At 32.4% G+C, this 261470-nt stretch overlaps 11 protein-coding genes across 19 annotated transcripts; 7 read left to right on the top strand and 4 right to left on the bottom strand.

The window, feature by feature from the left end:
- Positions 1–5527: 5527 nt before the first annotated feature.
- On the top strand, positions 5528–10592 carry LOC144853884 (alpha-(1,3)-fucosyltransferase 7-like). Its single transcript, XM_078711739.1, has 2 exons — positions 5528–5599; positions 8478–10592. The coding sequence occupies exon 2, from the start codon at positions 8998–9000 to the stop codon at positions 10555–10557; it is 1560 nt and encodes a 519-aa protein (XP_078567865.1). The 5' UTR covers positions 5528–5599; positions 8478–8997; the 3' UTR covers positions 10558–10592.
- Positions 10593–12376: 1784 nt separating this feature from the next.
- LOC144853924 (coiled-coil and C2 domain-containing protein 1-like) lies at positions 12377–29956 on the bottom strand. Of its 2 annotated transcripts, XM_078711791.1 has the most exons (25): positions 29798–29954; positions 29256–29406; positions 28544–28647; positions 26945–27166; positions 26110–26449; positions 25685–25797; positions 24902–25150; positions 24319–24580; positions 23798–23928; positions 23321–23377; positions 22883–23005; positions 22613–22671; positions 22297–22413; positions 21897–21970; positions 21467–21522; positions 21003–21151; positions 20360–20450; positions 19909–20046; positions 19560–19586; positions 19356–19372; positions 15571–15631; positions 15082–15208; positions 13411–13487; positions 13123–13170; positions 12377–12995 (listed from the first exon to the last, which is right to left on the bottom strand). In XM_078711791.1, the coding sequence occupies exons 1-25, from the start codon at positions 29855–29857 to the stop codon at positions 12978–12980; spliced, it is 2871 nt and encodes a 956-aa protein (XP_078567917.1). In that variant the 5' UTR covers positions 29858–29954; the 3' UTR covers positions 12377–12977. The 2 variants fall into 2 exon arrangements, with proteins under 2 accessions (XP_078567917.1, XP_078567918.1); XM_078711792.1 differs by lacking the exons at positions 12377–12995; positions 13123–13170; positions 13411–13487; positions 15082–15208; positions 15571–15631 and adding an exon at positions 18589–18711 and having other exon boundaries at positions 29798–29956.
- An 85-nt stretch (positions 29957–30041) lies between these two features.
- Positions 30042–42579, top strand: LOC144854716 (eukaryotic translation initiation factor 3 subunit I-like). Its single transcript, XM_078712668.1, has 9 exons — positions 30042–30146; positions 33267–33447; positions 33608–33673; positions 34361–34510; positions 35294–35421; positions 38390–38500; positions 39554–39643; positions 40715–40881; positions 41124–42579. Exons 1-9 carry the CDS (start codon positions 30144–30146, stop codon positions 41203–41205), a joined length of 978 nt encoding a protein of 325 aa, XP_078568794.1. The 5' UTR covers positions 30042–30143; the 3' UTR covers positions 41206–42579.
- A 22257-nt stretch (positions 42580–64836) lies between these two features.
- On the bottom strand, positions 64837–107682 carry LOC144853718 (trissin receptor-like). Its single transcript, XM_078711507.1, has 5 exons — positions 107623–107682; positions 72035–72162; positions 70333–70353; positions 69537–69590; positions 64837–67119 (listed from the first exon to the last, which is right to left on the bottom strand). The coding sequence occupies exons 2-5, from the start codon at positions 72066–72068 to the stop codon at positions 65711–65713; spliced, it is 1518 nt and encodes a 505-aa protein (XP_078567633.1). The 5' UTR covers positions 72069–72162; positions 107623–107682; the 3' UTR covers positions 64837–65710.
- Positions 68949–163265, top strand: LOC144853715 (uncharacterized). 2 transcript variants are annotated; one of them, XM_078711505.1, is made up of 8 exons: positions 68949–69052; positions 81711–81754; positions 149738–149878; positions 151284–151570; positions 151849–151924; positions 159798–160184; positions 161316–161418; positions 161875–163264. In XM_078711505.1, the coding sequence occupies exons 3-8, from the start codon at positions 149767–149769 to the stop codon at positions 162533–162535; spliced, it is 1626 nt and encodes a 541-aa protein (XP_078567631.1). In that variant the 5' UTR covers positions 68949–69052; positions 81711–81754; positions 149738–149766; the 3' UTR covers positions 162536–163264. The 2 variants fall into 2 exon arrangements, with proteins under 2 accessions (XP_078567631.1, XP_078567630.1); XM_078711504.1 differs by lacking the exons at positions 68949–69052; positions 81711–81754 and adding an exon at positions 145638–145974 and having other exon boundaries at positions 161875–163265.
- LOC144853729 (uncharacterized) lies at positions 130852–142910 on the bottom strand. Its single transcript, XM_078711523.1, has 7 exons — positions 142769–142910; positions 141007–141156; positions 138959–139239; positions 137150–137216; positions 134544–134603; positions 133970–134069; positions 130852–131292 (listed from the first exon to the last, which is right to left on the bottom strand). Exons 1-7 carry the CDS (start codon positions 142836–142838, stop codon positions 130980–130982), a joined length of 1041 nt encoding a protein of 346 aa, XP_078567649.1. The 5' UTR covers positions 142839–142910; the 3' UTR covers positions 130852–130979.
- A 1008-nt stretch (positions 163266–164273) lies between the features above and the next one.
- Positions 164274–171002, top strand: LOC144853726 (uncharacterized). Its single transcript, XM_078711518.1, has 4 exons — positions 164274–164358; positions 166746–167312; positions 167648–167741; positions 168136–171002. The coding sequence occupies exons 1-4, from the start codon at positions 164352–164354 to the stop codon at positions 168785–168787; spliced, it is 1320 nt and encodes a 439-aa protein (XP_078567644.1). The 5' UTR covers positions 164274–164351; the 3' UTR covers positions 168788–171002.
- A 204-nt stretch (positions 171003–171206) lies between these two features.
- Positions 171207–178391, top strand: LOC144853727 (monocarboxylate transporter 2-like). Of its 2 annotated transcripts, XM_078711521.1 has the most exons (7): positions 171207–171251; positions 172457–172697; positions 175194–175490; positions 176104–176402; positions 176885–177110; positions 177443–177586; positions 178120–178391. In XM_078711521.1, exons 2-7 carry the CDS (start codon positions 172568–172570, stop codon positions 178338–178340), a joined length of 1317 nt encoding a protein of 438 aa, XP_078567647.1. In that variant the 5' UTR covers positions 171207–171251; positions 172457–172567; the 3' UTR covers positions 178341–178391. The 2 variants fall into 2 exon arrangements, with proteins under 2 accessions (XP_078567647.1, XP_078567645.1); XM_078711519.1 differs by lacking the exon at positions 171207–171251 and having other exon boundaries at positions 172407–172697.
- Positions 178392–180106: 1715 nt separating this feature from the next.
- On the top strand, positions 180107–229101 carry LOC144853711 (dystrobrevin beta-like). Of its 6 annotated transcripts, none has more exons than XM_078711492.1 (17): positions 180107–180279; positions 199855–199959; positions 202656–202736; positions 203247–203460; positions 204222–204307; positions 205003–205157; positions 206523–206622; positions 207648–207814; positions 218008–218132; positions 219304–219384; positions 219954–220044; positions 220689–220976; positions 221478–221712; positions 222216–222284; positions 222980–223139; positions 225621–225759; positions 226171–229101. In XM_078711492.1, the coding sequence occupies exons 1-17, from the start codon at positions 180237–180239 to the stop codon at positions 226285–226287; spliced, it is 2256 nt and encodes a 751-aa protein (XP_078567618.1). In that variant the 5' UTR covers positions 180107–180236; the 3' UTR covers positions 226288–229101. The 6 variants fall into 6 exon arrangements, with proteins under 6 accessions (XP_078567618.1, XP_078567617.1, XP_078567616.1 ...); XM_078711491.1 differs by lacking the exon at positions 180107–180279 and adding an exon at positions 190215–190716 and having other exon boundaries at positions 222219–222284; XM_078711490.1 differs by lacking the exon at positions 180107–180279 and adding an exon at positions 190217–190716.
- Positions 229102–231914: 2813 nt separating this feature from the next.
- LOC144854368 (high affinity copper uptake protein 1-like) lies at positions 231915–235074 on the bottom strand. Its single transcript, XM_078712317.1, has 5 exons — positions 234937–235074; positions 234293–234493; positions 233390–233462; positions 232755–232926; positions 231915–232344 (listed from the first exon to the last, which is right to left on the bottom strand). The coding sequence occupies exons 1-5, from the start codon at positions 234937–234939 to the stop codon at positions 232143–232145; spliced, it is 651 nt and encodes a 216-aa protein (XP_078568443.1). The 5' UTR covers positions 234940–235074; the 3' UTR covers positions 231915–232142.
- Positions 235075–235803: 729 nt separating this feature from the next.
- LOC144853973 (uncharacterized) lies at positions 235804–239919 on the top strand. Its single transcript, XM_078711853.1, has 3 exons — positions 235804–235873; positions 236714–239573; positions 239697–239919. The coding sequence occupies exons 2-3, from the start codon at positions 236736–236738 to the stop codon at positions 239736–239738; spliced, it is 2880 nt and encodes a 959-aa protein (XP_078567979.1). The 5' UTR covers positions 235804–235873; positions 236714–236735; the 3' UTR covers positions 239739–239919.
- Positions 239920–261470: the final 21551 nt, after the last annotated feature.

The following is a 261470-nucleotide window of genomic DNA, read 5'->3' as shown; positions in this document are numbered from 1 at the left end:
CTGTTGTGTTCATTCTTTGTTGTCTGGACAACAAAGCGAAGAAAAAGGTTCCCATCAACATTCAATAACATTTTCAAAACGCTCATATATGCAACAACCAATAATATAACTGTTATCTGTGTTGTTGCATCATCTTCTTTTTAGTAAGATAATGATGTTCCCTTTCACTTGTTCAGGCGGTTAGTTTACAATTGTGTTGATAGCCTGTGATTGGTGTTCGAATGGAGATCTAACCAGCTTCATGTCTTTACCTCTTTTTCTTTTACAAAGAAAGTTCCCAGACGACAGTAAAAAAAACAAACAGGAAAGAAAAATGAAAAATGTTGAGGATAAACCGACAGAGATAAGCTAGCTCGGCACATAAAAAAAACCCACCGCCGAATGTTTTGCAATCATGTAGAAAGTAAAGTCCAATTCCGCTTTAGTGAACGCCTTGGTTATTGAAGTTATTGAAAAGACTTTAGTTCAAGTAATCTACCAAAAGTTGAGAAAACGTATTTAGGCCTACTCAATAAAAGCGGAATTAGACTTCAAACTAAAAAAAAGGAGAATGAAGCCATATTAAATAATGTTTTTCTTTTGGAATTATCAAACAAAATCGTCATTATTTTCAATTTGTCATTTCGTTTGGCCTATAGCACAGTGCCCTAGTCCATTTCACATTACAACACATAGGTCATGTTCCACCATCTTGCTTCTTTGTTTGACCAGAGTTGTTATTGGATAATTAACGACTCTCTTGTTTGAATTCCGCATGGAGTAACTTCATGAATTTCGTCACAAACTAATGAATATGCATCTAATGAACAATATTGTTGTGTAGAGATTGAAGAAAACACGGTGATCAAAACATTTCTAACCTTGGATAACCTAGACAACTTTAACAATTGACATCTGTGTTGATTGTTGAGTTGAGAGATGATTTGTATTTCAACGTATGGGCCAGTTCCAATTCAATACCTCGTGTAATAATTGTCAGTGAACCAATGTTGCTAAGACGAGTCATTCCAATTGATTGTCATCACGTAGGGGCTAAAACCCTAAGTTTTGATTTAATCTTTCGTACTGTTTTCCTGTCCAAAAATATTCGACAAAATGTATTTAGGTCAGAGGAGTTCACGCCGTATAATATTTAAAGATAGTTATTGTCCCCCTAAAAATGTTTTTCTTTCAGATTTTTTGTTGGGCCATTTTAATGTCATATAATAATAACACTTTGACCAAGAACGGGATCGAAAAAAATATAAATTTACCTGAAAAAAATGTAATTTAAACCTACAAAATAGTTAAATTGTCTGTCAGACAATGTTTTTTTTAATTAACCGTTTCTTTTGTCTTTTTATAGGCCTAAGTGAAATAATTATATTTGTTGGTTTTTCTTTTACAGAAGTGAATAACTTCATTAAAACTGCAAAATGGCTTATTTAAAGTCTTACCGTATTTTATTAATCTTAATTTTTCATGTGTTTGTTGGACAATGCATCTTTAAAAAAATCGATTTACTATAATGAAGTATCGTTCTTGTAAAATATTGTTGTTTAATATGTTTTATCCATTAATTATGAGATGTCCTATAGGCCAATAGTTATATACTATGCATTAACACAACCAATTCTCTATAATATATTTATTTCCACGTGGCATTTATGTAGTAATGGTAATTATGTAACACAATGGTGCATCAGATTGATGCCTGTATTGTAAGTTATTGTTGGTATAGGTTAGGCCTCGTCATGTGATAAATATGTGATGCTGTATCACAGCATTTGCAAATGAGATAGATACAGTATCGAGAATCGGCTAACACAAAATACTCGATTATAATGTTTGAAGAACGTTCGGTCATTGTCCTTCGACAACTGAATGAATGATTTAATCTAAATTGGTTTCCTTTTAATTAAATGGTCTTATGCAACTGACCAGATCAGGCAGCCAGATTGACCGGGATTGGGGAGATGATACACCCCACGTGACACAGCGATATTGTTGTCATTTTTATCTATGATTTGATTTGAATTTATTAGGAAAATTTATTTAAATAATAATAAAAGAATATAAAAGATTTTCCAGGATAGCCCCACAAAGCTTATTAGCTTATTTCCATTGGATGTGGATTTCCGAAGTAATGATGAAATGAATGTATTAATAATCACCCATTTATACTTTGCAGGGGTTTTTTCTGGTCAAAATAATTGGCCCTGAATCCAGTTATTGTGTCGTGGAAAATATATTTGAAATACAGTCAAATAAATGATTATTATGTGTTTTTTCTTTAGTCGAACTTTTTCTGGTCAAAATAATTGGCCCTGAAATCCCATTATTGTGTTTTGGAACATATATTTGAAATGCAGTCAAATAAATGATTAAATGTGTTTTTTTTTCTTTAGTCGAACTTAGAGGAATTTTGAATGACCCATCATGCTTTGCAGGGTCTTTTTCTAGTCAAAATAATTGGCCCTGAATCCCGTTATTGTGTTTTGGAACATATTATTTGAAATGCAGTCAAATAAATGATTATAATGTGTTTTTTTTTACTTTAGTCGAACTTATAGGAATTCTGAATGACCCATATATATACTTTGCAGGGTCTTTCTGGTCAAAATAATTGGCTCTGAATCGCGTTCATTATTGTGTTGTGGAACTGGGTTATTGCATTCTGGCTGAACTCCAGCACAATGTTTACAAAGTAGTAGTATCGATTGATTGAAAAAACAAAAAAAAAGCGATGAACCTAAAGGGCGTATAAAACGTTGCGGTATTTTTATAATGTTTATTGTTAGTCATTGTTATCATTGGCTGTTGTAAAACCAATATTAACCAATGTTAAAACTGGACAAAGCTAGTTCTCGACTGTCAAGATCCAGTTTATTTTACCACCATTAGGGTTGAACTATTATACAGCATAGTTGAATGGCCTACGACGAGGAACTAAACTTGTGACTGGTGGCGAATGAGGTCTATTGTTCGTAACTGAAATAAAAGTTCAATGTGGTCAGATGTCGTAATGCTGACTGGCTTTTCTTGTAAATCATTAAAAACATTAATGAACGAATATGAAAATGATGATGTATACAGAAAGTTGGATCGTTGCGTCGAATAGGCCTACGTGTGATTTAAAGTCACTCCGTACGGTCGCTATCTAGATATAACATAAAGCAGATACTTACTGTATAATAAAACGTTTAGTTTTATTATACAAACAGTTTTAACAAACAGTTACTGTATATTGTTTTCACAGTAGGCCTATAACGATAATTCTATTTTTATTCCTTAATTTCAACATTGAGACATTAATTTTGGTCCATATCGAATCTACCTATCGGATCTTTATACATTTTAAAACGACACAGGAGTCGCATGGAAACACACTTCCCATGGTATGTACATTTGATTAACAGAGAGACATTCCATGAAATTGTATTTGTATTAATCTACTTTTTATCATTGACTATTCTGATATAGAAATATAAATTTACTGAGTCATGTGATAGGCAGTACTATGGTGTCTGACACGATATTATTGGTTGTCGTAACAGCATCCTGAAAGAATGTAACAGCAAGGCAGTAACAGTATTTCCTAAGAACAGCATGTAAATGACATTTCGTCGAAGTGAACATTTCAATTCACTAAAACTGTATTATCCCAAACTCCGGGGAAATTCATTTGGTTGTGGTAATACAAAAAACAGTGGCGGATCCCGTTTTTAAATATGAAAGGGGATGGTGGTAGGGCGGTTAGGAATGGCTAAAGCATAACCCATTGTTCTATCATTTGCTCACTTTGTATTTGCCAAAATTTGATACGATGACATATTTACGTATTCTGTATTTATCATACTTGAAGTTAAATTGTGCCAGAGATAAGTTACATTGCCAAGACATATAAGGACACACAAAAATATTAAGGGTAAACAAAATAATATTACTATTAGTATTACAATATGTGTCATTAAACATTTTGATGATTTTATGCAACTGTTATCTTCTGTGGTATGTTTTATATAACTGTCACCATAGCTTTATTACCATTGTTGGCAATTTTATCTAGAAAACCAATTATTATACTGGCAGTCGATGATTCCACGAATGAGGTCTTATAAAAACAAACATTTCTTTGAGGGGATTTCCGTGTTGAAAAAGTTTGAAACCAACAGAGGGCGTGATACAATTTTCTATTATTCAGATCGACATGATGAGGACGGTAATTTCTTCTTCCTCGGTCACATTTGACGAGACAGAAGAAGAAGAGATTACCTTTCTAAATGTACCGATGAGGACACCACGGCAAAAAGTTCAAGGCAGACTATTCAACCATGGAGGTATAACTCCATGATTGAACCAATTAGATACATTTTAAACAACAACATTGCTAAATGAGTAACCAGCTATATAAAGTGCATAATCACATGAATATAACCGATACAATATTTATTACAATAGGCAGCTACTTGTACAATGTTCTTTTCTTGTATGTATTTTTAATTCACATGATTGTATGTGTCAGCAACTCAATTCACATGTAGGCACCTCTCACATTTTAACCGTGATAATAAATGCAAAGTTTATCTTATTTTAATGTCCATTCATATTATATTATTAAGTAAGTCTAACCACACAAAACAACATTCAGTTTAGAATGCATCCAATTCATTCAAGTACCGTTTTGCTGTAAATCTGTACCTCCTTCATGTTTATATATATTGTAAGAAATCACATTTATGTTTGTGTATCAATGAAGGAAATAAATGTTATTTTGATTGATTGATTGATTGAAAGTAAGCCCAACTCTTCTTTGTTATTTGATAAATATAAACATTTTGATATTTGCACTGATGATAGCCTCTACCCCTTTAAGCATTTCGCTATTTTAGGACAATGTCGCCCTCTTTCAATGAGGCTCTTCCAACAGTAATTATGTTACAGTATGCCTATTCTTCACATATCATATAGTGCTTGCATTATTGCGTAAACGGCGTTCCATAAATTTCGTACTTGAACTTAAAGAACACAGTTCGTACTTAGATGAAGTTGACATCTGAACTTAATTAGGCCTAAAACGTACATGTGATTTTCCCCCCAATAGGCATGTAGTTATTGTATGGAAGTTCAAACTTAAAATGGTCCTAATCATGTTTTATATTAAATTCTATTATATAAAACAAAACATGAGTTAAAATTGTATTCTTTTTTACTTTGTTTATTATTATTTTGTTCTTTTTTTTCTTTTGCAAATTCAGTGGCGTTCGTGGTGATTTATTTATTGTAGAATATATTTTTTTAAATAATTGGTTACAATGAGAGAAAAGAATATTTGCCGAATAACAAACTAGAATAAAGTTTGTAGTAAAGTATTTTGTGATTAGGGTTAATTCATTTTTAATAAAGGTATTAATAAGTACACACTATTCAATATCAACAATTATGACCCGGTGCTCCGTTTTTGTAACTACCCCATAGTGAGAATGTAGTCAACCCGGATGAACTTGACTTGATCAACACAAGCCGTGACAGTAACAGCTAAAAGGTGTGGAGCTCCAGTCAATGTTGTGTTAAATGGGGAAAATGGAAGGACAAAACCCTACATGAACTACTTATAAATGTAAGTATGTAGTAGGCCTACTCAGCTACTGAATGTTTAAGTAATCATAATTACTGTAATTTGGACGATTCTCTTTAGTCACTCTTTATGAATAAAAAAAAGGTAATGCAGTGTGGTGCTGGTAACATAAAGTAAGGCCTGTGTGACGATGTCTCACTTTTCGGAAGCTGCGGTGCGCGGTGATAGACACGAAAAACCCAGTTCGATGAAAATTCCGCTTTGTTTGGTGTTGTATTTAGTATTAAATTTTAGTAATATCAATAGCTGTATTTAACGAGATGAGCAATACATTTCGTAAAATGCCAGCGCAGCGCGCGCACGTAACGGTAATTATCAATGATAAGACGTGATAATGACGTACGATACAACTTTTATCACAAAAGACCTACTGTGGATTTATATAAACTTTATCCAACTTTTTCCTTACAGTAGGGTTATCCAAGACAAATTAAATATGTTGACTACCACTACCATAAACGTAGCCTGACATGATTAAGTAACTACGACCACCAGGGGACATCCGTATTGTAGGGGACGTTTTTGGTCCAGAAAGTGTCCCCCTTTACAATCATACTAAAATAAAAAAATGAGGGGCAGTTTGTACACTATATAGGATCAATGTTACCTGAAGAAATTATCTCTCAGAAAAAACGAAACGTGACTATATATTACTTCATGAGTGCTTATGATTTATGTGTTCTATAGAAACAATTTCTCAAGGGATGTATACTGAGAACTGTATATACATTATACTTAAAACTAAATGGCGGTCATGAATAGGCACGTGGAAAACCTGCATTTTAATGACTTTACTTGTTTTTATAAGCTCAGTTACTTCCAACAGCCACTGGCTTTTGTTTATTATTTCTGATTAACGTCTCTTGATAACACAGTTCCGAATTCAACTTTTGTCGAATATATTGATCTTTATTATCTTTGTAAAATATGTAATGTTTCTCTATTACGTACAACTTGTCATTATCTTTCCCATTTATCGTCATAATTAGGTCATGTTTATGTCATTCTTTACGAATGTCTGACTCGACTGGAAGGCTTCCGACGACGATAGTGGTAAAGACCTACAACATTGACGCATTACAATAGGCTTCATCATTGCGTTCTTTCTTCATTATAACAATCTAATTTTAGCCGTAGGCCTATAGATCGATACTACAAAAAAAAGTCTTCAGATTTTCGGGCAAATTATGCTAGATTGGATCAAAATTATGCTAGATTTTTTTGAAAATATGATAGAAAATATGCTAGACCGTGGTAAATATGCTACCGAATTGAGTTTTTCAAATTATGCCTTATTATGCTAGATTTTTTTAAATTATTCCTAGCATAAATGCTAGATGCCAGATGGGGTAGGATGCTAGATAGCATAATTATGCCAGATTTGGCCACTATGATACTAAGGCTATTTGATATTTTATTTTTTAAAGTTTTCAACATCTTGTGAGGTATTCCACGGGGAGAATTGTGTGCAAACTGGGCGTTAGATATGGTTCATAACTAATATTCATGGGTGGCTGACAGTTTCAATGAGTGTAAATCGTGTTCACATGGAACGCGGGTGGTGGTGAGTAGGCCTACTGATGGGCGTAATTACTACAGTAACATGTTAAAACCATGTCCAGCACGGTATCCGCTCCTCTTTTAATCACTGTCGTTATTGGTCAGTAATGGAGTAGGTGTATTTACGGTACAAGTTATAATATTATAATTATAATAGTATATAGCGAAGCACAGATACAATTAACGGTCTACGTATTTGGTTTCATACTGTACTGACCACCACCACATGTGCTGAGCGTTCACATACGTAACACGTACACGACTTCTCACAAAGTTTAATTCCGTTTTTCAAAGTATAACTGTGCGTTTCATTCATACCAGTCATGAATACCACAGACACTGGGAATACCAACATGGCGATACTATTTCAAAATCACTTGGAGATATTTATTCTTTGGTATTAAAGCTAAGTAGGACTATTAGAGTGATTAAATGTGTAATAACTCAGGCCTTGCATTATCACATTTTACGGTGTTAGCATAGGCCTACGTAAGATTATGCATTCAGTAATTTAAAATGATATGATAGAAACCGTTTCATCTTTTAGTCCACGTGACCACCAGGGATGTATTTATCAGCTATGCTCCACATGTAGGCCTACTGTTCATTGTGATTTTGACAATTACGCGTTCCGTCACCATTAGCGTATCTGTAGGCGAATGCCACACTGAAATTTACTGACATTAATGATTCGAGTACGTGATTAAAAGGACGTAAACGTCCATGGTTATCAGTACGGCCGCGGGGTGTTTAATGAGTCGAGTTTATTCAAAATGTTAGCATAGCGTACACACATTTTGCTATCATAACATGGGTCGAAATATAGTCAATGAAATAAGAAAAAACCTCACTTAAATCGATACAGTACTTGGGAAACATGTTTTCTTTCTTTCTTCTTAACCACTAACAAACCGTCTTTTAAGCTCTGTCTACACTATCAAACTAGTTTGACAAAAAAAGGTGTGATGTGCCCAAATATGGTGCTGAAATGCCCAAATGTGGTAGTGATATGACATCTGTATCAATTTTTATTTTGTTATATGTTTTGTTGGGTCTTTCTGAGACAGGCCTTGGCCTCTAAGTCTGATCCTAATTAATGGAATCTTTATTTGTTTATATTGTTTACATTGTTTAAGTTTTCATTAATTGAATAAATGTGAAATGAAATGAAAAAATGAATGAAATATATGGGCACATCACATTTTGTTGTCACATAAAGTTTGATAGTAGACACAGAGCTTTATAACATAATGAGATTCACTTCAAATTTTGGTCAGTTTGTGTTATTCTTTTTCTTTAGGAATGTGGTTCATGACACGACATCGTAATTGCATCGCCGGTTATATACTAAACACTAAATACATCAAATATCAGACAAGAACCAAACGGAATTCTTGTCAAATTTACGAATTGATTCAAATTGTATCAAAATCAAGGATTCTACTTTTATTATTACTATCGAACTTTACACCGTTAAAGTATTACTGAAATTTCCATGTTTAAGTGCAGTATATCACATGATCAGGAAAGAACTTATAGAATTCAGGTCAAATTTATATGAATTGATTCAATTTGATTGAATCAAAATCCAGGATCATTTTCAGAAACATACCGGGCTAAAGTAATAATATAATAATGTGTATACTAATTACGTTGACAGGAAAGAGGAAACCGACCCCTTGAACTTGAAATGATAGATGTTCGTAGCAGAGGAAATACCACTGCCTTCCATATCTCGGAAATAAGAGCCTATCCCATATCGATTGCATATAATAGGCTTTATCAACATTACAATACAAGGTTATGCTGTCGATATTATTATGTACAAGAAACTAAACAGAAGTGGAGTTGACGAAATGAAATTGTTTTGGAAATATTGTACTGTGATATTGGCGTGTTTATTTTCATTTACGCTACTTTTCAGCAACGTAAACTTCCCAATTGAGCGCGTGCGCAGAGATGATGTTCATCTGTATTTACCGCTAGGAAAATATGCCGGATCACGCGACGAGTATGTTCGCTTGGTCGCTGCGCATGTCGAAAAGGACGCGGCACAAATAGCTATTGGTATTGATCTACATAGTTTTCATCAAATTGATGCTATGCCACCGCCTGATTACAGAACGACGCCGAAGAGCAACTCAACTTTAATTGAAGATTCATCTGTTAATACAAAAACATCTCAACTTCGACAAAAGTCAAAAAGAGAGGTGAATAATCGAGCTGGAGAAGTTCGCAAACGTGAAAACACTATTGTTATTCTTGATGAATTTGGAATGATTTCAGAAAGTAACCCTTCAAAACAGACACCGCCGAGCTCGGATGATTCAGAAATCAAAAACAGGTTTTATGCATCAAATGGTGTAGTCAAAACATTGCCAAAAGCAAAACATAACTGTTTCAAAAAGATACTTCTCTGGGAAGACAGGTTGAGATATAATGCCCCAGAAGCCGCGGGTACATTCTTTTGTCCCGATATTTCTTGTGAGGTTAAAGTAAGTTACAGTAACGGATCTATTGATAAAATATCCAAAACTGACGCAGTTGTTATACATCACAGCGCAAAGAAAGACTTGCAGAAGATGATAACAAAGCGCAAAGTTGGTCAGAAATGGATATTAGCAACAAGAGAGAGCCCCCTGCAATCATCCATAGAACCACCAGGCAACCTGCGGTCTGTGTATGACTGGGTAATGACTTACAGGCAGGGCGCTGATTTCAGCCTAGCGTGGGGCTATTTTGACCGCGGTGTACCGCAGTGGAAAGAAGGCGTTAGTAGAAATTGGGCTAGCGGTAAAAACAGGTTTCTAGCGTGGAACAAATCAAATTGTAGCGACACGCCTTCTTCTTACATCGAGTTCGTCTCTAGGTTAAACAAGTACATGCCAGTTAATATACCGCAACAGTGTCGTTTAACTAATGGTAACAATGACGAATGTCAGCAAAGTATACGACAATTTAAGTTTCTCCTCGCACTTGAAAACAGCGAATGTAAAGACTTTATTACGCAAACATTCTGGGAGACAGCACTAAAAAACGATGTAGTTCCTATTGTGTTTGGGCCACCGAAATCAAATTACGAGCGGCTAGCTCCACCACACAGTTTCATACATCTTGATGATTTTACAAAAGTAGCCGATTTAGTAAAATATTTGAAAAAGTTAGACAATAATGATACTTTGTATAATGAATATTTTTTATGGAAAAAGGAAGGAAAAGTAGTGAGTACAAAGGAATCCTGGACATTTAACTCTAGAGATAAAATGTGCGAGGTTGCTGGGAAACTTCGTAATCCGGGTTCAAATCAACCAAATATATACGATAAAATCATTGGACCTTGGTGGAAAGGTTCGTGTCCAAAAGGAAAACTCCCAGATTAAAATTAATTAACATTTAATAATATTAAATAAACGTAATTCCATCTTTTTAAATTTTCTTTCTTTATTCTTTATAAACTTCTTTTAATATTATCTTTAATATATTTTCATTAATCTTATTGTATATATTTTGTATTTAACTTTTTTTTTTATTAAAGAAAAAAAGAAAACTATCGCATATCAAACTTAAGACAGAATTTTAATATAAACTTAAAACACTCGAAACTTTCACGCTTCGGGCAGCTGAAACACACCAGGGTGGTGTAGCGAATTTACTGTTGAGACAGGCTGAATACATTCCTAACATATGGTATAATAAAACAAAATTACGAAGTACCATATTATGCCATAGTACGGTATTCTTTTTCGCGGCAGCAACTATCACAGCAGGGAAAAGTAAAATTGAAATTGTAATTGTTCTCTTCCCTGATCATAGAGTTGTTTTTTTAAAACCGTCGTTTCGATTACGGTAATTTGACGACAAATGTAAAGCTCTGTCTACACTATCAAACTAGTTTTACAACAAAGTGTGATGTGCCCAAATATGGTAGTGATATGACATCATCATGTCCATATATGAGCACATCACTTAAAGTTTGATAGTGTAGACAAGGCTTAAGAAATCCGGAATTGTCCATCGGAGTGATTTTTTAAAAACTGTTTTATCAACAAAACTACCAAATGATCTATTTCAAGGTTTGATTGTATCCATCCTTATTGTCATGTTTTGAGGACTAGACAATAAATACACAAATATAAAGAGGAGCAGTCCATCCAGGGCTCAAACCCCTTAGTAGATAGATGCAAAAAAAGGAGAAAACAGCTTTCATCTCGTAATTATATGTGAACAATTTTGCGATTTATGAATACTACACCATATCTTTGCTTATCCCATAATGATAACAATATACTGTGTTAATTTCGTTAATTCATGCTGTAGGCATTATACAAATCAAACACATTTTCTGACTCGTGTTGTATGTTTTGTTGAATCAGAGTTTTCTCACGAAGTCTATTACCAGACAAAAGAATTAAATAGCAAGTAACAATAGTGGTTTTGGTAATAAGGCTAATCTAGGGTTTACATCACTACAGCTGAGCCGAATAATGCTACCACCCACGAGTTGCAAAACCACTGCTCGATGGGAACACCCTCCGTTATTTCAATTCGGAAACAGGTGCTACGTGTTTATGTCTCAATTTTGATAAAATTAATTTCATTAAAAGATATGATTATTTGTTTAATGAAAGTCTTATTGGTCAGATGTTTGCCCAACTTTGACGTAATTGTACTTTATGCTAGAGATGCAACGCAAGGACGTAGACGCAACACAAGCAAGTTGACCAATCACAAGCGATTGTTCGAATAATCCATCGCTTGTGATTGGTCAAATCACTTACGTTGCGTTACGTACTTGCGTTGCGTCTCTAGTGGGAACCAATTTTAAGTAGGCCGACTATCCTGTTAGTGCAGTACCTACTGCTACATTGGACTCGAATATAACCCCTTGTCATCGGCTCACGCTCGATGGTCGAGAGATATGAACGCAAGGCTAATGATCTGGAAGTAGTAGGTTTCAGTCCCCACCTGTGTGAAATCAAACCTGCGATCTTTGCATCACTGTTGCGTCGTCAGTTCCCACTTGTGATTACGCAATACAGCACTTTGCGTCAATACGTCGCTGCGTTGCGTTACATTGCGTCGCTAGTGGGAACCAAGCTTAATGCAAAGGTAATTCGCTGTAGTTAAACAATTGCCATTCTGCTTTCAATATTTGTTTTTAATGACCATTTTATTACAAATCGGTAACAATAAACACCACAAGCATAATACAAATTATATTCCCGGTGCAAACGTATCTATTTATTTTACATCCTTGGTATTTGGTTGATATACTTCTATTAATATTTCGTGAATCATCATCACAATTATATATTCATTTTTTTTATTTTTCTTCTGTATTCGAGACGGTAAAATACATTAACAATGTAAACACATATGATGAATATTTAAATCAATTTAATTTCTAAAGTATTATATAATTTTATTCGATATAACTAACGGCTTTCTATGTATTGTTTTTTAATGTATAAAATAAAGAATTCCGGAGTAATAGGTTAACAAAAATTTAATATAATAAATTTACACTATGAATTATTATATTGAATGTTCATCTTAATAACAGTAGATCCACCCCAGAATTAAATTTAAAATCAAATCAACTTTTCATTGATTAATATTAATATTAAATCAAAACCATGTGTTCTTAATTTTAAATAAAATTCGGTCAATAATCTGATTATTGCAAACATACCACACTAAAGCGAGAACCAATTATGGAACGCCGTCGAGGCATAATTCATAAGAATATTCGGATTTGATGTATGGTGTTTCACGTAGTTTTGTTTTCAATTACAATCTCCTAACGTAGCGATTGTATCTGTAATGGCGAAAACATTGAATGACATTTGAATGACGGATTTTCAATCAAGCATTTCGTACGTTACCCATATCAATTATTAAAATACAATAATAAATAAATATTAATACAAATAAAAGGTTCTTACCTCTTTTTCAACTATGTTTTTCTTTGACATTAATTGCTTTGCTTTATCCTGTATAGAGAAAAGTGCCAAAATATATAAGCTATATTTAAAAAAGACGAAAAACGAGAAAAAATGTCTCACACATCATCATCAGGTCAGCCATTATCATCTCACTGCAGGAGGAGGGGTCAATCCAAAACCATCTTTTCTCTCCTCACGGTCACCCATAAAAATAATAAAAATCTCCTCTCCTTCCCCCAACCCTTCATTAAAAAAAAGAAGGCAAAATGAGTTTAAAATATAATATACCTTGTTACCCGATTGCAAGGCCAGTTTGGCTTCAGTATGGTACGTCACTAGTAGCTGTTGCAGATTCTGGACATACTCTGGTAAAATAAATATTTAAACAATCCAGCTTAAAGGGTAGCTCCGATATTTCTTTTCGTACATAAGTTGGGGACTCATTAGTCATATCCATAAGGTGTAACGTAAGAATGGAGCTAACTACAATTTGTCGCGTGGATTAGACTATGTACTTTACATGTCGATATATGGGTTCGAATCCCATGAGCAACTTCTTTTTACTTTATAGTAAGAGAAAGATTATTTAGAGTGTTAGGTTTAGTTATAATTAGGAATTAGTTCGGATATCTTTCACATAAGGGAAGCGAAAAAAAATCGCCTCCGGATTTAAAATGCATAGCGGTGAAGCAGAATGAGAGCGACTTTTAAAAAGTTATGCTACAGGGATTTTTCGTAATTTACTCATTTTACTTGATTGTTGGTTGCCAAGGTTTATAATTTAACAGTCACAAGTATAATCCCGGAGCTATCCTTTAAGGCATTTCATGCTTATAAGGAAGACGTAATCGTGATACAATTTATTCCACAAGTTCGGTGTGTTTATGCAGTATTCAGCCTTATAGTACATTTATGCAAATATTAATTAAGAATCGAACTTTTTGTTTGATTTCATTACAATAATACGTGTCTGTGAATAAGTCTTCTGCAAATGAACTGTCAAAAACAGGACCGAACTGTTCCCAGAAAAAATATATCGAGTTCCCCAGAAAAAAAAACCCTACAGGCCCAATAATGTCTGCAGCAGCAAAATATCCATGTCATTCCTTGTAATAATAAATCAAATCCGACAAATATCATATATCGAAATGGAATCACGTGTTAAGTAGGTGTTTCGGTATTTAATTTTCCGTGACAACACTGACAGAACAATTTAAATTGTGTTACCCGTAAACGCAGGCACACTACCGCGCTGGGGAATAGAAATAATATCGTTTGACACATAATATGTTTAAATTATGCATTGATCTTGATAAAGTTCCTCTGTCAAAGATCAAATGGGTTATTTGAGTGATACATAACCCCTGCACTTGAAGTAAGCTGTGTAAAATACGAATGAGATACACGATCAGCGAAATGTTTACGTTTTGTAGAAAAAGTAACCCACTGTTAAGTATTCCATCGAATAATTGAAAATAGACAGTCCCAGACTCACATTAAACGACCACTTATTATACGCTTACCGATCTAAAGGGGGTTTGAGATATGCCTAAATATAAATGAATACATGACACATAGCCTATATACGTCTAAGTAACAGCGAAATGCTTATGTTTCGTAGAAAAAGTAACTCACTGTCAGTATTCGATTGAAGAATTCCTAAAATTAGATATTCAGACTCATTAAACGACCACTTCTACGTTTACCGATCTAAAGGGGGTTAGAGAGGCCTAAATATAAAATAGCTATGAATACATGATACATAATTATATACGTCTATATTTCAGTAACAGTTGAATGTATTTCCTACTGTAAAACCAATTGCCTAAAATGCGAATACTGATCTTGGCATTTAGGCCTATATATAAAGGGCCCTGGCTTGATATTGTAATGCAACACTAAGTGCTAAATTTGTACAGGTATTGAGTGGAGGTGATGACATTTAAAAAAAATGAATACCTTGTCGAAGTGACGAGTCTGCTTGTCTTAGAATATTTTGACCCTGTGCTAAATTCCTTTTCATACTTTCATGTTTTGCTACTATTTCTTTCGGTATAACCATTCGTTTTGCTTTCATCGCAGCCAACTACAACATAATGCATATTATTGTATATAGTTTATAATCAATGTATTTCATCAATCGTATTTAACTAGGCCTACATAAATACTCTAAAGGGCCTTTCACACCTGTTCCGGCACGGTTCCGGTCCGACGCCGCCAAATCAAACGTCAATGTTTCGTTTTCACGCGGCTACTCGCCTATCGATCGGCGCATAGCGGCGTGGAGCGTCGTAAAACGAAACATTGGCGTTCGATTCGCCGAACCGGAACCGTGTCGGAACAAGTATGAAAGGCCCTTAACCCAGGCTAATATGGCGCGCCAAGCCGTCATTTATTCGAGGCTCAGCATACCAGAGAGATGTAAAGGAGGTCGAATTAGTGTCCTACCTTTTCTTCGAGTGCGTCAGTATTCCATTTTAAGACTGCGACACTATCCCTGGGCGCTGAACTGAAAAGGAATGATAAATCTAAATTTAACCCGTGTATCTATAATTACAATTTACCTATGTCTATCACATTAATTGACGTTTGGAGTTTAGTTTGTAAGAACGAAGAGAAGTAATGTATTAAAATTCAGCCACTAGATATAATACCTTTTAGCCACAAGTTCCCCTTAACCCACAGGGTGATAGAACCTCATTTTATATACAAATAAGCATGTACAGAACAATAAAATAGAAAGATAAACTGGAAAATTATTACTTTTTTGTTGAACCAATATAATACAGGCACAAATGGTATAAATAGGCCTACCTAGTGACGTTCGTTGACATGCTATCAACTTCTTTAAACTACTGTTTGGAATGGTTCACCAGAGTTGTCAACGAAAGTGTGCCCGCATTTGTGTCTGTAGTATATTGGTTCAACAAAAAAGTAATAATTTTAAAGTTTATTATATCCGGAACCAGATGAATATATTTAATATCAATAAAAAGATAGCTGCTTATCATTTATTAACGTTATTACCAATACTTACGGACATTGTTATGTATTAAGTGCAATGTTAATGATACTTATGCTAAAATAAACAAAATATATAATTTTTAGGACCTAGCCTACTTGGCGATTTATAAATTACCCGATGCATTATCAGCTACATCAGAGGGGTGGAGTTACTCCTAATTAAGTTATAAGTTATTTAATAATAACAGGGGAGATAGGTAAACATGTATATTCCATTTTGTGACATGAACAGGGATTTCATGACGTTTATCACCTCAATTTGAATTCATTTTGTTTTGTTTGTTCTATCGTTTCAACTGAGAGGTATGTTCAACAGTGTAGGACCTACAGTATATAACCACTGTGTATTCAACTGTGTATCCATTGATAAAACTCTATGACCCTTTTGCTCTAACCAGCATTCTTGTACAACACCGATCTAATTAACCCTTATTAATATCACAGCTTGCTGTAAGAATAACCAACTTCCCGGCTACTGTGTGTGCAACACATTTAATACATTCAGTACGGTCGGTTATTTGTCTATAGCTACTACACCAAGATATGTGGAAATAGAACCTTTAAAATAATTCCGTACAGTGTGTATAAATTTGTTTTTTAAATAGTGTATGCATCATGAAGGATGGATCTCTTCTCGTTCATTATGAATTTTTACATTGCGCAACATAAAAACAACATAAATGACAACACACACTCGTTTATTGCACTCATGATTTCACTGTAATATAAAATAATATCGTCAATGTTACATTTTCGTGAAATTAAATTATCACAATTTCAGGTTTATCTTTGAATAAAACATTCATATATAATTATAATTTGATATTTACAGACTTTTAAAATAGATTTAAAAAGAATGATTTTACATAGTAAATAATGTATAAAAATTCGTTCTTAAAAAAGTTTCAGAGATTAAAAATCTAGTATTATATATTCATTCTTATTTATAAAATTCTTCAGCCATTAGTCAAAAGGCTTAAAATGCTGTTCTAAAGATTCTTTTTTTGTGATCCCATAAGGGATATATTCCCCATGGTTGCCTGCTATTTACAGAAAATGCCCCTCATGATCGAAAAGCTCACATTGGCCTCCCTACTAATAAGGGAAGGGAGCGCATAAACCCCTTAACTATTTTATCTAAATTCCTCCTTATTTACCAACATATTAAAATAAAGATTTACCAAGTCTCCTAAGTAACATTTGGCGAAATGGATAAGTGACATTATACTATGTTAAAACCCTTAAAAATCTATTCATATATCTGGCGTTATTCAACCATTCATTTACCAAATTACATGGATTGCCCCGGAGTCTCTTCTAGTACATTCTGCTATTCACAATGGAGAAATGTAATAAATTTTCTATGATTTTATTAGGCTATTTCGAAGAAAGTATAATTTCATACGGCTATTCTTTTTAACATACATTGTCAAATCTCAAATTCGAATGTGTTGTAATGTTTGTGATTAAAGTTACTGTAGTACTGCATCAAATGTATGTAGGAGTTAAAGTAGCATATTATTTCATTGAAGATGGTTTATACAGATTTACTGATTATGATTATTATTAATATATCATATATATTTCACTATTTATCATCTTCTGTTAAAGTAATTTATTTATTCTTGTTTTTGTTGTTATTGATATTAATTACATTTTATTATCTTATTGTTTTTTAAGGGTCTTGGCTTAAAAGCTTTGCTTATTTTGAGTTCCCTTTTAAATAACTTGTTGATGTATATATCCTATTGTTTTATGGAATAAATTGATTTTTATTGATTGATATATATGTATATGTGCTTCAACAATTCAGTATCTTAATGTTTGTTTAGAATTGATGGATGATAACTATATTCTGTGGTGTTGAATTCAAACTAAAACCAACAGAGAAATCCGGTCCGTGGCTGAGTGCATTTCACATGACCCAACAAAAGATACTAACCGCTAAACCCCATGAACCCAACCCCTGGGGCCATGTGAGGCCCATGTTCCGCTTGTTACACTCTATCTGGCCTGTGCGATTCACAAATTACAATCAGCCTCATATTAAGCTCTGACTACACTATCAAACTATTAAGTGATATAGTTCCATATATTTACATCACTACCATATTTAAACATATCACTAACATATTAAGGCACATCACTAACATATTAAGGCACATTACATTTTTTTGTCACATAAAGTTTGATAATGTAGATAGAGCTTTAGAAAACTATAACTCCAATCTACAAATCGTTGTTGTTATGGATCTGAATGTATCATTTTTGTTGTTATTGACAATATTTATCCAGTGGTCCAATTGTTAGTCCTAGCCCTGCCCACCACCTGCTCCGGCCCTGCCCACCACCTCTGGCCCGGCCCACCACCGCTGGCCATGCCCACCACCTCCCCCACCCTTCCTCTCTATTTCAAATTCATGTATGCACAATTGACATTTTTGAAAACCATCCATTACAATTATGATTCTATAAAAATGATTTGATTAATATTAATGATCATGCTGTGAGTAATGCCAGAAACCATAGAATAACTGGTTTTAAGAGGCTGAACATATCGAAGAACTGGAAATAAAAAAGGAAAAAAGGGTATATTAATATCCCAAATACCAACAGGGAAAACAAACAGAACAACGTTGACAAGAAGGACAGCTTATTTGGCATGCATTATTAAACAAATTATAAAAAGTAACATTCAGAAATTTATTTAAAAACTTAAGCTCTGTCTACACTATCAAACTTTATGTGACAAAAAAGTGTGATGTACCTAAATATGGTAGTGATAGGCTTAAATATGGTAGTGATATGACATCATCATGTCCATATATATGGGCACATCACATTTTGTTATCACATCAAGTTTATAGTGTAGACAGAGCATTAGAAATAACAACCAACTTAAGCTCTGTCTACACTATCAAACTTTATGTGACAAAACAATGTGATGTGCCCATATATGGACATGATGACGCCATATCGCTACCATATTTGGGCACATCACACTAGTTTGATAGTGTAGACAGCTTAAAAAACTAATAAAGTAAAAGAATAGGTGTGTCCTAAAGTAGGGGTTCTACTACAATGCTACTATGGTGGGGAGACATGCATGTACTGTAATGTTAGTTAATGGTTAGTATGTATAAGTGAAAAGGGGATATATCCTGTATATACATGTGAGAGTACTGTATAAATATATTATTAGTACTTACTTTTGTTGTGTTCGACTCTAAAAAAGCAAAAGAGATAAGTTTATTAATAATCAAACAATGGCATTGGTTGGTATTTTGTTTAATACATTTGGCTGATAGGCCTACAGTACAGTATGTCTTAAATGAAGGTATACAATATATTATACTGTATTTAGTAAATGTTTTCTAAATATTTCACGTAAAAAATACAAATATATTTCTTACTTTTGAAGGACTTCTGCTACTTGCAATCTGTAAACAAAAACAACAAATAAATTACAATTTTCAAAGATTGTGTTGTGTTTCTATATATCTTTACACAAACGAATTAATAATAGTACCATTACATAGCTTTCTATTCTTTATAAAGTAGAGCATTTAAGAGAACACCTTCATTACCCTGCAAGTGTCCTCTAAATAGAGGTTGTTTGTAGTTTTAAAGGATATATTTTCCCTCATTCATTTCACAGAAAAGTGTCCCTTTAATAGAGGGGTCCTTGAATAGGTGTGTCGGTTTTGTATAAGGCATTTTTTTTGGAAAATTGTTTAAAAAAAATTGTAAAAAAGTACATACCTGTGTTGTTATTTTGCTGCTACCGTCAATAACTAGCCATTTCTCACGCACAAATTCATGTTTAATACCAGATAATGGACGATAGATTCTAACTTTCACTTCAAGCTTTCCGCCAACTTGCTTCCTTCCCTCCGTTAGCTAAAAATATTTAACATTTTATTTATTTCATAATAAAAACAGATAAGGAAAAACAAAAGCGACCTACGCCACTATTCAAATTAATGTTTTGAAAATCAAAATTTAAGTTATAGTAAACTTTATCTTAACCTTTCTCTACACTATCAAACTAGTTTGACAAAAAAAGTGTGATGTGCTCAATGGTAGTGATATTCTCAAATATGGTAGTTATGTGACATCATCATGTCCATATATAGGCACATCACATATTTTTGTCATAAAAGTTTGATAGTTTAGACAGAGCATTACTTGCTTACTGTCATATTTTCATTACCTGAAGGCTTTCATGAATTTCACATTTTTTTTCAAAGTCAGTCAGTTTTAAAGACGCAGTGCCGAATACGCCATCACTCCTTAGAAACCCTCTGAAGAAAATAACAAATAGTTTGAATTAGGAGGACTGCAATATAGTGCTTTAGAGCAATTCAAAGCCAGGCTAGTGATTTGGAGGTCGTGGAATACTTTTTTACATTTTATTTTTTTGCAAACTATTCTCAAGCATTCAGTGCAATTATGTATATGAAACTCAACATGTTACTGTCAGAACTAATACAATATTGTTGTCTAGAAGAGAGACATATATGTGGTGACATCATTAAAGTTTTTAAAATTCTGAACGGTTTCGAGGACATCAATTCTTCCAATTGTTTTACTTTGATGTCTAAAATTCATTCTGTTAACACTAGAGGTCATCCATAAAAACTGGTCAAGAGAAAGTCTAATACAACATCCCATTCTTTCTTCTTGTGTGTGAGTCTATAGATTAACCTAACTATGTCGTTATTAGTACATCAGTCAACTCAACGACTTTGACAGACACATAACAAACACTAAGGGAAGAGGCAACCTTTACGAGTTTTAACTCACTGCCTCGAACATCAATAAAGGTAAACATCACTAAAGGTAAGCAATATTACTTTTTATAGTAGACTTCAAACTTGATAGATTTCCTTTTGACTACCCCTGCAAACGATCTCGACGACAAGTTTACTGGAAACTTAAAGGATTGCTCATACTCAGGATTGTCCCCCTCTTTGCTGTGAGTTTTCTCTGAAGGGGGATCATCCTAAAAAACAAAACAAAAAAGTAATCAAAAATATTATACGACAATCAGTTTTTTATCTGCATAAGTCAATAGAGATATGTTGATATAAGTTTGCGGTACACCACATATATTAGTTCTGAAAAGAACTGTTGAGTTTCTCGACGTTTCGATCAATATGCCTTGACCGTCCTCAGGAGTGAGAATAGAGATAGAGAATATAGTTCATTAATTGTAAACCAGTAAATTAACTTATGTGTCATGCTGTCAGCTAGACTTTGTCTACAATTAATGAACTGTATATCTCAATATTAATCGAAACCAGAGGAAAATACTTACTGTTGGAAATGGAAATTCAAACTTAATATAAGTGTCAAGATCTTTGGCAGCATAACCTGTAGGAAAAAAAAATGGAAAAGAAAAATTAACAAAATAAACATTAATAATACATATCAGAATATGTCTATTCATGTGGCCAAGCAGGGCGAAATGACCCACTTAAAAGTAACCCAGGGTGAAACCCTACTCCCAAGTCATAGAATGTTTAAATAGACAGATGATTATAGTAGGCCTAGAAATTTGTAAATAAAACATATCTGAAATTGTTTTGGTTTAAATAAATTGCACAAATGTCTGGTCATTTCTTATGACCTAATGTCTATTATGTTTCTAGTACATCAATGGGCAGTATAGAATTTCTTCTATGCCTGATCAATTTGTATATGTTACAGATATATCTCAGAATAAGAATTCCTTTATAATGATTTACCTGAAGGAGGAGTGTATTGTACACCACGAACTATGACTACTTCTGCTTGGCTTTCAGACAGATCTGCACACAATCTAAAAAAAATAGACAAAGTAAAATAAAAAAGACCAGGCTAAGATATTGATAGGCATAGATGGTTTGAGATGATACGAAAAACATAGCATGAGTAAAAGCTTATCAAAAAAGTGAGATGTGCCCAAATATGCTAGAGATATGACATCATCATCACATTTTTCTGTCACATAAAGTTTGATAGTGTAGAGAGAGCTTTAGAAATACATATAACTATGTATGTATAAAATAATCAGATACAGAGAACATTTAGAAATATTTCTGATTGCATATTTTTTTATTGCATATTTACTAATCATAAAACAATACTAATTGGCGTAGTACATACTTTAACGATGGTAGTGTTCGGTATTCATAGTGAAATCGTGGTGTTGGATCACCATGCGTATGTGCTCCCACTAATGTATCTAAGTCCTGGCGGGAACTCCTAGCCATCTGTTCAAACCTGAAAACCAATGGAACAATAATAAATATATTTATAAAAAAAAATACTGTACAGTTTAAGTAATTAATAAGTAGGGGTATAGTTAAAGTCTTGTTTGTTTTCTCGTACTGTTGTCTCTACTATTTTTATAACTGAAAATAAATATCACATTCCATCATTCTAAGTATGTGTTTGCTATAACATTTATCAAGTTTCTTACTTGTCAACTTCACTTATTTTACCCATCTTTGAAAACTGTTTACGATTAGATTCACAAATCTGGAAAAAATAATGTTAAAAATTATTATTAATTAAATTATTACAGTGTTATTTTATTAAATCAGGTACTAGTAGCGGATCCAGGATTTTGAGATAGTGGGAACCCAGGGCCTAAAAATGGTAAAATGAAGGGCTGAGCTGAGCATAATTTGATGTCCTATCTTTTGCATGCCGCCCTCCCATCTAAGTAAAGGTCAAAGGTTGTTCTTACCTGTATTTGTCTTTTGAGTGATATCTGTAACCTTGAGAACATTTCTCCTCTGTCACCTGTCACTTCTTCATTACATTCCATAGCTGTTTCTACTGAATCTTCCACATTAGGTAAATCAGGAATCTGCAAATTTGTAGTTTACAATTTCTAATTAAATACTCTACATCGAGGTAATCCTTTTTTCTGTTTATTTAGCAATAAGTTTATTATTTATCTACTAGAATAAAGTAAAAATAAGGTGTAGTTCTATAAAACAAACTATATATTATTTTTTTATATTATACTATTATATTATTTATATTGTAATTATTATAGCAGGGAAATTATTATAGGTAAGAAGGTTTATAGAACATTTCTCTGATGATGTTACTCGGTACCCAATTTATTAAATTATTGAAAATAAGACTGAAGGAAATGAATAAAGTACCCTGCACTTACAGTAGCCATGTTGACTAAAAGACCGCCCTTTGACTTCTCAATGAGAGGATCAAAGCCCTGCAATATAAAAAAAACCCAAAAAATAAAAATATGTGCTTAAAATTATTATGGATTTTGCTAAAGTGATGAAGTAAGCTGGTTATTTTATTCTAAGAATAAGGAGTTTACATATCACGTTGCACAAAAGAATTACAGAAAAGAATGTGATAATCGCATACATGCAGGCCTGGATAATACTAAGTAAAACCAAGATGATATTTAAACCACATGCTTTTCATGGTTCATCACACACCCATGACTCCCACCTGTTTATTGTCTAAAACATTCCACCTCTATTAAGAGGACAATTTCCTGTAAGATGGCCAAGGGGAATACAGCATATGTTTAACAATATGAACAACTCTATTCAAGGGACACCCATATTAAATGTACACTTTGTTAGGTCCAAATGTGCCCCTTAATATGGTTATACTGTACCTTTGCTATTTTAATTAATCTTTTTGCTTCGTCTAGATCTCCTTGCTTCTTTGCAGTAAGTGCTCTTAACTGAAATTCTTTCTTTCTTTTCTCTAGAACCTCTAATTGTCTAACAACAGTTGGTTTTAATGCTGATGATTAAAGAAAAAAGAGCCATCATTACAAATAATAAAATATATAGTAAAATAATGAAATAATCTAATGTTTTGTAAATTCAATATTTATGATTGCAGACTTTGTGCCACATTCGTTGCCTTGTCCCTTGGATGAAACATAAAGCTGTTGGTCTAGTACATGTACAGGTGCATGTTAACAACTTGTTACAACGTTAAAAAAGAATAGGGGTTCCAGGTTACACTGCTGGCCTAGTGCAAATGTTTCCAGGACAGTATGAGGAAAAGAATAATAATAATTGTCCAAAAAAGTCAAAATTCTTACTATCTATCTCAGTGTCAAGTTTACGATTATAAGTACCTTCACCTTTTTTATTTTATAAAATGTATAATATTTTTTTGTTATACCTGGAGAGGCTTGCTTTGCTGTGCCTTGCTGTGGTTTCTGGGCTTCTTCTTGTGATGCTACTTGTTGCACTGTTCTTGGCTTTAGCTTAGGTGGTTGGGCAGCAGTCTGACCAGGAGGCTGGGCAGCAGGCTGGCCAGAAGGTTGAGCAGCAGACTTTGTTGAACTGTTTGTTGGTATAGGGGGGTAGCCAGGAGGGGCTGGTAGTTCCTCATAGTCTACCGGTCTTCCTGCTTTTTCTTTCTTTATTGCATCTTCATATTGCTAAAAAATAAACATATAACTAAAATAGTGATACAGTGTTTTACTCTGGTAGAACATGAATTCTAGCATAGAATCATAACTCTACTAGACCACTGAGATTGGACATGGAGACTAGGGTGAGATTTGAGCCAAAGTACAGAAAGCAGTGGGTACTGGACCGGAACCGTGCCGGAACACGTGTGAAAGACCCTTATAGGGGTGTCCTATGAGGTTCTACTGTAGCCTCTCATCATTTTACTGAATAAATCAAGTAAATATTAAATAATTTATACCATTTATTAATCAACGCAGTAGTAATTAAATATTTAAATTCTAATATACCTTTAGTATTCTCCCCATCCTTCTTGCCTTCCCTGAATTATTTTCCGCCTCAGCTTTTGTCTTTGCTTCTTTATATTTTGATAGTCTCTGTTGAAGTGCTTCCATGGCATCCTTCGGATGAGATACATCCTCAGTGGTTGATGGGCTTTGTTCAGCAGTCTGGCTTCCAAAGCCTGGCGGAGGTGGCGGCATGTCACTGAGATCAACATCTCCTGAATTTTCAAAGTCTTTCACAACCAGATCAAATTGCTGAAACAAAATAATTTGTTAAAACATGCTTTGTAAGCATTTGCTTGATTTAATCAATCTTAGGCCTACTGTTTAAGATTTCTTTTATCTGATATATGTCCTCATAAAACATGCTATACAGTAGATCAGTTTTTTTCTGCCCAATCAAGTTTCAATCAAAGAAATTAGTTTTTATGGAAGAATATTGTTGGACATAGACCAACCCAATATTTATCAAATCTAAAGACATACAAAAATTATATTCAAAGAGAACTACTTAAAATAAATCTTTTTAAAAACTTGTAATCACAATTCTAAAGCTCTGTCTACACTATAAACTTTATGTGACAAAAAAATGGATGATGATGTCACATCACTACCATATTTAAGCATATCACTACCATATTTAGCACATCACACTTTTTTTGTCAAACTAGTTTGATAGTGTAGACAGAGCTTAAGGTGGGCTTTTATCTGATTTAGTCTGGTATTAGTGTGTAAAAACTGTTCATTTATTATATAATGTATATATATTTATATTATTTATAAACAAACCTTAGATATTAGTAAGAATTCTCTAGCCGTATTTAAATCTCCATGTTGCTTTGCTTTAACAGCGGCTTGCATATACTGATTCCCTCGTTCTGATAGAAGAATATATCTACTATCTAATATTTAAAAAAAGAAAATAGTGAGCTTTGTTTGGAATATAAATACCATTTTTTTCACAATTGAAAAAGTTTAATGAACAAAATAATTTCCCATGCATAATAGCAGTGGTGTAATGCAGAGGCCTCTGGTTAAGAACCCCATGTGGCCCTCCAACGCTGGAGGCCTCGGGTGTTTTTAGCCTTTTTTGAAATATTTTAATGCCTGTTTTTCCTGTGGACACTGCCCCAAAAGACCCGGGGGCCCCTGGGTTTAGCCAGTGAGCGTTCATAGCCGTTACGTCACTACATAGAAGTCTAGTTTTCTCTAACCTGATTTTAAATTTGGAGTTACAGATGGCCCTGGTGTGTCATCCTGATGGACTGTAGCACGGCTTGAACTGGCAGCTGATGGTGTGGGGTTGTCTTCTACAGGCCTGGGAGGTGGTACTTGAGATGGAACCACAGGTGTTGGAGGTGACACTTGAGGTGCTGCTGGTGATACTCTGGATGCTGCTTCAGGTGCTGCTGGTGATATGCTGGTTGATGATTCAGGCTTTGAAGGTTCTGCTGCTTCAGGGGGAGGAGGTTTACCAACTATGACCGGTGGTGGAACATCAGCAGGGTCAACTTTCTTGCCAGATTTTAGCTTTCTGTTAATAGCTTTTACTTGCTGTTAAACAAGGTAATAATAATTTATATTAGTAATAAATAATTGATTGGTTCTCTCGGTTTCTTTCCTCTGTAGAAGAGATTTGACTACATAACAATATTTACAAGTAAAGCATGAGGCTAAAATAGGTTAAAATTAAAATTCATAGAATATATTTTTTAATGGGTTGAAATATGAAAAAGAGAAGATATGTTCTTTTGAAAGAAATAGGCATATATGAGCTCCTCAAACTGCAAAAGATCTCCTCTCCTCAAAGACCAGTCAATTCTATGTAAAACCAGGTAGAGTGAGGTTATATAATATAGAAGATATGTTATGACCCATTAAACTCTGTCTACACTATCAAACTCTGTCTACACTATCAAACTAGTTTGACAAAAAAAGTTTATGGTAGTGATATGACATCATCATGTCCATATTCAGGGCACATCACATTTTTGTGTCACATAAATTTGGATAGTGTAGAAAGAGCTTTAGACAAAATAGAGAACTTACATCTAACCCTCTTGAGAATCTTCTAACTTTTGAATCTTCACCATTTGCTTTAGCATTAGCAATCGCAGCTTGGTAATTCTCTAAACGCTCAGCTACAATGGAGGTAAGGTCTGTTTTCAACTCAACCTCATCATTACTGATCTGCGCTGGAGCAGGAGGTGAGGGGGATGCCTGCTTTGCAGGAGAAGGCCCACTGTCCCCTACAAGATCCTGAAATTCAGCCTGTAGAAAAAAAAATTACAATCATTAACAAATGTTATATTTTTTGTATTTATTTATTTAAATTTAATCACACTCTTGTTTACAATTCTGGCTTATGAGTGAACAAATATATAGCAACTATAATAGACACAGATAAAAACATCAAACAAAATTGGTTGTCACATATGTAACTGTATTAAACATATATAATAATTAATATAATAATTAATATATTTAATTATCTGTATTTTTTTAGCAATATGTTTATTATGTCAATGTATTTTGTAGAATTAAACTTTTTTAATAAATTTTTTTATTTTATTTTATTCAATTTTCAGGCACAAAAATACATTACAACAAGACAGCGGTGCAGCACCCTGAGGATTGCCATGAGTGCAAAGCACTATCGAGATGGCTCTCCATATACTGCACTTGAACATATAAGTAAACCATAAAAAAACAAAGATATAAAAATTTTAAAATTGCGAGGCATCAAGTTGAACAATCATTAAAATTGAATCTAAAAAATATATATATATAAATATTATGTACAGATAAAAATGATTGTTTAAAGATAAAAAAATAAAAAGTTTAAAAAGTTTAAAGTTGCCTGACATAAGACCGGAGAGCTGTCACAAATGTGTTAAAACTAAATAAAGAATGTTCTCTAATATAATTAGGAATCTCTTGCCATACACGGGGAAAATTAGTGTACAATGAATATTTAAAAGAATTGGTTCTGGCATATTTGTGTTTAAAAATAACTGATTCGGAATACCTTGGATTAAAATCAACAAAATCGTGAATATTAAGATCAATTCGACCATACATACATTTCATAATAAAGAGTATACTGAGAAAACACACTCTCTGGTCCATAGATGGCAAATTTAAATGTTCGAGCCGTTGCTCGTAATCGCCCTTAGCACACAATTTTGTGATCCTTCGAAGAGGTTTATTTATGCTAGTAATATGTTGTTTTTGATGAGGCACCCAAACAGGGGCAGCATACTCAAGTATGGGCCTACATAAACCGTTAAAAAGCCTCATCAAAATTACAGGGTCGTTAAATATCACAAAACGCTTTATGAATCCGACAATTTGGAGAGATTTTGTGGTAATTGCGGACACATGCGTTGACCAAGAGAGATTGCTTTCAAAGTGAATACCAAGATATTTGTAGGAGGTAACTGCTTGAAGGTCATTAGTGTGAATATGATAACGAGCATGAATGGGATTACGTTTGCGAGTAATATGGAGAACTTTGCATTTTTTAGCATTAAGTCTCATCATGTTATTTTGACACCATTCATCGATGTTATCTAGATCTTTTTGAAGTAATATCGCATCATATTCACATCTAATTGGCCTAAACACCACCGAATAAAGTGTACTCACTAATAGTTCGTCATCATCCTCTACATCATCATTGTCAGTGTCATCATGTTTATCAATCATAGCACTTGCTACCATGCTGTCAATCTCTGACATAGCTGCAACTCCTATAATTAAAGATATAATAAACAAGATTGGTCAGATTGCTACAGTATAATATGTATTGTATGTAGAGAATAATTTTCAATGATTCTGAAAAAAAAGAGTACTCTATGACCAAATGAATGTCATATCGTATTTATTCGAATAACGGGCCATAGTGGTGTTGGTAAGGGGGAGGGGGCGTTGGGGTGTTTGGCCTTTTAATAAAATAAATACTTGTAGATATAAAAAAATACAATACAACATAATTAATATCAAGAAGTGATAAAATAGAGTAAAAATTTAATCAGAATGCTCGGTCAATTGTAGATCATGTTAATCAGAATTCTACTACAAATAGAAATGTGTGTACACAATACAAGATTGTGTATCATCGGGGCGTTTATTTGAGGAAATAAATAAAGACCCTCGTTTATTCAAGGGGGGCGTTTATTCGAAATGATGTTCTGTGGGGGCGTTTATTCGAGGGGGCCGTTTATTCAAAGCGGGCGTTTATTAGAATAATTATTAGATTTTAGGCCAGGAGACAGGTCTTAAATAGGTGAGTCAACCAGCCAAAACGTTGTATGAGGAAAATCTAATGTACTGAATGTTTGTGGTAATTGTAACTTACCTGTAGTTCTAGGTTTTGGTTTGGGTTTAGGAGAGGATTCTCCACCTAACAAAGCTGCTAACTCAGCCTCCAGAGCTTCATCGTTCCCATCATCTTCAACATTATTCAGTGACTCTAAATCAGGAATCCCTGAACTGTCGAGGAACCCCAGCTATATATTGGAAAAAAAACCAGTATTATTATCATTATTAAATTTAGTATGATGATTGTTTTACACCTGGACTGAATTTCAATATGATTTCTATCCTAACTTTACCTTGATGATTGCTTGTGAACTTTATTATTTATGCTACCTATAAAGTCACCTAGTTAGTAGGCCTAGCCTAGTCCTACCCTACTACTTCTGCTAGCTAGACCGGCCTCATAGAGCTAGTTAGGCCGCCTAGCTAGCCTACGTACTAACTACTGCTGTAGTGTATTACTATTAGGCCTAGAATACTAGATAGGTAGTGTTTAGGCCTACCTAGCTAGCCTAGGCTAGGCCTAGGCCTAGCCTAGGTTAGGCCTACTAGAAAATAGACTAACAAGAATAATAAACTTACTTGAGCTGCTAAATGATGTGACTGTTTCTTTGTACTTGTTTTATCCTTTTTCCTGAACATTGTGTCTGCAAAAAAAGAAGTTTTTGACAATAATAGCTAGGCTAGGCCTAAGTTAGGGCGCCGACAATAACGTTTCCGCCCCGGACTGAATCACTTACTTTCGCGAATCACACCACCACCGACGACGGATGTTTTGTTTTGAAATTAAACACAACAAACAAATTTGTTTTTCGTCAAAAGAGGGCGTTGTTAAAGGCTCCATGCTTGGTACATTTTTATAAAAAAAAGATTCACATATTTTACGTTATAATCGTTGATAAATCTACAATTTAATAATTTTATCAAAATGGTAAGTATTTGTATAAATATAATGTTCCACATATTGTATTCATTTTAATAATAAGGTCTATTTACTGGCGATACAGTGCTGAGTCTGCTACTGCTAGGCTCAGCCGAGATAATTTGGCCTAGCCTAGCCCTACTAGGCCTAGATATCAAAACAGTTTTTTACGGGCATATAAACGATGCAATGGGTGTACATGCACACGTCAGTAGGCCTAGGGTTTAAAGGCTGGTTTCCTGTCGACGTAAGAGGCAGTTTTTCTAACGTCAGTTACGATTGTTACGTCGATTTTACGTAAGAAACCAACATTTGACAGGAAACCGCTTACGACAATATTTTGGTGAAATCGACGTAAACGCAAGAAAAATAGACGATCGACAGGAAACCGGGGTATCGAATCTCCGTCTGATACGTCGATTTATCGCGAATTAACAGGAAACCGGGATTTTATTGCTTGCGATCACTTGCGTTGCGTTATTAACGATTCTTACGTAAAGTTGACTTGGAGTCAACTTTACGTAAGCGTAAGAGTCGTAAGCGCAAGATATACAATGGAAAAGGATAGGCCTATTTTTAATAGATACGAAAATACGAATTTTATTAATAAAAGCAGCTTTTTTACAACACCTCTTTACCAAAAAAGGATAAAAATTAGCTCTATATTAAAAACGTACAATTATATTAAAGTTCTTTCTATTCACACTTTTCTTTATTTTATTGACATATTCTCCTTCCGGTAATTAAGTTCATTAACTATTCTTTTATTAGGAGAAATGATTCGATGTTTTTAAACAATTTAAACCGGCACTATTTGCTGCATCTGAGTTTTTCTAATCAATGTTTTTGTTGTTTGTGTTGTTATAAGAAGCCTCATGCTATTAGACTCTGATGCAGTAGATGTAATATTAAATACAGAAGGTAAGATATTTAATAACAATTAATAATAATAATAATAATAATAATAAAGTTATTAAATAATATTGCCATTCAATATCCCTCACACACTTAATAATAAGAAGCATACAGTAATTAAATACTTGTTAAATAAATTTATTTACAAATACATTCTGCAAAATACTATTTTATGGATTAGGCCATTTATATAAATTCTCAAAAATAATAGATGCATACACCATGGCAAACAGAATATATAATACCGAAAATCAAACCTTTAACTAAATACTAATTACTTACTTATTAACTAAATACATTTTTAAAAAGCAAACACAAACACTTTTACTGATTACCTTAAGTGATATAGGCCCTACAGTAACTTTCTTTGCATACACAGTGTCACACAATATATATGATACAGGAAATTAAACCTTTAAATAAATCTAAAAAGTTGAATACTAAAACTATAAACATATTTTTAAACTCTGAAACTGTGGTACACTGTACTGTAATTTCTCTCTTTCAGATGGGGCTGAATTAAGGACACAAGTTGATTCAATCTTTCTGGTGTCATTCTTGTATATCTATTTAATAAAGCAAAACAATTTGTAAATGCAACACATACGCTTTCAATGTTGATACATTATCAATGTTAATATCAATGTTTTGTTTAATTTTCAATGGTACTAGAAGCAGACTTTCTGTTCACATGTAAAAATGTTAATAATAAATAAGTGTGATATTTCCTATGTACTGGGCAGTATTTACTTTGGAATCATTATAGGCCTCATTTTGTGTTTAGAATTTGCTCTGTAAAAATATTTAACATTTTAAAACTAGTGTGTTGAAGCTTTTCAATAATATTTTAAATCAAAGAAAAATAATTAAACATATTTAAAGTGTTTTTCACTTGTTTTTCTTAAGTTAATGACTACAAATTTTAATTTTATAGCATTTTCCTGTTAAGCAGCTGAACTACTGTTATTAGTTATAGTTATGTGTACAGTATAGATAACATTTTTAGTTACAAACATTTAGTTTTTAAACACATTCCAACCAAAGGGCATGTAAAAGAGAAGTTTCACTGTAGATCATTTTTGTTGCAGTTTAGAAGTTGGAATTATTGTGTAGAGTGTGTAGATCCAATACATTAAAATTTTAAAATGTTTTTTTTTTTTAAATTTGGCTTATCATATATAATAAAGTCACACTAAAAAAAGAGAGAGATTTATGCCTAAGCCTACAGATGGTGGTCCACTTAATTGGGATAGGCCTAGGCCTAGTACTTGTTGTAGGGCCTAGCCTAGTAGGCTAGTATAGGAGGCCTACTACTACTAAGTACTAGGGGCCTAGGCTATATAGTAGGTAGGCCTAAAAAAGGCTTTTAGTAGTAGGCTAGCCTAGGCCTAGGCCTAGTATTACTAAGTAGGCCTAGGCTAGGCCTACAAGTAGGCTACGGTCTAGGACATTTTTAGTAGGCCTACAGGCCTCTTGCCTATATTACAGTAAAATAGTAGTGGTTATGATGTAGGCCTAGGCCTGGGGCCGATTGCAATAAAGGTCTTAACCGCGGTCTTAGACTTAAGCCCAAGATGAAACCCTTTATATTGCAATCCGCCCCTGGGCCTAGGCATGTTCCGTTTTATGTAGCTAGGCCTATGTACAGTATATGCCACACAGCATGTATGCCTTTCTAAGCCTAGGCTACCTACCTGAAAAACAATTGCCTGACATGGGCAACCATCGATCGAGCAAACACGGAAGCGTAAGAAAAATTTCAACTTTACGTAACAATCATAAAACGACCGTAAGCGCTTGAAGTTAAAAAAGTCAACTTTACGTAAGGGTCGTTATCGGCTCGTGAGCCTGCGGTTCAGAACGATCAAAACGACGTTCATTTTTGTTCAACTTAACGGAAGAGACGTAACAAACGCAACAATCGTAACAAACGTTAGCATTTCCAAATCTTACGTCGACAGGAAACCAGGCTTTAGGCTGTGTTGTCGTTGTGTTTTCTGAAATAATTCTGGCTAAAAATAATTGCCAAATTATAATAATTTAATCTTTTATTGTCAACAACAACAGAAAAATAATTGACAAATGATATTAATTATACTATAGATAGGCATTATATAGTTCAGTAGGCCTATATATTAAAAATATATATTCATTATTGATTTGACTTTGTTTAATTGTTTAAAATTACTTTTTCACACTTTGTGTTTTTGATAGAAACCAATTGTACTATTTGGGCATGAGCGTTCAATAACGCAAATCAAGTACAACCGTGAAGGTGACCTTCTACTATCATGTGCTAAAGATACGCAGCCATCTGTTTGGTACTCCCTCAACGGTGAACGTCTTGGAACATTCAACGGCCATGGTGGCGCTGTCTGGTGTATAGATGCGAACTGTATCCTCTTGTTTATAAAGTTTATATATATATATATATTTAACTTATTTTTTTTTCCAAAAGCAGTTTTTTTTGTTTTTACAGTATGATATTTGTTTTTAAACTTTCATTGGGTTTTCAGTACAGTAGGTGAATTTTCTTCCTTAATATATTCTACCAGGGGATACAACACAAGTTTTAACAGGTTCTGCTGACAATTCATGCAGGTTATGGGATTGTGAAACAGGTAAGCATGATGCACTTGTCAATTGTATGATCCACTGTATGACCCCCGGAGAGGTGCGTCATGGATGCGTCATTTACAAATAATTATTGACACAGGGGTACATAAAAAACATCGGACAAATGATGCACCTCTCCCCGGGGTCGTATAGTGGGTCATACAATTGACAATGTGCATTAACTGATAACAATATTTTCTTGTTGAAGGGAAAAAGGGGAAAATCAATATAATAAAATCACACAATTATTACCAGTTGTAAATCCCATTTAAGGGGTGACAGTTTAAAAATTATCTTTTAAAGTACGATTCAGTTGTTCTGTACAACATTTATTTTGGCATTTAAGATACTACAATAGTCTGTCAATAGGTTCTTGGTTATTCGACCTAATACATTATTAAAAAAAAAATTAATATAAAAAAGAAAATAATTGGTCCATACAAGTTGTTGATTTAGAAAACATCAAAAAGCCTTCTGGCGGTACAAACATAATGCTACTGTAACTTGGTAGATAAGAAGATACCAAAGTACTAGGTTCAAATCCTCAATTTGATACAATACCATAATTGTTGTAACCAAAACACCTTATACAAAATAAATTGTTTAAAGCCGACTTTCGTTTAGCCTCTTATTCGTAATTTGCCGCAGTAAAATATATGTATCTTTATGAATTTTATATTTTGTTTCTCAAGGTACTCAATTAAATGAGTTTGAAATGAAATCTGCTATAAGAACGTGTGGTTTCAACTACAGTGCTCGTACTATGATGTTTTCAACAGATAGAACCATGGGGCAGACATGTCAAATATTACTATTTGATACAGCTGATGGTAGCCAAGTCAGTAAGTAGTTTTTTTTTATTCTTCACTGTAATCATCAGGCAGACATTGTATTGCACTGTAACTTGGTGGTTAGCATGCTTGCCTTCAAATCCCAAGGTTTAGTGTTCAATCCTGACCTAGTGCCAGGGTTGTAAAACATGGCTGTCTCTACTCCACTACCTAATCCTAAACGAAACTTATTTCGACATGGTATAGCTTATCCATACCTGTAATTAGAGATTTACTTGCTCTATGATGTGTATGAAATAAAAATAGATAAATAAATCATTTTTGAAATAGTTGCAAAGAAATGTATATTTAAATCAAATTCAAAATTGGTTCCCACTAGGAGGAAACCACACCATCAGTTTTGATGATTTGTTGCCTGTGATTGGTCAAATTACTTGCATTGCTTGTACCTCCTTTAGGTTGCGTCCATGTTTATGGTTGACGTTGATACAGTAGATACATTTTAGACATAAAATTTAAAGATTGTCCTATTGATAGAAAACACTTGAAGTATTACAGATTTTCAGATCTTTTATGAATGATGGTTTAGAGTTTGCACATCCTACCCGTTTAAATATGAAAATATTGTAGTGACTCGTTGTGTTAGAAATCCCATACATATGAGGGCAGTATACAACCAAAATAGCAACATGCTAACACATATAACACAAATAATAATTTACTGTGAATTGACTTGTAATTTATTGTTTATTGGTTGTTTTGTCACCAACAACATTTTTTAGAGCCTAGTTATAGTTTGAATCAAATAACATTTTAGATTCATTTCCGTTACAGAAAACAGCAAACCTTACATGGTGTTTGACGTTGAGGGGCCAAAAGTCACAAGTGCTATATGCGTTGGATTAGACAACTACATTTTATCAGGGCATGAGAACGGTGAATTACGGTTGTACGATATAAAGGTAGGCCAGAAAATATGATAATACAATTAACAATGAAATAAATCAAAGTAAAAAAATGTATCGAAACCACAACCATTTTATTTGGTGTACTCATTGACTGTAGTACAGGTAGTTAAAGAAATAATTTGGGCATTGGACGAGAGAAGCCCTTGATTAATGGTAGGACCAATCAAGGTGTTTTAAACAGTCCTGGCTTTGTTTGTATAAAACCTGTTTTAGTGGCGGTAATTATCGCCGATTGAATAAAATAAAAAAATACAGAACTCAGAATTAGGAACAATTTTATAATGAAGTAAATACAAAGTATTGTAACCCTCATTTGTTATGTTCATTCTGGTCCTAATACATTAGTAAGGGTTGTGTTGGTTTTCGAGAGTTAGGAGATTGTAGGTTTATTTATTTATTGAAAATTTGGAGTCATGGATCACAGGTTGAACACAGAAGTGGGGTATTGCTAAACCCCGCAAACCTCCAAAAAAACCATAGCAAACCCCATTGAACGAACATAAAATTGGACAGAAGAGAGAGCACCGTTAGTGGCTGCAGGACATGACGAAACCCTTGGGGGAGAAGCATGTTATTGAAAGTGTAACTTCTTCTTTACAAATCTTATGTTACGTAGTGTACAACTCACTTGGTATATTTGTTAGAAAAAATAATTTTTTTTTTGTTTACAACTTATTTTTGGGGTAAAACATCATTTTTTGGTTAAAAAATCATTTTTTGGTAAAAAAAAAACATAGCAAAACAAGAGAACTTCTTGATAAAAGAATCTAACTTTATAGAGTTCCTGTTTGAACAACTCATCTCTGCTTTTAATTTATTATTTTTTTTAATGAGGGTATGTTTCAAAACTAAAATTGAAAATAATAATGTTGATATAATAAATAATAGCAAAAAAAGAAGACATGGAAGCAGTGGAAGCAATGGTTTGAATATTATATAAGATGATTGATACAAATTTAATGTAGAAATTCAATAAATTGCGGTAAAGATAATTCTTTCAACTTGTAATGTTACACACTTACAGATAATTGAAATAGGACTTATGTTTCACTCTCCAGCACATGCTGTATGATGATAATTGTCTTTTTATACAAAATGATAGTAATTTGTGGAAATTGACATAAAATACAGTTAAAGCACTTGAATTAAGAATATTTCAATAGTAATTGAGATAATGTTAACGTCGTACGTAATATTGATGTCTTATCACATAAAGTTAAATTTATAAGCTTACACTACAGTTATTTTTACAATATTTCTCAATTCTATTACCTACTTAATGTTGCGTATATTTTGGCATATGATTTGGTACTGTATAGGTTATGAATATATTTTAGCATCTTCAAAATGTGTTGTTATAGTTATTTAAACCATAATCTATTTCTACTGTACTTCTAGAACGGCTGCTTTTGACAATTTGTAAGATTTTAATTTGTTTAGCTAGATACCCACATCAATGAGAACACCTGTGAGTTATATAATGGCTGGTCTATGCACCTTAAATTGCTGGTAAACGGAAACAGTGATGTGGGTTCGATTGGTCTTGTTTTTTATTTCGGTTTTTGTCAAAATTATCAGTAGTATTTAGGTATATGTTTCATGGTTTTCACAAGCGCCTTGAGCACTTTTGTGGATATGTGCGCTGTATAAATCTTATTATTATTTTAACCCCTCCCTTGGCACACCCCTACTGTAGTACGTTAGTGTGAAATGAACAAGAGTTAATACACTAAGTTTAACACTATGGCCAATCAGTATTAATAATTAGATGACAATCCTATTAAAGGTAGACTTGGGTACCAAATGTGTGTTCTTTTGTACTTGATTTTTTTGTAAACTTAACTTTGAGTTTGTGTCTTTAAAATCATTTTATATAGAAAAAGAACATTGAGAGATGGGAGTTTCATTATCCCAATATTCATTGTTTCTTACAGTATTTTCTCCCTTATATAATAAGCAATTTTCGTATTCTCTCTTTATATAAGAAAATACAGTAAACTCAGACTGTAGGCTGCCTTTAATCTTAATAATATTCAATTGGTTTTAATCAGTACTTTGAAGTAAGCCAGAACTAATGCATGTACAAAGTTTCAATAACAACTTTCACTATAAATTTGTTTTATTGCAAAGATTATAAACAAACAAGTCATTTTGTTTTACCATAAAATAGTTTATAGGGTGTTATGTAATGCTTTTGCAATTGGTAAGTGTTGGCAGTTTAAATGTTAGCATAAAGTTCAACAATCTCACTCAGCTTATTATCTTCCCTCTCTAAGTGTATTTTTCATGATTGTTTACTTTTACTCCAAGGAACTTAAATAGACTGCAAAAGTAATATAATATCGGCATTTTACTCATTTTTTTAATTTGTATTACTGTAGTTTTCTTAACAGAGAGGGAAGCCCAGATCAGTGATAGCACTGCTTTCCACTGGGGCCCTAGCTCTGGAATACACACATAGTATCATTACCCAGTTCATTTTTTGAATCAAACGCATACAGTATCGGAACATACTGTACTTCCATAATACAGCTAGTAATCAGCGCAAAGTTGTGTCTTGACCTTATGACCAGGTGTACCCTTTTTTACACCTGGGGATACAAGCAATGCGACGAGCATTGGATTCGAGTACACGATCACATGATCAGTAATCGAACATCCAACAGACTGCGCCACATGCCCTCACTCATAAGCCTTATTAAAGTTTTGTTTTGTTTACATTTTATATCAATATAGTAGTAGGAATAATATACTTACTGTTGTATAGTAATAACTTTTATAAATCTTTCACATACAAATTATTATATACTTTTTTTTTCTTTTTAATATAGTTTTGTTCCATTTGTTTACTTTTCATATTTCATAGGTTGAACGATAACGATTTATTACATTTTTGTTAATAAATACTTTATCAAAAATGTCATTCTAATATTGTTATATATTTTTTACATTTTTTTTTCAGGCAAGAGATGTAGTACAAGTAGTAAACGAGCATAAGAACAGCATAAACGATTTGCAAAAAGGACGAAACGACACACTTATCATCTCAGCTTCTAAAGATACAACAGCAAAGGTACGTAAAATTCCACACATCTTTGATAATAATTTACGTCTTTGATGGCCTGCAAGTGTCTGGCAAAATAAGCTTACGTCTACTGGTAAATTTATTATCTTTTTAGTATTGCTGGCAATGACTTCAAAGTGATGTTTTTTAAATCTAGTACCGAGTTTCATGTCCCTTGATGATGTACTCTAAAACATTTTTGTTAAGCTCTCTCTACACTATCAAACTGTGTGACAAAAAAATTGTGATGTGCCCAAATATGGTAGTGATATGACCACATATATGGCCACATCACATTTTTTTTTCATGCAAACTTTGATAGTGTAGACAGAGCTTTACTCCCAGTCTCTGCAAACCATAATGTTTAAATGTTTGGTCACGCTGAATGGTATACAAAAATGAATGTTTATGAGTGGAGTGAGTAAAATATAGCGATATACCACCAAATAATGGATCCAAATAATGCATAACACATGTTACATAATCATCCAATCAAATGACACATGTGTGTTTTATATTAAAATAAAAATGAATAAAAAAAAAATGGTGGGAAAAAATGTGGATTGGTTTTAACTAGAGAAACTACTGTAGTGGAGTTTGTATAATATTTTTTTAAGGCAATTTTAATGTCATTTGTTTAATTAAATTTCTCTTCTAGAAAGTAATAATTTTTATATCTAGTGTCAGTTGAAATAGTCAAGTAGTGAATTTTATGTTGTACTGTAATCTAAAAACATCATCCGTCTTATTAAAAAAAGGACTTAAAAATGCGTAAGAATAAAAATAATCTGTCCTCATGAATTTTAAATCCTTGTTTGGTCTTTTCAGCTAAAGCCATTAAGCTTTTATACTCTGTAAAGTTCATTGAAGTGTATTTTTTTAAAAACACCGATTATCTATTTTTAACATTTAAAAATGCTTTGTAAAATCTATTTCTGAGGCACAGTTTGTTTTTAAACTCGTTTAAAAACAGCCAAAACAAAATGATAAAGAGCTAGATATAGTGCCTTCAAAACACACTATTCCTTCATCATGTCTAACATTTTTTTTTTATTATATAAGCTTTTTGATGCTACAACATTAAACCACATGAAGACATACAAGACAGAAAGGCCTGTTAATTCTGCCGCCATATCTCCCTTAAGAGATCATGTAAGTAAATTGTTTTTATACCCAATTTTCGCAAAATACATTTGTTTTTTTCAAATGGATGCTTCGTGCAGTTTTTCAATAGGCAAATTTATTAGCTTGAAAAAAATCGTGGTATCTCTTTATTATTTTCCACTGCGATTTTCATTTTTATCCTGTGTCTGCTGAGCTGTTTGACGTGCATGAGTGCTCATGATGGTCTGACAAGTTGTTTCCTGAGCTCTGATTGGTTTCGCAATATTCGCTTTGCAACAACAAGTAGAAGCTATTCAAACTACTGATTCTGCTGGAGCGTAAAACTCAAAGAATAAGAATTCGTAGATACGGATTTGGAAAATTAATTGGAAATATAAATATGCGTGTGTAAATGACAACAATTTTGATTCACTTAGTTGAAATCACAAGGTATTGTATTGACATGGAAGAATTAGTCGATGATATATTTTAAGTACAGCATATACTTATAAAACTGGACACATAGAAAACATTTGCGGCGAAACTGTTGCGATAACCTAAAAAGGTCAGATTGCGGAAAACCGTTTTTTTTAATCAATAGTTAGTTTGATTTATGTGTATCTGTATTTAGTCCGCAGATGGAAAAATATAAAAATAAGTTTATGAAGTAAAAATCACATTATATAAAAATATTTTTAAGTTTACTTTTTTTTTAGAAGAGGCCAGGGATTACCAGTAAAAATATTGTTCTCATGTTTGAGTTGACATAGTTCTTACAAAACAAGCATATACAGCTTGTCATACTTTGTTAGGCTTTGATGGTGACGCAGTTTAGACTGATGGAAAATCCCAGTCTTTGACAGGATTTCAACCCTGGATTTAGTTTTGTATCTGTAATTCAGATGTAATCATCTAAAATTTTTATATAAAAATGATAAATACTAATATTCTTAGTAATTTATAGAAGACTTATGAGACTAGGTATCATTTTAGAAATTTCAACTTTTACTTTACAAGCTGCAGTACTAAATTATTATCTTCTAATTACCTTATCTAATTTGAAGATGGTATTTTGGTAATGGTAATTTTAAATAGCATTCAATAATTTACATGTTGTAGGTTGCACTTGGAGGTGGCCAAGAAGCTATGGACGTAACCACAACATCAACAAGAATTGGTAAATTTGATGCCAGGTTCTTCCATCTAGTCTTTGAAGAAGAGTTTGGCCGTGTCAAAGGTCACTTTGGACCAATCAATAGTGTGGCTTTTCATCCAGATGGCAAAGGGTGAGTTATTATTATGATAGTTTACTTGTTATTACTCAGGCTTTCTGAAAACCCATACATTTGTGGAGCGAATAACCCTTCCAGGGTTCTAGGCAAGGTTGGCTAGGCTAGGTAGGTTGTTCTAACCTAGGCAAAACAAGCTGTACCGAATATTTTTGCAACATTGTGACATCTTGTCCACTGACAGACAGAGATAAAAGCGTAACAACATTTATATTATTTTGTTCGTTTGTTTTTCACAGGTATTCTAGTGGTGGAGAGGATGGTTTTATACGTATGCATAACTTCGATGCACAGTATTTTGACTTTGAAACTGAATACTGAACAACAAATTTATTTACTTTTACATTCACTTAAAAAAAAATCCACGCTAAAAAACTACTACATAAATTTGAAAAAAATGCCATACTATGTATTAAAACAGAATATGTTTATTCAGACTTTATATGTGGTGAATTGAGGTGAGTTTTATGGTACAACACAAGTCATAAATAGCAGGAATGTATTGTTTGTAGACTTCCATATAAGTTATGAAATTAAATGTTTTTCATATCTGGTAATATTTTTCGAACGATTCAAATGGCATAAGATTTTACATTTCTATAAGAGAGTGTGTTTATGCGTTTGCTTTTAATAATTTTTACTACTGTACTTGGGCGGTTTTAATCTACATTTTGAAACATATCTTCTATATTGTATCTAATGCGGCATACAAAATGGCGTCTGAAATCCCCACTTTTCACCACATAGACTCTGTTTTTATTTTTTGTTTGTTATACACATTTTTTTATATTGGACACATCCACACATGGCATATCAAAATGACCAGAAATTCTTTTGAAAAATTGTTTTTTGAGGAGGGATCGGGAGTGAATGTGCAGACTGTCAGGAAAACCACATTGTCATTGGTATCATTGCTATTCTGACAATGTGTACATATACTGGTTCACTAATGATAATGATGATGTCATTGCTGGTATCAACCTTGTGATTGTGTAGAATATATAAGTATTATTATATAATTATGTATTGTATTAAGAAAAACATAATACAGCTAGAAACAAATTTTATGATTTTTTTTTGCAGCATTATTTCAAAATATAAAAAAAAAACGAACATCTTCAAATTTTATGTGACAAAAAATGTGATATGGACATGATGTCATATCACTACCATATATGAGAATATCACTACCATATTTGGGCACAATTTTTTTGTCAAACTATTTTGATAGTGTAGAGTTTCTGGCAAACGTGGTAGTCGTAAGAAAATTGAGATGATTGTCTACATTTATCTGTTGAAATACAAACCTAATATTTAATGTTGTGTATGGCGAAGAATACTTATTAAACGACTGTTTATATTCACACCACCTATAATTACATTTCAGATTTTGACATCGTTACAACGGACAAAAAGTTCGTTTCAGTCGAAGTACTTTTTTTACAATTATATTATCTATTTTTGTGGTGTTACCATTGCCTAGCTTGTGTGAATAAACTACAATTTAAAGAAAAATTGCCTTTTCTCTGTTCAATGAACATGAATGGTCCAAATAAATTTAATTCTAAAATACATTGATATTTGAAATGGTTAACTTGTTATTTTTTTGGTTCATGATAATACATTTTTTTTCAAACCTAGGATGTCGAGACAAGATTAATAAAAGTTATTTAAACTAGAATTGTTATTAATATTGTATACTAAAAATAGTACAGACAGTTATTACAGTGATTGCTAGATGTGGTAATAATTCAATTATCATTTTGACGACGTTTAATAAATAGAATGGAATATTTTATGAGTGATGTTTATGAAAATGTGCGCGAAAACAAGTCAGATAAACACGTTAATTAATTTGAGCAATGTTTTATTAATACATTTACCAGGGTATAACATAGAGCTATGATTGACGCTTGATCAAAATGCTTGAAAATCATTTTTCACGTAGCCTATTATTAGGCCAATACACTATTTGTAGTCTTGTATGTAAATCGAGAATGTTAAAGTTATTCTGAGTTTTCGTTTATATACCAGCAGACCATGCCTATTGATTTTCATTAAGAGAGGCCCCTCGCTCCAGCAGTTTTTTTTAGTTTAGGTCGACTTGAACGACAACGTTAATTAGTTTTACATTCGTCTGAATGATGGATGAAACTAAGCCAGGACTGTTTAAAGCACATGGTTGATCCTGACATTGGTCAAGGGCTTCTCTGGTACAGTGGCCACTTTGACCAGAGGAAAGTCTTGGGCCAACACGTCTGAAGCAGATACTAGATGGGGGCTGCCTTAAAAGTCAGCAGTGCTGATTTTTAATGGCTAGTGGGACCCCAGCTCCATAACAGCACCCAGTATTCCTAGATGGTCTCCCATCCAACATCTACCCAGGCCCATTCTTAACGTCATTTATCGTTCAACTTTCACAAACCAACAGAAGTATAAACTTAATTAGAATAACGTTACAATAAATGATTTGCTATAATCAGGATAATCAGGAATAGAATTAATAGGCTGTGTGTAATGTTCTTAAACTAAACTGTATTAATGTAAAGTAGATGTAAATGACGAGCGGTATCCACAATGACGTCATTGTAGCGATTACGTAGTAAGCCTACGAATTCGTGTATACAAATATTTTTTTCGTATTATGTTAAAGAAGACGCTTTTCGCGCGCAATTGATTATGTAGCCTGGGATTACCGCATAAATATGCAATTTAAAACACATCATCACCTGCACAAAAAAACGTGCATCGCCGACAAAGTCATATATATCTACATCTTTGTTATTAAAATTGTTGCTTCATTTATAACGTAAATGCGCCAACGTCTGCATTTTTTTCCGAAAGTTCGAATCCAACTTTCGCTACATTGCTTGTATCCTTAGGCAAGACACCTTACTTACATTTGCCTCTCTCCACCCAGGTGTATAAAATGGGTACCATTATTATGGCGCAGAAGATGACAATTAACGAACACCTCGTTAGTTAGTTAGTCTGTGGGTTACAGGCGAAGTTTTGACTAGTAAAAAGATAATTATTTTGGCACATATGGCGTTTCATACGTATACTACTTGATCTTGAGACAAAAATCGAAACGTCAACTGGTGGACTAACGCAAAAAAGACAATAAATACAGACTTAGGGAAAATCTACTCGTTTGGTTTTAGTATATTTTGGATACATTTATACTACATACATGTGTCTCCATAATGCTACACACTGGTACCAGTCTAATACAATACTATATCAATCACGTACAACATAGCTAATCCTAACAAGACTACTGCAATAAAACTGATTTGTTACTCACAACAATTGTCAGTACAGATTTGCTTGCTTTGAATCGATGCTCATGGTTTCATATTTTAAGTTTATTTTTTCAAAAAAATAAGTACCGTATTTTCAAGAATTTACAAATCTTGTTTTAAAGATGTATTGTCGCCCCTGAAAAAATAATTCTTAAAATTGTTGTTGAATATGCCATTTTAATGTCACCTAATAGTTAGAAAAAAAATGTGTTTACCTAAAAACTGTTATTTAAAGCAACAAAATAGTCAAATTTGCTGCCAACCATCGGGTTTTTGGTTGAATTAAACCATTTATTTTGTCATTTTGTAAGTGAAAACATCATTTTTCCGGGTTTTTTTTCTACGAAAGTGATTACCTTGATTAAAACTGCAAAACAATATATTCAAAGTGTGATTTGATTAATTTTTATTTTCATGTTTTTCGGAGACAATACATAGGCCTAATCAGTATAAATTTATATTGACTGAAAATAATTGCAAAACTAATTTCTTAGTAAAAATTTCTTGTTAAGAAGAAAACTACTTATTTCAAGAATTATTTCTTGAAACAAGAATTTGTTGTCTTCCTTAGAATTTCAAATTTTGCTCTGTGAAGATGGTACGTTACAACCTATACGTTATATTAAAAAATGCCAAAAAGACAAAATACAAATAAGTTGCTTTATTTTATATTTCTTATTTCACTATTAGTAGGCTAGGCCTATTTATTTAAATGGTCAGTAGCACATTGATAAATACTTGCATTTCAATCTCTGATTTCGTAAGATACGATTTATAACGATTTAAATGTTAAAGTAAAAATAACATCGTCAACGTATTGCAGTATATTTATATTCTTAATGTAGGTCTATTTTAGAACAAGCTTAAGTCAATTGGAACGTAAATCCTTTCTAGTGAATAACTTTGAGTTCATCTTTTTTTTAGTTGCATCGCATTGAGCGCGCATAAATACTTTCTCGAGTGAAATTCGAGTTTTAAAATTTATTATTATGCTTGTTCCATAACAATCAGTTTGTCCTTGCGTTTTTCTCACCCAATGTGAGGAGAGAGTAATGTGTTATCGTTGTGCTTGATCAAATTGCGTTGCGTGTACGTATTTTCGTTGCGGCCTATTGGCATCCGAGTTTACACTCCGGGATTGAGGATACATAAAAAGTTATAATTACCCCAATAGCAGTGATGCCTTTAAATTTAACTTACAATGTTGCCTTAACATGACGTGTACATATAGGCCTTACCTGGATCTTACGTAGCTTTACACAGAGTAGCTCATTTATAACTATTATATTTAAACTCACTCACCGTAACTCACCTCAATTTAATGAAGTAAGATGCTGGTGGGTCGTATTATAACCTTATAACCCTATACAATTGAATACTAGGCCAATTCCAAATATGAATTTTAGATTCATACACGTAACGCGTTTTTCTCACCCAATGTGAGGAGAGAGTCAAGTGTTATCGTTGTGCTTGATCAACTTGCGTTGCGTGTACGTACTTTCGTTGTATTGTGGTCTATTTGCATTCAAGCTTTACGTGGTTAAAGGGGGCCTCCGGGTTTGTTTAACATAAGAAGTTATAATTACCCCAATGATGCCTTTAAATTTAACTTGCAATGTTGTCTTAACATGACGTGTACATAGGCCTTACCTGCATCTTACGTAGCTATACATAGAGTAGCTCATTTAGAACTCACTCACCGTAACTCGCCATAGCGCCACCTGGGTCGTATTTATAACCTATTGTGTTATAAAATAAAATTGAATACTAGGCCTATTCCAAATATGAATTTAGATCAATTTATAAAATTGCCTACACCTACAATTGCCCTCATATGGCAGCGCAAGTGTATTAGCCGTCATAATGTCACGTAATTTGTTTTACGTTACCATTGCCTTAGGTCCCTGTGTGCCCAACCTAAATATTTACCAAATATGAAAACCTAATGTTTATCACCATTTAATGTGTTGTTCGTAAATTAATTTTAAGAAATCATATATTCTTTACGAGTCTCGACACTACGACTCCTCACCCTCCATTATCCTATCATATTAAGGTACGGTGTGATGACGTAATTGGGAAGCAGAGGCAACCTGTATACAGCTGTCAATCATTCCGATATGTTTCCCATTTCTCTTCAATTTAAATTCATGACTGGATATCGCATTAAACTAAGAGCAACATATGCTGTTTTATCGAACGTTTTACTTATATACATAATATAAACTAATACTATTATTATTTTTGCCACAACAACACATGCATTTGCAATTATTATTAACGATCATATTTAGGAATATTATCGTTATAAGTTCATATCGATAAAAATAATTTGAGGTTGTTGATAGTAACAATTATAATAATGTTAACTTAGGAAACAGATTAATCGCATGACATCAGCAACATGTGTAAAGCTCTGTCTACACTATCAAACTAGTTTGACAAAAAAATGTGATGTGCCCTAACATGGTAGTGATATTCCCACATATGGTAGTGATATGCCCACATATGGTAGTGATGACATCATCATGTTCATCATATATGGGCACATCACAAGTTTTTGTCACATACAGTTTATATAGTGTAGACAGAGCTGAAGCTTTACGTTGATCTAGATTCAAACCATGATTGCCCCTGAGAGGTGTTTTAACAGAAATTAAAAAATACCTGTAAAAATAGTGTTTAGGTCTCAAACATGTATTTTGTAAGCCTCACACTTTTCCCACACATTTAACCTGATAGATATGAAACATTCTAAACATGTATTATTTACTCAACTCAACACATCGGTGACGTGTTGATTGTTAAACATGTAGAGCAATATAAAGACACGTTTAGGTTTTAAACGTGTTTAATTTGCCATGTGTGGAATTTTTTTACGCCACAGTAACACCGTATTCACGCAACGCTCTAAACACGTACGTAAACATGTTGAGTGCTAAACATGTGGAAAAATGGAATATAGTAGTGACATGTTGACTGCTAATCGAGTGGAGGAAAACAACATGTAGCTATAAACACGTTTAAACATGTAACTATACGTTTAAAAGCTCCACACTGTTTTAACAGAATTACCTCCCATACATGTTCATCAGGCTCCCATTCCGACTCCTGGTCGAATCTTCCAGTGGTCCTACTTCATGTAGACATCTAGATCTGATAAGAATATATTCATATCAAGGTTTATTAATACTTAATCGAGAGACACGATAGTGTCTCGATGATTTCCCCTGATTATGTTTTTATTACCCAATCAGCCCATGCCGACTGGATTCTATGTCTGAAGCGTTGTTTTCAAGAAGTGGGCGTTCATTGAAGCCACATCTTTTTTTGGCTAAGGCGTCTAAACTCATCTGCAACCGATTGACTTGCGAGTTGCAACAACTTGTTCCCCATACCTATGATCATTTTTTTAAATACTAATTAGCAAGCAAAGAATATATTTTGTTTTAAAAAACATATTTTATTGAACTGGCGTCATAAGTTTGCGCTTTTTTGTACTTATAATAGGATCGATTAGGCCTATACAGATTTTCCATCCAAACTGCTAAAAAATAATGTATTCAATACTTATGCCTGCTAGTCCTAATTTACAGAGTGTGCTCAACAGGTTTTTTTTTTAAATCGTGAATTAACCACATTTAGAGTTTTGTATTAATTAACAGTAAAAAACAAAATAAAATTCCGGATATTTTGTAGATTCAGCAAAAAATAAACAAGTAGGACATTGATAATTACGTAACGATTTACAATTAATTCCATCATGGATATAATGAAAATAGTATTGACTTAATGATAGATTGTGGACAATTATTTTAATGACGTGGCTATAATATGAGCGAAGGCGACGATGATGATGATTTTGTGAATATTATACGATAAAGTCAGTTTAATAAATTAAACACCTTTTGTTGACAAAGGGATTGCGACTCATATCATACGGGGCCAGCCGGGTGGCAGGGATTTTGTTCGTGCTTTAAAAGTATTTGTCTTTTATATACATATCGATTGGGATTTACTCATATGTTATTATAATATGATATTTTGTAGGCGACTTTGGCCCAGTTGATTGCAATTTTGACGACGTTCTAGTGGCGCACATTTTCCACTCGCACCTCATTCTGCAGTATCTTTCCCAAATGCAGATATCTCACTAAATCTATGCTTTCGGTAGCCTGTGGCATGTTAATTTAAGAAATAGCCTAAGAGTAGACTCGTCGATACAAGCGATGTTGGATCGAATACAACCATACACAACTAAATTGTGGGGTTAGGATATGCCCAGGGCATCACTGTATAAAAAATGTGTACGAGAAAGTCACGTTGCTTTTTATTTACCTGTAAATAAAAACAGCCTATAGTAATATTATCTAAAATTCTGTCTACACTATCAAACTAGTTTGACAAAAAAAGTGTGATGTGCCCAAAATGGTAATGATATGCTTAAATATGGTAGTGATATGACATCATCATGTCCATAATGGGCACATCACATTTTTTGTCACAAAGTTTGATAGTGTAGATAGAGCTTAACATGGTCATAAGATGTGCTCTATTTCGCAACTGCGCACTGGATTCTACACCCAGATGTGTACTATATTTCAGAGTTTATACACAATATAACGATTCTCAATAATCGTGTCCTTTTTGAGATCCAGTGATTATTAGTAAGTGTTAACGAGGCATTTCATTAACAGCAATTTATGGACCGTGTTAGCCAAATCCCGCAATGTTATTAGACTTTATCGATCTGATTTTTCCAAGGACAAAAAAATATGTAACCATAGAAACAAAGTAAAAACGTGTCAAGGCACTACATTATAAAAATTGACGGCTCTTTTGCTCTTTTTTAAAGATTTTTAGCTTAATGTTAAAATATAATATAATAATTATCTTAATAGTATAATGATATCGGTCGGTTTCGATACGGTAATTATATTAAGTAGTTATACAGTAGATTACAACCTATTATCACTATATTGGGTTTTTTGTTTTAACTGAACGGGTAATGGTTCAGGATAAAAAAAGAATTATTTCAAAATATAACACAATAGGCCTACACAACCGCAGAATCATTTGTGTTCCATTGCATCTCATACGGTATCATGTTTAGCTGTCAAGAAACAGCCTGCAGTACCGTGGCTGCTGACAGCAACAGACCCATCCATAAACTTAAACATAATCGTTATAATCTCTCTCAGCCCGCAGTATAACCCATAAATACGGTTGCCGTAGCAGACACATATCAAGGCAACCCAATCTAACAACAGGATACTGAGCTCGCCTTGCCAATATAGGAACTCGTAACAATAGGCTACTGTACTATATATTCTCCTCGGCACGGTGTCTATTGCAGGGCGTGGAACTGATCGTGTCGCAGCCACAGATAAACCCTTTGATGTCCGGAGCTCAGCATCTTGTTAGATTTTCTTGTACATAATACGTACGTAATTGTCGTTAGACGTGATATCGCACCCATTATGTCGAGTGAACTATAAAGTTTTACTATAGGCCTTTCCATGTTGGTTTGATTATTTTTGGCATCATAACAGGCCTACTTTGTTTTCCACTCAATAAAGAAGTATTGTTACGTCATTATGACGTGTTTAATGTAATTAATAATAATGCTTTAATGTTGAAAAAACGAACAGGTATAATATGTATTAATTATGTATTTAGGCTCAATTTGTATATGCACGTGTGCATAATAAATTACCCTTTTCTGTCTAATGCATTCAATAAAACTAAAACAGTTTATTATTATGACGTTTTTTAACATAATTGAGATATTTACTTTTAACAACATTCACGTATTGTTAGTGATGTGTTGTAGGCGGGTTTGGAAACGGGTGGGGAGGGGGGGGGGGGTTGGTGAAGGTGACTACAGCACTTAAAAGTCATATTACCAATGCCCTAGAGAATATTAAACAACTTTAATCAATTAATGTTGTACAATATGAATAGAATATTTCCATAGCTTATAAAACAATACCTTTACATGATAGGAAAGGAGATATCGCAGTATGCGAAAAAAAACGAGTATGGAAAGCTGAATATGCCAAAGAGAGGGAATGTACACTTACGTAGACACATATCTTCAATTGAATCTTGTGGACGAAAAGCCTATGGCAAGCTTCAGCGCAATATGGTACGATAGATGGGGAGGGGAAAGATGATAGGTGGTTCTGCCATTGTTTTATGTGCATGCTTATTTGTTTTGTTTGTTTTTTTTAAATAAATGTTTCTAAACTGCGAACAATCACAATCAGTTGTAAAAATTAAAACATTTTATAAAATTACAAACGAAGATTACTTACATAGATAACAATGCTGGATCTCAATGGAGATACACATTAGGAATTATATAATATTAACGACTGGCCTATAGCAACAGCATGGGAAAACTACTTATTTAAATGTAGTGTGTTATCCTAATTCACAAAGAGTCATTTAGGTTAATATGCATATCCCACAATACTCTAATTATAAATAATTATTACAAATCTCAGCGCAATGATTGCAGCTGCACGTTTAAATTAATATCTGTAGGATTCGTAAATTTCTGCGTAAAGTATTAACCCAGGATTATGATTCCATCAACACAATGAAAAGAAGGTTAGTACGTTCTATCTCTTTAAAAGGCTTTAATAACTAGGCGTCGGTATCAAAACAACCTGCTAGTTTTATAATTAAGAGAAGAACTATTAATTCATGAAAATAATAAATTCATTAAGCCACGTTGAAACATAACAGTATAAAGAGTACACATTACATAAACATTATGTTATGGTTCTGGTGAACTTGTCACGAAAGTAGTATAGTTGACATATACGTATCTGTATATTCAAATTTTCGTTCATTGTGACGTCATCGAGCTAAAAGTATGAAAGTAACACGGGCGAAAGTTAATTGCCTGAGCAGGAACATATTGAAATGTGAGTGAATAACAGTGAATGCATTATGATTTAAAAGAGATTTTTAGCCGATAATTATTATTACTATATTTAAGTCTTTATGATGACAGTAACTGTATCACAATGCTGTTTTGTCTAACTGTTCCTGATTGTTTTGGGCCCTGGCACAAAAACACCGTGGAAATAAAAGTGACTTTTGCTGTTTAATGTCTTGGATTCGTGTCTCGGTTAGATACAATAACACTTTCTCAGTCGTCGGCACTTCTGTGCAGACGTTTTAACTTCCAATCATTTATGTCTTGCTGTAGGTTTTCACTAAGATTATATTACTTCAACAAGCGACTTACGAATGATTTACTGTCAGTCAGTGCAACATTCATCTTCTGACCATAAACACATTATTGAATGTGAAACATAGAGATGTCTTTATTTGCTCACAGCATTGGCTTCTTCGTTATGTTTAGTTGCAAATGAGAAGTGGAAGTGTTTTTCTAAACGAAGCCTAAATGAACTATTAAGATCTGAGTACACACTTTATGAAAACAAAAACAAATGTGATATAATGCTGTCATTTTCTGTTATTGTAAAGCCTAACATTTCCGCGACCCTAAATTTTCGTGATTTTACTTTTCCAACTATTTCGCGATTTGAGTTTCTTGTCTTCTACAATTTGGCTAACCAAATTGGCGAATGTATTTCGCCTCCGCGTCAAACAATTGAATATCGTCAGCAAAATGACTGAATGTGACGCGATTGTAAATTATCCATGCACCACACTTTGAAGTAAATTCTCACCAATAGGATTGGTGATTCGGATGATATCGCTTCAATGTCATGTCATGTGCTCATAAAATAATATTAATGTTATGAAAGATGTTAAGAAATACGAATCATGTATGCTTTATAGAAAACAAAAGATTGACAGTTTTCATAAAAGAGCCAAGATAATGAAACCAAGCTTAACTTGCCGGAAATTAGAAAACGTGGTTGCAAAAAGATCTCCTTTTTTCACAAAACTAAAATTGTTATTTTTTCCTGATTTATTTTGTATTTAAGACGGGACCACAATGCAAAACAGGTTTTTTTTTACCTGATTGTGTAATCCTGTATAAAGATGTTGTTAAATAAAATAAATATTTGTACAAAACGTCAAAAATTGTTGGTCTAGTGTCTTTAAGTGAAGTACAGTGAAGACCTTAACAGGAGGTAGAATTATTGATTATCATATTGTATACAATATTTTCCCTGTTTAATAAACTTGAAAAGTGATGTGATGATGTTATATCACTACGATATTTGGGCACATCATTACCATATTTGGTCACATACATTTTGTTGTCACATACAATTTGATAGTGTAGATAGCGCTTTATCAACACATTTGATTTTAATGGATGATACCATTTATTAAATGCAGTAGGCCTACATCTCAGAACGTTTCGATCTCCTAATCAGAGATCTTTAAATACAATAACATTTCGGATGATGATGATTTCACGTCGTAATGTTTGATCAAAATTGCCTTCACGTCAAGTGTGAACCAAACTTAAAAGCCTAAATGAAATTCGTCGAAGATATTTTGATTATTATTTTTAACCCGTTAGCATGAAATTATACCAAATAGGCCTAATATGAATTGGCAGATAATGTTATGATGTTAAAACAGAATTACACTTCTATTATATACATAATGTCATTGTGTGGACAACATAGTAATGAAGTAATGAATCAAGCTCAATGTAATACCACTGTTATATTATGTAAATTGAGACTATTATTACAAATCCATATATCCTCTTTTGAAAGATTTATAGCCAATAAAAGACTTGTTTATTGTACTTTAAGTAATAGCCTACGTTGTCGATAATCATGATACTGAAGGTGATATATTATATAAATTTTGCTGCTCGTCACTACGGGGTATTTTAGACATGAAATACATATAGTTGCGGGTGGATAATGAACTCGTGATATATATATGGGTTGTGAAGACTCAAAAAGTCGATAAAGGCCTAGATCTAAGAATAATAAACTACCTATAGATAATGGTTATTTCATTTCGTATCTCAAAATCAATTGCTTCTTAAATAATATTTGAACCATATTTCAATTTAAGTATTTGACTAAAAGTGAATTAAGTATACACGTTGAGATATATGCATTATAAAAACATTCCTCATATCAATCAAGTTCGAAAGAATATGTATAAAGTATGAAAAAAAAGTTTAATGGGTTCAAAGGGCAAAAAAATCACACATCAGTCTTGTATGAGTTGTTCAGTGCTTTTTAGTGCAACATTATATAACTTATCATATTATATCTACAGTACTATCGAGTTAAGCTCTGCCGAAACTATCAAACTTTATGTGACAAAAAAATGGGATGTGCCCATTTGGGCATATCACTACCATATTTGGGCATATCAATCTTTTTTGTCACATAAAGTTTGATAGTATAGACAGAGCTTTATCAAAAATATAATACATTTCATTTTATTATCAAACTAGTTTGATAGTGAGACAGAGATTTACTCACACATATTAATATCACTGCTTTGTATTCATTCTTATTAAACACGGTCGTCAAAGTACTTATAAACGAGAAAAAAAATATTGTTTTTGTTTTATTTTTTTGACTAAAACTAATAACACGCATGAAGAAACATTTATATACTATATCAAAACATTATTACATCAGTATACACCAGTGCTACTGTACTGTGGGTTTGTCTGTATCGAATAGCTTATGAAATAATATTTTTTCTTTATTATTCTAAAACCATAAAAATGAACGTATATGATCCAATGGAAGAGATTTCAATTGAAATCGTTATTTAACAATGACAGAAAGGAGACAAATTAAGATGTTCTGCTAGTTATTTGTGAGGAGATTCAGCTAAGCTCGTATTTTGTCGAATTCCTTGCGAGACATTGTGTAAACAGCCTTAAATTGAAATGAGAAAATTAATTAAATTCTCCAAACTATGTTCGAAAAGATTTCAGTAAACTAGGTTAATGAAAATGTTACGTCTTATCACAAAAAAAATCATAAATAACGTGAATTTAAGGATATCATCAGTAGAAATGCAGTGAGTTATTACTTAAATAGTACGTTTTTGTTTTATACTCGAATCACGAAACCAGAAAACATATCCATACAGCTATTCTGTGAAGATTTACAATAATTGAACATTGAATGGAATTTGAATTGAATAATATTATTTCCCACTTCTAAGTGGTTTACTCATTACAACAATATTTATGTTGCTAATGTGATTGATTTAAGTCACAATGATGTTTTATTTAATTAAATTCCATTAAACTCCAAATGTCAACTTGTACTCAAGGACAGCGAATCACCTGTTCAATTTGGCATCTATTTTTCTTGATAATTAATTTGCTAAATGTATATATAACATCAACACGAAACGACGAAGCGAGGGTTACGTCGTGAACAAAGTAGTGTTGAGTACCCTCGCGTGACGTAAACATGTATAATACTCTGTCTATCTATAATGTCTATCTTATAGATTATTTAGAAGAAAGGAAACATGCACCATCGTGAAATTATTAATATTTTTGATTTCGTTATCATACTGCTTTTACTTGCGACTATGGGCACGTGCGTGTGATTTAGTAATTTACTATCGACACGGTTAACCGTGCCGGTAGTCAATGTTTGACGATAATGCTACCAACCGTGCCGATAGAAAACAGAAAATCAATACTCTGCATGCATGTACGTGTAAATATATAATTACTGTTTTCTCAGGAAGTTGTACCCCTATACCCTCATTTGCGATGAAGACGTCCTGCGAATCATATTCAAGAAGTATTTTTACAGTATAGCAACGCGCCAATTGTCTTAAGCTCTGTCTACAATGTCAAACTAGTTTGACCAAAAAAGTGTTATGTGCCTAAATATGGTAGCGATATAACCAAATATGGTAGTGATATGACATCATGTCCATTATATGGGTACATCACATTTTTTGTCACTTAGAGTTTGATAGTGTAGACAGAGCTGAAGGAATATTAAATTGATCGTATATTACAAAATAATGCAGTCGTATATTTGTTACTTGTTCTTTTTTTAAACTAATATTGATAAAGAGTTAATCAGTATATTTAGAGCTTAGACTGCTCAAGCCACGGTCACTAAAACCTGCCTGTATCCATGAGGTATTAAAGTGTTATTTGCGATGGCGTGCTCAACCTATACAAAATTTGTATAGCACAAACTAAATCGACGATTTTGTTAATGAATACACAGACAGTGGATTACCAGCAATTTAGTATATAGCTTATTCTAAATACTATTTTTCTTAAGTACTGCAGTGAAATAGAAAGTCGATTTCATAATACTATCTTACTTCCAGGCTATTTTTCTTTGACAATTTATCGATCTCTTACAGGTGAACTAAATCACAAGTAATGTTATTGAATGTTGTTTTACCCATAAAGGCACAATCAGAGTGTTCTGGGAAACGAAAACATCGAGACAGCTATTGAAAAATCTTCAAAATCGATAACGACCTTTGCTCTTACCTACGGCAAATAACAAAAATAATAATCGCTGCACATTCACTTGATAATCAGAGCCCAGAAAAAGAGAAAATTATTGTCATGGTTTATTATTGTCATTTGATGAATGTTTTTCACCTGTTGCATCTGGCGCAATAAAATAAAAACAGACTACGCAACTTAGTTGAATAGCTTTGACGTGCGGCCGGACGGACCGAGTTGTCGTGTGTGAGCGAGTTGTTATGGGACCGAATCGAGTTGACGTGTGTGACCGAGTTGTTATGGGACGAGTTGTGTGTGTGTGACCTAGTTGTTATGGGACAGAGTTGACATGTGAGGGTGTTGTTAGGGGGCCGAGTTGTGTGTGAGCGAGTTGTTATTGGACCGAGTTGACGTGTGACCGAGTTGTTATGGGACCGAGTTGACGTGTGTGACCGAGTTGTTATGGGGCAGAGTTGTGTGTGTGTCACCGAGTTATGGGACAGAGTTGTCGTGTATGAGCATAGAGATATTATGAGCAAGTTGTTATGGGACCGAGTTGACATGTGTGACCTAGTTGTTATGGGACCAAATGTGTGTGTGCGAGTTGTTATGGGACAGAGTTGACATGTATGAGCGAGTTGTTATGGGACCGAGTTGTCGTGTGTGACTGAGTTGTTATGGGACCGAGTTGACGTGTATGAGCGAGTTGTAATGAGACCGAGTTGACGTGTGAGAGCGAGTTGTTATGGGACCGAGTTGACGTGTGTGAGCGAGTTGTCATTGGACCGAGTTGACGTGTGAGAGCGAGTTGTTATGGGACAGAGTTGACATGTATGAGCGAGTTGTTATGGCACCGAGTTGACGTGTGTGAGCGAGTTGTCATTGGATCGACCGAGTTGACGTGTATGAGCGAGTTGTTATGGCGCCGAGTTCACGTGCGTGTGAGCGAGTTGTCTTAGGACCGAGTGGGACGTGGAACCTATAGTTGACTAGGGACCTAGTTGACGCGAGACCGAGATGAGTGGAACCGAGTGGAAGTGGGACCGAGAAGTAGTTTTATTGCTACCACAATTTTTCTGAAAGAAAGAACTGAATAACGCATGGGTGTGTGCCATTTAAACACCGTTCGCCATCATGCCTCTTAAATAAAAAAATACAATTAACACGTTTATTATGCGCATACTAGGATCATTCATCCCCGCTTAATCTAAGCTTTTTTTTCTACCGTGTTGACCTAAATGTTAGAACAAGGTGCGTAAGTTAATATTTTAAAGATGAAAACTATGCATTTAATGCTTGGGATTTGCACACATGTCGTAGTTTAATAGAAAAATATGAAATTTTAAATAATAATTTGTAACGTTGAATGATTGATTGCATAAAAACATTAGGATTTGATATGTCATATATCGGCTAATTCGTTACCATACATGATTTATCTATCTGGGTTTCACGCTGGTGAATATATGTTATAAGCCAATATTATTCATAGGATTTTTAAATCAGCTCAACTCATTTAAAAACGCAATGATGAAGTCAAACGTTAATTCATTTTAATCTATATTATTATCATTACCGTAATAAAGCTGATTTTGATGTATGCAATAAAAAGAACTAATCTCATATACTTGTCATAATTACGTATATGAATATACAAATTGTCGTATTTCACTAGGTCATGGGTGTTACATAATATTAAACAAAATGCATTATGTAATACAGTAATTTGAGTAATAGGCCTTAGTCTAGGTTCTAGACGGAGTTTTTTGTATGGCGTTTCATATGTAGACTACTTGAGCTCATAAACTGTTCACACAAAAATCGAAACGCCGACTGGTGGACTAGCATAAAGACAATAACATCATACAGACTTTGGGCAATTCTAGGCCTTAGTTTATCTATAAAGTGGAATAGCTTTCTTCGTCTCATACACTTTCGATTTGAGAGTACATTTAGGATCTACTGTGTGTCGTCATTTGAATTGGACCTCTATCAAACACTTGTTTTGACTTAATATTAGTTAGAAGATAAGTTTTTGGCACATATGGCGTTTCATACGTATATTACTTGAGCTTGTAAACAAACATCGAAATAACTACAGACTTGGGGCAAGTCTACCCATGGTGTGAGCATCGAGGTATAAAATTAGTTAATTTTTGTTTAAATTTTATACCTCCATGGTGTGAGGAAGTGCGTCCAAATGTCCTCGCATGCGCATACCGAATTAACGTGACGTAACGGTGGTAGGTCGTCGCAAATGGGAAGATTCCTCGGGTTAAATTCTTCTGCGATAATGTTTTAATTAGCACCTTTACATTTGAATAATTTCAAATAAAACTATTCTGTAACAAAACAATATTCTGCACTCTAATTTTATGGTACCTGTATCTTGTTAATGGAAAAAACAGATGTTTATATTTATTTATATTGATTATCATTGATTCATTGTTTCCAACATAATCTCTTCATATTCCACATTCTTTATTTTGTATATTATCTCTCTGTATTATCAGTTTAAATTAACATTACCACGTGTTGTAACGCTAAGTTCGAACTTGAAATCTGCTTTGTAAAGGAGGCTTTTTCATTCTAGCTATATATTATATCTTCACGTTGATAACACTGCTTAGAGTTGGCGTCATTTAGTATCAATATTAGATCGATTAGGTAAATGCTAGATTACCTTAATGACTACTGTAATTAGATATTAACTAATTAATCAACAATTGGAAGTATACGTTTAGGCCTAATAGATGTGGATTTAAATTGCTTAAATATGGCTTGAAGAGAGAAAAGAATATTCAATGTTGTTTCCCTGAAAAAAATAATGTTTCATTTTATTTGTATTGGCTATTTTAATGTCCCACATAATAGTTCACTTTTAACAAAATATTGGATCGATAAAAGATCTGATAAAACTGCAAGGAAAAAATCACATTTAACCCGATTTGGTTTTTTGTTTTTATTAGCAAAACAATTACATTTGTGTTTTGAAAGCGAATAGGCCTATAATAATATTAAAGTTACAATCATGGTCTGGATGGAACATTTTGCTTTATTCATCTTGTTTTTCAAAATTGTAATATTGTAGGCCTATTGTATAATTATTAAAGGAAAATCATTTAAACTAAATTTGTTTTTCTCTCTTTTGTGGTTAACTTTAATTTTTGTGTAATGCTTAAATCGGAATCACAAATGTTGTGGAAAATGTTAAAATGTTAGCACCTATTACGCCTAAACTTTGTTAATACATTCCTGTACTGGTACCACTTACCAGTTGGTAATTAGACATAAAAGAAACACTTAAATAAGCTAAACATATTTAAGTTTAATAAATGAGAACCGTCATTAGGTTAATAATTCAATAACATTCTGTGCAATTAAGGATAAGCTAAACAATTCTTTGCTATTTAATAACCTATACAAATGTGTTATTACTTTAGTTAGGCATTTGTAATTGGTCAAAGGTTGTTGTTTTTATTTAGCACTTCTAAAACATTAGGAATGTCAAGAGTGGTTTTCATGAAAATAGTACTTAAACAAAATCAAAACATCAGCGCTAATTGCACGATGTACGCAAACAAGTAGAAGTCAAGTGTGTAGTGCAATTTAAATTAATCACTAACATCATTATTACGAATTAAGAGACGTTTACTATTATAACAATATCATAGTGCAAGGGAAGCCCTTTGTTTTGTAGGTTTTCTGTACACTCTGGTTCCTAATGCATTGTCAAGTGTTAATTTCTTAGAAATGACTTTATCTAAAATACTTGACAATACATTTCATGTTGACTAATTGTTTATAAGTATTTCCTCTCACCCTTTGGTGTTTTGTATTTTATTTTATTTACTTGTTAAAGATCTAGGCCTATTTTCTTTATGAAAAATGAAGATTAATTAAATCGGACTTTGAATAGGTTATTTTTTAGTTTAATCACTTCTGTAGAAAAAAAAAATGTTTTCACTTATAAAATAACACAATAAATGGTTAAATTCAACTAAAAATCAAATGATCTTTTTTTGCTTTAAATTACAGTTTTTTTAAGGTAAATACATTTTGTTTAGATACAATGTTTGGATCAAAGTGAATAACTATTATGTGACATTAAAATGGCATATTGAACAACAACAAAAAATAAAAATTATTTTTCAGGGGGACAATACATCTTTAAGTTTACTCATTTTCTTGAGAATGGTTCCATGATGGTTCCGAGAAACGTCGATCTTGAGTGTCATTACATTTTGTTTAAACAAATATCATTATTATAGATAAAACTGTTAACAAACAAGATAACAATAAAGACACTAGCACAATAATATTCCATGTGATTTTAATATACATAAATGTATACATCTATAGCCACGACGCGTTACACAAAACTATGGTAACGTGGCAATGCGTTACGTCAGTATGTCAATATAGTGCGGATGCGTTACTCGTCAAAACATTTCGTTTCACATTAATTTCATCGTATCTAATCTAGAAGCAAACTCATTATGTTGTCTGTTATACGTTATAAGATAAAAGTTGTCATCTGTATACCATACATCCATACAAATACTGTGTCCAACTCTTAAAACTAAAAATAGATACAAAATAAATGCCACATTGCAAATACAGCAATAACTTTGATTAACATGAATTCAGTACAAACATCTATACCGTGACATTATTTGACTAGCACGTACAACATCTGAGTGAAATACGAAATACATCTTAAATACACGGCTACAATATAGCACGATAAATATTTCAATCAAAATCCAATAGTTAGTTTTCGTTATCAAAACCAGCGTAAAGACATTTGCAATGATAACGAGACAAACAAAGAAGACAATGGCAGTAGTTCACAATTAACATCCATCCTTAAAAATGTATCTTATCGGTGAAATTACGTATATAGATTACAGATATTTCTTTTTCGTTTATTTATTCATATTTCCTCCATGATTTATTCAATTCATTTATTTATTCACCACAAAACAGTAAAATAAACAACAACGGTGAATAAAACGCATATTCTATTGATATAAGTATTTAAACTTAATAATAAGCAAGTAAATAAGTGCATGTAATTGGTGAAAACGGCCAAAATATGTCTCGTTACAAACAAACCCAACAATACCGCGACCTATTTTAACTGAAATATGGTGGTCTATTTAGTCTATTGTGTTTCAACTGACAATACGGCAATTGTTGTAAAGCCTACAGTGTAAACATATTTAATAAAGAAAAAACTGCATTAATACATGGCCATGCATTGTCATTAGATATCATTTGATAAAGGAAGAGTAGATAAAGGGTTAGGGTTAAACTGATATAAATCAATCGTGGACACATAATATTGATCATCACTTTGTTTCGAGAGAAATTAAAGTACAAATAGTAAACATATAGATTCATAATCTGTAGGAAGTAAAAGAAGTGAGAATTCAATGGTAAGATAGGCCTCGTCGTGGATCACAATGTGAATTTTATCGTAAAATAGATTACGAAAATACAATTTCTAAAACATCAATTAACAATATACACAGTATTTACAGTTTAACAATTACCATTATTATATCATTTCTGCATGTTCAAGTCATATTACAAATCTTAAATAAATCTCTCTTATAATATATACTTTTATTTTCATTTATCTTTCTTTTATACAAGATTAAACACATTTTATAAAAAACTATAGATTAAAACAGGATTAAGGGTTCATGATCTTCAATATTATGACGTCATGACAAGTAAGTGATAATTAAAGTCGACCTTTTTCGTAATATGCAATGCGCAAATGTCGCCGAAATGTAAAATTACATCATTAAACAACAAAAATTATTTAGACCTCTGACCGTTTTCGTAATATGCAATGCGCAAATGTCGCCGAAATGTAAAATTACATCATTAAACAACAAAAATATTATATCACATATATTATTCTACTATGTATTATAGTATTATACAAACATGAAGTAATTTTGCGAATTGTGCGCGTCATAAACGTGTCATATATTCGAAGAAGACTATTCATTCCAAGACCTAATTGACTAATAAGTTTGAATGTATCTTGTTGGTTCCCACTAAGCGCAGCGCAAGGACGCAAACCCGGCCAAGCGTGACCACCAATGACGCGACGGATCATCAGAACTGTGATTAGTCTACTTACTTGCGTTGCGCGTAGGTCTTTGCGTTATGTCCAAATGGGACTCATGCTTTAATAAAGCTCTGTCTACACTCTCGAACTTTATGTGACAAAACAATGTGATGTGCCCATATATACCCATGATGATGTCATATCACTACCATACTTGAGTATATCACTACCATATTTGGGCACATCACACTTTTTTTTGTCAAAATAGTTTGATAGTGTAGACAGAGCCTAAGACGCAGCACAAGGACGTATGCAAACCAAAGCAAAGACGCGACGGATTATCAGAACTGTCTACTTATTGCGTTGCGCGTATGCCTTTGCGTTCCGTCCAATGGGAATCAAGATGGCTGTCTTGCATCAAAATAATAAGAAATAAAAGAAAAAAAAAAAAACTGAACAGCAACAGCCATTTAAATGCAACTTAGGTCATGTTGAAAATCAGAACATTGCTAATAAGAATAATCATCAATCAACCTAATAAAGTATTAATGTAAAATATGTACGATCAAGGGTTCGTGTGATACGTGCAAACTATCATATCCCGAAGGTTTTATTCTTTCTCAATTAGGCAAATTTGACGGAGGGGTCTTGTCATTTCGAGGGGAACACGTAAGCAGGGTGTTGTAAAATAGAGTATAAAACACGTATGTGGTTTCTTAAGAAATAAAACGATTTTTAAAATCGATATCTGTCTAACTTAATGGAAAGGATCTTGTCATCTCCAATGAATAAACATAACGTACATATAAGGTATGAAACTGTTTCTTGAGCGTATTTCTTTCGATATATTTTTCTCCTAATTTAACGGACAGAGTCTTACCATTTCCAACGAATAAAAAAATAGCGAGATTATCGTAAAACCAATTCTTCAACGTATAAAGCTGATTTTCCACTAGGCGAATTCGCTTTCGATTCGCGCGAACAAATTCGCCTAGTGGAAAATCGGCTTAAGATGCATTGGTACTATGGCTGAGAGTACAACTTGAATTTTACAAGAGATAATATCTGTCAAAACGGAATTGATTACAATGACAAGGTGTAAATTAATTGAGGATAATTCTGTCGGATGAAGAGCGTGACTAAACATGAAATCGTGATGACAAGATGTCTTACGTATCACTGCATCATTATACTTAAGACGTTCTTCTTCAACAAATAGTCTTTACATACACAGCTGAATATCCAATTCACACTCATCGCTACATTGTATTGATTATTTATGATTTACGAGAGTCTAAATAATTCGTATATAAGGGCCCGTTTACACGCTACATCAACACGGTTCTACGTTGGCGTGTTATGCTTGGTTCCCACTAGAGACGCAACACAAGGACGTAACTCAACGTAAGTGAATTGACTAATCACAAGCAATGGATTATTCGAACTGTCGCTTGTCATTGGTTAACACGCTTGCATTGCGTTTACGTCTTTGCGTTACGTACTAGTGGGAACTCCAAGCTTTAGTAGGTGTGTCAAGGAAGGGTATTGACGGAAGTAAGGAAAAGCAAAAAAAAAAAAAAAACACCGAATGGTCATCAGATTGTAACATGAAAGGTCAATCAAAATAATTTTGGATGGTCAGTCTGTTTATCGGTCGGACTGTTATTCAATGAGTTTATTTATATACCAGTCAACAAGTCAACAAATACTTGATTGATCTATCATCCAATCGATCGATTGATTGATTGGTTAATCGATCAATCAACGAGTCTGTCAGTCGTTTATTTGTCATCTGTCATGTTTTAGTCAAAATGTCAGAATCTTTATTATTATTAATATGAATGATGGATAGTGTAGATGACGTGAGTTGGCCCCTATTCATTTTTTGCTATCTGAGCTTTCTTAATTCTAAGTGCACAGACAATCAAGTAATGATGGCGACAAAACATGCGTAGGAGATTTAGGGCGATGATAAGATAATTCCCATTAACGATACAAGTTGCAGCAGTATTAGAAAAATTGAAAACACAATAGTTATTGAGATGGTAATAGCGAACCAATTATGCTGATTTCTTGTTATATGAGTACAAATAACATATGTAATCAATAATTTATAATACAAATAACTATATCATTTCAATATGATATAAATAATTTATGATACAATAAGTTAATATCAATAATTAATTATTATATTAACTATAATATCAGCAATAACTATTACGATATGATCACCGGGGTAAATTGACATGCTTACGGTGAGTTTACGAAAAAAAGAAAAACGAAGTTTTATTTTAATATTGGGATACGACTGAGGTCAAAGGTCATATTTCAAACAAAATGGAGTATAATAATACAACAGTTGATCCTATATATATTACATTGTACATGGTTGAATAAGAGTAAATATGGTACTATTAGCAAACGTTTTAAAATATTGAGACAACATCGATCATCATTGTGAACTTTTGCTCTCAGCGCAGTTTTTAATAAATGTTATTAATTTCTATATTTTCTAAATTCTTCAAAATCAACAGTGAAGTAATTAATGGTTTGAAACCGATACATTTCAAAATGGCGCAAGCTATTTCGTTAAATGTCAATTGGATGACCAGTTTTCAAGTCTTACACCAATATTATCTCATGGGACCCAAATTAACATCGATAACATGCTAAACATACAATGTACCATCCTAACTAACAACAATGCTTTAATATTTAAATTCCAACCGCCTATCGAATTAACAATGCTAAGCACGTTGTCTTAAATAGGCGAATTCATTTCACACAACATTCATTTCCTTGTCATTAGGGAATGAAGTATGTGACTTACAATTCAGATCCGAATCAACAGCAATTAATATTAAAACTAAAAAAAAAGTATTTTAGCATTTATCATCTGTTTTGATACAGCACGTACTGCCAAATGCTACCGTGGTGCGACATGTACTTCTACCTTATTTTGGCACGTGACTATGTTACCGTAATATAGCACGTACTGCTCTCGTACTGCTACCGTAATATGACACGGTACGATAATGTACCGTAAAGCGGCACGTTAATAATGTTACCGGATGACACATAATGAAACCGTAATAATATGGCCGTAATGCTACAATAATGCGTAATGCGGCACAGTAAAGCGTGGTTCCCACTAGCGACGCAACGCAAGGACGTAACGGAACGCAAGTGAATTGACCAATCACAAGCGATGGCTTATTCGCTTGTGATTGCTAACTGTCTATAACTTCGCTTGTCATTGGTTAAAACGCTTGCGTTGCGTTTACGTCCTTGCGTTACGTTCTAGTGGGAACCAAGCTTTATACACCACATTTCGGCACGCTAGATACCCTAATATGGCACGTAATTACCATAAAGCAACCGTGATATGAAACAGTCCTGCAATCGTACAATCATGTTACCGTAATGCGGAACGGAGGGCTACCATATTTTGGCACGTAACGCTACCCACCATCATGCTACCTTAAGCTTGATCCCCACTAGCGACGCAACGTAACGCAACGCTACGACGTATTGACGCAAAGTGCTGTATTGTGTAATCACAAGTCAGAACCGACGACGCAATAGTGCTGCAAACATCGGACGTTTTCACGCAGGCGGGGCAAACACAATTATTGGAAGGGCATTTTCTTACGTTGCGTAGATTGCGTCGCTAGTGGGAACCAAGCTTTAATATGACATGATTATGATAATGCTACAATATTTCTGTAAAATATAACGTAACAAGTATAGCTACCACAATTTAACCGTAATTCGACACGGTAATGATACCATATTTTGGAACAATACAATGCTACACGTAACAACATTACCATAATGCTACCGTAATAATGGTACATGATGAACATGATTTGTATACGATGCTTCCATGCGTTGCATTATGCCTCATTGTCAGATCAGATGAGTTGAAGTCTTTGCTCGGGGCTTTGAGAAATCATCCTGGTGGTTCAGAGAATATCATTACAAATGTAAGAGTCTCCTTATGTCTCAAATTCAAAGTCCATCTGTCTGGTCAGTATAAGCCACCGTACTTTCATTACTCCGATGACCACTGTCGAAGAATTTTTCCCATCTTTGACGCTTTTTGCACATTAGAGTTTGTTTCATTTTCTTACGAAATTGTTCTGAGAGAAAAGCATATAACATCGGATTTAATGCGCTATTCATAAGATACAATGCAGTGGCAAATGGAACGGCATGTCTCCCAAAATCTGTAATATCGCCAAACAGTGCCCACATTGCCAATAAGTGTGATGGGAAAAGACATAACGCGAAACTTAATACTAACGCAATAAGAAGTCGTATTACTTTCTTTCGTTCATTCAGTGCTTTCAATCCACGTGACCTAGAAGGAGCTTTCTTTGTTGACTTTCGAGTGACTGTCCTCTCGGAAAATCTAACGTTACAATTATTGTTTGATTTTTGGCCATCATTCGACTTAGTGTACACGGCATCAACATTTGGCGAATCTTGAACTTTTATCTCAATAAACTTTTCTTTTTCTTCAGCAGTACCGTTCGTGTGTTTTTGCATTAAAGCTGTTTCACCACGTGATTCACCACCTGATTCGGTCTCATCCGGGTAGTCAATATAAAATTCACCACATTTCGCAATTGGTTTATCAGTAATTGTGTCATCTGTAAGAGGGACGTTGTGAGACTCGGTACGCTTTACTTGAGAGCCACCTTTGTATATATTCTTACGGTTACTGCTGCTGGCTTTGCTATTGGTTTGACTAATGTTATTTCTGGTTTCTCGTATTGAGATGTTTTTCGCTCCTGCACTATGCCAAAGGAACACAGACATGTGACCGTACAGTATCATCATTACAGTTAACGGTATTGCGTACCAAAGAGTAAAGGTCACAACGTATTGTTTTCTGATTAAATCACTATATCTGGTTATATCGTGCGTACAGAACGGCAACTCATTATGCTCAATTATACCCATATACCATATTGGAGAAAGTGAATATAGGGTAGAAAATACCCATAGGAACGCTACAATAATCTTCATACGTTTCGCCGTCCAGACACGACGCATGCGCATCGGATACATGATAACGAGATATCGTTCTATAGCAATAGTCGTAAGGATTGCCGCTGATGCAATTGTTGCAGTGCCGAAAACCACTTGTTCGATTTTGCAGAATACACATCCAAACGGATAATGCGTGCCAACAAATCGATACATGCTCGGAATTACAACAAGTACTGTTACCAGTAGATCACAAATAGCTAGATTTACCAAGAAAAAATTAGTGGTGGTTTTCATAGATCTGTTGCGAAGTACAACCAAGATGACGAGAATATTTCCAGTCAGTCCAAACAAAAATATTAATATGTTGAATATTATAATCGCTGCTTTAATTGACGGACCTTCGTATGGATCCTCTTCCAATTCTGTTAATAATAATAAAAAAAAACAAAAACATACTATTATAAACAGTATTAAATTACACTATATTGTGGGAGTAACACCCCCACAAAAAGGCAAAAGGCTAGGCCTGAATTTGTCAAAGTATAAGTGCATTTTATGAGGATAGCTCAATAAAATAATATGCATATTCAAGACCGTCATCTGAGGGAATGAAACTAGTAATAACCGAGTTATAAACAAGACTGAGCGTCGTGTTAATAACACGAATGTCGTGGGTTCGCTGGTGGAATAGAGTTAAAGCTATGCGAGCTACTGTGTTTGGGGTTCACAGCATTATACGTTCCTCGTTCCACTACACCAGCAATGCTTCTGATGATGATGTCAGAAATTAGGTACAACTAATAATATAGAACATTGTGTATAGATGACGATGTACTATCGACTAATCAGCCGTGAGCTAGGACTTATGCATAAGAAACCTATTTTTTAAAGTATAGAAAAACTCACATAAAGTAGTTAAATTTTAACATTACCCTAATATTATCGTAGGTGATTATTGTATTTGTTTAATGAATTGTACAAATATTACAATTAGTAATTAGGCTTTTGTGTGTGGCTCGCGCTGTTGGTATTTTATAATTTTATTCTGTTGAATTACCGCCATGGTCCGCATGCCTCGCTGGCTCGCACTTTTGCAACACTCACTAAAGGGAAGTTTTTTTCAATATAACTTCAAATCATGTAAAGTATATTTTCCAGAGACCTAGCAGCTCTATTTTAACAAAGCATTTCTTAGCTCTCCCCCACCCCCGCGTAGTTCAGCTTACTCAGTTGATTGTCAACCAAGATGGAGTGCGTGTGAACATGAACACGTTACCAAACAAAATAGTAACGCGCACGATTTTGAAATAGTGGATGGGGCCAGTTATGCATCGACGTTGTAAAATAATACAACTATGTAATATATCTTGTGCATTGTGTAAGTTCACAATTTTGGAGTATGTCGTGCCTATCGCTTATGCACAATTAGAAAAGGCGAGGCTTTTCTAAAACAAAATTAGGAAATGTTTATTCCCTTATGCAAACATGTCGTAAGAATTACTCTTATACGCAGCAGCATAAAATTAATCGATAAAGAATTAAAGTGTTCCTGGGTTTTGTGTTTTTAAAGATCAAAATCAAGTAGATTACGTATCCAGCACACGTTGTAAAGCCAATTTGAATTTTAATATTGAGTGTGGCAGTCCAGGGTCACACTACGGTAATTTAAACACTCAATCTTGTCGATGTCCGTGATATCCATGTGTTAGAAACTATAAATTGATGTCGCAGTGTGAACCACGTGTGTACGTGCGATGTATTTACTATGTTAGTTTTAGCCACGTTTTGTTTTTACCCTAGAGCCATACAAACGTTACGACATTCAGAAGCTTTATGAAAAAAACCATATGCTCACACCAAACATTTAATTATATATTTAGTGGCATTTTACTTTTATGCGATGACATTAGTAAATTATTAATAGAAGTTTTATTTTTTGACATTTTTTATTGAGAACATTATATTATACAGGAATAAATTTACTACTTATTATTACTTACTAAAAAACAAGTTTGTAAGAGTTTTTTTACACAATTTTCCACTGATGGTGAAAAATATTTGTTAAATCTTATTTCTGGTAGATTTTAACGTGTACCATGTTAAGATCAATAATGTGTACCATGATAAAATCGAATGTACCCTAATTATTGCTTGCATTTTGTGATGATACAACAAAAACGTGATTTATGCGGTGATTGCCTTCCATAGACACTGCGGCGACGGCGGCGGGGTTTTTCAATGTACTACTAGGCCTACTACACACACTGGACACACACACGGTGCCTAGGCCTAGCTAGGCCCTATATTAATACTTACCAGAAGAAAATTAAAAAAAGGCAAGCAAGAAGGTAGCAGGTAAATGTTTTGTTCTATTATGTTGGGCCTTTCTTTGTTAACAATCTATTTTCTACGTCTAGCCCGCTCTTAATACTACCAACTGTAGGCCTAGGACTAGGCCTACTAGAGTAGACCTAGGCCTAGATTGCCCTTGTTGTAGTGTCACACACGCCCGGCATACGTCACAAGAAGAGGCCATGGACCAACACCAAAACAGCCTTAGGCCTAGGCCTAGAAAGTGAATAATCACCAATACAATTTTAAACCGGTGTTGAACCAAATAGGCCTAGTAGGGCCTAGCCTAGGTCGGTGCTAATGCACTTTCGCACCACAATCTCTTACCAAATTAAAAACATTCACCCGCCGCTGCGCGGCGGTTATGGTGGTGAGTGACCGTGAAGTCTTATTCCCAGTTTTATTAGGTGAGAAACTGCAGTATCGCCGCTTTTAGTAGGCCTACCTGACCCAACTTTGGTTTATTTTCAAACTCCGATTTACTTACCCTCATAACCTGCAGTTGCTGATGATGATGAATAGTCATCATCACCATAATAGCCTGAAAACAGTAAAAAAAAAAAAAAGATTAGGCCTAAATATTAATAATTAGGCCTAGTAAGATTGCAATCAACCACAATTTCATTTAAAAATATAAATATAGCTAAGAAGTTAGAACTCCTGTCTTAAGCTCTGTCTACAAAATCAAACTAGTTTGACAAAGTGTGATGTGTCCAAATATGTTAGTGATATACCCAAATATGGTAGTGATATGACATCATCATGTCCATGAGCATATCACATTTTTTATCACAAAGTTTGATAGTGTAGACAGAGCTTAAGAAGGTATATTACAATCTACACTCATGTTATGATATACCGATGTACAGTACATGCACTCATAGTAAAAAATAACTATTTATGTGTTGCTAAGATACATGTAATGTGAAATTTCTTAAATTACTAAAAATAACACAGGGAGAGAATAACGAATTGTAATATACAATGCACAAACAATGTGTTGTGTTCGTTACCCGAAAAGAAATATTTTGATATGGGAGAGCTACGGGCAAAGCACTAATATACTTTGGATTTAAAACCACAACTTGATATGCTTTTTGCAAATGAACTAACAAGGTTTCCAAATATTTCACTGCTTAAATAATTGTACTTCGTACATTTTTTTTGGAAATATAGGCCTATAATACACATTTTTGCCATCATTGTTGATGGGTATAGGCCTAGGCTACTCAAATTTAAAGGCCTAGATTTCACAATTACTAATTTACGATATCATGACTTACCAGTAATGTTGTCGATGCCCTCTGAAATAAAATTAAAGAAAATAGTAAATAATTATTTAAATAAACATGGTGGTCACTGTTCCCTGATACTACTACCCGTTAACAATTATCATTTTCAATAACTGGCTCAGTTTCTGTATGGGGAGCATTCGATTTTCAATGATTGACGGTCAACGTAGGTCGTGTCAAAACCGAATCATTATCTTATTATTTTCATTTAGTGTCGTTAACTCGAAATGATATAGAACATAAAGTATACCGTACGCGGCTCTGTTCGAATGAAAAGGAATTTACGAGCTGAAAACCAACATAGAAAGGTTATAATAAATATAGAACAGAGTAGCTGTTCCACACTTCATATCTAATCCACTTTATTAATCGTTTTGTATAACTGACATTAATTTGACATACTGGGGAATTTTAGGAAATATAAACGTTACCTTTTGCATATTGATTAATACAAATGCACATGCAATTATATTATAATTATATAAGAGGTAGATAGTTGGCATGTAATGTTAGATACAACGCTAACTCGTTGCCCTTAATGTGATAATCACATTTGATCCGTTACATCAATTTTAGTTGATGGACATTGCCGTTTAGTATCTAAAATAAGGTTGACTTCTGACCTACAAAATTATTATAGCGAAAAAGGTGATCAAGAATTATCAGTAGAACTTTGTAATTAAGGATAAAATAGCCATTGGAGAGCTGTGATGAGTGGACGATTTTATTTTTCACACCGTCTAATACATCATACGCTCTCGTCGCTTAGGATGGGAAACCCATGCATTTCGTCTGAGAGCACAGTTTGGCCGTCAGAAAAAGCCTTCAAAATGTGACAGGATTTTTGGCAAGAAAATATTTAAACCAAGACACAGTGCCATATGCTAATGTTTTATTAGACCAAATAAATAACATCTCATATAAGACCATCCTCTTAATCTGACCATTAAGGGGAGAGAAAAGTTGGTGTGTCGGTTATACATTTTTTATGACACGTATCACATTCGGATCAAAATAATAAGAATTGGACGGACGGACGGATTACATTTGAATATTGTCCCCGCTATTTGGTATATTGCGGCCAAATTGTTTTCTAAATTCCTCATTTTGTATTGCCCGCGTATTAAGCCTTGTGTAGCCTACACTATCAAACTTTATGTGACAAAAAAATGTGATGTGCCCATATATGGACATGATGATGTCATATCATTACCATATTTGGCCATATCACTACCATATTTGGGCACATCACATTTTTTTGTCACATAAAGTTTGATAGTGCAGACAGAGCTTTAGGCTATTTGTTCGTTATAATTTGCACGAATCCATGTCATATAGAAAATAATGACTGCAATATTATTGTGGTAAGGTTTTTGAATTATATTTGAAACGCCCGGGAGAGAGACGCTGTATAGGATGGATGAATCCATCTATAGTTGTAATATGGTAGTACCAGGGAAGAGTTAAATTACATTAATTGTAATTTAACTCTTCCCTGGTAGTACTTAGAAAACGTTGCATACATGTTTTGGTAGTCTTCCATTTCGATTGTTTTAGTAAAGTTTTTTAAAGTATAAACCAATAAATATAATGATCAGCTAAAAAGTAGTGAATGTATTGTGTTTTCACGTCGTAATAATTGAAATCAGAAAATTACGTATGTAATAATTAACAACAGAACAAACAAACTCACCATCAGAAGGGATCTTGCATGATATTGTTCCCATTTTATTCGGTTTTTTATTACTGCAGTAATGTCTTCCAGTAAGTTAGTAATTATCCAGTACGAAAAGGTGGGTCGACTTTAATCAAGTCAGAAATCTAAAAAAAAAAAAAAAAAAACATTGTCTACTTAATTCAATTTCTTTATTTCGGAATATTTTATCCATATAAAAAAACGAAAACGTACAAACAGAAAAAGAAATTCGCAAACTCTAAGCTTAAATACAGTATATAGAATACTTCTCCATCGACAATACATTTTTTAGTTTCATCAAAATTCTTTATCGATGCAATACACTTTATTCGTCTTTAGAAGAAATACAACGAAATTTCACTTTAAACAGATACTGTACGTACACCAGCAAACAAAAACTGTAGGCCTAAACAAAATATATATTAATTAAAGAAAGAACCAGTCGTGAAATTAATGCTGTTTAAATTTTGAGTTTTTGGTTTTAAACCCATGACAGCTACCCTTAGCAAAAATGTCATTTTTTAATTAGGATGTGAATGACAGTTAGTCGGTGTTCAGCAGAACCATGGAGAAATAACTCCATGGCAGAACAGAATACCAATGTGCGCTACTCGACGTTTGAGCTTTCGACACGCGACATGATGCGTTGAGAAAACGATTAGTATATTTACGCAACGTAACGAGATACAAACAATTGTAAGAGGATTGTTTTTATAGATGACATTTTGGTAGCAGCATTTAAAACGAAAACTAAAGAATGAAGTTCATTGATTTCAAATGGTTTGATGTGTGTAATGAATATAAGTGTAATTGTTGTCAAGATGTATACTTCTGTGTCATTCTAAACGTCTGTAGAAATAAACACGCGGACTCAGAACACATCATTTGCCATGTAACCGCCAATCATTGGATGAGAACTGATTTATACTAATCAATCAAGTCGTGATATCGGCTTAGGCCTATATAATGACATTTATAAAGAAACGGTTGGAGATTTTTTGAAGGGGTGAGGCGGGGTGAAGGGAACTCTGGTTTCTTCATCAACAAGAAGCATTTTCGGAAAACCCTTAACCCCGTTTTGATCACCGTTTGACCCCACCTCGCATACAATAAAGGTATAATTATAATTATTCGGCAGACGAGAATTAAAAAAAAAATTGAACCCCACAAACAAGGTATATGTCTATACCTAAACTTGATCTCCAAATTAATCCATTGCATTATCTGTGTGAGTTAAATTACAGCATCAACATCGTTATAAATTATTATTACAAATGTAAATTACTCCAATTAGGCCTAGACGAGAATTAATTATTCATTCACAGTTACAATATTCAATAGTACCAAAAGAAGCGGGTGCTTGTCAGTTTAAATGCCATTTACAGTACAATACACATGACAAAAGAAAATATTAATGCATTATCGAATTTTAGAAATAAATAAATGAATTAAATTAATGTTGTTATTATAGTACCGTATTTCCATAATTTTACATTTTCACTGTTGACTGAGATTACATAGTACGGTATACTGACGTTCTGAACCACATGCATAGCAAACATTTCTTTATAATAGATGTCATTATTGGTGAACATGCAACATACAGGTGTATTGTTAGTGTCACGTGATCAATCAAATTACTGGATGTCATTATAATAATTTACTAACAATGTAGGACGGCTGGACATTCCGTCGTTATTTATGATTGAACGAGAGAATGTCTATGTAGTTGTGTGTTCACTTTTAAAACTTTTCGTAAAAATTTAAAAAAATATCTTATCTCTTTATACAAATTTTAATATTATTATGATTGTAGTACACTGAAAGTATCTACTTTTATTTCATCGTTTTTGTTCTTATTTATTATTTTATGTAGTAAATTGTATTAGTTTAAATGTATGTGTATTGTTTCTGGGGTCTTTCTCGAGACAAGAAACTTGATTTCTTCTAGAGAAGACCCCAAATGATGGCGTATTACTATGTATCCACCTATATATTATACTGTATAATGCCATTGTTGAACAAATAAATGTTTTTTGAATATTGAATATTGAAAATAACGACAAAACAAACGGTTAAATTCAAGCCAAAACCCATGTTGGCTAGCAGCCAATGTGTATATTGTTTGCTTTACAGTAATTACAATTTTTAAGGTAAATACTTTTTTTCGATGCAACAAAAAATTGAAAAAAAAATATTTTTCAGGTGTACACTATATCTTTGAACAATTTAAAGAGTGAGACAATCGAATACAATGTATTAAGCCTTGTCTACACTATCAAACGTTATGTAAAAAAAAGTTATGTGCCAATATGGACATGATGATGTTATATCACTACCATATTTAAGCATATCACTACCATATTTGGGCACATCACACTTTTTTTGTCAAACTAGTTTGATAGTGTAGACAGAGCCGTAAAGACAAATCGAGTAGCAAATAATTCTATTATAGAACTCGTAAAAAATCACAAGTAAATTGCGGACTTGTTGAGAGTCGTAAGCGCACAAGTAGTTGGTTTAAGCTTTACAATTGAATAATAATGATTAAATATTGAATAATTCCGAAGTCGGTTCTTCATTCAAAACAGGTGAAGAATCGTATTTGTGTCAAACGATTCACATAATCCCACAAAGACAATGAAATGTGTGTTAATGTTATTTTAATCAACGGAAGATTTCGTTTACTTTCTGCACAATAACGTGAAAGTGTAGGCATACGGTACATGGAAACAACAAAAACGCGTTTGTGTCGCTGCGTTTAACGGTAAAGCGTGGTTCCCACTAGAGACGCAACGCAAGGACGTACGTACGCGCAACGCAAGCGAGTTGACCAATGACAAGAGAGAGCGTATTGACGCAAAGTGATGTATTGCATAATCACAAGTGGGAACCGACGACGCAACAGTGCTGCAAAAATTGCAGGTTTGATTTCACGCAGGCAAACACAATTATTGGAAGTGCGTAGGTTTCTTTACGTTGCGTCGCTAGTGGGAACCAAGCTTTAGCGGCAAACCGCGTAGCTTGTCTCACGTAGAATCTGTCTATCCTGCACGGACACCGCCCGTCCGCTCCGCGTGTTGTGTGTAACTGATGGTCATAAGGAATAACATAGATTCTATATTGTTATTACCGTTACCGCTTGTCTGTGTAAATTATTGGCCTTTAATCAGACGATTGGGACTCCAGCTACGTTTCTTTCATGTCATATCTTAGTTATAATTTCTAATATAAACCTGATTTTTAATCTTCATATTTTATGTTTTTTGGGACAATACATCTTTAAGTAAAATAATGCGTTTTATAACCAAACTAATTGAACTGACACATTGATATATTTCCAGGACCATTTCCGGCCATATTTCTCTATGATGATAAAATTTATGATCATAGTCATTATAGTTTAATGACATTCAACGTGTAACACGCTTTATGTAAAGTATCCAATAATTAGAATCTGTCGGGTGAACCAGAATTTAAATTAGGTTAAATCTTACAATTATTTTGAAAAGCAATCAGTAAAAGTCAGTTTTGGAATTATTATCGCTCCATTTTTTGTTTGTGAAGACTATAGTCATGTGTATTTGAAAACTTGGTTGTGAAGTATTGATATTAACACTACGGCCAACCACTATAAAGGGGGCAATTTGCCGTGAAACTAACAGCCAATGTATTAACATTAAATTTTTCCCTGAAACGCAACGCAAGAACGTAAGCGAAACGCAAGTGGTTTGACTAATCACAAACGATGGGTTATTTAAGCTTTGCTTCTGGTTGGTCAACTCGCCTGCGTTGCGTCTACGTCCTTACGCTGCGTCTCTTGTTGGAACCAGGCTTTACGGTTAATATTTTAATACATCAGCCAATCCCAGTATTCAGGGGACACCTTCCCTTGAAACGAACTGTCAATATTATGTTTCAACAGACACTATAAGGCCAACCATACAGTACAGGAGGATGAGCGGTTGTGTTTCACGCTCTGTCGTAAATTCCTATGCTGAGACCCCTTCATTGGATCTCGAAGGTGACCCCTTAATAGAGGTTCTACTGTAGTGTGATATAGAATAAATAATACTAAAAATACTGTTTAGTTTTTAATTAGAGGTATGCGTAGAATCCAAGCAAACTAAAATTAGACGTGAATAATTATATTTCAACTGCTGTATAATTCGTGTTGTTAAATTGCATCGTAAATTATAACATAATAAATGTTTATATAATGGCACTTACATTAGGCTACTTAATAAATGTTTGACATAAGTTGGCGTAATGTGGTTTTTCCATTAGCTATATGAGTTAATATACATTCCAGAAAATGTTTGAATTTATAGATAAATATAGTTTTTATGATATTTATTTCATTTCTGTTCTGTCTTTTTAGATTTATACATATTTAATATAAAAATAGTTCCAATGTACAATGCGTTAATTTATTAGGCTTACTTTTGACTAAGCAAAATAAAGTTTGTTTATTAAAAAATTGACAAACTGCTCATAAGAGAAACATGTAAGACTAGGCCAAATACCCAACATATTTCATATAATAAAAAAAACCAAGCATTATCGTTTGACTTATCGTTATTTCAAAACTACACATACCCTAGTTACAGAAAAAAAAATGGAACGTTATGGAACACATTATAACCATATACTTTGATTATAATAGACGTATTTATTCAATCTTTTATCTAGAAATCTCTGGTCCATATAAAGTAACTTAGTATGTACTTGATTTGTGGAACGTTTTACTTTAAAAAATAGTTGAACTTTAAAAAGATCATGGAGGTATAAAATAAAATTATAAATAATATTATTTTATACCTCCATGATACGCTAACATCCTACCTTACATTTTTGTAAAACCTGAGAATGGTAATATAATTTCTCGACCGAACGCAATAGTATACGTAGTATCTGCAAAATACACGTTCACGAATCTTAGGATTTTCCCGACAGAACAGTTCACTTAACAGCTCTTAAATATCCAGTGACTTAAAACGCAGGGTGTTGTAAAAAGTCAGCATCTATTACACACCTCCGACTCCTAGGCTTATTCGGTTTCTAATGACTGGATGGCAGACGAATAAGTTAATATCAAGTCAGCGTTTATCCAATCAGAATGCTTGTAACGGACCAACAGAAGATTATCTCTGATTGGTTAACAATTTACCAATCACGAAGCATGAAATAATGAATTAGTTAAATATATTTTGATTTTCTGATTGACTACAGATATACTGAAGATGACTGCTAACAACAACAATCTGATTGTTATGACGTCATCTCGGGGTTACTCGCCACGATCCGCTCAACTCACTGAGCTCTTATAGAAAACAAATACTGATTTATTTTCTGAATTCTCTCACAAACAAGTGCATTCAGTCAGTGAGTAAATTTTTCAAACTGGCCATAATGAATTCTGACGAGTATGTACAGTTGCGACAAATAAACGCGCGTATAGTGTAATGACGCAATTAGGAGAATGTTTATCGAAATCTATGTTAATTATCGTCACGGCTATAGTATGCATGCATCATTCGCGTGCACAAAATGATAGATAGTTTCATCATGTTTAAGTTTATAGGTCATTTTATTACTAAATTTATAGCTGTTTCAATCGTTAGCTATAGGTACTTATTATTTATTAAACTAATACAATTGAGATGTACTGCATCGCGCAATAACAACATTATATCATTTTAATGAACAGGTTAGTAAACCAAACATTCCTTATAAATAACACGTTACTTTCTACACGCCGTCTTAATTAACTGTATTTTAAGGTATAATAAGACTAGTGTTAATGCAAAGATTTAAATCGTTTCTAGTAATTGTAATTTATTATCGAATCGTGTTACTAAAAGACCAGATATTCATTAGTGAATTGTTTGAAATTATGTGTGTTCGTTTTACAGGTTCTTCGTGATTTTTACTTGTTTTGCGTTACCTGTTAAAATAAATATTACGTTTAGGTAATGCGTTTTCGTTTCATTCCAACGCATTTTCTACCTCGCTTTAAAAATAACTGTTTTTTTTACCACGTACTTAAAAAAAACAACCTAATCAAAAGTTTTAAAATTAGCTTTTAGCGGTAAATTGTCATGTGTACTTTAATGAACTTAGTACATCTTTCGAGATGAGTAGGAGGTTACACCGGTGTACTAGTACATCACAGTCACTGGTAATAACTGGGCCCTCTGTGAGACCAGCCTTTGACTGAAGAGGTTACCCAGTATAAATAAATAAATAAATAACAAAATAAAAAGGGTTAGACTATAAAGGGTCCAACCTTTGTCTTAAAAAAAGAAAAACATAATAAGGATGATAATAATGTACAATGTAGGTATAACGTAGGAAAAACATGACTCTGTGTTGAAATTGGGACAATTTGACAGAGTTAAGAGTTCACAATGAAAGTAGGGGCAGAAAACAAAAAAGGTTAAACGTTTTCATTTAGCTTTCCTAAAGAGAATTCTTTCCCAATCAGCATGACGTGAAAAAGTCACAGTACAATTGAAGAGAAGAGAATAATTCTCAGATGAAAATGAAAAAAATAAGCGATCACGTTCCGAACGTAGTAAAACTTAACAAATACTATCATCCACATGGCTTGATATACTGCTATGAAATATAACACTGACAGGCCAGACAATCGCGAATACAACAATAATGGTCAGAAGCACTTAGTCAAAGGAGTAAGCTTCCATTTCAGAAAAAAAGTTAGGATTTTTCAAGATTACATAATCTTTAAAGATATAATATAATGTTTATGAATTGAATATTGCGAAGAACGAAATATTCTCCCTATTCAACGAACAAAACAATTCATTATTAATTTTGTTTCATTCATGTTTTATCATCTGCTGTTCCAAAGTAGTAGAACTGCGTTACTCTCTCTGCCCACACCTTAGAGGCTAGACAAATGGTCGAGCGGTTAAGGCAGGGGGCCGTTTACCGTACATGGGTAGTCTTCTCGGAAGGACATGTGCCCAAAGAAATAAATAATAAAAAAGAGCAATAAATCGATTCCGTCGTACTTTTTTTTTTCTGATTTTGTTGTTGAACGAAATGTAAAAAAAAACAAGGCCATATACATGGCTTCAGTCACGTGCTCAAATTTGAGTTAGTGTTTACCGACCGACCAGCCGACCGATAGTGAGCATAGAGTCGCGTTTGCACGCGACTAAAAACCGAGCGGGAAGTTAGACCATTCAAAAAGACAGCGCCCTAAGTTGCACACAGTTATCAAAATGTTAACAATATGAACGTGCAATAGAACCATTAAATATCACTTCAACGTGCATTAAACATATAACGGCACGTGATACGATTAGAGAAAGATAGACTCAATGCGTTATAATACTGACTTGTATGCCTATATCTATTCGTATGTAATAATAACAACATTACTTGTCGTGTTTATGTGATAGGTTGAAACATACATCCTAATTAATTGCCTTTACCGAACCTAATGTGTAATTAATACAGACATTGGAATTAACGCAATAAACGTATAGCTATAATAATAGACATAGCGTAATAACAATCTGTATTTATAACAGTCTCCAGAACGTGACGATATAAATTTAACCCGATCTGCTAACACCGTACTTAACTATAACATGGACAGCCAATTTGTGTTTAATAATTCCACTCGATTTTTATTTTAATAAATAATATACATATTTCATTTCATATTTGGTTGATCTATGAAGTATTCACCTAGTTGTATGAAGTTTCTGAAAAGGGTTTAGGCCTAAACTTAGGCTATTGTATGACAATTTGATATTCAGGCTATTAGACACTTTTCTTTTTCTTATTAATAACTATCTAATCAATAGCTATAAGTAAACTAAGATGATGATTGGCGACATCTCACTTTTTGTCAAACTAGTTTGATAGTGTAGACAGAGCTTTACTTAGACATGTTATAAACAACGTTATAAACAACATTTGCAAAATAAGACAATTCCATTACAATATCGACTGCAGTATGTTGTTTTTAAATGACCCAAACATCGCTACCATTACTTGGGTTTGTTTTCCTTCTTGTAGTCGAATTAGCGAAAATATAATTAGTATAGAATACTGCTGTCTTAAAGATATATTGTCCCCCTAAAAAAATATTTTTTTAAATTTTTTTGTTGAATATGTTATTTTAATGTCACATAATAGTTATTCACTCTCACAAAAAATTGGGTCTGAAAAAAATTTATTTATCTGAGAAAAATGTAATTTAAAGCAAAAAATGGTCAAATTGTCTGGAAGACAATGCGTTTTTGGGTAATTTAACTGTTTATTTTGTCTTTTTATAGGTGAAATAATTTTTTTCCCTGGTTTTTTTTCTTATGGAAGTGAACAACTTCATTAAAACTGCAAAATGGCCTATTCAAAGTCCGATTTTAAAAATCATTATTTTTCATGATTTTGGGGGACAATACATCTTTAAGCCACTTTAATTCTCATTTATTCTCTATAATAAACATCTCCTCCCGACGAAACCAATATAGTTAATACAACACGAAATAGAAAATAAAGTGAATGTCTTATTTATGACATAATTGTACAATAAATTTGTATTACATTCAACTGCGTATTTCTAATAAGGAGGAACATGGGATATTCACCTAATGAATAGGAATGTTCAAACATATTAGTATTGCATCGTGTTTGTTATTTTCACAGAATTTCATCTGTTTTTGGATACTAAAGGTAACTTTATAAATGTGCGTGATATTTAAAAAAACGTTGTTTAATGAATAATGTCTTCATCCGGGTAGTTTGATGAACTTGAACGGTGTACATCCCAGGTGGATCTAAATCCCCATCTTGGGTAATCCCCGACACCATTATAATGTCAAACTTGGTTGTTGATCTCGGTTTTCGAAATAATTATAAATAAGAAAGCATTGCTTAACACAGGCCCCGTCAAAAGATGGATAGATAGATTACTTAACATAATGTGTAAATGCTCGCTTTATATTTATTGTAAATAAATAATGCAACATTGTATCACGAAAAAAAAGGTGTTTCCTTTTTAAGTATTCAACAAACGAGTTTTTATAAAACAAAGCTGCACGTAAATCAATTTCACTGATAATTTTTACATCCTTCACCGTTCTGATGCTGTAAATATTGTTGGAACGAGATATTAAATCCACCTGATCAACATGATGATATAGACACCTCTATTCAAGTGACACACTTACTAAAGAGACACGTTCCTGGGAAAGGAATGAGGGAAAGATATGTATTAAGGGGACACTTTGTTAAGTCCCAAAGGTACACTTTATCAAGAAATCTCTAATACTAAGTACATGAGTCAGGGAGCTAAAGGAATTCAGACATTTTGCCCTACTCCGAATGTAACAATTTAAGTTAAATTTACAGAGCAAGTTACATTTTAACTTGCTCAGTAAACTGTAACAATTTCGCAAGTAATATCAGGACCTATTAGCACTGTATGATTACGTTAGTGTAGAGCATGCAGCACACTATCAACGCCAAGTGGTCAAATCAGATTATAACAATGAATAAGATTCATATCATTGAATAGATTAAATAAGATTTAGAAGATTTAATCAACTCACTTTTACGAAGATTTAGTGCCATTTATATACAACACTCATTTGAACTTTGTATTTTACCTCTCAATTACCGTTTTACATTACAGACTAGTTGCATCAAGTTCTGGGGAACCATGTGAAGAGTTCAAAGGTAAGAAAACATTTTCAATGAATTGCGCTGATTTGGTTTGATTTGGAAAATCTTCCTCTATACAATTATTCCAGATTTGTTTTAGGATACATTTTGTTTTTGTGAGTATTACAATATTTAAAACATAAATCAAAACAAGTTGCTGTCAATTTCTGAAAAGGGAATTATGCCTCGTGACACAGAACAACGCGAATTCTTTTTCAATTTGATTTCATTTTACTTTCTAATTAAATATATTATTAAGAATAATCACATTAAGTCGACGTATATAATTATTATGAATTTAAATCAGTAACATTAATTATATATAATTATTGTAATAACGTATATTGGGTTTATGAATATAAATATAGAATATCTGGCACGCGAAGCTGAATAACAAAACAATATTATTTATTGAAGCATGGTACATTTCTGATTCAATATTATGAATAATTAATAAGATGAAACATGATTATTTATTTATGGAACAACATACATGATTAAGATTATCTTTTAATATGTTCTGCCGCCGCATTAGTACCAGTATAGTTATGATACAGAATATAATATAAATAAAATGTTAAAATATAATTATTAACTCCATGGTTTGATCTAATCGTGGAAGAGTAAAATTGGTTTGAACAACAATAACATGATATCAAGTAGTTGTATGTTGCTACTTAGTCTTAGTTCCAGACGGAGTCTTGCCTTAATATTAGTAAAAATATAAATAGTTTGGCACGTATGGCGTTTCATACGTATACGATCGAAACGCCTCGAAATAACTACATACTTGGGGCAAGTCTAGTTGCTACTGGCCATGAATAAAGTTACACATTTAATCCATTTACTGGCAAACATTTTTTCTGCATTATTTTGTGTACGTCGTTTTTTAATATGATAATTCATTTCATTAATTTTTTTATTTCGGATAGTACATTTATATACAAATCATAAAAAAAAAACAAAAAACAAGAAGAGAAACAATTTCACCAGAAAATTAACAATATAAGCAACTTCCACAAAACCAACCTATAATATCCTAAAAAAACCAATTTGCACCAACGCTGATGTAGTTTGGATTGTGGAAGTACGGTAACGATGGATTGAATCAGACTATTGCAACTGTAATAGAAGATGTATTCTCTAACTAGTTGAAATGATTGTTAATATAACCAAGGCAATAGCGTATGTGAATCAATGTCACAGTCCGTTCTATCTGTATCTATCTACATTATCAAACTAGTTTGAAAAAAGAAGTGTGATTGCCCAAATATTGGAATGATTTGATCAAATATGGTAGTGATATGACATCATTATGTCCATATATGGGCACATCACATTTGTTGTCACATAAAGTTTGATAGTGTAGACAGAGCTTTAGATAATGATGCAGAAACAATCAAACCTTGATACATAAGCCAATTGTACATTAAATCCCATGTGACGTACAATGTACTTTTATAATAATAGTTATGGATTCATGTTTATTGCCTTATTTAATTGATTTTAGCTTCTGTAATGTAAATTTTATTTAAATAATCGTATACGTGCTCTGATTCAACAATGACAATCATCCCCTGTTTGATGTTTGCAATATTATTATATTAGGACTTATTAACCCAAGGTCGTATCGATTTGATTTAGTTACAAACTAGACGTTTCAGTAGCAAATACAATCATGGTTATTAAAGATTGATTTCTAACCATTTATTTTACATTATTACTTTGCTTATGTACCCGATCTTTTCAGACTTTATTGAAAAACATGAGTGTTCAGATGTTTGTGCTCTGTCTACACTATCAAACTAGTTTGACAAAAAATGTTTGATGTGCCCAAATATGGTATTGATATGCATAATATGTTAGTGATATGACGTCATCGTGTCCATATATGGTTGATTGATAGTGTAGACAGAGCTTAAACAGTTAAAAGTAGCCCCTTTCATGATGTTTATCATGAAAAAGCCTTTGTGTACATGCTTTAATTTGGTTATAAACTGTTTATCATGTCAGTCCTGAACTTATTTAATTGTTTTGGTTAGGTAATATTAGGTAGTTTTTAAATTCGCCTTAGTCTATTTCTGACAACGAATAACTATTTTCGATACATATTTGGTCTGTTATTAAATATATCATGTTTGACAAATGACTGAATGAATGAATTCAATTGACACAGGCTTGTTTGCGTTAGCAATAAAGCGCTGCGACGCAATGTAACGCTAACGCGTCGTAGATGTGTTTTATTACGGTGAAATGGTATTATTTAGTAGGCCTAGTTTCGGGTGTTCCTGGATAGCTTCTTTTTTTGTTGTAGGATAAAATTATCGCTGATAGTTATTACAGTAGTTATATGTATCGGCCTACTGTATTTGTATTTTTTTTTTGTATGATTCGAGTAAACATAGGCCTATCAGTGGGTTTTTTGTTTTAAGAAAATAATAGAGGTTCTGGTAAAGTTGTAAACTAGTTTTGTCTTTTCGCAATATTCACTTCTGGATTTCGAAGTAGGTCTACATAACTAACGACATGCACGAACCATCGGTAAGTGTTCCTAGCAAGAATTACCATATATACTACAAGCAACGTTTAACCGGATATCTTGCCAATGTTTACTATTTACCCGTAAGGAAGAAAATTAATACAATACAACGATTTTATCAAATACGTAAAAGCGTTTTTCACATTCAGAATTCAGGTCATTTTACTGTTCTACGGCAATCTTGCTCTCCTCTTTCGCGTAATGTGTATTTAACAACGTGGATCACAACACACACGACTCCAATCTGTCTCATCAAGTTTAAATCATAAAGCAAAACAATCTGTCAACTATAGGTTTAACAATGAACAATGTAATAACATATTTTGCTGCTCTGTATCTACAACACGGGTACCCCCAAACACAAATGCAAATTTCGTCCTAACATTGCTAAACATATTCCCCATTTTACACAAGTGAACTGCTTCTTCAGCTGTCATTAGATACATCTTAACCGACTATTGCAAGTTATCGAGATACAATCTATGTGTATTAAACACCTACCTACCTTTTGTTGTAAAACTAAATAGAACTACCATAATAAGCAGGGGAATTCTAGCAATATTTATCTTTGTGTATGTTAGCTTAACATTGTTAACCATGGCATTTTATACCATTCTTTACCATTGCATAATTTAGGTTGACAGACCTGGGGAAAGTAATACATGAACGATTAAGAATACAACATCAAATTATAGGAAATATGTTATTGTACTATGGCCTTTGTTCATAAGATGAACATTCAATAATATATTTTTTACCTAATTCCAGCATATAAACGTTAGTTAAAAGGAATCCTTTTCTGTTAAAGGCCTACAAATGTTATTTTGGCGTAAAAGTGTGTTCACACGAAATCTGGGTTCGGTCCGGTTGTGAGAGAAAACCCTGTTGTACGGAATTCGGAATGAGTTAGTGTGTGAACGGTTCGTACTGTATTTGTTCACGATTTTTCAGTGTGAATGCGACTTATCAATCAAGTCTGAAAATAAAGGCACGGGTCGTATGTTTTCTTATCTATTTTCCAAAAAAAAAGTATCAAAATTAGATTATTTTCCGCATTGGTTTCGTTTGCTATCATGGTTCTACAACAAAAAAGAAACTCCTGTTTATTTGTTTAAATCTACTTCACACTTGATTGAAAATCTGTAATGGTTGAAGTTTGAAATGCCACTGATCTCTGGGTTAAGATACCTACATGGATAATTAACAATTGCCATAATTTTACAAACGATTCTACCGTAAAATTAGTTACAAAACTAATGCATGATATTGCAATCTCTTATTATCCATGAACTCTTGCTAAACTCTGTTCTTTCTTTGCAAATATGCTTTCACAGTTATATAGAACTAACGGCTCTTCTGTTCTCTATCTACGGTTCAATAGCATTTCGTTTCTGCATTAGTTTCATTATGGTAACTTTAACTAAAATTTCTATTGATTATTAATATTATAAATATAAAAACTTTCGCAACAATTGATAATAACAATAATGGAACCACTTTTAAAAATGGTAATTTTTCACAATGACGCTCGTTTTGCTTCACCGCTGTCGGAAAATAAACTGAGTTATAATAATACATTTTTTAGTTTATATTTTTTAATGAAAATAGACATTTCTAACCTGGAGCTACAGTTTAAGCTCTTTTTGACATACACATCTTCTTTTCATATCTTGACCACGTGTTTTCTAACATTTAAGTTATAGTCCCAAATGGAACTTATTTCCTCCATGGTATTAGATTTCAACGTACATGCTCGATTAATCGATTACTTTAAAAAAAGACTCATGAAACACGTTGGTAATTAGTATTTGGCACCTTAATATTCCTCCTATTTTTTCTCACTTTGAATCCGAAGTCTTAATTTTCTTGGTTGTATTGTTCATATTTTGTTCATTGTTCTTGATTATCTCGGTTTTCACCGTCCATTATCCTTTGTAGTCAGATCCCGTACCTTTCTTAGTCTTTTACTATTATTATTTCTATCATTTGATTGATTGATTAATATTGATATTTTTTCTACCACGATGACATTTTCCCTCTTAAAATCTACCTTCTCCTTCTTAAAAGGAATAGTCTAGCCTCATCTTCTTTACTTTACATTTTAATTTATTTTTAATTGATATTTTGTTAATAAAAATGAATGATGGCACTGCAGTTACTTTTTTGAAGAACCTAATAATTCGAGATGTGTCGCATGAATCGAAATACATTGCGAATGTTATGTATTAGTCCATACGGAGTTTTGACTTAATATTAAAGATAAATATTTTGGCACATATGGCGTTTTACACGTATACTACTTGAGCCCGAATCAGGTCCGATTTCTCACTAATATCGAAAAGCCTCGAGATAACTTGGGACAAGTCTAGTTATGTTTGTACAACAAAGTATCACCATTATATGGTTACTAAACTGTATTTAAATTTCTCTTTTTCATGTAATATTGTGTATTGGCATGTCAAATAAACGACGATACGTCACGTGCGCTAATGCAGTTTCAAAATGCAGTTTGAAGAACCCCCGGCTGTAAACCATTTTAGGATCATATACCATTATGCTAGCCGTGAACACATGGCTCAGTGGCCTGCTTTTTGCCTAGGGATTCTAACTAGAGACGTCCTAAAGTCTATAGAATTGTTGCTGTCGGTTCTCCACATTTTATTTTGTTGATTTTATTTGAAAACTTACCTGTAGCTATATAAAGACGAAGAGCTTCTCAGATTTGAACCGATTAGTTCAAATGTTATTTATGATTATGACTGTTGTTATTAATGTTCTACAATATAACGGCAATCAACTTCACGAGGACACCCGTGCTATTAATAAAACTCGCAATATTAATAAACCCATAAACGAACATTAATTATCGTTTAATCTATTAATATAATACATTACGATGTATTCAATTACATTTTTCCCTGAGGGTGGCATATCTGTCTTATTTTAGAGCTGTACAAACAAATAAAATCTCAATTTCACTATTAAGAATCTTAATTAATTTTGACCTTTTCATTTTATAATTCGATAAACTATTTCATCTCTACGTTACGAAAAGTAGACCTATAATCACATCGATGATCTTTAAACTCCCACGATTTAATGTAAATTAATTGATATTTAGACCTACTATACGCAATTGATTGAAAACTAAACACATTAATATTAGGCCAGCAATAATTATACTGTTGTGTCTCGGAGGTCTGATGCGTGTATTTTCCCATCATATCAATGTATCTTTAATGTTTAGAATAGTTATTCTTCTTCTCAAATGTCGATACAACGTGGCGTATCTTTGCGCTTACGGCAAAATAATTAGCACTATCATTTGATTATGCTTACTTTATTTAATGTTTGTCACAAGCTTCGAAGAAAATTAACTTTTAATGTAACAATTATAAGAATGACACGTAATAATGTACAACTTAACAGATATAGGATGGAAATTAAATATGAAAGAAGAAAATATAATATTTTGTTTACTATGTACTTAGCCTAAATTAATAACCATTTCTCAGCATGTTTAAACTAATGTCTGTAAATTTGAAATTATCTCTAACATGGTCCTACTTTTTTTTTCTACGGGTAACATTCAAGATTCAAATGTTATTGTTCCATTTTAAAATGAAAATTCATTTTGCTTGGCATAATTAAGACAATAAAACAACAAAGAAAAATACATCAAATTGCAAAAGGCAATTATTAAGATTATTAATTAAGATTAATTAATAAGACGTTACCTTAGGGTATAAGACGTTACCTTAGAGTATAGTATTTTACTAGTATTTCCTTGGTATACACGTAACCACCAAATAAGGTAAAGCTATATTGAACTTGATGTTCTTCATGAAATGTCACACAGTCAAAATATGTTTATATCATGCAGTTCTTTCTGCACAGTAGTCAACTGTGCATGCATTCAATGTATATAAATATCGGGCGATTCGCTTCAATCAATTTAAATAAATCATATTCTTTGCTAATTGTTGTTTCTCTCGACAACTCATATTCTATAGTTACTATATATAGCATGTAGCAACCATTGACTCCAGTACTTTCGATGCCACTAAATAAACCGGTAGTCAAATTGATTTTTTTCATAGTTAGAGTACAGTATATTAAATCATCCATTGCAATGGCCGTCATATCAGTCCTTTGGCTATGTTGCACTTACATTCGATTCTCCGTACTGTGATTTCTCAATTATCGGAATAATGCCGTAATACAGTATCACATGTGTTTCACATCTTATCTTATCTTAGTATCATAGCCCATAACCTGACCCTTAACCTATAATCTTACATGATACAGGCTGTTTTATAACGAAATGTTCGTAATACACAATAAATTCCCTTCACAAATATTTCGTATGTGGGGATGCAGCACTGATATGAGAATCAGCTCTTTGCACATGCGAAACAGCAACAAATTATTGAATAATATGGTTGTTCATTTATACATTACACATGGCAGTCATGCATAGCCCCTTGAGACAATATCGTACTTGTTCCGTTATGGTCGTGTACGTTCGTACGCATTTGTATTGCATTGCAAGAGTGACAGCTTAACGTCCCGTCCGAAGGATGATGCAATTGTAAATCTAGTAGTATAACTAGTACTCTAGTATATGCACGGGGAAGTCATGTATTTTCACATTCCAGTCAGCTATTTACCATACTGACAAGCATTTTGACAATCAGTGTAATATTGTGCGCTGTGAGCACAGTTATTATTAATACTATTTAAATGTTCCCGTGGGTATTGTGATATACATCATGAATGTGTGTCCGCTACGTTGTTGCTGCTGATGGAGAATCGAATGAGTATTATGGCTTTAGTCCACGGGAAATAGACTTTTAAATCAAACTAGTTTCAAGACAGGGATTTTGTATGTAATGGATCACTCTTTCCTGGTAATGCGTTCTTTGGACCTTGCAAACAGCATAACAATCAATGTTAGGGCATTTTTAAGTAGTATTAAAAATGGCAGTCCTTTGTAAACATCAGACAGCCCTATTCTTGCAGTTTTCAAAATGGAAATTGTTTTTCAGTCCCGTAGATCATATTTGAAACATTGCCGAAATCATTAATACAATTTTGACTGTCATAAATGAAAATTGTCATATTTGGGGTAATAAACAATGGCGGTGTACAGTTTTTGCTGCATCGAGATGATGTGGTGTGTGCGGCACTTTTACCAATATGTACTATTCATTTTAGACGATAATGAATTATAATAGACAGCAACAACAATGTTTTATACTTTTCATATTAACAACTATACTTTTTAGAAAGGATGGTATTAGTATAGTAAGTGATTTGACACAAATTCCTGTAATAATTCAATAGTCAAAACCGCTATCATTTTCCTCATGTAAAGGTATGTCATATATTAGTAACCTCTATATAGTCTTTAACTCAATTCTGTCGAAATTAGTAATTACTATTATTCATATTATTTTAGAAGTTTATTGATTATATGCCTTGTGGCAACCTTTTAGGCAAAATTAATCATGGAAATTGTAAACAACAATGGATCAATAGATTTGTCTGCTGTAATTATTAGTAATACTTCGCTTTTACGTTTTTTATAATCCATATATGGGTTAAGGCCACAGAGCAAAAGCAATTTTATATGCTGTAAAAGAGAATGATTGGGTAAACTAACTTTAGTATAAAAGTTTTCTTCCTGCTGCGATGGCGCTAGTTACAATTCGTTATGCTTGACTAATTTATAGAATTTGTTACGTCATTCACACAGTATCAAGCTTAACGTTCATTGCGATACCGGTGGGTCAGTGCATCTTATCAGGGAAGAGTAATTTCACTCTTCACTGATCATAAGTACTGTACTTAGGCCATCATTGTGATAAACTTCAGAATAAAGTTAACTTTTATATGCCTATATTGTCGTTGTCTTACTGGTTGTAACGAGAATTTTGAACGAAATACTAGGACGGATCTCACAAATGTAGACGCAACACAAGTATTTAACCAATCAGCAATCGACGGATCTTACGAAATGTCGCTTGTGATTGGTCAATAATATACTTGTGTTGCGCGTATGCTATTGCGTTGCGTCTTACTGCTTCTTAATTTTAATTGATTGTGATATTTTTGTCTTATTCTGTTTCAATGTAGCATACAGTTTCTAAAACGCGCACACATATAGTGTGTGAATAATGATGTATCGACCCCCTGAGGTAGTTCATCTCATACCATGGCTAGGTGAAACTTTTATCTTCGCATTGTTTTCTAAGTAATTAATTAGAAATGAGAAACTATCACAATATATTCTGATTAAAAGCACAAACCGTGTGTTGTTTGGTGTTACTCTTTGATTAAATGCTGTTCCTACATTTAGTATTAGTTAATTTCTATATTTTATTTGCCCTTTGACCTGTATACGTCTTGTGGGATAAATAACTGTTTTTTTAATAGTTATTTTGTTTTATAATGCATAACAATAATGAAACCATGATAGTTGTTGTGTTCCAACTGTTACTCTTTGATTGCCTACACCTGCCTACATTTAGTATTGGCTAATTTCTATATTTCATTTGCCCTTTGACCTGTATACGTATGTTATTTTTTTTAGCTATGTTGTCTTATAATGTTTAACAATAATGAAACTATAATAGTTGCTGTGTTACAACATTCAATAATATAGGACACAATTCTTGCATGGTTCAACAAGCGTATGGAACGCTGCTTGATGTTATACTACTGATTATGATATTGCTTTGCGTGTGATGGTCAATATCAATGCTATTAGTCTTTAGCCAGCTCCGTACGATCCCTGGCGGTACGTAATTACCACTAACACGTCCCGCCAACGATATGTCTGGTACGTCATAATTCACTTTTCTTAAACATAATCAAGTTTTTACTGCACTAGTAATTCTATCTTATTGCATGTGACGTTGGGGATTTGAAATTCATATTAGAATGTAATGTTTTCTTATCATGTGCTTTATTTTCTTATTGTAATAAAAATGTTTCAAAACAAAATGTAACCGTCGGTATCGTCACAATATACGAATAATACTAATCATTTTGTACAGAGCGCAGCTGACAACTTTTTGTAGAAAACCAACGCGAAGTAGTAACAGTATACAATCACAATAAAACGTTGCAATAAAATACATTATTTTGATGGAAACAAAACCCTTTAACATCATGTTCTTTTTTTATTCAATGTAAACGATTTGTATGACAAAATACAGAACCAAGTAAATGTCACAGTTCATATGTTCATTATAGAATGATCACTTTTAACGAAGTACCGTACTTAAAATTGTTGGAAATTTGAAAATGTTGAAGCTAAGTTGATAATAAATCAATAGGTATTTATAATGTTCCAATTATCTATAATAAATGTTTTTGAAATCTACTTAGAAAGCAAAACTGCATAATATATATAAAAAAGGGGGAAATGTAATTTTCAATATTAGTAAAATATTAATTATTAATCAATCCGTTTGGAAATTAAGCTATAGGCCTAGTGCATTGACAAAGGTTTGTATGGGTCCATCGAACTTAAATAGGGTGAAATATTTAATAATCTGTCACTTATGCCTATGTTAATTAGACAAGCTTTGCAACAACACGATTTACAATTATCTAAATTCTGATCTGGTTCTAGTGCAGTATTCTAAACTTCCTCTAAATTTGATCTGTCTAGGGCCTAACTTTGGCCTGGTATTAAAATGCAATTATGCTGGTCTATGTATAATATATGTTTTTCTAGCATTCAAATTGGTATAAATTGCAGGCCTAGTTTTGATGAATGAATGAATCGTGCATAAATAATGCAATGTGAAATAGTATACAAATAATGAATGTTCATGAATTGAATGGTGAGAATATTTCATGAAAGATTGAGGAATATTAATGAAATTTAAAGAATACAAAACATATAACACACCTATTTTATTCAATTTATCCATAGTAAATCATTGGCTAATGTAGGCCCAAAAGCTAGGCCCTTAAATAATGTAGTGCTCCAACTTTAAACGCGGAGTAGAACAGTTATAGACGGCGCGCAAGTTGATTTTCGAACGCGATCAGTCAACAACGTCGCGTGGCAAAAATTCTCAAAATTTTGAACGTACATAAGAGCGCGTTAATTATCAACATTATATTTTCCGCTAGGTAGAACTAATACCAAATGACATGTGATGTGTAATAAACCAATAAAATTGCAAGAATATATTCAGACGTGTTATAATATCATCTAATCAAAGTACGCCTACAAGAGGTCACCCAGTATAAAGAACAAATAAATGAATAAATAAATAAATAGGCCTAAGTGTGATATTTCGGGTTTTGTTTTTAATGTTATTAGAGATACGCACATTTTAAAGCTGCAGAAGGTGATTAGTGGGAAACGATAGGCCTAAACTTGAACTTTATTAAATAATCCCATCTCTCATCTAAATCTAGTCACATGGTTCACGTAATTCCACTGGGATGTAACATAAATTTATCACATTGACTATAAGCTGTATTAATGACATGCCGCATTACACATGAATTATCCGTTATGTCATTACATGCCTCAATTTACAATTGATATATTTTTAATTGTAGAAAATGTTTTTTATTTCAAGCCTAAGTATGTGCTATTATTGGTATAAAAGTAAGTCATTATTGATAACGACATCAAACATACTTTACGTTGAATGGAGAAATAAAACTACAATCATTTTTAAAAAAAGATTATCGTAATAATGTATGCAAACAAACCCTTTCAGTTCCTGGGACACCTATATTAAGAGGACAGTTTCTCGTTTCACGAGAAACTTTCCTCTTAATATAGGTGAAAGTGGCAAAGACAACAACATAATATATAAAAACCGTAATAATATATCCTATCTTTTTCAGATTTAAAAAAGGTGCACGCACGTGATGTATTCCAGCAACAACATAATGCTGCTACCTATAACCTCCTTGTAGCTTTGCGTAAAAATTAAAGTAAAGCTCTGTCCACACTATCAAACTAGTTTGACAAAGACAGTGTGATGTGCCCAAATATGGTAGTGATATGATACCATCATGTCCATATATGGACACATCACATTTTTTTGTCACATAACGTTTGATAGTGTAGCCACAGAGCTTTAGATATCTTGACCTATGTTAGTAACAGTACAGTAATACAGATTCGGTTGTTACGCAGTTTGATTATAGTAGAATATAGTGTTATGTCCCACAGAAAATAAAACGTGAAAACGGTACTGTAAAAACTATACTGCATAAACTATACTGCATTAATTGTGTGTAGTCAAATATTGTTTTATTCGTACATTCGTTTAGCTATTGAATGACCAGACCCACTTAAGTACGCCAGTGCGTTAAGTGCGACATTAATGTGGTTGTAATCCAATGATCTAAACAACTGATAATATACTGTAGCAATAATCGTAAAAATACACTAGCTTCTTACGTTCATTTTAGGACAATTTTCCCTATACTAAATCACTCTTTCCAAGCAGGCCAGCCCATCCAGATACCCCGACCTATCATTCGCGCCCGGCCGCCCGAGCTCTTATCTGCGCCCGGCCGCCCGAGCTCTTATCTGCGCCCGGCCGCCCGAGCTCTCATTCGCGCGAATACGAGATAACTCTCTGTAATCAGTCAAGGACTTCGTGTGAAACGAAATCAAGTGTATTACGATAAATAGCGACATTAATGACCTAGTATCGATCCTGCTATCATAATATTAATAAATGTCATGAGAATCTTGAATTCTTACGCATCCGTCATTTTCGTTAATTTCCGTACATAATTTATTGAGAGTGAACATGAAGGTGATTGCACTGGGTAATCCCGTTATGTAAAGTTATACTACAGTATGGCAATATTGTTGAGCTTAAAGTGTCTTCTGTTATAGATATTCTATATAGTCAATGACATTTCAAACCCTCACGTGAATTGGGGCTGAATTTCATTTCATGTCTGAAGCAAAGCCTATGATACCGAGATAATTAAATGTTTGATGTATACTCATTTATTATTGTCTGTATAACCAACCCTGTACAATTTGTATAGTAGAACCCCTGATTGGGACACAATTATCAAGGGACATATTAACACATACGCTCAACCCATATCTAGGAAACATCCCTTAAAGATGTATTGTCCCCCTGAAAAAATAATTTTTTTTTTAATATTCTATTTTAATGTAACATAATAGTTATCCACTTTGACAAAAAATTGGATCGAAAAAAAATGTATTTACCTGAAAAAAATATAATTTAAAGCAAAAAATGGTTAAATTGGCTGCCAGCCAATGGATTTTTGGTTGAATTTTACCATTTATTTTGTCGTTTTATAAGTGAAAACATGATTTTTTTCGGGTTTTTTTCTATTGAAGTGATTAACTTGATTAAAACTACAAAATAACATATTCAAAGTCTGATTTAATTAATCTTCATTTTTCATGTTTTTGGGGGACAATACATCTTTAAGGGGACAACCGTTTCCCCAATAGGATTACTCTAGGCTTAGTGTAATTCCAATTCAAATGTAAAGTAAAACTTTATAAACTTATTATTTTATATTGTTTTATACAAATTCATTTTGTATTCACCGATAAATCAATTCTTGTGAATTCTTGTCAATGTAATTCGATTCCAGAGAATCAAAATCCTTGCAATTATACGGATCATTACCGAGTTAATGTAACTGACACCCAAACCTGAGCACATTATCCGTGCGCATCATGGATAACATAACACATTCGTAAACCCTTCCAGCCAAGTAAATATCATAATCGACTTCTTAATGAGGTTGTGAACTGTGAATTCCTCTGGCGTGCACCCTGGAAAATGCAGTAGGCCTAGCCATCATTACAATGTATGCTAGTGCACATTAACAGAATACATATCGATAGATATACGAAAGAATACCCCAAACGACCCGTTCGTTCGATTCATAAATTGCTGTTCAAATAATCCCAATCGACAACCAGTATATTTCCCTAACTCATTTTATTTACCTCAATGCTGTATGTCTCTATTTTCCGTGTGACCGAGTCCCCCACCCCCTCAAACCACTATTTCACTTTTTTACTCGGCCTTATCTAAAGCTCTGTCTACACTATCAAACTATAGTTTGACAAAAAAGTATGATGTGCCTACATAATGGTAGTGCTCAAATATGGTAGTGATATGACATCATCATGTCCATATAATTATGAGCACATCACACTCTGTTCACATAAAGGTTGACAGTGTAGACCAGGCTTTACGGAGCGTATATTTAAGCCATTTTGTAATGGTTTGATAAAACTGTAATGCAATGTCAAAAAAAAAATGTTAAAAAACATGTTTACACGTCAGCCGATAACAACATTTTTATCTATTAGCTTTAATAAGAAGCTTCTGAATAAAACTATTTACATTTTTTCCCAATATATGAATAATTTATAATGCCTTGGTGACACAGTCAATGACATGGGTTGAACTGAATGCGGGCACAGCCCTAAAGGCAAGCATGTTTTCATTCACTGGAAAAACTGTACAAGTTCGGTTATAAAATGTAACTTTTCTGCATATTGTATTTTCTGTAGTAAATTTATGGTGAATTATTCATTTATCATACTGCACCGCAATTACGTAATGGCAATTTACGATACGATCAACCAAAAATTGATGCGCACGTAAATAAGGACGTTGAGGAAGGAGAGAGGAATTTTTTAACTTGACTTCCAAAAAAAGAAAAGAAAAAGGGATGTTGCGTAGAGGCTTGTTAAAAGATAAAACAACAGGGCACACAAATGATTTATTCCTACTGTACATACAAACGTTCCCATCCCCAAAATTGACAAAATGTGATTTCTAAGCTGTGCATAGACAAAATACACACGTGTATAAGGGGTGAAAACATAATCTCCCAAGGCGGAGGTAATGACATTTGTTCACAAAATAAATGTAAAGTGTTAAAATATAAAATAATCATAAACGCCTAAGCAGAAATATTCCAACTAGATAGTTATAAGTCTTAGAATTCCATATAATATATATTCACAATTTGTAACTATTGATTTATTTATATAAAACAGCTGTGCAAAATGTTATAAAATTGATTTTAAAAAATCATCTGACATAATTGCTCTGGAATAAAGGTTACGCACCTACAAAATACATAATTACCACGCACACAAAATCGTCGTATGCCTAGATGATGTTATTTTTAGACACAAGTGGATACTGCAATTAATTTAACAAATAAACTAAGATACCCGACTTGTTTGCGAGCCAACTCGGGTTTTCCTCACTGTTGATCCGAAGCTTTAGTTCCACTAGAACGCTACGTAATGACGACGCGACGGATCATTCAAGTGCGAACCAAGCTTTTGACAGGTCAACTCGTGTACGTTGTTTCTACGACGCGACGAGGAACAACGTGGTACGACACGTCGTTGTTTGTAGATCGGAGACGGGTTTAGAATAGAACGAACTAAACGACAATCGGTATACGTGCCGGTGATTAACAGGTGTTTCGCAATTCGGTTCTTCGGACACACTCGGAAAAGTTCGTGTTTGTTAAAAATACTGAGGTATGCGCATCATTGCCTGTTAAGTATTGAGAAACTTGCATAGCAAATAACTGATTTCACGTGGATGAGAAGAAATGTAATTTTCACTGATTTCCTTTAAAAGAGGAAGTTAGTTAACCTTTGAGTATTAAAATAGTCTAACATTGTCGCAATATATTATATGAGGAACGACATTTTATATATTCATATCTAATAACAACCATATATGGATAGATTTATCTTGACAACTTGTATTTCTTCAATTGAATTTAAATATATTAAACTCGTTAGTAGAAATAAATCATGAATGTTAAGTGTTATTGTCGTTTAAATGATAATATATATCAATTTATCGGTGAAAGCGATGATGAAATCCTAGCTTTAGGTTAAACTTCCACAATTAAATAAACTTATATGACTAGTTTTACATCTGCATTTAACTCACATTAATTATAATTATTAACTAAACAAATTGAAATGGGGTTATTAGTATTAGTTTGTTTGTTTACCGTAGGGTATTTCGTCACCCTATATTGCTAAGGTAATGTTAAACATTACTGTCAATAATCCTATATTGGAATTAGTATGTATTAAACAACATTGAGAAGTGAATGAAAACATTCATACAGTTGTTCCGTTAAATATTTATAAATGTGTTGTGTCCACACACATAGACTATTTCTTTCAAAGTTTCGAAAACAAGACGTTGAAACAATGTTATTCTTTTGTAAGTACAATTTATCCCGACTAACTATTATAATAGGGTTTGAATGTGATAAATAACATTACCATTACTTAAAGTGATCTAATTAATTGGTTCTTCACAAAGGCCTCTGAATTTAATCAATAATATTAAAGTCGATCGAGGGCCGAAGTGGATCGAGATGTCATGGTGGCGTGATATTAGGAGATACACTATTCGACTATAGATCATCTCGTATAATGACTCAGCTGATGCAGTTCTGTCTTGTGTGCACCTAGAATATTCCAGTGTATCGTTTGGGAAAAGTAGAGGGGTTTTTCCTGGTGTTCTGGTTCATTTCAAACTATGTTTATCAATTCGACCCTACTACGACCAAGCTTAATCAATTCGTTACAGAAAACCATAGAATGACCATATTTCCAAGTTTGGTTAAAAGTCACTCATACCATGAGTTACTGAACTGTTATCAAATTATGTATTATTTCTCCAGGGCTCATGTGTTAGTATAACCCCCTGATACACTAACAACACATGCTGCTAGAAACACGACGTTTAATACATTGTATAATTATCAGTATATAGTCTTATAGATGAATGAATATTCTGTAGTCATGAAAGATGTAACCCCTGCTGATGAAATAGAGTTTCTCCCCTGTGTGATACTGAGAAGTATATGCGCCTGAGAATGTTCCACATATCCTGTTATCATCTAAGATCTTGTGTTCTGTGTACAACTGCGATAGACTTTGACCTCAGATGTTCAGGTGGCTATCTATTTTTGTGACTCACTTAGGGGGTCACAAAATACACATGAAGGAAGTACCGAACGTATACATTGTGACGACGGAACAGAAGGTTGGCGACACGTGTAACATTAAACCGTTTTAATGCTAGTTATTAATGTAATTGTACTATTGACCGATATTATTACTTACATTAATATATCTTAGTCGTCATAAACTTGCTGATGAGACACAATCGAGGAAGAGAGTAATTTCACAGTTCCATGAATACATCTATTAATAATCGTATTATTGCTCTAAGTACGTTTTTTAATTCGTTTATTTGTTTCATGTGTATTTTGAAGAAGCGCAAACATAGAAACGCATAAAAAATGTAATAGTTTTAGGAGATTGATGATCATAACCTTTTAAAGCCTTTTTAACCAATCCTAACAAAATATCATATCGCCTTTAACAATCCAGTATACAATTTACTCTTAATTAGTAATGCACATTGGTGTGGTGAAGATATAGACTAATGTACATGTTATTAAATCAAAATCGTGACCTCATTATTATATTTAACTACAGTAATTGGTATGTTGCCAAAGTTTTAGAAAGTCTGTTTATTAGAGGGCGCCCCATAGATTGTGGATAATTTTCATCAATCGTACTTTCATTAAAATACCAATTAAGCTAAACAGGCTCGCGCTTCCCTTGAAAAATTAGCATTAGTACTTTTAACTAGATTGTCATAACTGTAGCTTCATGGTTTCAATATTGCTAACAACCAAGAGCGCATTTTACGTGATAAAAAGTACCGCTTTCTCAGCGTTTGACCAATTACTCAACGGCTTGTCTTTCCTCATATTTCTTATTATGTTTAAGTACCTGATCACAGATTGATAATACGATGGGCTTTTATTTCACTTCATTACGACTTATGATTAAGACGGATGAGTTCAAAATGCTGATATATCAATCCTCATCTGATCCTATATTCATCCCAACAAATTAGAAACTCGCACGATTTAGTAAGCGACCATCTTTTCAATGAATTCGACATTCAAACGATTAATAATTTTAAAAGATAGCCAGACACTATGATACGATTTAGAGATTTTAACCCCGAAGGTTTCGCAGTTTTTTCTTAAGACAATGATTCTTGGGCCAAACCCCCGAAATCCCCCCACCGCCCAATGTCTTTAAAAATCTGAAAGTCGAGGCATCGCCCTTTAGGAGAACATTATGAGTAATAATGAAGACGAACATACTTCAAATAGGTTATGACAAAGGTTCGTTTCTCTGAATGGTATAAACCTCAATTTGTGAAACTGGATTCCTCCGTTTGAAACACGTCTATTGATTTTTGTTCACGTATAGGCCTAGTTGAGAGAGAGAGCACTTCGAGTTGTGCAGTTACCGTTGGAAAATATATTATGAGCTATTTTGCAATCTCCTACGTTTTCCGTTCCGTAACATTATAGGCCTACATACGGCCGAATAAGACATTCAGTCGGTTTACCAGTTATAGTTTGTATAGCATGCCCATGCATTACACGATAAACAGCATTAGTATATCCATGGGGAACGTTGTTAACCAACATATAGATTGTTCAGAAGATCAGTCACGTGGCTATCTTGCCCGTCTTAAATCCGCAAAATGGACACACTCTATCAAGGTAAGTTTCTCCATTATACGGATGTAAATTCCCCATGGACCACTTAATGTAGTTCATTCATGTTGTAAATTTGGTGAAACCTCTTTAACCTAATTTAAATGCACATCTTTACCTTGATGAGGATGACAATTTTCAAGTTTAATATTAGTGTTCCAGGTAACTTAGATTAGCAAATTAGAAAAGAAGAAGCGAACATTTGATTAAATTGGCATCACTATCTGCTTGTCAAACGCTATTCTTCCATTTTTCTTATTGCAAATTCTAATACATTATTATGACTAATCATCATAGTATTATTAGTTTTACAAATGTGATGTTAAATATTTTTCGGACATATAATTAAAAGAATACACATGACCAACCGTGGTATTTGGCCCTAATTGCATTACGTTTCGAGAACATTTATAATTTCAACACTGCAATTGCAAATAACAACACATACCAACATGTTAATTAGGCCTACTTAGCCATTATTATGATATCTTAGATATACTGTAGGCCTTTAGGGAAAAATAAATTTGATTAAAGGTACAAATACGTATAAGTTTTGATTTAAAAAAAAAAGACAAATTAAAGTTTGTTGTAGCGTAGCATTGTACTACACTACTATTTTAAAATTACAAAATAAAACGTTTTGTTTGCCTATACATGTATGTCAATAAACGGTTAGTAAACATGTAGTAAATGCTGTATTAATACTGAATCTACAAATGATACTTAAGCAATGTCATATTATTAGTCCACAATATGTAATACCTATATAATAAGACAAGGTGATCGATATATCAATGTCGGTCGTGACGTAGTGCGTCCTAGCTAAATTATTCGCTGAAAGATGGATGAACACGTGGTATGTCATGATTTACTTACTCAGACACATGTCATGGATGTTGGATTTTTCTACAACTTGTAGATTACATAACTATCCGTAAAGCACATATTAAATAGGCTATGGTAAAGTTTAGATGAGTAGAGTCGTGGTATTTTGGTAATAGTGGAAGGCAAGGTTCAATGAGAGAGAGAGAGAGGTGTGGTATTTGGTGAGGTGAGGTGCAGTAGTTCAGGTGAGTAAAGGTGTGGTGTTTAGTAAGGTGAGGTGAGGTTCAATGGATTCAGGTGAGAGGGCTTGGTATAATGTAAAGTTGTAGGAAGGAAATGAGTTTAGTTGAGTAGAGGTAAGGTAAACTTGCAAATATGAGGTGCAATGAGTCCCGGTAAGAGGGATTGGTATAAGGTAAAGTTGTAGAAAGGAAATGAGTTTAGTTGAGTAGAGGTAAGGTAAAGTTGCGAATATGGGTTACAATGAGTTCAGGTGAGAGGGCTTGGTATAAGGTAAAGTTGTAGGAAGGAAATGAGTTTAGTTGAGCAAGTAAGGTAAAGTTGTAAAGTTGAGTTGCAATGATTTCAGGTGAGAGGGCTTGGTATAAGGTAAAGTTGTAGGAAGGAAATGAGTTTAGTTGAGTAGGTAAGGTAAAGTTGCAAAGTTGAGTTGCAATGAGTTCAGGTGAGAGGACTTGGTACAAGGTAAAGTTGTAGGAAAGAAATGAGTTTAGTTGAGTAGAGGCAAGGTAAAGTTGCAAATATGAGGTGTAATGAGTTCAGGTGAAAGGGCTTGGTATAAGGTAAAGTTGTAGGAAAGAAATGAGTTTAGTTGAGTAGGTAAGGTAAAGTTGCAAAGTTGAAGTGCAATGAGTCCAGGTAAGGCGGAGCAAGGCGTACTTTTGCTGGCCAAAAGTGTAGTGTGAAGTAAGATAGTGATTATTAATCAATGACGCGAATTCAATCCTGAAAGCATTTTTTTAATACACAGCAGTTTGACGTAAATAAATACCTAAATATCAAATGAAAGTAGAATGTTTTAGCCTAGCGTGGGTCGATGAATATTTACTGTATGATAATAATGCGAATATGTATATTCACACCTGATTACATCTTAAATGATGTTTGCAATGCATTTATCCATTCAATATCAAACACTACCATAAGCACGTTCTTGGAATATTAAATTTGTTCAGAACGAGAAAGACGACTTAGTATTAAATCGTAAGGTTCAATCTCATGTTGTACTAAGCTAGGTAGCCTTTATCTTTGAATGATTTATAGCAAAAGTATTATTGCGAATTCAATAAATGATTTATGATGAGATTTTGTAGACTTATCATTTGAGCCTAAACTTAAAATTGCAAATAATAAAGCCGATTTTCTCACCACCATAGCATAAAAGATACGATTTCATTCAACACAAATGATCATGATATGTCGTTAATTAAATCCGTTCCGTTTAATTACAAATCAAATCCGTAGAACATTTGGCTTAAATTGATTTTTTTCTGAATTTTATCTGATGATGAGAAATGGTTCCCACGCATGCACGCGTTGAGTTCAAGCGGGAACCAACATTTAAGGCATGCCAGCAAAAAAAAAAAAATAAATAAATAAAAATTTCAAAATAGGAATTAAAGTAGCCTACGTTTGTTATTCTCAAAAATGCAATGAAAAAACTCTGAATGTAGTGGAACACATTTTAACAAGGCCATATACATGGCTGCAGTCACGTGCTCAAGTTAGTGTTAACCGACCGACCGACCAACCGACCGACAGCTGTAGAGTCGCGTTGCACGCGACTAATAACCCTATCGTGCGGTCCAAACCTAATGCTTGGTTCCTACAACAGACGCAACACAAGGACGTAACGCAACGTAAATTGAGTTGACCAATCATTGACCAAACTGTCGCTAATTGTTATTGGTAAACACGCTGACATTGCGTTTACATCCTTGCGTACCACGCCTTACCCTGGACCAATATTTCATTTGTATTGTCTCAAAGCTATTTTCTTTATGGTCAAAGTTACTTGAGTATATTTGTAACCTAGACAGGTAACTTTTATATACTACTGATATCCTGAAATACGTGTACGAATGTCCTAAAGAATTATGTGAATAAGTAAAATTTCATATCCGTATTATTTTGATATCATAACGATATTGTAAGAAATGAAATACCTACACACATAAATATATTAGTGTAAAACTCATTACAGATATAGAGATTTTCTACTTAAAGTTAATTGTCGAGAAAATAAAATCACCCTCGGTACGCGCTCAATAAATTTATCTTGAGTGGAATTTAAAGCAACAAATGAAAACGAGGCAAACTCGTTGGCCAGTAATTTGTGAACGGAATTACTTTTTCGAAATTAGATATTTGATAGTTAACTGGAAATATTTCTGAATGGATTTACTTAAATTTTATTGTAATATTTCATTTCTTTGAAAGAACTGACTGAAGTTATTTTTATTGAACATAATTCGAAAGAATATACTTCATATATTCTGTGTTGATGACGTTTCACCATTGAATATTTATGCATCATGATTTTTTTTTCTCTTTCGTGGGTGTAGCTCACTTTGATTATCATGATTTCTTATGGTTTGACGTCCGTGTGTTATAAAACAGAAAACCCTAGTTTGATTTCACAGATTTCGTGAATATGGCTTAATCCGTAGATATTAGTAACATTAGACGGAACCCTACGGAATTTTTCCTTGTGTGTTTTAGCACGACAATCCATGTTTTCGATTGCAATCAATTTACTTTCGGCGTTATACGGATTCGGTACCCTAATGTATCTACTTCCGGGATAGCGCCCTCGTGATTTGCGCCCTCTCTTGACAGTCATAGTAATATAAAACAAATTGGCATAATTATAATTATTAAATAATACGTCTATATCTCTTCCATGATTTTACATACGTCATACTTTTTCAGAGTGTGGTTAAATTGTATTGTTTACCAAGTTTCCAGTATCAAACATAAATCGGTTATATACTCCATTCACTCGTCCATACCTTAGGCTAAACATTACTTAGGCGTCACTAAAGTTTCCGAGAACTTTACGTGTACACTTACAAACATAGCGGGCGAAGTAGTGTTTATAATTTAGCTATAACGCGAACTACATTTAAAACTAGCACTGCGTTATTTCTTTCTGTGAACGTTGATGTTGGTAGATAATATAGTGAATTTTATAATAGGCCGACATTAATCCGTACACATTTAGATTTATAATTTATATCATCCATAGGCTGACCAAATAATTCCATAAAAAATAGTAATCCACCACCGAAAAAATACACTTTTCTTGTTATATTTTTTATTTTATACACAAGGATGGAGGAACTGAAGTAATGGTTTACTTCCTTAATGGTTTTTATGCATGTACATTTTTATGTTGTATGATTGAAATGTTCAATGTTTTATAGCCATATAAACATCAATGTATTGAATGTCTGTTTATTGTTTCTTTTTAGAAACAAAAGTCACGATAAGGTCGTTGAATAATGTATTTAATCCAATCGTTTATGACCAACTCCCAAGTCGTAGTAGGCTATATAACTAGAGACAGACTTTTTGTTAAAATAACTCAACGTAGCACAGATCTTAAAACAACCATGTATTTTTTTTGTGAACAAAAATTAAATAGAATTGAACCACAAAACAGTTGAAATACTGTTGGTAAGACTACTACTGTTGGTAAGATTACCAGAAAACAGTTGAAATACTGTTGGTAAGACTACCAGAAACAGTTGAAATACTGTTGGTAAGACTACCAGAAAACAGTTGAAATACTGTTGGTAAGACTACCAGAAAACAGTTGAAATACTGTTGGTCAGACTACTAGAAAACAGTTGAAATACTGTTGGTAAGACTACCAGAAACAGTTGAAATACTGTTGGTAAGACTACCAGAAAACAGTTGAAATACTGTTGGTAAGACTACCAGAAAACAGTTGAAATACTGTTGGTAAGACTACCAGAAAACAGTTGAAATACTGTTGGTCAGACTATTAGAAAACAGTTGAAATACTGTTGGTAAGACTACCAGAAACAGTTGAAATACTGTTGGTAAGACTACCAGAAAACAGTTGAAATACTGTTGGTAAGACTACCAGAAAACAGTTGAAATACTGTTGGTAAGACTACCAGAAAACAGTTGAAATACTGTTGGTAAGACTACCAGAAAACAGCTGAAATACAGAACACGTTATGTCTGTTTACACAATTACTTCGATCTCTTCTCCTCTTTTCTATGTTTCTCCCTTTCTTTCTTCCTTGCCTCATGTTATTGACGACCGTTATAGTTAATTTGTATTAGTAACACGCATTCTATTTTAACGCACTAACACGATATGAACTGATGTTTTCTTTTATATTATTACAATAAGCACTCTTTAATACAATGCCATGGTAATATGCCAAAGTCATTGTTGTGTTTTTTTCAAAAGTAGATCAACAATAAAAGACCTTACATTTTGCAAATGGCTATTACAGCACATCCTACTCCAGATGACAGCCTACTTGTACGCGTGACATTGAAAACTCCCATGATGCATCTTGGCATTTCAGGGCCCTAAACGATATTTTGATGTAATGTTTTAAGGCTTACTTTGACGTTGAAAAATTTGATTGAAAAATAAACCATGAAAACAACTGATATAGGCACTTGGGAGTTTGAAGTTATGATTGAAAAAAAACATGAAAACAACGGGAACTTGGCAGTTTGGTTACATAAATAAATTAAGTTAGTTGTTTTTATCATCTCATCTCTTAATAAATAATCATAAATTAATTAGAAGAACATTTTAATTAAATTATGTATTAATAAATTTAATTAGAAAAAAAAATAAAATAAAAAAAAAAATGAATAAAATATAGATACAAATTAATACAATTAAGAGTTTAATATTGTTTAGGAATGTGGACTATTAGAAAGAATTAGGAAGCTTGGCGAGCCACTATGATTAAAACTAATTTGCCTGTTTTTTTTCTAATTTAAAAAAAATATTATTTTATGTAAAATTTATCAATGGACTCTCTTGTTAAATATGAAACGTTCGTCAAAGTCCCGGGAGAGTCCAGGAGTACCTTATGGATATGACTAATGAATATTCATGTTTCATGACGTTTCATGAGGGGTCCCTAACTTATGTACGAAAAGAAAAATCGCGTCCCTGGAATTCATGGATATCAGAAAGATGAAGACGGACGGTTCAAACAGGGAAGAGTTCACTCTTCCCGCGGTTCTCATTTAGGCGTTTAAATTGAGTTTCGAGATGACGAGTGTGAACAGTGAGTTAAGAGATGCAAAGATGATGCCATAATTAAAACTAAATAACATTTAATATAATAAATATATATGTATCGTGACAAAAAATATAATACCAATTTATTTGGCATTCAAGTATGTGATAAATCAAAGTAGTTAATACTTAATTAATGTTTTTTTTTTAAAGTCAAATTCTGGACATTCGTCGATTTAGACCAGCATCAATTCTGGTGCAAAATCGATCACCAGAATACGTATGCGGTCGACGTTTGCTCTCAACCTTCTTTCGAACATAAATGCAATAACATATTGGTCACTAAAGACCAATAAACTGTCAGCGAAGCATTTTAATATATGTTATTTGAAATGGTCTAGCAAATAATCAACGGCTTAATGGAATGTATAGAAAGCAGAAGAAGACAGTGTGTGGATGATAAATTATTGGACTGCTTTTGCGGACACAGCCTCAGATCTCCTCAGAATTGAGAATCAAACTATAATTGTTATGTTTGAACAGTAATCAAATATATCACATACATTTAAGTTGTTCGACATTCCTGCGCATAATATGTTATAAACTTTAGACATTTTATATTACGAATACTTGGACATCTGTGTGTTATAATGTAAGCCAGTATATAGTTCTATAAAAAGACTATCTCAATATTGCATGATTGTATTTGGATAATTTATGCATTTGGAAATATGAATTTGCTGAATGTGCTATAATCTGATTTGTATTGTTTTATTAACGGAAGATTGGTTTTTCAAATGGTAGCTTGTTCAATCTCATATGGAGGGTTTAATTAAAATGAATCTATAAAGTGGAAATTTAATTAGAAATTAGATTTTGAGTTTTAAATGTAATAATAATATTGTATCTACATTTTAAAAGTTATCGATGTGTTTGTATGACGACTATGTCAAGTAGACATCGCTCGAGTTGAGTTTACACATCTATATGCAGTGCAATGTACCGTATTGCTCGTGTTGTCATGTAACAGGCCATCTATTCATTAATTCATTATGGGTGATAGGTGAAGGAGAATACGGTGTCAAAAAGCGCACAACATTTTATACGATCTACGCCAGAAGGGCTTCAGAGCGTTGACGAACCAACAAAATGACGTCTAAGAATCAACTACCATACATTTTCTTACACAATTATGTTGTTTAGAGTGAGACTCGATTTTCCATTACTTAAGCCAGTTCATTAACGGCCACTTGTCAATTTCAATAAATAAAGTATATGACTATGATTCATGCAATTTGATATTTATCTATATTATTAAAACGAGAATAATAATAAATCGATATCGTCATAAGCATACCGTATTAATTAACATTATTTGTTTATTTGGTGAATATATGGCAATAAGACCTTAGTCGAAAAACATTCTATATATTTTATATAAACTTGTTTCTGTTAAATACGATTTTTTTTCCAATGTATATTGCAAAAAAAATCATATTACACTTTATTTGCAATAACCTTGAATTTGATAAAAGGCTGATTTTGTTACAAATTATATCTCTAAAGAAATGTTTAGAAAATGAAAGCTTTTCCGATCTAACGGTGTAAACTCACCTGTAGTATTTATCCTTCTAATCTAGCCAATCCTGCTATACAACATATCCTGTGTTGAGTTTTTATCCAGCCCAGTACGAAGTTGATGAGACGTTGACCGCCAATATTTTGCCAAAGCCTTGCTATTCATAAAGAAATCAATAGATTTAGAATGTTTCAGAAAACTCATTTATGTATTTTAGCAATGGATTATTCCATTCTGTAAAGGGAATGTTAGTTTCAGTTGGTAATTAATGTTTTAGTCGTATGCTTAATTAGATGCGACGGACTACGACACCAACGTCGCTTAGCGCTCAGTTGACTACTTCCACCAACATAGTTTCCGCATTACGTTATAATAACAGACCCATAACACTAGTTGTAATGCTGTGGTTTAATCTATATCATAATGCACATTATTATTTTAATGTTGTGAATTTAGGACGGGGTATAAAACCTACCAAGGGAATCCTAATGTATGTTTTAACTTATAAACACATTATTTTTGATGGAAAAAAAATTAATAATGTGGAGTTTTAAATTTCGTTAGAATTAAATAATCAAAATGAAACAGGTGTTTGGAATTACTAAGCACCAAGGGAACATTCGTCGTGTAGTCCATTTCATGAATGTAACACCCTACAGCCCTGGGGCCATTTGTATACAAATGAAATTAAATTCATACTGCATATTACTCCATTATCTTACACCATAGCATTAATTGAAAGATTATACATTCAGTTTTAAAACAAATTAGTAAAATAAAAAAAAGTTAAATGTTCCGTATGCAGGAGAAATTATGATAATTACCAGCACTTAGTCCATCCGGTTCTCTTCTCTACATTTGTTATTATGTCCAGTATCATATACAAATTCTGTAATATACATTGTCATATATGTATCACATGTTACGCCTGTATTATGTTAAGGTTAGGGGCAGTAGGTTAGGACAGAGCACTGTACCGAAAATCGGGTGGAATCGGCTATTCAGTCGACCAATTATTATATGTTAGTCGATTCAGAATGTTGTGTTTGTTAAATTGTTGAATCGATTGCCTCGTCATTTCTAGAAATACGAATTTTTGCCAAGAAAAAAAACTGGATCGGATGGACGGTATATCACTCGTGTTCGCATGATGTATTATTGCTGTATGTGCAGACAAGCACAGTGATGTAGGCCTATTCAGATTATGCCGACGAATCGAGTACAAATAGTAAAGTACTAACAACCGGTAGGCCTACAGACAGGGTTTGATTGAAGCAGGTGACAAATTCTAGTAAGGTATGAGAGAGTTATGGAAGGTTTAGAAAATATGGATATCCGTGTGTATCATTTCTGTACCATTAATAGAGCATTTTTTTCTTGTTATGAAAACCATATAATATATTTGCATGTGATTTAACATAAACCTATTGGAATGTGAGGCGATATCCCTCGCAGCACGTGACTGTGTATTTTTTATAAACATTTTGTCATAAGACCCTCGATTTCCACGGCGGAATACTATTCCACAATATGATTTTGCTGTCCTAATGGGCCTCTGATGAAACATAACCAACTCGTTCATATCACATCAATTTCTAGATTTACTTTGTCAGTCATCGCTATCTATATACTAATTTCAAGATGCTTACCTTTATTCATACCGAGTTCATTTGATTCGGTCGTCTGACTATTGAGCAATAATCGTCCCTCGTGACGCAATGCAATTATACATTGTTTTGATAACAGATAATTATATTTGATAATAATGGGTACCAACATCTGTTAACAGTAGTACGTACTAGGGTGGTGTACATTTATCAAAGTGTCTTTGTTTTTCATATCAGTATTGCGCTCATTTGCATTATTTCTATTATACAGTCCTAAAGCTCTGTCTACACTATCAAACTTTATGGGACAAAAAATGTGATGTGGCCATACAAGGACATGATGTTGTCATATCACTACCATATTTAAGCATATCACTACCATATTTGGGCACATCACACTTTTTTGTCAAACTATTTTGATAGTATAGACAGAGCTTTATATAGTAACTTGTTTGGACAATTGTACTGTGGTCCGGCATATCAGTCATACAGTCATAAATCAAATTGAATCATAATTATATATAATAAACGAGTAATTAACGATAGACAGAACATTAATGCAAGTTGATGTTGCATGCGTAACGTAACTAACGCCTTGGGAGTTACAAGAATAGAGAAGTTCGTAAGTTTAGACTTAATATGATTTACGTAGTAGGGCTTCCATTTGAAGTGTTAAATGTCTAGTTTTGGTAACTGCAATAACGCAGTATTACAATCTATTGGCTTAATGCCTCCTCCTCACACAATTATATTTATTCATTTATGTTCTGTATCATATTGTATATTGTATTGTGTGAAACAATACAACTTGAAACTTGAATGATTTAGTTTGACAAAAAAAGCGTGATGTGCCCAAATATGGTAGTAATACGCTTAAATATGGTAGTGATATGACATCATCATGTCAATATATGGCCACATCACATTTTTTTCACATAAAGTTTGATAGTGTAGACAGAGCTTCAGTGTCTTAGTGTCACATAGTTTATCATAGGATTGTAAAAGGTTAGGATAAAATTATTGTCAAAATAGAAGTGTTTAATACACCTTGACTGTCGATAGTCAGTTAGAAAATATCTAATAACTGCATTTAGAAATGTGCATATGATACAATAAACATTAGTCTGTGATTTGCCTATTCGGAGAATAGTAACATCTTGTACCATATGAACCGAATCTTTCATCACCTCATTACTAACATTCTTGGTAATTGTTGAGTCTTTAATCAATTGGCGAGTTCTTGCTTTGTTATTTACCCGAGAAGTTGATGTTCTACCCGGTCTACCCACCAAACTAGCGATACATGAAGCTTACTTACCCGTTGTAAATAACTAAGATTGAACGGGCCGAGTGTATCCATGATGGGAATACGGAGCAAAGCTTACTAATCACGAAAAATGCAGCGTAGAACGTAACATCCTAGCAATAATAAAAGATCTAAGACCTTAGAAATAAGTGCTGAACTAACCAAATCAACAGAAAAAACTGCAAGTAGCAAACATCTGGAAATTTGCAAAAATCTAGAAATGAACATGGACAGGGCACAGCAGTCGTTGGACAACAGAAGGAATACATTGATAGTTTAGACAGCAATAGAAGAAAATGCCAAATTTCGATACACCAACTGGTCTCTTAAAGCGAGAGAACATGACCTCTAAAAGTGGTACCTTTTTGGCCTTCGTTCAGCTGAAAAGGACGACCATGACTGACTATGATGTTGCTGACAAGGAATATAAAGATGACTATAATAAGAAGAAGGAAAACCTGTAGGAAATACTGATCTATGTATGAAACGTCATCTACAATCGTTCGTGTTATTTCAAGGTGATAATTTCCTTTTTGAACAAAATCACTATCAAGTTTAATATTTTAATAAGAATAGTGTAGTGTTATATTTCAAATGTGATTTCTTCTTTACAAGCAATTTTCACTAAGGTTAATAAGGATCAAATCTATATTTCTTTACATTAGACTATAGAAAAAACAAATACTATTTACAACTGTTGAAACAAGTTATATCGATTCTTAACAAGTAAAGAAAACCACATCACGATGAAGGCCTATCTTTTATACACTATAAAACTCACGAATGTGCTTTGTGGTAAAGTTGTCACAGTTGTTTATTCAAAGTATTAGAGTACTCTTCAGATCAAGGAGAGACAGATACCATGAAGGGTTATGGTTAGGTTCCTAAATTCAGTGTCAGTATCCTTCGTCCTTCTAGTCAAAATGCAACATCTCTGCATCTTTGTAACTGAAGAAAAATTCTAGTTTGCCATCTTCTGTAACTCATCCATTACTACGAGTCTCTCTCCCCTCCCACCCCCACCCCCTTGGCATAACCTTCTTCGATATTTTCTGTTAAGGCATACTGTACAGCCTATTTCACCAATCAAGAAATGGCATAACTTCTCATTTTTCATTAGTAATTTATATATCAATTCAACAGTCTTCGTTCTCTATGGTATACTGTTGTATCGAATATCGCATATGTAGATTTCTTGTTTCGTTTTGAAGAACAAAGTATAAGCATAAACGTATTACAAAGTTTAGTTTTTAAAAGAACTTTAAATTATGGCTACTCCCATGATATAATGTTCCACAAAAACCAATTAGATTAAATTACCTTAATGTACAATGTAGGCCTACTAAACCTATTTATTATAGTAACACATTCAAAATATAGACTGAACTACAATAATGTATAACATACCTCTAGTTGCGTAACATTACTTCTCACATATATGTTTTATATCAGTTTTCATGTTAATTTTGAAGCTTTAAGCAAATGTAAATATTTGTATTGCCGATAAGTAGAGACCTCGATAATGTGTCACGATTTACATTACTATTATTAATTAAACAGCCGTAATTGAGGTCACAATTAAGATAATGGCATCACTTACTGTCGACTGATGGCAGTATAGTTACTCATTCAAATAAGAACAATTCAAATTCATTAATGTATTTATTCGAGGGAGGCGCGTTTACTCGGGGGAGGCGTTTATTTTTTGTTGGTTGTAATAATTATGGTAACATGTATAATCAAATAAATACCGACTACTGTAGCTATGAAAAAATACAACACAATGTCGAAAAGTGATAAAATACAGTAAAATTGTATCAAAATGCTTGGTAAATTGTAGATCATTTCAATCAATGAATTATACAAAAATAAATAAATAAAGGCGTCCGGCGTTTATTCGATCAGGGAGCGTATTCAAAATGATGTTCTATGGAGAGGTCGGTGAGGTTTATTCGGGAGAGGCGTTTATTTAAAGCGAGGCGTTTATTTAAATAAATACAGTAGGTCTATACATTGTAATTAAATACAACAACATCGCAGCTGCTGCGCGTGTTGGCGCGTAAATATACTTGAGAACTACACTGTGGTGCTGTATCGCTGTACCACGCCAAGGTTATAAAAAGTCGCGATCCAATCGGATTTGAACCATGGAAGCCCCGTACTGTTAAGTAATGATATGATTTCTATCAAGGTGAAGTTTCCAGATTCGAATATCGGTTTTGGCGAATTTTTCTCATTCCCACAGATTATCATTTCTATACGTGTATTACACACAGTTTTTTCAATAAAAGACAAATCATTTGAATTTCAAGTAACAGTATCATAACGCAATAATTGTAAACTTTGTGTAGATTGATTTACTGATAAAGGATTATAGTAGAGTTAGAATGTGTCACGTTAACCACCATCAGCTAATTTTGATTTAACCAGCTAAGTTTACCTTATTAAATGATAATAATGATGGATTATTTGCGCAACATAAATCAATTAGCACGTGATGATCCAATAACTAAGTATAAAAAACCTCAACGGATACCTATTTTTGGAAAGTTGAAACTCTCCACTGGGACGTACACCAACAAATAATACATTTTCCCGTACAATGAACGAGGGGTAATATATGTTTTAACACTTGGTTAGCTTCTATTCAAGGGACAATTCTAAGGGGACTTTGCTGGGTTACCGAAGGTGTCCCCTTAATAATTCCTGATTATTAATTGATCATAAGAAGAAATGTTTTAAATTTTAAAGTAATTTTTTAATCTATGTTTGTTTAATTTAAAGTGCTTACACGACTTTTTCTAATTATGTTATATAGATACACCACAATCATTTAAATGTGGGTAGGCCTACGGCAAAACAATACACTATCAAATATGTACATAAAAAGAAAGAGACATAATTTCTGGCATGCACTACTTTTTTGGAATACTCCTTATAATAGGGTACCACGAATAAGTAACGCAAATGTATTGAAAACAATTAATGTTTAGACTGATATAAAGTTATAACATGTGTCACTCAGAGTTGAATCACTGCATTATATTATGAGTAACTTTGAATTATGAAAATATTGTATTATTTTAATAGTAGTCACTCTAAACATCTGGTAAATACATTCGATTATACATTATCGACAAGCCAAGGTCTTCGAATAACCTATCTAAATAAATGATCTACCAGATATTGCTAATCGACACAATTTAAGTTGTGTAATACTGTTATCGTATAAATAAAATGGTTATATTATATAATGTATCATTAGCTAAGGCCAAGAAGCCAACTGAACATGTTAAAAATATGTTTTTTTCATATCATTAGACTTTCATAAATGTACATTCCATAAAGTTTTTTAGGTGGAAACCTTAATGCAAAATAAATTAGCAATACACTCTACCCTGGTAAAACATTAATATGTAAACTATGTTCATTGACTTTGCAAGTTATAAATTTAAGAGAAAACGTCAAATTACCGTACAGCGTACAATTAGGCGTAATTATTTATTTACCATCAGAAGATGGATACAAAATATGATACAATGTTGTATTTTATGTAGCAATTTGCACTGCCAATGTTGTGTGTTGCGAAATTAATTCAATTTCCTTCGACAACTTCTTTTCATTCCTTAAGTTGGAGTTATTTTAGTAAATCGTCTTTTTTTTTCTTTTCGTCCCAGTTTTAAACATTGATGTACGTAACTATCGTATCTATAATCGATTTCATCAGATAAAGCAACAACTTATTGATGAACACATATCAAACATTGCTTGATGAAACACAGACTACAATAATAATTATGTGATACTTGTCGCCCGGATGAGAAACATAATAGTCTGCTAGGATTTGTTTTCTCATAAAGTAGCATTAAGACCTTAACTCAATCATTGTCTGTAAAGCGAATGATATGCTGATAAAAGATGGGAGGATTTGGCGGACATGAACTAAGGCATAGACGAACCTGAATCGTATTTTATCTTGCTTACATGATTGAACATGGAAATGCATTTTCGTCGCCGTTACTTTTTAAGCAATGGACAGACTTCATCAACACAACAATCATGTTATGTCATGTTGTTGTTGCTGAGTGACAGATTGACTGATTCATTTACATGGACTAATTGTTCCCATTAATTATATTGTCATCCCCGATGTCTGATCCCTTTTACATGATGTTTATTACGAGTTTGCCATGTTGTTTTTGTTTTTGTTGATTATAGTTTGGACATTCACTGTCAATGCGATGCTGCTGCACGTTGAAATGTCTCCTCATTTCAAAGTTTCAGTGTACTCTTTTTCTGAACAATTTGGATAATCGCTTGTACGTATGTCCTACATTAGCACTACTGCTACTTTCTAGTGATTATAGATTCATTTTAGTTATGAAATCCTAAGTGCACGAACACAAGACATTTATTTTATCCTCATATTCATAATCTGTTTACAGAAAAGATATCACATTTGTGATAGATGAAAGGTGATTACAGTGCAGTATCTTCATGTATGTCTGCAATCAATTTCATTTCTTTTCTTGTCAACAAAAGCAGTATTGTACACACCTAGGCTAAATTTAGGCACCAACTAATAAGTTAACGAATTACAGTGTTGACTTAATATTAGTTGAAAGATAAATATTTGGCACATATGGCGTCTCATACGTGTACTACTTGAGCTTGTAAACAAAGCTTGGGGCAGGTCTAACGGAGAATTAAAAGCAAGGTGCGGTACCTCATTGCTTGAAAAAGAAAAGTCTAAATCTTTCCTGCCAATCATTACATATGGAGACAATGACTATCAACCACAGACGTGTAAAGATACTTTCTGCCGTAAAATACCAGACGTCCCTACACAATATTACATGCACAGACCACACAACTAAAAATAATGTTTGCGAAATCAAACCAAAGAAAAAATAAATAATAATAATAGTCAAATTCAGGAGATTAACATTGGCACTAGGTCACATCACATCGGGAGATACTGACGGTTTGGACACAAATGGAAGTAAGCAGAGGACGATAACGGGAACGTCGAAAGTCTAAGAATATTGAGGATACGCAAAATGGTATCAGAAAGCGAGATATCTGGAATCTTCAAAAGTGGACAGACCGGATTTTTAGTAAATATTCCAGAATCTGTCAATGATTATATTTATATGGTTAAATAATACATGTTTTATATATATATATATATATATCTATACACATAAATAAAATAACAGCAGAAAACTTGGTTACTTCATTGTTTTAATCGCTACAAATGTTTCGTATGACCAGCATCTAGCTGGCCGCACTCATCAGGCGAAATATAAAACATAAGTGACACAGTTATATCACAGGGCTTAATTGAAGTGAGTCATCAGGAAGTCGTATACAATAGCCTATTGTTTCAATTAGATAAACTATTTGGATCTGCAATTTAGTAAGAACTTTTTCCTATGTCTGCAAGTAGAAATTAACTCGTTCTTACGGTTCTGTGATGGCATATTGTACTATAGGCCTACTAATTAAATAATAAAACAAATCGACCCGGTCTTATGACTGATGACTAAAAACTCAACATTTGTATTCAAACTATATTTAGGAAAAGGAAGCTTTTCATCGACGAAGAACTTAGCGTACTTTAAGATTTTCATCACTATTTACTCACTCCCGGTTTTAGCCAAACCGCTTTTAGATTTGTTTGTACAACAATTCCCTTTAGAGTCCCGTCCGCATGACATGAACATTACGAAGACTTTAATACAACAATACCTGCGACGAACACTAGTTTAAGTAATGTGATTAAAAGTACAGTACAACCAATTTCGAACAAACGGAAGTTCAAACAGGTCGATGCATTAAACAAACAATAAATACTTCAACGGAAATATTTTTCAAATGGATGAATGAATAATGAATTAATGTGAGCATGTTATTAGTTAATGTAAACACCACACTACGAACAGAAATATAAATATGGAACGAATGAATATATCTGTATGAACGAATAGATGCATTGATTGATTAGCTGAAGGGATAATAAATAATAATAAAAGTACAAAAACAACAACTAAATTCATTCCTCATGGCCTACTTTTATTTACACATCTGACTTGTTACTAGCATTACTGGTTTTTAATCCGTACTCGTAATGAACGACTAGTTATATATCTTCCTCTCTATGTATGACCGCTTGTGCATTACGTCATTCATTAATGTCGTGGTTCGGGAATCCTTAATATTGATTTGCTAGGTTTAGACCATTAAGGTTTGGTTTGTGAAGCCATGTATCCCATGCAACAAAACAATACGCAAGATGAGGCTGCATTTACTCTGTATCATTTATTTTTCTAAACAGGAACAAACCCTGTATAAAACAACGTCATAATTATTATTTTTCCAGCAGTGTAATATAATTCAACAATAAAAACAATCACAAGCAAGCTTACTATAATATGGTCACTTCACTAATTATCAATTAGTATTACTGTATATAACATTAGTATTACTGTATATAACATTTAACGAACTTATACCTGGATCCAATACACCAATTTCATACTACTAATCACATCAACCTGGTAAGTTATCCAATTAACTTCAACATGGTATGTGATACAACTAACTTCAACATGTATGCTATCTAATAAGACAAAGCTGTATATCAAAGAGAAATTATAAACAGTGAATTCATTGTCGTTACAAATAATGAACGATAACAACTTAACTCGGTTATGCACATGGAGTAATACTGTAAAACATTATGGTTGTATAGAAAATAATTATCTACTCACAGTATTGGCGAGAATCCACACTTAAAAGAAATACAGTATATAACATGTCTTACTCAGACAACAACTAAAACAACTTCTGCAGAACCAACGCTCACGCAGCCTATTCGATATAATCATTCACCTGATATGCAAATACGCCCGCGAATACCAGTAGTGAACAATAGCAATGCAATGCAATATATTGCGCCACCAATAATGTAGGTATAAGAAACTTCGGAAGCTTTCCGATCCATTACATTAATATCAATCAAGCATAACGGATTGTAACTAGTGCCATCACAGAGGTACGAAGATAACTGACTTTAAAAGAAGAAAAGAAGTGACCGTGAAATGAACAAACAAACGAAAGCATTCAACTAACTACAAAATCTTTCAAAGCCTGAGCGCCAGATCGAAAGGAACGCCTTCTCCACCCAATCCCCCCCTATCTCCTTATATCAATTTTGTTTATATTACCTATAATCGAATATTGATCAAAACTATGATTGACTATTATTATACAGAAACATACATGTTTTGGTAGACCTTCTACATTTATCAGTGAGTAAACTTGGTAGGTTGCGCTGTCATTTTCTATACATAATTCCGTGTACCTACACAACCCTCGTCCACAACAACCCTCGCCCACAACAACCATTTTAAAATAATCATATAGATCCGCCACTGACCTATGTGGTCAAGAGGTATGATTTAAGGCCTATCCGGAGATCGAATTGGTTCGAATCCAAGTTGAGAGCATTACTTGTGTGTTTATTTGATTTGAATTAGTAAATTGTCACGACGTCATGTTTGACAAAATTGATCGATCAAAAAAAAGAGAAGAAAACAACACTGCAACACATGAAACAAAATAAATAGCACAAGATGTAGTTCGGAATTTCTAGTTTCTAGAAAAATTAGTTTGGATTGAGATTAATCAACAATGAGTTTAACGTAAACGTTCGAGTTTCAATCGATCTATTTATTCTTCGCATCTACTCTGTCAATGTGTAAACAAACTGCTCTTTTACATTAAAGTCAGATTGTTGTGTATTATAGTCGTGTTCCTATTTATACATCTCGCCTTATGAAATACTAAAATGTAAAATCGTGAGATGATAATTAGACAATGTTTATAATGAGTCTAAACAAACTGACCGAATTAGATGCGCAAATCGCTTCATTAGAAACTTTAAAATATAATAATATCTGACGTTATCGAGAATAAATCCGAATACCTATCGTAGTTCGGACTACAAAGCTAACCGATAAATGCTCAATAATGATCTGTGTTAAAAGTCAATAAATTGTTTGAATTTTAGATCATTTAACCAACTATAAGCCGGATGTTTTTCGACTAAAACCTAATATTTTACATTATTATGTGCTTTTCTGATATTTTGTTTTCACATAGTATGATTCTAGAGTATTGAAGCTCGTTAAATATATATTTGTAACAGATGCATATTAGTTTTTTAGGTTGCAGTAATAACCTTATTTAGACATCCAATTTAAGTTTACACTCGTTTCAAATAACATTGTTTTGTTTTGTTATACCCTAGGTCTAAACACTTTCCCGTACAAACCTATTTTGGCCTCCTTCCGAAATGTATTTTTTATTCGTGCATTATTTTATTGTATTTTCATTTTAGAGTTTTAATGAATTTTTGTCTAATCTACTTAGTTTGCAAATTAATGCATTTAATTATTAATTATTGAATATGACAGTCCTACATTATACAGAAATCAAAATAAAAACGAATTGATATTTTTCCCCAAAAAAAGGCGACAAGTATTATCATTTTCAGTCTTAAAGATGTAATGTATTGTCCCCCAAAAACATGAAAAATGAAAATTAATTAAATCAGACTTTGAATGTGTTATTTTGTAGTTTTGATAAAGTTATATCACTTCCATAGAAAAAAAAATTATAAAATGATAAAATAAATGGTTAAATTCAACCAAAAATCCATTGGCTGGCAGCCAATTTGACCATTTTTTGCTTTAAATTACATTTTTTCAGGTAAATACATTTTTTTCGATCCAAATTTTGGTCAAAGTGGATAACTATTGTGTTACATTAAAATGGAATATTCAAGAAAACTTTTTTAAGAATTATTTTTTCAGGGGGACAATACATCTTTAACAAGACAGCTCCTGTTACTATTACCTTTAGCAAATAATATGATTTTTAGTAGATAAGTCGAATCACACCAGATTCGTTTCCAAGTTAATTCAAGATTAAACAATTAAAGTCGTTTTAAAGATCATGCGATTAAATTCCTATGGACGAAATTCTTGGCACGTATTAAATCACCTTCCCAACCTGGTTATTATTATTTCAGATCTAATCAGACATTTCATTCACGTTTCACTGTAATAGTTTCTTTCATTCATAGTAATGACCTTTTAAACTTTTGCCTGCACGGTTCTGGGGTACCAATCTCAGTTGGATGAGCAATACCCCGCCAGGTTTTTTGATATTTCTCAATTGTAAAACGCTGATGTATAGTGTACAACATCGGCTGTGGTTATCTAAACGCCACTTGTTTTGGCTAAAGTTGTCGAACACAGCCAGCAATGTATGTTGATGTCAATCTATATAGATTGTTTAATTTGTGTCATTTCTGTGTCCATCCGTTGGTCAGTCAATGTATCATATACCGGTACGAATTTCTTTAGCTGTTGGTTGAGTTTGGAATATATATAATATATCATCATGTCCATTATTATGGACCCATCATATTTTTTGCCACATAAAGATTGATAGTAAGACCATCTCCATGTGTAGACAGAGCTTAACGTTCTGTTATTTTGTGGATATTTGCAGAATTTCTTTATGATTACTACAGTTTGTTAAAGCATCAAAGTTACTGTATATATTTTTTATAACCTGGGTATTTTATTCTGCGTGGTGTCATTTTACTTGATTTCAAAGTATGATTTTGTTTTCTATTCTTTCAAAATGAAATGTAATGTTAATGTTTCTTAATACATGATGTCTAAATATTGTTTTGATGGTGACATTTATAAAGGTAATGTGTATAGTTTCTAAATACATCATGTCTAAATATTTTTTTGATGGCTGAAATTAAGATAATGGTTCATCAATAATTACTTGTATCTTGTTACAAGAAGTAGAATATACATGTACAATGGAAGCTGAACGTTGGCAATGTCAGATAATAATTTGATCATCTGTAATTTTGGAAATGCTTTCTGTTTCAAGTACTCTCAGAAACGATGCCTTTTCATCAATCTATTGAACAATAGTAACAGTTTAATTAAAACAACTGTACAATCAAAAGAGAAATTTGCACTGTCAGATAATATAGGTAAATCAAATTAACTTTGTCAGAAAAATTCGTCATAGGTGTTTAATGATCGATTATGTAAATCAGTTTAATGACGTGTTCTTTGAATTCCAAGCAACATTTTTCTCTTTAGCTTATATTAGAAAATCGAAAATGATAAATAATGTTTTTAATTACATTCCTCATTGTCAGTGTCGTTTATGAAAGAGTAATACTGAATGAATAAACATTTCTTAAAGATGAATTGTCCCCCAAAAACAGAAAAAATGAAGATTATTAAAATCAGATTTAAATAGGCCATTTTTCAGTTTAAAATAAAAATAATTAATTCACTTATAAAAAGACAAAAGAACAGTTAATGTTAACCAAAAACCATTGTCTGACAGACAATTTAAGTATTTTTGCTTTAAATTACATTTTTTCAGGTAAATAATTGTTTTTTCTATCCACTTTTGGTCAAACTATTACGTGACATTAAATTAGCATAATCAAGAACAACAAAAAAGTGTTTAGGTGGACAATATATCTTTAAATGTCTTGCTGGAGGAAAAGCCAAACAAACTAAAAAAAAGAAACATTCAATCACATTTAATACATTGAGATATCCACCACCTAAAGATTGTCTTAGGCAAGTTAATTTAGTGGTTAGTTTTATACTTGGCCTCTGACAAATCATCTAAATAAATATATACATAACATTTTTTTTGATAAATAGTATAGGTATTTTAAATCAAACTTCCTTAATTTTCCATTTGTTAAAGAAAGACAAGAAGTTATTGTGTTCGGAGTAACTTTTAACAACATTTTAATACATAGGGATATAACTGTCCTGTCTTAAGCAAGTTAGTTTTAGTGGTTAGTTTTATACTGAGCCTCTGACAAATTATCTAAATAAATATATACATAAAATTCATATTTTTGTGATAAATAGTAATAGATATTTTAAATCAAACTTCCTTAATTTTCCATTTTTCTGAAGAAAGACAAGAAGTTATGGTGTTCGGAGTAACTTGCCAAGATAATCGTAAATCAATTTAATACACTGATTTATGAGAAACCTTAATTAAATTTCTATATTATTTTATAATACCGACCGAGGCATTATAAACTTAAATAACCTTTCATACAAAAAATGAGACATAAATTTTGATATATACATTTTAACGAGAAAATATATAGGCCAATATTTATACAGGAATGCATATGGGTGAAAGCGGTGTGGTCAATGACTTCGGTTCATATTGATTTGATAACATACAGTATTATGTTAATCTCACGTGTTCTCGGTGTTATTTTATTGATTGAATTAAGTAAACTCATATCAATAAATCATGAATTGCTTCTCTTTTAGACGTCCAACTTTGCCCACAAATGTATTCACATTTTATCATGTTATGTTGCATTTTTATAGAATCCATTTATCTATTTTGAATTAAGAATATTTACGACCAAACTATATGAAAAAAAGATGTTACCGAACGTTATAGTAAAACAAAATGATATCAATAGTAACCCGTTAAAACTATTTTCTAGGAAATGTTAATAATGTATTTGTTTTATTTTCTATTGGACAAATCGCACGCAATTGGCGGGAAACATGTCACGGATATGACATTAAGATCTCGTTCTCCCATGACCTAGAGGATCGTGGGGCGTACACTTGGGTGTTGCATTCTCTAAAAGGAGTTAAGATAACAACATGCAAAACAGTTCATCATTTATAAACGCGTTGATGAAATTTTATTCATTATTAGAGATGATAGACTGCATTCGAATTCTTTTCTCACGATTCATTTATAAAACGTGTTAATGAAATTACTTAAAGATGTAAAGTGAAATTTTTCTCAAAATGTAGGAAGAATTTTATTCATTATTAGAGATGATCGGCTGTATTCAATTTATTTTCCCACGATGGAAGCAACAGGGAATTTAATCGAATGATGCACAAGCATTCTTTTGTAAACAATGTCATTTTTTATATTCTTTTTTAAAATAAATTATCACAACATTGCATGTGCTTATGTCATCATCAAACATGTTTCATTATTACTGTTTAAAATTACACCAATTACATGTGCTTTCGGAATTATTGAAATATAATACATTTAGATACGTGTTGTCACAATATAGCATTAAATAAAGACATATGGGCATAACAGGATATGTTTTAAGTCAAGATATAATTTGTTTTTAAATTACTCATGTTCTTTGATCAGTTTTAGTCTTTAGGGACGAACAAGATAGATTTGACTATAAGACATCTAGACCTCTCATTCGTCATTAGCTAGACAGATATTTCTAACACCTAAGATAGGATATTTCATTTTTGTTTAAATCATAATTTGACATTGTTTCTATACGTCAATCTGCATTGGCAATTTAACCACCGACGTACCATTATTTGTGCACAACTTAACTGCGTCCACTTAAGCTCTGTCTACACTATCAAACTTTATGTGACAAAAAAGTATTATATACCCAAATAATTGTATAGTGATATGCTTAAATATGGTAGTGATATGACATCATCAAGTCCATATATGTATATATATATACGTTTTTTTTTAAAGTTTGATAGTGTAGTCAGTTCAGTTAGAAGATAATTTCCAACATCACGGAATGTAAGCCATTGAGGTCACAGTTCTTTCTTAACGATTGTAAAATTGAAGAATATTTAATTGCAGAACATCTCGTAAAAATGTATGAAACATAAAAATGAATATAATCTTATAGTTTTAAAAAGTTATACATTTTCTGTCACAAAAAAAAACAAAATAGTTATTTTCCTTATTAAAGTTCCAGTTTATAATTGTTTTCTTAGTTTAGGCCTATATGTAAATATTTTGTGTCGGTCCAGTTTTTGATTAAAGTTAACAACATGAATGGCAAAATTCACATAACAATTCTGTTAAATTATCCTTTCAGTGATAAAATAATTAAAATGTGGAAATTCACCAGACATTTTTAGTCGCGTGGACGCGACTCTATAGTTCACTATGTCGGTCGGTCGGTCTGTCTGTCTGTCTGTCGGTCCGGTATCACTATGCGTTTTAGCACGCGACTTATGGCTGTTGGCCTTGTTTTTTTGGAAATTGATATCGGCGTTCGCCTTTGCAAGTTTCTTGATGGTCAAAGTAAAGTAATTACTGACTTTGTTGTAATTTATAAAACTTATAAATGATTTATGTAAGTTGGTAAACTATAACCTAACAATTTTCAATAAAATATGAGTTAGTGTACGGTCTCTAATAGCTAAATAATGTTGGTTCGCTCAAAAACGTATGCCTATTTTCTTAGACTGTAAATTGTCAGCCCGCAGATATGGTTTGTATAATTGCAATATGAACTGTAAATAACGCAGGCAATTTAACTCCATTTCATATTGAGGTGTAAAACGCATGAACCTGAAACATAATATCTTGCTGCTGAGAATTGAAAACACTTACTGCATAGTGACCTGAGGGTAAATGTTTATATTATTTAATAGCTAAATGGCCGGCTCAATTAAGTCCATTAGTGGGGTTTGAGATATCCGCTTATTTTCAAAAACATGGAGGTATTTAGAAGTAATGTATATTACTCAAAGGCATCTCAAACATTGAGAAAAACATGTTAGAATCTATTTGTGGTATTACCTTGAAATTGTAAAGGTCGCGTGGTTTTGGAAGTATTTCATACTGCAATTAATTATTAATGTAAGGATATCATAATTCATAATTTTAATTGACTTTTCTAGTCTATGGCTTTTCGATGTTTGTCTGAAAGTTTACAAGCTCAAGTAGTATACATATGAAACGCCATATGTACCAAAATATTTATCTGGAACCCAGACTACCAGCAACCTACCGTCAGTCGTATATTTATCCAACGACTTCCACCGGTTGCATCGGCTACTGTAATATCAGCCGTATATCGATCCAGCGATTTCCCCCAGTAAATATCTCGAAATTAGGTTATGCAATTAGAACTGTTTAAATACCAACTTGTGAGTATAAACCTTTTCTCCTTATAATTATCATTTACTTTCTTTCATAATAAAATGATGAAATGAAACGCTTAAAAGGATGCAAACACTACTGTGCAATTCGTCATTAAATAATTACCATTCCTTCTTATGCTTATTATTGGAAGATGCACTTGTAGGCCTATTAGTATTTTTGCTTTTACTATGTGGCGTCGGTTTATTTTTAGTCGCGTGGACACGACTCTATAGTTTACTATGTCGGTCTGTCGGTCTGTCTGTCGGTCCGGTATCACTATGCGTTTTATCGCTTTTCTGTACTTTTTTAACTGTTTTGATGTACAGAAAAGTTTTAAAGTACATTACTTTTTGAAAGTTCATTTTTTTCTGAGAGCACGCGACTAATGGCTGTTGGCCTTGTTATAAATTAATTAAATTTCAGTATATCACCGGGCGGTTTAGAATTAATGTTCTTTGCCTAATGTGTTTATATATATACATATATATTTTTTCTTTTTATTTATAATAATGTAGACACTTGTAATTTGTTCTTGAGCTATGTAGAATTTTGTATTCTGTATTCCTTGTTTCCGAAATAAAAGATAAAATGAAATGAAATAATTTTGAAAATTTTAAATATTCCCATACTAAATTATGGCATTTCAAAATAAAATGAGCTAGCCTTATTTTTTTATATAGAAATTTAACACGTTACATGCATTAGCTGAGACGTTTTAATTGATTTCTAGTCGAAAACAGTGGTCAGTTGTTTGCTGTCAAAATGTTGTAAATGAATGAGCAATCACGTATAAGGCGTCGGTTTGCGGTTTTGCGGTAATGGAGAAATAGTACGTTATCGTCACGTAAATAGAATCCCTCTACAATTCTGTATGCTTAGCTGTCACTGAATGCCCACTATAACAGGTGAAAGGATATTCTGACATGGACTAGTGATGCAAATGAAAAAAAATCTACCTTACGTAATACAAATGAAGTAAGATAAAACGTGTTAAAAATACAGAAAGAAATTACTAACCTGTCGTTGGTTCGATCGACGTTCGAAAAAAATGTAACTGCAGATCTATTCAACAAAATCCCAGCATTAACGTCAATTGGAAGTTCTAATTGATTGTAACTCAGCTTGTCCTCAAATCGTCACAGTTTGCCGCCAATTGATTCGCGAATTTCTTTATTTTTTTTTGGCTTGAATGTTTTAGCAGACAGAGAATTAAGATAAAATGACTGCATGCATCTCTCTACGGATAAGCGACATGAAAACAACTGCGGAATAATAATTTGGTTTTATTAAAATAAATATCATACTATTTCATAACTACCCACAAACTGTAAATATGTTTTGTTTATAATCTTCTTTTTTTCATTTTAACAATGTTAATATGTTGTCTTACACTGTAAACATAGTGTTTAGATATTAAACATCTATTTTGTACCCACCTTTTCCACACATTTAACTTTTAAACACATAGTTACATGTTTAGCGTGTTTGAAACCTAAACGCGTTTATAGCTACATGTTGTTTTCCTCCACTCGTTTAAAACCTAAACGTGTCTTTTTATTGCTCCACATGTTTAACAATCAACACGTAACTGATATGTTGAGTTGGATACAGACTATACATGTTTAGAATGTATTTAGAACCTAAACATGTTCATATCTAAACATAAATGTGTGGTAAAAGTGGGTACAAAATATATGTTCAAGATCTAAACACTATTTTTACACTGTAAGTGTCAGACGAAAAAAGGGTATAACTTGCGACAATCACGTGCGGTAACTAATTTAATGTATTACATGCTGTTCTTTATTGTGATTGAATCGCTTTGTTTTTGCTAAATTTCTAAAATAAAAACTTTTATTTTTGTTTCCGAGAACCAGAAGGATTATTTCAACAAATTGTTTCACACACTCTCTTTTTTTTATACAACACTCTAGAAAACTTTGCAAGATATATTCAATATTAAATTTCAGTAATTGTTCCGCTCAATTTGCAGCATTTTTATAGTTGGCGTGCAATGAGGTATACCGTGTATGACCGTGGGCTAAACGATTCATACTACATATTAATGACTACTTCGGTTAAAATCTGTATTTTTTAAATTGTGATGTATTGCACCAAACTATAACTGCAGCCTTTTGACGTTGACTTGGCATTGGCGCTAAAGATCCATATCATTTCCTCAGTTTCCAGTTAAGCTTGAGGACCAAGAATAATACATTTACAGTAACAATTTACATTTATGTATAAATAGTATTACACTTTATATTGTTTTTACTTTTAAGGATGTTTTTGATTAAGGTAAACATTATTTTAAGCACAGTTTTCATTGGAGTTTGTTGTGCAATAATTAGTGCATAAAAATGTACATAATAGACAAATAACAACATATGTATGTTTGTTTATATAAAAATAATATTATGTTCACAAACGTTTTTCCCATCGGTGCATGCTCCTTGACGTGCACGGCATCAATCATATTACAGCCGTTATCTTGTTAAAATTAAACTGTATTTTAATTCATTCAAATGTCTTATAATTATTTGATCAGATGGTTGTGTGTTTACCGTTGCCTGGTAACGCTGTGTTGAACCATCGATCATATGTATGTCGTTTCCATCAGCGTAAATTAACGGAATACGACTAAAGGTAAATTGTACGTATCCTCACGGGAGAATTTATACATTCATTATGTTTAATTCGTTTATATACGTTTAGTATGATTGCCGTATAGGTTATATTAAAGACTAGGATAGCAACTTAATTTTTTTTATAACAAGGTAAATCTGAAACCAGCGCGTCGGTTTAGACAAACATATTATCGTGATCATTACATGTTAGCATAGGTTGGCAACATTAAACTATGTTCTATATTAACGCGTTCCTTGCTGGTTTCCTGTAAACTCTTTAATAATTGAGATAACGCGTTTTAGCAGTGTTGTAACGCAATGAAAAACGGACGCTGGATCAAACACCATGGAAACATACTCCTATAATTCAGCTAGTAATCAGCGCAAAGTTATGTCTTGATCTAACCGGGTTCCCATTTATACACCTGGGTGGAGAGAGGCAAACGTAAGTAAAGTATCTTGCCTAAGGATACAAGCAGTGAGAGAGTTGGATTTGAACCTTGATCTCACGATCAGTAGTCGAACGTCCAACACACTGCGCCACACGAATCGTGTTGTGCTATCACAACAAGAAAAAAAGAACAACCTATGAGGCACGATCTATCGGACGATCGAGGTATGTCTTCTTCCACGTCCTAATAAGAAAATCTAATTAAAATCGCAATGAAACTTATTAAATAATTAAACATGACTGCGTTGAATATGTATTATTATACGTTGGAACGCAATTAATGATATCGACTATGCAATCAAAGTTGGTGGTCATTGATTCCCGGTGTTCTTTTGATTACGTCATACAGTATCCTGGACGCAGACATGTCACGCATCCTGATCACGTGATTAACTTGTATACGAGTACGTATCTCATCTTAATTTGATGGGACATATAATTAGGCTACTATTTTTTATTATTATTTTTTTAATCGATTTCGGAAATGTCAGGCGTTAAATCGATATATATATATATATATATATACATATTCTTTTATTTTATTTTGTTTTAATTATATGAATATAATAACATTACTGACAATTATGTTTAAAAATAAAGACCTCGGATAACTATAGCCATTTTAAGCCGTGGACATTGCAATTACGTTGATTCTGTGTTTAACGCCAGTGCCAAACAACTTGGCATTAGTGGATTTCATTACGACTTGTGTAGGCCACATATGCACGTATGTGAAGACCCCGAGTGCGATTGTTTTTTCGTACATAAGTTGGTGAACCGTTTGTGAAAGATAGCCGAACTAATGTCTAATATAACTAAACCTAACCCTCTAAATGATCTCTCTCACTATAAAGAAAAAAAGAAGTTGCTCATGGGATTCGAACCCCATACATCGACATACCATAGTATAATCCATTCGACTAAACATTCGACTTATGTTCCTAAGCGGTCTCTGAGATCTCGATCTGAGTCTCTTCTTGCCCATATTTTTCATCCCTCCACTAAGTTTTATGGAAATCGTTCATTTTCTTCGGCATCCGTTTCTCTATGGAATGCGTTGCCTATTGAAATCCGTCAGGCTACTTCCACCAGTGTCTTCAAATCTCTCCTCAAAACCCACCTTTTTAATTTGTAATTTTTCAAAATTTTTTGTCTTTGTAAAGCGCATTGAGGCTTTCAGCATAATGCGCTATATCAAGTACCAGTTATTATTATTATTATTATTATAATATATAATGATTAGGATTTAAATGTGTTTATAATTTAAAATATTAATATAAATGAATACAATGAATGACCAAAACAATTAATAGGCCAACTTACCTAACTGGAGCCCAATGAATCAGCTCAATTTGTTTACACGGCCAGAATTGTTACATTCTCAATTACAGTACTTCTTTTTCATTGATGAATTATCTCTGCAGCTTTGAACAGGCATGTGTGAACATAATGTAAATTTAAAGTACCATTGCTAATTGATGAACCTAAAGAGCTTACTGACAAATTGTCTAAATTAGGTCTGTTTTACATATGAAAGAAGGATCCATTATGCCAACATGATTTGACTTTTTATCATTATTATGTTTATGAAGTTTTATAACCATGATAATAATTAATATTCCATTAAGGTAGGAGCATCATAGCACAATACGCGTATATTTTACAAAAATAAGTGGAATAGAGGGCGCTATGGTTTTGCAAAATATGTGAATAATGGCAAAATACGTTTCAAAAAATGTCTGCGTATCTTTTTATTGCTCCCAAACCCACTTTAAAATTCAGTTATTGTCCCATATTCTGTAGATTAATTATTTGATTTCTAATGTTCCTGTGGTTCTTAGAATTTTCTCCAGCTATTGATCCCCTCCACCGGAGCGTTAACAAAGCGTAATCTATTCTATTCTCGTAAACATCCTTTTTTGTTGACGCAAATAGCAAAAACAAAAATCATTACTCGTTACTCTGCCGTATCGGTCTCGGTTATTTTAACTTATTATTTAAGATGAGGAGAGAGTTGATTCGTTTTGTATTTCTTACAATGCAATTTGGTTTTGTTAACCACCTTTGACTTGATAGTTGATGTAGTAATTTGAATCAACATAAGGATAATCATTCAATCCAATTTGTTTTTCTCTTTATGGACTATTAAGTTTTTTAATCGTGTGAAAACCAAACCAACTAATAGCACAGTGTGTTAAATAATCATAAATATTCATAGTTTTTTATCCCATAGAAATAAGTTACATACACATTTCTATCTTTTCTCAGGTACACGGTATTATCCACCTACAATTTGTGATTTATTTTAAATATTATTTTGATTTTTCTTATGTATAAATTCCCAGTGATACAATTTCATTTTTAAAAGCGCACAAGCGAGTCGTTTTCATATGTCGTTAAATCTATCTGGGATACTGTAATTTGAAATCATCATATTTTCGCATTTCTTTGCCTACAATTTTACAATTGGGTGCCCATAGGTCTGATTTTTGTGAATCAGCTCACACACTTCAATACATTGTTTAAATTATTTTGTTAAAGAAGTTGAATAGTTGTGTTTTTCATTGATGTTGGTTTTAATAATAACAAGTACCAACAGAGTTGTGTATAACTGGGCCCTCTCAGATAACATTCTTCTCTTAAGCGTGGTTCCCACTAGCGACGCAACTCAACGCAACCCAGCGACGTATTGACGCAAAGTGCTGTATTGCGTAATGACAAGTGTAAACCGACGACGCAACCGTGCTGTTGCACAAATTGCATTTCACGCAGGAGGCATTTTCTTACGTTGTGTATGTTGCGTTACGTTGTGTCGCTAGTGGAAATCACGCTTTACCGAAGATGTTTCCCTGTAAAAAGATAGATAAACAACTAAACTTGTTGGTTTCATCATACACTTCATAAATGAAATAAACACAATTTAATCAAAAAATACGTATAACGTTTTATAATAGCAAGTATCAAACATATCCATTATTTAAGATAATTCTAAGCAATTATAATTAAATTAATTCAGCAACAAAAATATAAATAATGTTTTTATTTACAACAAAATTAATAATTATCACATTTCTGATTTGTAAACTGGTAAATGAACAAATAAATAGTATGAAATCAAAATTAATAATATTATATACTATATATTTAAAATTACCATTGTCGAAATAATTATCATAATTTATTTTTGATGTTACAATTCATATTATAGGCCTATATGACCACTTTTATATTGGAACTTTTAAATAACAGAATACTTTTAAATTATAACAAGTAACAGCCCACAAGTATTAAAAAATAAATACCGAAAAAGATTTAGTTCTAAGAAAGTAGTATTTATTGAACTTTATTTCTACAACTACAAATCTGGCATTGAAACTAGAGTACTGTCATTTTGAACGACTTGGTAAATATAATCATTACTTCGTGTTAGATTTAAGTAATTGCTACTGCCGATGATACATTCGGATCCGTCTTGGTCTTCGGTTAGACCCGAGTCTGCTCGCTTCATGATGTGCATGGCAGGTATGTCGAATGAGTAGTTGCTTTCTTTCATCTTATCAGCAGGTACCTCGTACGTTACGCATGTCACTGGTTTTGGTGGTGCGTGATCACGTCTTAAGCTAGTATAAGTTCCGTCTGCGCTGTGCTCAAGTATTCGTGGAAGACCGCTGAAAAATGCCAACAATAATATTAATGTTAACAATTTAACAAAACATTTAATTTTTAGTAACTTGTATTATAAGATTATGTTTGTTGAAAACGAAATAAATAGATATGATTTTACAAAAAAAATCAAATATTTCTATACTAAGTTCCTAAAATGAAACTACAATCACATAACAAATTAATTAAAGTAACTTTGGAAGAAAAAAAAATCACACGGAATTCCTTGTTGAAGGCTGTTTAAAGATTGTCGCAAAGCGTATGGAAAGCTTAGATTACAAAGCGGTGTGTTTTAAAAAGTTTTAGATGTTCTTGGTCTGTTATATAATGGTTTAATTTTGATAAAAAGTGCTGGTAATTCGTCAGAACCACGAGCATGCATGAGGTCACGTAGACTTTATCACCAAATGTCAATGATCTTAATAATGTATAGCTTTAGCATCCTCGTTTCTCTACAAACATTTTCCATCTTTTAATTAATGTATGTGATTAATGTATCTATGTTAGCGTCTGTATTTACAAACTTAACATCAAAATGTCATCAGTCCTATATGTGTTGTTTTTGGTAAAAATGTTCAAACTTATCTTAATTAAATCTATATTGGTTAAAGATTAGATGTCTTAGCAATTTGATTAATACTCCGCTAATATTATAGCATGTGATAAACAGGATGAAGAATCAATCATTTTTAGTCGCGTGGATGCGACTCTATAGTTCACTATGTCGGTCGGTCGGTCGGTCTGTCGGTCTGTCTGTCGGTCCGGTATCAATGTGCGTTTTATCGCTTTTTTGTACTTTTTTAACTGTTTTGATGTACTGATTTTTTTTTAAAGTTCATTTTTTTCTGAGAGCACGCGACTTATGGCTGTTGGCCTTGTTTTTTGTAATTCAAGTTGGATCATGCATTTAAGTTGTTTGCAAAGACTGCATGTAGATATATGCTGATTTTTGGTCGGTTCCCACTAGAACGTAACGAAAGACAAAAGCGTGGTTCCCACTAGCGACGCAACGTAACGCAAAGCTACGACGTATTGACGCAAAGTGCTGTATTGCGTAATCACAAGTGGGAACCGAAGACTGCAAACATCGCAGGTTTGATTTCACGCAGGCGGGGGAAAATACAGTTATTGGAAGGGCATATTCTTAAGTTGCGTATGTTGCGTTACGTTGCGTCGCTAGTGGGAACTAGCCTTAATTTGCAACGCCAGTAATTTAAACAATCACAAGCAATAGATTATTATAACTGTCGCTTGTGATTGGTCAACTCGCTTGCGTTGCGCTCACGTCGTTGCGTTGCGCTCTAGTTGGAGCCACGCTTTAGTGGGTGTGTCACTATTATATCACTAACTCTCCACAAATACCACCTATTGGATAAATTGCACAACATGTCCAACTCGGCACTTGAATAGAGTCGCTTTGTATTGTTAACGGTGTTCGGCCTAGAATACAAAGTTCGAGTTAATATTTAATGGGTGGATTTATGATCCATACGTTTCCGTAGATATTCTGTACTGTGTGTGCATTATTGTAATCGTGTTGCGTCCGCGTGGTGTTTTTTTTACCATAGCAGTTATTCGTTTTTCTCTAACCCTGTACAACATTGTGTAGTTTAACCAATAGATTGATGTAATGAGCTGCAGAAAATAAGAAAAAAAGACGACGCTGTGACAATTTATGCCAATGTGACGCTTCAATTAACTATAAACTAAACATAACTAATCGGCGCGCCATATTGCTGTAGAAAATGATGTAAGTACAATGTGAATGGAGCATAGGCGTTCAGTCACGACTGCTGAATGAGCTTCACAAACAAATATTTTTTTAATATATAGGCTAAACACACTTTAACCGTCGTAATATTTGGATAAATATAAAAAAATGCCATATGACATTTTTATTTCAACTTTTATTGCGGAAAAGAAAAACATATTTTTGCTAAGAAACACTTACAGATCCTAAGTGGGTACTCAACAGATTTGTGCAATCCCTAGGATAATCCTAATAAAACCCTGTATATTAACGTATATCATTATTGATGATACAACGAATCCACTATTCGTAAGTCGCTTGCAATATAACAGCTTCTTGAGTAGGCCATACCTTTGAAATCGGCGGCGAATTAAGTTACCTATAAAACTCAAGAGCTTGCTTTCCCAGTAGAGATTATAAAGCCATAACATAGCATAAGATCTTAATATGTTGCATCACTATGTCTTTATGGAGCTCATCATTTATAGGGTAAAAGGTACACTTTGTTTTCTACAATGTGAACTGACAGTTAACCTAAAACTGTTCGTCATGTGTTTTTTTTCTTTTCTAAAGAGACAAAATAGACCTACATTTTGAAGATTTATCCCGCCAAAATTTTACCTGATTCTCGCACGTGACAATATAAAGAACTCAATGTTGTGTATGTTGTTTCTTGTCTGATTTTTGTACGTGATTATGTATACAATATACATAACTTGTAGCTTGTCTGCTGACTTGCAACCTTTTTTCCACATAAGTTACATTTATTTCTTATCAGATTTGTATTCTTTTTTTAATGTAGGCGCTTTTATGCAAGCCAGCCCCGCAGTACACTGTACTAAAATCGACTAAACATTTTGAGTAAATAACAAACAAACATAAAATACAGTACGTTTTATAGGTTTTTTATTATTATTTTATTTAGTACTTACCCGTGTCTTTTTGTGTATATTAAAAAAGCAACGGCACATAAAACAAATACCGTGTTGAGTATACCAAGAAGTAAAGAAATAATGGAAACAGTTGTCTCACCTGTTTGATAATAATATGAAATAATAAAATATATTGTATTAGAATAATTACATATATATCCTTCATTGTATTATACATAAAATTTGGTTTCACCATAAAATATGTGAATATTATTATTAAAAAAATAAGCATTAAAATTTATTTCATCAGTGAAAAGATCATTCGCATTTTTTGTCATCTCCTTATAAAATAAATTCCCAGGACAAAATAAATTATATTACTATTATTTGGTTGCTCATTTGATTAGTTTTATTTTTTTTCTATAGTATATTAACTAATCATATCGTACCTTTATTTGTTTATTAAAGTAGGCCTTATATTAACTTTCCATTGGAACTGACGATGTTTATAAGAATTGTAATATTGATTGGTTAATGAATGACTAGGCCTATACATAATATTTTAGATATCCAACATTACCAATTATACTGACATTATTTGTTATAAATAATGTCAATTTGATATTGTACTTACGTGGTTGTAGAATTACTGTAGGATGTGCAACGTCTGTGTAAGGCTTTCTTAGAACATCATCTAAAGTGGAAATATTTTGGCTTAAGTCAAATTAGATATGTGCTTAAGTGTAAAACAGAGACTTCTTCCTATCTTCTTTTTAAGTACTGAAGAAATAACGTAAACAGAGTTCCTTTTGAAAACAAACTTAAGATGATTATTTACTAAGTAAGTTTGGTAATTCCGACCCAAATTAGAAAATTGGAGAAATTTATCGTATCTATAAGAAGGTACTGTAAAAACAGAATAATTGAGTTATAATATTTGTTGTTTTAACGCTTAATGTATACAATTTGTAAATGAATGAATGCATGATATGTTTCCGAACATCGGATATAAAGTGCCATTGCAAAAACATGTGTAATATTAAATGTGCCATCTTGGTACTTATATTTGTCGAACATATATCACATTAGAACTTAATAATACTTAATTGTATACAGAAATAAGTGCGAAAATCTGTTTCTGTCTTAGAACTAATTTTAAAGTGTCAAATTTGACATGATGATATATTGATGTATCGTAACATAATGGATTATTTGACACATGTGCTCACAGGAGGAAATAGTGGTAAAAGTACAATGATCTTTTAACTGATATGAAATTATCGGACTTGCATAAATATCGCTTATGATGCTAATAGTATATGAGGCCATGTCCCAACATTACAGGTCTTGCGTCAGCAGTCATAGGATCAAAGTCTTCACATGTTTTGTTAAACTCTGACGTAAGGTCCTTTGCAATTTAAGTTAAGTAAGACAATTTCGGAAAGCGTAGGCCCTGGTGCATCAAATTCAATTTGAGTTTAACAAATTTGGAAAACGTAGGCCCTGTTGCACCAAGTTTATTTTAAGTTAGACAATTTCGGAAAGCGTAGGCTTTTTTGCATCAAATTCATTTAAGTTAGACAAATGCGGAAGTTTTTCTCAGGTAGGATTTTCACCCATGACCCCTTGCCAATATCATGGTCTTCATACCATATTCCCGATTGCTCTGATTGTAGATGGCTATATACTTAAGATCATCAAGCTTGAAGCTTGTCATTTAATCAGCAGTAATAACAATAATTCGATCCTTGATATACTGGAGAAATCTAGATACACGGCTCAGAATCCGGTGGTACAATTTACAATAAGTTTGTCAAAACTTGCCGCAAGTCACTTATTAGAGTTCATAGTATATGAGCAATAATGTAAAGTTACTAATAGGTCTACAATATTATGTACTTATTACTATGTACATATTGTGCTAATAAATGAACTGTTTACGAGGCGTATCGTTGATATTAATGATTTGTCACAGTAAACCTTGTTGAAATATCTATTGGATGTCATTTACAGGTCACTCGGATACATATAGATCATACTTATTATTTGCAATTCTTTCTAAATTATTGTTGGTCAGTTAATAATAATGTTGTCATTAATGACAGAAGACCATCTGTCAGATTGGGCAGATGTATGTTCAGACATATTGTTTTAAAATAATGGAATGCTGTATAACACGCCAGGTAGTATAACATTATAATGCTTGGTTCCCACTAGGGGACGCAACGACGTAAGCGCAGCGCAAGCGAGTTGACCAATCATAGCGAAAGTATGATAACCCATCGCTTGTGATTGGTCAAATTACTTGCTTTACGTCTTTGCGTTGCGTCCTTATATTGGGAACCAAGCTTTAAAAAATACAACACAGTTGTTGGCGCTGTTATTTTAAAATTACCAGTCATAGCATATTGCGTTAAAGATATATCATTTCACTATCATATACTGTAAATGAATACGGTAGTTATTCAGTTTGATTGAAAAAATCCACAAATTGGATAAAAAAAAATTGGGAAAAAATACTCATGTATATCGGCCAATGTTTTTTTGTTACATAACCGTTTAATTTGTACTCTTATAAAGTGAAATGTTGTGTTCGATTTTTGTTTGTACTAAAGTTAATATCTTTATTATAAATACAAAATTACATTTCAAAGTTTGATTTTATTAATCTTAATTGTTCATGTTTTTTTAGGGACAATACATTTTCAGCCATTATCAACTGATAGGTTAGAAGTAACATAATTTTGAATGGTTTAGATAATGGTTTATTATACTATCAAACTTTATGTGACAACAAAAATGTGATGCCTATATAATATGGACATGATGATGTCATATCACTAACATTTTTTGGGAATATCACTATCATATTTGAGCACATCACACTTTTTTGTCAACTAGTCTGATAGTGTAGACAGAGCTTTACGTTATATTTGTGTATACATGTAAGAATGTGCAGATGCATCAGTGTTGTTAATGGATTACCTGTAATCTGACAGAGTAAGCTCATGTCTAAAATGTGAGGTTGTTTATATCATTAATTTTAAAGTGTTTTTAGCAACAAATGTAATGTCGTGTGGGACAGAGAAAAGACAAACTTTGGTTATCAATTATCACTGTGTCGTATAGGTCACACGAATGTCATTTCGCAAATTTAAGTGAAACGAAATTACGTGAATACTTGTTGCAGAAATATATTGACTGGTGGCGCTGTTGATAAATATTGAAGATAACACCTACCATATATTATGCCTACGTCATCAATGGCAACTTCAGCGTTTCCTCTAAATATTACTTCAAACATTATCTAAAAATAAATATAATATCATAAGTAAAGATCATTGCTGAGTTTACAGGATGTAATATTACCTTGTTAGTATATTTGATGAACAGTTTTTAATTTTTGTCATAGGAGGCCCCTAAATGAAATAAAGTATCGTCTGTGAAAGGAACGGAAATGTACTAGGCACTAGAAAGCAATGAGTGACGTCATAATTCCCAGTGGACAATGATTATGAATGGTGATACAGTAATACAATTGATAACTGATATGGAAGAAAACTAAGAATAATACATAGCAAATAAATAAATTATAATACATATTAGTTAGTTTGAAACGACTGAAAATAGAAGAATAAAGAAAACAAAATGGAAGACTATGTGTGTAGTAAGCGGACCATAGACATACGTGTTTATTTGATTGTATTCATTAAAAGTAATACTTCATCTAAACCATGAGTAATACGAATTTTATTAATTTTAATTTTTTTTTCAAATCACCATTTTTCTGTTATCTTGTTATGTATGTTTTGAAATGAAATAAAAAAATTAAATTTTAAAAAAAATCCACGGTAATCTATCAGAATAATCATATCAGATTTGAATTATTTTAATTTAGACCTAATTCATACTAGAAACCTAACTTGAAAAAAATAAATAGACTTATATATATAGAATATAAAAAAATTGTTAAAAAAGGGATACTATACAAGAAATATCAGCATTGACGGTACAAATAAGAGAATTGTATTGTAAAGCTCTATATACACTATCAACGTTAGGTTTTGATAGTGTTTTTTTTTAATTGATGTGACCATGGACATGATGATGTCCTATCACTACCATATTAGAGAATATCACTATCATATTTGGGAACATAACACTTTTGTTGGTAGTGTAGACAGAGCTTTTAAGGAAGTAGAGAAATTAAACTAACGTTAACATGCTATCAACTCAACATAACGGAACATTAAATGTGACAAGAGCACAAACCTTAGGAATTAACATAAATACTAAACATTACAACTGCAAAATGTCACGTCATGAAAACATCTAATCAATCTGTGTTTCTTTTCTTTTTTAATCTAAAAATTATCTTTTTTTTCTCTTGTTTAATCAATTGTGCAATAGTCATGAGCCTTGGACAAACTTTGATGAATATAACAGCTCTTCTGTCACTACGACTGTATGGTACTTATCAATTTGTGACAATACTAATAATTTAAAAAATATATATTTTTTTTCAGATCTTTTTAATTTTAAAAAGGTCAGTCTAAATTGTTGTGGTTTTTATATAATCAAAATATCCTAACATTTTTCTAAATTTTGGCGCGCAATTTCAATCCTTCGATAGTTCACTATGTCGGTCGGTCGGTCTGTCGGTCTGTCTGTCGGTCCGGTATCACTATGCGTTTTATCGTTTTTCTGCACTTTTTGAACTGTTTTGATGTACAGAATTTAAAGTACATTACTTTTTGAAAGTTCATTTTTTTCTGAGAGCACGCGACTTATGGCTGTTGGCCTTGTTGTAAACAGACTAGAATTTGTTCATGACTCACAGAATCACAACAATACTCGCCAACCATGTATTATTACATTTTTTATTTTAAAATATCCGAAAATTTGTTCTAAATGTTGGCGCGCAATTTTAATCTGTCGAGTTTTTGTAAACTGACTACTATAGAATTTGTTTATGACTCACAGAATCACAACAATAATCGCCAACCATGTATTATCACAGGCCATATAAGATGTTTTATCATAGCTTACCTGAAACATAGTTTCCGAATGTAAAATCAAACTTGCTCTGGACCACTGTCCGTCCGTTTTTGTACAAGGACGTCTCCAAGATGCTATTGTATTGTTTTCTGTTCTGATATTATTTATATGTATTCTTAGCTCACAATCTGAAGATTGTTTAGCTCTTGTAAAATAGTAAAATTCTAAAGTGAAAAAGTCCTGTTTATGCCCCTCCCAAGGTGACTTCAACTGCGCTGTAAATTCGTTTTTATTCGCATGTTTACTTCTCCACATTACGTGCATAAAATGCCCTATAAAATAAAGATAGTTATATATAGTTATGATCACCATAATAACGCCGAATTATTTAGCAGTCATCAATGTTTAATGCACCTAGACAAGACTGGTTTCTGACTGTCAATAGTCGGTTAGAATCTATCTGGTGACAGAACCACAACCACACTCAAACTATTGAGACCACAATATTCCAAATACATCTTCCCTTCTTAATCGTATACATTACGATGGGAAGGAAGGAGTACACAGTTTGTATCTGAAAACCCAACATGTATGAAAATTTAAAAAATAACATACATATAATTATATACACATATAAAAATAAAAATCATTCGTAAGTATAGTATATTATGCCATCATGTATGGTGACCAATCCTCAGAGGGCAGGGTTCAAATCCTGCAAGAGTCTCACGGTCACCACAGTGCCTTCGTGTCTACCAAAGCCTCATATAATTAGATTTAGGAAATATTGTATCATGGCTTATTACCCATCATGTAATTGGCGTGACGTGTTCTGAATTTGAAAAAAAAATGAAATTTTATTTGGTTTTTATGATTATAATTCGAAAACCACTGCAGTATATTATCATCTCTGTGATTATCTTTAAATTTCCGATCGATAAGTATTGTTACCATTTTATCGTATAATTACTGATATTATATTTGGAATTGTCAGTTAATATACTAAATTGGAATGATTGCTATAATGCTTTACAGTTACGTGGGTTCGTTAGCTGATGTTTATGTCTTGTCATATTGTATTTTTGTGAGGGTCCCTAATGATCAGCTTCGACTGGATGGACCACCCTCGTAAAATGTTGTCGAAATAAAATAAAAATAAAAATGATGCGACGCTTTTATGCCATGTGTGCGATACGATACGATAAAACTTTATTGCAATCACCTTAGTAGTGTAATACAAAAGTTAAATTAAAGTTTAACAACAAGTTTAAAGGAAATAACAAGACACGTGTGTTGATAATACTATTTTGCCATGTCCTTATACTTTTCCATTGGTTCTACATTTAAATTACCCTACACATACAGAGTTTATAGCGTTACTAAGTGGTTTTAGATTAATTAGTGTATATGAACAATTGGAGATGTCTGTAAGCCTGACATGTCAAACGACTTTTAAACATTGATCCTGGTTTAGTGTACAGGAAAAAGACGCACCGTAAGATCACTGCCACATCCGGACTTTTATGTGGTTTTAAGAGGTCGATCATGATGATGCCACAAGCAAAGTTTTTTGAAAAACTGAAATGTTAAGCTCTGTCTACACTATCAAACTTTATGTAACAAAAAAATGTGATGTGCCAATTGGACATGATGATGTCATATATAACTACTATATTTGGGTATATCACTACCATATTTGGACACATCACACTTTTTTTCTCAAATTAGTTTGATAGTGTAGACAGAGCTTAAAATTCAACCGACAAATTACAAAAACCAGGAAAAAATGTATCTTCAATTTTTGGTACAGTAAAGTACCGGTAATGGTTATTACTCGACAATTGTATAATAATATTTTGTTTTATTTGTATTTTCATGTATATTTTTGGTGGATGTTTTGAGCCTTGTCTACACTATCAAACTTTATGTGACAAAAAATGTGATGTGTCCATATATGGACATGATGACCTCATATCACTACTATATTTGGGAATATGAGACTACCATATTTGGGCAAATCACACTTTTTTTGTCAAACTAGTTTGATAGTGTAGATAGAGCTTTATATAAAATTCAAAATGAAAACGAGGCATTCAAACCGTTTCCTGTTGTGTGGTCTCCGGATGGAGGTTCATCAGTTCCCGCCATCAACAGATCTGCTGTTTTCGTCCTCTTCCATCCAAAACTGTTCTTTGCTTTACTGTATCCGCACGCTCCACTGTTTTCAAAATTACAGTATACATTTTGGCCTATTGAATTAAACAAAAAATAACAATATAAATTTGTTATGAGGTTGGTAACGTATTTAAAATGTAACGATGGTTTAAAACCAGATAAGAATGGAATAAAGCTCGTCCTGATTTAACTAATACTGACGTCTGTTTATGCTTAATATACTCGAATTTGTTCACTCTCCCATGTTCTCAACATTTTTCATATTATTTCATTATTGGAGTTGTTATAAATAAAAACAATAGCAATATTTGTTGAATATCATTGTTTGCCAAACAATTTCTACATTTTCGGAAATACAGTAAAAAAACGTACAGTAATTCCCACTCGTTATGCGTCACGTTTGACATGGTTCAACGACCATTATTATGAAAAATATGAAATTAAGATGGAGATGGGGCTACTGGAGATCATCCATGGCTCATCATGATTCATTTTAAAGATAATGTGTCCAATTAATGATATATTCTCCCCTAATTTTTTTTTCACATTTTTGGTTGAATATGCCATTTTAATGTCACGTAATAGTTATTCACTTAGATTAAAAACAGGATCGAAAAAAAAAATTTACCTGAAAAAAAATGCAATACTTAAATTGTCAGACAATGGTTTTTGGTATGTCGTTTTATAAGTGAAATATTTTTTTTTTCTACAGAAGCGAATAACTTGATTAAACTGCAAAATTGCATACATTTTCATGTTTTTGGGGGACAATACATCTGTAATACCATAAATGAGACAAAAAAGTTCCCCGTGACTTTAGATAAAAAGTTTTATACGATTTTAATCCGAATGGACATATGTGCGGCAGTACTAACTTTTGCACAAATTAATTTGATAGTTCTATTTATAAATTAATTTATAAATGTGTATATAAATAGAGCACCTGTTTTTATATTTGAGTCAGACTTGTTTGTAGTTTGCAGCAGTATGGTATATTTATTTGTTGAATAATAATAGGTCTGCCGAGATTGTATTAATTCGTATACTATTGTACATTACCTGGTACATTTTTCTTAACGTGGATTACAAAAATCAATATATTGTAAATAACAAATAATTAAATTGAATTTATTTTTAACTTGTTTTGTATTGTCTTGTGTGGGGTTGCCCAACATTGTATAATATTGTCGCATTCAATTTGTTTCTATTTGTTTATTTATTTATTTATTCTGCTAGTCCTATCGTTTAAATGTCAATCAGTCTGTCGGCCAGTTTTTCACAATCGCTGTCATTTATTTCTTGTCACACGTTTTCATTGAACTTCATCAGACATTTCAAACTTAAAGTAGATTACGTATATTTGATTTTTTTTTTCCATATCTGTATTTTTAGATCCGAAGCACATCTTGAAATAACAAAATGTCATTCAAATCCCTAGATACGGGGTTTTTCGTTTACAACACGATTCTACACTCCTCTTAAGATCTAGGCTAGATAAATCTATTTGCAATTCAGTGTTAAAACTTAGAAACTATCTTAATTGAATTGATAACACAGCCCACGCGACTTGATACTAACAATACAGAGATGTCATAAACATGTATACTTTAAGGCGTACGTTTAGTACAGTAGTATGTTGCTATACAAGCGTGTGTTCATAACAAAAAGTAGCAAACAAGATCTTACCTGTTGATTGGTGTACCCTGGTAGCTGTTATGGAAAGAATTAGAAAGTAGCTCCGTAAACGGATAGTCATTTTAAAGATCGAGCGCGTGTTATGTACAGGCTTCTTCCGGGCTAATGTCGGCGTAAAGTGTATCGGACTGGAGTAGCTAGCGCTTAGAACATTTTCATTTTTGAGTCATAGAATCTTAGTCATTAATAAGGATTTGACCTGTGAACCAATGAACAGAAACAAACATATTTTAAAGTGAAAGCTAGCGGAACCTCTTTAACGATTCACATACACTTTAAAAAGTCATAATGTATGTAATAAGAAATAAAACATACCGTACCCCAGATGTGCCATGCCAAGAATTAAAACTCTATCGGCATTCCAAGGTTTTCTTTGAATTTAACTAATTAATTTGATTATGTGTATAGGCTACCGCTACTTGATATTTGCCATATTTTGACTGACGTGTATTTATGATAGTATGTAAATGAGGTTTGAGTTTGATTTGATTTGAATTGAATTTATTTGGAGAATAATTATAAATATCAATACTGTGTACATACTTGATATTTGTCACATTTTGACTGAAATGTATTATGATAGTATGTAAATGAGGTTTGAGTTTGATTTGATTTGAATTCGGAGAATCATTATAAAATTACGTTAATAATACTACTGTACAATGACATAAAATACATTTTATAGAACGTGGAGTTTATTTGCAAATAAACGTATGTGATAACACGTTTTCAACAATGTCATCATCGTCTGTTATGCTAAACATAATTTTCATCTTAATATGATTAGAATTGTACTTCTTTTAAAAATTAAATAAATAATTGAGGCCTTGACCAAAGCAACGCCAACACAATGTCATTGTAAAATATGTGTATCTTTGAAATATTAATTGAGACTAATAATATCAAAGAAGCGCCCTCTGTTTTGAGAGAATCAAAACTAAAAATGAGATGACGAATTAATTAGACGAGGAAATACGGATTGAAATAGACAAGATAGTAAAATAAGCACGTGACACTTCGACATCTTATAATGTGTTAACGTTTGAATACATGGTTGGTAAAAAACTTTATAGACTGACGGACCAAACATTGTTATACCAAGTGTATAACATTATTTATATAGTGTTTTGAGCCAACATTATATCTAAGTTGAAAGTTTAGCCATAAAGTGTAATCACTATTCTTGTTGTTAGTAAACTTTTTTTTTATTTTATAATAATAATAACAATAAGTAATTTCTCTCTTTTTTAGCGCCATTGAAAAATGAATGTAACAAATATTACATGAACTATCTTGGATGAATTATTTGCAATTAAATTATTTTTAAAATATTATTATGCTTATCAAAATATGATTTACATTTTCTTTTTCAATTTTTTTTGCAGTAATTTTTTTAAATCAGTAATAGAAAAACTATGATTTTTTTTGTTTTGTACTATTTCGTATACACATATAATAAATGTAGGACTACGTTTTATAAATGATGTTTTGGAATGTAATATGAATTAATAGCTGAATTGAATGACGGGTTTCTTGCATGCTTTGCAGCTGTTTATTAAATGCTAACAGTGGAAACGTTTAAATTCTCATTGTCATGTGAAAGAACACATGTATGACTCAACATCTACAACGTTTCTGAAAGAAAAGAAAATAATTATTTGAATTTGCCTATTAGCAAAATTTAACCAGTTCACGGAATCGTAAAAGTTTGTTTAAGTTTAAGTCAATCACAAGCAGGGAGGCAAGCCAAATTTCTAGCTGTGCCTCGCCAAAAAAAGATATTTGACATTTCTTCAGGTTACACCGTTCATTTGGTCAAAAGTTTGCACCGACTGGTATTTTTTTTAATCCTGTCATATTAATAGCTCGATCACCCGATTCTCGTACGGTATTATGTATCAATTAATAAACTGTATAATTATTTTTTTAAACACACCTTGTCTTTGGTGGCCATAAAAGCATCAAGTTTTTTCAGAGATCTTCATCATTATCTGGTTCTTCTGAAGTTTTCCACATGATTTCGATCATTATTGCAGTAGCATGGACCTATAAATAAGACTGTGCCATGTTTATTTTAAAATAATCTCTATTCTTTATGGCCTGCTTTATTTCATTATTTCGGTTGGTCATGTGGTTTTCAGTCATTGTTATCTTTCGGAAGAGCAATAATCTATAATCAGTAGTCTACACCATTGACGACATCAATGACGCATTTACAGATACCTCTGCTGCAAGTAGTTTGGAAAATGTTCATCACCATCTTTTATCTAAATCATTTAATTATTTTTCCCAATTTTATAAATAATGTATATGGAACTTTAAGAGAAATAACGAACTCTTTAAAGGCCTACACTTTTCAAATTGACACTAATTATCATGTTTATTAATAGGCAGAATACTAACGAATACATAGCCTGAGTTAGTGCATAATTATTGAATTAAAAAATGAATTATTTTTCTTCAAATAAGTTCAGATAAAATACTACCAATCCTTCATAATCAATGATCAAATGATAGTTTAACGTTACATGTGTTAAATTGTATTAATAAATCATTTATTTGTTATTTATTATGTATATAGGCCTGTACAATAGGCGACACAAAACTAATATGTTGTACTGTATTTTTTAAATCTTTTTTTTAATTTTTGATATAGGTATATCCATCTTTTAATATATACTTGCAGAGTTTTCATAAGTTTATAATTTATATAAAGCAATATCCGTAAGCAAATCTAGCATGCATGATATAACATTTCCTGCCAAGTATGAGTGATTCCATTCTGTTTACGTCACAACCAACTTTAGGGGTAAGGTCAAATTCTTTTTTGACCCGTCGAATATGAGTGTATGACGTCACGATGGTGTAATAAACTTGAATTTCCTTCCCAAACTTTGAGTTAGCATTGGTTGTTGTATTTACTGCTATCATATCCCGCATATGCTTTCACTATCTTGGCTCTAAGCTTCCTAGGATTATATGAGAACTGCTGTAGTTTTTTGTTCATAATTATCAAGTTATTTCACTTGTTCTTCATTGGCGAAACTCAACAATTGGTGCACGTGGAAACTGCATATATGTGTCAAATGCAAGAGTATCTAATTGTGTAGGAAATCAAATCACAATGAATACACGGATTTTTACGTACGTTCTTGTAATTTTCTCTAGCCTGGACTTATCATCTTCAACTTCGACCGGTACGTATTAACATAATAATATATAAAAATATAATAAATAAAATACAGTAGAGCTTCGAACCCAAACTAAAATATCGGACTGAGTGTCTCTTGAATTGGGCGTATTGTTAAAACATACCCCCTCCCCCATCTCTTTGTTTCACGGAAAAGTGTCCCCTTGAGGAGGAATTCTACTGTAATTTTAAAAAGGACATTTATGTATACAATTATATTATATAGTTTTTTATAGCTCTTTTAACGACCTAGACATTAGTTGCATTTCTCACAATAGGCGCTTTTTTATTTACTTTTTTATATAATTGGTATTGGTAACACAATATTATATATGCTCTATGTACAAGGGATGAATGATACTCTAATTACTATACTTGAACTCTCCACATTAATAATAATCATAATTGTGTAATGCTCTATTAAGTCTACACATGCATGAGTGGATGCCTATAATTGGTAACCACTAAACTGTACATTTGTTCCCAATAAATTCAGAGCTGCATGTAATAACAGGGGTGAGGTAGGCTTTTTCTTTCAATTATAAATTTTACTTTTCTTTTTCAAACAATTTCAATTCATTGTTTTTATATGTATGACTCATGTCAATAAAGTGATTGGTCAAACTTGCTTGTTTGATCAATTACAATTTATAAGTGTGTGTATTGTGTTCTGGTTTATTAATCCATCCAGTTGTCCATATACAGAATGGACATGACAGACAAACAACCCCGGTCTGGGACTGCGGTTATATGCATTCAAATAGTAAAACAATTTTCCAGATCACAAAAATACTGTATTTGTATGATATTGTCACGATCACTATGATGTTTTTGGTGCATATGAAATATACAGATAGGCCCTAATACATTACTGCTGCTATGACCATACAACAATATACAACACCATTTTTGTTCAATATTGAGATAAGGTAATTTAATTAGATTATGAACTTGCAATTTCTAGTTTGTTCTGATTTTCTTTTCGGTTTATGTCTGACCTGGTTTCAGATTAGGACGAATTTAATCCAGTGAAGTAAATTTTTTCTAAGATTATTATAATTAATAGGCCATAGGGATGTTATCATATAATAATGAGGTAGCCTATACAGTATATGTCAGTTTTCAAAGAAAAACTAATGTCCACATTGTTATCATCATTCAGTCATAGTTTAGCACTAACTGTGTACTATTTGTACCTTTCACTTTTTCAAAATATGTCTGGTGTACTGTTTGAAATTGAATAGATAAAGGCTATTACCATTATCAAAGTAACCACATCTTTATTCATGCAGTATAAGGTCTAAGTTACTGTAAGTTACATTTTAACTTTAAATGTACACAACCGATGGATCCCAGCACTGTAACCCTCATGATACTGGCAGTTGACTCTTCCACTATTATAATTGAAACTTTTAATAACATTTAGAATATTGTTTATTATTGAATTGTTGTTTTGCATGGCGAATAGTAAAGTTATGTTCGAGGAATAAGGAAAGGTATAAAGTATAATTGAGAATTTCAACATTTTGGTTTTTGTGTTTTTCTGTCTCCAAAAGACTGTAGCTTGTAACATAACAACAAAAACCTCGATAAAAAAATGGTTTAAAATGTCGAATAAGACTTATATCCATGTTTTCTTTGGGTTTTTTTCTAATCAAGGAAAGAAGCTATAATACTATTAGCATTAGTTAGCAGACTGAAGTATTTACGTGAACATTAATAATGTACACACAAATCTATTTTCTTATTTGATGAACTAAAAATGGAGACTGTTATAATAACATTATCGCAGTTTTTAATGTCATTTACAGTTAATAAAATGTCGTTCACGTGTATCTTATTAAGTTATTGCAATCTAAAAATAATGTGTTAAGTTGTAAAGATATCAATTTTCGGAATAACTTAAAAGGATGTATTAACTAAATCGCAGATGCCGTCTTTATGCACATAATTAGATACGGTAATTTGTATTAAAGTTTGTTAGGCCAATTGTATTGATTGTTTAGGGGTATTATTATAGGAAAGATATATGATCTGTTGAAAATGCAACGAAACTTGTTAATAAGACCTAGTTGAAAAAAAATGGTATTGTATATTGTAAAATGAAAAGTGTTCATTAATTTGAAAAGTCATCAGTTTTTCTTGAAGATGAAGCGCGCGTAACTTAAAGTGTATAATCAGCATTTTGTTTCACGCGTCCACAATATTCTTTTATGCGCATGCTCAGTGTCACTAAAAAGCAGACTATGTACTGTTTTCACATTAGGTTTGAATCTGGAGATTATTAATCAATGTGTCTATTCTTTAACACTATACTCAGTTCCATCCGACTTTTGGTACGACATTACTGTATGTCAGAGACAATAATAAACATATAATAATTGTTTACTGTTTAGCTCTCTTAGAAATATAACTTTTTTCTTTTTCTGCAATCCAGCGAGAAACCGTTTATACGATTGTTTCAACTTGCGTGAAACACCTATATGTTTGCGCTGTTGTGAACGTAACATGGTATATAAAGAAATAACTATTTTGACAACTTTCTTAGAGTTACTGTCAACAAAAGGTCAAGAAGATAGACGGTTGCCAATAAAATATAAACATATTGGCAATCAAACAAATATAAATATTTATAGATTCTATTCGTAGAAAAGCCTGACATAATTGGCATAATCAGTAATGTTATCAAAGTTGTTTTAATTATCTTCTAACACACCTAATAGATAATTGATAATTAACAAGATAACACATTTTACATGGTTTTGTTTAAAAAAAAATATAACTTAATTAGTTTAAAAATAAAAATACAGTACTTTCTATTTACTATTATAGAATCAGAAGAAAAACTTTTAATACTTCCTAATAATCATCTGAAGAAGTTCTAAAGATAAACGTTATTACGTTGTTCTGTTAACGATTCGTATAGTCTAGATTTATCCTAGTTCTGAAGAATCAATGAGATTGAAATTTTAAGGACGAATAAAAGATAATTAACTTTTTGCTAAATATTTCTAAATGCCAGTAAACCTATTTATAATGCACGCTGGTATAATGTGCTTTAGCGCTTAAATGTTTAAATGTTCTGTAATAGAACATTCCACTATAGATGGCGCTAGTTCGTACGAAAATTTGTTTATCATTTTTGGTATGTCCATTTTCTAATTTCCTTATATTCCTTATTTACAAGTACCAATATATTAGTATTTTATAGAACTATAATATATATGATAAGGTGTATTATTTTCTTAATATTTACAAAACAATTTTCTTCAAAATGTAACCTTTCTCGAATATTTCCATTTCTGTCCCTGCAGCTATTGGTCATTCCAGATTTATCAGATATATTTTAATGTCATTTCTCCACTCTTTTTGGTCCTTATCTCCTTCCTATTTGTGGTTGCTAATCTGTAACTTATGTTATTGCCATTTATTCTTGTATATGTGTCCTACCCATCTCCATTTCATTTATATAATTTGTTCTAAAATGTATATTTTCCTTATTCTGGTATGGTAGGTTTTATTCTTTTAGTGTGAGTTGTGGTATTCTTCTTTCCATCACCTTTGTTTTCCATGTTTCTGCTCCACTATGTTATTAGAAGAATATTCTTAGGTGAATAATGTTGTGTTGAGAACATCAGTTTTTAAAACTACTACTCTACTCTTTTTATAAATGACAATGCTTGCTCTTGTTTGTTTATACATTTCATGTTGTTCTCATGTATTCTCGTCCACGATGATTGATTTTTATAATTTTTTTTCTATTCTTCCAGTTTACCAGTGTACTTTTAGTGAACTAGGAATGTGTGGTTTTAAACAATCTACCAATGATCTAATCAACTGGACCAAACAGAACACATTGTCGCAACTGGTGTTACCACCTGCAGGACGCACGATACCAACACGCCAGACAGGTAAAAATGTTGACATGGTCACCTTGATTATCTTGACCTGAACCAAATGTTTAACATTACTAACTCATATATCCATGTAGGTATCTGGCAGTATTCACTAGTTACACTTAAAATGTTCCCTAAAGTATTTCACTAATATTAAGGATTTCCCTTATATGAGATTCCATTAAAATTAACATTTATTTCTTTCAAATCAAATAACAGTTTTTTTAAAACATTTCTTTTAATTTTCGAAATTTTCGATTGAAAAAATAGTAAGAAGTTTCTAAAAATGATTTTCAAAAAAATTATTTGAACAATTATCAAAGCGGAAGACCCAAAAAGCAAATTCAATTGGAAGATCCAAATCTTGTGCTGGACATGCCACTGTATCACCAAAAAAACCCCCAGAAAAATAACACAAAATAACGACGCCAAGACACAAACACAAAAAACAGTTGTCATAAAAAAGGTTACGGAATTTTTATTAAGAAATATGATTATCATATTGGAGTTTTTTTCGTCGAAACACACCATGCTCGTGTGTGGGTATTTCTTGTTGGAAGAATCAGTCCTATAACAATCTTTAGAATTACTTGTGAAATGTGAAATTTTGCTGCTAAACAAGAAGAATATTATGATCAAACATATCACAACCTTCCCCATTTCAATCCCACAACATTACTTTTCTTTTCCAAATTAACCATCATGTCACAAAAGAAGGAAAGGAAATACATCTTCACGATGACTGTTTGCACATCATTTCTATGTCAAGTATAAATATGATTTTTTAAATTTCTTACTGCAATCACATTTGCTATGTTGTTTCTGGTTCAAGGTCATCCGAGTTGTCAATTTTTACAGCAATTTTATAAGTCAAGGTCATAATTTTAGTAATTAATAAATTCAGGTTTTAAATGAAATGCTTAAGTACAAACTACTTGTAATGCTCCAATTGAATTGTTAATTTTCATTTGGCGACATACCTGTAAAATATGTTATATTTTGAAGTGATTAGACTTATATGCCTGGCATGTTCAAGGACATGGACTTATGTCACAATATAATAATATTTAAGTAAGTGGGTTGTGTAGAGTCATACTCGACGTATAATAAGATATCGTTTTCAATTAAGTTATTTTTCTTTTCTTATTTCAGCTTTATATACTAAAAAAGTATAACTTAACTTACACTTCATATAACTGACTTAAAGCTGTTTTTTCTTAAGCTCTTCTACACTATCAAACTAGTTTGACAAAAAAATGTGATCGTGCCCAAATAAGGTAGTGATATGCACAAATATGGTAGTGATGTGACATCGTATCCATATATCGGCACATCACATTTTTGTCACATAAAGTTTGATAGTGTGGACAGAGCTTTAGCTTAATATATAATACCAACGTTGCATTGTATTTGTTTTAAGGAACACATCTATGCGCCTGCTACAGAGAAGAACAGCCACGTGAAAGATTGGCTTATGTGAATGCGATCATTGAAACCCCAATGTATGACATCCTATCCAAGTCTCGAGTTAGACTCGTCATGTTTTACTATTTTAAATTAAGAGACCAGAGCGCCCTCCATATTAAGAAAATGGGATATAGAAATGGAAGACCAGTTGGAAAAATGATATGGACTGGTAATGGAATAACGTTTGGTGTTGGATGGAAAAAGATTGATATTGAATTTTATGCAGAACAGTCATTCAAGGTAATAATTTACCTTTTATATAAATATAATGTACTTTATGTAATAGTATTTTATGTAATACACATATTATCGACATATTGATTACCTTAAATTAGCTTAATCTAAATGAGAATTATATAAAATATAATAGTTCCAATGAAATACACAATAAAGAAACAAAAAACAGAAGAAGGAAAAGATTGATTTGCAATTACAAAAATATATTGCAAAAGTACCTACAATTTGTGAACATTATTAAGCAAACAAGATATATGACATTTTATTCATACCTTTTATAGCTTGAATTTGAAGCAGTTGTAACGGCAATAGAATACAATTCTGTGCGAATAGACGAATATTACCTCATGATCCAAGGTAAGATTACATTAAATAAACAAGGTTTAAAAAACAAATAAGTATTATAGAGTATAGATGCATACGAATGTAGTAAATTTAGGTTGTATTGTTTGAGAACATACACTGTTCTATATTCTATGTTCTAAACTGTATTTTAACCTAATATTTTAAAAAAATATATATTTTGGCACACATGGCGTCTCATATGTATAATATTTTAGCTCAAAATAATACATTCCAGACAAACAAGGTTTAAAGGTTAAAAAAAGAAATATATTATGGAGTATAGAAGCATAAGAATGTAGTAAATTTAGGTTGTATTGTTTGAGAACATACACTGTTCTATAATCTATGTTCTAAACTGTATTTTAACTAAATATATTTTTTTAAATATATTTTGGCACACCTGGCGTCTCATACGTATAATATTTGAGCTCAAAATACATTCCAGACAAAAATCGAATAGTCGACTGGTTGACTAAATAAAAAAAGACAATACATACAAACAGGGCTAACTGTTTTACTGGTGCACTCGTAATTGATTATAAGCAATCAACATTTTTGTTGTTCTAAATATGTTTTTATTTTCCGTAAATGTGACCTTGTTTGATGTTTGATGGACCCCTTCTGAAACAAGCTTCCGAACCTAAATGACCACCGTGACCCTCTGCCTTATAACTGTAACTTGTTTTCCTCCTTTTTATTACAAGTTGTTTGATATGTTTACTTTGTATAGATAACAATACTTTTTATACACATTGCATAAAGATCCGGTACAAGAGAACACGTTGTGTACATACATACAACATGCGCTATATAATGAACACACATGATCAGATTATAATGTTTATTTCGATATAAAATAAACGAAAAGTTATCTGAGAAATCAACCTTGCACTTGAAACCCCCATTATCATAAAATTGAAAAGCATAGTGTCAATTAAAGTTCATTAGTCATTTTCCGATTCAATAATCTTTAATCAGAAGTAATTCAGCGTCAGAGGGCGCTATGATTGAAAACAGAAATAACGTATCTATTATTTCCGTCATGTACCGGGTACAAATTGAAATTTTGAAAAGTTTAATAATAAATTGATTAAAAAAAGATTTTTAAAAATGTTTCTTCATCTAAATCTAACTTTATGAGATTCAGCCACTGTTGATGTTAAACTGTACTGTCAACAAAGTTCCATTATCAATAACTATAGTTTAAACAAATAGTTGATTTATATATAGAAGGTAATAAAATACAGCACCGTTAATAATATATTGGATCCATGTATAAGCATATACCACTTATAACCAATTAGAACCTCAGATCTAAAAAGTTATCCTACGTTTAGTTTTTGTTTTATTTATAGTTCGATGTAAAGATAAATACTTGAAAACGAATTTATCTACAAATGATCAATTGATTCTACTTGCCTAATTAGAACCATAACAATGGATTTCTGAAAATTGAAAACACGGTTCAAAATTAACAGCAAAGTGAAAGAATATGCTATCAGACCTTACTAATTTAAACTTTGTCAATTACCATTAGACGCTTGTCCCGTAATCTTTTCGAGTTTAAAAACAGTATAGAAAAAGATGTCAACGTGCCTGGTCAACTTGTCGTACTGGCAAACGGGTTTGTTCACACTCGATGTATCTCTCTCGGGGGTACGAGATTCCACCTTACGATGCCTCATTTATCATCTGTGTACGAAACTTCGTTATTCTAATTTGTAATGATTTTACTCAGCTTATTTAAACTCTCCGGATAGCAGTTGTTAGTGTTCTATGGAAGTATCTAATTGTGTACTCAGGTTGATTTCCGTTGCATTTGTGCAAAGCACTGAGACCAACTAAGTATAATTCATTTTAGTGTTCTTTTTTTCATGAGTATGTGCTGTACTCATGTGATCTCTCTGCCTAGCAAATGTGTGTCTCTTGAGTCGACTGTACTCGCGAGGTCACTAAGCACACGCTTAAGTGAGTCGGTCGTGATCCTCATTATTTTGTAACCTACTGTAGGAACTAAACTAGAAAACTTTCGTTTGATCAAGTCTCATTGCAGCTAACTTAATACAAGTAACTTTCATATTTTCAAGAAAACAAGATGGAAGGTGAGGTTGTTTTGTCTTTTCTGTGTGATAATTCCAAGTATTTGCTACCAAATGCTATGTTCTATCCACGTTTTTATCAGAACGGTTAATACTTACAAATCCAAAAGGTTACAGTGAGGTTTTTTTTATTATACAGGTACCGAAGTATATAATTAATTAATTCACCAAATAGAAATATGTTCCGTTTTGGATTCATGCCAAAAAAGTTAATAAACATTAATTCAATTATATCTAATCGTTTATGTCGCATACATCCACTTTGATTAAACCAAAGGTGGCGAATGTCCAATGTTTTACAATTATTGTATTGTAATTACATTTATGTGACAAATCCAAGCTTTCCTAAAGCTATATCTACACTATCAAACTTTATGTGACAAAAAAATGTGCCCATATATGGACATGGTGATGTCAAATCAATACCATATTTGAGCATATCACTACTATATTTAGGCACATCACACCTTTTTGTCAAACTAGTTTGATAGTGTAGACAGAGCTTCAAAGTTGACAGTCGTTTGCATGTATTTACATATATAGCGTTTTCCTTCCTAAAAGAAAACGTGGTTTCACTTGACGATCTTAATTCTTTGTTATCAAGATCACATCCATTTTCTTGATACTTAATTGTCATATAATGTTCATAATGTTGTTTTAATCACATTGATGCCGTCAGTTTTAAGCATTTTTTTCTTGTGTACTTTGTCAGTTACTTTAAGCTTAGCATGAGACTGTGTTTTTTTTTCTTTTAAAATGTTAAAAATAATTTTTAATAAGTAACTCCTTCCTAATTTAATTATAAAGATTATTGAAAGTATCAAATTGGGTTAAATTTAATGAAAGTATTAAATTGGGTTAGATATATTATATTGTTATCACGTTATAATATTTTAGGCTAATATGAAATATTTTGAGGCTAATATACGAATATCTTAGAAAGTAAAAGTATTTTCGTGGATCTAAATATCATTAAGGGATAGGTTAGGAAATTGATACTTGACTTTAGAGTTTATTAAGAATGTTGTAGGATTTAATTTTCATTAAATGTATTTCTTAATTTCAAAATAATAACTACGTTCGTAGAAATAAGTTCTCAGTGTGATTAATACAAGTTGGAGTAATTAGTCATTAGTAGATTTATTATTTGATAAATAGAAAAACTGAATTATTTACTTAAAGTTTTGTCGTAAGTAACAAATAAAAGTATAAAATGTCATCCTAGATTGTAATCCTACTATATCCGATGCACAATTATGTTGTGACTATGAGACTAAGGCATGACATATCCCCCGCAATATCACTACAAGGATATTAATAATGTAAATATTTATAACCTATTAGTGTTGTGTATTTGTTCCACTTCAGTACACACAAAAGAGTACCTTTAACATTACTAATTTCAAGACGTAAACGTTGCTTCCTAAACTTAAGTATACACTATCAAACTAGTTTGAAAAAAAGTGTGATGTGCCCAAATATGGTAGTGATATGACATCATCATGTCCATATATGGGCACATCACATTGTTTTGTCACATAACGTTTAATAGTGTAGACTGAACTTTATGAGTATTTGTTCATAGGAAAACATGTGCTATTTCATGGTCAGAAATGATCTTGTGAATAGGCCTATATATCGCAATACCATTATTGTTATAACTATAAAATAGTATCAATATTTGGACTAGTGGATACGAATATATTTCAACAAGTAATACTGTTTTAAAGAAGACACTTTACCATGTGATTCATATTTCCTGACAGTGACCTCATCAACTTTGCGGCTCGATCACACTCATTCGTTTTGATTAAAATAAACTAGGGTCAGAATATTAATTAGGTATACTGTAAACAAGATAATTAAGATTAGACCATCCAAACCTTCTCGTGAGGCAAACATTGTGCCGTACTAAGATTCAATAAAAAAAATATTAAATAAACTCAATAACCTAAATAAATTACAATGCATTGTTCCCATTATTACACCTGTAATACTATAATGATAATAATAATGATAAAAGTAACTGTTTTGATATTTCTAACATTTATTTCAATGTAAATTTAACTTCACCTTTGTGTTGCGTCCCTTAATTATTAGTTGACGTTATTTCCTATTTTTAAACCAAATGGGAGGAAGTTGTATGCAGTTTGGCATTAATGGAAAGATTCGAATATGCATAATATTTTGATATTAGTTATTATACAGGTACTTACGAATAGGTTATAAAATAATACAATTGAAAATGATTATTCGGCATTGACTGTAGAGGAATCCATAATCAGTATTTAGCTTCTAAACAAGATGTACTGATCGTTCGCAACATTTAGATTTGTGACTTTGGTATGCATTTTTTGCAAACTCACATCTTTCTCCACATCAGTCTTCGCGATCATTGTATTTCTATCATTGAGTTATTCGAATTTATAAGATTAACAGTATTAGCTCCTGTTTTGTTGAACTATTAGCTTTGTTTCATTTATTTACTGTTTCCTTCAGTTCAACCTGTCGGAAAGAGCTACTTACCGTGCTTACACTTTTGACGAAAGACCTCAGTAGAACATGTTTAACTTCACTTTGACCCTCAATATTTTTTTGCAGAAAACAGAACAACTGACCTATATAAGCTCTTATCAAAGTAAAGCATAAATATCATGAATTTATAATCAACCTGATAAAAAAAAAGGCTTCGAACGTAACTGTTGAAATGTGTTATCGTAGAAAAATGCATTGAAAGTTTAGAAAAATTGCAAGCGAATTAATTCCCAGACCTGGGTTTCATAATTTCAAGCATTAAACGATATCTTCAACAAGGCACGTGTAACCCTTCAGGTGTTTTAAAAGTCTAGCTATCTATTATTCAATTGAGATTGGTCTTTCAAATCAGTGTCGACCGTCTTGTTAGTAAGATAGTGGGGGATTTACCCTTGGGTAGGGGCCACGTGATCTTGTCCATTGCCAGTGACAACAACAAAGGAATTGAAATGTAAAGAAGATACGATGCTTTTATGTCGGGGCATCTAGAGTTGAAGGTGATTCATGCCTTTTCCCATCAAGTTATTACTTTGTATAACATTGTCTATATTAATTAACAATATTAAAGAGTCATTTAGATTAGTTAATATGAAGACAATTAGAGCAGGAAAGAGTGAAATGATTTCACTTTTTCCTGATTGAGGTTCAAGTTATAAAGTATTATGCTGAAAATGCTTTTCAAATAAATTTCATTCAAAACATACTGTACGATGTCAATGTACTATGATACTCTACGCAACCAAGCGACTGGCGTGCACAATTCTGGTTTAAAATAATGATTGTTAGGACAGATTACTCATGCGAGACTAACCTCATGCTAATTTACATTGGCAGGACATATGTCACTGCTCGCTGTCACGCCCTAATAATGTTGTATGTGAGATTTATATACGTAAGACCTATGACAGAAATATTCTTATTCATTTAGCTATTATAAATTGATTAAATGACACTACACATTAAATGGTCAGCTGAGCAAAAACAAAGTTCTGTTAAAACTTGTTTCTGTTCATTTTTCTGAAAGATATCCTGTTAGTTAGTTATATAAAAGAGGCAAACACACGTTAGTATATGTTAAGCTCTGTCTATACTATCAAACTAGTTTGGGAAAAAAGGTGTGATGTGGCCAAATTTGGTAGTGATATGCCCAAACATGGTAGTGATATGATATCATCATGTCCATTATATGGGCACATCACATTTTGTTATCACATAAAGTTTAATAGTGTAGACAAAGCTTTAGGTTTGGCCTAAACTATGTTCGTGGTAGTTTATAGGAACTTAGTTTTAGATCGTCAGACGGATATATTTATTACAAACTATTTCTATATCAAAGCAAATGTGGTTTACCTACCAGAGGTGTGGCTACTTAAACGTCATTGTAATGTTTAATCGAATTTCTTGTTTCATTATTACTGTCTCCACTTGAAATAGACTTTATTTTTTACCAATCAGAGTTGACCTATAATAAGTGTATAATATGTATTGTTTAAATTAATTATAGAACATAGAAACAAGTAGACACGGGTATCGAAACATACACGTTTTCTATTTCCGTACACTAAATAATGTATAATGTTGTTTAGTGCACATTAATGCAAGTATGGGTTTAATAGTAGCTTTAAAATCATACCTTTTGTCTTATATTATATTTGAGTACCTTAGATCAATTTACAAGATATATTTTTGTACTTTGATGACATTTTATACTAAACGGTCAGTGCATTGAGAACACTACTTTAGAACAATTCGTATTAGGGCCTACTAATAGATTTATTGGACTAGTAAATTTTATGACGAAGTCTAGAGCTCTGTCAACACTTTCAAACCAGTTTGACAAAAAAGGTGTGATATGGTGGCGATATACCCAAATTTGGTAGAGATATTACATCATCATGTCCATAATTATACGGGCACATCCCATTTTTTTTGGCATATTAAGTTTGATAGTGTAGACAGAGCTTTATAAATTAGTTTTATCAAAATTAATCATCAATAATTATCGTGTTTTTGTTGCACAAATATGATATCTGAAGTATTTGCCAGTCATTTAACAATTGTACGATTTTTAAGCAAAATAATGTGCCTAAAAGGTGTTTATTAATATTTTATTTATTTTATCAGATTCGACGTGAATATACAAACGAAAGTGTCATGTTGTCGGTTAAGATATATATCTCTCCGGAAGTAGAACTAATCGAGAGATTAATTAGTATTAGAATTTAAACTTCGATAAGTATTAAACTATCGATCGTATGTGAAAAAAATCATATAGGGAAAGGTTTATTGTAATCATTAAAAATATACTTTTTTTTTTATTCAAAATCACAACATTGGAAAACCCACTCTCAATTATAGAAAACAATTGTGTTTTTTTTCTTTATTTTCTTTCTTTATATAGCCTTTCAAAACCACATTACATTAAAACATTGGTAAACAAAAATAAGACAGAAAGCTGGAAATCAAGGAAAGATAAGCAAAAGCAAATACAGTAGAATCGCTGTAGCTCACATGCTTGCTTATCCATCATTTAAACATGATTTTAACTAATTTAAACACTTTTTTTTACAATCCATACCAACTTTGTTGTAAAGCATCTAGAAACTATCAACATTTTGTAGATGTAGATGTGTACAAGTGTAGATGACTATATGTAAACAAACTGGGTACATTTTTTATTGTATCTTCTTTACACCAAACTTTACTACTAAATTTATATAAAACCTCTGACGTCACGATGGGTAGAGCATCTTATTTATTTATTAACTTGTACTGTTCATCACAATAAAAAGGTACCTGCATCTTGTTAAAAAATTCCTTTATTATTTTCTCCTTTTCCTTTTTCCTCCCTTTTTCTTTCTTTTTTTTAACAAGTTGCTTAAAAAAACAAAAATAAAACAGGCAACATGACGAAATCAATCAATAATGGATATCATTTATTCGTCACTGTTATTGTAGGCCTATAATTGATTATGCTTCCTCTGTTCGTAGTTGTCTTGTTCACCTGTTATCACTAACCATTCAATTACTGCAATTGTTATCACGTGGTTGGCAGTAACGGGTACCATTTTTAACTGCATTTCTTTCTTTTTTTTGCATAATTATTTTGTATAGCCTATTTTAGTATATCTTTACACTTATTATATTATAAACAGTATTGAAGTTTGAAAACATAAACAAAATGTCATTAATATGTTAGTAGCGTATATTATTCTATTCTCACAAACTGTATTTCTTATAAAATATTTCAGGGCATATGCATCCAACACAAGGTAATAATAATCCTAATGCTGGCCTTCCACCGTACGGACCACAGATTCCAGTTCGACCGCCACCAAACGTACCAAATCCTCCTCCTCCAAGGGCTCCAGTTCCTCCAAAGCCAGCACCAAAACCAAGGCCTACGGTGAAACCAGTAGCTCCAAGACGTCCTACCGTTGCGCCGCCATTCAAACCTGCAGTCCCACGTCCAGGCCGTCCTACACTAAAACCAAGAGTTACAAATATTTACCTAGCGACTGATCGGGGTCGGGAGCCTGCTTGGTTTAACCCGACAGAAGATACCTTTAAAGATAATGATATCCAATCCACACAACTAACAACAGTGTTTCAAAAAGAAAATGTTCCATCATTTACACGTAAGTACTTTAAAAATGCATAATTATAATATGTTTTGATAAGTTAATCTTGATCAATCAACAGTTTATAATACCATAACTGAACATTTCCTACTATAAATGTGTTTTGTTGTTGTTGACTGTGCCTCTCTGGGTTCGTTGTTGACTGTGCCTCTCTGGGTTCGTAACATTGTGTGCCATTACCAGTGACTCAACCTTCGTAGTTTTAAAATAATACAAGATTTCAATTTCCTCAACATGTGCCGGTAGGAAAGTCTATGATTATAGTACTGTGCACTGCAACTATGATTCATGATTTGTCAAAAATAAAATAATAATACTGTAAACACAACTGTTGCTTATTACTATTATCAAATCTTATGCACAAAAATACTAAAAAAAAATAAATACAAAAATGTGAGAGTACGATCAATCTGGCTTCGATTTCTATCTATTACATTTCGTGTGTACAATTCTCCATTCTGTTCGTAAACCTCCATAAACATTTCTGTCATATTTAAGCTTTCTATATCTACTACCTGTTATGTTTTGTCTGTGAGGGGATGTTGTGTCACCTGGTCTTCCGCCGACTGTACATAAATACACCTTGCTCTCGAGAGTGAATTTATTTTGTATCATGTAATCCACAATCGTCCAATCGAATGACAGAAATATATATAGTTGTTATATAACAATCTATAAAGTACAGTACAAAATTAATAATTTATATTTATGGCGTGAACTTGAGATAAAAGATTGATGTCCAGAAAGGGTATTTACAACATCTAGGCCACTGTAGGAATCTGGTAAATTAGGAAATAGACTAATCTATACAGAGCAACATACCATAAAATTGGGCTTTTTAATGAGGATACATTCATCCTAAATATAACGTAGGAACATAATACTATACCGTGCAGTGAATTGCTTTTACTTTAAAGAATAATCTACGCATAGTACACATTCTACATCGTATTGCTATTTCCGATTATAGGTTCTGCCCGTTTCCTCTGCGTATCGTCATTGCAAAGATTACATTATATGATAAATCTACACAGTTTATGAAAGTACATATATTATGCAAAAATAAGCCTATTTTCCTTAGTTGCATTATGAGTTAACTTACATTGTTTTTTGTTTTTTTTTTTCCAGAGAGTTTGCCTTTAGTTGCTGTAGCAGTAGGGTTAGGCTTATTCCTTGTATTTCTCGTTGTTATGGTTGCCTGGGTGATTAGATGCATAGGCAGGGTTAACACGTAAGTACCGTAGTTATACTATTAAGTTATTCTTATTCGTTAATGTTAATTTATAGCATGTTGAAGGTCAGTTCCGACGACGTCGACGATGACGACAACGACAATGATTTTTGTTTTATTTTTATTTTATTTTTTTTATTTTTTTTTATTTTATCTTAGTTTATTTTATTTTTTTTTTTAATGTCTTTAGGCACGTATGGCCAAATATTACAAATAGTAAATTAATCACTGTCCTATCAGATAGTTGATAATCCCCCTGAATGATAAAGATTTTACACAAACACAAATATTGACAATGGTGCATGGCGGTAAATGAATTAGGTCGGTGAATGTGTTCACACTTTGTAAGACATAACAGAACGCATGTTGATAAAAGATAATATACATTATTCTTCTTTGAATGGTGACGGAATCATTAAAATACGATGTTTAACAACAAAACTGTATATTTTACAGACCTGAGTATCTTCAAAAGAAGGCAATGTTACTAAACCAATCAGATAGTATGCGTCTAGCGAATAGCAAAGAAACTAGCAAGGAAACTAAACGCGATTCTATGACGTCAAACAGATCGAAACGCAGTGGTGGAAGTTCAGTAGGCATATCACCTGCAACACCAGACGATTGCACACCAATACCAACACCTACTCCGTCCTCACCTTCACCATCGACCACCAGTGAATATTCAGCTTTTCCAGGATTTACACCTACCCCCAGTGAAATGCAATACCAATGGGTTCCTATGCATAGGTATGAGGACATACTGGAAAAGGACATACTGGAAACCGATAAACGAGGGTTGCGGGCTAAAGAAAACGGAGATGACGTGTACCAAAACGCACCGTTGAACAACAGAACCAAAAGAAATTCAAACCCATTACGGACAATTGCGGAGGAGTTAGAAGCCCAGTTCCGTAAACAAGGCGTTACGTTGTTTAAGAAACAAAACGAGAACCTAAAAAATCACGAATACGTGAATAAGAACGCCGCCAGTAATCAAAACACGTACGTCTGTCGGAGTGAAACGGACTGGGTTGAAAACTCAATATATGAAACGGGATCAGTTGCAAATAACACGAAAAACTATGAAATATTTTACCGCATGCCGACTCTCTGAATATGACGTTATGACTGGTTTTGTATCAGTAGTGCACCATTAGTGACAATGTTCGAACGCAGTGCGTAAAACAGTGTCGAAGTTGACCATCGGCGGTTCCACTCTATCACCACCACCACCACCGAGTGCAGCGCATGGGTGTGTGTGTGGGTGCACATTAGTTTCGCCTAGGTTGAGCATGCTAGCAATATTCTAATTAATAATTACGTAATGCAATAAATGTTGTATTACCATTGTATAGAGATGATTTTAACTTTACTTATTAACAGTGTCCATTTTGATTGAAATGGTTATCGATTAACCAAATAATGTATATTATTGACATTGAAAATGAATGTATTTAATGAAGAAGTTGACAATTATTATCTATGGTGTAATAAAGTAAGGCACCTCAATATCCTTAGCTCTGTCTGCATCAAACTAGTCTGACCCCAAAAAAAGTGTGATATATCCAAATATGGTAGTGATATACCCTAATATAGTAGTATGTCATCATCATGTCCATATATGGGAATATCACATTTTTGTCACACAAATTTGATCGTGTAGACAGAACTTTAGTGTGGTAGCCATATCACATAAACAAATACAGATTTTTGTATCTTCTGTTTACGCTCACATCATCGTTTTCGCCACGTGCTAAATTAAACTCGCTTTTGATTGGGCGAATTAAATAGGCCCACTTCTTAGTAAGAAACATGAAATCTTCTCCCTCTGAATATGACGGTGACGTAACTTGTTTTACGTCACGTTATGACCTATCATCTTCATATATAATATGAATCGCAACACTTGCATTTTATGTTTTTTTAAAGTTCGCTTGAAACCGTTAACCTATAGAATTGTATTTAATTCTTTATAAAAGATTTAACAATGGGAAATTCCCTAATAGTCATATTGTATTGGGAATACAACTAACGCATTGTGATCAATGTATATTGTGTCTACATACAGTATAGTTAAGTTTGTATTGATCGACAGTTCAGTAATCTGTTGCAATATCGCACATGTAAGAACATACGATAATCCAAAAATGATGAAAATCAGATATAAATGAATTCACCTTTGTTTTTATAGCCACCAATGAGCGTAACGTAGGGCACAAAGTCCCCAGGTTTAGCACTCCTGGTTGTGCTCCAACCCTGGGTAGTTGCATTGGGCTACTCATACTCTGGGCCCCTTAAGCTCTGGGGCCCCTGGGTTTAGCCAGTGAGTGCTCATAGCCGTTACGCCACTGACAATGAGAACTAACCAATTGTGTTTAATTATGATGCTCTTATGCTGACGGTAAGAAGACGTAATATATAATATATAGTACTGTACGGTAACATGTATTAGTAAAGCAACTGAGGGCAATGACATAAAGCCAGGATGACGATATTAGCGTGTTGTTTCCATCACTAATATACTAGTCATTTTAACAACAATTATTTCTTTATACTAACATGATGGTTGCAGGTTAAAATAAATGTATCCACCGATTTATTTATACATTTATTTTTTGGGATTACGGAAGTCAAGATCTATTATATACAGGGCCTAAAATTTCCTGTCACTCGTCATTCATTAAAAATAGGAACCAGGTATGACACAACAAAGGCAATTGTTGTAACTTACAATAACTTTATTCACAGACTGTATATTCAACCGGGAAATAAAAACACTGTTTAATATTCAGGATAAAAGGTAGCATCGAATATGTTGAATAACTTCCTTTTCATTTATTATCTAACGTTGCGATAGACAGAGTCGTCCGACATACCAGTCTTGTATAAAGTGTTTAACCATTTTAATTGATAGATGAACGTGAGCTACAATGGAAGGTAAGATATTGTTTCTAATTTGTATATTTAATTGATAAAGTGTGCTATTGTTCGTTTAAAGGCCAATTTACACAGACGAGCGGTAACGGTAATACAAATATAGACTCTATGTTATTCCTTATGACCATTTACAAACAACGCGGAGCGGACGTGAGGTTCCCGCTCAGGATAGATACATATTCTATGTGGGACAAGCTACGCAGTATTCCGTTTAACGTTACCGCTCATCTGTGTAAATTGGCCTTAATGCGTCATACCTAAACTAAGTAAAATGTTTCTGTTATAATTCGGTATATAGGCCTAAGTCGGTATCCATGGCTTAAACAGTGTCAATACAATACTATACTTTTTTCGTCTCAATGTGGCCCAAATCATCTGATGTTAGCCTCATTACGTTTTATATCAGGCCTACTACTAATGGAGACCAAAAAAAAACAAAAAACGTTTTTAGCGATAGAACAACAGTTCACATTTTCCAAAAATGATCTCTAGTAAAGCAAAGGGTGGGTTCACACGCCTGGACACGTCGGCCATAATAAGGAGAATGTTTCCTCCTCGTCGACAGCGAAACCCTACCTTGTCTGGTAGCTAGATACATTCACGTATGGTACATACAATTGGAAGGGCATGACATGTACTTTCTAGGTACTTTCTCAGTTTTGTGAAATAATCTAATGTTTGGCAATCTCATAAATTTAGTTTTTGGTTAGTTTCAGTGGCGGATCCGTGATTTTGAAATAGAAGGTACGGGGACTAAACATTATTAAATAAATTGCATTTGATGATAATAGACCCTCCAATAATGTTATCAGTGGTGGAAATGATACTAATTAATTGGTATAATGTTTAATTCGTTCGCATAATACAATTATTAATTCAATAGCGCAGACATAACTTGAGGAAATAGAACCGGAAGGGTGTGATACTGTAGTAGATCAATTGATACAAATAATGTAAGCAACATGAAAATGAAGGAAGAATTTATTTAGACACTTACCGAAAAATGGGAGTGGGCCAAATCCTGAAATAGACGTCATCAACTTTTTTTTTTATCTTTCGTGGTTCACCACCACCTTTTTTTCATTCAATGTTTCATTACATAATTTCTAAACATTTTCTACCTTTTTTCACTATTTTCTGTTTTTTTCTCATCATATATTATAATTCTAACCTTTAATATCATACCATTAATACAAAGTTTAAATCCTCTATTCTATCCCCAATTCTATATTAAATAAAATACTGAACTACATACATCAAATGCAACATGACGTCATCAACTTTACTATACACTTTCCTTGATTTAAAGATTCTCTATTTTGCTTAGTATTGTTGAATTATCACCACATACATTTTTTCACTATTTTCTGTTTTTTTCTCATCATATATTATAATTCTAACCTTTAATATCATACCATTAATACAAAGTTTAAATCCTCTATTCTATCCCCAATTCTATATTAAATAAAATACTGAACTACATACATCAAATGCATCATGACGTCATCAACTTTACTATACACTTTCCTTGATTTAAAGATTCTCTATTTTGCTTAGTATTGTTGAATTATCACCACATACATTTTTCTTCTCCACCAACTAATGCCACATAACACAGGAGAACAAAACAACCTCTTTATTTATTTTTAAAAACTAATATCTAAACATTAATATCATTATTATTATGGTTATCTTTATGGCATACTTTTCTGATGTGTTACAATGAATATATAATGAAACTTGTTATAAAATTTACATTCTGTTGTCCTATTTTTTAATATAATAATAATAATAACGTTTAAGCTCAGCTCGAAAACAAAACAAAAACAGAACAAAATCTAATTTATCCGTGGGAAATCAAACCAATCTGAACGCCTATTTACTCAATTATGTATAGTTTACAGTATACACACGACGAAGAACAGACTAGATGTATGTTGTCTGGCTATTGTTGTTACAATCAGGGCTGATTTAATTACACTGCTTCCTTGTGAACAAAAATTTAAAAAAAAACGTTTATTAAATGTAATTTCCATTTACACTTCCTTGTATTTTGCATAAAGGCTACACTTGACCTTAAAAACCTTAATTAATGCCTATATATATATATTTTAATGAAGTGTTAAGTTTAATTTTCCAGAATGTCCTGATTTTAAACCAAAAAATATATGGTATCTACCTAGTTTAATATTATTCCACGAAGGTGGCGGATTTTTCTACGGCAAAGTATACTCAATGCAAGACAATTATTAAACTGTTGATGACAGCAAAGACTAAATAACAAACGAAGATCCACCCAGTAATTACCACACTTAAATATCAATATTTAGATGATTTTCTTGTATATTATTAAATATAATACTTTTTTCTTTTCTATTGTGTCTCAGGTCAATTCAAGAAAATACTTTTGAATGGTGCCCTCTTTTTTGTTGTGTTTTATATCAAAACTGCGTATGGAGCGACAGAGATTAACACCATAATTGTTACAGATATTATTAACACAACGGCAGAAACAACAAAAGGAAAAACAACTCAAACGTATACGACACTTCCAGATTCAACGCAAGTATCTACATCATATTCTGACACAACACAAGCGTCTACAAATGCTTATACAGAATCAATGACATCTTCTACCACGATGGAAAACTCTACAGCACTTGTTGAAACAACACAAACATCAACGACATCTTCTGCCACAACACAAACGTCTGAAACACCTCCAGGCACAACACAAGCATCGACAACGTCTGCTAGTACAACACAAACGTCTGAAACACCATCTTCTACAATGACGCAAATATCCAGAACACCTACAGACACAACACAGGCATCTACAACATCTAAAACAACACCACCATTTACATCTGCTAAGACAGTACGAGCATCTACATCACGTTCGGGCACAACAAGTAGTAAAGGGTCAAATGAAGAACAATTTTGGTACAAAGAAGGTGGGTTAGCCTGTCAGATTATTGATTTATTTTTTTTACATTTAATATGCCCGACGTCTGTCGTGAACGACAATGTCAAGTAGCCTTACAATATTATCTGAGTGATGGATGAAACTAAGCCAGGACTGTTTACTATTGGCTAGTCCTATCAATCACCAAAGGCAGTGCTACCTTGACCAGAGGCGAGGAATAAGCCAATACGTCCAAAATATTTAAAGAGACCTCAGCTACATAAATTGTCTCTGTTAAACATTAAAAAAAATGGTAAAGGTTTAACTTTCAAAACAATCTAATAAGGAAAGTAAGCAAACAAATTTAAAATATGTTTCTTCAAGATTGGGTAATTCCCGTGTTTGTGTGTGCTGGAGCCGTGATCCTGGTCTTGTTGCTATGCCTTGTTTGCCAATGCGGACGTCAGGGAAATATTGGGTAAGTTTTTCAAAATGTGTGATGTTTTCTTCTATTGCTGTTTAGTGTTACGTTTTGATTTATATTTTAGCTTGTTTATTTTTTCTCTTTGCTTTAAGAAATTACATCTAAAGCTCGAAATTATATTTTAAATTAAAGTTATAAAATAGTAATTTTAATGATTTTAAATGTAACTAATGCCTTCTTTTCTCTTTCTACCATTTTTCTGGAAATAAATATAGTGGAATTTTAGGTCTATAAAAATAGGCCTAATATTTAATTGTGTTAATATTTACCAGAAAAAAGAAGTGTTTTTAAATGTGTGGATGAATTAAGCAATTTGACCAATTACAATACTCTATGTTTACATTATTAAATTGAAACTAATTGTTATGAATTTATTCAAATAATGTAGAAGGCAATTGACGATGATAGGTTCTGGAGAAAGACTGAGACGCTGGTCTCACCGAGTTACTCAAACATTCGACACAAACAACCATGAAGACAGGGATGTGGAAGATGGTCACAACGTCAACATGTCGTCTTTCACCAAACCACAGATCGATACTGCCAATGTGGATACAGAAAAGCTACCAGAAAAGAATGATGAAACCAAACTAAATAGCACTAATGTCCAAAGTACCGAAACGGCAGAACAAGCAAGCGAAGTAGTTGATATTGAGCACAAGAAACTTGATAACACTAATGTGAAAAATGTAGAAACAGAAGAAGCACGTGAAGTGGATGATGGTGGCGAGCACAAGAAACCTGATACTACTGATGTTCAAAATGCCGGAACAGAACAAGCGCTTGATACCGGCAACACAAAAAGCGCAGGAGATGAAACTTTAGAGAAGTCACCCGTAGAAAGTAAAAGCATCAATCAAGAAGAAGAAATGAAGCCATCGACTGTCGATGCGACTCCAAGTGCGGTAACGGACAAACTAATACAACGTGATGATGATGTGAAGTCTGGAGAAGTAAACCTAAGTGCAGAACTTAGCGATGCCACTGATGCTGATGCAGCGAATACTACACACTCGACAGAACCTATTTCAGAACTATAAATGTACGCTTCAACAACGAATCTATTCCAACTGTTATTCTATTGACGGCTTACTCGATTGGCAGAGGATCTTAACATTCCAATATAATAATAATAATGCGCCTATTATTAAACCTAATCTACACTACCAATAACTACTTTAGTCTGTCAACTTGATGAGCAACTTTTAGAGTTTGGCAAGAATTATTTCCCAACGTTTGCTAGTGATGGATCAGCTGAACATCTTCAGAAAACTGCTAGTTAGGTCAACATGCACTTCTAGAAAAACTAGTCTGCTGAGATTTGTGAATTCAGTCAATCAAATCCAGTCTTTGTAGTCATGTGATTCTGCAGGTCGACAAAACGGGTAATATAAACTGTTGTTCTAAACAAACTTGATGGACAGTATTGAAGTGTAGTAAACACCGATCCACCATTGTTTTGAGATCGGTGCATTACCACACGCGAATTTTTTCAGAAAGAATGTTTCAGATTTATAACAATATTTATATAGTTAATGATGAACTTACGAAATCTTTTTAAGACCTATACATTTTTGTTTTTTAACATCGTCAGTTGAGTTAGTATATTACTCATCGTTTAATGGAGATATTTTTATTTTTGAATGAAAGTTTGACTCTGTTCCATTCAACTTTGCGCTTATTGGAATGGAACGTCAAACTCATAAAAATAGTTCTCAGACATTCAACTCACGATCATTCACCATTGGTAGTTTGGACCATCATGCATTTTGTAATTTCAAGTCAAATTATATTGACATCCTAAAACTGTACAAACTTATTTAATTTCTGTATAAATGTAATGTTTTTGTAGAGAAAGCATGATTACATATAACCTATACAGTATAGTAAAGTTCGAATCGGGACAGTTATACCATTAGCATAGTGTAATTATTTATAAATTGAGTGCAAATAATTAGTGCAGGTACGCCCAATATATTCTTCCTTTCACTATCAGTGATACTTTTATCTAATTAACGATAATAATTCCTGAAACTACCGGTATATAATAGTGAATGCTAATACTAGAAGTGAGATAAAAAAAGTATTTTGATTATAACATCTTATTTCTCACTCCTACATTCTTTCATTCGGTTTAGGATTATTTATGCAATAATAACTGCACTTCGATAGGTGACGTGTATAAACAAAGATTATAAATAGCGCCACTACATATAATTTATGGCTCTGATAATTTGCTATTTATATGAGGATTAGGCGACGACGTGCGTAGTTTATTCAGAACAGCGTGCGCACGCGCTGCCGTCATGGAAACTATATTATCATAATAAACATACTTACACATGGTATATAACATTTTTGTATAATATAACGTATTCTTAAGGTTAAAGAAAGGTAAGTTTGGTTGTGTTAAGTATAATTAAATTATTAAGAACAAATCCATTATAAATAAGCTTCTATTCTGCTTCAATTAAAAGTAGTCTCGTAGAAATGCATACACGTTTCGTGGATTAAGATTAGGCCTAGGCCTACTTAATTTGTGTCTAGTGTTGCCATGCCACTTCCATTATTAAATACTAATATAATGTTACTTTGTACAGATGTTTGCTTTAAATAAATTAAAATATCAAAACAATTATCAGAAGAACATTATCATAATGGCTGCTAAATTAAAAGAGGTTTATGACATTCATTACATTAAATATTTTAAAATTATATAAATTGTTTATTTATTTATAACATTTGTATTGTTTATTACAAAATGAAAAAGCACCACTTTTTTTAAAAGGGGCTTAGTTCATGACGCTCGTTGTGTCCAACACACTTAATTTGACCAATCACAAGCGGTTGATTATTCGAACTGCCGCTTGCGATTGGTCAACTCGCTTGCGTTTGTTTGTTTGTTTGTTTCATTTATTTATATTCCACACATTGAACAAAAAGAACAGATATATTATATACTATTAAAAAAAAGAAGACAATGTGTGAAAGGAGATCAAAATAAGTAAAATCGCGTAAAATTCTCCGTTGTCTAAAAATAAGTAATATGCTGTTGCATAGGTTTATAGTTTGTTTTTATTTGATTTATTTCAATACCAAGTTAACATTATTACATTCAGATAAAAACGGGATAGGGATAGCACTCTAAATTCCCAAAGGGGGATTTACATCCTGATGGGTCAGCATTGTTAACCCTTCTTTCAAAGATATGATTCATTTTGAATGTGCAAATAAAAATAAGTTAATTGCATCGAATTAGTAAATGCACTTTTTATGTCGAGTTTTTGTTTTTACCACTGGTATGTCGCTTGTATTGTTTCAATCCATCTCATTTTGTTTTTATTGAGTTGAGTTTTATATTGACGTATTTTTTCATACGCATCCAACTGCGAGAAACTCGCCAATTACAGGGATGGATAAGTTTCTTTAATTTTAAAATAAGTCTCATTTGAGGCTTAGCGGGAGTGGAGTTGAAAGAGTGGTGAGTTACAACGCTGGCACTAGGTCAAGATTGAACCCCGGACCTTGGGATTCGAAGGCAAGTACGTTAGCCACCAAGCTATAACTCCACTACCCTTAAGGCCTATTAATATTATTCTTATCCTTTGTTCAATGTAACCTTTGCTTGTTCATGTTGCTATTTTGTTTTTGTGAGAAGGATACCCTTACCAATTTAAATATCATTATAATTTTGAGATCCACCGTTATTCATTCTCGTCCTTTTGTGGTTCGCATTGGGACGCAACGTAAGGACGTAATCGCAACACAATTAATTTGACCAATCACAAGCGGTGGATTATACGAACTGCCGCTTGTAATTGGTCAACTCGCTCGTAGCGTAAGTCATTGCGTTGTGTCCTCTAAGCATTAGGCTCATAGTTCCCACTATAACGCAACGTACGGACGTAAGCGCAACGCAATTACTTTGACAATTTTTACAAGCGGTGGACTATTCGAACTGCCGCTTGACAATTCTCATGCACGTTTGCACTTCCGTTTTGTCTATGAACCAAGAAGCTTTAATACGGTGATGATTAATAATAATAATATTATAATAACCCTTCTCGAAAACATTCTTTTAAAGAAAAAAAATAACGGTGGCATAGAAAATCAAGAATTGGGTTGGGAACACAATTCTATTTTGAGAACGGAGAGGGCGGGTTTTCGACCTCTTTGATCAAGCACCCTCTCTGTTGATACGATCACATTAAGTTGAAGACAATTTTCTTATTTTTCCATCACCGATTTCCATCCTAACACGACAACATTTTACAAGTAAAACAACCCGGCACCTTATGTGACACAACTCAGTTACCCATAATTTCCACGACTACCAAATACAGCCCTTTCCGTTATGGAAAGTCTACCTACGTACTGTATGTGTGGTAAAGTTGAAGACAATTTCCCCTCCCTCCCGCCCAATATTTAGACACTTAATAAGGGCTATTTTTCTCTGAGCATCCCTGTTGTGCTTACTTAGAATTTGAAAATTATTGCTATATAACTTATATTTGCTTATGACTTTTATGTGCAGTTTTACATGGGCGAATGTTCATTTACTAATTAAACTATTTAAGCCAGAACTTATGTTGTATGCATCTTTATTTATTAGTCTATGAGTTTGTTAATTGCCGCAGTCTCCGAGTAGCAAAAAATAAACAAATATGCATCGATCTTTTTCATCTGATAGAGCCTTTGTGTTATTTCAGCCAATCACAGAATTGATAGAAAATGCTGATTGTTACTACATTGTAATCAAGTGAAATACGGCAGTCTGTCGAGATGCTAATACGGAGCATTCTATCGTAGTAGCAGACAGCATGAATTGGGGCGTTCTCATTGTTTCAGCTGGGTTTATACTTCATTTAAACATAATCGGTTACCTGTACAGTTACAATCTACTACATATTCAATTAAAGGAAAGTTTTAATTCAACAGCTACAGAAGCAGGTAGGCTTAATATTATGTACTTGTTTAGGCGATATGCGTGTGTTATATTTATGTTAAAATCTACGGATACAAACCGCGTCTAGGTTGATTATCATTGCATTATACGGATTGGTTAAGCTTAACATTGATGAAGAAAGTTCGGGGAGGGGAGAGCGAGCATCATCAGTTGCTGGCGCCAGTGGGAGACGGGGAGTGGATGGTGTATAGTAAAGGTATTCCGTAGAAAACCGTATGCTAATTTGTCGTTTATATTCGTGTGTTGGTCGAGCACGTACAGTACTGCATAGTAGGCCTACGACTGAAACATTAATCGTAGTAATATTCCAAGCATTAGTGTGGAACTTGGTATGTCATGTTTGTTGTAAAAGAAGTGGAGAATTGGGGTTGGTTTCGAAAGTATGCGTATTTCAAAACACAACTTAAGAAATGATTTTTGCAATACATTTTATTTTAAGTTCCATTCCATCATCAGGATAAAAACGCAACTTACTAGATAAGCGCACAATGTAATCTCGATTAGATATGTGACATTCATAAATAGTCAAGGGACGATGAACCAATGTTTTGCAAGATAGGCCAACGAAATTACGTAGCCGCAACGTAAGTTAGTTGACCAATCACAAGCCAGTTTGAGTGATTGATTAAATTACGTCCTTGCGTTGCGTCCTAGTGAGAACCATGACAATTTACTGTACTATTCTTTTAATGATGGAATTTTTATTGTTTCCAGATAGTAATAGCACAATGTTTAGTAATACTAATTAACATTATGTGTAAATCGTGTATTTTCTGTATGTGTAATTAAGTATTTATACTATACAATAATTTAATATTTTTAAATTTAGCGATAATGACTCAAAACAGGAAAAGCTGACATACACTCAGTTTTAAAAAAATACTCAGGAGAATAAACATGGATAACTAGAAAAATATTAGCAAATAAGAAAAAAATAGAAAAAATAAAGAGGATAAAAATATATATATTGCCAGAGACTGCCAAATTCTACATTACATAAACACATTCGAGAGATAATACATAATAATTTCCATAAAAAAATGACTTATAATATGCACAGGTCTAATATGTGTTGACAGGAAAGTCAACACATTCACATGCTCACACACTTGTATGTTACACAATGCCATATCGCATTTAATACACAATAGGTCATTTAAATTCAATCAACTCGTGGAAAGGTGAGTTCATGTTATTTATCCTTTCAACAGTAAATATACACTGAGATTATACCAATGTGATAAGTCACGTTCATCCTACATCTAGTGATTAGGTATACGCAATTACTATTAATGTTTGTTTTTGTTATGGAGTCTAGCCACAACCACTTGTAATATACTCATTACATTAACTATTACACATTAATTTAGTGGAACGACGTGACAGACCAAACGACTTTGTATACAATACAGACGCGTCTCTTGTTGAGCATTACCAAGTTCGATATGTTGTACAAAGGGTATCATAATAAAACAACATCACACACATTCTGTACCGTGGCCTGTAAAATGGTTTGTTTGGTTCTAAACATAATAAAACAAAATAGTACTTTAGCAAAACAAAACAAAAAAATGTGGGAGAAGGTGGCCTGGAATTTGCAGTTTCGTGTACTTATTTGGAAAAAACGCTTCATATGCTTTTCTTTTTTATTTATTTATTTTTTATTTAAATATCCACAAATCACAGAGAAAAATTTTTTAAGATTTCCATTCCTCTTTAGATTTTCCAGTCTTCTTTAGGTTTTTTTCATACCTCCTTAGTTTTTCCATTCCTTTTTAGTTTTTAGTCGCGTGGACGCGACTCTATAGTTCACTATGTCGGTCGGTCGGTCGGTCTGTCTGTCGGTCTGTCGGTCTGTCTGTCGGTCTGTCGGTCCGGTATCACTATGCATTGTAGCACGCGACTTAATGGCTGTTGGCCTTGTTCCATTCCTCTTTAATTTTTACATTCCTCTTAGTGTTTCAATTCCTCTTTGGTTTTTTTTCCATTCCTCTTTTAGTTTTTCAATTCCTCTTTAGTTTTTCAAATCCTCTTTAGTTTTTCCATTCCTTTTTAGTTTTTCAATTCCTCTTTAGTTTTTCAATTCCTCTTTAGTTTTTCAATTCCTCTTTAGTTTTTCAAATCCTCTTTAGTTTTTCAATTCCTTTTTAGTTTTTCCATTCCTCTTTATTTTTTCCATTCCTCTTTATTTTTTCAATTCCTCTTTACTTTTCCATTCGTCTTTAGTTTTTCCTTTCCTCTTTAGTTTTTCCTTTCCTCTTTAGTTTTTCGATTCCTCTTAAGTTTTTCCATTCCTCTTAAGTTTTTCCATTCCTCTTTAGATTTCCATTCCTCTTTCCACAATCTTCATTTTTCCACAATCTTCTTCATTTTTGTCCAATCTTCTTCAGTTCCCCCAATCTTCCTCAGTTTTTCTATAAAAAAAACATCATTTGCATTAAAAACAATCTTTTTTTTCTCTCTTCTTTTTTTTAACCTAGCCTTGCCGGGATCAATATCTATTGCTTTCTACGCCGTATCGTCATTAGGTGTAACGTGGATATTTCAGCGATTTGGAGACCGGCCAGCCGGATTTCTAGGCATAACACTATGTTGTGTCGGTCTCCTAACATCATCGTTTGTACAAGAAATATGGACGCTATGTTTGACGTATGGAGTGCTGTATGGTTTTGGATGCAATGCTATTCACTTGGTGACGATTGACATGATAGTAAAATATTACAAAGGTATCAAAACGACAAGGTGTATTGGTATAACAATGACAGCTTCAAGCATAGGTAAAGTATATTTTCAAAAGCATTTTGTCTGAGTAAATAATACTTCGAACTCCATACATTTTTACTAAATACGTAGTGTTTTATTTGAACAATGCCACTTATTTATTTATTTAAAAACATATTTAGGCAGGATAAAAAACATAGCAGGTATAGATATTGCACCTGTTTTACATATGGTCCTGTTTTTTTAGAGCAATAGATTAAAGACATTCACAAAAGACATTACAAAACTGACAAAAAAACTTTAAAATCACAATACAAAGACAGACAATGTTTAAAAAGAGTTAAAAATTAAAGGGAAATATAAAATGATTTTAAATATGTTATGAATACCATTAATTCGTATCAATGTAGCTATTTAGGGATCATTAACTATCCTAACTGTATGTGGACATCTGTGTATCTCCTTGTCTAAACATCCCTTCCGATTGTATTATGTTGAGTTAAGATATGACCATGTTTGTTCTATTCGTGTACTAAAATGCAAAAGTGGCTGAGTGGACCTCAGCTGAAAAATGATGTCGCTCGCTGTCAATCAACCAAGCGCACTACAGATTTTTGTTTTTAAGTTTGTGTTACGAATGTTTATGAATGTTTATTTTCTATATTACAGGGGTTTTGTTATCGCCGTGTCTTGAGTGGCTTTACACAACATTCCAGTGGCGTATATCATTACGCATTCTATCGGGAGTATTCGCAATAGTATGTATTCCATGCATGTCATTATTCAGAGAGAAAAAAGACAATGTTACTCCTCGTGATATAGTAACGCAAAAACAAGAAAATAAGACAAGAAGAAACATGTCATTATTTCAGAAGTATATTGAAATGGTTAGAATACCCGCTTTTCTTTGTCTGGTATGTTCATACGCAATGAGTGGAATAGCAACGACTTTTTCTTTTGTCAGCATAGTAAGTATAGTTTCCTAGAAATGAGTTATGTGATATTGTCACATGGTGACTTCTTTACTTAGCAATACCTTGTACCAATCATGTAATGGTTCTAATATTTTGCTGACGAAGCCCAATATACAACAGTACCAATAGTTTTTTGCCAGGGCACGATAGTCTCTCGTTATTAAGCAGCAAAGACGAAGCTTTGTTGTTGGTGGTGGTGGGGTACGGTATGCGGGCGAGGTATGTCTAGGACGATGTTATGTCCTGGGAATGTAGGTGTTGTCTGCTGAGTGTAGATGTTGTGTAATCTCCAGGGAAATGGTCCAGGGCAGTGGTCCAGGGAAGTGGTCTAAGGACAAATGCCCAAAGTCGAGGGAAAATGGTCCGGGAAAAAAATGTCAGAGGGGAAGTGGGCCGGGGGAAAATGTTTGTGAGAAACAAAAACATGACCGCACATGCCCACCTAAAATAATAAACTCACTTGTTTGATTTCTCAGGGTAGTTTTTTGACAGAATCAGGATTGAGCGGAACACAAACGTCACTAATATTAAGCACAATGGGTGCTGGTGACTTAGTTGCCAGAGTATCTGTGTCATTATTATCGCACTGGTTGCCGATCTCCATTACGTCACTGTACGCTATTGGTCACATTGTGTCAGCATCGTCAATGCTGTCACTGCCATACGCAGTTAACGCCACCTTCATTATGGTTATACTAATTGGTAAATATGTTTTTATTTAACCTAATTGCAGAATTTTCTTATCATTGCATAAACGCCATACGCAATTTTATCTGCTGAAAAAACATAAATTATTCAATAACGTCAATTAATTATGCGCCAATCTAATAATAATAATATATTCATATTATTTATTTTAACGATGTTTTGAAGCTTAATTTCCAGTTGTACTTCTAAACAATTGTGACAGTGTAGACAGGCCTACAATTATCAATTGCTTGTGTTCGATTTATCTTAAAGGTCATAGAAATGGTACTGGTAACGTTATTGATTGAGCTATTTTTTCATCTTTTTTATTACTTTTTTTACATCAGTGTTTAGTGTTTCTCGTGGCATTATCTTTGTGTTGATTGCTTCAGCTCCTATTGAGATTGCTCCAGTACATTCAAGCGTCGAGAGTGTTGGTCTAGTATATCTAGTATTTGGAATGTGTGCTTTGTCAACACCCTATATCACAGGTAAGATTTTCAAAGGAGGAATTGATTGAAAGTAATTATTAGTCATACATAGTATGCTCCCATGCAGAAAACAGCAGTCATCATCCAGCACATGTTTATTTTCTTCTATTATGAAGAAAAATATAAGGAACAAAGACGCATTACGACAATATTATTGTGTACCGAAATTCAATTGAACGGCCGCGCATTGAATCGTCAAAATACACTAGGCCTAAATAGGCTATGGCAATTTTTCAACTTATGTTTGTAATAACTGCGCTATAATCTTTGGATTGCACTGCTAGCGAAATATTGTCGTAATGAATGGTTTAAAGAGGGCACTTGGCGTCTCATATTTGACAATACAGTTCATTATCATTCTTTTTTGCAGCGACTACCCAACATAATCGCACAAAACAATTTTATTCACTGAATTTCGCTCTTCACGCGCGCTCTCACACTTCACAGTGGATTGGTGGTGATACGGCGATGATGATGACGATATTAATACTTCACCTTTTACAATAACATTGTATTATATATTTATTTTGCAGACAATGTGTATGACATCACAGGATCCTACAATAGTGCCTTCTTCATTTGTTGCGGACTCTACGCATGTTCATCATTTTTTTTATTCGCTGCAGTACATTTGAACAAGAATATGATAAGAGGAAATTCGAACGAAAATTGTCAATACAATCAAATAATAGTAAACCGAGAAGAATCAAAAGAATACTCAAAAGAAGTGGTATCACGAGTTACTGTAATATAAATCAAAGTGATTATTTTTTTTTTAATAATAAAGTACTACACTTGATTTTCATAGTTTTTCATAGTTCATTTTATTTTATTTGTCCAAAAGAAGGAAATTCATGTTGACATACAATTGCTCAAAATTAGTGACACAGAAAATAACAATAATATTTTTAAAATACAGAGCATGATCATGTTTATTCATGTCATCTTCGACTAGGCCTATATACGGTTTACTTGTTTTTTAGAAATGAGAACACGGCCTATAAGGGCCTTTACAATTTATGTGAGTAAACTCTCTCAAACAGAACGACAGCAGTCGATTTAGTCCTGGTTTTTTTAACTACTACTGTTTCTATTCTATGTGCGAGATTGTTTTGTGTGATTATATTTTGGTCAAATTTTGTCAATACGCACACATTAACATTTTTCATATACATTCTAAATCTTGATCGTTGGTCGTAGATCATTATTTCAACTAGGCAGTACTCCGGTTATTGGAGTAAGCACTACAGAATTGTCTTAACCATTATTGATCAGAAAAAAAATTGCTGGTAGTTTCTTTTAAAAATTCTATTGATTAGGCCTATTCTGCGAGTTCACAGTACAAATAGCTATAATGTTATTCATGGATTTCATATGGGTTTTATTTTTGCATTCGAACCCAAAGATTAAGTCTGTTATCGTAATATTTAATTGTAAGTAAGAGAGGATAATTAATTCTACCTTTTCCCATATTGGAAATGTCAGTTTACAGGGAGTAAAACATGTAATTTATGTCACTGACTTTATTTTACACCCATTGCATTTCTTGTCGTTTGACTTGCCTATTTTGAACAGATATGCATTTGTTGGATAAATATTGTGTATTATTTTCCATGACAGTACATTTAATTGAGCCTCAGGTGCAGTCTGATATTCTTTGCCATATTTTATCCCAGTTGAAAACACAATTCGTACTTTTCCCAATAATTTTGACATTTTGGTGTTGAATACATTTTTGAAAGGATGATGTTCTCTAAAAAGTTTTGGAGAACATTTGTCGTGCAGATACAATAATAGACTAGGGGGTCGGTCAACTTGTACTACCAAGATAGCGATTTTTTGGGGTGTTACTATGGATTGTGAAAAGCGTAATCACGGTTTTAGGGTGGTTAGTTTTATCTAAAATTTGTTTAGGAGAGACCGGAGTATTATCAGCGTTGTAGATGTCACGAAGTGTCAAGATCCCGGCCGGCTTGATAAAAGTATATACAGTCATAAAGTGTTTTACCGTAGTGTGTTATTTTATGTTTTTCCAAATTATTTCATTTATTGGTTCTTTTACATTATGGTTGTGATAGTCATTATTTGTAAACCAATCAACAATCAATTGTGTGTAAAAGGTGGGGAGAGAATTGATTTTTTAGGACAGTGTTTGTTCATAGGCCTAATAGCTTTATTGAACTTGCCGTTGTCTTTCATTCAATGATGTACAAAAGTCACTGCTTTATTCAACTGGGCATAATAGGCCATGCATTTCAGACTACACAATGGAGCGTTTTAATACAAATATTGTGTACATAATAATATGATTTTTACACTCGATCAGTTTATCCTGGTATTTTTGTTGTACTGAGTACCGAATAAAACAAACAAACAAACAAATATCAGAAATTGACTTCTAAATATACCAATACAATGCATCTTGATGTTTTGGCAATTCAAAAATATTATTTAATAGAGGGCAGCATATCATATCTGTTTCAGTCGCCGAGAGAGGGGGTGATCGGAAAATAGAAGAGAAAACAAAAAAAGAGGATCGGTTTGTTTGTGAGACAAAAAACTGCTGTATTTACCTCGATTTTAGTGTTTCCTTGCTGCTGGTCTTTTATAAACATCACTGTTTCTAAATAGAGCTAAAAATAGAGATACAATGCCTGAAGTCAGAGATAAAACCCTAGGCTCTGGAGCTAAAGGTAAGTCGTTTTGTTTTACTTTAGACGAAGAACTTGCCTTTCGACGTCGTAGGCCTGGTGGTGGTCTAGCCGGAGAATCCGTCTAGCCTAGGCCTAGCCTATAATAGGCCTAGGCCTAGTAGGCCCAGGCCTAGCATGCCCAGGCCTAGGCCCCTGCTGAGCTAGGAATCTAGGCCTAGGCAGTACCCACTACTACTTCTAGCGTAGGCCTAGTTTAAGCCTTCACTCACTGTTACTGTAGTCCTCGCTCGGCCTTACAGTATAAAAAGCTGTTACTAGGCCTAGGCCTATAATTAGGCATTTATTAACAAGCATCCATCCATCACATCATTTATTAAAACAACAAAGAAATATTTATCATGTTCATTTTGATTCGTTCAAAAGTTTGAGGCACCATCAAAATCAAAATATATAGGCCTAGGATATATAATTATAGACTAGCTAGGGCCTCTCTTAGGCTTACTAAAATGGTGAGGACAAGAACTGTGATCATTAAGGTCACAATAATTTATTTTTCTTGGAAAACTGTAGTACAGTACATAATGTTTACTGCCGCCTCCTATAAATCGGCTACATCATTTTAAAAACTGAACATAAAGATTCACACATGTTCATTTTCCGTAACAAATACTGGCACTGTTCAATTCTTTCATGATTTTCCATTATTTAACAACACAGCGTGCGCCGTTTTTCGTGAAACAGAACAATGTTAATGTAACTAACCCTCTACTTTTCTACCCTACCCCCCTCCACCTCCTCCCTCCCCAAAAATCAGCAGTGATAATGGTATTGGGTTATAATCGTCACAAATAATGTTCCCATTTTATTTAAGAATAAAATATATTAATTTTTTTAAGTGCAAGTTGATTTTTTTCAGCTTCCTTTGAAACCATTTAAACCTTAAATGTTTATTTGGTTAAAAGCTAACCTAGCCATTAAAGAAGCATCATGTGCTAACACAATTTGTTTGTGTTCCTAATTGATAACTGAATCCATAAAGCCCATATTTTGCATTCTCTGCATACTTTATATCACTATGCTTCCTATTTGAATTGGATTACAAACTGCTAGTGCTACAGATTGTGTTGGTAATGGACCTATTTCATAGGATTGCCTTCTGTAAGATCCCATAATAAAGGGAATACTAATGCGGGACAATATGGTTGGACACCATAGGAGATGGTCTCGAACGTACTCTTTCTAATAGGGGTTACTGTGCTTTAGATCTACTGTACCTACCTGGATCTACCTGGATTTTTAGACTTGAAACATGCTTCTGTGCCCCTCTTGACCAGAACATATTCTTTGATTCATATATGGACTGTATACAGTATGTTTGTGTTTGAATATTATAATTAGTTTAAACTAATAATTAATAAAACCTAACAAACTAATTAATTAATTAATGTACTGCATTAATAACTGTAATTAGATAATAAATAAAATACCAAAATAATTATTTGAAAATGTGCTTAAAAAATCTGTTTTGGTAATCTCATTAAAAGATTAATGCTATACTGTAGTGTACTGTAGGTAACATGTACAGTACTATACAGTATTATGCAGTATTGGGCCACCCGAGTCAGCATTGCTTGCTTTACTAGGTTATTTCATAATTTGTACGGTTTTTATCATCATCCTTATCAACTAAATAAATTCTTTGTCATGGTACTTTACAGTTACCAATTAATCAACACTGATAAATGATGCACAGATCAACAGATGCAAAAATGTTAAAAGTACAATACAGTTTTTTAAAAAAATAATAAAAATTAAGAATTTTATGCTTGAATGTCACAATAAATGTAAACGGAAAAATTATTAATTTAAAAAAAAAATTACAATATTGTATTACACTATAATATTTAATAGACAGAAGATTTAAAAAATAATTGTTTTAAATACTACTGTAGACATTTGATGCACTTGCATGCATGCACTTGTAATAAAACTAAAAATAAATTCAGCTACTAATATAAAAAAAAAGCATTATTTAGTATTCAGTAGTATGCATCCATGTAATGATTTTTCCGTCTGTCACGTTAGGCCATAAAACATTGAGAGATCATATAGCATATGGCTAGCATAACAGGTTGTTATCATTTTTCATGAATTCTTTCAACAATTTATTATCGTCAATTTCATCATATTCGTAAATTGAAAAAAACGAAATCTTGGTACTATGACAACTAGATCCTCTAAGAATTCATAATGTATTCTGCGAGTTAAACTTCGTATTTGTTCTGGATATTATTTTGAGGCTTGTACAAGGCGCTGTGTTTTGTATCATGTTGTACATACGTTCGTTATAGATGGGTGTATTCAGTAGAAAATGTAAAGAAAGTATTAGTGTAATACAGCCTCGGAGGATTACATTTGCATGTCGTATGTCATCTAGACCTTTAATAGTTACATCTTGATAATAATTTCCAGGTAAGATACAGCATCATCTATGTTGTTTTGTACTCTAATTAAAACGATTGTCTCTTCTTAGATTTTCAAAGAAAGATCTTACAGTACTGTAGGTTGTGAATTTTCATTAATTAATGATTTAACAAGCTGACCACAAAATTCTGGCAGAAATGGACTAATTGATGACACTGTAATTAACAGTGATTTATAATGTTTCTTATTTTATTTCAATTTTGTCAGGGTTACAAACTACACTATCCTCACTAATTATTGCAATGTAGCTTCAATCGGATAAACATTTATAGATTTGAAATATTTTACTATAAAAATATCTAAAATCAATAATTTTGATTCAATTTGTACATGAAGTAAACATTAATTTTTATTATATTGTTTATACAAGTCTGAAGTGAACAACATGTTAATTAACTGTTATTTGGTAATTACTGTAATTTGAAAAGTACGCCAATTGTCTCTCTTCTAAAACCATACGGTAGGCCTACAGTACAGTATGAAAATTGATTGTTTTACTTATTATTTTCTTTTCTTTATAATAGTAATACTGTATTAAAGAAATTGCCAACACATTTTTTGGGTAACAAAATACTATTTTAGCAGAGAATAAGATAAAATATATTTGTTAACACATACTGTATAATGTAATACGTTCTTAAATCTATTGATACTTTTTACTGTAATTTATCGCAGTACAATTTTTTCTTTGAAAGTATTCCTAATACTCCAAATGATATCTGTTGAGGTAGGAAAAGGTTTAGAACTGTGTGTGAAACTAAAAGTAAGGGTTAAGTACAGTGAAGAGGAATAATAGAAAAGCATGGTTTTGTAGATAACATTTTGACGTTTTAGCCAATGCTTTTTGTATCTTTTCCTCTGTAGTATCCGTGTATTTCAAACGCTTATCTCGGCTGAAACAACTTTGTTTATCTCCGCATCCACTAGCATTCTTGAAGATGTAAGTGGTATTTATAGAACAGGTGATCTGAAAGCTCTCGGTAGGAAATAAAGTGCATCTAGTGCATGCAATCAGTTCAGTGGCCAATTATCTACCCGCATAGCTACCTACAGGCTGCTACATATCAGGTTTCACCGGTGTTCAACATAGGTGCAACCGCCCATCCATAATAAATCGGCATGACACAGTTGGCCTAGCATTAATGACAGTGCATACCGTAGGGTAATTGACGTTGTTTTCCAGTATTAACTATTAAATATTGTATGAATACATTATAAAAACGTGTAGTATTTCACAGGTACAACGTTATTCATGGTTGTACAACACAAAATTAACATTATAATAGTAATGTATTTGCGAGTCTTATTGTACACATAATCTAGACAGTTAGTTGACAACATGCATGCATTAAATACCGCAATTAATGTTATGTTCAAACGAATTGGGTATGTATGAGTGTTAGTTTACCGATGTAACGCATAAACGTAATACGTCTTGACTTGATGAAAATCAATCTTAAAATCAATGGTTATCATTGATTTTTTCAGGCAACACAGGATGAGAAGATGTTTAGTCTGTACTGTACCGTTGTATTCTGTTATTGTTTTTGAGTTTACATATTTACATACATAAACAACATTATGCTACTTTCTCATGTCCATTATTTATTTACCTATTTTCTTTGAGTAGCAGTCTCAGTGTACCACTGCTTTTCCAAGGCCCTATGACACATCATTAACATAAAGGATATTAAAATAGATATCTTGAACCCCCATACAATAATAAGAAAAATTACAGATGAAATGTTGTGTTCTTATTAAAATTGCAATAATTTATCCACAAAGCAGTTTTTATTACAATTCTACAATACTTGTAAACATGCCTCAAATTAAAAAATCATCCCATCTCCTTCTTTTAGAAGTAGGTATGGTCCTTCAGGTTATTTTTAAATACTGACCCAAATTGACTAAACCATTACCGTATATCCTCTGGTATAATCCCACCTGGCTATAACACGGAATTGGGCCGATTTTGTGGGGAAGACTATACCATGAAAAAAATGATTGTAAAGCATTTCGTGTAAAACTCATAAACTGGCGAGAGAGAGACATACAACCAGACCAAAAGTCAATACTGGGACTATACCCAGGTATGTCTGTTTAGTTTGTGAAAATTAGACATGAAGTAGAGGGTAGGATTAGACCCGAAGTGGGATTATACCCCCGAGGATATGGTGGTAGTCTTAACAAAAACCTTGATTGTTTTTGTAAATTTCAAAAAATGAGTATAATCTCATACAGTATGAAATTTCAAAAAATTATAATATACTGACCAAAACCTATGGGCCAGTTGGTGTCATGGAGATTTTACAGGCCCATCATGAGTTGTACTGGCCATTGGTCAAAATGGTTTGACCATTAATTGTCAATGTATTGTAAGCTACAGACAACAACATTCCATTTAATTTTACATTTTCCTTTTAATTGGTCATAGAATATACTGTACTGTACATGGTCACCACAATACCTTTGTTTTTAAGAGGAAGTTGAGTACTGTAATTTGTTGTGTTGACATGTGTTTTAAATCTCAAATCGATGAGTTGGAAAATCAAACAGTTCTGCTTTCTGATTGTAAATCTTTTTGTGTACATTTTCTAGATTCATACCACTTTCAAATGTCCGTAGAGATTACCAATTTAAATTTACATTCTAGCCTGTTTAAAATTACTGCAGACCTTTGATTTTTTTCATGAAAAAGATAATAGGCTATTCAGTAGACAATAAAAAAGAATAACATGACATAACAAGAGAGGATACAATCTTTCCTTCAAAATGGCCTGCATTTTGGAAGTGGACTTTTCCCTAATAGTCAATATAAGACAAACGAATAGGAAAGGTATCATTTTAACTTTATGTGTGAAATTAATTTGTTGGCTTTTTAATTAACTACAGTTATTTAATGAGTACATCACATTCATAGTACAGCATTGAACTTTTGGCTTAGTAACGCCTTTAGAACTCCCTAATCAGGGAAAACTCTATTTAATGGGAACACCTCTATTAAGAAGATACCTCTATTCAGGGGACGCCTCTTACTAATAGACACCTATTAAAGGGACAATTTCCTGTTAAATAATCAAGAAAAACATATAGTTTACCACTATGACCAACCCTTATTCAGGGGACACTTATCCATTCAGAGGAAACTTTGTTGGTCCTAAAAGTGTCCCCTAAATAGAGGCCTTAACAAAGGTTTATACATACAGTAATGCTATTCAAATAAAAATACAAAATGAAAATACAATGTGTCATGACTTATTGACTTAACATGGATAGTGTATCACTTGAATAAATTGGATTGCCGTAGCAATATCAACAATAACTGACACTGGTGTAGTATGCAGCATTGTGTCTTGGGTTATTTTAATTACGCATTTGATTCATTACTGTATGATCTAATTATGTGGAATTGATCTGTCTAATGCAGACTCAGTGTTACAATACATGTGTTTATTTGACATTTATGTTGTCCATTACATAAATTAGTGCTCAGCAAACCTATAAAATGACCAAATAAGGATACAAATTGAATAAATTAACTTGCTGATTGAATAATTAATGTACTGTAAAATTGAACAATACAGTAATAATAACGGTACTTTATAATTGAATTATTAATTACTGTGTGTTTATTAAAAAATCCTGACATTGGAAGACAGTGTATACTGTAAAACCTCTACAATGACCAAATAAGGATAAAAATTGAATAAAATTAACTTGCTGATGGAATAATTACTGTAAAATAATAATAACTGTACTTTATAATTAAATTATTAATTACTGTGTGTTTATTAAAAAATTGGACAACCTTGCACTGGCGGCAGACGACGGCGTACTGTAAAATATTTTATTTTTATTTTATGGGCTAAAAAATTAAATTGACCGTACATTCATCAGCCATACTAAATTGAAATATTTTGTCATTCCATCCAGCAGATAAATAATTTTAAAAACCCTAGCACTGGCAGAAAACGTACTGTAAAATATTAATTTTTATTTTATGTTCTAAAAAATGAACTTACACATACTGTACTGTAGTGTAGCTATACTAAATTGAAATATTTTGTCATTTCATCCAGCAGATAAATAATTCAGCCTTAAAGTCTATTTTTGTTTATCTCGTCAATATGATACGAATGAAAGATTTAAATTATAATTATTTTAGTCAATCGCAGCAGAGTCCTAATTCACATCCTACGTACGTACGTCTGTTGTTGACATGACCTGACTCATAATATCCTGAATTTATATTTATTGACGTAGAGAGCGGCGCTTTTTATAGCGCGCCATTCTCTGTTGGTAAATTCAGTGAAATCGTTAGCACTTTTGACAGGAAATTATGCTATTGATTCTCTTTTATTTTCATTCATTTTGATATTGCATTTTGTCGTGGTTGATGAACCCATTTCTGTCGGCTATTGGGTGCCATTACCACAAGGATCAATTTCCTTATACTGTTTGCCATTCAATTAGTAACCTATATTGTTATTATAATATTAAATTTTGCTACTCTTTCATTTGTAATTTATATTTTAGTGTATGATTTATTTATTGTACTAATAATTGTTGAGTTGGTGAACAGTTCAATAAGGATCAATTTTAAGCTCAGCTACAGGCATGAATTTTAGATATATTTCATAAAATGCTACGTACATAAATTACGATGGGAAAAAACATAATTAAAAAATGTTCAAATACATAATTTTGCTATAAAAACCAGTCAGACTTTTTTCAGTAGTTAGATAGTTAAATCCGGTGACTCCCAAAAAAATATGGAAAAAAATTTTGGGCATTTCAAAATATGTGTCTTTTTTTAACATAGTTTTTCAATATTCATTCAATTTTTTTTTCCAAATACAAAACAAATGACATAAAGGAAAATAGACAAAACTAGTTGGCCAATAATGATATAAAATGTTGTTCATCTTCTATATTTTCATGTTGTTTGTGGTTGATTACTATACTGTAGGCTACTGAGGCTATTTTTCAAAATGTTTTTGTAAAATTAATTATTAACCTATTTTCTCTATTTATTTATTTTTTAATTTTATTTTTTTCGTATTCGTATTAATATGTTATATCTTGGGGTGGGTCAAACTTAAAGTCTTTCTGACTTATATGACTCTCCCCCCACATGATTACTTCATTGCATTTATTATACTGTATGTATGTTATAATATTGTGGAAATAAATTGAATTGAATTGAATATCCATTATTAGATAAAAACAATTTATATTTTTCAGTGTGATTTACCAAGTTTTGTAATAATTAATATTAATTATTAATTGTTGTGCTTGCTAAAACCCATTCTGCTCCTGGGTAGTTATATGTAGAGAGATCAATTCTATTATCAACATGACATTTCATTTATGATATTTCTCAACATTTTATCGAATAGTTGTTAAATGATAACTACAGTACATAATACAATTGATATTGACAATATTGAATTTTTTTAATAAAAAAAAAGTTAACTAAATATTTGTTTTCTTTTTATTTCATTTTTAACTAATAATTTATTTCAATGTAATAAGGAATCCTTTTTGAAAGATGTTTGTCGCCCTCTATAGTACAAGTAAATTATCCATGCATAACAGTACGCAAAGTTCATGTCATGTAAAAATGTAAATTAGAATATTCCTATGTGTTTGTGTCAAATTCGTTATAGCCGTAATGATCTCTGATACTAAGTTGTTATGGCTCAAAATATATTTGTTTTTATTTTCTGAATTACTATACACTGCCAGTGTATAGTAATTCAGAAAATAAAAACAATCTATTTAGTTTTATTTACTTTATGTACCATCTACTTTTTCTAAAAATTTGTTTGTAAATATTGTACATTTGATGGCAAAATTAGTAAGATTGCTCACATCATATTTTACATTTTTTTAATTAATTTTTTTTGCATATAAAACCACCATTTTCTGATGAAATATTTAACAATCATAAAATAATAGCCACTTTTTCATTGTTATTATTGTTTAGTTGTCTTGTCTAATTTTTACCCATTCAAAAAATATAGGTCTTTGCATACCAATTATCATTAATATCTAATTAGACAGAAAGTCCTAATGCCTACTGTTTGATCCTTTCTTCCCCCCCCCCCCCCCCCACCACCTTCTCTATTAAGTTATAATGCTTTAATACTTTAAAATATATATTTTTTAATAGACCTGCAAATAAAATTATTAACATTGCACAAAACTACAAAGAATTCTAAATTAAGTTGAGACAACATTCTGAACTAAACCGCTTTCAACAGTAAAATTCATTAATATATAAGTACAATTTCTCTACGTCATATAATTTTCAAATCTCTTCTGAATATCTTAAGATTTGGACTTAGACAGTTGTCTAATAAGATGTCTACAAAAAAATGTGATGTGCCTATATATGGCCATGATGATGTCATATCACTACCATATTTGGGCACATCACTACCATATTTGGGCACATCACACTTTTTTTGTCAAACTAGTTTGATAGTGTACTGGAGACAGAGCTTTAGAAACCACTTTGCGGCTCATATTTTAAATACATTATTCAAAAGTGAGTTTTTACAGTTGAATAATCAATACATAGCTGATGAACAAGTAAAGTGAGATTTGTACTGTATTAAATTCTCACTAGTATCTTTAATTTTCTTCCTATATATTTTTTAATAATATAATAAGTATACATTTAAGTTAGCTTAATGACCCATATCTACAAATAGTTAGAAGTTTACAAAAGGTTTATTAGGTTCAGGAAAAAAAAGAATTACCAATTATATAGGGAGACATTTTTTATTTTCCTACTTTACACTAGAGATATATAGGTTTTTAAACCTTAATTTGCTTTCCAAAAAAAAAAAAAAATTTCCAAGTAAATTACAGTATTTCAAACATTTGTAATGTTTACAATTTTCGTTTTTGCGATTGTGAGTCCCAAAATTAGCCAAACGTCGTTTATGATCATATTATAAGGGGATTATTAGGAATCAGCATGCTATCAAAATGAGGGACTCAATGGAAGATTGGGGAAATCCCTTTCTCATCAGGGATGCTTTCAAAGTTTAAATGGGTCATGTGTACACTGGGCCTCCAAGACAGCTTCTTCCATCACCAGAACTATAAGGAGGGCTTTAACATTTTTAACATTGGTTTTTTTACCACTCTTAAGTAGGTTGCTGTATTTTACAATATCACCATTTTGTACCATTTTTACCGTTTTGTAACTAAATCTTGTGTTTGTGCTGATTATTAGTTTGTACCTTCTACATGAGAAGGAAACACTGTTGACCTGTATTTCTCAATTATTAACTATACTATTTTATTACTATATTTCAATTTATATAATAACGTTTTTGAATTCAATACACACGCCTATTTGAATTTTCATCATATAATTTGCGTAATAACCTTCTTTTGTTACTCTCTTTTTTAATGGTGAATCAACTCTTGAGCAACGTTATTGCAATGCAGGTTTGAGAATTTAATTGTACAGAGTACCCTTTATCTATCCAACAGCTTATTATTTATTCTTTGAATAAAGTAAGTGTTAGGTAATTTAGTTAAAATGCATTATGCGATGGTAGTCATGCTAATTTAACAGATTGTGTGTGTTGATTGTGGATGGCGTAGTATTGAAACGATCCGTCTACCAGTAGAAGAAACCCATTATAACAACAGTTGAGATACAGAGAAGCTATTGATTTCACATTCTGTGCTGTTTAGTCCCAACGAGTCAAGCTCATTCAGTCGTTTCACAAATGAGCAAATTATTAAAATTCACGCTACAGTAGGTTTATGCCAATTGATATCAAGCAAGACAACGATGATGAGGCTGTGAGGAGAAGGAGGAGGAGTCGTAGAAGTAGGAGTGTGGTAGTACCATCAAACAGGCCTAAACAATACACAATAATTGGAATATATAGTTTACTCGGATTTAATATATGAAAATGATAGCAGATTTTGAATGTATATATGAAATCGACCCCGAAAACGATGGTAAGGTAATATACTATGATATTTTCAACTGATATATTTTTTTTTGATTATTTCTATTGTTATCAATGTTATATTTACTGTCCTGAAATTATATTATTTTCATCTAAGGACGTTGTATTGTCTATTCTAAACATACTAGTACTGTCGGTATGCTCACATAAATTTAGAGCAATAAAATAAATGATTTATACAGAATGAATTGGCAACATTAGCTTGGTTTGGATTTAAATCTAGGTTGGTTTGTCCATTGTGTGTTGCTGTGCTGTTGTTGAGTCATCAGTATATTTTTGAAATGTAGAAAAATGTATTATTTGTAATTCAAACGATAGCGAAATATTGCACTGCAATTGTATTATATAAGTATGTTAATGTGATATGACCATATATGGCCTAGTATAATCTATGCTTCCACTAATTCTCTCCAAAATGTCATACTTCGTCTTCCATACGTATTTGTTTGTATTGGTTCATTGTACAGGTGTTTTAAAACAAATCTATGCTATACATTTTGGTTGAATATCATCAAAAATCATAATTACAGTATTCTAATTTCTAACGAGTGTCGCGTGTTCTTAATTGATGGCTAGCCAAGGTTGATGGTACTTGTTGTTTCCAGTAATTGTATTACTAACTACATTCATCAACAAAACAATAGCATCCTATTCATAATAATATATTGTTTTGTTTTTGTATATCCAAACAATGCAGTAAAATAATGTGTTGTTTCCAGTAATTGCATTACTATAAACTACATTCATCAACAAAACAATAGCATCATAATAATATATTGTTTCCTTTTTGTATCCAAACAATGCAGTCAATAAATGTATACACAGTACATTTACAGTATCTTTTTATAACCTTCCCATGTACAAATCTGATATACTGTAATACAATGGATGTGTGCAATAAAAAATGTATAACAAATGATATGCAGCCAATGTGGGAGAATTTAGACAACATTTTGGTCGCCATATTGAAGCCAAGATGGCAGCTAATTTTCAAATGTAGAACTTTCCCAGTACAATTCCAATCATTTTGATAAACCATCTATAGATGCATATAGTAGTGATCATTTGTATTCAACAAACAACTGTACTGTAAAACTCATTATTTACAGATACTGTAGATATTATATCTTATTAGCAGATTTTGCATATTTTTATTTGTTTCCAACTACTGTACAATAGTTCCATAGTATTGTTTTAATGAGATTTTATTTAGTTTTTTAAATCATGATCATTTGGATCCACCCAAATAGAACATCTTCAATCTAAAATTATAAATTATTTTAAGAAAGAATTTATTTTATTTTAAATGAAAAATTGTTATGGACGGTAACAAAAATGTATAGTAGTATATTAAAAAGTGCCATTCTAGTAAAGATGAAAACTGTATCATATCATTATATTGTCATTATTTTCTTAAACTACAGACTATATGAATAACTGTGTACTGTACCCCAAAGACAAATATTAGTCAGCGCATAATTGCCATTTTAATTTATAATCAAGTATAGTACAGTATCTTTGCTTCAAATCTAATATTACTTTTTCACTTCCTGTTTCCTATTAAATGAAGGTACAGCAAGATTGTTGTTTATAATTATTTTTATTTGTTTTATTATATTGATAATTATTTTTACAGTGGAGTCATTGTCCCTAGGGTGGTTTACATAACTGGATGTTTTATTATCTATGAGAGTTCATCTTCAGGTCATGCTTAATGTATGCTCTAATTGTTGATTTTAAACAACTGTATTGTACTAATTTATTTTATTTCCATCGAGTGTTACTGTTTATAATGAAAAACATATTTTTGACACTGATATCATGGATGCAAGTCACATTAATTTTTTTAAATCTATAAACATAAGGATATGCCATCATTTTCCTGAAACTTTGAACAACCAACTACCTAAATTAATTGTTAAATAAAAACCACTGTAAACCCTATAAAACAAAATTAGACTATACAGATTTGTAATATTTTAAATATCTATAAACATAAGGATGCCATCATTTTCCTGAAACCTTGAACAACCAACTACCTAAAATGAATTGTTAATTAAAAACCACTGGAAACCCTCATAACAAAATTAGACTATATATATTTATAATATTTCAGCAAACTGGTAATGTACAGTCAGTAGGTTTCCTATATGACCTCAATACGATCACACTATTATAATCCATAATTTAAACACTAAAATGATTTTTCAGTTGATCACATTTCTATTCCTAGGTGTTAAAATGTAACAAACTATTCTCACTTCATCCCCAGTAAGGTGAAGTGGTTGTCATTTTTCTTGATTACTGGATTTTTTTAATGGTTTTCATCATAAATATAGTTTCATACTACAGTATCTACATTTTTCTGACATAGTAGTAGGTACGTGTATTCAGATACTGTAAGACCCAACCAAGATTTGAATTTGTATTTTGTTCCCTGACAACGGTACCACAACTAACAATTGTAATTGAGAAGTTTTTAAAATGGTTAAATCATTATTATTATTTCTCTTAAAACAAAAAGAAAAGATTCATTGGCCATGCTAAATAAAAAGTATAAAGTATGGAACATTTTTTTACTTGAAAAATTAAAGGAAAGAAAAGCAAAGCAAATAGTTCCAATTCCAATGATAATCAAAGACTAGGAACTATTAAGCTACACTACCAAACTTGATGTGACAAAAAATGTGATGTGCCCATATATGGACATGATGATGTCATATCAGTACCATGTTTAGGCATATAACTACCATATTTAGGCATATCACTACCATATTTGGGTGCATCACACTTTTTTTTGTGATCGTCTTTGTTTGATAGTTTAGACAGAGCTTAATAGTTCCTAGTCTTTGGTTTGAAAAGAGCATTTCAGGAAAAAGGAAGTTTTGTCTTTTTCCAGGACTCCCTGAAAGTATAGTTCAGGCCTGGAGATGATAATTTAAAGTAAACATTCACAGTACAGTAGTATTCTTTTGTTGCACAAATGGAGCAACAATCTGTAGATCTATAGATCACTTTTTCTGCTAGTGTCTTTGAAAAGGAGGTTCATTCAAACCTTTGCCATTGATGTTTCCAAGACTCCCTGTAAATAAAAACTGAAAAACTCATGAAACTGTACAGTATAGTTATCACCAGGCTGGGAGACGACCATAATTTAAAGTCAACATTCACAAAGACAAGACACAGAAGAAGATCATTATGTTAAAGTCTAATGATCATTTGTGCATGAATGCCTTTGACTTATATAATACAATAGGGAAATGAAGGTGATCAGAATGCGTTCAGTTATAATTATCAGAATGCGTTCACTTATAATGATCACAATGCGTTCACTTACAATGATCAATAATTCTATGTATTTTTAAATTATGGAAACTAACGATACCCTGTGGGTTTCGTTAGTATGACCTGCAATCAACAACATTGGTACTGCTACAGCATATCAGGTTTTTGCTTTTTATTGAGCTCTGACTACACTATCAAACTAGTTTGACAAAACAAGTGTGATGTGCCCAAATATGGTAGTGATACGCTTAAATATTGTAGTGATATGAAATCATCATATCCATATTATTGACAATCATATTGTTTTGTCGCATAATGTTTGATAGTGTAGACAGAGCTGAATATGCTTTTTAGTTTTGATATCAGGGATATGTACCAAAATAAAATCAAAATATAATCAAAAAAATATAAAATTAAACATCCTAAACTTTCCAAAATCAATATGTTTCTTTTTAAGTAAAAATGTTTATGACTAATAATCGGAATTACATGTATGAGCAAAAAGTTGAATCAAAATGGAACACTCGAAAGTATGACATCCTGGAAGAAATTTCAATCTTTCACAAATCAATAATTCTCTTTTATCAATGATAAAAAAAATAAATAAAATATAGAGAAATATAATGTTCAAATTACTATCATCACATTTCTCCCATAAAATATTTTTAAAAACCTGTGCTGTATTCTCTTTCTTATTATTTTATCCAACTAAAAATGTACAGTACATAAAGTGTTGAATTGAAGTCATATTTTGGTCTATTGTGTACTGTCTATAGGACTATTATTCAAATTTAGAAAGGAGAAACTCAACTAAATGATAATTTTCAACTAAAGAAAGTGGAATTTTATATTATTATACATTTTATTTTACCCAAGACATGCAATTTTGTGTAAACTATACCTCTTTACACTGGCATTGATTTAAATATGATGTTAATTGTATTTATACACCGATCAATAAATCTCTAATGTTCTCCCATTTTCTAAAAAAAAGAACAATACTCCTCATCAATAATGTTTGCAATATAATACAAAATTAACATCACTATAGATTATCATGTACAATTATTAAGGACAGTAAATGTAGAATTTATCTTGATTATTATTGATCTATTATGTATAATCATAATAAGATTGAAATTATGCTAAAAAATAACTGTATTGTCATGTATTGTACACAGAATATATCTCCTTCAGACATCCCTTTGCACAGACAGTTGCTCTTCAATACACTGCAGTTCACCAGTTCCCAGTCCCATTTTTCATCAATTCAAGATTCTGTAGTCCTTCTCTAAACACCTTTATCTCTAAATTTAGACAGTCACTCTACATTGATTGGGAGTAATACTGCTGTTTTTTAATTTTATATTTTTATCCTGGAATCATAAATGTGTATACGCTAATTAGATGTTATTTTAAATAGTGCTTTCATAATTACCAAATTTATATTTATAATTTATAGACTCATTGAGTTATACTGTAATTTACTACTGTATGTCGCTTTTGTTTTCTGTTTTTATTGGTTTTTTTTGTCAAATAAATTAAATAAAAATTGTCATAATTTTGATGATACTCTGGAAAAAATAGTCTCAATTTGTTTTTAAAGCAGATTGTTGCATTTTAAGTTATTTGAAAAAAAAGTACAATAACGCAAAATACATTATTTATTTTTGTGCATTTTTATTTTCTGAGCCAATTTAATATTACTTCTGATGGTAATGCATTAAATGTGAATGAGTACTGTGCTGTATGTAAACATTCAACAAACTTCATTACAAAAGGCGTAAATTGTTTAATGTAATGTTGTCGTAACCATGACAACTTGTACATAATTTATCATGTTTCTATTAAGAAGATTACGCTCATTTGTCACCATAGACAAGTCATTTATCATGCATGAGAGAGTTTATTCAAAAATGGTCTTAACTTTAATTTATTTTATCCTAGTCTTCGTAAAAAAAATATAATTATATATTATGCTGACTTAAAGCTCAGGTACAGGCATGAGTTTTAAATATATCTGGTTGGTTATCAAATATTTTTAACAGAAATCATGACGAAAAAGCATGAATAAAATGGCCAAATACAAAATGTGTGCATTTGTTTTACTTGACCAAAACAGTCCATTTAGAAAGAAGCATGACGTTTATAGTTCAAAACATATAAATTGCAATTTAACATGCTGTTTACGTTATTTAGTTAAAAAATTTGTCAAGTACTGTATTTATGAATTTGCTCGCGAAACTGAAGTGAATTTATGTTTTTAATCAGCATTCTGTTACTGCTAATCTTCAATGGTATAGTTGTTCATTTACAAATTGTTTTATGTGTTAATAGTTTTCTCATGAGTATTCAGAAAGTGTTTTAACACCTTCATGTCGCCAAGACATTTTTCGTAAAGTAAATGTCTCTTAACGTACTTTTAACGCCTTTCACTGTTATCTCCTCCCTCCATGATGTTTCAACAGAATAGTACTGCATTCACATTTCAAAATCATAATAGTTCAACTGAAAATTTTAATGTATTATAGCCAATCTTGTTTTTGGCCATTTGTTGTGTGGACAGGGGTTAAGGTTTGACTTTCTTGCAATATTACTGTACTCTCCTAATACCGGACCCCAGAACTGAAAACCAGACCTTTCTCCTTTTTTACCAGTTAAAAAACATTCCTTAAACAATCTTAAGTTAAGCTTACAGCTTTTTTAATTTCCTTTTTTTAAATGTTTTTTTTTTCTTCTTTATTTAGATACTCTGTTTATTCTATCTGATTTATGATTATGTAATACATAAGGTACAGTCAGTGATTATGTATTGTGTCACTGTCTATAATCTCAGTTTTTTGGGAGGGTTTTTTTTTTGTTTATTAATTAATTTTATAGAACTCTAGAAACCAGACCCAATGTATATTAGGCCAACCCAAAACCTGTCTAGTATTGCAAAAGTTGACTTATTGAATTAATTTCAATTTTGGGTTATAAATTTAAAAAATTAAAAATCATTTCATTTTACAAGACAAACAAAGACAAACCTATTTTTTGAATCAGAAGTCACTGACATGAATGGGTCATATATAGATTTCAATTTTGTAAAATAAATATCAATGTTGTAACCATTTTTTTTTTAGAATATAATATATATTTTGTATTGTTGAAGACATAGAGAATATGACATTCCAAGATTTAATACTACAAGTAGATAACTTAAATATTGTAAAATCCTTGAATTACTAAATATTGCCTCTTTTTCGTACATTATTTTCACTTGTGATACATCTTAAGCATACTTTTTATGCGTCTTAATTCGTTATCCATGCGTTATCGTTAAGCCCCTGTATAGTGCACAATCAGATCTCTTTTTCAAGTGAAGCACTTGCCGCATGTTGAGTTGTGGACACATGATGAGCTCTTATACAAGGTCTTTGCTGGTTAATTTGAACAGTTCACAGGCAAGGAACATGATTGAGATTTTATGCACATTTCATACTTCATGCTTTCTAAAGATTCCTTTATTCGAATTTGACCGTTTAAACTCTTTTATCAATTTCAACTCACCCACCTATTTTGAAAGTTCAAAATAATTGCATTTGGTAGCGCCATAACATTTGTCAAGTCTTGTTTCCATTTATGAGAAAACCTGACCTTAAATGTTAATGAAAGTAGAGCTATCAACAGGACGGTACTGTGCATCTAGATTGTCCACTACCATGTGAATGGATTATGCCGCGGTTCAATATCATAATATCCATTAGGTTGAGATGGCTGACTGTTATTGGCTTGCCAGCTTTAAGGCCAATTTACACAGACAAGCAGTAACAGTAAGCGGAAAACCGCGTAGCTTGTCCCATGTAGAATATAGTTAATTCTTGAATGCTGTATATTCTGTGGCATATTGGCCAATTCAATGTTAAGTGACCGTTGGTATTGGTGCTGGTATTGGTAACTCATCTCATTTCATCCAACCCCAATTCAAGGGGCACCCCTATTAAAGGAACACTTTGGTGTGTCCAAATATGTCCCCGAATTTCATGTCCCCTTCATATGTATCTTTATTGATGATTTGAATGAATAATGATTGCATTTGAACTGAAAGTGAAGGCATGCATTGGCTATGCTAATCATATGTTGAGAAGCCACAGTGTAGAATGAGTTTATACTGACTGATAAATCAAACAAAATTGCCTAAAAAATGATATTCATTTATTTAATGTTAATCTTATGACTAAGACATGACCTAAGTATTCATCACCACCACTATGTTTATATTATTCTCACATAATTTTCACGCATGAGTAAACATTTAATGAAAGTATACTATACTGTCGTAGTCATATGATTATTACATTCAAAAAAATTAATAATATGAAATCTGCTATGAAACACAGCTGCATGCAATAATTATTATATTTATAGTTTAAAGAATATTGTAACAAGAATGACAATCTACTTAAATTTATAATGTGATTATATAAATTATATAAATAGAAATGTGTTTGACCAAGTTCATTGCGCCATAAATGATCACCTCCATTCTATTGTGATTGAGAGTGTAGTGAAATGGTTATAGATGTCGTCGGTACTCCAAAACAGTCCATTTGTAGAACTTTTGTAAGGTGTTTAATAATTATAGGCCTACCATCTATGACCCAAGTATAATCCCATGCATGATGAGTATAATCCCATCCCCAAATTTAGGTTAAATTCGGACACAAGTCCTTGGTAAATCAATAATTTTTTTTTTTTATTTTTTTTTTTACAATTATTGTTATGTAATGCAAGTATTGTAATTTTCGCAAAATGGCATAACATAAGGTAATAGTTTCTAATACTGTATGCTGGCAATGTGATTTCTTTAGGTATTGTGACTCCAGTGACTTACTTTCAAAGCCTAAAAGCTTTGTCTACACTATCAAACTTTATGTGACCAAAAAAGGTGATGTACCCATATATGGACATGATGATGTCGTATCACTACCATATTTGGGAATAGCACTACCATATTTGAGCACATCACACTTTTTTTGTCAAACTGTAGACAGAGCTTAAAGGATTACCAATGAGTGATAATACTACAATATATCTTTTTTTTTTGTTTAGAAAATTGATATAAAAACAGCAAATAATCATTGTTTTGAGACATTGTCTCAAAATACAAGTAAACACCAACAATTTCAATGACAAAACACTTGATTAGTCGACATCATGCCAGTAATTATTCATCTCCATAGTAACGAAACTACATCCTAAAGAGAAAGGATGCATTATAATCAATGTAATAATCAGTCATTAATGAAAAGGAAGTAGTCAGATCCTTCTCTTATAAATATCTAACAGTATTGTGTACAAGAAACAAGGGGATCTCTTATTAATATCTCATCATAAGACTGACATTGCTTTTGACGCCTTGCATTTGTACAGTTTAAATCTTTAGATTTATAGCTCCATGTCTCAGCATTTTTACCAAATGACTTTTAATATGTATGAAGGTAGGCCTAGAATTTATCAGTTAAGTGTTTTGTAAATTATATTATATTTTTATATATAATATTTTGACAGTTGTAGAATTTAAGGTATTCGAATAGTATTTTTTGAAGTATACTACTTGAGCTTCTAACATTTTTTCATGGACCCGAAAGTATTTCTGTCCAATGGTTAGATTAACATTGAATTATGACTGAGTATCTTATGTAGATTGTATCATTTGGCATTTACCATAGAGCTGTTAATAGAAACATTCTGTAGCATACGTTATACAGTGTAACAACATCAGTATACCTCTACAACATGCAGACAACTTTGCGATGTCGTGCTCCAACTATAATTGTCACGTTTCATTTTCCCATAGGATCAATCCATCGGAATAATAGCACGGAAGGTAGCAGTTCCTACTCCTCGGATACCATGAACAGCCGGAAAAGCAGTGGACCTAAGCATATTCTAACGGAGATGAGTAAGTATACTAGATTGCTTGACAATATTAATTAAATAAATGGAAAATTGATGAATTGCAAAGGACACATTACATATTTTACATAATTCATGGTCATATAGTCATTGAGTTTGTTGATTTGGATTAGAATTTCATAATTGCTTTCATAAAAATAGATATAATATTTCTTTAATATTATTACAATCATCTTAACATTCTCTTTGTTCTATATGATGAATTTAGGAGTTATTTACGCCAAACATTTTACTATTGTTGAAAGGAATGTATATTATATCTGCCTTGGCAAGTTTCTCGTTGAGTCGGTCAAAACATCTCAATTCTTGCTTAATGACACTTTTCTAATAAATAATTGTTCTATTTATTTTAAATATCAAATTATCATCTGTCGTATTCAATTATCATCATATCATATCATACTCATCATTATAAATATTACACATCTACATATTATCATCATCATTGCTAGCAATTTTCATCCCACTGCAGGCTTTAAACCTCTCCAAGTTGACTCAATAAACTGTCTATTTTGAGATGTTTTCATCCATGTTACCAATTGCAGTGAAAAAAAAGTGGTTGGGTTTTCACAAGATAATGGAACAATCTCTGTTCAAGGCACTGAGAAAAAGTTGTTGAAACCTTTCCAACCTTGTGGCTTCGACCCTGAATTGGGTGGGAACATTCATCATGCCATCTTACTATAGGTAGTTGTTATTGGTGCCATCTTTAAGTCTTTATTGGTGTATTTACACTGTTTCTTGGTATCCATTAAGTGACAGCTTTTGTCCATCTACCATCTGTCTGTCATGCTACAGAAGACCATTTCTTTAATTTAATAACTTTCAGATCATTATCATAATCATGCAATCATTATCATTCTATGTTCAACATTCATCAGAATTGGTATTATGCTTTAGTATACAAATAATGAATGTTTATGAGTGTAATGGTACAAATAATGGCATGAGGTGAATGATGAAATATAACCTTTTCCAAACGCGAAAAGAATTTGTTTCCGTACACGAAAAAAAGTACCATTGAACGACCATTCAATAGTGCGTACTATTGCACACCATGTAACCCACAATTGTCCAATCAAATGACAGGAATTTATTTATTATCTCATAATCCATAGTATACCGTTCTTTGTTCTTTGTTATTACAGTATATCAGAGTACATCGTTAAATTGAGTTTATACAGTAGTTACTCACTACTTTCTTTCATCATTGTCTATTTTTATTGATTTATCATAAATATTTATCGGCTTCTATCCTCAAGGCAGATTGACGTTGTTCTTCGTGTTCTACATTAGCTTTCTTATTTACTGCAGGTTTAATTTTTAATATAGTAATATTATACACAATATTATTATTTTAATACATAATTAGAAATTTGCCTATAAAGTTGTATTATAAACTGTAGAAGAACTGAAATTACAATTGATAGCATTGTACTGTATTCAGGCCTTATTCTTTGAGGCGTGTAAATGCGACCACACGTCTTCGCATACATAAAACACCCTTGAGGTGTGCCATATACAGCCAACTTAAATTTGGTAATCTTCTACTTCTACACTAAGATACAAACAGCATACTTCACCACCTCTGAATGTTGTGACGAGTTCAAGTTGTTTCAAAGTCTTATATATTAAGTATTTAATATTTAAAATAAATATTCGCTATTTTTTAAAAATAATAAAACTTTTCTTAAGCCTTGTCTACACAATCAAACACTGACAAAAAAATGTGACTTGCCCATGTTTGGACATGATGATGTCATATCACTACCATATTTAAGCATCACTACCATATTTTGGTACTGTACACACACTTTTTTGTTACATAACATTTTGATAGTGTAGACAGAGGTTTATTCATTACAGTATTTTTTTCCATATGAAATAAACATTAATACAAATTTAAAAACCAAATTTTACTGATATTATTTTGTCGTTTGTTGAATTTTCCTGGATTCAATTTATTTCTTCTTCATTGTTAGCATCAATTTGGTCAATTGTACTTTCTTTCTATATGTAATTATAGAATTTAAATTATTCTTTCTTTCAAAGATGTTTATATTATGCAAAGATAGATAATTTGAGTTTTCATTCAAGATGAAGGATTTCCAAATACAGTGTGATGTCTGGTAATGCGTCTTCTGTCTATACTGTAATGAGGCTTTAATGGCTGCAATTGCATTCCAAATATTGATTGTATTTTTCTTTGAATTAGTGATTTGTTGGTCAGTTGGCTTGTCTAGTGTGCAAATATTTCATTTACATTCAGGCAAATTATAAACTGGACAGTGATATACTTAGAATTAATTTATAAATAATAAGATGAGAACATTTGTAATATAAATGAGAAGAAGAAAAAATCAAACCTGGAGTCTTAAGTTTAATATGCGGACATCCTACTATTAGACCACTGGGCTTTCATGGTTTGGTGAAAACTTGAAAACTCTTAGAGTAACACATTTCTGGCATGGAACAATATTTATTCTTGAGTATATATTTTTTTAAAAGAAAGATTAAAACAATATAATGGAACATATTCATCAGTAAAGTTGATTTCCTATGTGTCCTATGTAAACCCATGGGAAAGTTGTTCCGATAATGAAAAAGTTATCTTTGGTTTGTAAAGTTCTAAACTTTATGTACAGTGGTAACATTTGAAGACATTTTTATTTTCTTTTATAGGAAATCAAGATTTTGATGCCATAAAGTTTGCCACATACCGGACGGCATGCAAATTGAGGTTTATTCAGAAACAGTGCAATTGTAAGTAATTTTTGTAATTGTAAACTAAATTCACAATAAACGTTATAAAGAGACTTAAACTTGAGTTGATTTGGGAATAACGGATACCTTCCTTCTTTGTCTATAAAAAAAAAACCCAAAATACAAAACTTTTTAGAAAGGGCTAGTTTAATTTGAAACCAATGGGTATTCTTGTGTCTAGAGAAGAATGCTATCATAATTTGGCATAATCAAAATCGTTGTTTTTACTGGTCCTTGATTTAGAAAAAATATACTAAAACATTTGACTAAATATACCAAATAGTAATGAAGTCAAATTTATCCCTTCAGGGCCCATCAAAGTGTCCCCTGAATAGGGGTGTCCCTTGGGTAAGATTTGGCAGTAGTGTAAACATAACATATTTCCTCATTTTCATGTCCCCTTAATAATGGTGTCCCCTGGTTATGGGTGTCCCAACAAAAGGGCTTACTGTATTAATACAACTTTACAAGTTACATGTCTGTAACATGTTTTTATTTTCTTATTTTCAGTAAATGTAGTTGACCTTTGGAATATTATAGAATCATTTAGGGAGAATGGTTTAAACAAGATGTCTATCTCTGAAGACTTAAGTCGTAGCAGTTTGGAGAACGTGATTTCCAGTATCTACTATCAATTAAACAAAAGACTACCAACAACACATTCAATCGACGTTGATAGCTCTATCAGAATGTTGACTAGCTTTTTAATGGCTGCCTATGATAAGTTAGTCACTATTGTAACAAAACAAAGTGATTGTTTTAACATGTTCACTGCCACTGCCTTCTGGTTCTGTCTCTTGTGCAAAGGAAATAGAGAGAGGGCCATGACAGTTTCGTTTCCACAGCAAAAAAATGGTTCCTACTAGTAGTACTACCCCTAGCGCTATCAATGTTTACAATATTTCCTATTGGGTCGTGTGAACAGCATTTTTGCAGAGTTACTTTACAAGATAACGCCTGAGTCTGGCTCATGCGAATGAACGAGTATATTCGTCACTGGCCGTTAACATGTTAAAGCCTTAGCAATATGGTAACATTATTCAATAGAAATAATAACAGCACACATCGTAGTAGGATAGAATACTATTGGTATACCCTTTAGGCTCAGACTGCCTACAAACTGATTGAGCTAAAGCTCTTTCTCAAATGCAGAGGTAGAGTCAGTTCAGCTTAGCTTTTTTAACCACAGAGACCCAGATCAAAACATGGCTGAAATATAGAGTGTTGCATTTAATTGTGCATCAACAGTGGTCCCAAGTAAGGAAGCATATCCTTGCTGCCATGTGTCCGTAGAAGGCTTAATCCTCATTTTCTCAGCTTCCAACTAAGCTTGAGGATAATAATTATACTATACCTTTTAAATATTTCTGCATTGCATAATCTATTAACATGACTAGCTCCGAGGTAGTCACAAATTGAAAACTCCTTATTAAAAGCAATACAAGTAAATTATTTGACTTAATACATTTTTTTTTGTTCTCACAGAGATGGTTCTGGAAAGATTCCAGTTTTTGCAGTGAAAGTGTTACTTAGTACGGTGGCAGCTGGCAAGCTTGCAGACAAACTCAGGTGTAAGTATTTATGGTGTATAAAGATATCAACTCTGTTGGAGGTCAAACACAATTAAGCTATGTTCCAATGCAAAAAAGCTGTATTTATCAAACTGGTTATTTTTATAGGAAGTGTATATTTCCTTCGTTCATTCATTCATCAGTGGAAAATTGCTCTGAGATTATATACAAAAACAGAAGAATTGAAAAACAAAAACAATTACACATCACATCACTCTCGTACGGTATATTTATTCAGTGCCCGAATGGCAGCTGGATAAAAAACCTATTACGTTACGAAACCTATGAGTAACGTCTACTGCTACGTAACACCTCAAATTCTTTATGCATGGGATGAGTAGAATCTTGCAATATAGTGTTTTCTTTATTAATATTTTTTAAGCAACTTCGATCAACATGACATGGTAGCACAGTGTAGCATGGAGCTATAATATGGTATAAATACAAGGTGGAACAGTAGTAGCCACTGAAAAGACCTGTGTTTTTCTAACTAATGCAACACTGTAAAGTGCTCCCCAAAATATGAAAAATAAAGATGAATAAAATCAAACTTTGAATAATATGCTATTTTGTAGTTGAATAAAGTTATTTACTTTTACCGTAAAATAAAAACATTTTAAAAATGATTTGTTCAGTAGGTAATATATCTTTAATACCACATAACACATTGTCGTCTATTTTTATATCATTTTCAGATATTTTTAAGCAGATTTCTGACCCATCTGGGATGTTAGTTCACTCCAAGTTTGATGATTATATTAGGTATCTACTAGCTATACCAACAGCTATCTTTGAGGGACCATCATTTGGCTACAATGACAGCATATCAAAGGCAATATGTAATGGACCTGTAAGTTTTGTTTAATATAAAAAATTGTTTTACACTTCCTTACATTTTACTTTTTTTACTAATTTTACTGTGTTATTCACACACCCTAGAATCACAGTTCAAAAAGCATTCATCGTCACGAAAGGGACCATCGAATTTTGCTGAATCACATCGGCCAATCAGATACTTTAGATGCTACATTCCATACCCACACCCGTCCCACTATACCTGCAATGCAGTGTGTTGATTTTTTTGTTTCTATATAGGATTGGTTTCTTTTTCCTTGGGTTTATATTTGTTATTACACATGAACTATATATAAATTCAAGAAATGTCCACACATCCATTGATTTTCTTATTTACATTGTGGCAAATATAACATATATTCAAAATTCAAGTTAAACTGATATAAATATATATCAATTTATTAACACGATGTGTTTCGAGCATAGCCCATCATCATTTGTGGAATTTCGATAAAAATGGCCATGCATAAGCAGTTTTAACGTATGGACAATTTTGTTGTATAAACAGTGACATTTTGTGTTGACAAATTTAGTTTAATTGTCTTTCTTGGTTAATACTGTTGAGAATATAATTACATTGATTGTAGACGTAACTGTATTTTGAATATCCATGCTAAAATAAAATAGCTTTTACCTAAACACATCTAATGAAATGTTCCTTACAATATAAAACAGGCATTGCTTTTATCTGGAAGTATGATACATCAAGAACTGTGTCTGTGAATGCAAACTTGACATAAAATGTAATTCTACACTATATTTGACAATGTATCTCATGCACCCTGGGTGAATACATTACTAGTGCAACAATATGACATGTACTATTACTATTTGTGTCTATATATAATAATATGTTTTGAATATACACCTTTAAAACAGTGGCACCATGTTCATACATAAGTGTATTCATATATATATAAATATATAGACAACAAACAGATACAAAATCAATGCAACAAACAGATACAAAAATATACATGTGAGCCTTTAATCTTGATATTTTTGCGTTAAATCACAAGTACTAAAAATAGATATTTCTTTATTATGACAATTAAGAAAACAAGTTCTCTAGCTAGCATCCATTATGACTTGTCGCTAATGAATATTCTCCTCTTAATTAATATAACAAGAAAATAATTGTATATTTTAATGTTTTAGTTTGGTAATGCAATGTATTATAAAAGAAGACGAACAGCAAAGAGAAAAATTAATTGAGTTGTCTAAATGTCTTTTATTTTATGAAAAGATTCAATCTAGTGCTATTAATTGTATTTTTATATTTTAATATGTATATATATTTCACCAATTTATACCACACATAAATAGAATTTAAATTAAATTCAATATTTTTCTTTATCAGATAAATTTAAATGATTTTCTAGACAAGTTCATGGGAGAGCAGGCACCGCAGAGTATTATGTGGCTACCATTAATGCACAAGATGGAAACAGCAGAAAATGGTAACATATATCTCTTATATTCTTGGGTTGAGTTTGCTTAGCCGAGTGGTTTAGGACACTATCATACAGAGAGACCGGGTTCAATTCCCAGGTCATTCAGATGTAAATGAGTACCTGGTTGAAAATACTAGGGAAGGAAAGGAAAGGAACTGGCCACCCTACCACATAATGTCGAGGCTTAGTACAATGAGCTCCTAACAGCTCATTCCCCTCCATTCAGAATGAAAACGAGACTCACCTCATGTTTTCTACAAAATAAATGATACCATTTCTAGTGCTGACAAACGAATGAAGGATTTTGCAAACAGGGAAATGCTAACAATACATACTAATAGTCTTTCAAAAAGAGATATCAAGAAATGCTTCATTTTAGCTGGACAAAAGGGGGAGAATGGGCCCCAAGCACAACCCCCTGCTCCGTCCCTGACTGATATTTTGATTTACAGGGAATTTTCCTATGGCATATATAATTTAAGGTATAAGCCAAGATACAAGTAACTTATAATATAGTAACATACATATAGTATTATTATTAATAATAAGCTAGAAAGGCAGTTAAAAGAAATGTAAAAAAGAAACGAATAACGATAATTTTGCGTGGATCTTGTCCTATGTGACGAGTTCAAATACAGTTGCGTTTTCTGTTAATTACATTTTAGAATGTTTACATTTATTATTACAGATTGTTTAATTTGAAAGATTTATTTCTTGGTTGCGATGTAAATATCATTATTAGAATTGTTTATACTTTAATCAAACAACTGCCATATTAACATTATTTATGTCTCTGATGTTTCATCAAATACTTAAACATGTCCGTTTGTATACACAAGATCAGAGTATGTTTACAAGACTAAAGTTAATTTTATACAACAATACAAATTACTTATATTTAAAAGTGTAAATCAATTAAATTATCAATTATGCAACATATTTATTTATTATTTGTATACTTATTTATATATTTCACTATTAATTGCTTTTGAAATCTCCGATTATAAATGTTTATATTTGTCTTTTTAAAGTATTTCATCCGGTTGAATGTAACTACTGCCACCGAGAGTCCATGATGGGCTTCCGATACAAGTGCCAACGATGTTCCAACTTTCAACTTTGTCAAAACTGTTTTTGGAGAGGCAACGTATGTGCAGGTCACACTCAGGATCACCAAATGAAAGAGCATACATCTTGGGTAAGTGAAAGTATTTTCTTTACTAGCAACTTAGGTCTTCTCTTGGTGCCTACTGAGGTGCATACCTAAGGTTGTAAGCACACTTTGTCACTGGTCAACTTGCTGGCGTTGCGCTAAGGTCATTGCGTTGCCTTCCTAGTGGGAACTAAGCTTATGGGTCTATGGTTGCCATGTCGCATCAGTGGTTGGACCATTCTTTACTAGCCTTCGTCTTTATCAATTACAATTTTTTTTAAATTGTTTGTTGTTTTAGTTTCAAGGTTAGTATTTTTCATGGTTTCCAAAAGCGCCTTGAGCACTTTGTGGATATGTGTGCTTTATAATTATCTTATCAAGGGCTTGGTCAACTTGGATTTTCCCTTAATATTTTCTATTAATACCACAGACCATAGATTATGTTCTTTCTTTTTATTGTCATGTTAAACCCATAAAGTCAATATAAACCCTATACCTGTAGCATACTAATTAAAAAAAATTATATTAAGAGAAACATACAGTAAGCAATCATTTTAAAATACACAGTCAATGCCAACATTTGGACCTACAACAGTAATTATGAAGTGTAGGACTGATTTACACTGAAATATTATTGCTATTTTTAGTTTCTTCAATTCTGCACATAAAACTATAGCATGCTTTCTTATAATATTCAAGGGAATAGCACTCACAAAGTGAACATCTTTTAATGTCCATGTATAATTTATTGTTATGTCCAATCTTACTAAGAATATCGGTACATGTGTGACATATTAAAATATCAGAACAGCACCCTCTATTGTCTAAAATTGTAGAGTTTATTTCCAGCGTTGCATGTTGAAAGTTTCTGATATTGATCATTACCCCCTCTATTGGCAATAACTATTCTACAGTCTTGATTTTCTTCTTATTTTTTTTGGCAATGTTTTGTTTTCAAGAAAGTGAAATCGAAAGCTCTGTCTATACTATGAAACTAGTTTGACAAAAAAAGTGTGATGTGCCCAAATATGGTGGTGATATGCTTAAATATGGTAGTGATATAACATCATCATGTCCATATATGGTCATTTTTTTGTCACATAATTAAAGTTTGTGTAGACAGAGCTTATGTAATTGACAACTATGTTATTTTTAAAGGTTTTTACACATCTACACTTTTTTAAGCATTGTAGAAAAGATTTACGGTACTAGTTACGATCACATCACAAAAAAAGAATAATGTGTCTCAATTAAACATTGTGAAATTTGATTACATTACTTTAATGTCTGTACTAGTTTAATGATAGTAGAAACCCTCCCTTATGATACCATTATGCAGTGTACAAGGTGTATTAAGGGGACACCTTCCTGTGAAAAGAAAGAGGAGAGATATGTTTAAAAACACTATGACTAACCCCTACTGAGAGGACACTCATATTCAGGAGATACTTTGTTGAGTCCTGAGCGTCTGCCTTAATATTGTGTTCATTTTTTATTTATTTTTTAATGAAATTCATATTTCCAGACACTCCCCCTCGCTATATAGTAGAGTTCACTTAATGTCTAGACCCTCCCAAGTACTTACACATAATGTTTAAATTTAAACTGCCTGGCAGGACCACCTAGTCCCAATATGATTCCAATCAGACTGTTATATCATATTATTCATAATTAATAGAATTTTATAATTAGACCCAGAATTATACCCATGAAATCTCCAGGACAGTTAACCTTAGACATTTGACTTTCACCAAAAAAAAGTACTAACTCTAATTAACTAGTTGTTACCATGGTGATTGAGTTTGATACCAGTCAGTAATTAGTATAGGCGTGTTCTGTGATTGGCTGGACATATTAGTAATGCTAAGATGAAAAGAAAAAGCTGATAAACTAAAAATCTACAACTAATAAATTGTATCAGTTGGTTTTGCATACTTGTCACACACTGTATATTGGCATTAGATGCAATATTACTGTGTGCTGTGATACCATGTCAAGGTATAGTATATTACAGTATATATTTTATCTATATAGTGTTTTAAAATATATATATTTAAGTTTCAATATTACCACCATTAAAGCTGTTTTTTAGTTTCATTCCAAAATTGTTTATATCTCTACCAAGCTACCTTCTTTGTTTTCTACTCTTATTCAGACTCCACCCTGTCTCCTTTTGTTGTATTTCTTTTATTCCTGTCCACCCAGGCAGCACTTGCCAGTTCTTATACTATGACGTTATCCAAATTCCTTCACTTGCACTGATGAAGGGCTAGTGTTGCTCTGCTAACTTTTCTGGCTGTTTTACTTTATCGTTTTGATTTAGCTTTTCGCTTTTTTTTTTATATCTCCATTGAGATCCAGTCACTGATACCCACAGCATTGTCATTTTTACAGTAATTTGCCTTTGGATTTATATATATATATATATACTGTATATACCGTATTTATTTATTTTTGTGCAAGTTTCGCAATTCAAATCTATTACTATTGCTTACAGATAAGTTCGTCAATACCTTTTATTTATTAAATGGTTCTAAACATCAATTTGTAGAAATATCGTAAAACTCTGTATACACTATCAAATTTTATGTGATGAAAAAAAATGTGATATGCCCATATATGGACATGATGATGTCATATCAGTACTATATTTGGGCATATCACTACCATGTTTGGGCACATCACACTTTATTTGTCAAACTAGTTTGATAGTGTAGACAGAGCTTTAGACTGAGCTGTACATTTTGAAATTAAAATCCAGTGGTCATCATATTCACCAATCGCACTTAAGTAAGATACTCTTAAACACTTAAGTAAATTGATATATGATATTTAAGAATTTAAAGTATAATTGTATCCCTATTTGATGACGCCTCAGCTGTCCACTTTTGGAAACTGTGTACTCAGGTACAGTACTAGTTTTTCCACGAAGGTGCTAATTAATTAATTAGGTTGAAGTTCATTTCAATTTTCCTGCCTTCACTATGCATTTTTGTTAATTATATACAGAATGTGAAAGTGAACTTTGAACTTTAGCAATTATAATATTGTAAAATGAATTACATAATGACATCAATATTGCTTGCTTCACTGATTAGATCTGCTTATTAACAATTTACTCATCAGTACTGTCAAAATTCATTTGACATAGATAATGTTGGTAATCCATTGACATAGACGATGTCAGTGTCAACTGTAGTGGAGATGTAGCTTGGTGGTTAATGCTTGCCTTCCAATCTCAAGGTCCAGGGTTCAATCCTGACTTATGTGTCTATAAATTATAAATTATAAAATAGTTTATCCAATATATTTATGCTCGCTGTTAAAAAAAATTATCCATATAGAAGACCAACTACATTGTGAGAATAATTATATACAAAATATAACATTAGTTCTAAAAAAACACTGTGTAATGACATAGATATAAAGGAATGCAAAGTTAATCTCAAATTGCATGTTATGAAAAATGATCGTAGTTACAATTATTGATGAGTAAAGTAATTACATTGGAGCAAAAGTTAATATATATCTGTGCCTATAACTGTACTACATTGTTCCCCATTTTTAAGAATACATTGTACAATTGTTTTCTGCAACATCAAGTCAGATAATTGCCTATAGTCCTATAAGAAATTAATAAACCAAATTAGTTGAGAGGAGGGGTGGTGCAAATGTTTGTTTTTTTGTTTTCCAGCTCAGGTAAATCATATATTAATTAGAATAATTGTAGAGTGCTTTTAAGCACTCTACAACATAATTAAATACAGTAATATTTGACATTTGTATGTACTTGTGCTGCAATTATATGATGAATATAATTATTTTATTGGCTGGTTGGCCATAGCAGTGCTTCATCAAAATAGTATGTTTACTAAAGTAGTGTACAAGTATTTACATAACTGATATACATATTAAATAAATCAAATTTTAATACAGTTTAGAATATTAGCATAATTCTTTCAAGTTGAAGTCAACATGTCTAAATATTGTTGTTTTCTTGTCAATATCACATCCAAGCCAGTGACACAATACAACAGAGCACTTAGCGTCACCTGAGTATTAACATGATATAGAGTAAGTTTAATTGAGGATAATTGCTTTAAGTGAAGCTATCATAATTACAACGTGTCCGTAGCTCACCGTATCTTTACGTTGCATGTTTCTTGCTGTACATACCAGTTTTGACATTTCTCAGAAGTAGAACTTATATTCATTCGTTTCATTCGTTCCAATCTAAGTCATTATTGGGAAATTTGCTTTTAAATTATATGGATCTTATAAGAGAGACAGGATTCAATGGTAATTATAAAGATTTAAATAAGGTTTTTTTTTCGTTTTCATATTTCTTAGTTAGAGTAGACTCTAAACATTCCAAAATGCTATTTTATAATTTTGTAGATTTCATAATTTTGTAGGTTTTATCATCATCGTCATTTTCATATTTTCATAAATTTGACTTCTCCTCATCAATATTACAATAATCATCATCATCAATAATTATTTCAATTTATTCATTTAAAATTATATATATTTGTATTTATTTAAAGGAAAGTCGTCTGCAGTGAATAAAGTCTTCTGTTGAAATTCTTGCCATTTTGTTTACTTTATAGTTATTATTGTATTTTTTCTGCAATATTTGTTACGAAATTGAATAATCAAATCTATTTCAGAATACAGTAGTACCCCTTCTTTGTTGTGAAAGGATATGTAATACCACTACAGCTAACCCCTACTTTTTTTTTAGTCCTGAAGGTATCTCCTTAAGGATTAGGCCAACTTCGGCCACAGACAATTTCGGCCACAGACAATAATACTACCATATCTATGGAACGCCCATAGTGCCATTGATAGGGGAACAATGAAACACGACAATGTAATACAGGATTATCGATTTCATTGTGTTTTACTTTTGTTTTTTGTTTTTACACAGGAAAACACGGACACAGACAAACTTGGCAATTAATTAATTACGTAGATACCGATACTTCAGAGTACAACAAATTCAATACGGTGAAAATTAACATGTATAGTTTTTACAAATAAAAGAAATGAATTGAATGAGGCCTAAGCGATACTAATTTGTTTGTGTCAGGGTACAATAGAAATGATTTATAATATAAGAAACAAAGATTTACTAAAGTGATAATTAAATGTTTTGGTAAAGAATTATTAACGTCATGTACATTTTTCTATAAATATAAAAAGAATTGAAGTACGTAGGGATATATACTAATTTTAATGTGTTGAGGTACAATACATATAACTTTGAAGGAATAAGAAATGGAAGAATAAAGTGGTTAAGAATACGATTTATTTTATCGGAAGAAACTTTGAAGAAAGTATAATTATTAAGAATTAATATGTTGTAAGATGTAAATGAAACACTGGTAAATAAATGTTAATAGAAATGCGTGCGTTTGTTTTTGCGTGTAAAATTTTACCTAATAAAATGAACTTGAAATATTAGTAAAACACCACTACCCAAGAGGAATTATGCGAAGGCATTGAAGAATTTTTTTTTTAGATATGTTTCTGAACAGGCTCGGAATGAATTTCTGACTGTGTGCGTCATGAGAAGGTACGTGGAAAACCCCGTCATATGGGTCGTTGATTTGTCCGTAGTCATTGCATTTTGCCGGGGATTCCCCATCATTTAAGTATTTCCGTAGTACCCTGCCGAATTTCCGTAGTAATTACGGACGTTCCGAACTTTGAAATAACAGTGTTTGATTGCTTCTTTCTGCAAATTTCTTTCATATTTTCTTTTCTGGAGTGTGGTTTAAGCAACACTGTTGTACAGTTTAGTGGATAAATGAAAATGAATTTTTTTCAATTGTTGTTTTACTGACTTACTTAGCATTTATTGAAAAATAATACAATTCAACGTTTTGCTCAATATATTTATAGCAGCAATTATTAATTGATAATAGGCCTAGTAATTAGTTTGGGGACTTCCTCTGACGTTCGCATTGAACGCAACAAATGTTATCCTTAGTCGCATTTTTATCCGAATTATTACTCATTTTGTTTGTATATTGACATGATATGATATGTTCATTTATTCTGTGCATGTTAAAATATGTTAAATGCATATCGCCGCAAATTACTCAATTATTATTTTTATGTTGGGTCTGCTGATATGTTCGTTTTATTTATGCACCTGTGTTCTTAAGACATGACCTGAGCTCCATGATAAAACATTGAATTACTCCTGTGTTGTATTAAAAACCAATCAAATGAAGACGACAAAGTTTTATTAAATTTATTTTTTTTTATCACTAATTTTCTTCTTGATTCTGCTTGTATTGATGTGTAAGTTCCTGATATTCCTCTTTGTTCCTTAGGTCACCTAAGCAATGGAAGGGAAAACGTTTTAATTAAACTTCTTTTTTTCTCTTAGCATTTCTTTTTTCATAGCCAAACTATTAATACGTCTGTACTAAGAGAGTATTTAACTGTGTCACTGACAGTTGAATTTGTTTTTCGCCAAGACTCCATGATACAACTAAACTGGAATGGAAACAACAAATCTAATAAATGCAAATTGTAGTGGAATAACGTTAAGAATGATAACACTGTAATGTGTAGTAAAAGTCATAAAAAATACTATACAACAAAGCACGAGATGCGATAACTAATAGCAAAAACAATAGCACGGTCTAATATATGCGTGAATGGCGCGCCATAGAAATCTGTTGTGGCCGAAACTGTCTGTGGCCGAAACGGTCATATGCCCTCCTTAATAGGGATGCTACTACTGTATATGCTTTACAAATTACAGCAAATGTGTTTACAGTTAAGTTTTACTAGCAATGTATAAAATTAAATAGCTTTGTTTCCCATGGAAAAAAACATGTGTTTTCATGCAGAAGTAGGACCCAATACAAACTAAAGAATGAAATAATTTATCCTTATACTATACATGTGTGTATTTATTAGGTGTTTTTATTTATATTTATTACTGTTTCCTGATAGGTTTATTGTGTAATTAATCAATGATAATCAGTAAACCTATTAGTTATTCAAATAAGGAGAAGTGAATAAAGAGATAAATTGTACACTAGGTTTCATTTTATTGCATACTGACAGATACTGAAATATTTATTTTTTTTTAAATTTGATTCAGTTTCATAAGACTGCATTGAATACTAAATGTTTCACTTACTTTATTTTTCTATTAAAGTCCCATTCCCTACATTTTTTTAGATCTAATTTAAGGTCACAAACTACATATATATACTGTAATGTAAAAATAAATGCTGTATGGTCCTATTGAGATAACTTTTTTCGTCCTTAAACGGTTAAAAATGTGAAAAATAAGTTGATTCTAATAATTTTAGCGGCCCGCTATAAATCCCAACATGCATTGCACGCGGATTGATATTTTTGTTTTTCTTCTGTATGTAATTCACCCACTTTTTGATCAATTGCGAGGCCCAAACAAATGGAAGACTCCTAACATTTTAGCGAAAATACCTGGTTTCCCCCAATTTGTGTCAACGGAAAGCAAAAACAGAAAGACAATTAATTAACGTACATTTATGACAAGGAATGACCTGGTTTAATGTTTTTATAATAATAATAATAATAATGCATTATTTAGACAAAACTTCACAAATTGTAGAGAATGGGTCTTTATATTAAAATAAGAAAGATATGAAATATCCCGTGAAGTTGTTGGTTAATGAGAAATCTGATCAGTAACTGCACCTATGTACAGTATGATGATATGCCTATTATTTCTATATAATGATATCATTTTCATTAATTAACCTTACCGTGTCATATCATCAACTATTATCTATTGTATCTCTGTATTGTTTTTCTTCACCTCACTTGCAATTAATAAAATATACAATGTCTTGAAATTCGCACCTTTACAGTAATTAAGGTGAGAAAGTGTTTGGTTTCACTGTTATTAAGAACCATACCGTTGATACTAGTAGAGTATTGAAAGATGTACTGTGTAAATAGTAATTATCGTTGGCTATTCTAGACTACTATAGCTGGAGGATTTAGGCCACAAGAAAATCATTAAAAAGCTTTTAATTTAATAAGTAGTAAAGACAGCAAAGGAATTAAATTGCAATACATTGACACTTTAAGTATCCTCTCGTGTAGTAGAGCTATACATATATTTATAAGGATTGCCTTCATTGGAAAGTTATAAGGTATGATTAGAGTGTGAAATTTATTTGTTATTCTTTATTTAATTGCATTTCAGAAATGTTTAAATTATTCTTTTTTAATTAACTTTTATTGGGATTTTATTGCTGAGAGCTAAAAAAAATGGCCGGGATGGTTTATGACTTATTTCCAATAGGGTCCGAATATTTCTTATGGAGTCAGAATTTAGCTAATTTAGGTAAGGTTATATCAAAGTATAGGACTATTATACAATAGACAGTTTTAAATTAAGTTTGACATACTGAACCCCTTACAAAACACTAAACTAAATAGGAAATCCCTCAATTGGATAATGAACATTATTAAAGATATATTGTCCCCCTGAAAAAAATTGTTGAATATGCCATTTTAATGTCACAGTTATCTACTTTGACCAAAACATGGATACAAAAAATTAATTTACCTAAAAAACTGTAATTTAAAGCGAAACATTTCATAAGTTTGAACATAATTTTTCAGGTTTTTTTACGGAAGTGATTAACTTTATTAAAACTACAAAATAACCTATTTAAAGTCTGATTTATTTAATCTTTATTTTTCATGTTTTTGAGGGATAAAATGTCTGTTTTCCTTCAGTAGTCTTAAGAAAAGAATTATTTACTTACTTGATCAGTAATGCAATAACACCTCAGAAACACATTTGATAATGATATCAACATGTATAGACTGTTGTCTATGAAATTCAGTCATTTTTAACAGAGAAAATTAGTATGTGTTGCCAAGTTTTCATAAAAACAGGCAAGGCAATTGCGAAAAAAAAAAAAACTTTAATTGAATTCTCTACCATGGGATTTTTATTTTACATGATTTTCTGTAAAGCATGGTTCCCACTAGCAATGCAACGTAAGAATTGCCCTTCCAGTAATTGTGTTTGCCCCCGCCTGCGTGAAATCAAATCTGATTAGTTGTGAGTCAATGTTAGTTGCCGTAGACTTTGTCCAAGTTTACCCCGCCACGTACTTGGCTATGTGCTGTTCTATGTTTTCCAGTGTTGTTGCGTGAAATCAAACTGATTTGATTTCCCGTAGCGATGTTTGCTGTCGTCGTTTCCCACTTGTAATTATGCAATACACCACTTTGCGTCGCTGCGTTGCGTGGAACCACGCTTAAAATACCAAGTATTATGTGAGAGGAATATGGCATGATAGTAAGGGAGGCATCTGTTTGTGTCTTCTTTAAATATACAAATTGAATAGTCTGAGATATTTTTAAAGATTTTAGCATTGTTTGTGTAATTATAAAACAAGATAGAAAATGAGATTCCATTTATTATAATTACATTGAAGAGATTCCTGTACATGCAAACATTTCAGTGATAGCGCAATACTCTACTGCAATTCAAAATTCTAATGTATTCAAAGTTTGTCACATACAGTATCATACACTGAACTGTAATCCATAATATATAAGGCTGACTATAACTCCATGGTTCTGTTCGCAGTCTGCAAGGACTATAAACTGTTCCTATAAGTCCATTGTATACAAAATTCCTGTGTTAAAGAATCTATTAATTTGTTTAGATAAGTAGGGGGTTTAATACCTGGTTGTACTAGTTCACACATAACCACTGTTGTGGACAGGGCATCTGAATTGGCTCTTAGTGGCATGATTGGTTAATGGTGCTACACAGTCTGCTATATTCTGTAAATGGAAATTCACTTGGTGGAGTATTCCCTGTGGATCTGTCTCGATACCAGCATTTTCTCATAGCCAAAAAATCGCATCATACACAATACAAAGAAATAAATAGTAATTGTAATAAATGGGACACTGAGCTCGCCTTGCCAAGATAGGAACTTGTAACAGTCTTTTAATGCTATGTGAAAAATACCAATTACTGTACAGCACTGTACTATGTACATATTCTTTGCGGTGACGTGTCTGTAGGAGGGCGTGGAACTGATCGTGTCGCAGCCACAGGTAAACCCTTTGATCTCCGACGCTGCATCCTGTTAGATTGCCTTGGTTACAGTTTGTTTATTTACTTTTATTTTGGCACATTCATGATGAAGTCTACCAAATTCATTATTTATTTCAACTTCTATTTTCAGAAATCTCCAGCAAAGAAAGTAGGCAAAGCATTGAAGAAGCCGTTTAAGTCTTCCCCAAGTCGCTCTCCAAATTTGCCTCGTTATCCAGACGAACCTGAACATCCGCTGGATTTATCACACATTGTGTAATTGCTTTTTACGATTTTTTAAAAGACGGTGTATAAAGCTGTGTCTACACTTTATGTGACAACACAATTGTGATGTGCCCATATGGACATGATGTATATGGTCATATCACTACCATATTTGGGCATATCACTACCGTATTTACTTAAATGTAAAAAATAAACATTATAAATCACTAATAAGTCTACATTAATGAAACTGTCCTTCCTATTTAATGACATGTAATTGATCAAGAAGAATATACATATAATTCTGAACCATTTCTTAATTAGGAGAGTGTGAAACTATTTGCCACCCTTCTATCTAATCTAACTGTCTACACTATCAAACTAGTTTGACAAAAACAGTGTGCCCAAATATGGTAGTGATATGACATCATATCCATTTATAGGCCCATCACATTTTTTTTTGTCACATAAAGTTTGATAGTGTAGACAGAGTTTAAGTCGGTACCTTGTTTCCCCACCCCCGCCCCATTTGCATTATGTATTTCTATATGATACTCCACAATGGATTAAGAAAAAAACATGTTCAATTGTACTATATATTATGAACTGGTAAATTATCCAATAAAATAATAACTATTGGGCGTCGTGATTGCTTCCATATCTTTTCTTAAATCCTAAATTCTAATTCTAATTTCCAAATAGGATCAAAATCAATAAATGGAGAACTTTGAAATGTCATAGTTCTTAAACTAGCACAATTTAGATTCCCTCTAATATAATTTACTTTTCCGTACAATGCATTTGTTTCTACTCAAGTGAAAGGGGTTTGCACATTTGCAAATGTCAGATTCTAATAATTCATTAAAGTCATTCCCATGTGTGGAGTCTTCGTGCCAAACGTACTTGACGAAAGTAAAAAGAAGTTCCTGGGTCAATACGGTTATTATTTATTTATTCAGTAAAAGTCAGAAAGGTTATTTAACCATCAATGCGAATGAACCTTAAAATAAAAACAATAATAATATATAAACCTTTTAATATTTAAGTGAAGGAGTCAATTGTGATGAGTCTGATATGAACAACCGTATTATTTAAAAGTTTATGTCGAATAAAATAATAATAAACTTAAAGTTAGCTTTTGCGGTACACCAATTTCAATCAAATGTTTGTGTTTTTTTTATGTAATATGATATTAATTGAATGATGTTTATTTATAACACAGACCAGCTCCACCAGCTACAGTGTTACCATATGAAAATGCTGATCAAAATAGGTTATCATCCAATGAAGAAGAATTAAAACGGTTAGTCATTAATAATATTCTCCTTTTTTATTTTTATACATATATTTTCCAATATCTGACGTAATCTTTTGAATGTGTAAAAGAATAAGGGGTGCGGGGTAAAAATTTATTTAAATAAAATCTTTTTTTTTTCCATTCTAAAGCTGTGCCTACACTATCAAACTAGTTCAACAAAAAAGTGTGATGTGCCCAAAATATGGTAGTAATATGATCACCATGTCCATATATGAGCACATCAAATTGTAAATCTTTGTATTATAACACAAAACAACAATATTTAAAAATATTTAAATCATTCTTTAGTACAATTATCTCAAAAGTGTTTGTGTTTGTTTAAAAGCAATCAGTAATGTACTTAATGTAACTAAAATTCATTATGATTGTTTTAATATTTTTCTAATGACATTTACAACAGTTTAAACATCAAACAAAGGCTAGAATTGACCTTTGAACCTTGCAAACCTCTTTAAATTGCCTTAGTGATAAAATCTTAAATAATGAATGATTATTGTCCAAGTGTGCTTGATATCATCATGAATAAAAAATAATTCATATTTCTTGCCTGGCAGATTGAACAACACAAGTGATCCAACACGATTGGATGATGAGCATCGCTTAATAGCTCGCTACACTGCTTGTCTGGCTTCTGCTAAAAACACTGTAAGTTGCCTAATTGTCTGTTTGATATTTCTAAATGTTTAGTTGTAGTTACATTTATTTTTACATGTTTATTAATATGATTGAATTGTTTTTTAATATTTTAGTCGATGTATTTTTGGGCTTTCTTGTTTCAATTTAGTTCAATCGTTTTTTTATGTAATGTTATTTATTTCTTTTTTTAAATGGGTAACCTCTTCTGTGCTACTGTTCACCAAATGGGCCAAATTGATCCAGCAACATGATCAGTGAGAAACTTGATGACTATCCCTTACATTTTTTGAATAATATTATACACATAATGTGTAATTTACCCAGAACCAACAGCTTTACATCCTATCCAATGGATGAGGCAATGAGAGTAAACTATTTTGCCAATACAACATTATGATATAGCAGGGTCTCAAACCAATGCCTCTCGTATGCTGTAGTCCTTTATCCATTACCATTACACCATACCGCTTTCTCAATACTCGGCAATCCTTCTTTCCTGGCAATGAGACATTTTGGTATCTGGGTTTTTAGAAAATTGTTTTATTAACATTTTTTTAATTTTTGTAAAAAAATTGGGCATAAGTAAATTATCTGAAATCTAATATTGAATCTTCTTATAGTATTGTATTAAAATATTTTTTGCCATGACATAGGTTTCCGCATCTGAAATTCCGTCAGAATTAGATACTAATCGCAGTCAGCGACAGTTGCTTGCTCAACTGGAAGCTAAGAATCGCGAGATCATGAAGGAGATACAGAGGCTGAAGCAAGAACATGAAGAGGCAGTCAAATCAACAAGTCTTCATCGCAACCCCACATTGCTAGCAGAGTTACGGTTATTGCGTCAGAGGAAGGATGAACTGGAGTTGCGAATGGCAGCTCTGCAGGACAGCAGACGTGAGTTGATGGTACAACTGGAAGGACTCATGAAACTTCTTAAGGTATACTACAACAGAAGTAAAATTAATTATGTTTAGGTCAAACGTTAAATTAAATTTTGTACATGGTACTTCCGATGATCATCCACACGATAATTTTTCTGTGAAAAGTGAAAAGTACCGATTATGTTTACCATATCTATATAATATTGCAGACTTTAGAAGTACAGTAATTGTTGGTTAAAATATGTGGTAATATTTTGTATTACAATTACAGTTGCCCATACGTTATTGGTTATAAGTCATAGTCTAATACACACAAAAATTTAAACACAGTTTTGTTGATATCCTCAATGTGTATGTGTAAAGCTCTGTCTACACTATCAAACTAGTTTGACAAAAAAGGTGTGATGTGCCCAAATATGGTAGTGGTATCATCATGTCCATATATGAGCACATCACATTTTTTGGTCACATAAAGTTTGATAGTGTAGCCAGAGCTTTAGATCACTGATACCAAACCTTCATACTTAAAACTAATTGTTGTTTGTCTAAATTGTATAGAATCAAGGATCACCTAAGACCAGTCCAGTGCACAGTCCACGCCCTGGTGTATCAACTCCTACTCATCGTTCCTCGGTATCAAGTCAAGCCGACTCTATAGGAAGTGACAGTGACAGAAAGGATTCATATGATGCATCTTCGGGGAAGACGTCAAGAAACCTACGAAATGATCTTCTAGTTGCTGCAGATTCAGTGACAAATGCGATGTCATCACTGGTTAAAGAGCTCAATTCTGGTGAGGTTTTATGTCATTATATGCTGGCCTCTTCTTAATGCCAACTCAGACAGCGTTGTATGACGAAGCCCGACAAGTCGTCTCTCATTGGGAGAAAATTAAACATGTTTAAAGTTCTCCCAATGACCTAAAAACTACGCCCGATGCTATATGAAGACGACTCGTCTTGTCAGGATTCAACTCAGACAGCACCGACGAGTCAAGACGTTACGCTGGGCCTCGTCATACGATGCTGTCTGAGTTAGCCTTTAGGATTGGCTAATATGTTTCATATGATTGTATAGTTGGATTTTTAATATCCTACTACAGTAGAGAACACTTAAAACTGTATCGCTAAAACTCTGTCTACTAAATTATGGATATATGGACGTGATCATACCACTACCATATTTGGGCACATCACATCGGCAGAGCTTTACAAACAAAACGATTGTTTCAAAATACATTTGTTTATATCACTTAGTGATTATTTGAACAAACATTTTAAACTTGTATTTTTTAAGAAGCTGATGATGATGACGAGAAAGATGAAGACACAAAGCAAGTAAACAATGGATCAAGGCAGTCTAGCTGTAAGTTGAAAGTTTCACAAGTGAGACTCAGCATTTAATATGGTTCATAGGGGCCATTGAAAACCATGTCATTAATAAAATATTTTCCAGGCCAGAAAAGTCAAGAAAAATTTGGTTCCCATTAAAAAATCATAAATGAATAATAAAACTTTTTAATTGGATACAATCTTATAAAATTATTTTGTTGTACTTTACTTAATGAAATTTTAAGCTTTCATGTAAAACTGTTAAAATTGATGAATTTTAGGTTATAACTCTTGAGATATATAAACCCTATATGGAAGGCCATCCTCCCCTAGTCATGGCCAGATTACTTATTAAATCAGTACTGGTTCTAGAATGTAGAAAAACAAGATATTAAACACATTTTATCTTGCATGTGGTGGATTTACATTAATTCATTCTTTTCCTTCATCTGTTCTGTAAATTTGTATGTCATTTTAATTTATTTAAATCACCACTATCAAATTTTATGTGACAAAAAAATGTGATGTGCCGATATGGACATGATGATGTCATATCATTACCATATCTGGGCATATAACTTTTGTTGTCAAACTAGTTTGATAGTGTAGACAGAGCTCTTGAATAAAAATAATGTAAATGAAATATCATCCTAAATTAGATTTGTTTTTAATTTGTAGAATGTAACCAAATCAGGTTGTTTTTTCAAATATGATTATATTCCTTTGCAGATAGCAACACAAGAAACAGCCCTCAAACACCAGATTCCTCAGTGGGTTGGAATTCATCTCCCAGAGCCAGAAGGGCTGATGGGGATTTTCTAGCACAGATTAACATGAGAAAAGATGCAAAGACAATGAGATCAGGACCAACATCAAACATATCTGATTCGTAAGTATCAAATCTATCATTCATAATACTAATTATTATTCTGAACTTTGAAAAAGAAAAACTAAAACAAAGAGAGGAAGAAAAACTATTAAAAACAGAAAAAAAAACTATTAATTTGTAAAATTGTGTCCTTGTTACGCCATATGACCAAGTATATTTTCATGCAGCCTATAATACAATATTTACCAAAAATGTACTTTTATTAATATTATTGCTTTGTTTACTTCACATATGACCAAATATATTTCCATGCATTCTTTATTTTTATTTTATTAATTTCGGCAAACACATTAATACAAACAAAACAAGACAAAAAATAGCTAGATTGCGCCAAGGAGTGTCAAAAGAGGCCAACAGATTCTGTCGCTGATTAGGCGTGCCACTCCAACAAAAAAGCTAAAATGTACAAAAATCAAAATCAATCAATCAATTCTTGGTATGAAATTTAGCACAAATTATTCAGTGGTTACAAATTTGTTGTACTCCAATAAAGCATCTTGCAGAAAAGCAAATGAAAAGGGGTGGGGTTAAACTTAAGCATGGTTTTAAATATTAGAGTGACCATATGACCAGGAAAGAGTAAAATTCACTCTGGTCATATGGTCACTCTCCTTGGTATTGAATTGAATTGTAATATTTTATTTATACTGGGCGACCTCTTCAGTCAAAGACTGGTCTCCCAGGGGGCCAAATTATGATCAGTGGCTGTGATGTACTAATACACCAGGGTAACCCCCTACTCATTTCGAAAGATGTACTAGATTCTTTAAAGTGCACATAAGCTAGATGTGTACACTGGACCTACGGTTTATAGTCCTTATCCGAGAAGACTCGTTCTACCACCAGAACCATGAAGTGTGTGAGCCTTGAACCCTTGCCGATGTTATGGCTATGGATTACGGTTCCACCGTCTTAACCGCTCGGCCACTCACTCTTATATTATTAGATACTGTAGTTACAGTACCTATAATCTAGTACAGTACAGTACCTCTGATATTCCATATTATGTATTTTCTATTGTCACACCTATTTCATATTTCATACTAATATTACTTGTGATTTGTCAATAACTTCAATCACTTTCTTCATTTCTCTTTGAATAACTGATGATTTAAATATTAGTGCAAGATTTATATTCTGCGATTGCACGCAGTTACTGCAGTAATCTTGTACAACACAGTAAATGTTTTTTATGCTTCTTTTCTTTTTTCATTGTAATTCTTTGTTTGAGTAGAGTTGTCTTGCGTCCTAGGAGACGTATAAGAAACTATGTTGAAATACATCTTGTAAAAGAGACGAGAACTTATAGCTCTGATCCTCAATCTTCCGATTCGTAAGTGGCATGGGTTGCATTGATAATCACAACAAAGCCTCATGTAGTAGGCTGCATTGGAGTAGAATTTGAATAACACTGCTGTGATCTTTAAAGTTAATAATATGTTAATAAACTTTTCAATTTTTATTTCTAACAACGATTTATATAAAATGATACTGTATTATCTATAACTTTATTTAATTATTGAATGCAGCTAACAACTCTGCACTGATTGTTAATATATTAACTGTTTGATTGAAGTATGGACTGTTAACGTCTACGAAATGCTAGCATGGTTTAAGATTTTTTAGATGTCAGTTTGTTTAAAAAAACAGCAGGGTTAACATCTATTATTGTTGGATTTTTTATTTAAAAGAATGTTAACCCTTACTGTTAGCATTCATTCACCTGGAACTTAATAATTAAACAAATAAACCTTAAATATGCCATTTTTATTCATAATTTTGAAACTACATTGTTTGGAATACAAATAGCATTTATATTTTATGAATCATGTCTGTAACAATGATATTATATTTACTATACAATGTGAATGAAATAACTAATAAATTCTAACAATTTTTGCTAGAGTTCATAAAAGTAGTATATTATAAAGTCAAGAGAACAGTGTAATACATTTAGTTTTAGCCCCCCAATCATAATAATAAAATACAATATGTATTACTGTTACTTATTAATAGTACTATGTTTGTTACATGCATGTATACCTTTTTGATTTACTATACCCTTGTTGATAATTTTTAAATGTTACCTAGTATTGATTCTTTTATTATTAACGGCCATTATTGATTAGAAGGTGTTATTCTATGGAATAAATTACTTGAGAGTTGAGTTAATTTGAACAACAAGATACCTACATACCTTGTCTACCTTGTCATCTGCCATTTTGCAGGTCCATGAAAGTCTTCTTTCTGCATACTTCTCTTTCTAATACTTCTTTTCTAAAAATGTATTTTTATTTTAGTTTTTTTTTTCTTTCTTTTCCTTTCTCCTCTTGATTTACCATCATAATCTTCCTTCTATCACAATTTTAAACAGTCCTCTTTCTCTTATTCTATGTCTAAATTGACAATCATAATATTCGTTTAATTTAAGTATGTACCTTCCATAGCAGTCTATAAGTTTGTTTTTTCTACTTTAAACAGATATCTACAATCTGACGATGCAGATTCATACATCCGGACAGACGATGAGAGTATAGTGCGTACAGACGATGAATATGTGATGCGAACAGATGACGAGCTGCCTCGTCATACTGATGATGAGCTTTTAGATGCAGGACGGGTAGGTTTGTACAAACCTTTATTGTTTTCAGACCTAAGCCATATGGGTCAGGGGTCAGATCTATCAAACAAGCTTAGCAAATATATCAATTTAACCTTTTTTTTATATATATTTAGCCAAATAGCTTAACCTTCTTAAAGGTGGAAATCCCATTCACAAGACAAACATATACACAAGATGCTCTACATAAACAAAGTCTTTGGGAGTGGAGTTTTAATTTGTCATTAGAAAGAATCCTTGACAGTACTTGAACCCAGGACCCTTGGATTGGTAGCCAAGCACCATAACCACCAAGCCACAACTCCGCTTCACTCTCCATAACCTTGTTATAATGACTAGGTTATGAGTGTTCAAGTTGCACTATTTTAACTGAAAGCAAAAACAACAAATTAATATTTGTTAATTTTACAGAATATCAGAAGACAGACCGATGACGGAGTGACAGACGATGACACTAATATGAAAACTGACGATGAAGGAGCAAACCCTCACTGGGAAGATAACATGAGAAGATGGATAAACCGATAGATAAAAGATGACACTTAATTGCTTTGAAATAGCAGGAGGAGTCATCTTAATGTTCTGCCTCCTCCTTCTCCTTCTCCTCCTCAGCAAATCCAAATCAAACCAACCCAAGATTAGAAGCTTATTATTGTTATTATTATTATTCTTTATACTAAGTAGCCTCTTCAGTCAAAGTCTGTTCTCTCAGAGGGCCCAGTGTATAGTATGATGAGTTTGTGACAGTGGCTGTGTGTGAATTAGTACACCGGGGTAACCCCCTACTGGTCTCGAAAGGTGTACTAGGTTCTTTAAAGTGCACATGGACCAGATGTGTACACTGGACCTACGATTTATAGTCCTTATCCGAGAAGACTCGTTCTACCACCATGGAGCGAGTGAGCCTCGAACCCTTGCCGATGTTATGGCTACGTATTACGGTTCCACTGTCTTAACCGCTCAGCCTCTCACTCACTTTAATGATTTTAAATTCTTTAGGTTTGCGATGACCCAGGTGATGCATTACATCAATTGTCCAAGTTATCGTCTATTTCTTATTGTAGATTTTTTTTATTTGCGTACTTCAAAAAAAAGGTTACAATTTAAATGTCTGTGATATCAACATTTAAGGTTGTTGACTGGACCTAGAATAAACCAAATTGGCCAGCTTGGTCTTCATATGACGTTGTAAAAAATCCTAGGTTGTTTCAAACAAAACTCCCTCCTGTATCTACGTACAGATCATTTTTATACTCTGTTATTATAAAATTATAATTTTAAGTACTGTGAATATTATGTCATAATAATAAATACTTTAATACTTAATATGTAATATATATAAAATGCTAGTTCATACTGTATAGATGACCAGCCATATTAATATGAAATGTAAAAATGAATTAAAATGTGTATATAAAATACAGTTAGATGATTAGTTAATACTGAATTGACAAAAAAATTGTCGAATATAAAATGCTCTAAATTATAAATATGACTAGTGAGAAAATATATTTGTATAAATCTCATAATTTAATAATTATTGCTACTGTATATTTGTCCTTATACCTTAATAATCATATTATCTGAATTCATAATTTGTACTGTTATACCTTAATTATATATATAGATTTCACCTGTTTGTTATACCGTTATTGTATTCATAATTTTATCTATTTGTTTATATATGAATTCATAGGTTTTAATTTGCAGAAAGCTACTGCATAAAACAGAATCAATGGTCGATATTATAATATAATATTTTGTATAAACAAAGTAGAATTAGCTACGTAAAATAAATGACAATATCCTGGTTGATGAATGCAGATAAAATGCTTGACCGACTATCAAAGTAAATTAAGTTTATAGTGATGGATTTCATGCCAAAATATTTATTTATTACTTTTATTTTGTTATTAACCACCTTTAAGGAGAATAACCCATACCGGTTTTTCAATATCATTGATATTAAGGGGTTCTCTTTAAATTTAATTAAAATACAAAAGCAACAATATAAAAACGTTAAAACAGTTACTAAGATAGAAACAAGGCATAGTGTATATGGCTAAAGAAAGCAACCGAAGTGTAGATGATAAAAGATCATTATTAAATTTAGCATCTTTAAATTTACATTGAATCAATGGAGCATGACTTAAGGCTGGGCTTATAAGCCAGGATGGGCTTATAAACCAGTGCTGAGCATATAAACCAAGCTGGACTTTGTGTATAATTGTGAACAAACAACTTTCCTTATTTTGCAATGATAATGATGCACCATGCTGTATGAGGACTGTCACTATTTCTAAGGTTTAACCTGGGCTGGGCATATAAACCAGGGCTGGGCTTCGTGTATAATTGTGAACAAACAAATTTCCTTATTTTGCAATGATAATGATGCACCATGCTGTATGAGGACTGTCACTATTTCTAAGGTAGGCAATCCCTTACTCAGATACAAATCAAATGGAGTGTCTCCATCCTTGATAAAAGAAATCATAATCATAAGTTTAATAATATTGATACATAAGAACGCCTTTGTACTAAATATATACTTAAGTTTTTTTGTTTTATCATTATTGTGTGTTTTAGTTGTACATCTGTTAAGTGACTACATGTATGTTTTAAGGTTTTGTTATTTTTTTGTTTATATTTTATGCAAGTGCTGAGTTTGTATAAGCAGCTAGTATTAGTAATAGTGTGCTCTAAGTTGTAACAGCAATAATCGTTTTGATATTTTTTTAATCAGATACTAAAAAAAGATGTAAATATCATTTCTGCTTCTGCCGAAAATGATCGGAATGTCATGTTTATACGTGTTTATTATTAGTTTGAGAGAAGTGTACTGCTTCCTTGAAAAGATAAGTCCAATTTCATAATCATTGTTTTATAAATTAAATTTGTCAGATTTTATGCCTAGATATATGATGAAAAATGACTGATTAGGCGTTACGGTTTATAAAAATAATGCAATTTAATTTTAAAATGTAATAAATTATCCACTAGATTATTAATGTAATTTTTTTTTTATGAATTATCAAAGTAACCTTGAGGCTAATTGTTTATTTGGAAATTTATTTAGGAATGTAATACAATTGTATAATAACGAATAACATTATTGAATTTAAACGTAAATACAGAAAGCAGATACCCATGTGTAAATGTTATGTGTACAAAGGCTGTTATTTGAATGCATAGACGTAGGTCTATAATGTAGGACGCCAAGTTAGTTATCATTATTTAATAAATCTGTGTACAGGACACATGTAAATATAATGTATTAAAATTGTGAATCTCAAGACCAATATTTCTTGATACTACTAAAATCTGGCCATAAAAATGACCAAATATCGATTTTTTTTTATATTGGTTTTTATATTTTTATTTCTATAATTTATGATAACGCAATATACGTGCATATATGACAATATTATTGCATAATAATTGAATTTTAAAAACTAGTTTAATTTTTAAAAATTGTTGGCCATTTTTGAAAAAATAGCTAAAATATCGACTATAGTACAGGGATTTTTTCAAAAATGGCCAAAATATCGACTTTTTAAAATTCATTTTTTATTATGCAATAATATTGCCATATATGCGCATATATTGCGTTATAACGTCTTATAGAGTCATAGTAACCAGTTTTGTAAAAAAATAAAACGGTCGAAATTTGGTAATTTTTCGAAAATTTCCCTGTACTATAGTATAGGGATTTTTTGAAAAATATCCACTTTTTAAAATTCAATTATTATGCAATAATATTGCCATATATGCGCACATATTGCGTTATAATCGTCTCATAGAGTCATAGTAACCAGTTTTGTAAAAAATTAAAAGGGTCGAAATTTGGTCATTTTTCGAAAATTTCCCTGTACTATAGTACAGGGATTTTTTTCAAAAATGGCCAAAATATCGACTTTTTAAAATTCAATTATTATGCAATAATATTGCCATATATGCGCATATATTGCGTTATAACGTCTTATAGAGTCATAGTAACCAGTTTTGTAAAAAAATAAAAGGGTCGAAATTTGGTCATTTTTCGAAAATTTCCCTGTACTATAGTACAGGGATTTTTTCGAAAATGGCCAAAATATTGACTTTTTAAAATTCAATTATTATGCAATAATATTGCCATATATGCGCATATATTGCATTATCATCATCTTATAGAGTCATATTAACCAGTTTTGTCAAAAAATAAAAGGGTCGAAATTTGGTCATTTTTTGAAAATTTCCCTGTACTATAGTACAGGGATTTTTTCAAAAATGGCCAAAATATTGACTTTTTAAAATTCAATTATTATGCAATAATATTGCCATATATGCGCATATATTGCGTTATAACGTCTTATAGAGTCATAGTAACCAGTTTTGTCACAAAATAAAAGGGTCGAAATTTGTTCATTTTTCTAAAATTTCCCTGTACTATAGTACAGGGATTTTTTCAAAAATGGCCAAAATATTGACTTTTTAAAATTCAATTATTATGCAATAATATTGCCATATATGCGCATATATTGCATTATCATCATCTTATAGAGTCATATTAACCAGTTTTGTCAAAAAATAAAAGGGTCGAAATTTGGTCATTTTTTGAAAATTTCCCTGTACTATAGTACAGGGATTTTTTCAAAAATGGCCAAAATATTGACTTTTTAAAATTCAATTATTATGCAATAATATTGCCATATATGCGCATATATTGCGTTATAACGTCTTATAGAGTCATAGTAACCAGTTTTGTCAAAAAATAAAAGGGTCGAAATTTGGTAATTTTTCGAAAATTTCCCTGTACTATAGTACATGGATTTTTTCAAAAATGGCCAAAATATTGACTTTTTAAAATTCAATTATTATGCAATAATATTGCCATATATGCGCATATATTGCGTTATAACGTCTTATAGAGTCATAGTAACCAGTTTTGTCAAAAAATAAAAGGGTCGAAATTTGGTAATTTTTCGAAAATTTCCCTGACCTATAGTACAGGGATTTTTTGAAAATTAGCCAAAATATCGACTTTTTAAAATTCAATTATTATGCAATAATATTGCCATATATGCGCATATATTGCATTATCATCGTCTTATAGAGTCATAGTAACCAGTTTTGTCACAAAATAAAAGGGTCGAAATTTGGTAATTTTTCGAAAATTTCCCTGTACTATAGTACAGGGATTTTTTCAAAAATGGCTAAAATATTGACTTTTTAAAATTCAATTATTATGCAATAATATTGCCATATATGCGCATATATTGCATTATCATCGTCTTATAGAGTCATAGTAACCAGTTTTGTCACAAAATAAAAGGGTCGAAATTTGTTCATTTTTCTAAAATTTCCCTGTACTATAGTACAGGGATTTTTTCAAAAATGGCCAAAATATTGACTTTTTAAAATTCAATTATTATGCAATAATATTGCCATATATGCGCATATATTGCATTATCATCATCTTATAGATTCATATTAACCAGTTTTGTCAAAAAATAAAAGGGTCGAAATTTGGTCATTTTTTGAAAATTTCCCTGTACTATAGTACAGGGATTTTTTCAAAAATGGCCAAAATATTGACTTTTTAAAATTCAATTATTATGCAATAATATTGCCATATATGCGCATATATTGCGTTACAGTCGTCTTATAGAGTCATAGTAACCAGTTTTGTCACAAAATAAAAGGGTCGAAATTTGGTCATTTTTCTAAAAGGGTCGAAATTTGGTCATTTTTCGAAAATTTCCCTGTACTATAGTACAGGGATTTTTTCAAAAATGGCCAAAATATCGACTTTTTAAAATTCAATTATTATGCAATAATATTGCCATATATGCGCATATATTGCGTTATAACGTCTTATAGAGTCATAGTAACCAGTTTTGTCAACAAATAAAAGGGTCGAAATTTGGTCATTTTTCGAAAATTTCCCTGTACTATATAGTACAGGGATTTTGTGAAAAATAGCCAAAATATCGACTTTTTAAAATTCAGTTATTATGCAATAATATTGCCATATATGGGCATGCGCATATAAAGGCAGAAATTCGTCCATTTTCGAAACCCCAGCAATGTGTCTAGTCTCAGCGAAATACACCTATAGCAAGGCACGAAAAGTTTTTCAATTCTTATCTGGGTATTATTGTAGTACAGTACTCTCATTCATTGTACATCTATTTAATAACCTATTATATGAAACATGAATACATAATAAAACAGAAAATAAGCGGTGCTATTAAATAGGCCTAAATCCAGCATATTTAGTTGAATTATGATTTTTTTTTTGATACAGATAATATTTACTATTTTATTTATATACATTAATTATGTTTATAGTATTGATAACATTTTGGTAAATGAAAATACCTTCACCTATGATTTCAACAAAATTAGTTGCAATGTTCGTTGACGTCAGTTGTAGTCTTTCGTTTCCAAGCGAAGACGAAATGCCCAAATCCTGCTCCGAGAACAACACTAAGCCCGATCCAGACGTTAAACGTCATCACTAACAGCATTAACATGTAGCTCACAGTCACTTGTACGATATGAAGCAACGACTGCAGAAGGTTCCAACCACTGCACATTGTTGACCTGTGTAAGAAATAAAACGAAGACAAAATATTAGTGTATAGTTTTTGTAGTTGACTACTGTACAATCTATAGTTCATCACTAAAAGTCATATCTACATACATTCTCTCGAATTAGGAATATAGATCCGCAACACAACATATTTTGAGTGTCGAATTAACAAAAGAAGAATATCTAATTCCTGAAACTGGTAGTATGAAGTGTAATTACGGTAATTATTAAGAAGGCTATAGAGTAAAAGTAGCCCTACAACGTACTTGACCAATTTAATTTGACAATGGAAGTACGTACTTAAACACGCAAAAGAGTTTCAAAATTAAAGTGTAATTTAAGAGAATACGGTATACAGCGGGAAAAATGAATCGATTACCCAAATGAATCATCCAGATATTGATAATAAATCGATACTTACCCGGAGTCGTCATCCAATTGAGCAAGCGGGGTCATGCTTCCACTCTTTTCAAGATCGGTGGCTTCGTATCCACGTTGTTTTGAATAACGATGAAGGAGAATTTCCCGGAAAACCTTCAAACCTTCGTAGAGAGCGGCAATTACAAAGATGACGACACATGCCGCAATGAAACCTATAACAAAACAAAAACGTGTTGAACTTACAATAAAAACAAGTACATCAATTGAGGAATAAAAAATAAAAATTGAATTGAACAAAATTGGTATAACAGAACATAAATTATTCGTCATATTGACATGTTTATATTTGTGTACAATCTTTAAATTACTGAAACCAAATTATAGGATATACAGTTATGATAAAACGTAATGGCTGACTGGGTTCATGTTCTATTGAACGTAAATGTCTGGTTGTTATTGTAGGCTAATCCTGTTTAGCCTTTGTGTATTGTGGTTGGTGAAATAAAAATGATATTTTGAATTGTGAACGAGAATGCAAACAATTAAACAAAGGCGTACGTCCCTGGATGTGCGTGACGTTTATTTTTGTTATATAACATCGCCATTTTTAATAAAATGTTTAGTAGAAAGCTCTAGAAGAATTAATGAATAAATAGAATAAGAGAGAATACTTACTTCCTATATCGTCCTCGATTACACTGAAATTTTGAAACAGCAAAATCACTTTCTCGCCAATGGTAAAATATCCCTGAATTATTTAAGAAAAAAATATTCCAAAATACAGTTAGGCCTATGTAAAATGTATGCAATCGTGGCATGCTTATACACATTTTAATATAAGAACATAATTATTCCATGGAGTCTATAATATTTCCTCCATTACTTCCATGACTCCATGTTATTCAAATTCTTTTATTTCGAAATATTTTATCCATATAAAAAAACAAAAACGTACAAACATTGTGCATTAGTGCAATTAAGCACGAAGAAGTTCGAGTCCAACCAGATAATACCTGCTAAAGCTATGCCTACACTATCAAACTATAGTTTGACAAAAAAAGGTGTGATGTGCCTGAATATGGTAGTGATATGCTCAAATATGGTAGTGATATGACATCATCATGTCCATATAATAAGGGCACATCACATTTGTTGTCTCATAAAGTTTGATAGTGTAGTGATCAGTACCTTGCATTAGGTCAAAATATCGGGTCAATACAATTATGAATTTTAATATTCTGGAAATTATTAAATGTATGTAAAAGACATACACCATTCCGTCTATGCTCAATTAAACTGAATTGTCTATAGTGAATATTAGATCTTTCTACAACTTTTCAAAACTTTTTATTTACGTCACCAAACTGTTGTCATATTGTTTATTTCAGAACCCGTGTGTATGTACAAATCATGAACGTTCTATATTCGTTGAATGTGGAGAATATTTTTAATTCTAAGTCTAAGTCATATTTACCTCGACTCCGCTTCGTTAGATAATTTCAATCTTTAAAATCATAAAATATAAATATTCTCCACAATCATTTAACTCATAAGCTTTCATGTTGTATGGTTACTTACATTGTGACCACCAGATGAATGATCAGAAGAACCGGGATCGTGAGACATATGAGGATCCTCTGTGGCCATTCCCATGAGGTTGTGGTTGTGTGTCGTCATTGCATGGTGTCCACCATGTGCACCGTCCATCATGCCGGTGGTCATCATATTATGATGTCCGGGTTCATCGGACATCATGTGCATCGTCTCTGTCACCTTTTGCTGAAAAAGTTATATTGGAAGATATTTATTAAACCTGTAAGTTGGGTATTGGGTACATCCGGGCGAATTTCGTACTACCAAACAATTAACTTCATAATTATTTGATTATGCAAATGCATCGTCGAAAAATTAAACTCATGACCACGCAGAACACAACAGATTGTCTGAATTGTTTTAGTGGTGAAATTTGTCGTCTTATTGTAACACAGCAGTGGCTCAGAAAAGAAATACTAAATGTTAGAACTAAACATAAACTCAGGTCTGAGATTTCTGAGTTGGTTACTGTAAAATGTAGAATACATCAACATAAGCGTAATACTAAACGTTAGCAGTGTTGATTCAGTCAAAAGAAAATGACCTGATTGCCACCAAGCCTAAGATTTTAAAACAAACCTCATACTTAATACAGTATTTTGATAGTTTCCAAATGTTAGCCAACTTACCATATTGTAGATCTATTATATTACCATGGGTAATCCAAATGGTTTCACGCTTGTTATTAGGCTGTGTGTTTCTTTAATAAGAACTTGTTTTGAAGCTTAGTTTAAAATGCCTCAGTAATTCTAATACAAACAATGAAAGCACATACCGTGTCAAAACCTATACAATTCGGCAGAAACAACAGACAATGCAAGCATAATAATAGAACACCTACATGTTAAGCAGTTCATGATGCTCACAAGACTTACTCTGACGTAAACAACAACTTGTAGTTCTTTATTCATTTATTGGTCTATTTATTTTTCTTCTTACATTTTATTCCCAGATTAACGGAGTACTATACTTTGTATAATTATGAAATTATAGTTTCTGTCCATCTACTTTATTTAAAGCTCATGTACAGGTATGAATTTTAAATATAATATCTGGTTAATTGTACATAAATCAAATATTTGTAACAGAAATCATGACGAAAAAACATGAATTTCCCTTAAAATGGACAAATACAAAATTTGGCAAAATTCTGCTATAAAAACCAGGAAGATTTTTTTCAGTGGTTAGGCCTATAGTTAGTTTAACCTAATGTAAAAACATGAACAACAACAGAAATATTTGTGTTAAAACTCAATATATCATGAATATCGGAATTGTAGGACTAACCAAACCAACCAAAAATGCTGCATATATATTACATTATATCAAAAAGAGCATAGTCAATGTCATGAGAAGGAAACCATTTTGACGAAGAAATAATGATGACGTATTGTTATTTAAAATATCTATTAACGGTATGTTATTTTAATACAATTTCTATTTTTGTATTACTGCGTATGACGAGAGGACGCAGTCATTTAGCCTGTCGACCGCAACAGAACAATATTTACGTTTCGTGACGGAGTGGAAAGGTGACGATTCTTCATATACAATATCTTCATATCGGTAAAGTATTCTCATTACCTTTCATTGTAATAATTTAGTAAGAATTTAAGTAATGAATTAGAAAACCAGGTATTTAAAGATATGTAGGCCTATTAGCACAGGTATATTGGATATATATATCCGGTATAGGCCTACCTGTACAACAAGGAAGTAAATAATGTTCATTATTCGGGCCTGGTATTATGATTTAAAATTATTAAAACGTTTGTGTAAAATTAATGATGAATACATGAAAGTATAATTTTATTTCTTTTGTAAGATATTATTGAAAAAAGAGCGTGCTGTAACACGTAGTTTTACAGTTTTACATTCGGCTGTTATAGGCCTACACATAATGAATGTTTATGAGTGGAATGGTACAATTAATTTCATGAAATGAAAGTTTATAAATTTAGGCAAAGCCAAGTGAAATGTAACAAATGTTCATATTTCACCGAATGAAATTGTTTGTAGCCTACCATCGTGCAAAAAGCAAGGCGCAAGACGAAATTGCAATACTCCATTGTATATAGAGACACTGTACGCTTGTGAGTGTTACATAGCATTATTTAATACCATGTGACCCACAATCAAATTGATACATGATTCGTAATTATTTGAGACGTTCTATCTTTCCCATTCTTCCAACTTTTTTTTTCTAAAACGTGACAGCTGTCACAAGAAATTTGTAAAGTCAAGCTGAAACAAAACTAATAAGCAAATACAATACAGCAAGATAGGTGTATATTCATACAGAGCACACCAAATTCAAATGCCAAGTACTGTATTTTCCTCGACTTTTGATTTACTTTTAAATCCTGATTTCTCCTATAATAATTTTACTATGAACTTTGTTTATAGAAGGATATACATACCAGGAAAAATGGATAAAAAGGGGCTGAATTACTTGAAAGGATTTGCTGAATCGTTCAAGCGAAGTTTTAACATGCGAGTTTTAGCAGAAGATACTGAGATTAAAGAAGCTTACAAAACAGCTCAAGAAAGAGGAAAAGTACCATTTAACAGAACAAAGCTTCTTATTATTGGTGATCATGGTGCCGGGAAAACGTCAACCTGCAGGCGTTTACAAGGAAAAGATTTTCGACCAGAAGAGCCTAGTACAATCGAAATAGAAACAAACACTGTTACAGTGAACGTTAGTGATGTTAATAGTAAATGGTGTGAAGTGACCAGCACTCCACTTGAAGATTATGAAAGTTCAGCAGCGTGGTGGACAGTATCACGTGTGCTCAAACAGAGCAAACGTAAGACATCGAGGGAATTTGATTCGTCTGACAGAAATACACTATCAATCCGAAAGCTAATGGAGGACGCTTGTTATCTAATGTTGTATCTGATCCCTTTTACTGTCATACTATGTTTTGGTGGGTTTACATTCGGGTTCGGGCCAGTCGTGTGGTTATACATCGTTAGTATTATGACAATATGTGATGTCCACAGTGCATATCGCTTTGGTTGTGGATACACTATAGTGATGGTCCTTGTAGATAAAGCAACACAATTAAGCGAGCAGACTGAATACTTACAAAGTATGGAGTTAAATACATGGGTTTATGTGACAGCACCACTAATGATTGTTTGCTTGTATGGATTGGGTTCATTCATCGTCGGAGTGCTTATGAGTACAGGTGGTAGGACTGGTATCTGTTTAGCATTGTGCATCATGGTACATCCAAAACAATACATTATTTCTATGGAAGTTTTTTTAGAAAAACTGTCATTTATATGCAAACTATATCTTAAATTCGTCATTTCTGCAGTAATTATAACAGTAATTTATAGAAGAATTCACACAACAATATTTTCAATCAGTCGAAAAAAGTTTACTATTTTGTTATTACTTAACATAATGATTATCCTAGCAGCGACATGTTATTTCGGAAGAAACAATTTTGTTGACATATGTATTTTATTTTGCTTTATTGCACTTATATTTTCGTTTACATGCGGGCTTATATTAGGAAGAAAGATTATGGCTTATGGGTATGTGCCTGAAAATTATCTTTTAAAGAAATCTTTTGGTTTTATAGCTGGGATATGCTTAGCAAAAATATGTGGCTGGAGATTTGGAATTACAAACAATTTAATAAATGTAATCGATGGCTATATTCATTCATATTGTTTGGACTTGTTTTTATTTTTTGCGCCAATTGTTGCGTTTATTGTCTATGAGTTATTATCTTATGTTAAAGTAAAAACTACGTCATCAATACCAATACCGCATATCAGAAAATCAATGAAAGCGGATCTTCGAAATGAAACAAATATTGATGCCAGACTAAGTTTATGGGATTTTTCAGGACAAGAAATGTACTATAATACACACCACCTATTTATGCCAAAGCAAGGAGTATACTTGGTTGTTTTCAACGCTGTAGAAGCCATTTCTAATCCTGATAGACACATTAAACGGCTACAATTCTGGTTACAATTTATTGCTATGCATGTTGATATTGAGAATGTTGTAGTGTTTCTTGTAGGAACAAGAAGAGGAAGTGTACGTGATGCAAATGCGTTTTCTACTTTTGATAAATTTGTAAATACACATCTTTACAAAAGGTTTTCTAGGTTGCTTGCTTTTCATCCAAGTGGACGACTTTGCTTTTTTATTGAAAACGCATTCCAAATTGATAAGGAGCTTAACATTTTACGAGAAAGGATATATAGTGAAGTTTCGAAATTGAAATACTTTTGTGAAAAGTTTTCTTTAAAATACTTATTATTTAAAAACACGTTAAATGGATTTCGACATAGACATTCTGCTATTGTGAGTATCAAAGAAATCAAAAATGAATTAAAGTTAACAAGCAAAATCTTTGTGAAATATGAAGTGCGTCAACTTTTAGATTTCTTTGATAAATCTGGAGATATTATATACAATGAACTTGATGAACTACTTCAGAATTATGTTGTTTGTGATCCTCAGATATTAATAGACATTCTTAAATTATTAGTGAATGTACCTGAACCACACAAAAGAAACAGAATCGTGTCTGACCTTTGGCAGAGATTACTGGAAACAGGAATTGTTGATAGTAGACTATTGGAACACATTTGTCGAAACAAAGGAATTTGGAGAGTTTATCCTTATGTGATTCGGTACTTGGTAGGAACACAGTTGATGTTTCCACTTACAATAACTGACCCAGTTGATCAAGTTGGAACATTCTGTCTTCCTTGCAAATTGCCCAAAATTGATTCAAAACAAATAGAAATTAATTATAGTGATCATACTTCTGACAAAATTTATTTCGATTTTAGTGAAGTTTTGATAGAATATATATTTCTTCGACTTATTGCAAAATGCTGTCAAGATTTTGATTGGATTACAATGTATTATAACTGTGCACATTTCAAAGCAAGTGAAACATTGTTTTTTCAAATAAACACGGAAACAGTTTCTTCGGGCAGTATTTTTCTATACGATAGAAATCTCATCAAACTATCAGTGTCTAAAGAAATCCCGAGTCAATCAGTTAATATCTTACAGAAAATACATTCTTTCATTGAAGAAATAATCTTACAGACATTTAATCCAGATTACTTTCGTGATCAATATGTTTGTGGTCCAGTTTGTGAAAGATGTAGTTCATTGGATGGAACGATGTGTTTGGTTAATCTAGTTGGCTTAGGTAACGATGTTTCTGCTTTGAATGAATACAGACCAGATGAACACCACAATGTTTATTGTAAACCAGAGGTAACTATTAATACTTTGTGCTTGTTTTTACGCCATCTTTCAATGAAGTTAATTACTGTATGTGTGCCTAAATAGACAATAATTTGTGGATTTTTATTTTAAAATACTTTCTTCTTTTTTCAGTTCCGTTTTACCTGCAGTAGACCAATAAGCGCCAATCAATAAACAGCCATGTATTTTCTATGCAATCAGTTATATACAGTGTAGATATCTACATACAGAGACGGTATCGTATAGTGATCAGTTAACACATCTTATGTCATTTGATACCGAATAATCGAATGTTTGAAATAAACTAATATTAAATAGACTACTATAAACATGTATTTTTTTACTTGGTCAAAATAAAAGCACAACGCATTGATAGCTAAGCTCAGTATGGAATATGCCTTGTACGTCGTTGTCGGGATTGTGTACTGCTGTGGCTGCCCAATATAGTACTATACAAATAATGAGTGTTTATAAGTTGGGTGGTGGAGAATATTTCATAAGTTTGAAAGATTGTTATATTTAACAAGGTGGAGCTGACTCATGAAAATATTCTCCCCTATCCAATGAATACGAAACATTCATTATTTTTTTATACACACCTTTAATTGTTTTAATAAACGAGCACCATATACTATGCCTAATAACTAGCTAGAGTGAAGTGTAGAAAGGCAGATAGGCGATACGAAAAATCTCTATAGGCAATTGAAACTGATCTAAGCTAAATTTTTTCAAACGGTTTCACGTCTTGTACAGTTGTTTTTATTAATTCTTAAAAATCATACAAACGATCTATAAAGCTAATGTATGGGGTTTTTTTTGTCTAAATTAGTACATATCGCTCTCCACAAATGTTAGTTCCGATCGAGTGTCATTTTGAATGCTTATTGTTTATATAGTCTCAAAGCCAAGCAAACATTGCCGGCGCTTTTGGATTTCCATCGTACGACGACGACAACGACAACAACAACAACAATAATAATAATGTTTTAAATATAATATGGCTAAGCAGCTGGATTTTCATGAATCTCCATGTAGTGATATAGTGAAGTGGTATTTAGTAGTAGGGTCGTTATAGTAGTTCTTTGTCAGAAACATTTGCTTTTGTCATATGCAATTATTTGATTTTCTTGAAGCAAATTGCTTGTGAAATGTCTGTATGATGTTGTTTTCGACGTAACTTAACGGCGCATTCGCCGTTAAAAAGCCTTTGTTTATTTTGTAACGCTGCGAGCGGTTTGTCGGCATAAGGGATTGAACGTTTGATGTCAGACTGAAGCGTATCCTTATATTTTTACTCCATGGTAAGATCTACTGCATGCTTATTAGAAAGCGTTGAATAACAATACTAAAGAATTTAGAGCAATCTACTTTTGTCTGACAAAAAGCTTCCCTTTTGTAACTTTATTCTATAGAGTACGGTACCTTTAAAAGGGGATTGTAGAGCATTAATTTGTGTATGGGCATTGTGTAAAGAATCAATGATATCAGCAAAAATCATACATTACAAACACAAAAACTGAGATAGTAGCAAAGAATAGCTAGCGTGACATGTTAAAAAGTAATAGAAGAAATAAATCATTACGATATCAGTTGAAATAGTTTGGGTCTGGGACTTATTATTAGTAAAATTGGCTTCATACGTATACTACTTGAGCTTGAAACTCCGTCTGGGCAGACGCGTACAAGTCACGTGGTTTGCTTGGTGCATACGATTATCCGGTTGACTAGTTTTAGCCGAAAAATTTGAATATGCATTTTTGGAAATTTCAAAGATTGAACAACTAAGATGATGCGCATACGTTATGTTACGTTTTGACGATGTGGAGACACACACGTAATCCATGTCGTCTTCGCTTAAATGACGCTGTGATGATGACAATTTCTGTGAATGCTAGATATGGAATTGATTTTATACGCCTAGTCTGGTAAATAGTTACAGAGTAGGCCTAATGGGAACAAGAGAACTGGATCTTATTGTTCTTCTATTCTATTAAACTTTATTTCAGATTTCTCCATATACAGTACATATAAAATTATAAAAAGTAAGAAAAACATTCAAACTATATACATTAATTCCTACCCATTACTACCCTGCGTGGTAGTAATGCCGATGGTATGTATACATAGGCCCATAATGGCATTTTAGTTTGCCAGTTCGCTAATACGAGTACGACCGCTAGGCCTAGACTTGTTATTGTCGCTCAACACAAACAGTGGGCAACACTCTTATAATACCTGTCACAATTTATATTTCAACAATTGTTTTCTGTTTCAACAAAAAGTCTTACTCGACTCTTTTTGAAACCAAAATGACATCCGTTTAATCATTGGTTGATTAAAAATTCATATTTATATATACGACCCGCTCCATATAGCCAAATACGGTATGTTAACCTACGTTATTATTATCTGATGTTTGCGGTCTGCAAATCGATTTCTATACGCGTCTTATAAATAAGCCTGTATTTCAGACAAACATCGAGAAGCCTCAAATAACTACAGACTTGGGGCACTAGTCTAGCGTTGAAAGTGCCATAACAGTTGAGTATTTTTTACCATTAATAGTAATGCTATACGTTGTATGTTTGTATTGGCTTTATTGAGAGATAAGCAATTGCTGTAATAAAATCAAAGTACAGTAGTGTCAGGCTGTCCCATTGTTCTGTTGGCGTTTGCTTCCCTTTTATGTATATATAAATATGTATACACACGATTAAATACCAATAAAGCAAAGCGGAAATCAGAAGACTGCAGCACTAAACCTTGTTTCTTATCTCTTAAAATTACTGTATCAGGAACTAGACCAACTGAAAGAAGAAGCAATTGATATCAATTATCTTTTTAATGGCCTACGAACAAACAATATACATACACATCATACAACATACATTTCTAGCCTAACAACATTTTCAAAACTTTCTTTTATTTAAAAGTCGAAGATAGCCAGGTCTCGGGTCCATTCTATTGTCGCCACAGATTGATATCTTCATCAGTACTTCTACGAATGAATGATTAGGTGGGAACACGAACGCTAGTTGATCATACCCAGTACCGTTTTGATCGTACGATTAATCGGGAAACCACCTTACGACTGAAAGAAGAAGCAATTTATATCAATTAGCTTTTTAAATGGCCTACGAAGTACGTGCTCTTTTTCGAACAAACTTATTCAAATACAGATTAGAGGACTAACAGCTTTTTTCAATACCGTCATCAGTCAAAAGTATAACACGGTGAGTATGATAACATTACCAGATTATCGGTACTGTATCTAGATTTCTCCAGTATCTTAGGAAAATACCTTAATACAGCATCGGATATGTTTCACATGTGTCTATCCTAGTAGTATAGCCCATCGGTAACCTAACCTTTACATAATACAGGCAGCACATGCGATACAAATGCTGTACAGTATTACGGAATTGGCCTACTAGGAGAATATTGTCGTACATGGAGATACGGCACTGAGAATCGGCTAAATATATTAGTAGAAACTAGTAAGTATATCTTTGTCTTCAATGTTAACTCATTTATTAGCTTTTAATATAATAAAACTGTTGATATTAATATTTATATTATTTGGTAAATTGAATATTACAATTATTTTATATAGCATAACAATTGATGCTACACAAGCAAGTTAGAGACAGTCCGATTAAAGATGGAACAACAAGGATTGAATTACTTGAGAGGATGTGCTGAATCTTTCAAGCGAAGTTTTAACATGCGAGTTTTAGCAGAAGATACTGAGATTAAAGAAGCTTACAAAACAGCTAAAGAAAGAGGAAAAGTACCTTTTAACAGAACTAAGGTTCTTATTCTGGGTGATCATGGTGCTGGGAAAACCTCGACTTGCAGGCGTTTACATGGAAAAGATTTTCGCCTAGAAGAGCCTAGTACAGTAGGAATAGAAACAAACACTGTTGAGGCGAAGGTTAGTGATGTTAATAGTAAATGGTGCGAGGTGACAAGCACTCCATTAGAAGACTATGAAAGTTCAGCAGCATGGTGGACAGTATCACGTGTTCTTAAGCAGGGTAAAAATAAGTTACCAAAGGCAAAAGAAGAAAATGATGCAAATATGTCTATTCGAAAAATATTTGAGGACACAAGTTACCTGCTGTTTCATCTTATTCCAATGACTGTAATTTTCTGTTTTGGTGGACTTACTTTCGGGTTCGGACCGGTTGCATGGTTATACATCATTTATCTGTCAAGAATTTGTGATGTTCACACTGCCTATCGCTTTGGTTGTGGGTACACTATATGTATGGTACTCATAGACAGTGCTACACAATTAAATGAACAATTTGCTCAGCAACATGTCATTGAATTAAATATATGGCTTTATATGACTGCTGTTATAGTTGTTTGCTTGTATGGATTGGGTTCGTTCAGTGTTGGTGTGCTTATGAGCGCAGGTGAAAGGACTGGTATTTGCTTAGCTTTTTGTCTCATGGTACATCCAAAACAGACTGTTATTTCTATTGACATTTTTTTAGAAAAAATATCATTCATATACAATATAATATATATTGAGTTTATAATTTCTGCAGTTATTTTAATAGTCATTTTTAGAAGTATGCATATCAAAATATTTTCACTTAGTCGAAGAAAGTTGATCCTTGTATTTATACTAAATATAATGCTTATAACAACAGCAATATATTTAGGAAGGCATAATTTCGTTGACATATTCACGTTTTTTTGCTTTATTTCATTCGTGTTTTTTGTAATTTGTGGAGGTTTTCTAGGAAGAAAATTCGTGGCCTATGGGTATTTCCCTGAACAATACCTTTTTAAAAAGGTTATTGGGTTTATTTCCGGAATATATATTGGCAGAATGTGTGGTTGGGATTTTGACAATTTTAATTATCTAACTATCTCAGAGGACGACCATAACCTTCCAAGATATTTGCTTAAAGTTGTGTCATTTTTTGCACCAATTTTGTGTTTTATTATCTACGAGTGGCATTCCTACATGAAAGTAAAAACTACGTCATCAATACCAATTGTGCATATCAGAAAATCAATGAAAGCAGATATGCGAAACGAATGTTACATTGACGCCAGACTCAGTTTATGGGATTTTGCAGGACAAGAAATGTACTATAATACACACCATCTGTTTATGCCAAAGCAAGGCGTATACTTGGTTGTTTTCAACGCTGTAGAAGCGATTTCTAATCCTGATAGACACATTAAACGGCTACAATTCTGGTTACAATCTATTGCTATGCATGTTGATATTGAGAATGTTATAGTGTTTCTTGTAGGAACAAGAAGAGGAAGTGTACGTGATGCAAATGCGTTTTCTACTTTTGAGAAATTTGTAAATGTACATCTTTACAAAAGGTTTTCAAGATTGCTTGCTTTTCATCCAAGTGGACGACTTTGCTTTTTCATTGAAAACTCAATAAATGTTGATAAAGAGCTTAAACTCTTACGAAAAAATATATATAACGAAGTTACGAGATTGAAATACTTTTGTGAGATGTTTTCTGTAAAATACCTATTATTTAAAAACACGTTAAATGGATTTCGTTATAGACAGTGTGTTATTGCAAGTATAAAAGATATTGAAAATGAATTAAAGTTAACAAGCAAAATCTATGTGACATATGAGGTGCGCCAACTATTGAATTTCTTTGATAAATCTGGAGATATCATATACAATGAACTTGATGAACTACTTCAGAATTATGTTGTTTGTGATCCTCAGGTATTAATAGACATTCTGAAATTATTAGTGAATGTACCTGAACCACACAAAAGAAACAGAGCCGTGTCTGATCTTTGGCAGAGATTACTGGAAACCGGAATTGTAGACAGTAGACTATTGGAACATATTTGTCGAATGAAAGGAATTTGGAGAGTTTATCCTTATGTAATTCGGTACTTGGTGGGAACACAGTTAATGTTTCCACTTACAATAACTAATCCAGTTGATCAAGTTGGAACATTTTGTCTTCCTTGCAAATTGCCCAACATTGATTTACAGAAATGTGAATCTAATTATATTGATCATACTTCTGATATATTTTATTTCGATTTTGGTGAAATGTTACTGGAGTTTGTATTTCTTCGACTTGTTGCAAAATGCTGCAATGTGTTCGATTGGAATAACATTTTTTATAACTGTGCACGGTTCAGAGCAAGTGAAACATGTTTTTTTCAAATAAACACTGAAACAGTTTCTTCGGGAAGTATTTTCTTATATGATAGAAATATCATCAAACTTTCAGTGTCTAAAGAAATTCCAAGTCAATCACTAAATATCTTACAGAAAATTCTTACTTCGATTGAAGAAATAATCCAACAGACATTTAACCCGGATTACTTTCATGATCAGTATGTTTGTGGTCCAGTATGTGAAAGATGTAGTTCATTGGAGGGAACGATGTGTTTGGTGAATTTGGTTGCAATAAGTAACGATGTATCTGCATTGAATGAATACAGAGTAGATGCATATCACAAAGTGTATCGTAAACCAGAGGTAAATATATTTATTTTAATTTGTACATATTTGGATTTTGATTTTTGTTTTCTGTAGTGAGATGTAAAGCCATATTCAATAATGATAGAAGTCTGTTTTTGTTTGTTAAGTGAAAATAGACATTTCATTTTACGTGAAAGGAAATGTTTGAAAAAACACAGTTTTTTTGTTTCAGCAACGTGTTCACTCTCTTTAACATAATTGCAATGCACTATATAGTTTCACTACTGTTATACTGTACGATGAAATCAACATTTACGTACTTATTCCATAATATTTGAAAGTTATTCGTTGTACTTGACGTCATAAATTTTTTTGTTTTTTAATAAATTAATATGGCAATATGGCTAATATTATGAATGCAACACTGTTGTTCAGTGATAACACGCATGGGGACGCATGTGATACAGAAGATTGTTCTCTTGACATAACCAAACAACGTTCCGACTTCGTTCTGACTACTGCGCATACACTGCTTCAGGCGCTCTTCCAGAAACATTTCATCCAGTTTACACAATTTATAATGTTTATTTTAGCCTAACTTGGTTTTAAAATGTTTTCATTTTGCAGTTTAGTTTTACATGCAGTAGACCGATAACCACTAGACAAGTTTCATACAATAAAGTTTATTCAGCAGATGGCTAGCTGGACTCTATCACTAAAATTGCGATTGTGTATACACGTACTTATCTTATGTATTCGATCAGTTGTATATAATGTAGAGAAGGAGAACTTTCAAGACATTTGCTTAGCAACTTAGCAAGTTTTTGTTATTTGTTGCATGCACTGATTTTGGGTTTATTACGTACGAGTGGCATTCTTACATACAAAAACTACGTCATCAATACCAATAGTGCATATCAGAAAATCAATGACAGCAGTTTATGAGATTTTGCAGGACAAGAAATATATATACTATAATACACACTATCTGTTTATGCCAAAGAAATTAGGCGTATACTATACTTTAAACGACTACAACTCTAGTCATAGACAGTGTGTCATTGTGAATATGAAAGAAATTGAAAATGAAAGTTGAAAAGCAATATTTTTGTGAATAATGAAGTTTGTCAACTTCTGAATTTCTTTGATAAATCTGGAGATACCATATACAATGAACCTAATGAACTACTTCAGAATTATGTTGTTTGTGATCCTCAGGTAATAATAATAGAGATTCTGAAATTAGAAGTGAATGTACATAAACCACACAAAAGAACAGAAACAGAGCCGTGTCGAGAATTGTAGACTCACACTTGCCGAATGAAAGGAATTTGGATTCGGTATTTGCAAATTGCACAAAATTGATTCACAACAATTTGAAATGTATTATATTGATTAGTAAAAATAATAATAATAATAACTAGATTTAATTCGTCACTATGACGAATTATAGGTTATATGCATTGATTTAAATAAAGATAATTGATTTTTAAAAGATATATTGATTGATTGTTTTTCTCAGAATCTTTAATTATTTATAATATATGATAGGACCTTGCTAACGCGAATACAATAGCCGGTATCACAATCCGATCAAAGATCCCTCTGCGTATAATGTCATAAACCACATTTGTTGTTACATAATAATAAAGACATAAGTTACTTTTTATCTAGATTTCATTATAAATCATGTGTATAATCTATACACTAAGAAATAAATTTGAACAAACGATACGGATAATAAAAAAAAATCTTATTTCGTTTCCCAAGGTGAGACTAGATCTCGGTACCTTGAATGCCATAGACACGAGCACAGACCACCGAGCTACACAACTGACTAAAAGTTGAAGAAAAATTCCTCCGTGTATTTACTATGCAGTAACCACTTTGGTGCAAATAGATTATTACATACCGCAATGAATTATAATTTTTTACTATGATGACATCTTTAAAAATGTAAAAAAAAATGATGCACTGTCAAACTATATACTTTTAACTTTAATATATGAACTTTTGAAGGAAGAAAGTTAATGTTAAGTTTGTTATTTTGGCCTAAGAAAATGTCATAATTTGTTTGATTGTCGAAATTATTTTTTTAAAATTTAATATGCAATTAATGATGACTTAATCAACTTTTGTTCTCTTAATTTGATAATAAATCATACATATGATACATACACTTCAAGAAAATGAAATAAAAAAATAAGTGTTCCCCTACATTCTGACGATATATATTAATTTTAAAATTTAGCATATTTTCACCATTTTTGATTGCGCATCGTGAAAACATAACCACATCGATTCCTGGCCATAAGGAGTATACTCTGAAAAATTGACTTAGTTAGATGAAACTGATATCAAGATAATTGACGGACAAATAGTGCTAAGGAAAGAATAAATAAATAAATAAAGAAATAAATAAAGATTGTGACAGAATCAAGAGGTTATATGCATGATAATGCATATAACCTAATAATAATAATAATAATGATAATACATAGAATCATATTTTATTTGGCAAGTACAGTAGCCTACAGTATATGTATGTGTGCACAGTTCAACGGATACAAAACATTCAACCAGCCCATTTATATAACCCTGGAGGAATTATTAGAATAAATACGATATAAGTATTAGCATTGCTATTGCAATTATGGTTATATGTACGATATACTGCATGTTTATTGGATAGCGTTGGATACCGATATTAGACTCTTTGTCTAAAAGATTCTCTTTTGTAATTGTTTACAAAAGAAAATTTGTAAAACTATCTTGAGCTTCTTTGTTACTTATGCTTGTATTAGCTTTATTGAGAGAGAAACAATTCTTATTGCGGAATTCAAATTCTATTCATTCAGATCGAGTATCTGTTATGTTTGTGTTTTAATGTATACAGATTATTTATATAATAGTGTACTGTACCACTAAAATGGAAAGCGAAATTCAGACGACTGTACTCGATCGTTTCATAGAATAACTCTTTAAATCACTGAATCAGGAACTTAAAGAAACAATCAATTTTGAAATCTATGTCAATTGACTGTTTAAATGACCTACCAGTACCAGTTCAAGTAACATTATTCAAATACAATCGAGAGGTACTGGACAATACAATACTGTCAAAGGTAACACGGTAAGAACTACTAAATGTTAACTAATTTGATTGATAACACGTTAGTTGTTGTTAATGATATTTTATTGTGATATTAACTCTTTGAAGACCTGGCCCATCCCATACGGGGTAATTTACAGTCCCAGGACGCGAGACCCGTATATGTACGGGTTGACTTTTTGGGGGTCACTGAATTGTACTTTTTGAGAATTTGACCATTGACCTAGGTATTGACCTGTATTTTTTCGGAAGGCCAAAACATTTCACATAACAATAAAACCAACAATTGCAGAAAGTTACAGTCATAACAATGTATTTTACATTTTTATGACTGTAACTATCTTATTTTTAAATACCTTATTTAGCCTCAGTAACTTGGGATAGAAACCTCGCGTCTTCAAAGGGTTAACGATTGAAATAGTGCTATTATTTGGTAATTTTAATGTGATACGCATTTATTTTATATAGTATAATATTTGATGTTACTCAGCCAAGTTAGAGATAGTCTGATAAAATGGAACAACAAGGATTGAATTACCTAAGAGGATTTGCTGAATCGTTCAAGCGAAGTTTTAACATGCGAGTTTTAGCAGATGATACTGAGATAAAAGAAGCTTACAAAACAGCTCAAGAACGAGGAAAAGTATCTTTTAACAGAACAAAGCTTCTTATTCTGGGTGATCATGGTGCCGGGAAAACCTCGACTTGCAGGCGTTTTCGAGACAAAGATTTTCGGCCAGAAGAGCCTAGTACAATCGGGATAGAAACAAACACTGTTGAGGCGAAAGTCAGCGATGTTAATAGTAAATGGTGCGATGTGACAAACACTCCATTAGAAGACTATGAAAGTTCAGCAGCGTGGTGGACAGTATCAGATGTGCTTAAGAAGGGTAAAAATAAGCAACTAAAGGCATGTAATAAATCTGAAAATGATGCAAATGTGTCGATCCGAAAAATATTTGAGGACATACGTTACCTGCTGTTATATTATATTCCTATGACTGTACTTTTCTGTTTTGGTGGACTTACTTTCGGGTTCGGACCGGTTGCATGGTTGTATATTATTTACCTTTCAAGAATTTGTGATGTTCACAGTGCCTACCGCTTTGGTTGTGGGTACACTATATGTATGGTACTCATAGACAGCGCTACACAACTGAATGGACAGTTTTCTCAGCAACCTGTCGTTGAGTTCAATATTTGGCTTTATGTGAAGGCTGTTATGGTTGTCTGCTTGTATGAATTAGGATCGTTTCTTGTTGGTGTGCTTATGAGCGCAGGTGGAAGGACTGGAATTTGCTTAGCTTTTTGTCTCATGGTACATCCAAAACAGACTGTTATTTCTATTGACGTTTTTTTAGAAAAAATATCATTCATTCACAATATAATATACTTTGAGTTTGTAATTTCTGCAGTTATTTTAGTAGTTATTTTTAGACGTATGCATACCAAAATATTTTCGCTTAGTCGAAAAAAGTTGGTCCTTGTATTTATACTAAATATAATGCTTATAACAACAGCAATATATTTCGGAAGGCACAATTTTGTTGACATATTTACATTGTTTTGCTTTATTTCATTCGTGTTTTTTGTACTGTGTGGAGTTTTTTTAGGAAGGCAATTTGTGGCGTATGGATATTTCCCCGAAAACTACATTTTAAAAAAGGTTATTGGGTTTATTGCTGGAATATATATTGGAAAAATGTGTGGTTGGAAATTTGACAATTTTAAACATCTCACAATCTTAGAGAAAGACCATAACCTTCCAATATATTTGCTTAAAATGTTGTCATTTGTTGCACCGATTTTGAGTTTTATTATCTACGAGTGGCATTCATATATGAAGGTAAAAAGTACGTCATCAATACCAGTAGTGCATATCAGAAAATCTATGGAAGCAGATCTACGAAACGAATGTTACATTGACGCCAGACTCAGTTTATGGGATTTTGCAGGACAAGAAATGTACTATAATACACACCATCTGTTTATGCCAAAGCAAGGAGTATACTTGGTTGTTTTCAATGCTGTAGAAGCGATTTCTAATCCTGATAGACACATTAAACGGCTACAATTCTGGTTACAATCTATTGCTATGCATGTTGATATTGAGAATGTTGTAGTGTTTCTTGTAGGAACAAGAAGAGGAAGTGTACGTGATGAAAATGCGTTTTCAACTTTTGAGAGATTTGTAAATGCACATCTGTACAAAAGGTTTTCAAAATTGCTTGCTTTTCATCCAAGTGGACGACTTTGCTTTTTTATTGAAAACTCATTCAACGTCGATAAAGAGCTTAACATCTTACGAGAAAGGATATATAGTGAAGTAAATAAATTAGAATACTTTTGTGAAAAGTTGTCTTTAAAATACTTATTATTTAAAAGCACGTTAAATGGATTTCGTCATAGACAGTCAGTTATAACGAGTATAAAAGATATTGAAGATGAATTAAAGTTAACAAGCAAAAACTTTGTGATATTTGAGGTGCGTCAACTTTTGAACATATTTGATAAATCTGGAGATATCATATACAATGAACTTGATGAACTACTTCAGAAATATGTTGTTTGTGATCCTCAGGTATTATTAGACATTCTGAAATTATTAGTGAATGTACCTGAACCACACAGAAGAAACAGAGCCTTATCTGATCTTTGGCAGCGATTACAAGAAACAGGGATTGTAGACAGTAGACTATTGGAACACATTTGCCGAATGAAAGGAATTTGGAGAGTTTATCCTTATGTTATTCGGTATTTGGTGGGAACACATCTTATGTTTCCACTTACAATTACTGATCAAGTTGATCAAGTTGGAACATTTTGTCTTCCTTGCAAATTGCCCAAAATTGAGTTACAACAGCGTGAACTTGATTATATTGATCGTACTTCTGACATATTTTACTTCGATTTTGGTGAGGTATTATTAGAATTTGTATTTCTTCGACTTGTTGCAAAATGCTGCAATGTGTTCGATTGGAATAATATTTATTATAACTGTGCACGGTTTAGAGCAAGTGAAACATGTTTTTTTCAAATAAGCACTGACACAGTTTCTTCCGATAGTATATTTTTATATAATAGAAATATCATCAAACTTTCAGTTTCGAAAGAAATTCCGAGTCAGTCAGTAAATATCTTACAGAAAATTCTTACTTCGGTTGAAGAAATAATCAAACAGACATTTAATCCAGATTACTTTCGTGATCAGTATGTTTTTGGTCCAGTATGTGAAAGATGTAGTTCATTAGATGGAACGATGTGTTTGGTGAATCTGGTTGCAATAAGTAAAGATGTTTTTTCTTTGAATGAATACAGAGTAGATGAATACCACAAAGTTTATCGTGAACGAGAGGTAATTATATTTATTTTAATTTTTTGCATATTTTTTTTTCCTTCGTAAGTCGAAGTTTTTTTTTAAAGAACTCGTAGACCTACTGATGGGAGTCTGTTTGTTGTTAAGTTGAAACAGACATATTAAACATTTCATAATTTTGCTACGGTAGTAGGCTTCATTGTAAGTGAATGGAAATATTAGGGGGTGGACACAGTAATGTTTTAGGTCTCAGTGACGTTTCACTCCACTTTAATAAAATAGCATTGTACGATGTGTGCACAACTTTTATAGTGTGTAATGAAAATAACAATTACACAAAGATTACTGAGAATGTACTGCTACAAGCGGTCTTCCGGAAATATTTTGTAAAGTTCAAATAATCAATACTTTATTTTAGCCGTAAGCTTATTTGGTTTTAAAATGCTTTAATTTTGCAGTTCAGTTTTACATGCAGCAGACCGATAACCACCTAGTCAAGATTCGAGAATTAATGCCTAATTAAGTTTATTCAGATGGCTAGCTGGTACTTATCACTACTGCAGATATGCGGTCAGTTGTATATCATAGATACCGATTTTGATACATTGTATAGAATACGGTAATTAAATAAGTGTTTTTTAAATATTGATTTTTTTTATAACATAAGGCCTACGTAGAAATAGATGTTAGGCCTACATTGTGTTCTAACCCGGTTCATCGCACATGACATACCCTGAAAATCATGATAATGAGTAATATAGTTTGAACATCGCATCAATTTAGAAATACCTTGTTATTGAAACCAAAATATAGAAAAAACAAGGCCATATACATGACTGCAGTCGCGTGCTCAACCGACCGACATAGTTAGCTGTAGAGTCGACTAAAAATAGACATATACAATAATTATAAGACAAGAAGTAAATACTAAATAAAGTATTAATTTGCATTAATATTAAGGAAGTTCCATAATAATAGAGACTGTAATGTATTTGATTTATGTGTATAGATGTTTTCAAGAAGATGCGTTAATAAATTATAAACCACAACCCTGGGCATGAAACAAAGAATGTATTTTTTTAATTTAATATGTGTTGTCCGCATCGCTAATTATGTTACGTAACAATACTGTATATAGGCCTACACACACAAACTGAACCTTCTATATTTATTGAAGACGAACAAACAAAATTAACTTGTTAGGTAATATGTTCTTGGGCTCGGTGATTTTTGACATCTATAAAGAAAACATTCAAACATTTATGGTGTCAGTTTCAAATATAGATTTATGTAAATTGTTATTTTATATTGCTTATAACCCTAACAGATGTTTACTAACGTAGTATTAATACATCTTCCATAACATACGCCGTGTATACTTATTTTACTGCAATTACTCACCGTAGAGGGATTGTATAGATATTACGATCAATACGTCATTATAATAATTTTAGCTTATGAATGGTTACACACAAACGTATAGTTTATTTACTAAATACAACTAACTGTACACGTTATATAACAAATAAATTTGAAAGAAGAAAATTGAAAGGATAAATTTGAAGACAAATTCGTCAGGTGAGTGTAATAATAGTTAGTTGATTTATTGTATATCTGAATAGGAAACGGCAATTGGCAGTAATAATGTATTTACTGTACGTTATTAGAATATTACTGTCTTAGTGGAGAGAAAGAGGTTGATTTACAAACTTCACATATGCCTATCAACAAAGTATCAAACAAAGATTTTGCTAAGGCAGATCAGTTTTCGATAAGTTACGTTGGAAAATGGAGAAGACATACGTGGAGGGAGGAAGTATTTTCTATGATTCATGTATGTTGACAAGTTATATTCAATAGTATTAGAAAACGATATATACCGTATACAAAGAAGAACAATTGTATACTTCACGGTCCTTGAATCCCAGTATGAATAAAGCATTTTTCTTCTGGCAAGGTTATACTGAACTTTAAAAATACAATACTGATTTTGTTGATTACAAATAATACACACAGTACGATAATATAATACAGAGTATAGACGATTGCATGTATGAATGGCAAAATCCGACTTATGAATTATTATGGCTGAGATACACAGTCAATTCCAAAACAACCACTAGTGTTACAGCTCAGTATTATTATATAAGTGTTCCTTTTTTTTTATTTAAGCATGATTTTCGGCGAGCAACAATCAATTTCATTCAAATAATTTAAATTAAGCATATTCTGTTATGTTGTATTGAATATAGTTATATCAATTATAATTATCTAATTAATTATATTATGTTTCTATCATACACTCAATGCATTATACATACGCTAAGGCAACTCTACAGCAAAACAAAGAAACAAACGAAACGAAGAAAACATAAATGAGAAGGATGGAGAAATTATGGAAAAAGGGTGAGGCAGGCAATAAGGTCTAGTAAAGTATATACAAACTCTGAAAAAAGTGAAGCAAGCAATATAATACATACAATATTGCTAGCCTCTTTTTTATTTCAGAATTTTTTTTACATTATATATGTTTTTTTATAGATATTTATACAATTTTCCAACAGAAGCCAAAGAAGTCTTTAAAAAAGGAAAGGCCGATAAAAAAAGATGGATAGCAAAACATTGAAATATTGGAAAGGATATACTGAATCTTTCAAGCGTAGTTTCAACTTGCGTGTTTTAGTTGACGACACAGAGATTAAAGAAACCTACAAAAAAGCTCAAGAAAGAGGAAAAGTACCTTTTAACAGAACCAAAGTTCTTATACTGGGTGACCATGGTGCCGGAAAAACGTCAACTTGCAGACGTTTACAGGGAAAAGATTTCCGACCAGAAGAGCCTAGTACAATCGGAATAGAAACAAACACCGTTGAGGCGAAGGTTAGTGATGTTAATAGTAAATGGTGTGAGGTGACAAGCACTCCATTAGAAGACTATGAAAGTTCAGCGGCGTGGTGGACAGTATCACGTGTGCTCAAACAGGGTAAAAATAAGGCAAGTGGTTTGGTAGACAATAACGCACAAGGAAAGATTCGAAAAATAGTAGAAGACACATTTTACTTATTGCTGTATATCATTCCTTTTACTGTTATATTGTGTTTTGGAGGTTTTACCTTCGGCTTCGGGCCAGTCGTGTGGTTATACATCATTTGTATTATGGGAATATGTGATGTCCATAGTGCATATCGTGTTGGTTGTGGATATTCTATATGTATGGTCCTTATAGACAGCGCTACACAATTAAATGAACTGTTTACAAATTTACAAAGCATACAGTACAATATATGGATTTACGTGACTGCTGTTACGGTCGTTTGCATGTATGGAATTGGTTCGTTCCTTACCGGTGTGATTATGGGTACAGGTGGAAGGACTGGTATCTGTTTAGCATTGTGCTTCATGGTACATCCAAAACAGACAACTATCTCACTTAAAGTTTTTTTGGAAAAACTATCGTTGATTTACAATATAAAATACCTCGAGTTGGTAATTTCTGGAGTTATTATATCTGCAATTTTTAGGAGCATTCACAAATATATATTTGTACTTAGTCGAAGGAAGTATATTATTGTATTAATAATTATCATAATCTGTATCATTGCAGCAACATACTTAGGAAGAAACGATCTAGTTAACATATGTATTATATTTTGTTTTATGGCAATAATCTTTCTATTAATATGCGGGCTTATAACTGCTAGAAAGGTTTATGTTTACGGGTATGCACCTAGAAATTACTTTATAAAGAAATCGTTTGGCTTTATAACGGGATTGTGTTTATCAAAGATGTGTGGTTGGCGACTTGAAAATGTAAGAACATTAATTCATTTATGTGATAGAAATAATCTTTCCAAATCACTGTATTTATTTAACTTATTTTCATTTTTTGCGCCAATCATTGCATTTATTATCTACGAGTTGTTATGTTATATTAAAGTAAAAACTACGTCATCAATACCAGTAGTGCATATCAAAAAATCAATACAAGCAGATCTTCGAAAAGAATGTTACATTGATGCCAGACTAAGTTTATGGGATTTTGCAGGACAAGAAATGTACTATAATACACACCATCTGTTTATGCCAAAGCAAGGCGTATACTTGGTTGTTTTCAATGCTATAGAAGCGATTTCTAATCCTGATAGGCACATTAAACGGCTACAATTCTGGTTACAATCTATTGCTATGCATGTTGATATTGAGAATGTTGTAGTGTTTCTTGTAGGAACAAGAAGAGGAAGTGTACGTGATGCAAATGCATTTTCTACTTTTGAGAAAATTGTAAATGCACATCTTTACAAAAGGTTTTCTAGGTTGCTTGCTTTTCATCCAAGTGGACGAATTTGCTTTTTTATTGAAAACTCACTCAATCTTGATAAAGAACTTAATTTCTTGCGGGAAAGTATATATAATGAATTTACGAAATTGAGATACTTTTGCGAAAACTTTTCTGTCAATTACCTTTTATTTAAAAACACCCTAAATGGATTTCGACATAGACAGTGCATTATTGTGAATATAAAAGATATTGAAGATGAATTAAATTTGACAAGCAAAATATTTGTGAAATATGAGGTGCGTCAACTTCTGAATTTCTTTGATAAATCTGGAGACATCATATACAATGAACTTGATGAACTACTTCAGAATTATGTTTGTGATCCTCAGGTATTAATAGACATTCTGAAATTATTAGTGAATGTACCTGAACCACACAGAAGAAACAGAGCCGTGTCTGACCTTTGGCAGAGATTACAAGAAACTGGGATTGTAGATAGTAGACTGATGGAACACATTTGCCGAAATAAAGGAATTTGGAGAGTTTATCCCTATGTTATTCGGTACTTGGTGGGAACACAGTTGATGTTTCCACTTACAATAACTAACCGAGTTGATCAAGTTGGGACATTTTGTCTTCCTTGTAAATTGCCCAAAATTGATTTACAACAATGTGAATTTAATTATAGTTATCATAATTCGGACATATTTTATTTCGATTTTGGTGAATTTTTACTAGAATTTATGTTTCTTCGACTTCTTGCAAAATTCTGCGAAATCTTTGATTGGATTAGGATCTATTACAACTGTGCACATTTCAGAGCAAGTGAAACATGTTTTTTTCAAATAAACTCTGAGACAATTTGTGCAGATAGTATTTATGTATATGATAGAAATCTATTAAAACTTTCAGTGTCCAAAGTAATCCCGAGTGAATCAGTCAACATCTTACGGAAAATGCATACTTTCATTGAAGAGATAATCAAACAAACATTTAATCTGGATTACTTTCATGATCAGTATCTTTTTGGTCCAGTATGTGAAAGATGTAGTTCTTTGGATGGAACGATGTGTTTGGTGAATCTTTTTGGCTTAAGTAACAATGTCTCCACATTGAATGAATACAAAGTAGATGAATATCACACCGTGTATCGTAAATCAAAGGTAATTGTATGTTTATTGTTTATATTGTTTTGCTTTAGTATTTTCTCTGTTGGTAAGTGAGATGTAACACCTCTTTTTTAAATTAACCAGCCTATAAATCCGGTATATGCGTACACAATATATTTTTTGTTGTTTACTAATTTTATTTATGAATGTTAATTTTGCAGTTCAATTTTACCTGCAGTAGACCAATCCATTTCACCCAGTCAAGTGTTTGTAGCACACCATAGCCACCTTTATTATGATTCGTTGCATAAAATCATCAATATGGATATAATAGTGTTTATAATATGATGTATATGGTAAACGTAAGGATAGAGATTAATTTAATAATAAATTATATTTTTTATTGGGATTATTATAGATTTTAATCGTCATAATATTGCATGGTTATCAAATGTTAAATCTATGTAGAAACTTATTCCATTACATAACATAATGTATCAGTTCAACCGAGTGGAATACATATGTCAATATATGTGCATGCAATGTAAAAGCAAATCAAATTATTAATGATTAATTAAAACAAAACTTATAATATTGAAATTGTGGAGTTAATTAATAAAAAAATTGTGCAGTATTATTTTTATGTATGTGCCTACGTAATCATACATGTCTTCCTATTGTAGAATAATATACAATGTATAATATTATTTACCGGTGATAATATTATATACAGTAAAATGTCCCTATGCAAACGTTTGAACTACAAACCAACCAACGAGACAAAATATGAATGGGAAACCATATTTTCAATTTAATAATTATATGCACACTCATAAACGAATGTCAACAACATCAAAACATTCGGTATAAAACAAAACCACGAAATGCTCCATCTAAAGCTCTGTCTATCACTAGTTTGACAAACAAAGTGTGATTTGCCCAAATATGGTAGTGATATGACATCATCATGTCCATATATGGGCATATTACATGTTTTGTCAGATAGGCCTAAAGCTTGATAGTGTAGACAGAGCTCAAGGCGTTGTCTGCTTATCAGAAGTTTGACATAATTTGGTGAAAATTGATGAGTGAACGAATTCAAGTTCACACATTTATTTTGCAATGTTGACTATTAGAAATACTGTTGATTTTTTGTTTTGATTGCATTTGAATACATGATTCAAAATGAGAGGTTACATTTTCCTTAGTGTAAACACTATACGTTGGTGTATAATTTATATTCTTTGTTTTAAAATGGCTCTTTGATACACAGTTTGAACGTATACATTATAATTAATATAGGGACCGAAAACAGGATATTCCAAATCACATTGGCACTCGGATACCCTAAAAGGCCATTTATACAAACTAAACAGCAAATGAATTTAAAACAAACAGAAGAATCCAAAAAGAAAGATACAATCAGGAAAATAAACTGTTTGGTTATCCTTCTTTCTTCGTCTTTTCACAAAGAGTCAGAAAATATGTTAAACGAATTTGGCATCAACACAACCAGTAATCACGCTATAAACGGGAATGGGCATTTAATAATTGACAAAAATCGAACACTTAGGATCGGATTATAGAAGAATATGTGGATCCGACAAAGAAGAAATGATATCACCCTAAATTTAAACAGAATTGGCCCTCTAGAGGTCAATCTGTTTAGTGACAGAGAGTCATTCTTCTGAAGAGACTGTTAGTGAAAAGAACTAAACTGGAAAGGTAACTTTTTAACATCTTATATTTTGATATTGTTTTATTAAAATACTGTTTTGTTTTGGCTATTTTACTAGTTATTTTGTTCTATGTCAATTTTAAAAAAATACTCAAAATGTTAAAGCAATCCAAATACGGTGTATATCAAAATGTGTATTGCTTTAGAGAAATAAAAAAAAATGATAACTTAAACACAAGGTATTTTTTAACATTGTAACTCCATAACCTCAGCGACGAAGAATATCGCGTTGCATGCGCCGCCGTGCAAATAGCAATGTCCTTTCGTATATTTTAGGTCTTAGATCTGTCCTTTTGAGGTCTTATTAGTCATCAAACTTCAATCAATTGGGTTAGAATTAATGCTCATAAAGAGTTTTTTCTAAAGCATGAATTCATAAGTCCGGTACTCGATGAGAAAAATTGCAGAATTATGGATATTTTTTGGGATCTGTTGTATACTCGAGTAGTCGGTCATATCAATCTAGGGCCGGTATCGACCGGTATGGTTTTATGATATAAAATGATATCTCTAAGTACTCTAGTGAGGCACATCAACACGCTACCCTCAGTTAATGCTTAAGAAAGTCCATGTAATAGTGGGTTACATACATTTTCTGCACTGATATGCAACGTAAGTTTATATTAATTATTTTGTATAACAAACGCTATCGGCGTTTTCAATTTCACTGTTACCACCTCAATGTGATTAGAATCCTTTGTCCTGTGAAATTCCAAACGTGAAAAGCATATAATTAACATAAAAATACCAACAATTTCCAATTCAAATCCAACATAGTTGTTATTGAAATTACACAATCGTAATAATACAGAATTGTAATGGATCAGTGAACTTTAAAATGAGCTGGCTCTCGTCACAAATAGGCCATACAAAATGTTTAGCATTTAAATTGGAATCACTATGCATATAATTGCCATTGAGCAGAAAAATATCAATTCACATTATAAACTATTTCCTTATATGAAATATATATACTGGTCTTACGATTTACGTGAATCAGTCATCAAAACGTTGTCCAAAATAGGAAAAAGGTAACTAAAATATAGCAAGATATGTCAAGAGTTACATAATCGTCATTAGGTGCTTTGTAAAAAAACAAGGCCATACATGGCTGCAATCGCTTGCTCAAATAGTGTTTACCGACCGACTATCCGACCAACCGACCGACATAGTGAGCTGTAGAGTCGCGTTGTCAGATAAGTGTTGTTAGAATTTATAATTGTTTAAATTTAAATTGTTCTGAATCTGATTGAATCTTCATATTTCAATTATAGGGTATTATAAATTGTAATGTTATAATAGAAGACCATATAACATGGATAAAAAAGAACTAGATTACTTGAAAGGATATGCTGAATCCTACAAGCGAAGTTTTAACTTGCGTGTATTAGCAGATGATATTGAGATTAAAGAAGCTTACAAAACTGCTCGAGAAAGAGGAAAGTTACCTTTTAACAGAACTAAGCTTCTTATTCTGGGTGATCATGGTGCCGGGAAAACGTCAACCTGCAGGCGTTTACAAGGAAAAGATTTTCGTCCAAAAGAGCCTAGTACAATTGGAATAGAAACAAACACTGTTGAGACGAACGTTAGTGATGTTAATAGTAACTGGTGGGAGGTGACAAACACTCCACGAGAAGATTATGAAAGTTCAGCAGCATGGTGGACAGTATCTCGTGTGCTTAAACAGGCAAAAAGGTTGTCAAAGGCACGTGGTTCGTCTGGCAATAAAACACAATTATTGATCCGAAAATTGTTGGAGGACACATATTATTTAATGTTGTATATTATCCCTGTTACTGTTATACTATGTTTTGGTGGGTTGACATTTGGGTTTGGGCCAGTCGTGTGGTTGTACATCTTTTGCATTATGGCAATATGTGACGTCCACACTGCATATCGCTTTGGTTGTG

Source organism: Antedon bifida, chromosome 10, assembly GCF_963402885.1.
Source record: "Antedon bifida chromosome 10, ecAntBifi1.1, whole genome shotgun sequence".
Taxonomy (NCBI): Eukaryota; Metazoa; Echinodermata; class Crinoidea; order Comatulida; family Antedonidae; genus Antedon; species Antedon bifida.
The sequence above is the reverse complement of the archived record's forward strand: the minus strand, read 5'-3'. Positions and strand labels throughout refer to the sequence as shown.

Excerpts from the sequence above, each read along its gene's own strand:
- LOC144853884 (XM_078711739.1), top strand. The coding sequence starts at position 8,998 with ATGTACAAGAAACTAAACAGAAGTGGAGTTGACGAAATGAAATTGTTT.
- LOC144853924 (XM_078711791.1), bottom strand. The coding sequence starts at position 29,857 with ATGTTCAGGAAAAAGGATAAAACAAGTACAAAGAAACAGTCACATCAT. Across the intron at positions 29,407-29,797 it reads CACATCATTTAGCAGCTCAA|CTGGGGTTCCTCGACAGTTC; the intron begins GTAAGTTTATTA and ends TCCAATATATAG. Across the intron at positions 25,151-25,684 it reads AATTCTTACTAATATCTAAG|CAATTTGATCTGGTTGTGAA; the intron begins GTTTGTTTATAA and ends ATTTTGTTTCAG.
- LOC144854716 (XM_078712668.1), top strand. Across the intron at positions 33,674-34,360 it reads GTTATGGGATTGTGAAACAG|GTACTCAATTAAATGAGTTT; the intron begins GTAAGCATGATG and ends TTGTTTCTCAAG. Across the intron at positions 39,644-40,714 it reads TATCTCCCTTAAGAGATCAT|GTTGCACTTGGAGGTGGCCA; the intron begins GTAAGTAAATTG and ends TACATGTTGTAG.
- LOC144853718 (XM_078711507.1), bottom strand. The coding sequence starts at position 72,068 with ATGGGAACAATATCATGCAAGATCCCTTCTGATG. Across the intron at positions 70,354-72,034 it reads ATGCAAGATCCCTTCTGATG|AGGGCATCGACAACATTACT; the intron begins GTGAGTTTGTTT and ends ATTTTATTTCAG. Across the intron at positions 69,591-70,332 it reads GGGCATCGACAACATTACTG|GCTATTATGGTGATGATGAC; the intron begins GTAAGTCATGAT and ends TACTGTTTTCAG.
- LOC144853729 (XM_078711523.1), bottom strand. The coding sequence starts at position 142,838 with ATGACTATCCGTTTACGGAGCTACTTTCTAATTCTTTCCATAACAGCT. Across the intron at positions 139,240-141,006 it reads AGACCACACAACAGGAAACG|GGCATTTTATGCACGTAATG; the intron begins GTTTGAATGCCT and ends TTTATTTTATAG. Across the intron at positions 137,217-138,958 it reads ATTCGGAAACTATGTTTCAG|ATAATGTTTGAAGTAATATT; the intron begins GTAAGCTATGAT and ends ATTTATTTTTAG.
- LOC144853715 (XM_078711504.1), top strand. The coding sequence starts at position 145,902 with ATGAATACACGGATTTTTACGTACGTTCTTGTAATTTTCTCTAGCCTG. Across the intron at positions 145,975-149,737 it reads ATCATCTTCAACTTCGACCG|TTTACCAGTGTACTTTTAGT; the intron begins GTACGTATTAAC and ends CTATTCTTCCAG. Across the intron at positions 149,879-151,283 it reads GATACCAACACGCCAGACAG|GAACACATCTATGCGCCTGC; the intron begins GTAAAAATGTTG and ends ATTTGTTTTAAG.
- LOC144853726 (XM_078711518.1), top strand. Across the intron at positions 167,313-167,647 it reads ACAATTTTGGTACAAAGAAG|ATTGGGTAATTCCCGTGTTT; the intron begins GTGGGTTAGCCT and ends TGTTTCTTCAAG. Across the intron at positions 167,742-168,135 it reads GGACGTCAGGGAAATATTGG|AAGGCAATTGACGATGATAG; the intron begins GTAAGTTTTTCA and ends CAAATAATGTAG.
- LOC144853727 (XM_078711521.1), top strand. The coding sequence starts at position 172,568 with ATGAATTGGGGCGTTCTCATTGTTTCAGCTGGGTTTATACTTCATTTA. Across the intron at positions 172,698-175,193 it reads TTCAACAGCTACAGAAGCAG|CCTTGCCGGGATCAATATCT; the intron begins GTAGGCTTAATA and ends TTTTTAACCTAG. Across the intron at positions 177,111-177,442 it reads CATTATGGTTATACTAATTG|TGTTTAGTGTTTCTCGTGGC; the intron begins GTAAATATGTTT and ends TTTTTACATCAG.
- LOC144853711 (XM_078711490.1), top strand. The coding sequence starts at position 190,662 with ATGAAAATGATAGCAGATTTTGAATGTATATATGAAATCGACCCCGAA. Across the intron at positions 203,461-204,221 it reads TTAATGGCTGCCTATGATAA|AGATGGTTCTGGAAAGATTC; the intron begins GTTAGTCACTAT and ends TTGTTCTCACAG. Across the intron at positions 223,140-225,620 it reads ACATCAAACATATCTGATTC|ATATCTACAATCTGACGATG; the intron begins GTAAGTATCAAA and ends TACTTTAAACAG.
- LOC144854368 (XM_078712317.1), bottom strand. Across the intron at positions 233,463-234,292 it reads ATTCATCTGGTGGTCACAAT|GGATATTTTACCATTGGCGA; the intron begins GTAAGTAACCAT and ends TAAATAATTCAG. Across the intron at positions 232,345-232,754 it reads CAATTGGATGACGACTCCGG|GTCAACAATGTGCAGTGGTT; the intron begins GTAAGTATCGAT and ends TTTCTTACACAG.
- LOC144853973 (XM_078711853.1), top strand. The coding sequence starts at position 236,736 with ATGGATAAAAAGGGGCTGAATTACTTGAAAGGATTTGCTGAATCGTTC. Across the intron at positions 239,574-239,696 it reads ATGTTTATTGTAAACCAGAG|TTCCGTTTTACCTGCAGTAG; the intron begins GTAACTATTAAT and ends TTCTTTTTTCAG.